General features: G+C 46.2%; 4 protein-coding genes and 1 long non-coding RNA gene across 6 annotated transcripts; 1 reads left to right on the top strand and 4 right to left on the bottom strand.

The window, feature by feature from the left end:
- Positions 1–62946: 62946 nt before the first annotated feature.
- LOC122457127 lies at positions 62947–70671 on the top strand. The gene is made up of 3 exons (XR_006276477.1): positions 62947–62958; positions 64542–64546; positions 70560–70671. It is a non-coding gene; the product is annotated as an uncharacterized LOC122457127 (long non-coding RNA).
- Positions 70672–75210: 4539 nt separating this feature from the next.
- TRIM33 (tripartite motif containing 33) lies at positions 75211–150101 on the bottom strand. Of its 2 annotated transcripts, XM_038379746.2 has the most exons (20): positions 149354–150101; positions 123008–123126; positions 122671–122818; positions 119920–120052; positions 112209–112325; positions 111346–111460; positions 106708–106854; positions 100111–100228; positions 95660–95904; positions 95208–95372; positions 93970–94170; positions 90263–90395; positions 87206–87269; positions 86633–86792; positions 85384–85730; positions 84734–84857; positions 83733–83807; positions 82859–83011; positions 80441–80491; positions 75211–80342 (listed from the first exon to the last, which is right to left on the bottom strand). In XM_038379746.2, the coding sequence occupies exons 1-20, from the start codon at positions 150084–150086 to the stop codon at positions 80130–80132; spliced, it is 3561 nt and encodes a 1186-aa protein (XP_038235674.2). In that variant the 5' UTR covers positions 150087–150101; the 3' UTR covers positions 75211–80129. The 2 variants fall into 2 exon arrangements, with proteins under 2 accessions (XP_038235674.2, XP_043356244.1); XM_043500309.1 differs by lacking the exon at positions 80441–80491.
- A 9735-nt stretch (positions 150102–159836) lies between these two features.
- On the bottom strand, positions 159837–168161 carry BCAS2 (BCAS2 pre-mRNA processing factor). Its single transcript, XM_038380112.2, has 7 exons — positions 167766–168161; positions 166658–166750; positions 166325–166395; positions 164224–164385; positions 162200–162250; positions 160828–160908; positions 159837–160257 (listed from the first exon to the last, which is right to left on the bottom strand). The coding sequence occupies exons 1-7, from the start codon at positions 167880–167882 to the stop codon at positions 160131–160133; spliced, it is 702 nt and encodes a 233-aa protein (XP_038236040.1). The 5' UTR covers positions 167883–168161; the 3' UTR covers positions 159837–160130.
- Positions 168162–169240: 1079 nt separating this feature from the next.
- On the bottom strand, positions 169241–215190 carry DENND2C (DENN domain containing 2C). Its single transcript, XM_038380130.2, is given in 22 exon segments — positions 169241–170693; positions 171179–171265; positions 171749–171988; positions 172659–172764; positions 175037–175078; positions 175720–175897; positions 176503–176651; positions 177057–177197; positions 178114–178191; positions 178657–178726; positions 179381–179490; positions 183759–183946; positions 185461–185484; positions 185487–185504; positions 186265–186362; positions 189510–189599; positions 189601–189668; positions 190705–190817; positions 191349–191497; positions 193468–194475; positions 196916–197083; positions 214981–215190. Coding segments are annotated over 20 exon segments (2811 nt in total). The 5' UTR covers positions 194298–194475; positions 196916–197083; positions 214981–215190; the 3' UTR covers positions 169241–170661.
- Positions 215191–220291: 5101 nt separating this feature from the next.
- Positions 220292–231919, bottom strand: AMPD1 (adenosine monophosphate deaminase 1). The gene is made up of 14 exons (XM_043500298.1): positions 231782–231919; positions 230381–230642; positions 228945–229110; positions 227719–227938; positions 226717–226846; positions 226076–226270; positions 225635–225766; positions 225338–225501; positions 225030–225156; positions 224334–224500; positions 222293–222413; positions 221434–221607; positions 221031–221141; positions 220292–220681 (listed from the first exon to the last, which is right to left on the bottom strand). The coding sequence occupies exons 2-14, from the start codon at positions 230498–230500 to the stop codon at positions 220523–220525; spliced, it is 1986 nt and encodes a 661-aa protein (XP_043356233.1). The 5' UTR covers positions 230501–230642; positions 231782–231919; the 3' UTR covers positions 220292–220522.
- Positions 231920–254425: the final 22506 nt, after the last annotated feature.

Below are 254425 nucleotides of genomic sequence, written 5' to 3'. Positions count from 1 at the left end.
CGAGCAACACCACAATGTGAGCCCCAGCCCAGGGCTCCGCAAATGCCCATACAAAGCATCAGGCACCTCTGCAGCCGTGTTTCCTCACACAGACCAAACTAAAAGACACACTGCAGCCAACTATCAGGGACTTCAACGCCCATTCTTGGGGGCACAGAATAAACTGGCACTGTTCTGCCAAATGGTACTGCAGATGGACCAATATGGGTTGCCTGGCATAGCTTAAATTTAAACTGATATAAACCTGGTTTAATCTGAAATAAGAGTGTCCACATTGGTTTGCTTTGGATTAATTAAATCAGTTAAAAATCACACCGTTAGTTAAAACAATGCAGCTTGTTGTGTAGCCAAGGCCTCAAGATCCTGTAACATGTGCGACAGCCCTGGGTAATAATATTTTAAACTGGCCTTCATGCTCTCATCTCCCTGATCAGTAATGGTGATACTGACCAGGAGTTTAGGCTGCCCTGATGGTGAGATCTAGACTGTAGAATGATCAGTCCCTTGTGTAGTAGTTCTGACTCTTTTTCATATAGTAACCTGGAAACCTCCCCCCCTCATCTAGCCAGGAGCCCCCAACCAGCAGTGAATCATAGAATCATAGAATCATAGAATCATAGAATATCAGGGTTGGAAGGGACCCCAGAAGGTCATCTAGTCCAACCCCCTGCTCAAAGCAGGACCAAGTCCCAGTTAAATCATCCCAGCTAGGGCTTTGTCAAGCCTGACCTTAAAAACCTCTAAGGAAGGAGATTCTACCACCTCCCTAGGTAACGCATTCCAGTGTTTCACCACCCTCTTAGTGAAAAAGTTTTTCCTAATATCCAATCTAAACCTCCCCCATTGCAACTTGAGACCATTACTCCTCGTTCTGTCATCTGCTACCATTGAGAACAGTCTAGAGCCATCCTCTTTGAAACCCCCTTTCAGGTAGTTGAAAGCAGCTATCAAATCCCCCCTCATTCTTCTCTTCAGTGAGGGGAGGGCAGGGTGGTCACAATCCCCTGACCTTTTTTGTGACACTGCTGAGGGTCATGACCCCAGGTTGAGGGGCCCCCCGACTCTGAGGGAAGCTCTGTCACTTGGAATATTTATTGTATTTTTTCACTGGGCTGAATATAACACTAGAAAATGGGCCAGGCCTGCTCTGACCCCTGGAGGTGGCCATTTCCTTCTCTAACTTCTCTCACCTTCTATCTCAGGGACATGGATGGCGAGTTCAGAGACAACTGCTACCAGAGCTATTTGCTGTGGGGCCCCAATAGAAAAAGGGAGGAAGTGTCCAGTGCTCTGTCAGGCCCATGGTCTGTGCCTTCCCATACCTACAAAAATCCTTGTTTGTCACAGAAAAGGTGGTATTTGCAAACCCATGGAAGAGGTTCCAAATATTTAGTTATGTATAAAAACCACCTATTACTTCCCAATTCAAGAGCCACTTTTGGGAGGGATGCCCAATTATTTCATACATCAGAAATGCCATCAGGGAGTTAAGGAGATACCCTGAGTGAAAGGACCCATAAAAATCAGTCAGACAGCCACAGCGCATAACCAAGTCCATTAAAATGCACAATAAATCGCCGGAATGGCAGGTTAACGACTCCCTCCAAGATATGCCGTGTGGGTTCTGTAATGGCAGTGACAACCCCTCCAGACTAAGGTTCATGTGCCAATCGAGTGCTGTCAGTGACACTGGCTCTGAGGTTCACATGTAACTGTGCACAGGATTGTCACAGGCGCATTGTTCCTTGCTACACATTTAAAGCATGCGACACTGCTGTGTACAATTCTAACTGTGCGAGAGTTACCGTTTCACCATGGCAACGGGATAGTGGCTGCCATGATAGTGCAGTATGGAGCTCCGAGCTTGTGTACTGCATGGAGCAAGATACCATGCACTTCTCAGCTCAAAATTCCAGTTGCTATGACATGATTGAATCTGTTTATTGAGAGGCAGTGTCCTGTGGCTAGCCACTTCTAATTAGTTCCCCCCACCCTGGCCAGCGCAGCCAGGAATACGCGCAGGATTCAGGAATAGTTTGCCAAGCACAAGGGTAAGACAGAACATTATCAGTGCCAGCAACCTGCTAGGGTCTCGTATGGAGCACACAGGACTCTACAAACCATGCAGGGAGCCCAAACTTCAAAACACTGGAAGCCACATTGGCAATTTGCCAGGAGCATAAGACTCATGTGTTATTTGCATTAAAGTTTACATAACAGCCTCACTAAACCCCATCTTTATTTGTCTGTTGAAAACTGCAAATTATCCACAGAGCTTCTCCATGTAACCAAGCCGCCGCCTGCGCCCGCCGCCCAAACACCTCTCCCCGTTATTTGCATCTCGGCGTTAGTTAGACCGTACACTCCTTAGAGCGGGACCTCTCGTTTTGTTAGGCGAGGTATACAGCCCTAAGCACAGGGGGGCCTGACCCTGATTAGGGGCTTTAGTCTCCCCCACGGTGTTGCTGCCTCCCATAATAGAGGGTATATTTCTGTGCTTACACTAGTGTAAGCGAAGAGGGTCAAGAAAGTGAAACCAAATACACTGTGTCAGGAAAGGTTCAGAACAACTGCAACCCGCTTTCTCTTCTCCCGGTCTGTGACTGAGAAAAATGCAGGGTGGGACAGGAGCTCAGAAGGAGATTCTCCATTGCAACCAGTCAGGGGCTTACTGTCCTTCAAAGCCTCCACAAGACACACACTCACACTCACACCCCAGGGGGATATATGCAAGTCTGTGGCTCAGAGCTGTCTCCCCTCAATGCACAGCAGCTATGCCCCCAGGGTGTGCCGGGCTCAGCCCTCCCGGTTTTAAAAGACACAAGCTTTGTTTTCTTTACTGGGTGTGCCATCAGCTGGGCGGCAGCGGACAGGGTGTAGATGTGTGACCATAGAACTGGCTGTAAAAGAGGTAAACGAGACGGTATATTCTGGTTATAACCAAACTGCACTCAGTACTTGATCCCTTTCCATTAGCGCCTCTTGTCTCTCTCTTCTGAGTCAACAGCTTCTATATACTTGATCTCTTTCCATTAGTGGACTGGCACCTTCTACTCTCAGTGCTCCAGAGCACACGGGTCTATGGCCTTTGCATCAGTTATTAGTGCTAGCAACTCCAGAATCAGGAGCAGCATGCAGACAAGCAATTAGGACAGGGGTTGGGGAACATTCTCCTAGGCTTCCAGGAGAACAACACACACTCCAGGCTGATTAGATCTACACACACAATATCCTGGAGCTGCATGGCAGGGCAGCGATGGAACATGTGCAACTGTTGGCCTTATCAGCAATTATACAGATCTATGGGTTTTAGGCCTAGGGCTAGATTCTGCTCTGCAGATGGAGGGTTTAAGCCATTTTAAACAAGAGCTGCAGGATCCAGCCTTAAGTTACGTCTTCTGCAATTCATTAACTCCTGTGCAATTGAAGAGCAGGGGAAGAGAGGCAGACTATGCCTTAGTCAAAGGTCTGGGAAATGCATAGAGTGGCAGACTCTGTCCAAACAATCAGGTATATATAATCTCCTCTTGTGAAGAGCGAAAAGCAGCCCAAGCCAATTGGGGCCCTTCCTACTGAAAGGCATGAGGGTCACGCTTGTCCTTTTCTCAGTTTCTTTCTGGGAAAGGAGAGGTTGTGCCCATGTGGGAAAGTGAGAATCAGCTGCTCAGTGAAAATACTGGAAGATCCTGCCCTCTTCTTCCAAACCTCTGCCTCCCTAGCTCACCTCTGCATCTATCCCAGCTCTTTCCTGGCTGCCCTCAGGATCCAGTCTGCCTCCAGCTGTGTGCAAGGGCTGAAGGCAGCAAGAATACCAAAACAACTCTCTGAAAGAGACATCCAGACGTCCCCTAGAGCACCAGGAAGAGTGTCCAGAGATGCTGTCTATGCCCGCAAACTCCTGCAGCCCCTTACTGTCATTACAGCAGAACCCAGACTTGCTTCCCCCAGCCAAACTTCCATTCCTCGAGGTGACTAGTGAAGGCGCCTGGTGCCCCCATCTCCCCCGGGCAGGAACCATGACATGATCTCAGACTCTGTCCCTGATCCAACCTATATGCCCATCAGATGTCTGCCCTTGCACTGCAGCGTTCCCAGCTCTGGCAAGCATCTCCGCGCAGATGTACTCACAGTGTTTCGGGGAGCACAGCACCTCTTTCTCATCCCTTTATTGCCAAGTGGCTCAATGTTACATTTAGGGATCATTAAATAGAAGTGTCCGCGCTCAGCACTGCATCTCCAGCTAAGCTCAGACTTGAGGATTTAACAAGTCTCTAAAACGTAAGGTGAAAACTGCCTAGTAGACTTGGGTAACCTACAGTAATGCTTTGTATGCAACAATGCAGATCTTCAGATCATTTGTAAATAATTCCTTCAGACAGGACCGAAAGGTGAACTAATGAACAGAAAGCTCTGGATGTAATTTGCATTGGATATAGGGCTGCACACAATCCCCAGCAACCAGGATTAAAGACAGCTATATTCATAATGCTGCCAGAGAGAACAGGCTCACAGGAGGACTGGAATTTTTCTTCCTTAATACATGAAAACCAAAGCATGAATCATTACAATGAACATTTGAAAGAGTATACAGGCAACAGAGAATCAGCAATCATACATTGTGGTAGTCAAAGCCAGTTCTTGTACCTTGAGCTCATTGTCATCTATATCTTGCAATCAACGTCTCTATCAATCGAGGAAAAACAAAGCACTAGATACAAAATCCATCAGAAACAACTGGCACGGTTGTTCTCCACCACCCCAAACAGTTTTGATGTTTTGCGTATTAATGAATGAGCAATTTTAATGAGCATGCTGCTGGCAGCTGGCACTCTCAGTTGACTGGGGATCATCTCCTCTTACCCAGAAAGCCGCATATGGCACCACCACTGACTCAGCCCCTGGTGCTGTCTCTTGAGGCTCTGAGCTTCCCTGAAATGCTTGTTTGTATGTAACAGGTCTTTGACCAAACAGGTCCAGAGTGCAAAGTGACAGGACAAAGCATGACTCATGCATCAGAGCAAAGGCCCAAAGGGCTAGGGAGACTGAGAAAGGACTCTTGGGGCACACCAATGAGTCAGAGATAACCTTAGCAAATGAGTAAGCAACATCCTTCTCTGAGATGCTCTAGGACACTGCACTGGCACCACTGCCCATTCCAGGTGCCACAGAGTCACAGTTCTCCAGGTTCCAGAGAGTACAAAAATGGGGAATGGCAGGGAGTTTCTGTCCTACGTGTATTTCACTCTTATGAGTCCCATCACCATACAATACACTTCTAGTCGATCTAATGCCATGCACTGTTGTTTACAGGCCACAATGGTGTGACCTGTGTTCGGTATGTGTCAGTACACTTTATGTGAAGGGGTCTGGTCACCAACATGGGAAAAGAATTGTGTTCTATGTGGCAAACCATTCATGACGCATGCTTGTCCACCTCGTCACGTAGCTTCTTCAGGAAAACATCACATTTTGTTTGCTTTTGAATTACGATTTCTTTGAAGCTGAATTTATAAGCTAACAGAGTCTGGAGAGGGAATAGCAGGATTTGTTTATGTCAGTTCTCACTAGTATTGTAATATTGTTTATTCTCTCCATTAATATGATAATTGGAAATGGCTCCAAAATGATTCATAGCTTTTGATAGTGAAAAACTACTCTGATCTGGATCCTTTGGCAACATCAATGTGCCATCTATGTATAAATGGAACATGTATTTCTGTGCACCAACGGACACCACTTGGCTACGCAGATGTGCTGGGATCGCCCCGTCTGACTCAAAACAGAGGTGAAACCAGCATCCTCTCGTAATCCCAGCACTCAGCAAGGGGGGGAGGAAATTATTGCATTTGTCACACTAGCCCCAGAGCTTGAAGCCAGGAAAGAGTCTCAATCCAGTTGACGCAGTGGAAGTTGGAGTCCAAGCTAACGTGGTAAAACAGAGTGTTTAAATCAGCATCCCTGTGCTCTGCTCCGGGCTGGGGTTGCAGTGGAGAGCAGACGGAGAGTGATGTTTCTCTGATTCCCAAGCCACAGCAGGCCGGCCTGGAGCGTAAGTCTCTGCTGCATATTCCCGGGGATCAATGAGTGGAATTAAACACCTCTTGTCATGGAAGCACTGCTCATGGTTGAGTTTTGCTCTTCAAGCCAGGATTCACCCGCTTCTCTGGGTACATACACAAGGGGCTCGCCTTTTCCCACTGACAACATGCGGAAATGTCCAAGTCTTGTCTGGAGCCGGGTCCCTTGTGCTGGCAGCCTACAAAAGCCTTATGAAAATGCCACTTGCTACACAAAACAATGCTAACCACACAAAGGAAATGACACCACCCCCCAACCTCCATACTGGGGAACATTCTCACCTGGCCACCCACTGTCTGCCCTCTCAATATTGATTTCAGTGAGAGCTGTTCTCTTTCTATTCCAGAGTCTCCTCTGCTTGGACACTGTAGCTTGTGGCAACATAAAAAACAATGGGGGAAAAAAGACACTCAATATATTCCTAACAGCTGTAGCCCAAAGTGACAGCATCTGGATTGTGCTGTGAGCAACTGGTTAGATGTGCTGTTTGCAGATAAACACCTCATTTATTTCCTCTGCACGGCAGGCGTGGAACTGCTGCAGCTGGAAAAGCCAGAGCGGTGAGGGAGGTCCCTCTGCAGAGCTCCACTCCCTAGTATGTGGAGAGGAGGCTATTCAACCCTTAGTGCTTTGGCTCAATGAGTGCACACAGAAATCAGGTCGGTGCCCTGAAAAAAGTATCACCTCCAAAAGGCACTTCGGCTCCCCCCACATTCCAGAGGCAGAGAAACACTTGGAGGATCAACTGGTCAGAGTCATTTGGGAATGAGAGTTTGGGCAGACTGTGGCAGCAGGTCAGTTACCCAGTCCCAGGGCTGCTTCCTGGAGAACAGGGAAAGTGGGTTAGTTCCGAGCAATTTAAATTCTTTAACTGAACTAATCAAATCAGCCTGGGCTTCTTCTGGCTCTAAACCCTGCTTCCACGAGGCTGTAAAAGGCCCGAAGGTTGATGTGCAGCCCTTGGAAAGACTAAGCCAGCCTTACATAAATATTAATGCAACACACTAATGGTTCCCTTGTTCTGAAAACATATTGCCAAGCTGCTTCTTTTATGGTCTCATTTCATCTGCCTCTCTCACAGCCAGCAGACAACATTACCAGTATTGCAGCATAATTTGTTTTACCAAGGTACCACTTTTCTCTACAGCCAATAAAACATGGCTGTCAGAAAATGGAATATAGATTATTACTTTATTACTAAATACAAATTGTAAACCTTGGTTTGTGAGTCTTCCTCAGCCACTATAACTTAGGAGGAGCAGAGTGTGGCAAGACCTCTGACTTTCTCCAGTGGCAGTAAATGTTTCCAGAGCAGCACGAGGTTTTAGCCAATAATTCCATCGATGTCTTCTGTGTTAACCCCACCACTAAACTTACACCCGCACACAGCTCCACTACCATGTGAGGCAAGGTAATCGGAAGTTCTGCTTTGGCTCTGCATTGCCTGGTTCAAGGCCACATTTCAGTAAAAACCTCTGCTCAAAGTGCAGCAATAGTCACATGAGCAAAGAGAATACTTGCTAGATGAAGAATGGGATACAATAATATGGGCACTAGAATGCCAATATATCTAAGTGGATGGGATGCCCTCACCTCTGATGCTATGTTCAGTTCTGTCTTTACGAAGATATAGCAGAAATAGAAGGGATTCAAAGATGGGTGATGAAAGTGATTATGGGCCTGGAGAGACTTCCAGAGAAGGATCAACTGAAAAGATTTGTGATATTTTGGGATAGTTCAGTGAGGAGGGGAGAAAATGGCATGTGATGGAGGCATACCGAATAGTGAGTGGGAGAGAGATGGTGAGCCAGGCACTGCTGCTTGCCCACTCTCACAGCACAAGGAGTAGGGGGTTAGGGATGAAAGTGAAAAGCAGCAAACTTAAAACTCATTGAAGGAAATTCTTTTGTGCACAAAGGACAAATAACCTGTGGAACTCATTGCCAGAGATAGCCTTATGGCTAAGAGATGAGTACGATTCAGAAAAAGATTAGACATTTCTATGGCTAATCAAAACATCCACAGTTACGTGAGACATGATACAAGTGTACAAGGGCTATAAACTCTCCCTGCTTCAGGGCATATGCGAGCCACAAACAGTCAGAGTTAGGCTGAAAGGTGCCCTATGGGCAAGTTATTCCACAATTACCTAATTGAGGATTCTTGCCCCTTCCTGTTTGTCAGCTGCTTCAGAGAAGGTGAGCTGGATAACAGCCTGGCTAGCCGGGCAATGCCTGTGCCTCTATGTTACTTGTAAGTAAGATTAGAGAGGGTTTTCCTCAAAGACTGCTAAGAAAACTGACAAGGGCCAAGGTGTTCAGACTCGGTCCTGACCCTTCACCCTGTTACACCAATGGGTAGTTTGTTGTCACTGTTCTCTCCCCTCTCTGCTGGGTTTGAGACTTCCCAGCTTTCCTTCCTGCCCTGGGCTTTGTCCATGGTGCTGAACGCTCAGCCGTAGCACCACGCAGCAACCCTGGGCACTTGATCAGGCACAGGTGTTTCTTCACATTGTTGGGTAGCCAGGCAGATCTGGTCCATCTGCACCTCCCATATTTCATCCAAAAGACATGGGTAATAGCACCAGATAGGGCACACAGGAGGACAGAGCTGACGCACCCCAGAGGGGAGCATTCGGACCTCAGACTACAAAATTTTCACCCTGGCAGAGAAGACCAGCACAGCACGTTTAATCTGAATCCTGAGCAAGGAACAGTAAACAAAAAGAGGAAGTGTAGGCTATGTTCTTTCCCACTGTGTTTAGGAAATGTGGGCCACATTCTAGTTATTTTTTTCACTACTCCTCCAGTTCCAGTGGAAATCCTAAGAATGAAAAGAGCCGTATTGCTATTACAGCCAATACAGAAATCATGGCACAGACCCCTGAACCGCTGAGAAAGTCACGTTTTACTTCCCTTAAAATTTCAAGGTGAAAAGAAAGCTAAGAGCTCTTTGCTACCCTCACTTTGTCAGCCATCAAATAGTGTCCTGGAGCTGAGAATTCCTGTGTTCCTTGTTTTTCCTGCATTGGGCCCACACACCCAATGGTGCACATTTGCAGGACTTGGCCCGGCTATGCATTCTCTCTGAGAGGCGTGCATGTGCAGGGGGGGGGCGAAGGTGTGAATGCATCTCTAACTAGTTGGTTCTCTAGTGTTTAGCATGGCCCCATGTGCGAAGATCTCTCCTATGAGCACAAAGCGACATTCAAAATAATTCTCTCACTCAAATGTAATCATCTCACTTGGTGATCTCCTTACCAGGGTCATTGTAGGCAGGAGAGCTCACCTGAAGGGCAGGTACCTTGGGAATTCCAACTCCTGCACAGGCTCCCCTCCCCCTGTATATTCTACTCCCCCGCCCAACCCGCATATCCCAGCACAAATACCTGCTCCACAAGACAGCAGCTTCACTGTCACTGCAGTGTTTAATGCTCCCCACACCCCAGCATCCATTCCCTCTAGGGCCCTATGTTCCCTGTGAGGTCCCCCACCCATCCTGGGGGCCCATGGAGAGAGCAGCACCCCAGCAGATAGGAACAGATTCCAATCAGAAGGCATTTTCTGGGCTCACACCTTGCCTCTATCCATCCCTCCCATAAAGAAAGGGTTTATGAAAATGCCTGATAAACTCTATGTTCAGCTGCATGATATTCTTTAAAAACAACTGGACTGTGGCTTTGTGCCAGTTCAGTTAAGATGCCTGTGTTTTACTAATATACAGAGACTCAAGAGTCATCTTTATTCCCCCTTGTAGAAAAGGTCACTCCTAAGTAAATCTGGCATCATTTTATTTAAGGTGACTTCTCCTTGGAAGTACCTAGGACAGATTCACTATCAGAACTTCTGCCCCACCTGCCCCTGAGGGAGATGAAAAGACAAGCTTCAGTATATATGAAAAGTTTATGGCTGAGAACATTCATCAGGCAACCATTCACCAGCATTTAGTGGCATGAACATCTCTATTCCTGGCAGGTTGGCGGTCACATAACAATATTGCCATGGATAGATCTGAATTCAGATCATGAACTCTTTGACTTGAGAGGGACTGGAAGAGCTGGGAAGACAGCAACTCCACCCCTGTCTGTTCACCCCCAAGAACGTACATCCAGAGTAAACTGTTTGGAAGCCTCACTGCCAACTTTCAAAGGAACAGGAACATTTTCAAACTCTCTCTAATGGAAGCTCGGCAGAGCAGCTTCCAGGAGCTGTATTTTCAAGAAGTGATGAAGCCAGAGCCTCTGATCCCGAGCACTGCATCATGCTGGGAGAAATTTCCAGACATAACAATTCCTTTGGGAAGCCCTGAGCTGTAGTTCACAGTTATTGCATGTCCCCATTGCCCAGCCCCAGCAAGCCCTAGGAAAGATTTCAAACCCCGTCAGCCATGAGCTTGGGTCTGGGGTTTAATTCCATCCCAGGGTTAGGAATATAGAAACTGTCAGACCAGACTGCACCCCAAGTCCATCTAGCCCAGTCTCCTGTCTGACAGTGGCCAGAAGCAGTCAGAGCAGAACCCCCCGAGCCTGGCAAGCATGGCGGGGGATTGACAATGTCCACACTAGCCTGACCAAAACTTATGGAGTTAAGATAAACGTTATTGAACTGAGGTTCCTACCTTTGGGGTCCATTGTATTAACCATGCAGTAGTGTACATGTTCTTGTGGCATTGAACGTGCCTTCTCTAAAGGGAGGGAGGATTCTACCACTGGCTGGGTGACCTGGGCCAAGTCACTCAGCTTCTCTGTACCTCATTTCCCCGCTCTCTGATGGGGACACTGATATGTCCCCTCCTTGCAAAGTGGTAGGAAAACTCAAAATAGACCCACTGTCTGCATTATTATTGTCACACCGTCAGCATTGTCATGATCCCATGACTACAGCTGAGTGTACTTGGGCATAATCTCTGCAAAAAAAAAAAAGGGAGGGGGGTTTAAAAAATACCTAATGTGACAATTGCCACCTTTGCCACATGCCCGTTGCACCCTTCCCTGCATCCTTTGTGTGTACATCTATTAGACTGTGAACTCTTTGAGGAAGAGTCTTGCACTTTCCTTTCTGCTTGGAAAGTGCCTAGCCCACTGCGAGTGCTACCAGAACCAAATACATCATGAACAGTCCTAGCACACAGTGGTGGGCCAATTTTTGGACCTGGTGTAAGCAGGTGAAAATTAATCGGTTCCAGCGAAGATGCACACATAGACTAGGTGTTATTACTCCTCCATGATGTCCACATCTGATGGGGACAGAATGAGATAGGCCAGACCTGATTCTGACTGTGTAAATAAGGAGTAGCCATACTAAAGTCAATGGAGTTTGTTTAAGACCCGTGCATGTGAGAACAGAATCAAGCTGAGCGAAGGACTGGCACTTGAAGTTACCGCTAATGCTATGTGTCACTTAGCTATATTCAGTTGTACAATCCAGCGCAGCCATATTTCATTCACTGACTAGGTGTTATTGCTCCTTAGCTATATGCAGTTGTACAATCCAGTGCAGCCATATTTCATTCACTGACTTTAGCCAAGATGGAAAAGGAATTTCTCTAAAAATCTGCACATGTGAAGGTACAATTTCCATCCCACCATCAACCTCAGCCTGGACCAGTCCACACAAGAGATCCACTTCCTGGACACTACGGTGCTAATACGCGATGGTCACATAAACACCACCCTATATCGGAAACCTACTGACCGCTATTCCTACCTACATGCCTCTAGCTTTCATCCAGATCATACCACTCGATCCGTTGTCTACAGCCAAGCGCTACGATATAACCGCATTTGCTCCAACCCCTCAGACAGAGACAAACACCTACAAGATCTCTATCATGCATTCCTACAACTACAATACCCACCTGCTGAAGTGAAGAAACAGATTGACAGAGCCAGAAGAGTACCCAGAAGTCACCTACTACAGGACAGGCCCAACAAAGAAAACAACAGAACGCCACTAGCCATCACCTTCAGCCCCCAACTAAAACCTCTCCAACGCATCATCAAGGATCTACAACCTATCCTGAAGGACGAGCCATCGCTCTCTCAGATCTTGGGAGACAGACCAGTCCTTGCTTACAGACAGCCCCCCAATCTGAAGCAAATACTCACCAGCAACCACACACTACACAACAGAACCACTAACCCAGGAACCTATCCTTGCAACAAAGCCCGTTGCCAACTCTGTCCACACATCTATTCAGGGGATACCATCATAGGGCCTAATCACATCAGCCACACTATCAGAGGCTCGTTCACCTGCGCATCTACCAATGTGATATATGCCATCATGTGCCAGCAATGCCCCTCTGCCATGTACATTGGCCAAACTGGACAGTCTCTACGTAAAAGAATGAATGGACACAAATCAGACGTCAAGAATTATAACATTCAAAAACCAGTTGGAGAACACTTCAATCTCTCTGGTCACTCGATCACAGACCTAAGAGTGGCTATACTTCAACAAAAAAGCTTCAAAAACAGACTCCAACGAGAGACTGCTGAATTGGAATTAATTTGCAAACTGGATACAATTAATTTAGGCTTGAATAGAGACTGGGAATGGATGAGTCATTACACAAAGTAAAACTATTTCCCCATGGTATTTCTCCCTCCCACCCCACCCCCCACTGTTCCTCTGATATTCTTGTTAACTGCTGGAATTAGCCTACCTGCTTGTCACCATGAAAGGTTTTCCTCCTTCCCCCCCCCTGCTGTTGGTGATGACTTATCTTAAGTGATCACTCTCCTTACAGTGTGTATGATAAACCCATTGTTTCATGTTCTCTGTGTGTGTGTATATAAATCTCTCCTCTGTTTTTTCCACCAAATGCATCCGATGAAGTGAGCTGTAGCTCACGAAAGCTTATGCTCTAATAAATTTGTTAGTCTCTAAGGTGCCACAAGTACTCCTTTTCTTTTTGCAAATACAGACTAACACGGCTGCTACTCTGAAACCTGTCATTATGCAAGGCACTGAATTTAGCCGTATAGAGTGGAAATCTGTCAACTTCATGAAAAAACTCGCACAGATACAGACAGACATCATCTTCCTCTCCAAATGCAAACAGATGGACATCATACCGAAAGGACTGAAGGTAAAAAATCCATTACAATCTACATACCACACAGACTATGCTGACAGCTTGTGCCACACACTCTCAAGGAAACTGCGGAACCACCTGATCAACATCCTCTACAGCAAACAGGGAAAGATTAAGAATGAGCTCTCAAAACTGGATACTCTCATAAAGAACCAACCTTCCACACAAACTTCCTCGTGGCTGGACTTTACAAAAACTAGACAAGCCGTTTACAAAACACACTTTGATTCTCTACAAAAGAAAAAGGACACTAAGCTATCTAAACTACTATATGCCACAAGGGGCCACAACAATGGTTCCCGTAACCCACCCAGCAATATTGTTAATCTATCCAACTATACTCTTAGCCCAGCGGAAGAATCTGTCCTATCTCGGGGCCTCTCCTTTTGCCCCTCCACCCCCACGAACATGATACAGTTCTGTGGTGACCTAGAATCCTATTTTCGACGTCTCAGACTCAAGGAATATTTCCAACACACCTCTGACCAACATATTAACCCACAGAGACCTTCCTGCCAACACTACAAAAAGAAGGATTCTGGGTGGACTCCTCCTGAAGGTCGAAACAGCAGCCTGGATTTCTACATAGAGTGCTTCCGCCGACGTGCACGAGCTGAAATTGTGGAAAAGCAGCATCGCTTACCCCATAACCTCAGCCATGCAGAACACAGTGCCATCCACAGCCTCAGAAACAACTCTGACATCATAATCAAAAAGGCTGACAAAGGAGGTGCTGTCGTCATCATGAATAGGTCGGAGTATGAACAAGAGGCTACTAGGCAGCTCTCCAACACCACTTTCTACAAGCCATTACCCTCTGATCCCACTGAGAGTTACCAAAAGAAACTACAGCATTTGCTCAAGAAACTCCCTGAAAAAGCACAAGAACAAATCCGCACAGACACACCCCTGGAGCCCCGACCTGGGGTATTCTATCTGCTACCCAAGATCCATAAACCTGGAAATCCTGGACGCCCCATCATCTCAGGCATTGGCACCCTGACAGCAGGATTGTCTGGCTATGTAGACTCCCTCCTCAGGCCCTTCGTTACCAGCACTCCCAGCTATCTTCGAGACACCACCGATTTCCTGAGGAAACTACAGTCCATTGGTGATCTTCCTAAAAACACCATCCTAGCCACTATGGATGTAGAAGCCTCTACATCAACACTCCACACAAAGATGGACTACAAGCCGTCAGGAACAGTATCCCCAATACTGTCACGGCTAACCTGGTGGCAGAACTTTGTGACTTTGTCCTGACCCATAACTACTTCACATTTGGGGACAATGTATACCTTCAAATCAGCGGCACTGCGATGGGTACCCGCACGGCCCCACAGTATGCCAACATTTTTATGGCTGACTTAGAACAACGCTTCCTCAGCTCTCGTCCCCTAATGCCCCTACTCTACTTGCGCTACATTGATGACATCTTCATCATCTGGACCCATGGAAAAGAAGCTCTTGAGGAATTCCACCATGATTTCAACAATTTCCATCCCACCATCAACCTCAGCCTGGACCAGTCCACACAAGAGATCCACTTCCTGGACACTACGGTGCTAATAAGCGATGGTCACATAAACACCACCCTATATCGGAAACCTACTGACCGCTATTCCTACCTACATGCCTCTAGCTTTCATCCAGATCATACCACTCGATCCATTGTCTACAGCCAAGCGCTACGATATAACCGCATTTGCTCCAACCCCTCAGACAGAGACAAACACCTACAAGATCTCTATCGTGCATTCCTACAACTACAATACCCACCTGCTGAAGTGAAGAAACAGATTGACAGAGCCAGAAGAGTACCCAGAAGTCACCTACTACAGGACAGGCCCAACAAAGAAAACAACAGAACGCCACTAGCCATCACCTTCAGCCCCCAACTAAAACCTCTCCAACGCATCATCAAGGATCTACAACCTATCCTGAAGGACGAGCCATCGCTCTCTCAGATCTTGGGAGACAGACCAGTCCTTGCTTACAGACAGCCCCCCAATCTGAAGCAAATACTCACCAGCAACCACACACCACACAACAGAACCACTAACCCAGGAACCTATCCTTGCAACAAAGCCCGTTGCCAACTCTGTCCACACATCTATTCAGGGGATACCATCATAGGGCCTAATCACATCAGCCACACTATCAGAGGCTCGTTCACCTGCGCATCTACCAATGTGATATATGCCATCATGTGCCAGCAATGCCCCTCTGCCATGTACATTGGCCAAACTGGACAGTCTCTACGTAAAAGAATGAATGGACACAAATCAGACGTCAAGAATTATAACATTCAAAAACCAGTTGGAGAACACTTCAATCTCTCTGGTCACTCGATCACAGACCTAAGAGTTTCAGAGTAGCAGCCGTGTTAGTCTGTATTCGCAAAAAGAAAAGGAGTACTTGTGGCACCTTAGAGACTAACAAATTTATTAGAGCATAAGCTTTCGTGAGCTACAGCTCACTTCATCGGATGCATTTGGTGGAAAAAACAGAGGAGAGATTTATATACACACACACAGAGAACATGAAACAATGGGTTTATCATACACACTGTAAGGAGAGTGATCACTTAAGATAAGCCATCACCAACAGCAGGGGGGGGAAGGAGGAAAACCTTTCATGGTGACAAGCAGGTAGGCTAATTCCAGCAGTTAACAAGAATATCAGAGGAACAGTGGGGGGTGGGGTGGAAGGGAGAAATACCTTGGGGAAATAGTTTTACTTTGTGTAATGACTCATCCATTCCCAGTCTCTATTCAAGCCTAAGTTAATTGTATCCAGTTTGCAAATTAATTCCAATTCAGCAGTCTCTCGTTGGAGTCTGTTTTTGAAGCTTTTTTGTTGAAGTATAGCCACTCTTAGGTCTGTGATCGAGTGACCAGAGAGATTGAAGTGTTCTCCAACTGGTTTTTGAATGTTATAATTCTTGACGTCTGATTTGTGTCCATTCATTCTTTTACGTAGAGACTGTCCAGTTTGGCCAATGTACATGGCAGAGGGGCATTGCTGGCACATGATGGCATATATCACATTGGTAGATGCGCAGGTGAACGAGCCTCTGATAGTGTGGCTGATGTGATTAGGCCCTATGATGGTATCCCCTGAATAGATATGTGGACAGAGTTGGCAACGGGCCTTGTTGCAAGGATAGGTTCCTGGGTTAGTGGTTCTGTTGTGTGGTGTGTGGTTGCTGGTGAGTATTTGCTTCAGATTGGGGGGCTGTCTGTAAGCAAGGACTGGTCTGTCTCCCAAGATCTGTGAGAGCGATGGGTCGTCCTTCGGGATAGGTTGTAGATCCTTGATGATGCGTTGGAGAGGTTTTAGTTGGGGGCTGAAGGTGATGGCTAGTGGCATTCTGTTGTTTTCTTTGTTGGGCCTGTCCTGTAGTAGGTGACTTCTGGGTACTCTTCTGGCTCTGTCAATCTGTTTCTTCACTTCAGCAGGTGGGTACTGTAGTTGTAGGAATGCACGATAGAGATCTTGTAGGTGTTTGTCTCTGTCTGAGGGGTTGGAGCAAATGCGGTTATATCGTAGCGCTTGGCTGTAGACAACGGATCGAGTGGTATGATCTGGATGAAAGCTAGAGGCATGTAGGTAGGAATAGCGGTCAGTAGGTTTCCGATATAGGGTGGTGTTTATGTGACCATCGCTTATTAGCACCGTAGTGTCCAGGAAGTGGATCTCTTGTGTGGACTGGTCCAGGCTGAGGTTGATGGTGGGATGGAAATTGTTGAAATCATGGTGGAATTCCTCAAGAGCTTCTTTTCCATGGGTCCAGATGATGAAGATGTCATCAATGTAGCGCAAGTAGAGTAGGGGCATTAGGGAACGAGAGCTGAGGAAGCGTTGTTCTAAGTCAGCCATAAAAATGTTGGCATACTGTGGGGCCATGCGGGTACCCATCGCAGTGCCGCTGATTTGAAGGTATACATTGTCACCAAATGTGAAATAGTTATGGGTCAGGACAAAGTCACAAAGTTCTGCCACCAGGTTAGCCGTGACAGTATCGGGGATACTGTTCCTGACGGCTTGTAGTCCATCCTAGTGGCTATACTTCAACAAAAAAGCTTCAAAAACAGACTCCAAGGAGAGACTGCTGAATTGGAATTAATTTGCAAACTGGATACAATTAACTTAGGCTTGAATAGAGACTGGGAATGGATGAGTCATTACACAAAGTAAAACTATTTCCCCATGGTATTTCTCCCTCCCACCCCACCCCCCACTGTTCCTCTGATATTCTTGTTAACTGCTGGAATTAGCCTACCTGCTTGTCACCATGAAAGGTTTTCCTCCTTCCCCCCCCCCCCCCCCGCTGTTGGTGATGACTTATCTTAAGTGATCACTCTCCTTACAGTGTGTATGATAAACCCATTGTTTCATGTTCTCTGTGTGTGTGTATATAAATCTCTCCTCTGTTTTTTCCACCAAATGCATCCGATGAAGTGAGCTGTAGCTCACGAAAGCTTATGCTCTAATAAATTTGTTAGTCTCTAAGGTGCCACAAGTACTCCTTTTCTTTTTGCGAATACAGACTAACACGGCTGCTACTCTGAAACCTGCTCACATCTCTATCTTTGTTGCCTTGTTAGGCCCAGTTTGAGGGCTGCAAATTCTTGTTTTCATGGAAAAGCCTGTAGTGTAGGATTGACCGAAACCAGGACCAGTGTTGGAAAAGTTGTCTGTGTAAAAAATGTTCTTACCGTCTTTCTGCCAAGCTGACACTCTGCACCGTGGGGACTGGCAGCTGGCCAGCTGTTAACTTCAGCTTCAGGCTGAGCACTGGAAGGGCACTTTCTAGCAGGCAGCCTATGGATCACAGGGGCCAAAGAGCTGAGAAAAAATCATGTGTTAATTTCAGCACCTTTGATGTCCCAGAGTCTTCAGCAGCCTGGCATGAGCTTAACCCAGTTTTCAAACTTTTGTACTAGTTGCCCCTTTCACACAGCAAGTTGCTGAGTGCGACCCCCCCTATAAATGAAAAAACACATTTTTTTACATTTAACATTATAATAAATGCTGGAGGCAAAGCAGGGTTGAGAGGGGAGGAGGCTGAGAGCTCGTGACCCCCCACATAATAACCTCATGACTCCCAGTTTGAGAAACCCTGGCTTAACCCAAGCCGCGGGAGGTGCCGCTCGCAGAGTTGGGGAAAGGATCTTCTTGTTGATTGGGTCTTGGTTTGCTGCCTATCACTGCGGCAGTTCAGTGCCATGGAACTGCCTCAATATCAAACCATTTAACTAAGGAAAGAAAAGTTGGTGCAAGGAGGGAAGCAGAGGGGGCAATTGCTGGCACATAGTTATCAAGGAAGAGATGAACTCAGGAACTGGCCAAACAGAAGTGCCTTATCCTCTGCCCCCGTCACCCCAGCCAACCAGAGGATAGTCTCCGTCACTGTAGGGGCGTTCTCATCAGGCACTGCCAATTATGTGGGCAACCTTCCCATGGAGAACACTGTGCTGCTCACCTCATGTCTGTGCTGCCAAACCCAACCCTGTCGGAAACACATTGCAGCACAAAGGAATTTTACTGAACTCCTAGAATACATAGCAATAGGTTTGGTTTCAATAGAGCAGGACGATCATTTCTCAGGGAAGCAGCAGCTCATTCAATAACAGATCAAGGGCAGACCCTCAGCAGGTGTCAATCCAAGTATATCGTTCCACTGCCAACAACGGGGCACAGCCAAGTCATTGTCTCAGACAGATACACAGAGATATTCCTCCATGAGAGGCCAGTTGCTGTGTTCTTCACACAGGCTGGGCGGGATGGGGAAGGCTTACTGCAGGGGTGCAGGGTGACCACATCTCCAGATCCAGCAGTAACATTATTGAATTCTTTTCCACAGAACCTAGTTTCCAATGGCCAGCAGCAAATAAGGTGGCCTGACACATCCAGGCTCTGCTCAGACATTAAAAAGATGCCAGCTCTGCATGTATCTGGAGGAGGATTAGATTGTAACTGGGCGGAAGAATAAGTTAATTTGACATGTCCGTGGCCAGCAGGCAGCGTGGTGAATATTGTATCCTTTGATGCAGAATGGGGCTGGCAGATCCTGGGTCAACACAGAAATCTTTCCACTGTTCAGGGCACCAGTCTGGGGGAGAAAACACTTTCCAAGGAAAGATGCTGGGGACACATTCTGATGAATCATGTGTTCAGCAGAGGAGAAAGGAGCCCCACCCAGGCAACGAATCAGGGGCACTCGGCAATGGCTGCAGGAAGCACAGGCTGCCAAGAGGACTTCTAGAGCTCCAATTTACTGTCGAAGGAATAACTGAAACTCCTTGACCTCATTGACTCAGTTGCCCACTGTCCAAGATGCTGTCCGTCCAAAAGGGAATTCAGCTCCATTTGTTTATTTAGGCTAGAAATCCCCCTTCTTCTCTATTTCAGAATTTCTGCTGGTGCCCCGTGTAGCAGACACAGGTCATAAAAAGAGAAGAGCTGATAGTAACAAAACTCTAGCCTTCCCTGGTGATTAGCAGCATTTATTATCTGTGTGATAGTAGTGCTCAGGGCTCCAAGCAGGCTGGGGCCCACAAAGCTAGACTCTGTTCTTGGACAGGAAGGTGACTGGGTCGATAGAGAAAAAGAGAGAGATTCTAAAAGGCACCTATGGCAATTAAGTGTCTCATTAGCTTCTCATGGGTCTGGGTGCTCATGGCACACAGCAGTTTGAAAGTCATGGGTGTGGGGAAACTTGGTGCCCTGGAAAATCACCTTCAAGGAAACTAAATAAAGATAAAAAAGAAAAGGAGTACTTGTGGCACCTTAGAGACTAACAAATTTATTTATTTGAGCATAAGCTTTCGTGAGCTACAGCTCACTTCATCGTATGCATCCGATGAAGTGAGCTGTAGCTCACGAAAGCTTATGCTCAAATAAATTTGTTAGTCTCTAAGGTGCCACAAGTACTCCTTTTCTTTTTTGCGAATACAGACTAACACGGCTGCTACTCTGAAACCTAAATAAAGATACTGGGCAATAATCAACGGAGGAACAACATGCACCCGCTTTCTAGACAGGGGCAAGACTAAGATCCAGGGCTAAATCAGCAACACATTCAAGCCTCACTCTAAAAGCATGGGAATAAACAGAGATTCAGTAACATGACTTAGCCCTCGTCTCCAGATGTTTCACAGGCACGAACTGGTTTGTTCTCCTGGCTCCCAGGAGGTAGGGCACAAATGATCCAGTTCTCACTTTATGGCTGGAAAGCTGTAGCAGAGGCAAGGGTCTGACTCAGACCACAGCTGGAGTGGTGAGTGCTCAGCACTTCTGGCATGCAGGTCCTCCCATGACCCGTCCAAGAACCAGTGTCAGCCACACATTAGATCCCAAGGGTTACTGTCTCCCAGGCCCCTGTTCAGGCCTCGCTGCTCTCAGCATCACAGCACATGATTGTTCTCTCTGTAGCAGCTTGGTGAGACTTCTCGCTGTGTTGAGCCCTGGCTGCTCTGCTGCAAAGGTAGTCTGCTCAAATGCCAAAATTCATTCAAATGACAGCACTGAAGAAGCCCCGTCCGAGCACTGAAGTCTTAATCTCTGATTTGTGTAGAATTAAAGCAGCAAAACTTCAGCAAACACTAGAGTGCAATGCAGCTGCCTAGCAGGCATACTGAATGTACGCAGGTGACTCCAGGCTCAAGTGCAAAGGAGCTTGATCACCGTGCATGTCAGCACCGAATGTCTGAGGGGCACTTCAACCTCCCCACACTGGTCTCAGGCACAGCAGAGAGAGCATAAGGAGGCAGCAGCATCCAGCCCCCATACATGCTGAGAGCACAAGCACTGTACTGCACCAGATCCAGAAATCCACCACTGTGCACTTGTCTGACAGCACTTGGCAGCCAGGGCTCTCCAGGTGCTTTACAAAGAGGGGAATTAGCATCCTCTCCATTGGCTAGATGGGGAAACTGAGGCAGGGGAGATGACATGACTTGCCCCAGCTCATCTAGCAGGCCAGCCACAGAGCTGGGCATAGAGCCCTGGTCTCCTGAGCCCCAGCTACAGGCTGTGCCATTCTCTAGACCACAGACTGGAGGAGGACTGATAACCCAAAACGACCCCTCGATTGTGCCATCTTGCCCACAGGAGATATAAGTGCCCAGATGGCAGGTCAAACTGCTGCTACTGGGTCTGTCGACACCACAGCATCCCTGGGGGCCAGGCATGTCCCTGTTCAGCAGGAAGGTTCTGCCTGCCCTGCCTGACAAGAACCCAGATGGGACAGAAGGCCTGGGGGCATACTGATGTGGCTGCAGGCCTCTGTGCATTTGGGCTTGTTGCTGCTACGCTGGGATTTTTCTGTCCCTTCCAGCATGGTCACCTGCATCTCTCCCAGGCTCCGCACAAATCAGCTGCCTCCGAATGCCTCCAGATGCAGGGGCATCGGGGAGCAGCGCTGCTGTCTGGGATGCGCTAGAGGTCGCCCTCAAGTGATGGCATGGCACTCCGGCCTTGTGAGACTCTGCCCTGGCAGGTTTGCACCAGAGCCCCGTTGGCATGCAGAGCCCCAGGAACCAGAGTTCCAGGGGCAAAGGGAGCTGGCGGCACCCCCCGGGCAGGGCCTTTAGAAAAGGGACAAAGATTCTGCTTCGTCCCTCCCTGGAGTCTAGCTCTGTCCCCCACTTTGCTTTGAGAAGCTTCGCTCCCACTTTCTTAACTCAGAGGCCCAGCACCAGCACTGACATGTGCATGCTGTCTCACGAGTCCCCCAAGCGCTGCTTTGTATTCAGAGCAACTCCCTAACCCTAAACCAGGCATGTTGCAAAGAAAGGACAAAGCTTCCCCAAGCCTCCCACCTGCTTTGCCCTTCTGAGGGGCTGGCTCTGGGTCTGGTCTGCCCTGAGCAGTGACTGCTCAGCACGTGGGGTCCCAGCTTGTGCAGGGTCGGGGAGCACAACAGGGCAGGCTGAATGAGCACGAGTGGGGCAGCTGGTACTCAAGCCCAGACAGGCAAGTGCAGGAGAGCCAGAGGGCTAGAGCAGCAGGTGGCCAGATGCACGGGGGGGACACGAAGCACCTAGAGGTCAGGGGGTTCAGTACCCATGTGTTGCTCACACACGAACCCAGGATGTGAGCTCAGCACCTCGCCCTCTGCACAGCCCATCTGGCCTTGCGTGATCAGCACAGGAAGATCTAAACCCCCCCTCTCCCACAGGCAGCCCACAGCCCCAGAGCCACCATCCAGTCTGCACAGGGTGTCCTCCAGCCAGCGCTGGGGGAGGGAGGAAGAGTGGGGGTCACAGAGACTCTTCAGCTCATGGCTCATCCCAGTACCAACTCCAGCCTCAAATCCATGAGGCTGAGGAGCAGAACCCTCAGCCCCAGCCCCATCTCCAAGGGTAATTAGCAACACAAGTGCTAGCCAGTGAGATTCCAACCTCACAAACAAGTTGATTGTTAATTTATATTGCTGCAAATACTCAGCGTGCCTGGAAGGGATCCAGTACAAGCTTCTGTAGGAGTCTGGCTTGGATTGCTGGTGCCCAAAGGCCCAGTTTGCAAGTTTTGGAGGCCACAGGCCTGTCCCTGTGGAAGTGTGTGGTTTCTTGGGGTCTGGCACATTAGAGGGGTCACTCTCAAGGGACTAGCTACAGGCTGGAGAATAGACCAGACACCATGGATCCATGACAAACCCAGAACTAACAACAACACAGCATGTCTTCCTAAGACAGAGCATTTGCTCACATACTATGAAAGAGAACTTGGAAAACTGTGTAACAGGACCACCACCACTACCTCTTGCCATAATAATATATTTTTAAATATCCAAATCATTTTTCTTCTAAGAAATTATAAATAAATAAATTATCCAGTTTGAAGCATGGTCTACATTTCAAGATCTCTGCATGCAAACAGGACAAGCTGTTGTCTACAAAAGATTTATTCTCTTCTGAATGTTCCATGCTTCCTAATAAAGATATTGCAGTTCTTGGAGTTACCTGCACTTTGCCTGCTGTATTGAGTTGATTAAACCTCAAATTGTGAGACAATCTGTCTTCATTTATGACAGGTTTCAGAGTAGCAGCCATGTTAGTCTGTATCTGCAAAAAGAAAAGGAGTACTTGTGGCACCTTAGAGACTAACAAATTTATTTGAGCATAAGCTTTTGTGAGCTACAGCTCATTTCATCCGATGCATTCAGTGGAAAATACAATGAGGAGATTTATATACACAGAGAACATGAAACAATGGGTGTTACCATACACACTGTAATGAGAGTGACCAGGTAAGGTGAGCTATTACCAGCAGGAGAGCGGGGTGTGGGTGTGGGAACTTTTTGTAGTGATAATTAAGGTGGGCCATTTCCAGCAGTTGACAAGAACCTCTGAGGAAGGAGGGGGGGAGGAATAAACATGGGGAAATAGTTCTACTTTGTGTAATGACCCATCCACTCCCAGTCTTTAATCAAGCCTAAATTAATTGTATCCATTTGGCAAATTAATTCCAATTCAGCAGTCTCTCGTTGGAGTCTGTTTTTGAAGTTTTTTTGTTGAAGTATTGCCACTTTTAGGTCTGTAATCGAGTGACCAAAGAGATTTGAAGTGTTCTCCAACTGGTTTTTGAATGTTATAATTCTTGATGTCTGATTTGTGTCCATTTATTCTTTTATGTAGAGACTGTCCAGTTTGGCCAATGTACATGGCAGAGGGGCATTGCTGGCACATGATGGCATATATCACATTGGTAGATGTGCAGATGAATGAGCCTCTGATAGTGTGGTTGATGTGATTAGGCCCTATGATGGTGTACCCTGAATAGATATGTGGACAGAGTTGGCAACGGGCTTTGTTGCAAGGATAGGTTCCTGGGTTAGTGGTTCTGTTGTGTGGTGTGTGGTTGCTGGTGAGTATTTGCTTCAGGTTGGGGGGCTGTCTGTAAGCAAGGACTGGCCTGTCTCCCAAGATCTTTGAGAGTGATGGGTCATCCTTCAGGATAGGTTGTAGATCCTTGATGATACGTTGGATACGATAGGTTTTAGTTGGGGGCTGAAGGTGATGGCTAGTGGCGTTCTGTTATTTTCTTTGTTGGGCCTGTCTTGTCGTAGGTAACTTCTGGGTACTCTTCTGGCTCTGTCAATCTGTTTATTCTCTTCAGCAGAGCTTTTTCAGAGATACCAGTTAAGTATTACTTCACTGTACATGATTTGTAGTGATAATCAAGGTGGACCATACTTTATCTTCATTCCCGAATTTTCATAATTCCCGGAATGCAGTGTAGCAAAAATGTCTGATTTAAGAGGCTAGGTGATAAAACTACCTAGAGAAAGACTTGTACATTTTATATTGCTTCATAAAAATGATGTATAATTATGCAAATGCATAAGAAGAAAGAATATTAAAATTAAAACTCTCCATAAATAGGAAGTTGTTTGCAGTGGCTGTGATAAAGGTGGCACTGCAGCTTGCATGGATAGCACAAGTGATGAGCAAGCCATAAGTAATATGGGTTGAAAAGGGGGAAGCTTAACGAAAATAAATAATCATAACTTTAAACAGGCACAGGGCAGGAAAGAGTCACTCATTTAAAAGATGAAATGACAAAACTGCAAATCCAGCAGTGTCTCGTTAGACCCCCCCCTCCCCCCCGCACCTGGAAAGTCTGTTTGGGGAATACAAATCAATTTTCTTCTAAGTAATTGTAAATTTCCCTGAAGCACTCATTAAAGCAACAGACTGGATTCTTACAATGTGCACTTAATGGGTAGTGTCTGTGCTGCGTGACTGTTACCAACTTATAGCTCCTATGGCTCCTTCCTTTGCAAACACACGAAGAAATTATCTACATTTAAGGCCTGCTCAGAGGGGGTTAATCCCCTTCTCGGGGAGAGAAGGTTGCACACAAGACCTTGCTTTTCACTTAGCACAGACTCTCAGTCCAGCCGCTGAATTTTGTTTTCAAAAGCCAGACTAGCTTCTTCTGCTATGTACTTCTCCAGGCCCTTTATTTAGGCCCCAGTCTCAGGCTAGGGCTGCTGCCGTGGCTGGGTTTAACCAGATTACAGCTCGTCATTTTCCAGTCTTATCCTGCTGCCATTGAAGTCAACAATGGGAACGCCTATTGACTCCCACTTTGCAGGAGCTGGAGCTGCATGCAGGAGAATGACTGCAGGATTTTACCTAACTCTTCCCCAAACATGGGACTTTACTGTCAGTTGCTGTAGCAAGGTGTTGGCTCAGGAGGCTGCTGATAGCTTTGAGTTTATTTAAATGACCATGGAACAGGCCACCCAAATACCCTAGTAGAACCTGCTTTAACACGGGGGGGGGGAGAATCACTGAGTGCACACCCCTAATTATCACTTATCATCCCACACTTACTGTACAGGGATAATCAAACAATTATAACCCATTCTCTATGGGCACCACATCCTGAAAGAAATCTTTCCTGAACTCCCTCTTCTGGCCTTCAAACAACCCCCCAACTTGGCCATGCTCATCATCAGAAGCAAGCTCCCCACAGACCAGACCCACCAACTCAAAGTGGCACCAGAACAGATCCAGACTGCTAGACTCCGCTGGAACAACAGATCCAAAAGCTGCAGACATATGTCCACTGCTACGATGATCGATACCCCCACAACACACCTTCCAAGATCCATGGGTCCTACATGGCAGAAGGTTCAAGCTTTCAAGCTTCACAGAGCTCCATGTGTCCTATGCATGCCTAACACAACATATGGTGTACCTCATCCAGTGATTCAAACAACTCTGTGGGTGAAACCACATGCTCTCAAATGAACACACAGAAAAATAATAAAAGACAAAAACACCCTATCACCTGTGGGTGAACACTTTTCACAAAGCAATCACTTCATAGCTGATCTCTCAATCCTCATCCTCAAAGGAAACTGGCACAATCTTAAAGTCTGAGTCTGAGTAATACAAAAGGCAAGCCTGAAAACTTAAATTCATAACTCTTCTAGACACTAAAAACCATGAACTCAACAGAACCTCTGGTTTTATGGTGCATTACAAAAATTTGTAACACACACCACTGCTTGCTAACTCTTAATTACCCGCTTATCCTACAGCATGTGTAAATCTCTTTTGTTTACCAATCCAGCTCTCAATTGCCCACTTCATTTTAAGTGGTCTCCTACAACGTGTTTACCCTTATGCTTAACAATCTGTCCAACCTGTATGTAGCTCAGGCACTGTGGTTTCCTTCCCCAGACCTAAGGAAGAGCTCTGAGAAGCTTGAAAGCTTGTACCTTCCACCAACAGAAGTTAGGGAATATTGTTTATTGGACTCACATACCTCGTCTCTTTGAAATTAGTATATTTTACTAGTGTGCAAGGCAATAGGCACCTAGTACCTGAGGGTTATTGGGGTCAAACTCATGTCTTTGGCACAGTCTGATAACAGAAACTGCACCAAACCATCACAAGAACAACGCTTTTGTCCACATTGACAAAGTCACATGTTTTTCCTCACTTCAGAGAGCTGGCAAACTTACCCCATTATTTTTCTTCCAGGTCATCTCAGAACAATCTGCAAGTAATGAGGCATACAATAAAATTTCTGTATAACCAGGAACTCCATTTCCAGGCACAGCACCAATAATGGCTACAATAATATCAAAACTAACACTTCCCCAGTAATAAATTCAATCTTTCTTTCTTTAATCTTTTCCGCATAGGGAGTCAGAACTGGCCAAGCTCACGTCTCCTGATTTAGCAGGCACATTACAGCACATATGCCAGCACTTAGAGTTTTTCTGACAGTATTATGTTAATTTAGCAGGTGTAAGTGATACACAGTGAATTTTATGCTGTAGTCTCTGCTAAATCAGAAGCAGTATGTCTCACATATGCAGCAATACATTTCCATCAACCCATTTCACCTGTAATTTAACAAGGAATTTGATGTTCCCATATATCTCATATGTTCTACAATACATGCTAAATGCTTCAGTGATATTTACAGAAATAAGACGTTTTCTAAACCCATGCATTCTTCTATTGTGTGATGGTTTAAGGCTCTTGAATGAACAAAGCCCCTAATGGTAAAATATCAAAATAGAGGGAAGTCCAAGAGTTTAATTTTTTCTCCTATGGCATAAAGACAGATCCCCTCACAAGCTGACCCAGGTTAGTTTAGCTAATCTTCCATTGCTCACATAAAGGGATAGATGTATCTTCCAAATAGGCCATCACTAGGAGCCCTGCCTGAGTAGAGGCGATAGATCCAGCCCTATGTCAATGTTACAGGCTTGTCTTAAACATCTGGCACAATAAGACAGTCATCCTGTTGGTCTTGCTGGTAAAACAAAATTCCATCTCTTTCCCTAGACAGCTAGGAAGCTTATGGCACCAATTATGCCATAGATCCAAAACAAAACATGATTCTGGCTTTAAAAAGAGCCAACCCTACAATGTATGTCCCAGGAACTGAGGGCGCTTGACACCCCATGGGATTGGCCCTGCATCTCGTTGACCTTCATCCCTAATCTATTTTGCCCTTTACAATCTAGAGTGTAACTTTTTTTTAAAGATCATAAATAGTCTGGAACAAATTGATCTTAAATCTTTAGCAAATGGGAGTATAGTTGGCAGTATGCATAGACACTAGAAACCCTACCTCTGCAGCTAAGCTAAAGAGCATGCAGTCTTGGAGCTGCCCTCGGTGTCCAATATAAAACCAGCAATCTTAACTTGGCACAATTTTCCAGAATGCCAGTGCAGGAGGACGAGGGGAAGAGCAAGAGAGAGAGAGAGAGAAAGAGACTTTGACAGCTTCCCAGGGAACCACCATTCCCAATCTGCAGCATTAGCTCAATGCCTGTCACCTCACAGCTGGTGCAATGTCTTCTCCTAAAAAGCTCAGAACAAAAGACCCTTGTGCGGCTTTAGGAACTCACCGAGATTCCTTGTTTGGTTCAGGGACAAACAGCTTTTAGTAGCTTTTAAGGAAGCAGCTTGCCACTCTCCAGGGTGATGGTGGTGCTAGTGCTGGCGACACAATCTGAGAGCACTCAACACCTCGGACGATGAGGATTATTTGCACTGCAGTAGCAACTGGAACCACTGGGCCACACTGCTGGGCATTGTCCAGCCAAGGATGGCCCCCAGAGCTTGCAGCCGAAAGAGATATTGCAGACAGACCAGGAGAATCACAGTGCAGAGAGCAGCGCTTTGCCAACATCATGAGAGTTCTTATGGCATCTCATCTCACCTCAGCCATCATGGGACTTTGGTGCTCTTGATTCGGAAACCTCCTAGAGAGCCTTGTTACCTGCTCTCCCCAGGACTGCATAGTCTTATCCCTTCCTGGAAGAGACACCCTGTCTCTTGGAGGTAGCAGATATCCCTAGCCACCTACCCCCGTCATATGCCCCATCTCTGAGAACTCAGGACCGGTCCATGTCCTCCCTGGGACACGTCATGTCACATGCATCAACCAACCATGGGGAAATACTCAGTGTCCATATTTATCTGCCATGTACATTTCCCTTTCCTCCCAATATATGTGCATCCTGGCCAATGGCAAGGCTGTAGTGGAGCAGCAGGTCCTTTTGAGGCTCCATGGCCCCTTCTCCTTACCTCTCCCCCCTGGTGCTGACGCCCCGGCTCGGGTAAGCAGCGGGGAACACTGAGATGGGGACAATGTCTGTTGTAACGTCATTCAGGTAGAATGGTGGACGTTTATCCAAGAGGAAGGTCTTGCAGCGGGACCGGCTCAGGCTCTGCAGCAACTGGAGCAGTCAATCCACCTTTCTGGTCCCAGGAACTAAACGTCTCACTCTGTAGAGAGACCACGCCAAAGAGGGTAGGTGTCACTGCCAGATCCACCTGAAGGCCAGCCACCTCCCGCCTCGGCACCTGCCCTGGAGAAGGAGCACAGCGGCAGGCTCAGCAATGAGCCATTAAAGGCCTTCGGCTCCGTGCTTCATGCCCCGCAGTGCGCCCGAGTCATAAAATAGCAGCCTAGAAACATGGATCCTGACCTGCACCACACCCCGAGGAAAGGCAGCTCCTCTCCCTGCACCCGACTTGAGTCCTGTGACTCCCCCCCAGCCTGGCTCATCGCCTTCATGCCCCCAGGAACACACCCCAGAGAGGGCATTCACAAACCCTGGTAGGCAAAGGGGGAGCATGCCACAGACAGCGACTGTTTGGCCCCAATACCCAGGCCAACTCCCCTGTCGTCAGGCAGCTCTTCAGCTGAGTGGACGTTCCGAAGTGTGATAGCGACAGCGGGAAAATATTCTCTGTTCCCCATTTGGCCCTCGGCTCCTCTCGAGAGGGGTCCCAGAGCCCAGCTGATGTTCTGCATCGCTCTGATTCCCCCAACAATGTTATTTGCAGAAAGTCACCCCCTAGAACTGCGGGAGGGTGAAAACTTGGGGGACCCAAGTGTTGTGCTGGAAGAATTCCTTTAAGCAGCCTGTCATGAATTATGAATCTCTGACCTTTCCCAGCTTAATTAATGCTGCAGGGCAAGGAAGGTTGTGGCTCCAGCACAGCTGGGTGCACCAGGCTCTGGAGGAGTCCGAGAGTTCCCTGCGGCTGGGGATGTTTGGAGCCTGGAACTTCCACTTTCATCTGTGCTCCGTGGTGGGGGAGGGGATTTGGAGAGCCCAGGTGCACTGGGAAATTGCCCACTGTTATTCAGGTCACACACAGGGCATTGGCAACAGGTGCCTGGCTGCCTGACCTTTGGGAGAAGACACACTGCTGACTCCCAACCCACCTCTGCTGTCTCGACCTGGCTCACCTCCCAGGGAAGAAGTGGTTTCAATCGGAATAACTTTCTGCACTTTGAGCTTGGTAACTGCAAGTCCCTCCAGGAGCTGCAGCAGCACCATTCTCTCCAGCTGGAGCTAATGACAGTGGGAGGAGCAGAGCCACCTCCAGCAGCTCAGGGCACATCTTCTTCAAAGAGCAGGTGCCTCCTTCCAGCTGTGGGCCCTTTGTCACGTCCATTCGCTCTCAGTACACCACAGGCATTAAGCTGAGAGAGGCAGAACACTCAACAGGCCTGGCTTCTGTTCCCAGTTGGGAGAACTTTGCCCATCATGTTCCCTCTCTGGGCCTCTCTTTTCCTTGCCACCCCCGTCTCTCTTGTCTGCTCCAGGCCTGATGAGGTGTTCATACAGCACTGAGCTCAGCAAGGGCCTGATCCAAGTGGGGATTCTCAGTGCTACTGGATGGGCTATGTAGACTACAAAGGCCCTGAACGGGATAACTTAGCTCCTGGCCACAGGGTCCCTGGGTTGCAACCTGGTATAGTGGGAGGGCCACCAGCCCCTGGCAAGGTGGCATGAGTCTGGAGGAGGTGACGAGGACATTGGAAAGCTCTGAGGCAAAGGTGTGAGAACCAGGGGCCCAGAACTGGGGGTCAAAGACCCTCTTGTGAGGACAATGGACTGTTTTATACTCGACTTTCTGTTACCCCAGCAGGACTGGACAACATCACAACCTAGCCGGAGAGCTGAGTTATGGGAAGAGAGACCACAGCGACGGAGCGACCATCAGTAGCGGGAGCCATATGGTGAGGGAGCGCTACGGCATGTGAAGCCAAGAGGAGGTCCCCCTGCGGTGAACAAGTCCCCTTCACATGCTGTAATATGGCTAATACAGGAATGCACAGTTACCATCCTGTTTGGCAGGTAGCTGTTTGAGCCAAGATTGCAATAGCAGAGAGGAGATCACAGAGTCGGGCATACTACAAGCAAGTAGGTAGCTTAGATTATTCTACCAGAAACAAAGGCATGAACCCTGGCACTACTGACACACCAGTCAAGTCAATATCTTCCATGCACAGAGACACACACACACACCTACTCTGCATTTACAGCCATGATTGGTTGCTATCTAAACTGATGCCCCTTCTGGATCAACTAAAAATTGTGGTTGCAAACTTCCCTCCTTTGTCCATTGGCACAAGCCTATTGGCTCGCAGAGCATGGCATGGTATGGTTACTCCTGCAGACGAGAGCCACACTGCAACTAGTATGCACACCACAGACCCTAAGGCCTCTATGTTGTGTGGCTTAGAAAAAGGTGGTTTTCTTCTCCCTCTACATGTAAATGGTGCGACCATACCCACGTTGCTAGCAGACTTCTCTGCACAGTGCACTTTGTTCTGGGATGCTGCGGCTCCTTGCTAGCCTGCATTTGAGTTTAATTTGGACATCTTCCTGGTGCCTTAGCTCTCACATCTCACCCACATACCCTGCCGTGGAGATGAATAGCCCAGAGAGCCCTGCTTGGTGAACCCCAGGCCGGCAGTTGTGGGGGTGGATTCCTTGGCAAGGAAGTCAGACAGCTGTTGCTTGTCTTGACATTCCTGGCGCTGTGCACCTCTCAGAGAAGGATGCTGATTAGCACAACTGTTGCCAAATGGGGACCTCCTGCCTCTACAGCAGAAGCTGAAACATCTCCAAACCTGTTGCACCTTCCACCACTCCCTGCTGGGAAAGGTGTGAGGATCAGTGGGAAGTAGACCCCCTTCCCTGCCTGTACCATTCCTCAACAGGGAAGCTCTCAGGACAGATATGTGCCACATCCTCTCTTTGTGAGCAGGCATCTGTGGAAACCTGGGAATAAGAAGGGGAGAAAACTAGCTCGCAGGAGAGAAGGTGTGACATTTTAGGATATTATGAATACCAATATTGTAAAATTGCAATGAGTTATGCCAGATATGCCATGTAAGGTATCTGCAAAAATGTTGTAATTTGCCAAGTATCATCATCTCATTTCATTACCAAACTAGGGGAATGTGGTCTAAATTAAATTTCTGTAAAGTGGGTGCACAATGGCTGAAAGACTATATTCCAAGAGTAGTTATCAATGGTTCACTGTCCTGCAGGGATCAGTCCTGGGTCCAGTACTATTCCAATTTTTCATTAAGTACTTGGATAATGGCGTACACTTATCAAATCTTCAGATGACATCAAGCTGGGAGGGGTTGCAAGCACTTTGGAGGGCAGGATTAAAATTCAAAACCACCTTGACAAGTTGTAGAATTAGTCTAAATTCAACAAATTGAAATTTGATAAAGACAAGTGTGAAGTACTTCACTGAGGAAGGAAAAATCAAATGCACAACTATACAATGGGGAATAACTGGCTAGCTGGTAGTACTGCTGAATAGGTTCTGGAGGTTAGAGTGGATCACAAATTGAATATGAGTCAACAGAGTGATGCACTTGTGAAAAAGGCTAATATCATTCTGGGGTATATTAACAGCAGTTTTGTCTGTAAGACATGAGAGGTCATTGTCCCACTCCACTTGGCACTGGAGAGGCATCAGCTGGAGTTCTGCGTCCAGTTCTGGGTGCCATGCTTTAGGAAGATGTGGACAAATCTGAGAGAGTCCAGAGGAGAGCAACAAAAAGGATGAAAGGTTTAGAAAACTTGACCAATAACGAAAGGTTAAAAACTTGGGTATGTTTAGTTTTGAGAAAAGAAGGCTGAGGAGAGACCTGATAACAGTCTTCAACTATGTAAAGGGCCGTTAGAAAGAGACCGGTGATCAATTGTTCTCCATGTCACTTAATGGGCTTAAGCTGCAGAAAGGGAGGACAATTAGATTAGGAAAAACTTTCTAAGCACATGGGTAGTTAAGCTCTGGAACAGGCTTCCAAGGGAGGCTGTGGAATCCCCATCATTGGAGATTTTTAAGAACAGGTTGGACAAACACCTGTCAGGAATGATCTAGGTTTACTTGGTCCTGCCTCAGTGCAGGGAGCTGGACTTGCTAATGGCTTGAAATCCCTTCCAGCCTGACATTCCTATGATTCCTATGTTCTGGCTGCACGAGAAGGTCTCAGAAGGGTTTTCCCCTCACACTTGCCCTGGGCTCTGCTCCCACCTGAGGGGCCAGGGAATGTTTTCATGCTGCTACACAGCTGAACATTCCAACCACATTGTAAATGTAGAACAAAAGCGCAGGCTGTTATTGGAGATGGCCCACATGGAGCCTCACTCCATCTTGTATTCAAAACTCCTCATCAGCCCAAATCTTTATATTCACAGAAAGGTTCAGAATTTCTCTCAAATGGGAGAAAATTTCTTCCCATTAATTCCAGGCTCTGGTGACTCAGACAGCTGAGTCTCCAGGAGCTGCTGCCTGGGATGTGCAAACAAAACAGAGTATATTGGAGACAGAAATTATAGCCCATCTTGTTATCTATTTCATATTTCAGCAGAGCACATTGCAACACATTATCCAGCAGCCTTTCAGTGCAGCGATTGTCTCGTGGTGGGGAGTTTCTGAGCTGTTCAATTTAAAGCAGGAGATGAAATGAAGCAAGAGGCTGTAATAGGCCAGGCAACTTTCAGAGAGTGAATTTCACCAAATGCGAAGGACAGGGAAGAGCAGCCTGCTGTGTTTGGGACAGAACAGGCTGGTCAGCGAGGAAGGAAATTCAGAGTGAAGGTGTGCTCAGTCCTAGTGTTCTGCATTCAGGCCCCTAGGAACAGCTCTACAGATTGGGCTATGATCCTCACATGCATGCTCTAAAATGCCGCCTACGCCAGATTAGACAAGGGCAGCTAGGGACAGAGCAAAACTATGGTGCTCAGCAGCACGGGGGAGGGAGCTGTGCTGACTGAGGCTCTTCTGGACCAACACTGAATTTCCTCTGAGCCTAAGAGAGTAGGCTCAGCTCAGTTTGGTTCCTCCTCTTCTTCTGCTTCCTGGTCTAACCTTGCTCCCTCCATGTTGGAGAGATGTCCTAACCCTTCAGCTGCCGCCTCCTCCTCACAAGCGGTCTCCTTGTCCCTCAGCCAGGCTTGGGTCCGTGCTCACAGAGGAGACAGTGGCTCCCCTGTGACACCATTGCTACCGAACTCACATTTATCCCCTACGCTTGCCAAGACCCTCCATGATTTCAGTGGGCACCAAACCTCTGGAGAGCGGCGGGAGCCACTTCCCTGCCTTCTTCAGGCAGTATTCCCAGCCCAGCCCCCTGCTGCTTTTGTGCTCGGGAGGTGTCAGAGCTTCTGCTGAACATTAAATCAAGCCTGGCCCAGGAGCATAATTGTGCCATGGGCAGCCTGTTATAATAGACGAGGCGGGGGAGGGAATATCTTTTACTGGACTATCTTCTGCTGCGGAGAGAGACAAGCTGTCGGGCCACCCAGCGCTCTTCCTCAGGGCTGGGAAAGGTGCACAGAGCATCCCAGCTAAATACAAGCTTTGACAGATTGGTTAGCATAAGTAATTAGCACATAACATTTCCCCAGTGTCTGTTAAGACACGTATGCTAGCAGGATTTCCTGTCTTCCATGGAAAATTTTCCATGCAGCATCTACAAGTATCACTGCATTGCAGGACTGCAGCTGCTGCTGTCCCAAGCTTGCCTGGTGGCTGGGTGAAGACCACGCAGTGATGGGAAGCATGTGCAGTGAGCAGGTAGCACCAAACATCTCCAGGAGCAAGTGCTGGGCTCTGAAAGGGAGATTTATAGGGGATGGCACACAAGAAGCATATAGATTGGGTTCCTGGTGCTATTAACAGACAATATACGTCCTCCTTCATGCCATGGTTAGGCTTCAGGAATAGGGATGATTGTTAAGTATTTGAAATTCCAGGGGAATGAGATGCAAAGTCTGTTTCTAGGGAGCCCAGCAAAGTGAGACTGTTGCAGGTCTCTCAGATGAGGCTAAGGCAATTTATCCAGTTGGGCTTAGAAGCCAATGCAGCCAATAACCATTTAAGCATGAAGATCTGAAGGAAGCTGAGTTACTCCTGCATGCACCACACGGGCAGCAAAGACTGAAGCAAACATCCCCCCATTCTCTGTGCCCTGCACTGGCTTCCCCGCAGCACCTGGCTGCAGACTTTTAAAGCCCTCGCGGGGCTTGAGACCAGATCTCAGGGCATCACTCTCAGAGGCAATGTGAGAGGTGTCTTTGGGCAGGTATCTGTTACTGCACCCCTCCTGGCAACACAACAAGGACATGGCATGTCAGACAGCAGCAAAACCTATGGGTGGGAAGAACAACACATGGCCATCACAAAGGGAACTGGCACAGTTCTTTGTGCAGTCAGCCCATCATTATATCATCTAAGGTCAATACACGTAGATCAGAGATAATATTCCAGTGATGTGAGATTGCAGCAAGTGACTTTTACTGCACCATCGAAAGGATGTTGGTGTCATTGCTCCCTTGGGGATAAAACCGAATGATTCACAGGAAATGCACTGAACTTGTCATGTCGGGAAACAAAGATGTTTGTTGAGAGGTGACCTTGTGGTTAGTGGAGTGCCAGACCGTGCTGGTGAGGTCATAACAGACAGTATGAGGGACTCTGGCTGAGGCTGAGTAGCAGGAACCATCTGTTCCTTTGCTGAAAATCCAGTTGGTTACTATTGTAACTGAAACAAAACAGCAAACAAGCAAATTCCAGCATTAACAAATTTCAGAGGTGCAGCCGTGTCAGTCTGTATTCGCAAAAAAGAAAAGGAGTACTTGTGGCACCTTAGAGACTAACAAATTTATTTGAGCATAAGCTTTCGTGAGCTACAGCTCACTTCATGAATGCATCCGATGAAGTGAGCTGTAGCTCACGAAAGCTTATGCTCAAATAAATTTGTTAGTCTCTAAGGTGCCTCAAGTCCTCCTTTTCTTTTTAGGCATGAGGGAGTTATTCAGAGGTGTGCATGTCATTGGCTCTGCAGAAGACTTACAGCTTAGTAAGTGCACATGGTTTGGGAGGGAAAGGTGTCTTTCAGCAGCACTGACAGGTCACAGACACCTAGCGAGAGACAATCCCTGCCCCAAACAGCTTCCAGGCCATGTGGACAGATGGACAAAGAGTGAGAGGGAGGGAGCGAGGATGTAATCTGCTCTGTACAGATGTGGGATTGAAACCCAGAGAGATTAAGTGACTTGCCTAAGGTCACACAAGGGAGTTTGTGGCAGAGCCAGGAATGGGAACCAGGGAGATGCGTAGGAGAGAGCTCAGAGTCACGCAGCTGGAGAAAGAGAGCTTAAGCAGAGACCCAGCTTCCACCGCCCACTCCCCAACGCGATCTCAGTAGGAGATGCCCTGTATATCCTCTCTTGTATATCTCAACACCTAGCTCAGCAACGACCAGCACCAAACCTTCCAGTGTGAGTAGGGCAGCAGCCATGGTTCCATGCATGGTGCCTGGTGCTCGAGGGTACCACAGACAGGGGGCTGCTGCAGTTTCAATATTGCTGACCCCACATCTGCCTGTGGCTGGCCTTCAGGGGAAGCAAAGCATGCTAGGGTCAGCCAGGGCTGCCAGGGTCCCAGCGTGCTCGGTGCTGAACAAACAACAAAAAATGCTGGTCCCTGCCCCAAAGAGCTCCCAGGCGAAAGGTCTGTCCTCCCTGCAGTGTCAGCTTGAGGGGCTGCTATCCAGGGCCCAGTCGGAGAATGGGAGAATGGTGTGACTTCACTCAGAGCCAGCTGAAAAGACCTGGAGTGGGTGTGCTGAGACACACAAGAGGGGTGAGAGGTGCAGCCCCCAGTAACCATGACAGCAAGTATCTGCACTTCTGGTTTTGTAGAATTCTGTTTCTGTTCTCCATGCAGGGATCCTGCAGTATGAACTCCTACAACCCACAGGGGGGTTAAAAGGCAGCCCAGCAAACTGCAGCCATGGGTGCCACCTGGTGTGTGCTGTGGAGAACACACTTGCTGTTCTGCTTGGCATTTCAGTGTAGCAAGGCAAGTGCCTACCCAAGAGTAACCTGAGCACTTCTAAGCCACCAACTCACATAAACTAACTAGTGGGGAGTCTGCAGATAAAGGGACATAAACAGCTTAAGTGAAGGTTTCAGAGTAGCAGCCGTGTTAGTCTGTATTCGCAAAAAGAAAAGGAGTACTTGTGGCACCTTAGCTTAAGTGAAGAGAGTGAAAAACAGCAGCAATTGAGCGCACCCCAGAAGCTGCAAGGGAGACTGGCCGCTACGCAGAGATCACACTGCACCATCCGGGCGGGGGATCATTTTCGTCCCTAGCTCCCCAGGTAACTGGACCCGGGTGTTATTTCCTCCCTCTGTTCTCCTCTCGCCCTTCACCTCTTTCTCTTTCCTCTTTCCTGGTTGTGACGGTGCCCCACATAAGGCTTTATGGAAATATACTTATGAATGTATATATGACCTAACTAGAATGTTTTTTGTGCTACATATGCATGTAACATATCCCGGTAAAGGTTATGATCTATTGAATCTATTAATCCTATTTATATGCATGCATCATTTTTGTATTCAAAGGTATGAATATTGGCTGTATACTTGTCTGATTCTAAGTAGGTTTTAGTGAAGTTCTCAGCTTCCTGAGAAAAGACTGTTCTCAGTAAGTGCCCAATCAAGAAGCCCTTAAGCCAACAATGAACTTGGAGACACCAATCCACATCTGGGCTTTCCCAGGAATGTGGCTTGGCTGGTAAGGAACTCATGGATGGACATGTGACTTGCCAGGTGACTCCAAAACTCCATTTTGTAACTGGGCTTTGCATAGGAGAGAGGAGGGGGGTTTCCACCCACAAGAGAAAGTCTATTTAAACCTCCATTGGGTCTTCAGCTGGCTAAAGAGAGAGCCTCTCCACCCCCAAAGATACCTGAAAGAAACTGGAACAGAGGACAGTAACTATAGGGGGTTATTAGTGATTGCTGGACCCAGACTAGAAGGAGATTAGTCTGTAAAAGAAAGCTTACTGGAACTGATGAGGTTTTTATCTGTATTCAGTTTAATTGGACAAAGACTTGCGGTTTTATTTTATTTTGCTTGGTAATTCACTTTGGTCTGTCTGTTACTACTTGGAACCACTTAAATCCTACTTTCTGTATTTAATAAAATCATTTTTTACTTATTAATTAACCCAGAGTATGTATTAATACTTGGGGGGGGGGCAAACAGCTGTGCATATCTCTCTATCAGTGTTATAGAGGGCAAACAATTTATGAGTTTACCCTGTATAAGCTTTATACAGGGTAAAACAGATTTATTTAGGGTTTGGACCCCATTGGGAGTTGGGCATCTGAGTGTCAAAGACAGGAACATTTCTGTAAGCTGCTTTCAGTTAAGCCTTTGGCTGTTAGGGGACATGGTTCAGACCTGGGTCTGGGTTTGCAGTAGGCTAGCGGGTCTGGCTCAAACCAGGCAGGCCACTGAAGTCCTAAGCTGATAGGGCACGAAAGCAGGAGCAGAAGTAGTGCTGGCATATCAGGTGGCAGCCCCCAGGGGGTTTCTGTGATCCAACCCGTCACACTGGTTCCACTGTGTCTTGGGAAAAGACAACTCAGAGGCAGGTTTCAGGATCTGTTTTTTGGACATGAAATTGGGGGTTACTCTGAGTTCCCAGGAGTGTTGCCTCCCAGGCCTGTGTGCTCCACATGAATAGGGATGCAGCTAACCAGACTGGGATGGACTGATTACTACTTGCGGTGGAAAATTCGCTGAAATCTGTCTCTCTTCCCCAAATACAGGTAATGATCTCCAAACGCTTCCAGCTGTCAGACTCCAAGCTCATTTGCCATGCGCTGAAGAGGTTTGTGCTGCAAATGTCGGCTGTACAATTCATTTTGATCACATTCACCACCTGGAAAGTTCAGCACAATATAAAACTCCAGTACAGAATTTCTAGGCACCAAGTGGCCCAGCTCCTCAGGCAGGCCTGGAAATAACTAGCCTTAGGGTGCTTCAAGCCAGGAGGTGCAGCCCCAGCACAGCTCACAGGCCCTGCCCTTTGCACCTCAGAACCAGGTCAGTGTCTAGGAGATCACGTGACTCAAGTGTTTGCACATGGCAGATCTAAGGAAGCAAATGGAAAGTTGGAAGGAATTTAATGCCAAACTCCCAGCTCTAGTCACTGTTCTTGCTCATTTCAGAAAGCAAACAGACACATTTCTCCCAGTCCATTTTCTGCTTCCCTAATGAGGCCGGATGGTCATGCTGTTGCTTTGCTGTTGTGCACATTCACTAATTTGATCCTGCTGCTAAGTGAGTTTTCAGTGATAGAAAAAAACAACCCCTGGGAGATCACTTTATTAGAGTGTCCCACTTGGGGAGGGAGGAAATTGACATGTGCCCTCCCAGCACACAGGTGCTGCATTTACTCTGGTTGGCCCGGCAGGGAGCACTAGAGAGAAGCCCTGGATCATTCCCCGCCTCTGCTTGCACCCCTGGCATCCTTGTGCAGCTGACTTCCTCTCACAGCCCCAATGGAAACAGCCCCAGAGTCTCTCTGAGCCAGCCTGGACTGCAGTGAAGAAGTGTTTGCTTGCAGTTCTTTTGCATTGCACTAAGTTGTCTCCCAGGCAGCTCCAAGCCACATAGAAAGGCTTAGCACAGGAGAAGGGTAGAGTGGTTTGAGCACAGAGGAGCTTAGTGGGAAAGGAAGAGCAATAGAAATACTCATAGCCCCTGGAACATAAAAGCTCCTGTTACCGGGAAACGTGGGGTGGATCTTAATAAATGGCCCCTCGCATGGCGGGCTCTATAAAGCCAGCACATATCGCTGCAACTACAGGGCTCTGAAAGCATCAGCCTGGGACCAGACAGCTAAGCTAGCGCACCCTGTTCTTTCTCACAGGCAGGCACCGCTCCCCCCCGAACCTTGGCCTGGAAACATTTAACAGTAATCCTGCTCTTCATTTCAGGAGCCTGCCTGCCACACCACACCCAGCCTGTGCCACTCCAGGCTTCCCACAGTGGTTCTTTTTAACTTCCCAGGCAATCAGAGCACCCAGCAGAGCCCAGGACACGCTCACTAGTTCACAGCACCTCTGCAGCCAACCCAGAGCCCCATTAGGGCCCATTTTCCTGGCCCTGACAATGCAGGAACAAGGCTGCACATGTTGCAAACCAAAGCCAGTTATCAGTAATTACTGTCAAACAACTAAATTACTTCTAATGCCTTTAAATACCTTGACAGCAGGTATAATTAGCTGGCAAACCCCAAGTGGCCAGTTATCCATCACAACAGAGGCACAAGGACACAGGCAGGCTCTCTCCTCTGCTTACAGAGGACAGAGAGGCCCTTTGCAGTGAAGATCTGTCTCAGCTCTTTCTGTTCCCAACATCTTGGCAGTTCTCCAGGCTCTGAGTCTTGGACTTGTTCTCTGAGCAGACGTTTGTGTGTGATTTAATATTACACATTAGAGCCTCATGTCTCTCTGTGCCCCAGGATCTGTCCCTTCCCGGCATCCATTCTTAGCTGGGATGTGAGGGAATGAAACAGCCCCCAGCAGCCCTACAATCCCAGTGCCCTGGCCCCTGGCAGGCACCCCCAGAGGGCTGGGTTTGGAAAGGATCTTAGCTGCCCCATGTAGACATCAAGGCCTCAGCTCTCCAAAGTGGCCCCAGGTTTTAAGGGCCGAGCATGAGACCTGCTTCCCGGGGCGCTGAGTGAGCTCCCACAGCTCCAGCTGAGTCAGTGGGAGCCACAGGGGTCCAGTCCCTCTGATGCTCAGGCCCCAGGCATCTCTGCTCAGGTGCCCAAAATCTGGGCCCGCTTTGGAAAGTGTTAGCCCATGGACCTGCCAGACCCCTGCCACCTGGGAGTTGCTCTTCAGCCCCAGCAGAGCACCCTGCCCAGAGCCACTCTCCAGCCAGTAGTTACTCTGACGGCAACAGAAGGGTTATTTTTATTCTGCTAAAATATATGTACTGGGAGGAAATCCCCAGCTCTGCAAATTCATCATTCGGTTCTGCCTTGGCTTTACAATCCAGAACTATCATTAGAGTCGGAATAATTCCCTCTCTCCAAATCTCAAGCGCTCTCTTGGAAGCAGCTGGGGTAATTTCATCTCCCTAAGCCTGCAGAAGCCCTGGAGTGAAGTTTCAAACACTACGCACGTCTGGGCTGTTGTCATTGTCAGAGCCCATATTACAGCTGCTTTCAGGCAGAGCTGGCAGCAGATCCAGAATGGAGAATAGATAGACATTTGCCATTACGATCCGCTAAGAAACCATTTCCCATCTCTTAGGCACTTCCACTAAACTCCCTGACCTTGGGCATGGCTGGGCCAGGAAGGACAGACATCCTCCTGGTCCATCCATGTCAACAAGTGTGTGGTGTGCACATATGTGTGTTTGCATGCACTTGTGTTTCCATGAGTGCGTGCCCGGGTGGAGGAATGGGCTGGCCACAGCCCAGGTTCTGCCAGCGCTATGGATAAATTGAGACCCTCAGTCTCCAGGACTGTCCAGCTGCTTCTCGACCCCAAATTCATTTGAGGAAGAAGAAGGTTCTTAAGGAAGCTGTGCCTGTCCTGGGCCAGACCTGATACGCACAGCGCCAACTGCCAGCAATGCCCACTGAGTCTGTCCCTGCTATCGACATTGCTGGAAAGGTTCCAAATGAACGCAAGAGGAGATCAATGGGCAGGATCAAAGATAGGAGAGGAGAAGGTGTCTCACTGGCTGGTCATTAATGCATCAATAACATGCCACTGGCGGAGGCCAGAAGAATCCAAAGCCCTGACAGAGATTCCGGATTCTGCCTTGTGCTCTGCGGGCTGTGCCTCTCCTGGCGAGGCAGCAATTGAAGGTTGTTAAGGGCATCGGCAGGAATCTGCTCCCTCGCCACAGGTGGAGTGAGAACAGCCAGGGGCCCTTTCGTCCAGCCCAGAGCCCAGCTCAGACCCTGTATCAGCTCCATTCACCTTCTGCCACCCTTCGGCCTTTTCTCCTGTCTCGCAGCGGGATGTGCCACTCAGCAGAGGAGAAGGCAGAGCACAGCTCTTCCAGGGAGCAGCTCTCTTGAAACCAAGAGTCTGGCTACCTGGGTTCCCTGATACGGATTCAATGCGGGACCTCAGACAAGTCACCCAGAGATAACTCAGGTGATCAGCACCAGGTCTGAGCCCATGGTTAGCCTAGCCCAGGGGCAAGCTGCCCCGCTGCAAAGCCTTAGCCCAGTTACTGTGTCCTCACTGGTGCTGCGCCTGCCCAGAAGAGTCGCCAGGACCCCGGGAGCATAGCCCATGGTTCTTTGGGCTGCAGGGAGCTGAGCCGCTCTAGAATTGTGGGAGAACTTGTCCCCATGTGCACAGAATGACAGACAACTGTGGGAAGGCGTTGGAAGAGTCTCAGCCTGTGTCCTCACTGCAAAGTGGGCAGGTTATCAGCCTGAGTGAATGCAAAATTTGGGCTCTAAACTGCCCCCACCCCCCAGCAAGGCCAGCTAGCCTGGCTCAAAAGCACCATTTAACTCAGGAGAGGGGGTGTGTGTGAATTTGTGAGGAATTTTTCAGTCTGGAAAAGGAGTCATCTTTGTCTCAATACTTTATGTACCAAGTGTACAATTGCCTGAACCATTCCATGCCACCTGGAGTTCCCCTCCAAATATCCTTTTTATGGGGTACCCTCAGCAGCCTGCTAGTTCCTGGAGAGCTTAACTGGACCAATTTCTGATCCTTGTGTGTGGCAGGGGAATAGTGTAAAAGTACCATGTTTATTCCTTGTGACCTATCATTTCTTTGGTGGGGGGAGAGGGTGCTATAAATAAAATACAGCAGCAGCCAATCCAATTTTTGCAACCAGAAACAAGACACTGGACATGATCAACATAGCATAGACTGAGCTATCTTGGGAGCTGGCTATTTTACTGTAAAACAAGACAGTTAGACACACAACAGCCAGAAGAAGCTAAGCTGTCTGTTCAGGAGATACAGATATTTACGCTAGTGCCATACCTGTCATTAAATTTCAAAGCCTAATTAGTGACAAGTTAATTCAGCTGCATTGCTCACATGGAGCTATGCCAGGGATCTGATGCTGTGCAGTGACTGCGGGGCTGCTGCCCTGCTACTTCTGGAGGCTATTAATATTGAATAAAAGTTTATTCTTACACCCCAACGAGCCCCTGAATTCCATTTTGGTTTCCTCATCTCCATTCCAATGAGGGCAGGCAGTGAATTGCTCATCAAAGATCTGGAATCCAGCCACGTTTCAGAAGAAGGGTGCAGAGCAGTGACAGTTTTCTGGCACTTTTAGATGGTCTATAAATTATAAATTTTTACAGCCCGCTCCAGTAAACTCATTAAGGATTAACACCATAAGGAATTAAGGGAATCAGAGGCATGGGAAGATCCCTGTATGTTAATAAATCCAGCTGTTGTAAAGGGGGACTGCAAAGCTTTGGGAGTAAGATTTAATAAGCCCCAAGTCACAAACTAAACAGATAGCTAGCTTACAATTGATGAATGTGCTTGGCAATCCAGGTTGGCAATTTTTCTCCTCCAGGAATTATTGTGGGGCAGTTCTCTGGGGTGTGTTACACAGGGGTTAGACCAGATGATCACAATGTCCTTTCTAGCTGTAGAATCTATTAAACGAAACCAAACCTCTGCACTTATCCATCAAGGTCTGAATCAGCCCAGAAAACAAGGGGAACCCCCAGATTGATTTCTGTTCCAGTGGTGCCAAGAGGTTGGCCCACAGGATCGGCTCCCTTTGCAGGATCAGACCCTGGGCTCAGGGGAGTAAATGCCGGTGGAAGCGTTTGTGACTGTTCGATAGCCCATCTCTCTTGCAGCTGCTTAGATACCCTGGATGCTGCTAACCAGCGCTTTTCTTTTTGTCAGAAAATATTCACCACTCACTTTAATAGCAGCAAAAATGCCCCGGTTGGTTACTTCTTAGTTATTGTGTCTATTCCAGCAGCACCACAAGATCTTTGAACAGGATAGGGGTCTATTTCTGCTAAGTGCTGTGCACAAGTATAGAGCCAGTTCCTGCCCCAGAGCGCTGCCAGTCTAACCTGACGAGACAGACAAAGCCTGGGGGAAAGCTGTCAGCAGAGTTGGGGGGTGACAAACCTCAGGCTGGTGCATTTTTATTATGATTATTTGTTTTATTTCACAACAAAGCAAAGCTTTGCCCAACATGCCCTTGCTCAGCTCCTGAGGATGTACAGATTCCAAAACACTGACCTCTTGTGCTCATCTGCGACAGCAGCCTGATAACTTGCCACCCCCCAGAACACACCCCGCCCTGTAATCCAGCATCCGCACATTCGGTCATGTTATCCCATTGCTTCCCCATCCATTCGCCAAGATTTTGCAGCCCTTCAGGAATTCCAGAGGAAAACAAATGTTTTCCCATCCACCAGGACCTTAACAACGTCCCTCACCATCGCTTGAGATCACGTAAACCCTTTTGGACCCACACGTTTAACCTTCAACAATGCAACTTCAACCCTCGGGAAGCTTGGAAAGCCAAATGGAGTTTGTAAGAAGTTACAAATAAACACTTAGTAAAAGACCCGATGAAGAAGATCCCTGGTTTCGATCTGCCACGAAGCTCATGGGCAACCCTAAAGTGCATCCGCACAAACCATGGCAGATACTTGCTGCACAAATGGAAAATTAAAGACTCTCCAGTGTGTGACTGGTCACCCAGAACAGACCCTGGAACATGTAACAACTCAATGCCCGATTCACAAACATGAAAGAGGCATCACAGCGATACACTGCTACTCCAGATGCAATTATCTCTCTTAACCATCTGAATGTAAAATTATAGTTATTGCTCTCCATTTACATCAGCCATAAGAAGAAGAATCCCAATAAACTACTGCCTTTGTTCTAGCCTCGCAGGGCCTGGGGTGGGGGATCAGTCCATGCTGGGGGAGTGGGGGGCAATAACATTTTCCCTTGATTTCATCTGCCGCTTCTCCATGCCAGTAGCTGGCTTTCTGTCTCTCTCCCCCCTTCTATCCCCTGAAGACACAGGGCCTCACGCTGTGGATGCAGGACATCTGCCTTCAACACCTGTAGTGAAGGAATGTTAAACTCCTGCTTTCAGAGCTTCCAAACAGCCAGCGTGTTACAGAAACTGCAGGCTCATTGCTGCCTGGGGGCTGCTCAGCCAAGAACAACAGCACCACTGTTTTCCTGAAGATTAGCAATTATCTCCAAGCCCTCAGTCATTAGCTAGAGTGTGTGGCTGGTTTCGCATCTCCTGGCTGCGGATCCACTTGGTCAATAGGAAAATTAACGTCACTAATGAAAAGTAAGAGCTAATGCAGAGACCTGTCCCCCCCATCCCAAGATTGTCCCAGATCCATGAGCTGTGCAATTTGCATTGGCAGCAGTTGCATTTGTAGCACAAATAGCTGCTTCCTGGCTGGTAGCAGATCTCTCACCAGCTGGAATGCCGCACACAGCTTACTGGGACAGTCACTGGCTCCCTTCCAGGGGCTGATCAACCAAATGACGGTGCCTCCCAGTCATCTGCCTCTCCTGCACCGGGAAGCACAGGTTTATCTGAGTCTGTACCAGGGAAGCATAGTCTCCACCCATGATGCAATGCTGCCCAGCACTGTCACAGCTGGCTGCGGTGGGATCAGCAGTCATCATCTGGCTCGTAAGAGCCATAGCACATTTGGACCCTGTCCATAGCACTGACCCTGCACGTGGAGCTGGAATGCCACCAGAGCACACACTTAGGGGTGTTCCTGGTTTCCCATTCAGCCACCCAAGAGCACCATGGCCTTTGGATGTGGGCTGCTGTCCTCAGTTCATTACTCACTGAGCAGGTAGCGTGATCAGTCCATACGGTAGCGTGTTCTCTGTAGGCCTGATTCTGCTGTCTCTTGCACTGGTGTGAGGCAGGAGTAATGGAGCAACACTAGTGGGAACAAAATGGGAAGGCTGACATCCTGCTTCTGCCTCCCCAGTAATCTCTGATGTGCAGTTACTGGGCAGGGGGGTGGGGGAGATACAAACTTTGGACCTGAAAATATCATCATGGGGAAACTGAAACACAATGAGCTTTTCTGAAACCAGGTTAAATTGCAGTGCCTCCCTTCCTAGGCTACGCAAGGCAACATTCAGCCAGCAGAGAACATCATCTGCAAGGAGCTTGCTCTGCTCCTTGTGCATGTAGGGAAATTGCTCTGGGTACTGGGCTTGCATTCAGCTTTGCCTGACATCTCAGGAGAGCCCCTTTTCCTATGTATGCAAATGTATTGCCTGTGCTAGGTCTTTGTACATCTGAGTGTGTGCTCCGTACTGCTCTCTGCATGGCGGGTCACCAGATTAAGGTGGTTTCCACAATGGACGGATCTAATTTGAGTTGCCAAGAAGCCATGCTCCCTTCCTGAAGCTGGCACTTCCAAGTGTTTCCAACTTCATGCAATGGCGCTGTTGCTCTTTCCTCAGTAACAATGGTATTTTTGTCATTTCCCAGCCCACAGAGAACTCCCAACACAGCCACTAATTTCTGATTTTATTTCTTTTTGCAGCCTATCTTTTTATAGTCATTTCCATGCTATATGCGCTCCTCTAGCCACACTTACACTTCCCTCCTTCACACACATTCACACTAGATGGGAAATATGGCAGCTCTCCCTCCTCACAAGCAAAAATAATGCTAATCCAGGCTGGGATTTTTGTAACAACCTTGGAATGTGCCCTCTGGATCCTGATCAGAAACAGCCAGAGAAGAGCCCTTCTCAAGGATCAATGGTGTGCTTTAGACTAAGCCCAGGGCATCCCAGGAATCTAGTTTGTGGATACAGTGCAGCGCAAGCTTGCAGTCAGGTAACTTGTCATAGAGCCCAAGTGCTTCATACAACATGTTCCCAAGCATGTAGGACACGTGGTTTCTCTTTGCTCTTGTCTTCCATCCAAAGCCAGAACACTACTGATCTGGGTTAGGCAATAATGGGGGTCCCACTGTCCCATGCCCAGGTTTAAAACACGGCTGCTACTCTGAAACCTGATCTTCCCCAGCAAGGGTTCCTCTCTAGTGTGCAATTCCCCATTTGCAGCCACATGATTATTCAGCCTGCACATAGTAGCAGGGTCAAACGATAACATGGAAACTGAAGTGCCTGGAGAAAGTTTTCCGCACAGCATGGCCACCTGCCCAACAGCCTCCCAGGGGACTAGCTGTCCACAAGGATCACAGGCATGAGGGATTCAAAGTAGCAGCCGTGTTAGTCTGTATTTGCAAAAAGAAAAGGAGTACTTGTGGCACCTTAGAAACTAACAAATTTATTTGAGCATAAGCTTTCGTGAGCTACAGCTCACTTCATGAATGCATCTGATGAAGTGAGCTGTAGCTCACGAAAGCTTATGCTCAAATAAATTTGTTAGTCTCTAAAGTGCCACAAGTACTCCTTTTCTTTTTAGGCATGAGGGAGTTATTCAGAGGTGTGCGTGTCATTGGCTCTGCAGAAGACTTACAGCTTAGTAAGTGCACGTGGTTTGGGAGGGAAAGGTGTTAAAATGAGGCTGTGATTCCAAGTAGTGGGCTGATTGTAAGGATCAATCTCGCTCTGGCCCCTAAGGAGAGGAAGTCAGTATGACCGAAGAGGCCTTTTCCGTCTCTGAAGTCTTGTGCCCTCAGCACTCTGTCCCACCAGAACTCTCCTCCTTGGAATGCTGACACAGGGGGAATGGCTGATAGAAACGAAACTCTCACTGCTCCTGCTTCAATGTCCGTAAAATCTCAGTAGCTCCAGTATAAGGCACTCTTTTTATCGTTTGCAATAAGCCTCAATTTGAAGTTCCTCAGAGTCACGGCAGAACAGTAAGTCATCGGTAAGAGTGAAATCGGAATGTTCTATAGGTTATTAGCATGTGAATGTGGTCTTTTATGACCACCAAGTTTAAAAATTGACATGAAATAGCCAATATAATAAAATACAAAAGCAGTCACTTCATGCAATGTAGCTATATATCAGCACTTAAACGTCCAACCGGGCCAATAACTAAATAATATTCATTTCAGTCTAGTACTCTAGGATTTACTGTCTGGATTTCTTTTCAATTAATCAATAAATCTCAAGTCTGATTGGCTATTTGTCTTAAGTGGAAACCGTTCATTTAAATCATGTTAATACACTGCCTATCTCCTATCCATATCTGCTAATTATTGACACTAACACCAAGGAAAGGCCCATATTTATGAGAATGCCTCCTCCAGCAGTTTATTTCACAACAAAGCCTCTTTAATGCAGTGTGAATAGCAGTTGATTCATTTTATTTGTCCGTTATCCTGAATCTTAACTGCTGCTAGTGTCCAAATAGGTGAGGCACACCGGTGTAATCAATCAGCACAGAGATTACACACTTTTAATGCTTTTCAATTCACCCAGACTTATCTGAGTCTCTTCTGGGCAAAAGCAGGTTTTAAAAATGACAGATAGACTATTGCTAATTCTCCCTTGAAACGTGTGGATTGCAAACACACTGAATTGCAGTGCTGTGGCAGCTGGTGAGTGTGGGCAGGCACCAGGCAGCGGACGGTTATGTGTTGCCTCTGCTGCCCACCTGTCGGCCCTTTACATGCTCCCCTCCTCAGTGTCCTTTCCCTGCTTTGTTCCTTCTCACACACCCAGCCCCACTGCTCCTCCATATCCTCCCTGATGGGGCATGTCCCACTCCCAGCTCTGTGTGGAAAAACAGCCCCTAGTCAGAGATCTCAGTTCACCAGCCTGACCAGCAGGTTCCTTCCTTCCCCCACTGCTTCTGGCTGAGCCAGTGCTCTGGGAAAGCCCAAGCCCAAGGTTGCTGGTCAGAAGGAGCCAAGCCCTGCACGTCCCAACCCCCCCACAAAGCACTGGCACAGGGAAGCCTCACTCAGCTAAGCTCTGGAGTGAGTGGGGGAAAGTGATTTCCAGCCTGTTTGCGTCCTGACCCTGCAGGCTCCACAGCAGTCCCCTAGCCAGGGGCTTTGCATCCTCCTCACCACCTCCTTTCACCGCTGCCCTGAAGCACAATGCCTCTTTAGGGCTTAACCCCTTCCTGCACACACTGTAGCTGGTGGGGGGGCGAGGTGCGGAACAGGAGGCAGCTAGGTTATGTCGGTGGCCAGCAGCAGCCTGGAGGTGTTAGCTGCCTTTTGACACTGTGTGGGCAGGAAGGGACACATCACAGGGGAACGGGAAAAGAGATGAGCTCTAGAAAGATATGGACCAGGTCATCCCTCCCTGGCAGCTTGAAGCAGCTCCTGTCCCTTCCCTCCCGCACAGTACCGAAAGGCTGCTACTGGACACATTCTGATGTAGGGTGACCAGATGTCCCGATTTTATAGGGACAGTCCAGATATTTGGGGCTTTTTCTTACATAGGTGCCTATTATCCCCCACCCTCTGTCCCGATTTTTCACACTTGCTATCTGGTCACCCTATTCTGATGTGAACCCTGGGATAAATCTATGGAGGGGAGTATGTGACCACACATATTGCCACAGGAAGATGTGGTGCCAGGTACCAGAAAAGGCAGGTCCAACTCAGGGGCCCATCCAGGCATAGAGGGCGAAGAGCGCCAGGCAGGGAGGGTCAGGTTGGTCTGTCCCACCCCCACCCGCCCGTGTGAGAGAGGTGTACGGGAGTGTGTGTGTGTGTCACCTCTCCCTGTGTGAACCCTAAAGCCTTAAAGAAAAAAAGGTAAATAAAAAAGAATCCAACTATGCAGTATTTCTTTTTAACAGGGGCTCAGTCAATTTGGTGTTAATTTGAACATTTGTACTGTATAGTTCTGATTGCCATTGAACTCGCTTGAATACGAGTAATTTTACCAGGTGTTCTGTATTGAGCATAGGGAAATATGGTCTCCCTCTTCACTGACTGCCACATCAATTGACTCCATGTGAAGGTCTGGTGCAGCATTGATAGCTTCGGTTACTTTGACTCCACATATGGCAGTAAGTGGTTATGTTTTTCCAGTGGATAAGTCCTGGTGAATTTAATAGAGATGAAACCAATAAGGTTCTATAGATATTTAACAGAGCTCTAGGGAGAACTCTATAGGGTGGTTCAAACCCCTGTAGAAAGGAGAGATCAGTCTCCGCTGAGTTCTCACCTTTTGTAAACACTCTGAGTTAAAAGGTGCTAAAGTCCAAGAGAATGAAGCCAAAGCAGCTGCCATGGGCAGCACAGCAACACAACGATCTGGGACCGGAAGCGAAGAAGAGCACAGAACCCAACTGAAAGGGCAGGGAAACGTAGGGAGGTTGGAAGTCCTGGAACATACCCAGGACACCAGCGTTAGAGCCTCTGTCTAGGGAGTCACATCTGTGGTGCTGAGTGTTGTTGTTGTTGTTATTGATGTAGAACAATAAGGGTTCAGGGCACAAGATCTTCTTAAGTGTCTGACATGTCCTCGCCCCGAAGAGCTGTCAGTCTGCAGCTCTTATCCTGCGATGCTCACTCAGGTACCATGCTGATCGGCATGGTATAAGAAAAGAGTTAGGCAAACTTAGTCCCACTGAAGTCAGTGCGGTGACTCTGATCCTGTAACCCTTAATCCCCAATCATGTGGCCTACATGAAAGAAGGCAGAGAAGGAAGAGAGATGTGACATGAGGCAGCTAGGCGAGGTTCTTGCACCAGCATCTCCACAATCTCAGGAGTTGGTGTTTTGTTGGTGTTTTGGTTTCTGAATGTTGCTAGGTGCCTGTGACATGTGGTAATGAGATGCTGTATATATTTTCCATGCTAAGAGGGGAGCAGGAGCAGTTTTGCTGGGGGAGAGAATCTGCAGGAGGGAGAAAGTTTAGAATAGATGCTCTATCAAAACTAAAGAAAAAACAGCTCTCCTGCCCCCCAATGGCTCCCAATGTCACACACTAAAAACCACCCCTTTCCTGCAGCTTTAACTCTGCCCAACACTTAGCAAAAATCCAGCATCTGGGTTTTGGAAATGTTCTACCCCAAAAAGGGCTGCACAACCAGCTCTAGAAAACATCCAGCACAAATGGGGAAGCCATTCTTCCACACATGCAGCAACAGACATAAAATTTTATAAATACTGAAAACCAATTCTGTCTAAAATGCATTTGCTGTTTTCCTCCCCAGAAAAAGCACGGGGCTGCTGGGACTCCAGCCAACTCCTGTTTGCTCCTGTGATAGTTATTAAGGTCCCTGGACTCCCTAAATTATTCTGTCTGTAATATTCTCTCTCTAACAGGGCAGAGATTTTCCCCTCAATAAAATCCCAGTTTCAGAGCTGGATGAAATATTAATGAGGCTTCACTGCCTTCATGTTTTCTAACATCAATTTGTTTAAACTTCCTGAAAACAATTTAGATGTTTATAAAAATAAATGGTTCCCATGGGATGAGGAAGGCAGCTAATTTCCAATTATCACAGTTACTCCCATCATGTGTCTTTAATATTCATGGAGTTTCCATGTTTCTTCAGAAACAGGCCACTAACATTCTTTTGCTGTCATTTAAATGACATTTGGCCTGATTCCTCCAAGTCCCATACGTTACTAACATTATAAAATGCCCCAAGGCCATAGAGACATAAATCACTGCACAAACCAGAGAACACACCTGGACACAGTCACTGGGGCTGATTTCCACAATCCCTTTGGCCTGCATCCTTGAGGAGAAAACCAAAAGAGCGAGATCGTGTAGGAGGTTAAGAGCATGGAGGATATATCAAGGTTGCAGCGTCGGGGGAGCAGGCTGGCATGAAATAGTCTGTGCCCATAAAGCTGACAAGAGGTCAGATCAGTGCTCCGGCAAAAGGGTGCTTAAGCTTCAAATGGGAGCATGGCCTGTATTGTCATTTATACACTCCAGCATCTGATCAGGGAAGTAGCAGCGCTACCTGGTCAGCACAGCAGAGCAGGGCAAGCCTGGCATTTTCAGGAGTGCTGGTGGATTTGATGCTGAGCCCAATTTTACCTCCTCCATCCCCAGTGACAGATGTGCCTTTGCAGGGGAAGTCTCCCGGGGTCATAATTGTGTAGCCCCTTTTTGCTGCTCATTTGTTAGAGAACATTCATTTCTGGTCTGAGAACAAACAGGAAAAATTGCAACCCAAGAACTTGTGTTCTCACTCGGGGGGCTCTGAAATAGCCAGACATTTTCAGTGTCAGGATCTTGGTCCTCAACCAATATCCCAATCAGGGCAGGTCTGGGGAACTTCTCTCCTGCTCTTTACCAGAGCTCGGTGCTCTGGGGGGGAGCAGGAGAAAGTGACAGTGACGGTAAAAATTACTGCTGCTTTGTCCATTTAGAAAGGCCTAAAGGGAAGAGTCGGATCACTCGTTAGAGCAGCTGCTGGGCTGAGCAGACGGGAAGGCCAGGACTGCTGAGCAGGCACGCGGTCCCATTGAAACACGCTGTTTACAATACATGACACAAAACACTGCCAGCCCCAGAAGCTCCCTACCAGAAGCGCAGCCCCTCTGGGACGCCTTCCTGACCCCAGGCAGCTTCGCGGCCAGGCTGCTGAGAAACCTGCTAAGGGGACCGCTGGCCCCCCACTGACACTGGGTGAGGGTTTTGGTGGCAAAGGAAAGGGGCAGGGCCAATGAGAAATCAGGAGCCTGAGACTGATGGTCCCCAGGGCCAATGCGGAGAGGCCAACCTCCAGGTCAGCCCGATTGACAGGGCAGACAGGCCAATGAGGGAGTCCGGAGCCTGGGGTCCCGTCCTCCGCGTGCGCTGGAGCTGCCTGAGGCAGCGCAGGGCCGAGCTAAGGGGAGCGGGGGCCCGAGCCGAGCCGGGAGCAGAGCCAGAAAGGAGCAGCCCAGAGAGCAGAGCCGGGCCGGAGCAGAGCCGCGCCGGCCAGAGGGGCAGCCTGGGGAGCCGCGCTGAGGCCGGCGCTGAGGCCGGGGCCGTCCGGAGCCGAGTGCGGTGAGCAGCCGGGGACTGCGAGGGGGGACCCCAGGCCGAGGGCCCAGCGCAGGGAGAGGTCACCAGCCCAGGGGGCTCACAGGCCGGACTGGGAGGGGGGACGTGAGCCCGACGGGGGGGAGGGGGCAACACTGGGGGAAGGGCCCTGCCGCCTAGAGCCTGAGGGCGGCCCCGGCCAGAGCAAGCGTCCGGCCCGCCGGGTCGCCCACTTCCGGACCGAACGAAACCGAACAGCCTTGCCCCGCCCCTTCTCCGAGGCCCCGCCCCGCTCACTCCATCTTCCCCCCGGCCTCACTCGCTCGCTCCTTCTCACCGGGCTGGGGAGGGCCCTTTCTCAGCTGGGTGTTTGGCTGAAAACTGGACACCTGGCAACTCACCCGCGGCGTCCCTGCAGCGCGGCCAGGGCCTGGGACGGGCGAGGGACAGACTGACCTTCCCGTGCAGCCCAGAGGCGGCTGGTGGCCTGTCCCCGGCCCACGGAGGGGGTGACGTGGTTTCCTTCGGGTGACGGCCCGTTTGTCCTTATTTTGTTCGTTGGTCGCTGTTTAATCGCTCGTGTTTGCTTTGAACTCTATGTAATGAGCAGTGGGTCAGGGACGTGGCCGGGGCGGAGAGAGCCCCCCGCAGTGGTGCTCTCGGATCCTTTTGCTAGCCAATTCCACCAAGGTAGTGTATAGGCCATGGAAGTTCCCCATGATAGCGGGACCATTCCCCCACTGACACCTATTCAACTGGACTTGTAATAAGGTGAACAAATGCTGAGAACAGAAAAGGCCATTGTGAGGTTAGGGGCAAGCAGTGTAAGCTGGTATCACCTGACTTCACCTCTTGGGCAGCTAGCTTGCCCTCCGGATAGGAAAGCCCAGGCAATCTGCAGAAACGCCAACCCCTCATCCTCTCTTGAGCCCATTGTTCTCTAGTTAGCTGTCGAGCGGCAGAGCCTGAGGCTGGGTCATTCATGCCCTGCTCCACGCCTGGCAGGGCAGGCCTCTGCTGCTATGTTAGCATGAGGCACTTGGAAACTTGAACTCTGACTCACAAGTGGGACTCCCCAAACTGAGTCCTCGAGGACCTGGAGCCGAACCGCACTGCAGGGTGGAGAAGCGCCTCCCGCCAGCGTGCTCAGCACCCTGGGAGGCCGGGCAATGAGGGAAGGCCAGTCTCACAGTCCATAAATAGCCCCTTGAATTACAGAAACAAGCAGTGCCAGCCAGGTCACACTGATTTCATGCAAACACCAGCAGCCCAACAACAGACAGATACATCCCATAGAGGGGGCACAGTTCTCTCTGGGAAGGGAGGCAGTACAGCCAGCCCCATGAGTCTGCAATGTGGGAGCTGCAAGGGAGAGAACCACCCCCTAAAGCAGTTGGGGAGGCAATGGGAATGGCAGTGTCCAGCCCCTCAAGACAACGGGCAAGTTATTTATGGGTCTCTACATGGATTTAGGGCCTGTCTTTAGGCACCCATATTTGAAAACGCAGGCCTGTGCGGGGAAATAGCCAACCTCTCTGAAATCAAGACGTTCTCTCCTACGCCACATAGGACTCTTCCTGGCTAGGTAAGAAGAGAGGAACTAAGGGCCTTCCACTGTAATTATCTGACACTTAACCAGACACAGGCAGGAGGTATCTGTGATGTTCCTAGGAACTTGGGTGAGGTGACCTCCATTAAGCTTTTTACACTGGGAGCTGTACTGTATGTGAAATGGCTGCATGGAAGCAGCTGGGCTCTGAAACCGGGCTGATGCTATCAGATTTGTCTTGCCAGTAGATAATGCCTGCATTCCACACGGACGCTGGGAGGAGAGTCTGGACCTGCAACGAAACAATGCGTGAGAGTGAGCTGTGCATGTGCACACACGGCATGGAGTTACAGCAGGTGCTCTCACGGCCTGGGAGGTGACAGTCAGTCCAGCAGTGGAGCCATTGTTGCTCCGCTGAAGTCGTCACAATAAGAGGTTATTTCTAAGCCGGGGGTTGGTCTCAGTTTTGTGGCCTGCCCTTTGCTTTGCGAAGGGAGCTGATTTATTTGAGCAGCAGCACTGCAGTTCAAGTCACAAGCTGTGCACTGGCCATGGGCTGCCTGGACTGGAGAGTTATTTTGCACTCACAAAATCTGTTTCCTGGGGCTTCTGTCAATGGAAACAGGAGCCTCTGCTAACAAGCAAAGCCCTTGTGCTCCTTGAACCCCTTAGCTGAGCCATCGATTCTGCAGACAGCACCATTCCCTGGGTGATGCTTCATCTCATTCCTGGGCCGAGCACTACTTTTCCACATGCTTCCTGCTTAGTGTCTTCTAGGCTGTGAAAATATTGAAGGTGGTTTTCTGACAGTACATACACTTGAGGTTTCACTCCAAGAGGGACAGGGCAGAAAGAGGGAGGTATGTTGTGTTTATTTAACTTGGTTTGTGTCTCAGAGGAGATTTCTCTCATGATGGATCTTTCATGACAGTGTCACTCAGAAGGAGTTGGATCACATCATTTCATGAGATAGGCGTCTCTTTGCCTCCTGTAGAATATATTGTGATGCAGAATGTGCAGCGAACACAGATCATCATCTAGTGGTCACCCGTATGGTGTTGATGCTCTAATGAGCAGGTAAGCCCTCTGCGATGATGAAGTTTGACATCGACGCACTCCGTGTGCCAGGTTTAGCCAACAGGTTTTTTATTGACGTCAGCAACAGTCTCAGCTCTAGCTAATCTGCCAGACGACGTGGAGGTTGTCTGGTCCCTGTTCACGTCTACCCTCAACCAATCTGCTGAGCAGTCGATTGGCTATAGACATCTGGCTATAGGAAGAGGCCTTCCAGATAATTAAATTGAAGGCAATGGCAAGAAATAGCCTCAGCAGCGAGAGCTGGCACATCAGTCAGAGCCAATGGAAACAGGGAATGCCCCAGTTTCCTCAGGTAGTCCACAACGTGGGGGTTTAAAGTCACTCTCCACACGTTGTAATTAGGGCCTGAAGGTGATAACTGAAGAGCCAGAGGATCCCAGCATCAAGTGGCACTCATCTCTCCAGCTCTGCTATATCCAGCAAGCATTACCTGCTCTGAATGGTCAGTGCATGTCTCTGCAATTAATATACTCAACCCAGAATGCACTGGGATGATTCATTTCAGGGATTTTTAAAAATCTGAGTTTTCTAAATTGTTAAACATCCCAAAGGTTATGAGAAAAGGAGCAAGACTGCAGACTGGAAGGACGGATGGTAGCCAAGTGGGGGGTAACTGGCTAAACTGTGCAATGCCCCTGCACAGACACTCAGTTACTATGGTGATCAGTGTAGAACAAGAATCCAGACAGACCCAGCCACTCAGGACCTTTCATGGCTTTGCGTACAAAGCCTGAACTCTGTCCAAGCCCCAGAAATCAGTCAGCCAAGGAAGCTCACTAAGGAATTAATATTATAGTGCAATAAAATCAATATAAAATTTAATGGTGAAAATTAACTATCAGGTTAGCAAGAAATTATGGTGAAGACAGAGTCAGAAGCGCCTCATATACGGAGGTCTTTGGATGCAGTGAGTTATATTAAACTGATCAAGGTGCTAAGCAAGGAATATGATGAGCAAGGTGTACTCAGCCCTCAGGAATGTCAGTGAGGCCTGTATGCATCCGAGGGACAGAAATTAGAGGTAGAAAACGCCTTTCAGACCATCTCTTCCTGGACAGATGGCCCCGAGCCTTTTGTTAGCGAGAATGGCAGGGCTTTTGCCTCTTCCTCTGGGGACTATGCCAAAGCCCAAGAACCTTCCCTTGGGAGCACTGATGGAAATGCTCAGTGGGAGAATGGTTAGCATAGTGGGAGCAGGAGAGTGGAGCACACAGCCATGGGGAGGACCCTGGTCAGGAGGGGCAGCAGGTTGGGCTTGCTGAAGCTCCTTTCTGGCCCCAACGCCCAGCATTCTGCGAGAACCTGCTCAATATCCAGGCTCCCTCCTTGCTACATTTAACTCCAGATAGTTTGGCATGAAGCACATCTTTCTGCTTTTTCGCTTCCCCTGAAATCATTCCAGCCTCTTGCTAGAATGTTTCCCCCAAGTGCAGGAATATGTCCAAGCACTCTTCTGTTCAGCCAGCATCAGATTTCCATTAGAGGGAGGTTTCCTCCTCTGCCATTCTAAGGCAAAGGCACACATTTCTATTTCTTTTAAACCCTGTGCTTTATTGAACTCAGGCCTTTCAATAATGAATGAAAAGAAAAACCTTTCATGGCTAATAAAGCAGGATTGGCAAAAAACTTTCTGACAGGAGCATCTGACTGTGAACAGAATCGATGCAACTGTAACGAGCCTCTCGGTCCAGCATTAATTGGGGAGACTGTGGAAGTAGCGCTTGGAGGAAATTACACTCCAGATTAACTGCTCTTTTTAATTCCTGCTGCAGTTTTTAGAAGGTCCCCAATGCTATAATCAGAAGCGAGACTCAGGTCAGAAATCAGATTGTGCAGGTTTGAGTGGCTGTAGGACATGACTACGGCCCCCAGTGATTCAGGGCTAACACATCATTTTATCAAAGAGGGGTTGTTAAATAAAAGTGCTGCTGCTTCATGTACAGCCAAGGACACCTGGGCCATCCCCAGATTGCTGAGGTCAGGAGTTCTGAGCTGGCCCTTGCAGCCCAATAATGGCGCCATTGCTGCTTGCTCTGCGTCCCGCTGTCTTTGCCTGTGGGGCTTGGAAAGTCTCTTCTCATGTGCTACGGCCGGCTAGGTGGGCTGCATTGCTCAGGAGAGCCCTGGGAGGCTCAGCCACAGAAATGGATAACAAAGAGTTAATGCCAAGTGAATGAGGCTTTGTGTCAGGGGATCCCCATGCTAACCACACAATAGGACTTTCTGTGAAGCCTCAGGGGTGTGGCCTGTCTACCAGGGCTCAGCCACCTCCCCCAGGGCCTTCTGCGTGCTCGGCTTCTCTTTATGTCCAGCCCTGTCTGGCAGATGGCTTGTGCCTTCTCTCTGCTCTCTGTGGTCACTGGGTGTCTGCCTGGCAGGGGACAGCAGCCAGAGCCCCTTGAGGCTGAAGGGATGCTGCCGGGTGGCTCACACCAGCCCCTGAGCCAGGACACGCTAGCAAACCGCCAGCACCTTGAGCCCCTCTAGCGACTAGTTGGAGCCCAGGTCTGTACATGAATGAGCAGGTCTCTCACTATGAGGAGCCAGCAAGGCCTCATGGACCTTCCCCAGCCCCACACATGTCAGTCAGGCCCAAGGCCCTGTCAGAGGCCGTTGCAATGGCAGAGTCTGTGTTGGGACGGCCCAGTTTGGGGTTGGCCACCTCAGCCCCATCTGCAGCTGAATAACGTAGCAAAAATGGGCCAAGAAAAGTCACCACTACAGTGATTTGCACTGGAGGGAGGCTAGGCCCCCAATGAGCTGGCCAGTGCCCCTTCTGCATGTTCCTCAGCCACCACCAGACCCTGGTCCCCAAGGTCGCTCACAACACATTTCAAAACCAACAATCCTGCTCTCAAGCTGCTGCCTCTGGCTACCAAGGGCTGGGAAGGCTCCTATCCCCAGATCAGTGAGCAGCCACTGCCCAAGCATAGATACACAAAGGCCACTTTGGGGCACAGGAAACGGATGCTGTCCCAGATGCTAGCGAGCACCCCCCATTCTGCCCTGCCCCCCCTGCACTGTGTTAGTTCCTGAGTCTCAGCAGGCTGCAGCACTGGTTCCTCCCTTGGCCTGGGCACTGACCCTCAGTTTGCTGCCCTTTCTGGAAACGGGGCTCCTCAGCAACCTGTCCTAGACCTCCAAACCAGCACTGACCCCTGGACATACCCTCCTCTCCCAGAACTTCACCCAAAGGAGCTAAGTTTCCGGTTCCAGTTTAATACTAGCAGGAGCATGCAATCAGCACATGCTCAGACACGGCGCAGGGCCTACTACCTTTATGCGCTTTTACTAAATCATGTAAAGCATAGAGGAGTACGGATCCTATAAAACAATAACCCTACACACGTGTCCATGCCTCGGTTTCCTTACCCCTCCAGGGGATTCCCTGCGCAGTCCACATTCCATCTGGGTTCAGGACAGCAGGCCGGGACCTCTGCCACAGGAGACTGATACATTCTGGGTTGCTTTTCCATCCTAGATTGGAGAGAAAGACCCCTGAGCAGACCATCCTCTGCTCTTTTAAAACCTCCAGTGCCCTGTGGCAGGTGAAGGACCCCCAGCCAGCTTCCCCACATGAGCACCTACCCTTGTCATGTGACTTTGCTGCCCAGGGGCTAAACTAGTCCCCTGCTAAACCAGTTCCTCTGGGCAGTCTTTTGTCCAAAGTGAATAGTGTCCAACCATTGGGTACTTAGAGTCAAATACTGTCTCCTGCCTTTGGAATTTTCAGCCCAATGGAGGCAAACAGGCTGTGGATAAGGCAAAAGGCAATTCAAAATGGAGTTTGCAGCCTGATCCAGACACACAAGGTTCATAATCTCACAGAATTCATCAACTGTACAAACATTTCTACTTCATCACAGACATTACACTAGACCCTGTTGCCAGTAGAGCCTGAGGGCCAAAATTCAGGGTCAGAGACGGATTCTGGGAGCTGAGCCCAGACAGTCTCAGGGGGACGTTGAGATGTCTCCTAACGACAGCCACAGAACTTCCTGGTGCAGGGCTGCAGCGTTCATCTACTGAGATAAGCCATTTCCATCCACACTGCACCAGGGGTGCAGCACCCAGCACTGTCCCTAGTTCCAGAGATGCACTGACTGACACGTGTTGCCAGCTTCTAAATGAAAAGTAACCACTCAGAAAAAGTCATGAGCATCGCTGTGGACAGTTCAGAGACATTCCACCCCATTCAGTGTGCAACAACTGCAGTCAGAACAGTAAACAAAATGTGAGGCTAAGTACGAAATGGGGTGGGGAAGGATCCTGAAAACCCTGCGGTGCCCATCTATAAATCAAAGCTTTCCCCTCACCCAGGGCACTGTGTACAGCTCTGGTCACCGCGTCTCACACAACCACAGTAAACACAGGAGATGGTTTGGAGACCGGGGACAAGAATGAGTATCCACCTGGAAAAAATTCTGCATGAGATGGGGATTCAAACGTTTTGGACTGTTCAGAGAGAAGTGAAAGGGGGTCAGGAGAGTGGCGAGCAAGCTGAGTGATAGAGAGAAGGTAAGTCAGGTGGCTCCTGTTTACCCTCTCTGCTAATACAGAGGCAAGCCAAATGGAATTAAACTGAGAAAAAGGAGACACTTTACACATTTATACACTGTAAATTATTATCCCTTCGAACTCATCAAGGCAAACAGCTTGTAGAATCAAAAAAAAAAGAAAAAAGATATTCACCAACAATATGGACAACAGGTTTCAGAGTAGCAGCCGTGTTAGTCTGTATTCGCAAAAAGAAAAGGAGTACTTGTGGCACCTTAGAGACTAACAAATTTATTAGAGCATAAGCTTTCGTGAGCTACAGCTCACTTCATCGGATGCATCCGATGAAGTGAGCTGTAGCTCACGAAAGCTTATGCTCTAATAAATTTGTTAGTCTCTAAGGTGCCACAAGTACTCCTTTTCAATATGGACAACAGAAGCTATTAAAATCCATCACATGAGATTCGCAGGTTTCTTCAGCTCAGATGAGCACTAAAGTCCAAGTATCTTTACAAAGCATCATCTTCATTGACAACAGATTACATCCTCTTCCCTAATGATGAAGCAGCTCTGCATCTGGAAAGCTATTTCCTCAGGCTATTTCTAGCATTTCTTCTGTGCTTTAAGCAAATTTACTTTACAATCCAACATGTTCCTGGGAGTGAAAAGCACTTTCCACAACTTAACTGCAGCCACCTCTGGGCTGAAATATGGCAGCTATGTAAGCAACATATAGCCATAATTCACACACACATTTAGGACAGGAAATGAAGAACCCCACATCTTAGTTATTGAGACTTTGATTACCTATGTAGGTTGCTCTGTGGAGATATAAGATCCAAGTTCCTTCATTTCCGTCAGCAAGTGCCCAGGAAAGATGCTCTGTGCTTCAGAACAGGTGCCAACCTTTAAGTGAGGTATGAGTTTGGAGACAATACCCCTTGCTCAGGTAGTCCCATAATCCCCCCCCCCCCCCGGGGGTTTCATGCACCTTTCTGCGATGCAGCCAAAGCTGCCCATCTGAGATGGATACTGGGCTAGATGGACCCGGGGCTGATCAGCTTGGCAATTCCTACATTCATGTGATTATGTGGAAGAAAACAGTGCCATAAACCAGAACAGGAATCACGCTCCACCCTTTTGGTTCAGCCCAGTTATAATCGTGACAGAAGCTGTCTAATGGACAAGAGCTACCAACACTGATTTGTCTTAATGTTTTCTCTGAGCTTGAACATTGCTTTTCTCACCCTTGCCTGGCTTTAAGGAGTCAATAATGTTAAAGTGCTTGTGGAGTGAGCGCCAATGAAAAGAGGAATCTCTGCCTTTGCTGTCATTTATTATTCACAGCTATGAGAACTGGGTTGTTAATTGAGAAGAAGAGGGCCAATTATCCAGTTTTCTCTGGCTTTTGTACCCTTGCTGACATCCCTAGGAGAAGCAGAGCACAATGCAGACAGGTGTGGAGCTCAGGCACTCAGGGCTTGGCTACACTTGCGAGTTACAGCACAATAAAGGAGCCCTGGGTACACTAGCTCACTACCCGTCCACATTGGCAAGGCACATAGAGCGCTCTGACTCTGCGGCTACAGTGCTGTTGGTACTCCACCTCCGCGAGTGGGATAATGTTTGCTGCGCCCCCACTGGAGCACCACGGCAACACTGTGAACACGGTGTTGCTTTACTGTGCTCTGATCAGCCTCCGGAAACATCCCATAATCCCCTTAAGTCAAGTGTCTTGTCATTAAGTCTTGTCATTGTTTGCAAAGAGAAAAGGAGTACTTGTGGCACCTTAGAGACTAACAAATTTATTAGAGCATAAGCTTTCGTGAGCTACAGCTCACTTCATCGGATGCATTGTTTGGAATCAGCTGTAAGAATGCGAAAATGCCCATTGAAAGCTCTGTTTCTAACAGCCCGATGCTTATCTCCTCCGAGACAAAGCAACCATTAGTGTGGAATGCTGGGGTGGGGGGAAGAAGAGGGGTCTGCTGCTGTCTGGACTTACAAGATAACATGCTGACATGCTCTCAGGCCCCCCAAAACCCAGTCTCTCTCCCCCCACATACACACAACACACTCCCTGTCACACTCCACACCCCCCCATTTGAAAAGCATGTTGCAGCCACTTGCATGCTGGGATAGCTGCCCATAATGCACTGCTCCCGATGCCGCAAATGTGGCCACACCAGTGTGTTTGAAGCTGTCAGTTTGGACAGACTGCAGTGCTTTCCCTACTGCGCTCTACGAAGGCTGGTTTAACTCAAACGCTCTACATCTGCAAGTGTAGCCATGCCCTCAGGGCCAGAGTCGGGAGTTAAGTTCCCTTGATCATTGGAAAACACAAAAGGTGCTTCAGCATAGAACTGTGCGGTAGTGCTCTAGTAGAGCGAACTCCGGCCTGGGAGAGCTGAAGTCTCTTCTGCTTTGGGGCCAAAACAAGGCAGCTCTCTTTCCCCTCCTAGCCGTTGTTTATCTCACCTACATAAAGAGGTAGATTTATTGAGGCCCTGGTACAAAGAATATTTGGGCCCCCCATACACACCATGGGGGGCTGGGAGGGCCAGGGAGGCCATGCCCCCCACTTTTAAAAGTGTGAGGGCCATGCACACCCCACTTTTTAACACAAGCGTAGTAGCCTTGGGCAGATGCGGAGTGGCGGTGGCAGAGGCTGCACTTCGTGATGGGGTGATCAGCTCCTTGCCAGCCCACGAAGCGCAACCCCTGCTAGAGGCACCAGCCTCTTCCCAGTGAGGGGCTGAGGTGGGCCTTAGCCTCCCTCACCACAGGGCCCTGCCCCCCGCTCCTCCTCTTCCCCACAACCTGCCCCTCCTCCCCCCGAGCCAGGCTGGAAGCCAGAGCTGGGCCAAAATAAGAGCCTCCCTGGGAGTCCGGGCTGCTGTGGGGAGCCCAAGACCATCCACCTGCCCTGAGAAGTACCCCCGGGGGGTGGGAACACAGGCTGGGGATTGCTCTTGGACACCCTGCCCCCTACCCAGAGCATGTCTGGCCTCTCAGGGTGGCTCTTTCCACAGCCTAGCTTCCAGCTTGGCTGGGGGTAGGGCCTCGGGAGGAAGAGGAGGGGCAGGGCTATAGTTCTGGCACTGGTGGTACCCCTACTTCTTTCCAGGTTCTGGTGCTTTTGCGGGGGGCCCCAAATTGGCCAGAGCCCCTAGGCACGGGCCCCGTGGGCTCGTGCTTTCATCCATCACTGCCTACATAGACTGTATGTTCTTCAGGGCAGGGGCCTGAGCTCAGCTTGAGGCTTTTGGATGCTGCTGAAAAACAATAAAAAGACAAATAAAATAAAGCATTCCACAAACCTTGGACCAGCCACAGAGTGTGAACACGACCACCCAGCCGCTCTCGAGGCTCTGTCAGCACAGACTGGGTTTTATGCCTGCGATTAATAACCATGCATCACACCAAAGACCTGGTGAGTCTTGGGTAAAGAGAAAAGGAGTACTTGTGACACCTTAGAGACTAACAAATGTATTTGAACATAAGCTTTCGTGAGCTACAGCTCACTTCATCGGATGCATTTAGTGGAAAATACAGTGGGGAGATTTATATACATAGAGAACATGAAACAATGGGTGTTACCATACACACTGTAAGGAGAACGATCACTTAAGATGAGCTATTATCAGCAGGAGGGCGGGGAGGAGGGGAGAAAACCTTTTGTAGTGATAATCAAGGTGGGCCATTTCCAGCAGTTGACAAGAAAGTCTGTGGAACAGTGTGGGGGAGGGGGAAGTAAACATGGAGAAATAGTTTTACTTTGTGTAATGACCCATCCACTCCCAGTCTCTATTCAAGCCTAAGTTAATTGTATCCATTTTGCAAATTAATTCCAATTCAGCAGTCTCTCATTGGAGTCTGTTTTTGAAGTTTTGTTGTTGAAGAATTCCCACTTTTAGGTCTGTAAGCAAGTGACCAGAGAGATTGAAGTGTTCTCCGACGGGCTTTTGAATGTTATAATTCTTGACGTCTGATTTGTCCGACTTCCCTTACCTACATCGTTCTAACATGCCAGAGGCTTCCCTACCCGGCCCAGTCCAGATCTCTGGTGCTAGGTGCTGCACAAACCAATTAAGAGGCACTCCCTGTGCTAAGGGCCACCGAGCCTAGTGCCCCCCCAGCAGCCCATACAAAGGAGTATTGCAGTTCATAGGGATCTTCATTTCTGCTTCTTATATTTTAATTTGTGTTGGGAAGGGTTGGAACCTTTCCATTTCCTGCATCAGCAGCTCAGGAATGAGATTTGGGCAGGGACAACAGCAGGTGTTAGATGCTTACCCTCTACTACAGCAGCTTCTTTGCTGCTTGGCCCACTCTTTGCTCTTCCCTCACAGAGTTTCCAAACGAACGCTGGGCCTACAGCTCACTGAATAGGAGTCATTCTTAGTTCCATGGGATACAGAGCTCAGCTCCTGAAGGTGTTCTGGGTTTATTTCCTCATTAACCTCATCCCAGTCTCCCCCTATACATTGCAGTAGGATTCCTTTCCCCAGTTGTTGGGTTTCATGACGTGGCTTTGGTTTGCTAGAGGCTGGGGCAATGCAAAGCAAGGCAGTGTGTTCTCGGGATGGTGCCTCCCCCATTCTAGGGAAGGCAAGTGCTGCTGTGAGAGGAACAGGGCACATATGTGGGCTGCTGGACTTTGAAGACAAAGCAGTCTTAGTCACCGCACTGGGAGACCCCTGACACTCCCAGAATTTTAGAGGAAAACTTGCTGTGGCTACACATTTATTGCACCTGAAATAAGCATCACTCTGCATATGACACATAAGCATCCCAACAGCGAGGCTGGCGGACATGGGCACCGCTACGAGACTCAGCCTTCGCTTATAGGCTCAGCACCATGGGCATGTTCTGGGTTGGGGAAAGGAGCAGCTTTCTCAGAACATACACGTAGGGGAGAGCAGCACCCTGAGCAATGAGGCGGAGACATGCAGGGGGTGTTACAAGAGTGACTTACATGCCCAGCCCTGATGGTTTCCAGCCTGGCATTTGCAGACCTATGCTAATTTCTTTGGGCCCTCAGTCAGAGCAGTTCTGGGCTGCACACTGGGATTTGAATGCCAGGGGCTCCCTCTGTTGATGCTAAATGGTAGCTGCTGTTCTCTTGTATTCTAATCTCCACAGAAGCTGTTGCCATGTTATGGTCATTTGTAAGTTTGGCTTAAAAACACCCAAGGAGCGGCTCATCGTGTTTTTTAGAAGAGGAATGAGGGGTAGTTTTGAACGTGCTTTTCCCAGGAAGTCAAGGGCTCCTGTAAAGGAGAGGGGACCCTAAACAGGAATCTGCTACCTTCTCCATCACTTGGGCGATAGGATTTCCCCATTCAAACCCCTTCTAAAGGGGTGGAGGCAGGATTCAAACCAGGAAATCCAAGGATCACCCTTTCCTAAGCAAGCAAGCAACCAACCACTCAACTATAGAGTGATCAAGAGTTCTGTGCTGCCCCAGTTTATACTTAAGTAAAGGGGAACAGCTCCAGAAGGCAAGCCTGAGGCGCTCCCTGTTCAAATGAACTGCCTTTGCCAGCAGAGCATGGACTTGAACCAAATAGGCCAACATCTCAGACATTGGCATTTTAGAGCACTTAGAAATTAAAACAGGTCATTGCTAGGAGGGGACGGGAGCTGTACTTCAGGAGACCTTTCTTTGATCATGATCCCGAACTGGCATCCCAAATGGTACCTAAGGCCTTCTCCTAGCATACAAATTTCCAAACCAATCTGACTCTGTCCATGAACTTTAGAGCACTTTTAAAAAGTTTGCTTTAAAGAGAAACACTACTGGCCCCCTGTGAGTCTCTGTGCCTGTTGGCGTTCCATGGCTTGCTCCCAGCCCCACCGCTTTGTAAAACCACCGTGAACATCTAGTACTGCTGGGATTATTGGGTTTTGGAGCTGGGTGTTGGTCACATCCAGGGAAGACTAGTGACATGCACACACTTGGTGAACATTGCTCATTTTCCCCCCCCAGCTTTGGGAAAAGAAAAATGATTTCTTCCCATCCCACAAACCAGAATGAAATCTCAGCTGTGGTTTGTCAGTAACCTAACTGCAGGCTGTCATTTTTAAGCCTGCTCCCATTAGCTACAGTGTGAGCAGTTTTAAAGGCCACGAGCAGAAACTCTCAGACATGGTTTCAGAGTAGCAGCCGTGTTAGTCTGTATTCGCAAAAAGAAAAGGAGTACTTGTGGCACCTTAAAGACTAACAAATTTATTAGAGCATAAGCTTTCGTGAGCTACAGCTCACTTCATCGGATGGAAAAAACCACCAAATGCATCCGATGAAGTGAGCTGTAGCTCACGAAAGCTTATGCTCTAATAAATTTGTTAGTCTTTAAGGTGCCACAAGTACTCCTTTTCTTTCAGACATGGTTGTTACGCTTATAAGTACACGGGATCTTTTTCACGGGAAAAGGCAATACACCACATTTATTGAAGATACAGTAATCACACACACAGTCCCACCAGTCGATGTTATAATTACCAGTCGAGAGTCCGGATCAATATAGTGGCCAGCTAGGTTAATCACGGGTAGGTAGGAGCCAGGTTCTGTCAGAAGTGACACGATGCTCCGTGGGGAGTCTCGGCAGGATGAACCGCCTTTGCCAAAGTTTCATGGCAAAGCACCCTGTTTATATAGCGATTTTCCTTCATTAGGACCAATGAGTTTTATCAATTGCCGTTTAAGGAATGCTTGTTTTCTTAGATTCTTCTTCTTATCCTTTATCTTGTTCTTTCATCAGTCTCTCAGGGAGATACCCCATGCTGGTTTTGATCACAACTATCTTGTCCCCATTGACAGGTGCCTGCCATATCTTTTAGAGTTATCAGTCTGCCCTCCTCTGACATCTCAATAGGGGCGTGTTGCACTCTCCTGGCGCCTTTACGTGCATCCTCAATTCCGGCCTAGAACATCTGGTCTGGTGATGGCTTTCACACTTATCTTGTAAGAAAACACATTCCTCATTCACACACAAAACAGGATTGATATACACAAAGCATTTGAACAGGATCATCAAATATCAATGCGGAAGAAAACAATCATTGCATTCTTTTGCTTGCTAAATGCTAAGCCTACAACGAAGTGGTGTCCCTAACGGTCTGTCTCTCCCTTGAAATCAGCTTCAGTCACAAGATTCTGACTAACAAATTTATTAGAGCATAAGCTTTCGTGAGCTACAGCTCACTTCATCGGATGAAGTGAGCTGTAGCTCACGAAAGCTTATGCTCTAATAAATTTGTTAGTCTCTAAGGTGCCACGGGTACTCCTTTTCTTTTTGCGAATACAGACTAACACGGCTGCTACTCTGAAAGATTCTGACTGATGCATCTTTACTAATGGCACACTAGGCCATTCCTTTCTGCTTTTAGAAAGGGTGGCTGGAAGGATATGATCAAATCATACATCAATACATTTAATGCATGCCACATTATTATTCTTTATCCTTCATTCTAAATTATACAAAATACAAACAAAATCCTACTACTACATGGTCACACATCAAAAATGATCCGATAGTCTAGGAGGCAGCTCCGTCTCGGCTTTATAAATTAGTGTTTGAATTCATAGTATGAACAGACCTGACCTAACCAGAGAGTTAAGAACCAAGCCATGGGTGAATCAAGTAGTCCTTACTCAGTATGAGTAACAAGATTTAAAGGTAGGTAAGTGCAGTCCAACCCAGGTGCAGCTTTTTCAGAGTCAACAGCCTGTGTCTCAATGGTATCTTTATTGTATCACCACATCCAGCAGGGGAGGGTGGGAAGGACACGGGGTCACATGTCCCCCAAGATTTCTGCCAAGGTTTGCCAGCCCTGCTCAGTCACATGGTGTGGCCGCCCCCCCTTCTACAGCAGCTGCTGGAGCCAGAGCTTTGTGGGGAGAGGCAGGAGCAACAGCTAGGAGCTGCAGGGAGGGCCGCTGCTTTCTAGGAGGGGAGCCTGAGGGTAAGGGGGGAGGGGCAGCCTTGGGGGAAGGGTGACTTGAGCTGTTGGGGAGGGGGAAGCCAAACCTTTACATTGTGTCCCCACTATTAGTAGGTGAAGGTTATCCCTGCTCAAGCTCCCCACCTGCACCCCAGCCCCTGATGTGAAAGCCAAGCACGCCAAAGAATTGAGCTGTGAGGGAGCCCTGCAGTACACAGGCCAAGCACGGCCCGAGTAATGCGAGGACTGGGGGGGCAGGGTTACCGAATGGGGGGGGCAAAGAGCAGGCACAGGAGGGCTATGTGCCCCCATGGGCAGGCTCCTGGCAGAGAGGAAGCCAGTGCAGCCAGGGTATTGCTATGGCACCCTTTTCAGTGTGGGACTGAAGTGCGGTGGGGGCAGCAGAGCAAGCTTCACCTCTCCCCAGGCCAAGATGGGAGCTGGTCTTTAGTCCCAGGCTGCAAACAGAGCAGCCCAGGGCCCTGTTTGTGTGCACTCCAGCTGGGCTCAGCCTGGCTCCAACCACCACCATGGACCTGCTTGCTGTCAAAATCAACCCTGAGGAGAAAAGCATTGGTGTTCTGTGGTCCTGGGCTGCTAGTCACCGCCAGCCTGCTGGGGGAGCAACAACCAGCCCATGCAGCCCCTGCTCCTGGCCTGGCAGCTGGTGCCTCTCTGCAGGGTGTGGCTGGCGGGTGCATCCCCCTTTGGAAACAGCGATTCTAGCACTTACAAAAAGAAAAGGAGTACTTGTGGCACCTTAGAGACTAACAAATTTATTAGAGCATAAGCTTTCGTGAGCTACAGCTCACTTCATCGGATGCACAGGCCATATGGCACCTGGGCCCTGCTGAACCTGTCCCTGTGGGAAGCAATTACTGACGGGTCAGCACCTGCAGACACTAGACCACCAATGGATTTGCATGGCTGCATAATGTGCTGGGCTGCCAGGGCTGGCTCCATGGAAACTGCCTCAGTCAGGAAGGGCCAGGTCTCCCTGTCTCTGCCTGCTTTCTCTCTGCTTCCCCCTGTCCAGCCTTTGCCAGAGTCCAGCCAAAAGCCTCTTGTGTTCCAGTCCGTGGCTGATTGCCCTTTGAACAGTCCTGTCCTGTGCCATGGGGGGCAGGTGCGACAGCTCCTCCCCTTACCCTGGAAGGGCAGCCATCTGGAAGGCGGCTGGGTGCATGTAGCCAGTCAGCGCACAGATGGCCCTTTGGCAGCAAGCCGCCCTGCCATCTGCACTGGACTTTCCCCCTGGGCTGAGACACGCTGTGCACAGGACGGCAGGGGCTATGGATGTCCCTGCAAATGCTTCATCCGGTGACAAGGAGGAGGAAGCATGCGCTGTTGGTAGAAGCTCCCTGCTGTCTGCCCCAGATGGGTCATGTGACTCCCAGGGCAGCATTGGAGGAGGTACTGATGACAGTGCCGGGGCCATAGGCTCCGTAGCCAGCGTCAGCATCAGCCTCACAGGAGGGAGCTGCATTGGCACACTCACAGGAGCCGCTGGGGTCAGGAGGCCTGGTGCTGACATCAGCACCTGGGTTGTAGGTGCCTGCATTGAAGTCAACAACAGTGCAGGCATAGGAGACAGCTGTGACAACGTTGTGAAGGCTGGTGCCGAAGTCGATGATGGTGCCAGAGGAAAGGTCATCAGGCCCGTAGGCGCCGAGGGTGGATGTACAGCAGGAGGCAGTACGTAAGTGGCAGAGGCGACTGAAGACGTCGCTGAGCGTGGGCCCTTGGATTATTTTTTCCACCTAAAGCAGGAAGGTCTCGCCTCGTCTTCTATAAGAGTACACCTGGCTGCCATCTTGGCTTTCCACCCGGGGGTACAGGGCTGCTTGGTTTTCACTAACTCCCAGTAAGCCGCCTCCTGAAGGGTCTCGACAGGTTGTACCTGCATGTCTGCCAACTGGTTCCTGCTTGGGCCCTTAACCTGGTCCTCAACCTGGTCCTCTCTAGGCTCATGGGCACCCCTTTGAGCCTCTAGCAATATGCTCCCTGCTCTACCTCTTCTACAAGGCCACGTTCTTGGTGGCAATAACCTCAGCCCAGAGGGTATCGGAGCCGGCATACACAGTGTTTTTTAAGGACAAGGTTCAGCTCAGATCCCATCTGGCCTTCCTCCCGAAGGTGGTATCGCAGTTCCACATCAACCAGGACATTTTGCTCCTGGTGTTCTATCCCAAGCCTCATGCGAGTAGCAGGGAGCAGAGACTCCACACACTCGATGTCCGCAGAGCGCTGGCTTTTTACATAGAAAGGACAAAACCATTCAGGAAATCGGTAGTGCTTTTTGTCGCAGTAGCGGACAGGATGAAGGGCCAGCCTGTTTCAACACAGAGCATTTTATCATGGATTGTGGCCTGCATTACCCAGTGCTACAATCTAGCAGAGATCCTAGCGCACTCTACAAGGGCACAAGCTTCATCAACAGCCTTCCTGGCCCAAGTCCCCACCCAGGAAATCTGCAGGGCGGCGATGCGGTCATCGATACACACTTTCGCCGCACACTATGTAATTACTAGACAGGCCAGAGATGATGCAGCCTTTGGTAGAGCAGTACTCCAGTCAGTGGACAGCTTTGACCCCACCTCCTAATTTTGCTTGGGAGTCACCTGATTGGAATCAACATGAACAAGCACTCAAAATAAAAAAAACATTATTCACCTTCTCGTAACTGCTTGAGATGTGTTGTTCATGTCCATTCCAATACCTATCCTTCTACTTCTCTGTCACTGAGGGCGTGACTCCAGGGGGCGCCCAAGCCGACCTGATGGATGCTGCTAAGGAAAAAATCTTCCGGCTATCGTGCACGTGCGCACGCACACACCTGATTGGAATGGACATGAACACATCTTGAACAGTTACGAGAAGGTAACTGTTTTATCTCCCTCCTGCACCCACATGGGAAAACTGACTTAGATGCACAAAGCAGCTGGCAGTGCTGCTCACTCCCCCACTGGACTGTTGCTCCTCCGCCCTAGGGGGCTGTGAGGGGAGAGCAAGGAGTGATGTCAGGCTCCCTGCATCCAGGTCACTTTCCCTGCGGGCTGTAGAAGGGGACGGCAGAAGAGCAGCAGCTTCTGCACAGTGTAGGTGGGGAAAGTGACTGGATGCAAGGAGCCCTGGTATGTGTTGGGACTGTGTGAAAGGGGGAGAGAGGCCCCCCAGTGTATGAGCATGCTGTCTCTTTAAGAAAGCACTGTGGGTCAGGATCCTGAAGGTGTGTTCGGACACAAGCAACCCCCAGCAACCCTGGACCCAGAGAGGCAGGAGTAGTAGGAGGTGGAATTGGGTCACCTCGGGCCAACCACACACCGGCTAGATGAGGACCACTTCTAACCCCTGCAGAGCTGGGCCAGCCACAAACTGCTGCCCTGCAGCTGGAAGGCGCCCAAGCTCATTAGCACCACCCGGTGAGGCTCCTGTCTCTGCTCCTGTTCTGCCTTCGGCCTGAAGCTTCCATCACATGCTGGTGCTGGAACTCCCAGAGGTCAGTTGTTCTCTGCTCACAGGCACCATCTCCTAGTGCTCAGCCTCACGCACACTGGCCCATACAGTGCCATGCCCAGCTTCTGTTGGCAAGTACAAATAAGAAAAATGCAACAAAGACAAATATTAGAAAATGACCAACTTCACTGCTAAATACTATCCCTGAGGTTCGTATACTGCCTTGAACTCAGCCCCTTCAGTTGCACAGCACATACCTCCTGTTGCACCACAGGCGTGAGTGGGAGGAGGGGTTAGTTATGCTGTTCTCCCCTCTATGAACCAGGCCATGCAGCAAGACAAATTGCATGGCCAGCAAGTTACTCCCATTTGTGAGGACCATGGGCTGTTGGGCACTGGGATTCATGGGCTCTCTTTTTAGCACTGTGAACAGCTTCTGCTCTACTGGTCAGACAGTGACAACTGTAACAGGGCCCGTGTGGATCACCTACAGGGACAAAGCCAGGACAGCCCCAGCAGAGTCAAACCTCTGTATACGGTCAAGACCCTAGAGGGCAATACAAAGCCCCTCGGGTAGTGTGGATCACAGCATTACTAATCTGGCACATCCCTTCTGAAAGGCTGCATGGTAAAGCAGAGAAGTAGCCTCAAGCAGAAGGGTTTTATACTTTTAATTTTAATTCCCACCTATTGGGTGTTCTTTTGATTCATGTAATTGTCCAGTTTATTTTTGAAGCCTGCGTAGGAATTAGCCTCACTGATACATTGTGGTGGTGAGCTACACAGGCTAATTCTGCATAGAGTACTTCCTTTTGTCAGGAGGAGTTTGGTTTAACATGCTTTGTTCCTGCATTATGGGAGAGAGTGAACAGGAGCATAATGGCACACAATCCAACCCTGAATACAGGCCTTCAAGCACTGGAATACTCAACCGTCAACTGCCAACACCACGCTGATCTTTAAAATTGCGGCCTGCAATAAGAGGGGAATGACTAAAAGAAGGCACTTTGCAGACAACAGCTAATCTCCACCCTGGGATAAGAGCATTCTGAAATCGCATTTTCTCTGTGGATATAGTTCTTGCCAATGTTGGAGTGTCTTGGCCAGTGGCAGTAACTGTGCCGTGGTTCCAAACTTAGTTTTCCTCATCCCAGGGCTAAGTGGCTGTCTTCATCTGCTGGTGTTTTGGAGGTACGGGAGAAGGGGTTAAAAGCCCTAAACCTTGACAGCTGGAAACCAAACTCTCCTTTCTGATGTAGGGAAGATTCTGAATCTCACTGAAGCAAGCCAGGACAAAGGTCACCAAAGAGAAACAAGCTAGAATGAAAGAGGAAATCTGTTCCCAGCAGATTGAATGGAGACAGACACGGTGCTGAAACTGACAGAAGAGAGTCCAGCCACAGGGGCAGGCCAGATGAACAGCACAGTAGGAGATGGAGCAGATGGTCTGGCCGAAGCGCTGACAAGGCTGAGACTGTTCCATATGCAGAGGGGAGAATGCACTCAACTTTACAGATAAGCTGAAAGACGCACACAATAAAACCTCCACCCCCAGAGTTCCCATGGGCCTGTTACCCCGGACCCCCAAGTCCCAGCACTTGGGGAGGTGCCTGTTTAAGGCAGAACATTTTAGCAGATTTAGATTTAATCTCATGAAAAACTCCAACTGTAAGAACAGTTTTCAGAGTAGTAGCCGTGTTAGTCTGTATTCACAAAAAAAAAGTACTTGTGGCACCTTAGACTAAAATTTATTTGAGCATAAGCTTTTGTGAGCTACAGCTCACTTCAGGGACAATGGAACAGATGCCTGGGAAAGTTGTGGAAGCGCCTTTCCTGGAGATTTTCAAAAGGGGGCTGGGTAGCAACCTACCTTGGATGGTTTAGACCAGAGATTCTCTACCTTTCCAGACTACTGCACCCCTTTCAAGAGTCTGATTTGTCTTGCATACCCCCACGTTTCACCTCACTTAAAAACTACTTGCTTAGTACGGAACTGAATCAGACAAAAATACAGAAGTGTCACAGCACACTATTACTGAAAAACTGCTGATTCATTTTTACCATATAGTTATAAAATAAATTGAAATATAAATATTGTACTTGCATTTCAGTGTATAATATATAAAGCAGTATAAACAAGTCATTGTCTGTATGACATTTCAGTTTGTACCGACTTCGCTAGTGCTTTTTATATAGTGTGTTGTAAAACTAGGAAAATATCTAGATGAATATATGTACCCCCTGGAAGACATCTATGTCCTCCGGGGGTATGGGTACCCCTCACTGCGAACTACTGGTGTAGACCCAACAAATCCTGCATCTTGGCAGGGGGCTAGGCTAAATGACCTTTGTGGTCCCTTCTAACCCCACAGTTCTATTACTAGTGGCAGATTACAGAGCCAGCATCTCAAAATGTGCAGCTCTGGAAACCTTTCTAGATGCATTTGTGGGTATGGGGATCAGGGTGGACACAAACATCTCTATAAAGACAAATGCTAGGGCTGGTAGCAAAATATTCTCACCCAAAAGACAAGAGTTTGCTTTCAGATCCATCCCTCTTTCTGCTACAGCCCACCACAGATACATGCGTTTGTGGACAGTGCTCAGCTGAGAGCACAGATTTTCAATGGATGTGTTTGCAAGAAGTAACACCTTGTATTTCAGCAAAATCTTAAGTTAACACTGCTTAGTGCTACAGAGGCAGCACCTTCTATCTAGGTGCTTGTATGGTACCCAATCACTTGAAGAAAATCACTCTCTTTCCATCCCACCCACAGGAGACTTAGTCAGTGGGGCTTTGGTGTGCATGTGCAGGAGCGATGGTGTGTTACGTGTGGAAAACTTGGCTTTCCTAAGTGTTTCCCCATCCTAGATTTTAAGGCCAGAAGGGATGTTGTGATCATCTCATCTCCTGCAGAACCCACAACCACAGGACTTAACAGAATTCTTGCTTAAAACTAACAGCTGTGGTTGAATAGGGCACACCTGAGTAGGAGTAGTTTTGCATTTAGTTCTGCATGTGAGAAGGCCTGTGGTCATACCTGGGACAACAAACAATTCTCATCTTTCCAAGACCTCTCTTTTACAAATAGGATGGAGCTGATTGCAAGGTATAACAGCCAAACTATCTGGCTCAACCACCATCATGAGCAAGCAGCTGTTACCCAGGCTGAAGTGTTCCTGGTGGTGTGTGTGTGCACACGGACGCTTTCCTACAAGCACTCACGCAGACAGCATTCAAACAAAGAAAAGGAGGACTTGTGGCACCTTAGAGACTAAAATTTATTTGAGCATAAGCTTTTGTGAGCTACAGCTCACGAAAGCTTATGCTCAAATAAATTTGGTAGTCTCTAAGGTGCCACAAGTACTCCTTTTCTTTTTGTGAATACACAGACCTAACACGGCTGCTACTCTGAAACCCGTCATTCAAACATGAGAGCCTCTACAGCCCAAGAGGAAGAAATTTCAAAGCCATGCAACCTCCTTTCCTCACACTCCCCAGAACTAAATTTCTAGATAACTTCCTACCATTTAGCTACCATTCAGAGACGGCCCTCTCCAAAACAATAATTGGGCAAGCCAAGAATGCACCTTTCTGGTACTATCCAGTCTAGTCTCATTTTAAAATGAGTAAAAACCATGATGGAGAGATGGGTGGCAACAGCAAAGCCAAAGGAGGGAGAGAAACAAGGACCATTAGACAAAAATCATGCTAGGAATGCACTTTACACCTTATCCTGTTCTAGCTCATGCTCCAGATACTGCTCTCTTCTTCATTTGATAGACAGTCTTGCCCAACAATGGAGTTTACTTTTATTTGTACAAACTTTTGGTCTAAGTATTTACTGTTACCCACTATTGTGAAAATGACTTATCAAAATACATTTGTGCCCTCTAAAGGTCTAGTTCAGATTTGCAAAAAAGAAACTCAAATTGAAAAATTCTGCATTTTTCTAATTTAATAGAAATAACCAAAACAAAGTGGTTTTCAAACAATGCTTTAAACTGATCTAGTACAACTTCTACACCACATTCCAGAGCATTTAAACAAGAAATATTTACAGGCAGCTAATGTATTAAATAACCATGAAAAGAAAAAACTCGCCTTTATTACACACCAGCAAAAAACACAGGAACAGAACAATTAGAAACTGTAACTGTTGAAGTTAAATATGATTATTCAGATAATACAATATCACAGAAACAGCACTTTTTGAAGAATCATACTGAAGAATGACCAAAGTTAACTATGTGCAAAAAAGTTTAATTGCTGGAAATAAGAAATTATTGAGATTGCTGTGAAGTTAACCCCTCCATGAGTATGCTTACATATAAAATTAAAACAGGCTTGCAATTGCACAAATCTTTATAGGCTATATACATGTTTCATGATGTTTTGAACTTAAGAAATGTTCACATTCGCAGATCATTACCAGACATGCATTTTATTTTTTTATTCCTTTAAATTTAGGTCACACTCTAGAGGGAATGCTATAATAAGTCAGCCTTATAAAATTCTTTTAGTACCTTTCCTTGTATAAATTCAGTTAATTTTAAAGAAAGCAGCTTTCGGTTGTAAAGATCATTCAATAGAAAAGGGCAAAACTGCATTTCATACATTTAATAGTTTAGTTACAATAAAGATACCCAAATTAACTGCAATTTTTGAAAACTACTTTGATTCGGATACATTAAAAAGCATATAAAGGAGGACCCGAGTAAGCAAACACAAGGAATTAAGATGGAAGTGTTACTGTACATGCATTTTTGACAAAGTAAAAGAAATTGCTATATCTGAAGTTACAATGTATATGTTTAGTCTGAAATATGTCTATGTAAACTGTGGCATATACATTTTTTAAAAAAGTACCTCCATTATTTACTCAAACACCTACTTTTTAAAAAAATATGTAACTTTCCCCAATTTTTAAAATAAAATGCCACACTATATTGTCAATAACTCCTGCACACTTTGTTTTAAAAGCTAGACTTGGTGATATGCATACAAACTTTCCTATAAAACCACTATCCAAAGGAAAGGATTCCTGTCATGCTAACAGGCAACAGACAAAGCAGTTTTATTGCTTTTTCCAAGGAAGAGAATAAGAAAACAAGAAAAATAGCCTACATCCAGTACATCATACACACAACTTTAAAACACTGTTGCCATTACCTAAGCTTAAATAGGATCAGCTAATAAACTAGGTTATACAACAGAATGGTAAGTTTGGGTTAATTTTAAAGATCTCAGATAGTTAGTTCTGGTAGCTTGCAGAAATGTTTATAAAACATTTCACTGATCCAGTGTTGAATATGTTGACATACCATCAGTGCCATACCACATAGTATTAATGGTGACATTTCACAAGAAACAAGCTATCTACACTTAACAGAGCATTTGTACTTCTTTTAAAAGTTAGAGGAACCACCTTTTTGGATAGTAACTCAGCCTTAACATTGCATGGTAGGCCATTTAATTCCAGGGCACAGTTAAGTAAGAGACCTGAACCTATGTAGCTGGTTAAATTAACACTAATCACTAGTAATTACATGGCAGGATACCTGCTGAGGTAATTGAGAAGTCCACAATTAGCACTCTGTACACTTTTCACTCCTGTTTCAAAGCAAGTTGCCTTTTACTTTTTTGGATTAACTTAAACTGCAGAACCATTTACAACAAAAAGTGAGATGCGAATGATCTTTTTACAGGAGCATTTAAAAATCAGAGCATATAGTTATATCACATGCCAAAATATCTTCTTGCTATCACATTAGAACATTGCAACTGTGCAGATAAACTGTGATGCATGCACAGTGCACCCCAATATCTGCTACAAGGCTAAACCTTAATGTAAGGCATGTTCTAAATTCCAATGTAGCTCACAACTTTTATTTGCATCTATTGCACACACATCCTTCAGTACCTATCAACTGCTAAACAGAGGCTGCTCCAAATGTGTCCAGATGTTAATACAAAACTAATCAACTTGCTATTAAGTAAAATATATGCAACCCGGCATAAATACATTTTGGCTGAGCGAACTCTGAACAGTTCTAGGATCAATTTATGATCATAGTCTAAGGGAAGAAGCAGATTAAAGTAGCTTATATATCCGTCAGCATCCTTTATGAATGGAACCTAGCTAATTCCAAAAAGTTATTCTGATTTAGTATATTTGGAGTACCAAAACGGAAAGAAAAAATGAAAAATATTTACTTGATTGAATTGTTCTTCATTCTCAGTTACTTGATTGGACTGTTCATTAATTTGTTGTACACAAGTTAAGAAAATTTAAGATTTCTTGCCAACAGTTCAAATTTCATATAATCAATAGCAATAATCTTTACGGTCATCTGCAGAGATGAAAGGAAAAACCAACTTGTTAAAGTTTACTGGATAATGGGCAAGAATAAAACTTGAACTGTGACCAGGATCAAAGTTCAATGTCACTAACTGTGGTTTGTAGATGGAACTAATGGAATACAGGCTACTTTAAACAAAATTCCTCATAGTGAGTCTACCTGTTTATATGGAGAAGAACAAATCTAAAGTGTCTGAGAGGTTATTTCAAAATGTTAAGAAATCTGCAGAATGTAGTGTTTAAATGCCATAAAAACTGGCAACACAAACTGAAGACAATCCACGAAATCTCATTTTCCACTGTTAATTCAATCGTGAATATTCCTTTTCAAATTGACAAGTTTTTCTGAGATAAACTAGAAACTGACAGGGAATAGGTGATGAGTGTAGCCACTAAGTGATCTAATCTTACCAAAAGGTTAGAATTTCCTATGCATACTTCCCATCCTTCTCTTTTGACACTCAAAGGTCTAACAAAGCATCACTCATGAATGTACATAAGTATATTTTTTAAAGAAGTTGAGTAACTACTTTTTGCATTCAAATATAAATGGTTTATAATGATTACTGTAAATGGGACAAAATCCTTTGAGAAAACATCATTTGAACAAAATAAAACAAAAGGATCCAACACTTTTGTTCAAGTGTAACGTTAAGATAACCTAAGGAAGTAAGACAAAGCCGTAAATGCCTTCAAATCCCTTTCATTATTTTAGAGGGGATTTAGTCGCATGTGAATTTATTTTTTTCTATGTAAATAGAAAATTAATCCTAAGTGTTTTGCATAAAGAATTTTTAGAGCACGATTTAGGTTGATTCAATACATTTTTTTCCTAAAAATATTTACCTCTACTTTATGGTTAAGTTAAATCTTTCTTTACATGCAACGCATGTCATATGAATCATTCATGCTGAATGTAAAAAAAAAAAAAAAATCATTTGCCACAGATCTGCTGTATTTAAGCAAAATTTCATGTCAAATTTATATTCTGGTTACCCTGATCTGGTCTGCGTTCACACAAAGGACTGTTTCATCTTATTCTAACAAAAGATTAATCTGTACAAAGGCTAAAAATTACATTTCTTGGTGCCAATCCTTGCAGATCAGGCCAATAGAGGAAGTTTAACCAGTTCATTGTGCAGGTATGTCTACCCACAAATGCTGCACTCAAAGGAGTTTTCAATGGGAAGGTATAGCAGTGGTGCCTACTTTATACAGAGTTTGGATAGGGACTGATCTATTTTCAGAATTCAACCAGAAATCACTCAAAATTTCAAACCCTGGTCTGTGCAAGTGCTTCATTTTGTGGCTGGATAAGTAACCCAATTCCAACAGGTTTATTCTGATCTTTCTAGATATTTCACTCAAGCTGCTTCTGAAGAAAGTTCTGAGTGGTTCTCTAATAGAATTAGATAGAACCTCAATATGAATGCAAAGTTAGAAATAGACAGCATATATTACAAATCTGTTCTTGATAGGAACATTAGTAAGAATACATATAAGCTTAAAAACAGCTCAGCAAATGTTGCTGAGCTGCAAAAAATTTCAGTCCACTATTTACAAATAAGACAAAGTGAATACAGAAAATTTTACACATTTGGTAGTCAGATTATTGTTTGCCAATAGTGGTCTATCAGAAACTGATATTAAGGAAGACTGGAAAATCACCAGTTGTCTTCTCAGCCTAAATATGCAAGTACAGAAAATTATATAACTAATATTGGCGCTATCTGCATCTGCAGGGGGATTTGGAAGAGACAATAAAATCTTAATTCCAACAAGAAATGCATTTAAGTGTTCTGTGTATAGGACTCCATTAATAACTATGCATGAACCCTACTGAAAAGCATTCATTGCAACCATGCCTAGTCCTGCGTGTATTAAGAACTCACACTCCTGCACTTGCCAATTTAGAACAGTTTAATGATCATTTGTAATGCTTCTATACATAAAATGTTGTAAAGAAAGCGGAATCTAGATATTTGAATTAACACAGAAGTTCAGTTACTCACAACATCACTTAAATGAGAAGGTGATAAAAGCAATGATGCAATTCACACTTAAGTTCACACAAGAGGGGATTTTTTAGCCAAGTTCCTTACAGTTTAGACAGCAGTCCATATGAAAGTGATATATAGTTGCTGTATTGGTCCAGTCTTGCAGAAAAGTTCACTAAGCAGCATGACAGTCCACTTATCTGTACAAGGAGCATCCTATATCAACTCTGCATCTTTATCAACATTCACCCACCTCCAACTGTGAGAACATGCCAAGAGTGTCCTCGGGAAAAGAAAAGGGAATTCCAAGTAATCCAACCCCACAAAAAATTACAACTGAACTTTTCCCCCTTTGACAAGAATGTTTCTGTACACATTTATTGTAATCTAATACTGTCTAAAAGCTATCAGCTTCTTCAAAATGACCACTGAAGGCATGATGATATTCCAGGAACACTTAAATAACAGTTTTTACAATAGGTTTAGGTCCATATCATCAGATTACTTTATATGCACTGGTCTTTCATCTGATTTTAGACGTTTTCTACGTGGCTGTATAAAATCTTCATCGGAGTCCTCAGTTATTTCACCATCATCCTCCTCCTGCTCAAATTCAGGCAAAGGTTGGAAGGTCCTGTCTGGGTAGATGTCTGTAAGTTTATCTTCAAAGTACAACGCAACTGCCTTCCCTGCCTGTGCTACTTCTGAATCAGCCTGCAAATTTAAAAAAAAAAAAAAAAAAAAAAAAAGGAATATTCACCTGTTGGTAATGCACATCCCTTCACCAAGTGTGTGTGGTCTGAAACGCTTACCTTCAAATTAATCTCTTGTGTTTCTGCATAAACTTGAACAACTTTCATCATCTAAAAAGGATACCAGAGTCAAAAAAAATGAAATTATAATCCTTTCTAAAGTTATGAGATTGCATAGGGTTGGATGACTAAAGTTAGCCATAACAAGAAAAACAGATTGTTATGACCAGATAAATATAGTTCTAAAATTCAGTGTCGTATAGGTCACCCTCTTTATAAGGCTGGTTCAAAAAAATCTATGGTTCGTGAACCTTTGGCAAGATATGAAACCATCGTATAATAAGCGGCTCCCGGTCATGTTAAAACACATAATAATAAACGCTCATGACAACATTCCTTTATTATAAAGCTCAGTTGCCCAGAATGTTATCATGGAAAGTAAGTGCTCTATGTTTCAATCGTAGCAGAAGAGCTCCTGCATAAATCTTCTATATAAAATAAATGAGTGCATTCTTGCAGGATCTATTTCCACTTTGATTACCTTCATGTGACAAGCTATAAAAATGCAGGAACTATATCTGAACCTGTGTCATGAGTAAGGATCTGGTTTATATCATGGTGGTCACCACCATCATGGAACTGTAAATTTTGCTATTTATGTAGACCCTGCTGCCACACATTAACAGTTCATTAGTTCACTGTGATCTAGTCCTCTTTGAAAGAGACTAGATTAAAGCCAACTAACAAACTTTTCATGTAGGCCCTGTGGCCCTACATTAAAAGTTGGTTAGTTTGCTTTGATCTAGTTCTGTTTCAAAGAGGACTAGATCAATGTGAACTAAAACTGTTAATGCTTGGGAGGAGGGTCCACAAGGGGGCCGCAATCATAGCATGAAATTCTCTCTCCCCCTCTTTGATTAAAACTGAGGGTGCTGTGAATTATGCATAATTTTACTGTAACAAAATTGTATCCATAGTCATGAGTGGTCGGACCACCTCAGCTTCCAGAATAAGAGTCAGCACATGAGACTCCAAACAGCTAAGTTTAAAGAGTCCTTTTAAAGAACCACAGTTCCCTGGAGCCTCCTGCTCCTGGTGTTACACTATACTTCTTAAGAGCAGCAGAAGTGGTTTCCTCCAGAGCAGAGGCTTCATTCACTCCCTAGATCAAACAGCTTTGAAAGATGCACTTTTTCCATATTCCCCATTAACCTCCACCTGACAGATAGTTAAAAAGAGGTCAAGTTCAAAGTGCATGTGTCTAAGTCTATTGTGCAAAAGTGCCTCATTCTGAAACTTGTTTTTAACTGTTATTTTCACTATTCCAGTATTTTACATGAAGCTCAGTCAGTTTTAAACATAGGTTTGTTTGCTCCAAAGAGCCTCTCTCTGTGCAAAGGACAGAAATGCTTTTTAAACATCAGAAATCTGAAGTTACACATTGAGGAGAACTATCAAGGTCATTTCACCATCACTAGGGCCCATGCAAGACCATTCCCTACAGTACATTCTGCAGGCCTTCATGTGATCTTGCTTTAAGTGTTCCAGAGACTGTCATTCCTCCCCACTTCTCTCCAGGACTATTCCATATTCCAGGGGGCTCAGCATCAAGGACTTTTCTGTGACATTCAGATTAAATTTTCCTTTTCTTTGTTCCACTTTATTGCTGTTATACTCTCTACACCACCTTAAGTGGTACCTCCCCACTAGGAATTCACACTCTTCAGCTCTTCACATGAGCAAATTCTTCAGTAACTGAGCAAAAGTCCCACAGCTGCTGGTGCATCTATCCACGTACCTCAGAAAAGTTTTACATCCCTGTGTGGGCTTCCCATTTAAGGTCTGCTTCTGTTCCAGACTAGACATCTATGAGCCAGAAGGAGAGAGACCTGCCAGATCTTTTGGGGACTAACAGAAAGACTTTTGCGGCTCTGCTTACAGTTATGAAAGCCTGATTCTGGGAGCTCAGGAAGAGACAACCAGTAGAAGGTTCTCTCTAAATACGCTTTTTTCCTTAGCGGTACAAGTTTATGGCATAATATTGATAAGCATTCATGGTATATTCCATTTTGACATAATTTGGAATATGTTGGAGGACTGCCCAATTTACTCCACACCACAGATCTCAGCAACAGCCACAATCCAGTCAAGATGTGCCAGCCAGAACGCCTTAGCAAATAACTGCTGCCTCACATCATGAATTTAATCCCTAACTACAGTTTTTGCAGAGTTCACAACTTCCCATAAACACATGTAAAAGTTTTCCTTCAGTGCACTTTATAGCCTCTTCTAACTAAAACCGTAGGCAAGATCTGTCATTACTTGGTTTGTATTTACTTATAAAGGGTCCGACTCTGCATCTGCTCCACACATGGAACTCCCACAGACTGAAAATTGGAGTTCCGTGTGAGGCAGCTGTGGAATCAGGCCTAAATAAATCTCAATCCAAGAATGTTTACAGTTTGGAAGTTAACATACTTCATTAAACCTTTCACAGTTCTTGAAGATCAGCCGGACATCTGCCACAAAGTCGTCAGGAGTTTGGTAGTGCTGGGAATGTTTCTTTTGCAGCTTCTTTTTTACTGTAGACAAATCCATTGGTTTCTTTATAATTTTATAGTAGTTTGGTATCTGTGAAGAAAGCATACATCTAATCACAAACCACCAAAAAAGATTGATATGCAATTTTTATACTTCACAAAAAGAGCAGAATTAAAGCTACTTATCAGAGTATCAAAATAGCATCCAGGCAACCCCATTATAGCATGTACACACAAGGGAACAATCAGAAGCAACTACCTCAGTTCATGAGGAAGGAAAGAAGGCAATCGGAGGTTTTATTAACACAACGTATCTTGTTATATTTTAGTGCCAGTTATTAGTATCTGGGAAAAACTTGTGTATAAAGATATTAGACCATCGCTGTCTTTTCTAGAATAATTAAAATAACTTGTTTTACATCTCAAAATACAAAACTGCCAAGCAGATCAGATTTTTGGTTTAATTCAAATGGCTGACAGTTTCTTTTAAAGCCTCTTGCTAAGCATAAATGGTAAAATATTTTGCATTTTATAAGATATCCCTAATCCTCTCCAGTTCATTCAGTTATTGCTATTGGAAAGGATTTTTGTAATTAATGGGTTTAATGGTTCAGAAATACCATGCTAGGTAAGTCCAGTGACGTTTTCAGACTAGTTTTACTCCAGAAGTATCGCAATGACAAATATGGCAAGAACAAGCAACTCATTCAAAAAAAAAAAAAAAAAAAAAAAAAAAAAAAAAACTTGTCACGACGGTGGCCTTTTGGTGACATTGGTGACATTTTGTTTTTTTCATGTAGCAGGAGACTCACCGAGGCTGGGACTGGCTCCTGGAATTCAATGCTCAGCTCATGGCAATATAGGTAAAGCAGGAGGCGTTCACATTTCTTGCAAAGGAACAAAAAACTTCAAGTGAATATCCCTTTTTAATCCTCAGTCTAAAAACTGGTACTTAACTAATTTAAATCGGTTCAGATTATATAGTCTCAATAGTAGAAAATGAAGTTCTACAAGCCTAGAAGCCTCTTCATTCAAAGAGTGCTATATTGTTGGAGAAGCAAAGAGTGCCTTTACTTTGGCTAGCACAATAGACTTAATATAAAAGCTCTTGACTCCTTTTTTGGCTTTCCTTCCCCCCAAAAGAAAGCTGGGGTTAATATAACAAAAATTGCAGAATAAGGCAATACATTAAATAACCAAATTAGAACAGAGCAACTGTTCAATGACACTGGTACTATTTATATTGTTAAATGCAACTGAACTACACTTCGGTCTGAACTATTTGTTTAATTCTGGATTTATGAAAAATCTGAAATTCCATTCAAATAATTGTTTTCAATATTTCCCCTCAAACATTTCCTTATTTCAATTTTTTGGTAAGTTTCTCTGAAGAATTTATTCATGGTGAAGAAGTTCTAAGGACTATTCTGACTGCTGATTCAAAACACTTTATAGATTCTCCATATAAAGATAGAAATCATTTGGACACAGTCAAGACATTTTGCCATATACATGCTCTTAGAAATGCCTATCAGCATGTCTCTCCATGAATTTAAGGCATCAAATTTACATATTTTTATGTAGGTAGGTTAAAACATCCATGTTAAATCCACAAAAGAGCTTCCAATTAAAAACTTTTAGAAGTTGTATTAAAATTAACTTTTAAATGTGAATTAATTTTATTAGTTGTGTGCTCACAGAAATTTTAACCCACTGGACAAGTACAGCGATAATATAGGGATGCCCAATAACAATCAGTTAAGTCAAAGGTGACAGTTTTTAGATGCAGATACCTATAGTATTTGACACATACCCTTTGGTCCACAGGACTTAAGCCTTGTGCTGTTTTCCCCTTCTTACTATGTTGCAAATTGTCACAATCATATTCTACTTCAGGTTTGCTTAGATCTCTGCAGAATGTACATATCCACTCCCCACTAAATAGGAAGAGACATAATTAGTCCAGGAATCCACCAGAGATTACATGGGTAAAAAACACTTTACCCACGAAAGCTTATGCCCAAATAAATCTGTTAGTCTTTAAGGTGCCACCGGACTCCTTGTTGTTTTTGTGAATACAGACTAACACAGCTACCCCGATACGTGACACGAGAGATTACGTCTACTACATGACCATTACAGCTTCTGTGCCTTTCAAAAGTAAAATTGTACCGCATTAAAGACTCCTCTAGTGTAGAATTTATCATGGTTGTAAGTGTTAAATCATGTATCCACTAAACACTCTATGCACCACTTTAAAAATCACTGGAAAATACTGACTGACAAAATCAGCACAGAACAGCTATAAAGCAAAATAAATCCTAAGAACATAGACGATATATATGCTAGGGATATTTTTATGCTATTCATGGGCACTGAGATTCCCAATTCTGAGTTTCACTGTGTGAATAAGCCCACAAATCTCTTTTTGGGCACCAGTAACATTATTTTAATTTCTAGTACCTTGGAAAGCTGAGAAGTGTTGGTACATGACAAGTGAGGTGAAACACTTTGGGGCACTTTTCACAACATAACAGATCGCCTCCATTTTGGCATACAGCACACCAGTCTTCATTTGGATCATCCTCTTTGTTGTTGCCTTCTCCTCCAATTCTAGCTGACCGATGCATTAGACTTCGCACTGGCGATTTCCCATTTACAAGACTATGTCCAGACTGTTTGCAACTTTCACTTAAATCTGTTGGTTCAGTTTTTACATGATTTTCAAGACTTCCTAATGCTTCCAACTCACTTTCCAGATGCAAGTTAGTGGAGAGAGGTGGTGTCAAGCTGCTCTCAGGACTGCTAAGCTGAAATAAAATTACTGCATGAAAATCTGCAAAGAGATCAGTTTTACAAATTCATTTTTCCTCATATGGTTGGAATCAGAAGCCATCTGCTGCTTACTAGCACTTCAAATTAAAATGCTTTTCAAAAACAAATAAATATTGGCAATTCATTGTCAGATATTTGAGTTACATACTGTATGGAGAACAAGCATACCTTATTTTTTATGCTAAATTGCATAGGACTTTAATAGAGTTACAAACATTCAGTAGATTGATCCTGAGAGAACATGCCAGTGAATTATCAGAAGCTTCTATTAGCTAGAGATTAAAAAACGGTAAACATACTAAACCCTTGATGGCAGTTTTACTGAGATCCCAAAGACAGCACCAGCTGGGGGACTAGCCTGCCTCTGGCTCGACATCAGCTGTTCAGCATGTATACCAAAGGACAGAGTCATGTCCTAAGTAAGATGCCCATTTGAGATTAAGCTCCGATTTGTTTCTACTGTACCGCTTTCACTGCTGTATTACCTGACAGCAACATATGTAACACTTGGTAGGATAGGACGCCTTGCACAAGATACCAAGTCAAATCCAGCCCAGCTCAGTAGTGAACAAAACTGCTACAATCTGATGTCTGTATGGGGGCATGTATCAAACAAGTGGGGATCCTAGTCTTTTTGCCAGTAGACTGATGTCCACCTCACTACACCCATCAACACAGTTGGCAGCCTTAGCTGCAGTTTCAGCAGAGGTATCAAGGAAACTAAAATGCCCGCTCATCTCTCGAACTGCCCCATACAGAACAGAGTTCAGGGACATTACTAGGGCTGGTATCTTGCCCTTCTGTCTCCAGGGCTCTTAGGCACCATTTATGGATTTCCAAATTCTTAAAGATGCCATTGGGCACAGGGCAACTGTACCATGCATGCACTCCTTCTGCCATCCTCTGCTTTTTCTTGCTTCACTGCTCCTGAGAAACTGCATATCTCTTCCTCTGTCCCTGGCTCTTGCTTGACTTTCACATGGTCAGACTTGAAGTTAATGCCAGTCTTCTCAGCAGTTCTGCCTGATGAACCACAGCTAGAAAGACAAGAGTACATGGAAAGATTAGCTGCAATTGAAACTGACAAAACACTAGTCAGGGATGATCTAGATTTACTTGGTTCTGCCTCCTCAGCGCAGGGTGGACTTGACCTCTCAAGTTCCCTTCCAGTCCTACATTTCCAAGTTTAAAACAAATTTACGTGAATGTTTCAAAGCCAAAGCTATTGCTGTGAATTTTCTGATGCCTACATTTTACAAAAAGTAGAAGGACAGACAGACATCTGGCAACATCATTTTTCAATAATTTTCCTATATGCAGTCACTTCAATTAAGAGGTCATAGTTATAACAGTAGCTAATAGGGATGTGCTGTTGATTTTAGTTTAAACTTTAACATGTTTTTTACATTTGATTTTTCAGCCACACATTGTTAACTAAGAACATACGCACCTGCCTCTGCTGCCTGTGCTGGAGGTGCTGGGTGGCCTCACCGGGGTGTGGGAATTGGATAACCCTGAAAAAGTATAAATCACTTTTCATAAACATCTACAGTAGGTTACGTGTAGCTAGTATTCTACAACGTAACTGAAAGTGATGCTAAGTGGAATAAGTCGGTGATTCAGTCAAGTCAGTGATCCTTTAGTCCACTGGCTATCAACCTTTCCAGACCTCTGCACCCCTTTCAGGAGTCTGATTTGTCTTGCGTACCCAAAGTTTCGCCTCACTTAAAAACTACTTGCTTACAAAAATCAAACAAAAATCCCAAGTGTCAGCACACAGTTACTGAAAAATTGCTTACTTTCTCATTTTTACCATGCAATTATAAAATAAATCAATTGGAATGTAAACATTGTATTTACATGTCAGTGTATAGATATAAAGCAGCATAAACAAGTCACTGTCTGCATGAAATTTTATTAAATAGTACTGACTTCCCTAGTGCTTTTTATGTAGCCTGTTGTAACTCCTCACTTAACATTGCAGTTATGTTCTTGAAAAACATGACTAAGCGAAACAATGTTAAGCGAATCCAATTTCCCCATAAGAATGAATGTAAATAGGGGGGTTAGGTTCCAAGGAAATTTTTTTTGCCAGACAAAAAGACATCATATACATATGTAGTATAAGTTTTAAACAATTTTAAACTATACTCAGCAGTGCCGATTGTGAAGTTTGGCTGACATGGTGCAGTCAGAGGGTGAAAGAGGGTGGATTGTCCGGCTGCTCCTCTTGCTGTTCTTTCCAAAGTGCTGGAGGGGTGCTCAACCCCTGGCTCTGCCCCAGGTCTGCCCCCACTCCCCCCCCCAGCCTCCTGAATACCGTGAAACAGCCGATAGCTGCAGGCGTGAGGAGTGTTGCTGATCTGTGGGTCCGCCGGCGGATGGAGGTGCTGGTGTGTGGGTGTGTGTGTGGGGGGAAGCTGATTGGGGGCTGCCAGCCCACCCTGGTTCCAAGCCCCCAACAGCCAAACAATGTTCTAAGCAAACACTGCAGAACTTTCAAATGAATATGTTCTCTAACAGATCAGCAACATAACAATGAAACAACGTTAACTGGGACAATGTTAAGCGAGGAGTTACTTTAGGTAGATATCTAGATGAATTAATGTACCTCCTGGAAGACCTCTGTGTACTCCCAGGGGTACATGTATCCCTGGTTGAGAACCACTGCTAGTTTAATCCTTAGCTCAAACATAGAAAAGCAGATCTGATACAGAATCTGGGATGCTTGCATTAGTTTGCCAATTACCTTTTCATTTATAATCCCAGTAACTATTTAATTTAATGCAAATATAAAATAGAGCAATATTCTTGACCTAAATGCCTCTTTTTATCATCTGTGAATTATCCTGATCTGGTCATCACCACATGTTGCAAATAAACGTTAGTCTGAACAAAAGTTGTCACTTGTGTTTTAAGTTTCTAGTCTTATTTTCAACCCATGTTTCAGGACCAACTTTCTACTCATCTGTTTTAAAACAGCTGGATTGTTGGCTATTGCAAATAAAGTCAGCAGAAAGGTAGACCCACGGCATGCGTTTTGTATGTGAGCTTAGAAAAAATACCTTTATACTGTAAGCATACACTAACTCACAATTCAGACCAAGCAAGCTTGGAAGGCTGCAGGGAAAGAACTAAATGATGGAAAGACCTGTATGGAATGGCTGAAACTTGTTTTTCTTGTGTCCAGTATTTCTGAAATAGCCATTTGCATTATAGAATGTTAGGTGATTTCAGTAATGTAATTTGTTCAGATGCAGAACAAAAGCTTGGTTCAAAATTATATATACTTCTAAAAGAATTGCACAAATAGGCAACTCCTTACATAACTCTGGATCTCTCCCTAAGCAGGTATCTAATGAAATTTGGCAAGTTCCCTTCACAAAACCTGGAATGGACTGGAGCTTCATAAGTCAAACCATTCGAACTGAACTGTGGACTCAGATCTAAGTCTGCAAGGTGATATGGTAACAAAAAGGACCAATGGACTTTTGAGGAACTCTGAGAGGTCTAACATCACAGCACACAAATGTGCTGGTCCCTCTCTGGGCCACTGGAATACTGTGTTCCCTTTTGGGCAGCTCCTTCCCATAAAAACATCCTTTGGGGAAGAGAGGGTAGGGTGCTACAGGGATTGATTTACAAGGAAAGGCAAGTTCATGACCAAAGTCTAGTGGAGTTTCTCTCAAATGTGGCCACCACGGGCTTTTCTTGCAGCCACAGCCTGCTTGGTGGTGATTGGGTTGGGGGGGGGGGGGAAGAGGGGAGGGAAGCAGCAGCCCCTCTATCAGGGTCACCAGCAGAGGCAGGTCCCTGCCCCATTCTGGAGCCACAAACACTAGCAGCAGGCAACCAGTGAGAGTTCCCCATCACTCCAGGGGCAGTTGGGCTTGGGCTTCAGCCCTGGGGTGGTGGGTGGCAGGCTCTGGCCATGAGGCAGCAGGCTCTGTTCCCAGCTGCAGTGTTTCAGGCTCCAGCCCCGGGCTCATCCCCACAGGTCCTCTCCACCTCCAACTTAATTTGTCCCCCAGCTTGCAGGGGCTGAGTAAATCTGCTGTGAAAAGTGATAATACACAAACATCACTTTTCACAGTAGCAGACTTACTAGATAGCAAGTCTTTAAAAAAAAAAAAAACTAAAAATAGCAGAACATGTAAAGCACTTTGTGTTTTTGTTTAGGTCCAGTAAAGAACAGAGACAACTGTACATTATTTTTTATTATGGAGTCTGCAAAAAAATCAACTTCAATAAATTACAATGATGTGGACATGTATATGTGCATACTTATTTGTTTTTCCTAAAGTATTTTAGGAAAAATTGTCAGAGCGGCCACCAGCAAGAGTTGATGGCCAAACTCTGAGGCCACCAAAAACATTGTTGAGAACACCTCTGGGTGAACATACCAAAAAAGGAGAGGAATATTACTTTCTTGTACATTGGGGAAATTGCTTGCCAATTTTTTAAGCCTAAAATATCAAAAATACCTACTACCCTCGTTCCCGCTTACCTGTTGATCCTGGAGACAGGGCTGAGGGTCCTGGGGAAGGATTCATGGTGCTTGTAGGCTGAGGGGGTAGGTGACTGCCTGAGATATATCTACTTAGTAGGTTATCTAAATTACTTGAACCAGCATCTTCCAGCTGAAAACAAATCAAACAAAAACAAATTTGAGCTGGGGAAGTCAAATGAGATTAAACCATTAACAGTTTTTCATCTATATGCACATGTAAATATACATGCTTATTGGATTAGCTGAACAACTGTTTTACCAAAATTTAAATTTGAAAATGTTTTCTACCAGTGTAACTCATCAGTACTTATGAGGAAACACTTACACAATTACTACCACTTAATAAAGATAAGCAATATTGATTCACAATTATGTTCTGAATCCTCATCTTCTAAGAATTACAACCTCCATTCAGAGAACAATTCTGTACTTGCAAGTTAATGTCTTACACCTGATAACGCTGAACAATGGACAAAACCTAATAAAAACAGTACCAGAATTTGAGATGCTCTGATATGCTTTAATTTTAGTCTTAATAGTCAAGACTCACTGGCAAGCATATTAGGGGGCCTGGTATTTAAGTTAGCCTTTCAATTATTCACTTAAATGTCTTCACCATATAAGAAAGAAACTCTAATTTCACCATTGTGGAGCAATTTAAATCAAGGCAATTTAAAATGACTGATAATTCATTAAGACTTTTTTTTTTAGGTCCCTGATTAAATCAGGTTGAGACTGTAAAATCGATTAGAAAATTTATATTACAATTTCAGATTATAAATATATAATGATTAAATTATAAATGCTTTTAAAAAATGCTATCCTCCCAGTATTTATCTTATTTGAATTTACAAAAACTGTTATAGGCAAATGCAAATATTAAAAACTAAGCCCCTAATTCTATTAGGCAGGTGTGTAATTTTACTCACATGATTAGTTCAATTGACGTCAGAGGGACTACACATACTTTTGAAGTTAAGCATATGCAGAAGTGTTTCCATGTCAGGGCTAAAATTGTATCTTTATTACAAACTCTCTTAGTGGCATAAAAACTGGCATTTCAACAAAAAGTTTAGACTTTCAATACATTATAAAAAAGTTCATAATAACTTTGTTAGTCTCAAATTTTCAAAAAATAGGAGCCTAAAATTTGGCTCCGAAATCTATACATAGGAACTTAAGGATGGGATTTTCAAAAGCACTTAAATGACTTAGAAATACAAATCCCACTGACTTCAAGGTGCTAGCCCTGAGGGAAAAGTATAGCCTGGTCGAATCATTTCACATTTCTTTGACTGGGCAAGTTCGATTTGTCAAAAGGTAGTGGTAGTTGCAAATACAGCACCAGCTATTTGCTTATCAATATTGTAAGACTTTGTGTTGTTCTCACAGTAAGGATGCTAATGACACACAAGACTTCTCATTTTCAGCAGACAATAATGAAGTGTGAAAACTTCAACAGAAAAAAAGACCTATGTAAAATTTGAATTCTTACTAACGTAGGAAAATTAGAACAAGTACAATTTAAAACTATAGAATAAAAAAACTAGTAACATGTAAATAAAAATCTATTTTGACTAAAAAATTATTTTTTTATCACCCTCAGTTTCACTAAAGACAAGGGTTCTCAAACTAGGGGTTGGGACCCCTCAGGGGGTCACAAGGTTATTACATGGGGGGTCGCGAGCTGTCAGCCTCTACCCTAAACCCCACTTTGTCTCTATCATTTATAATGGTGCTAAATATATAAAAAATTGTTTTTAATTCATAAGGGGGGGGTCACACGCAGAGGCTTGCTATGTGAAAGGGGTCACCAGTACAAAAGTTTGAGGACCACGGACTAAAGCCAACATTTATAAAAGAGTAGTCATGAATTAGGAAATAGAGTAGTTTCATACCCTGTCTCTCTAAAGGAAGAAACATCTGTTGGAGGTAACACAATGAGAGGTGCACATAGCATTTATAGAAGACTTTACATTTTCAAAACACCCCAAAGTCACCCAGTTAAGCTTATGTTATGGCATCTCCTACCACCAGACTCTTCTATCTTGGTGGCCATAAAATTTGTTTAAAACTGCAAGGCCATAGTCTAGTGAGCTCTTCTTTTCCAGTGGCTCGACAATAATGAGCTTCAGCGCTGCAGACCAATTTAATCACCTCAAAAATGTGCCATAGCTGTCCTTGAGCCTTTGCACATTTCTCTGTTTCCTGATATACTTTTAGGTAAGTAAATTACTTGATTTGATGAGCAATAGCAAAATAGGTTCTAGTTAAATTAGGGCTTGTCTATATGAAAAAGCTATTCTGAAGTAAGCTAAGGTGGGAATTTAAACTGATATAGTTATACCAATATAGTTTATGCCCCTGCCTGGGGGTACATTAAATCCTATGTCAGCTTTGGGAAGGACTAGATCACCTGTTGAAGTCCCTTCAAGCCCTACATTTCTCTCATTCTATAAGAGTGCCTTTTTATGTAGTTTAGGTCATTTTGGAAGGGGTTTAAGCTAAACTGAAAAAAGCCACCCATACTGGAATGAGAGTGACCACATGGGGAGTTATACCAGTATTAGAGCACCAGTTTTGCTATAGTTAAGGTTAAGCATTGCTTTCTGTTTAAAGGTGGTCTATTCTAAGTGCTCTAAAATCCAAGTGCTCACTGTCTTAAGCTTGCTGTGTCCCAGAGTTGCTTGATAGTGTTAGCTGACCAAGTTTGGGGTCATTTGAGACAGTGGATTCTGAGACAGATCCCCAAAAACAAAACAGCATTTTACAAAATGATTTATTTATTTATTTATTTTTTGCACACAACTGGACTTAAACTATAACTATGATCCTCCCACAACTGATCTCAGTTGCTCAGGATCTCTCTCAGGTAGGATTGGGGAAGCAATACCGAAAAAGTTAATGGTGACGTTTGTAATTCCACATCAGCGTGTGCCAAACTGACATACCTAAAAGAGTGAAACATACATGTACAGCAAGATTAGGGGTCTGTTCGATCAAGAGCGTTTCCAGGCAGTCTGTTGTCACAGCAATGGAATGGCTAAAGGGGACATACTATGGTTACATGTTCTCTAGCATCTGTGAGGGCACAATGATGAGTATGTTTTTTTGGTGCGTTAGAGCTTGACTCAAACAGGACAGAGTTAAAATAAATCCCCACCAGGCAATCTTAACTCAACATTTCCTTCTTTTCAGAGTTTTTAGCTACTCTGCACATTCTGGAAAGACATGAGGCATCATTAGCAACCTTAGCTCTGCATTTAAGTTTTGGGCATTTAAATAACTATTGGTTTATATACCAGCATAATTATACCAGTATAACTTTCCTGTTTAGACAAGCCATAAGTAACTGAAAACAGCCACCCAAGACTGACATTTTCTTATGACTCCAAGTGTGCCTTGGTGTCAATTTTTTATATCAAGCATTACCTCACTCCATAAAGTACTGCCTAATTTAACATTAGTATGCTGTAACTAAAAGCTGAGTAGATCAGCGCTGGATGGTTTAACAGTTGGTATATCCAACACAAGATTTCGAATTCCAGCTCTTACTACTTAGAATGATCTCAAACAGTAACAGCCTTATTACAGTCTTCAAGTAATGGTGCAAATACAAAAAACATGAAGAAAAAAAGATTTTAATGAAGGAAAGTCAGTGATCACCTCATCTATAGCAGAATAAGCTGATCTTCTGCACTAACCTGTATGGGTGGAATATCTGGCAAGGAAGGTAGATTCTCTGGGTTTGTGACTGAAGGAATAAGTTCTATTGCTGTAACAGATGGACTTGTTGGACCACGGTTTGCATTTGCCATGGTAGCTGTTGTAGGACTAGTTGGATTGATAGTAGTGTTGTGCACTGAAACAACTGGAAAGGGCCCGGCATGCCCTGGGTTAGAATGCTGTTGGAAAAGTCAGGAAAAATAGACAACTATTGTGTTAGGGCTAAAGGCAGCAAAATATTCACCTTGGGTACAAAATTATAGGACTTTAAACTACATGCTGGTCCCCGACACCAACCAGCTATTCTCAATCTAGTTTAGCAATGTTTGCAGGAAATATGCAGTCCCTTTTCTGTATGAAAATTACAATGTAAACAACCAACCAGCACTGAACATTGGAATGGAATTGGGGGGGTGGGGGGGAAGACAACCAACAACTCTGAATCACTAGAGATACTGGTGTACAGTGTGGATTTCCCATGGCCTCCTGTCTAGTTCCTTACTGTTGCACATGGGGGGGGGGAGGGGGGAAGGGGAAGAGGTATTTTCTTAGAAATGCAGCATTTTAATCCAGGGATGACTTTAGCAGAAACTGCATTTGCACAATATTCATAGTTGTGCTGTTTTAAAAGCATTAACAAACAGGTTACGTTTTTGAAAAATTCTTCCCTTCTACTTTTCTAATTAAGCAAACTCCCATTATTACAGATATTTTTATTCTGAATATTTATCAAAGGTCTGCATCACTTTTTTGTAGATATATAGGGTCATAGCCACTGTAGCTCAGGACCAACATTTAGTTTAGAAAATGTTTTACAAAAATCATGAATATTTTTATTCATGCAATAATTTGAAAAAGAAATTTAGCAGCTGCCCAACCACCACAAAGTGAAACCAGTCATTCTTGGTTCAGCTTCTTAGCTGACTAAAATGCAGAATGAAAACAATGAAAATTATTAGATTTTTCACACTTACGTAACTTTGAAATATCAGACAGCACGTGACATGAAAAAGGTTAGCTACTCACAACTATAGTTCACATATAGCAGAAATATATACATTCATGTATTCTCTCACACACACACACACACACACACACACACTTTTTTATCTATATAAGAACTGACAAATCGGGAGATAGCTATCAGTGAATTAAGTAAGCTTTTAAATGAAAGCTTAGTATGCTGGGGCACAAATAAGATGTGCATAGTACATACTTGTCTCTGAAGGTGCGGCTGCATCATGGAGTACTGTGGTCCATTATGGCGTGGTATTCCTGGAATACGAGCAGCATTCTGAGCCATTCTCATCTGGTGTGCTTGGAAAGCCCCACAGTTCAAGTTACCCCTCTGCATGGTCTGCATGCTGATCAACCTAGGAGGCTACAAGGGTTTGGTTTTTAAAAAAATTCCTGCTGTTAACAAGAAAACGAGAAGCAAATCTTTTTCCATAGAAGTAGGTGCAATTACTGATAATTTCCATAATCTCTAGAAAAAGCCAGTCATTGCCCTATTTAAATAAAGCATGTCAAATTTTATAAGACTAGACTGCTCATACATTTTAAGTTAATTCTGTACAATATAAGTAGGTATCTGCTCACGTCAGAGAGAAGCAGAGTTAAGTCTTAGTGTTATACTGCAATGTAAGGTAAGGTATTCAGGAAACTTGCCTGTTGCTGCAACATCTGAGGGCCTGCTTGCCTAGGAAGGGGCCCAGCTGGTTGTCCCATCCTCATTTGTTGCAATTGCTGGTGTTTTTGTGCATACACCTGCTGTTGCATATGCTGGAGCCGCAGCTGTGCTAGATTAATTTGTCCAGGGGCTTTGCTGATGTGGTTTGTTCCTGGAGGAACTTGTCCAACTACTACATTAGGAGTGTAGCCAGGGGTTGGTTTATTTTCAATAACAAGGTTACCTAAGGAATAGAGAAAAAACAAGCTGGTGAACTACAAAATTTCACTTTAACTCAATGGCTGATAAAGATTCAAAACAGAAATCTCTGAATTTTTTTTACTTCAGTTTCCTCAGTATTTTACATTAAAGTAAGGAAGCAATTTAAGTCTAAATTAAAATGTAAATTCGTTGACAGCCATTTGCAAGCATCTCTGATCTAGTCTAAATGCAGGCTAGCCAGGACTGAGCTTGTATTGTTACTCAGCTGGCATAGTTTTTACACTAAAGCAGGATAAAGCAGCATCACTCCACAATAATTGCAGGTCAGATAAAGTTACAATAGCTACAAATTTATACCACTCAACTTTTTTCCCCCAATTATATCCTCTATAACAGACTGGGGCATGGTGAAAGACTTTCAGACTGAAGTCTTAAAATTTATTTTGGGAAGAGGTACATTTTGGGCAGAATGGGCACTATCTGTTGCGCCTTAGGACTTGTCTACACTAGAAAGTTGTACCAAACTATACCAGTACAATCCTGCTAGCGTGGGCACAATTATCTCAGCACAAAGGTGCTTTATACCAGAATAGCTATTCCTGTGCAGGAAGGGGAATAACTATATTGGTATAAGGCACCTCTTTTATACTGCTGTAACTCCATCTACACTCAGATGTGTATCCATATAACTATATCTAAAAAGTGAACCACACACGCTTGTAAGCTGCATTGGTATAACTATCAAGTGTAGACCAAGCCTTAGCTCTGCTTTGGAGAAATTGCCTCTAGATACAAGAGTAGCTTCTTCTGTGTCCATTCAAATCCTTGGCTGCTGCTGAGAGAAAACACAAATATGTAGGACCCTACCAATTTCACGGCAATGGAAAATGCGTCAATCTCCCCCGCTGCTACGAGTGCCCTGCACAGCCACTTTCAGGGGGAGCTCAGACCCACCTCCAGGTGCCTCCCGCAGTTGCAGGATGCTCTGGGACTGGACAGCAGCCCCAGCGGTTCCTGCAGCTGGAGGAGGAGGGTTTGATCTCCATTTGCACTGAGGAGCGCCCCAGCCAGGGGGCTCCTAGCTCTGGCTGGGTTGGGGAGGGACAGGACTTGTCTGTACGCATCACAGCCTCTTGAGTGGGGGGGCTCAGACCCACCTCCATGAACCTCCTGCGGCTGCAAGAAGCGCCGCGGTTGCTTCCTTCAGAATCCAGCTCTGAAGACAGCACAGAAGTGACGTTGGCAATCCCGTGACCCCCCTACAACAGCTTTGCGACACCCCCTCCCCCATCCCCTTTTGGGTTGGGACCCCCACAGTTACAACACTGTGAAATTTCAGATGTAAACATCTGAAGTGATATTTACCAGTTTTCAAATCCTATGGCTGTGAAATTGACCGTAATGGACTTTGAATGTGGTAGGGCCTTACGAATATGATAGTGGTTTTTACATTGTGGAAATTTATGCACTATGAACTGTACTGAACTCCACCAACTCACTTCATGCAGTCTGAAGAATATTATGGAGGCATCTTATGGTAACTCAATAGTTTGGGATCTGCTCTAAAGTGAGTTTAAAATGGGATATAAATTCCTGCTTTTTTATCAATTTGGAATTTCACACAGGATTAGTTTTTATGCTCTTTGAATTTTCAGTGCAGCTTTTTCTTTGGTTTTTCTTCATAAAGTGTTAATAGGAACCCTTTGAATTTGGGCTCTGGATGAAATTTTCTTTGATAGTCCTTTTAATTGATGACTAATCTTCACAAAACCTGGCTGAGAAGTAGCCCCTGAGGAGAACTGGTGTAAGGGGAAAATGTTTTTTTTGTTTGTTTTTTTTTTAAAAAGGGTAACTTTTACCCATTTTTCACATTGTAACAGTGTATTTGTTGTGCACACAAACCTGATTGACTGAGGCTGGGCACATACAAACTTGGTTGGTTGGTTGATTTGGGGCTGGGGGTGTGCGTAGTGGGGGCGCACAAAACCTTTGCCATGAAGAGCTACACTTTCCTGTCAGATTTTGTCCTACAACAAAGAATGATCAGCAGCTGTGCATGAACCTATAAATACTCTTGCTGAATTTCTACCTCTCAGGCCTGTGCCCACCTGCTCTAAAGCCAACCCCCAAAGCAGCATTAATTAGGAAATTAATCACAGAAAAACTTTTGTAAGTAATTAGTGTTGCCACACCCACCTCCCGACGCCTGACAATTCAGAAAGTTACGCCACTTACCAGTACATAAGCCCGTACTCTGAATCCACAAGCAGATACCTTACCACCACAACTAATGTACCCCATAGGCCATGCACTGCAACATTAACTAACCCCTCAAGGGTGCCCACCTTTCTTAAATCTTTACACACATAACACCTTTATCGAACTACTCTCTCTCACCACAACCATCACATCAAACATCCACAACTAACAGTGCTGGGGGGGGGGGGGGGGGGGAAATCTAGCAACTCAGTGCAGTTAGAAGAATGACTGAAAATGGGGCAAAGTTACAGTTGCAGGGCATGGTCTGTGGTGTAGGTAGTCGTAAGGTGTCAACCCTGTATTCCTTTACCCACAAGCTATATGTTATTAGGTAGCTTAACTTTCCATTTCTTTATCTTTGTGGCTTTGTATGTGTAGCAACCAAAACTACTTTACAAAGTTTTGTGTATTAATTCATTTACCTTTCAGACAATATGACATGGGCTACCTTGGAACCAGTCAACTAGGTTATCTGGGTCATCCAGTCCTCTTAAGAGTTACACTGGCTCAAGCCATATTAAACACAGAAAAACATCTAGTGATTGGATAAAACTAAATCTAATACTATTAGTGATACAGAGCTAATTAAGAAGTCCAAGGAGTTCATCCTTATAAGGCCCCTTTGGCAGGTAAATATGCAAATAAATAGACTTCAGAAATGTAGAGAACCCACTTAGCACCATCAGACAGTATATCACATCACAAATGTTTTGCGCATTTCAATCTCCAAATGGCAGGCAAATCTTGATGGAAGGGATAATCATACCAAAACTGGACAGACTCTTACTCTTGCATGGAAAAGAGGGATCCTGTATCAATGGACAGGCAAGCAAGGTCAGCCCAGGAAGAGAAGATACCAGGCATCAATGTGACCAGCTACAGTGACCATATACTTAAAATGGAATACAAAGTGACTGAAGGGCCAAAATCCCAATAATACGTACGTAAGATCTTGACCACAGTCTTTGTTAAGAACTTTCACATAGGCCCAAATTCCACAGCTTGGTCTGAGGCATGAGGCCTAGTTAACAATGGACAATACATGGCTAAGAAAGCTGGGATAGGCAGGAGACAACTTTGTTTGTTTCTACTATACATAAAATAAAATGAGACAGCATAACTCCAGGTGGAGAGCAGTAATTGGGAGGCTTATCAGGAGTTACAGGCATACAACTCACTGAAAGGAGCCTTAAAGTCTGCTTCCTGGGGCAGGAAGAAGATAATGGTACATACTCCCCAAATGCCAACCAGAGTTCAGGGAGAGGCCTAACAAGATAGCATGAGTTATGGCATCCTCCCTTGCACAGATGCATCCTCCCTCACAGATGCCAACCCCAGCTCGCAGAAATGCAGGGGTAACGATAAACAACAGTCATTGCTGTGTACTGTTTACTGTTCTTTTTGCTTTAAACCCTCCAGCAATGTACCTGTGGGCCAAACCTGTCTGGAAAAAGCCACAGTCATTTCTATGGACCTGAAATCAGGATTTAATTTACACATTGCAAGAGGAGAATTTTGAGGGATAATACCTGTGTATTAGCAAACATGTTAACCTGAGCTATGGGCGGAGCCATTATATAATCTTTTAAACTATTGGCTTATTGTGCTAATTTCATCTTGCTGCTAGAACCTATCCAGGGGCTCGGGAACTCCCACCCCATTGCTTCTCTCCACCCACTGACACCGTATATAATCTATTGTAATCAATTGTTTAGCAGTGTCTCACTAAGCCTAATAAGCGAAGTGATACTCCGCCAGCGCTGTGCGTAATAAATCCTCATGCTTGACTCTACTCAGTGTCAACCTGTGTTCCTTCAGTGACCAAAGCTGTTTCCATCATGACCTCCTTTAGGGTCTGACTACAGAAAAGATAAAGTATTTAATTCTGTTTCATACCAACTAGTAATACATTGAAAACTTCCCATATAATCCAGTCTCCCCAGAAATACTTTATATGTTTTTTTCTCACCTAAATTGACTACGTTCTTTGCCCAGAATGTGGGGTCACAATGGAAGCGTATTGCTCCATTAGCAGCTGGGACGGGATCACATCTTGCCTTTAAAATATGACGCAACTGGAACGTAATCTGATGGGACACAAAACAAATTAAGATTGATGACACTGAATGTATGAGCAAAGAGTGACCATGTTAAGGAGAAGCATACAGTTAGTTCAGCAAAGAGCTGCCAGTTACTACACAAAATTATGACTTTCAACAGCCACTTAGGTCACTGCCAAAGAAAACTATTGCTGGATAGCATTCCCTCTTAATCATCCAAGTAGAGTCTTATTCGTGAAAAGTTAGTGCATCCACCATAAAACTCATTTCATACGGTTTCGTAGCACATATCAGCAATGCTAAACACATGAAGGAGAATAGCAGTAATCAGAATGATGTGATTTCAGATGTCTCATGGCCTGCCTCACTAAGATTCCCAGCTTTCCAGCAGACTACACCATCTGTTTAGCGCTGACTGAATGCAAGATTGATAGTATGCAAAATATTCTGGTCCCTTGGTTTTGCATTAATTCAGGATTTAATTAGTAATGATTAACCAAAAAAGCTAACATTACGAAGTACTGTCCAATTTCTAACCTTTAAGCTTGCTCACCTGCTTTCAGGAAATGTTCTCATCTAGTCGTTTCTACCCAATTATACAATAAAGGTGTAATTCAACTACTGTTTTAGATATTCTTTTGTTTGTAAGGGAAAAAGCTTGTCTAAAAACAGTTACTCCTTTTATCACAATGTAGGAAACCTTAAATACAATTCACAAGGGTTTAGGGTTTATTTCGTTAGTAGGCATAGCTACTATACAGTGGAGTCACATTTTACATGGGGGTTAGGTGCTAAAGTCAGTGCGTAAGGCTAAAATCACGTAGAGTCAAAATTATCATTGAAAATCCCTTAAATCGCCCATAAAGTACAGTATACTGTACATGATTGTGTGTACAACCCTATACAGTAATATGTATAATGTATACAGTAATGTACAGTATATAATAAAGAGTACATATGCAAAATATAATTTTACAGTACTGTATTTTTAATTACAGGGGGGTAATTACAGGGGGTCATCAGGGCTTGATGTCCATCCAGGAGACAGAGGTGACTGAGAGCGAGTCATAGATGAAGTGGTTGACTCTGGTTCAGCCTGAGAAATTGATTGCGCAGGCTCATCTGTTGATGGTTGTTTTGCCTTGAAAAACATGGTGATCAGCAAATGTCACTGTTGTCTCTTGAGCTGCTCAAACATTTATTGATACGGTCTCAAATCGTCCATAATACTACATGTGATTTTGAGGCTTCGTTCCATAGAGGGATTGTATTCAGAAATTAAATCATTCTTCATTGGTAAATGCAGCTTCACTAGTAGTCTGCACGTTTTTGAGGTTGAAGCGGTTCCTAAAACTATTAAGCCAACCTTGGCTGGCTTTGAATTCCTTCTCATCAGAAGGCTGTCCCTCTTCAGTGGGAGGTTTGAACAGCGCGTAGAGACTAAGAGCCTTCTGTCGCAACTTGTTGCCATTGATAGGCACATATTTACGGTTCATGTCTTCCAGCCGTAAGTTTAATGCCTTTTCAGTCTTCACTAAAGTCTTATCACGCACCTGGCTCGTCACCTTAGCAGTTATTGGAGCACTTGATGCCACGGCTTGACAAATCTCTCTCTCTCTCTCTCTCTCTCTCGAATCTTGATGGCACGGATGCTAGATTCATTGCAGCCATATTTACGCACCACACTGGTGACCAACATACCGTCTCGCCGTAAGTCCAACACGGCCAGTTTTTCCTCCAGCATTTCTTCACTGTTTCTTCGGTTGAGCACCAGATAAAGTAGTTGGCTTGTGTTTAGGGGCCAAGTTGTAAGAAAAATATGCATCTTTAAACACTAAAATCATACTCAGCACGGCGAGATGCTCACACTATGAGAGGCACCCAGGAACTGAGACCGACTGAGGGAACAGCAGATTCATGTCTTCCATCTCATGCTCATTTCAGGGCATACGCTCATTGAGTGGAATGGTGGGCAGAAGCGCCCACACTATTTACAGGTATCTTGTTATTTTTCTCTTTTTTTATTTTTTGCTGAGCGCGTATAGTTGAATTCCGGTATGACTCACCTGTATTCTGCTCTTAGAAAATATTGCATTCATCTCTGCTTTAGAAATAAATTATGCTAAATTATAAATCCAGATGATTCAGCTTGATGATCTGTAACAATTACTTGGAATACTGCCAGTTAGCCTGAACTTTTTCTAAACTCAACACCTTCTAACTATCTTCAGTTGAATCATTTAAAGAACTTTAACCCTTTGATAGCATCAGAAAATACGACTTAACATTACACAGAAGTAGTTCTGGGAATTCATATAAATGAGTTCACCTTGAAATTCCTACTCCAGTGCTAATGGACTAAAAAGGTGTGTGCTCCGCAGCATCTCCCCCTCTTCAAGTCAATAAAACAGCAGATATGTTTTCTGCCATTAGGTCAGAAATCTAAATAAGAAGATTGGTGAACTTAAGTGCCTGATATTAAATGAGGATATTTATAGAATAGGCATTACAAAAACTTGGTGGAGCAATGATAATCAATGGGGGACAGTTATTCCAGGATACAAAATATACAGGAATGACAGTAGGTCATGCTGGAGGGGGAGTTGCACTATATATGAAAGAAAGCACAGAGTCAAATATAGTAAAAATCATAAATGCATCAAACTGTTCCACAGAATCTCTATGGATAGAAATTCCAAGCTTGAACAACAATATAGCAGTAGGAATATACTCTTGAATACCTAACCGAGATGATAACAGTGATTGAAATGCTCTAGGAGATTAGAGAGGCTATAAAAATAGAAAACTCATTAATAATGTGGGATTTCAACTATCCTCATATACACATCGCCTCAGGACAGAATGCAGAGATAAAATTTCTAGACACAATTAATGACTACTTCTTGGAGCACCTAGTCCTGGAACCCACAAGAGGACAGTCAATTCTTGATTTAGCTCTAAGTGGAGCACAGGATCTGGTTCAAAAGGTGAATGTAGCTGAACCACTCGGTAATTGCTACCATAATATAATTAAATTTAACATCCTTGTGGGTTGGAAATACCAAAGAAGCCGACCACAGTAGCATTTAACATAAAGGGGAACTACACAAAAATGACGAAACTAAACAGAAATTAAAAGGAACAGTCACAAGACTGAAATGCCTGCAACCTGTAGACACTTTTTATAAACCACCAGACTCAAGACTCAAATTAAATTTATACTCCAAATTAAAGAAAAAAAATAGTAAGAGGACCAAAAAAATGCCACCCTGACTAAACAGAGTAGAAGAAGCGGTTAGAGCCAAAAAGGCGTCCTTTAAAAATTGGAAGCCAAATTGTACGGAGGAAAATAGAAAGGAACAAACTCTGGCAAGTCAAGTGTAAAAGTATAATTAGGCAGGTGAAAAAAGAATTTGAAGAGTATCTAGCAAAAGACATGCCCTATGAACCATCTGGCATTAGCCATTGTCAGAAGACGGGGTACTTGGCTAGATGGACCATTGGTCTGACCCAATATGGCCGTTCTCATGTTACTTAGCCATCTGATCCTCTAACAGCAAGAATAATTTAGCAGCAAGTACAAAGCACAACATAATTTTAGTCAAACTTAGGAAATGAATTCCCAGCAGAACCAGACTTTTCATTCATAAAGACAACTTTAAACACAATGCTGTCCCTCAATTCCCAAAGCCAACATTTTATAACTTGTTTTCCAGTCAGAAAGTAGGCATTTCCTACTGAAGAAAATGTAGCTCCATGATTCTTGTGGAAAACTGGGAAATATTTATATTAGTTTTTATAAATATATGCGCCTCTGTTTATGTGCGATATTACCCTGTTTGAATGCACAGAGTTAGATCAAAAGGGGTTATTAAAGAAACCAAACAGGAAATATAAAGTGTCCTAGTAAACACCTGAGTATACAACAGTCAAGTTTTTAGCTATGATCACGCCTGAGATACAATCCTGGTGACACAGCTGTTTTGCCACAGTTGAGAATCTGGAGATCAAAAGACCATATTCTGTTAAAAGAGTGACAGACCTTGGGGCATGAATCATAGAATATCAGGGTTGAAAGGGATCTCAGGAGGTCATCTAGTCAAACCCCCTGCTCCAAAGCAGGGCCAATCCCCAACTAAATCATCCCAGACAGGGCTTTGCAAGCCTGACCTTAAAAACTTCTAAGGAAGGAGATTCCACCACCTCCCTAGGTAACGCATTCCAGTGCTTCACCACCCTCTTAGTGAAAAAGTTTTTCCTAATATCCAACCTAAACCTCCCCCACTGCAACTTGAGACCATTACTCCTCGTTCTGTCATCTGCTACCACTGAGAACAGTCTAGCTCCATCCTATTTGGAACCCCCTTTCAGGTAGTTAAAAGCAGCTATCAAATCCCCCCTCATTCTTCTCTTCTGCAGACTAAACAATCCCAGTTCCCTCAGCCTCTCCTCATAAGTCAATGTGTTCCAGTCCCCTAATCATTTTTGTTGCCCTCCACTGGACGCTTTAATTTTTTCACATCCTTCTTGTAGTGTGAGGCCCAAAACTGGACACAGTACTCCAGATGAGGCCTCACCAATGTCGAATAGAGGGGAACGATCACGTCCCTCGATCTGCTGGCAATGTCCCTACTTATACAGCCCAAAATGCCATTGGCCTTCTTGGCAACAAGGGCACACTGTTGACTCATATCCACCTTCTCGTCCACTGTAACCCCTAGGTCCTTTTCTGCAGAACTGCTGCCTACCCATTCGGTCCCTAGTCTGTAGCAGCGCATGGGATTCTTCTGTCTTAAGTGCAGGACTCTGCACTTGTCCTTGTGAACCTCATCAGGTTTCTTTTGGCCCAATCTTCTAAATTGTCTAGGTCCCTCTGTATCCTATCCCTACCCTCCAGCGTATCTCCCACTCCTCCCAGTTTAGTGTTATCTGCAAACTTGCCGAGGGTGCAATCCACGCCATCCTCCAGATCATTAATGAAGATATTGAACAAAACCAGCCCCAAGACCGACCCTTGGTGCACTCTGCTTGATACCGGCTGCCAACTAGACATGGAGCCATTGATCACTATCTGCTGAGCCCGACGATCTAGCCAGCTTTCTATCCACCTTATAGTTCATTCATCCAGCCCATACTACTTTAACTTGCTGGCAATAATACTGTGGGAGGCCATGTCAAAAGCTTTGCTAAAGTCAAGGAATAACATGTCCACTGCTTTCCCCTCATCCTCAGAGACAGTTATCTAGTCATAGAAGGCAATTAGATTAGTCAGGCATGACTTGCCCTTGGTGAATCCATGCTGACTGTTCCCGATCACTTTCCTCTCCTCTAAGTGCTTTAGAATTGATTCCTTGAGGATCTGCTCCATGATTTTCCCAGGGACTGAGGTGAGGCTGACTGGCCTGTAGTTCCCCAAATCCTCCTCCTTCCCTTTTTTAAAGATGAGCACTACATTAGCTTTTTTCCAGTCGTCCAGGACCTCCCCCAATCACCATGAGTTTTCAAAGATAATGGCCAATGGCTCTGCAATCACATCCACCAGCTCCTTTAACACCCTCGGATGCAGCGCATCCAGCCCAATGGACTTGTGCTCATCCAGCTATTCTAAATAGTCCCGAACCACTTCTTTCTCCACAGAGGGCTGGTCACCTCCTCCCCATGCTGTGCTGTCCAGTGCAATAATCTGGGAGCTGACCTTGTTTGTGAAGACAGAGGCAAAAAAAAGCATTGAGTACGTTAGATTTTTCCACATCATGCATGCAGCTAATAGGCTGTAACTTGGTGCCCAAGAGAAGGCGGGAGGACCCGTGGCAGAAAGATTAAATTATGTCTACCTAGGTGCTTAAGGGGAATGCCAAGTTAAGGTAAGAGTATGTGTATGTGTATCTCGTTTTAAATTAATTAGTTTCTCTAGTGCTGTGTATCTTTTGGCAAACTTCATCCTTTGTTTTGAAGAAACCATTTCTGTGTCACTGAACATCATCATCAGTAGGCTCCTGAAGGAAAACTCTCAAGTATCAAGACCATTGGGCCTCCTAAGTATCACAGCTGGCAACCACTCGGTGTAACTAGATATGGTTGGTTCACAGGATCCCACTCCAAAAACTAGAACCATGGACCTGCCACTTCAAAGGGTGTACTCGGGACTGGAAAAGGGTCTCAAGAAGGGGCAGTTTACCCAGGGACTGTGACAACACTGATGGCACAAAGTTCTACAAAAGAAACCACCACACAACTATCCACCCCTAACTCTTTCAGCAAGGAGAGAGAGGTCACTGCGCTGGGAAACCTGTTTTCATTATTATTAAATCATGAAGCCAACAGTTTTAGATGGAGTGTGATTAACTGGCTCTCCTTTCCTTGCAAGTGATCTGGAGAAACTAAACCATGTCTTGAAGATTCTTTTGACCATAAAGTTCTCTTCTGTCAAGGTTGGAGGCGCAAACATACTAAGATCCCAAAATTTTTACTATATTCTAAATTCTGGAAGGGGCAGGTTTCCTTACCAGCCGCTTGCTGTATAGCAATGCAGTGCTACTACCACTTGCAATGGCCCAGTTGGTAAAGTTCATCACATGCTTCACCTGCCGCGAAAGCCCTGTGATGTCATTCTGCTGTTGTATTAGCTTCATCTGTCTTTCCTTTGTCACATTCTACAAAGAAACAGAAGCTCAATCAGATTATTAGATTTAAAAATCATCTATACTGATTTCAGACAATTAAATGCACACAATTAAAACAATATACATTATACATATATACATTATAGGAGGAGCTGGCAGTGACATTGTTAAGTTACTTAACACTTTCCTTTATGAAAGACGCGTGAAGTACTAACACTGCCAATTCTTTGCAGCAGGCATTCAAAATTCAGGAGAGAAAAAGCCCTGAGGTTGGAAGAACCAGCTTTTAGGTCCCACAAAATTCCATTCGGGTTTAGCAGAGTTATGAACTACTGCAAATTGTCATTTCCTCTTTGTTCCCTGGCTTGTCAGTAACATTTTGATAGCATGCTGCCACCAAAGCACTTGTTATACTGGGAACCCAGGGAGCAGCCAGCCAAGGTACAGCCAGAGCAGCTGTACAGTAGTGATTGTGGGAGAGAGAACAAGGCTGGACTCCCCCCAGTTCCAACAACCCACACCCCCAAATGCAACAAATGGCCCCAGGGGCCTATTTCAGCACCACATGGGGCAGAGGATCCCCCATAACTACAGCACACAGTCCCAGCATCAGGTCACTAATAATATGAACAAAGGAGAAGGAATACAAGCCGGAACAGAGAAACAACAGGCGAAAGAGTATTTAAATAAGTTAGATGTATTCATGTGAGCAGGGCCTGATTAAATTCACCACAGGGTACCGTTGTGATAACTGGGCCTAAATTGTGAGCTCAACTGTAAAAACTAGGATGATTATAAAATGTCAACCTATAATAAACATTGATGGGAAAATGTGCAAAAGACTAAATTAGTTCAAACAAAAAGGCCTACTGATATAATTCAAGGTCTGTGTTAAGATCATGCCTGGTAAACAACAGAAGTGTGGGACAGGAAATTAATAGACCAAAATTGGTGTGTCGGAAATTAGGCCTAACTGGTGAACAAAATAATGAGGGGATGAGCTATTCCACCCATCACTCCCTTCTGGGGTTCTTAAAAAAAGTAAAACTTTGGGGGATAATGCAGATGGACACAGGCTACCGCAACACTGACTGACTGAAAGGGGAAGGAGTGAGCGTCACCATCATGGTTGCCACCCCTGCTGTCTTTTGGGACCCCGGAATCCAGTGCACCATCATTCTACCTGCATCATTCTGATCAGAGCGGGCCAGCGAGTGGGAGCCAGATGACATCGTCACCTCCACTGGCTCTGGTTAAATCCCAACAACCACCTAGTATGTGAGACTGCCTCCCCCTCACCTCCAGTGTGTCCTTTTCCTTCCTTACCTTATTTCTTCTCTATAATATCTCTCCTTTTTCCTTCTATCTATTAGGAGTCTGGCTTAGCCAAGGCTGTACATTTTGCAACACTGTTGTCAAGCCTGTGACAAGAAAGGGGCAGCTAAAAGCAATGCCCTAAATAGCCTAATACTGGTACAAGTTTGCCAGGTCTCAGAGTGGCTGATAAGACAGCATGCTCAGCCTGTGTTTCTCCAGCAGTGAGGATGCAAGTGAATCAACAGCAGAGACAGAAGCTGCATTTTCTATCTTTGCTATTTTTATTTCCCCATTTCCTTCCAAAAGGGCTAAAGGGAAAGGGAACAAGGGATGTTGTTAAAATGAAAGCCTTATTTAATATTTTACATTTCAAATGCTATCACTGTTTTTCTTTCCTTTCTGTATCTTTAATAAAAGGTTAAAAAGGATTTTTAATGTTTGCCACGGTGCTAAGCAGGCTAAGATGTCTATATATCAAATCCAAAGCTTTGTTTAAAAAACTGTTTAATGCTGGACTGTTTTAGGTGTCATGTTAACATCTTTGAGTCTTTGGGCCTACCTATTCCATTTAAATTAATACAAAACACTGTTTAAGGAGCTATTTAAAGCAGTCTCATGACCATTAGGTGAGGTTCTAGAGAACTGGAGAAGGGAATTATAGGGAACAAGAGGACCCAGGGAATTACAGACCAGTCAAGCCTAATACCTGGAAAGATACTGGGACAAATTGTTCAAAAATCAATTTTAAGGACCTACAGAACAACAAGTTGATAAATAGCCAACATGGATTTTGTCAAGAACAAGCCAATGCAAGCCAACCTAATTTCCTTCTTTGACAGGTTTCCTGGCCTAGTGGATGGGAAGAAGCAGTCGATGTTATATATCTTGACTTTAATAAGGCTTTTGACACAGTCCAAAGTGACATTTTCATAAGCAAATTAGGGAAATGTGGTCTGAATGAAATTACTTTAAGGGTGGGGGTGAAAAACTCATTGAAAAACTGTACTCAAAGAGTAATCATCAATGGTTTGCTGTCAAACTGGGAGGACATATCTAGTACGACGTCTTCTTTGGGTCTGGTACTATTCAGTGTTATCATTAATGACTTGGATAATGGGGTGGAGAATATGCTTCTAAAGTTTGCAGATGACACCAAGCTATAGGAGGTTGCTAATACTTTGGAGGACAGAATTAGAATTCAAAATGATGAACTGGAGAATTGGTCAGAAATCAACTAGATGAAATTCAATAGACTAGTGCTAAGTACTTCACTAGGAAGGAAAAATCAAACACACAAATACAAAATGGGGGATAACTAATAGGCAAAAGTACTGCTAAAGAGGATAGAGAGGCTACAGTGGATCATAAAAATTGAACGAGTCAGTGTGATGCAGTTGCAAAAAAGGCTAATATTTTGGGGTTTATTAACAGGACTGTCATATGTAAGACATGGGAGGCAACTGTCCCACTCTGCTTGGTATTGCTGAGGCCTCAGCTGGAGTAGTGTGTCCGTTTTGGGCACTGCAACTTAAGAAAGGTGTGGACAAATCTGAGAGAGTCCAGAGAAGAGAAACAAAAATGATAAAATGTTTAGATGCGTGTGTTTAGTCTTGAGAAAAGAAATAGGGAGGGGGGATACAGGAGCACCGGATAACAGGGTGAGTTATTACAAAAGACTGATCAACTGTTTTTCGTGTCTACTGTCGGTAGGACAAGAAGCAATTGGCTTAATTTGCAGCAAAGGAGATTTGGATTAGGAGGAAAAACTTGAGGTCCTTTCCACTTCTATATTTTTATGATTCTATAAATGCATCATATGCTTTAAGAGTTTAATTAAACTACGTAATTTAAGATTTGTGCTTTACACATTTATGTAAAAATATGCAATATCTATCCTACCAGATTTCTGAAGCCATTATTTGGAATGTCTCAGCTCATTTAGTTATTAGGAATTACAGTGTCAATTCTGAAGGATGACTTTCACAACTCCAAGGGTACATAATCTGATATTAAGACCTCTACTGCAGTACAAAGTAGTAGTAAGCACTCCTTACACAATGTAGCCTTGCAGAATCCTACTTTTAGTCTGTCTCCCTTCCCTGTGAATCCCTCTGCCCCCAAAACAGTTCCCTGAGTGAAAATATTAATTTGCCATCAGAGTTATAGGAGTAGACAAGTAAGTCCTGCTTGGGCTGGTAAATTTTCATTACAATTTATTGAGATATTTATTGGTATCTTTCAAACAGCCTTTTGTCAGCACACACACAATTTAAAAGTATGTAACAAGCCACATCTATGAGATAGCTTAACAGGGAGCAATGCATTCTGTCATATATAGGAGTTCTGAAGCTGAAGTGACAAGCTTTCCTGGTGGAGACAAGGAGATTTATGAACACGGAGGAATCACATTTCAGCCACATTCAGCTACTGCCTTATGGAGTGAGAATAATTTCAGTCCCAGCCACAGACAATCCACTCAGAGGTATATTGACAAGCTCAAGTTAGGTTAAGTAGGGAAGGACAGCCTCAAGCAAGGAAGATGACTTTAGAAGTCTTCTGAGCTACCTCCCCTTTGCCACTCACAAGAGCAGAAGGAGAGGGGAGAATCTGGTTCTGACTGCATTAAGTCACACAAAATGCAGAGCTAATAGGCGATTGGCAAACATTTGCCATTTATACAGTACCAATTATTTTTTTTTGGTCTGAAAAACTTAAGGCAGATCCCTGCCTTTAAGAGCTGACATTCTAAAGAGAGGGACTCCTAGACAAGGCATTGGGAGAGGAAGTGAAAAAAGCAAGCAAATGAGCAGTGATATTATGAGTCATGTTAGTTCCACAGACTGTACACATTATCCTCTTAAAAAAGGACGAGAGTTTACAGACTTCAGGAGTAGTACGTTTTAGGGTAGGAACATGTCATTTTGGGTCAAAGGGCTTTTTCCAGACATTTATCTATGATAAAGAGCAAGTTTAAAATGGGGCTATACGAGACAGATGTACAAGTTAAGAAAGCCATAGCATTTTAGATCAATGAAAAGATCACAGGAGACTTAACTCCAAGCATATCATACTTGAGTGGCATACCACTGAAACACCTGTGCCTGCACAGAATAAACTCCTCACTCAAGTATGGAATGCAAGTTCTCAATAGGTGTTTGAAACAGCTAGTTTGTGAACTGATTTTTTGTTTGTTCTTAACTGTACCTCAAGCTGCTGTAAGAGAGATTTTCCCTTTTTATTGATTTCATTGATGAGGGTGAAAATAGCCACTTTGATTTCCTGTTCTACTCGTTTGTTAGTTTCATTTACTTCTTTTATCCTAAAAAAGAGAAATGTATTATCAGGCAATCACTTTATACTATGCCTCCAAATACTACACAGTCATTTTTCTTCCATAAAAAGTAAAGAAGCAACTTTCTTTAAAGTTATTTGATAAACGCAGAATTGTATGGCTTATTTACTTTCTACCTAACAGATAAAAAGTTGCTAACCCAGTGCTACAGATAAACCATCTAGAATTTAATTCTTGGCAAATAAAGGAGAAAGTTTACACAAAGTCTGACCCTGATTTGATAACTTAATTGTCTGACTTTTCTGTCCATCTTTTTATGTTTAACTGCTCTTTCATGTTTTGCTTGAATTAGTGTGAAGTATTAATTCTCTGCTTCTATTTTCTTATTTTAATATCTCCAGCTCTTGTCTTTTCTGATCTGAAAGATGTGTATATTAAACTGTATGGCCAGTATGTCTGTCACTCCCACAGAGTTCTCACTGACAAAGACCAGAGCAGTAGAGGTTATTTTACTCTATAATAAATTATGCCACACCTTTGACAGTACCATCAGTTCCATAAAGGGTCATCTACTTTGACATTTATATAGTTGCAACAGTGTGCCATGGACAAGCATAATAAAGTATAAAGCATTGCAACTATAAATCCAGTATAATTGACATAGGGACCAATTAGAATTTAAACGAGTTACGGGCCTACAAAAGTATGAACAATAGGTTTTATTAAATGAATACAATACAATATCAACACTTGAATATTATCTGTAGGTACTTACCTATTCTGCACTTGAGTAGCTGCAAAATTAACGTAATTCTTCTTTTCAAGAAGTTTGGCCAACAGATTCTCAATTGCACCCTTCTGATTCTGAAAAGCTTCTTCCAAAAACTGATACCTTTCCAAGCCACAAAACAAGATACCAATTACTGTGGAGCAGTGCATGGAAACTAAAACTTCTCAGTATGGATTTAAACCTACATTTGCTAGTAAAAGTGTGACAAATTATGGCAGAATTACTGGCAAATAGTGATTTAAGCCAAAACCTGCTCAATTTACAATACTTCTGAGTGGTGATAATGGCACAATAAACTTCCCAAGGAAAGAGAATCCTTAGAAGTCATTTGTGCACCATTTTAATTTTTCTATACATTGGGAGAAGATGAGAATCATTACTGTTCACAAGATCAGAAGCTACAGGATATTACTGTAAAGGGGACACGGCAGAATAAAAAAAACTCACAACAAACAATTTTATCGTTTGTCAATATTTGAAAAAAACTCCTTGAAAAGTCTACTATGTGGGGAATAAATTTACGTTTTTTTATTATTAAGAAAACATATGTTTGGACAAGATGCACAGTGCATAAATACCAGTCAAAAATTAAAGATATACTGACTGCTAGAATAGACTTCCTCCTAAGACAGGTAATTTCACCTTTTACACTATGTCATTCATATTCAGTAACAGTAATGTAAATTTAAAGCCATTACATTCTAACAGCTTAATTGTTTGGTTCTTCTGGATCTGTTTACTTCACAACTCCCCACACACCAAATCTCTGACTGAACAGACACCACTTCTAAAGCACCTCCACTTAGTATTACCTAAAAAGAATACAAGAAGCTGTAATATCAGACAGGGGATGAAACTAGGAATGCTTCACTACTTAGTTCAGAGCACAGCAAAATAAGATAGACAACATAAAAAGCGGAACACTTGATTTAAGGCTGGCAAGGAGAATTTAAGAAATACTTTCAAGATTTTGTGATCTTTTCCCATCAGGTGTCCAAGCTACTAAGGTATTTTCCTCCCCACACTCCATGATTCTGCTTAATGAGTCCCATTACAAAGGCCATGTCTACACTACAAACATTGGTTGACGTAAGTTACATTAGCGTACACCTGCCGAATTTGTATATCACTTGGGTGTGTGCATACTTAGCTGTTTGCATCGGTGCTGCATGTACTCATCAGAAGTGCTTGGGGTTGATGTAAAATACAATACACCATGAGGTATCCCATTGGGATACACACTGCCCTCCAATGCAATGCCTTTGGGGGACATTTTTGCCACGTTTTGTGGGACAGTAATAAGTTGCGCTCAGGGATCTCCCAGAACTAGGAGTCAAGCTCCCAGCATGTAACTATCTCCACCCCATAAAGCCATCCATACAGCCCATAATTTTTGCACCTTTAAAAAAAAAAAAAAAGTCCCATGAACCCACATGTCCCTTTTCAGTGTCTGCAATCTCTGACAGAAGCATGGGAACCACAGAGCTAGCCTCATGAATGTTGCAAATACTGGATGTATGATTCTCCTGTCTTTCCAGACCTTAAGTGCAGCAACATCCAGGACACAAGGATTTCTTTAAGGACAATCTGATGAGGGACACAGCGAGAAAACAATTCAAGGCTGTTGATGGCTTTCAGGGAGCAGCTGCAGATGGTGGAAATATCTTGTCTGGGCCTGAGAAACGAGCCCAGATTGGTGGGACTGCAACAGGTGACATTCCTGGATTTATGTGCCAGACTTGCCCTGGGACACCAGAATAACTGCATGGACAGTGGAGAAGTAAATGGTAAATCGCATGTTGGAAACTTGCAGCACGGGACTACTAGTCATGGGAAGTCATTCTGGAGTTGAAAAGCCACAGTGGAGACATTTTCATACAACTGTGTAGGGACATTAATTATCTCCTGTTATGCAGGACTGTGACTCTTGGCAATGTGCAGACACAGTGGATGGATCTGCAGCAAGGAAGTTCCCGAACTGCACTGGGGTGACAGACGGCTGGAATATCCCAATTTTGGCACCAGCCCACTGTGCTACAGGGTACATCAACAGAAAGGGCTACTGTTCCATAGTCTGCAAGTGTTGTTGGATCATCATTGACGCTCCAATGATTTCAATGTGGGCTGGTCAGGGAAGGTGCACGATGCTTGAATCCTTAAGAACACAGGACTGTTCAGAAAGCTTTAAGCAGGGATGTTCTTTCTCAGCCAACAGACTACCATTGGCAATACTGAAATGGAACCCAGTCTACCCCTTGCTCCCTTAGCTTATGAAGTTATACACCAGCCACCCAGACAGCACCAAGGAAAGATTAAACTACTGGCTCAGCAGGTGCAGAATCACAGACTGAAGGGACACTGGCTGATTTGCTCACTAGATTGGATCTTGGTGAGAAAAATATCCCAATGGCTATAGCTGCTTGTTGTGTCTTGCATAACAGATGTGAGGCAAAGTGGTAAACACTTGGAGTGTTGCTAAGAACTGTGTAGTACTTGCTACACATTGATAAATATGACTGCGTGTTTTCCTGAAGTTATGAATTATGTGATGCTCGGTGTGTTTTGACAACTGTAATGCATTCTGCAATATTTGTTGGGAATAAAGATAATATGATTCTCCAAAAATAGAATTTTTATTGAATAGAAAAAGCAATGTAGAAAATCAATATGCAAAACACAACCCAAGCAAGAAGCAGTGTTATCCAAGTTTTTAAACATAACAGGTTCAAAATTTAAAATTATAGAAGTAAACATTTATGTCGATTTGAGTAAACACATGTAACCCGTTGTGGCTACACGCACACCAACCGGGGTCCTCACAGGTCAGCGTATGTGGAGCTGTGGTTTTCCTTGTTGTCCCCCAGCATGGAGTGATAAGGGAGGTGATGATGACAGGCCCTGTGATGCCATGTGGTATGCTGTGGGGGGGAGGTAGGAAGCAGTGACCATGGAGTTCTCCAATGACTGCAAAAGATGGATAGTCTGGTATTTTTGGACATGTAGATCAACCACGATCTGCGGCATTTGGGTTTGCTGCCTGAGGAGACCAATTGGGTATATCTACACTGCAATTAAACACCTGTGTCTGGCCCATGCCCGAGCCTGAATGTCTACACAGCAATTAACCAGACCCATAGCTTGAGTCAGCTGACACAGGCCAGCCAGAGGTGTTTACTTGTAGTGTAAACAGACCCATTATGTCCTGGTGCATTTCCTGTTCCTTTTCCTGCTAGGACTCTGAGGCCTTTTTCCCTGTCCTCTTGGTCATATAGCTCCAAGTCCTCTGTTCATGGCCCAGTGCAGTGCTGCCCTGCAGGTTCTTGCAGAGTGCATCACTCCTAGTCCATTTCTTTCTCCACCTCACTGAGATGAAGTGTTCTTTGGGTGTGGAGGGGCACCCCTCCAGACCGCAACACCAGCAACTACTGATAAAAACAGACAGACGCGTCATTGGATTTACAGTCAAAAGGGAAAGGGAGCGAAGTTTCCAAACTCCTGTCCCTCATTCTCATAAGCACTTTTAATAAGACAGGTTTATTGACACTTTGGCTTTGGAGTGCCTCGACAATGCTTTGCTTTCCAGCCCCGGTCATTGTGAATATAGCTAGAGACGGGGGGGGGGGGGGGCGGGGGAGGAGGAAGAGGGGGTGAGGAGATGGAAGGATTTCCTGTTGCATGAAGCTATAAAATTTCAGTCCCTATTCCATGGGTACAAGTACAGGGCAACAGCACTGAATACTGGCACTATTTTCCACAGGCTGTGGTGATTTTAGTGAATATCTCACTGCTGAGAGTCAAAGGCACAGAGAACACAGTTGCTACTGGTGTCCCGAAGCGGCCTGGGTTCACGTACTGCTAGCCTGTTTACTGCAGTGGTGCCAATCAAACTCATCACAGATACCATGGGAAAGCATATTACCATGGAGGAAGAAACAAGGGAGTCACCACTAGAAACTTTCAGGAGAGGATTGCAGACCATTTCCATGGAAGTTCCACAGAGATCTCTTAAGAGGATACGAAGGACATCCCTACGTACCTAAACAAATTATTCTACATATCCCAGCTAACCAAATATAGAGAATGATAATCACATGCCAAATCTACCTCTTCTCATACAAGCAAAACAACGAAAAGTTGATACCTGTATCTTGTTAACTTGGGGGTGGGCCAGAAGCCATCTATAACTAACATTTTAAGGAAAAAGGCATACACATACTTTTCCGAGTCCCCTTCCTTTTCCTCAGGCTCATCTGCACTTGACTGGCTAGACTGTGGTACAGTCTCAAACTGGTCCAGGCTCATGGCATGGCTGGAGTCCCACGTTGTCTTTTCCTTCTACTCCTTGCTGTTCATGGCAGGGATTTCTGTGTCAGAATCCTCCAAGGTATCCACAGTGATTGGCAGGGTGCTGATGAGGTCTCTACTAAGTATGATACGTAGTTGGTTGTAGAAGTGGTAGGTCTGAGGCACAGCATCAGATCTATTGTTGCACTCTCTGGCCTTGTGGTATCCCTGGCACAGTTTCTTCACTTTCACATGGCATTGCTGCAGACCCCTGTCGTACCTCTTTGCCTGCATCCCCACTGCAGTCTGTTTGTAGATGTTCATGTTTCTGTGGTTGGTCTACAGCTGTTCTTGGACAGCATCTTTGCCCCACAGGACCAAGAGAGCCATTACTTCTTGCCTACTCCAGGCAGGTGAGCTCCTAGTACCTGTCTGTCTGCACAGAGTTGGCATGGTCAGCAGAGCAGCTGCACACAATGGTGAACTGCTAGGTGTGCTCATCAAGGGGGGCAATCAGGAAAAGGTATTTCACTACCACCCAGGTGAGCTTAAAGGGCATGCCTTCCAGACTCTGATTCCTGGGCAGTGGAGTTTAACCTTGTGACCACTGCAGTCATTGTCATAGGGAACGGAGCATTGTGGGACAGCTGCTGGAGGTCTGTTAGGGCCAACACAGGCCATGCAGTGTCTACATGCACAGACTATATATAACTGTATGTCATTCAGGGAGGTGGTTTTAATGCATCATTTTAACAGGGCACTTATGTCAGACAGAGACAAATTTGAGCATCAATACAAGCACAAATAGGTCAACGCAAGGCTACTTACCTCAACGCAACATCATAGTATAAAACAGGCCAGAGGGTCACTTGCTACTTCTGTTGTGGCTTAGTTGTATATAAATCCCAAGCTTTTGAAGTGCAGCTTAGCAACAGCATTAGGAAACTTAACCAAGAGAACCCCACTAGATATCCTTCCCTCACTAGAGGCAATTACAGCACTCTTCAAGAGGTCAGGGAGCTCTGGTGATGGAAGAGAAATAATTTATACTCTGCTCAAAGACTACCATTGAAAGGGTAAATGAGCCTCATTTGAAATCTAGAAGGGTGATCTGTCTAACCAATTCAGAGAAATGTCTGCATCTAGTGTTTAAAGTATGCACAAACCCCATTTCTTGCTTCATCTCTTTCCGGTCTATGTTTTTGCAGTAAACCACAGTAAGGAGTGTGCTACTTAGACCAGTATATTTTGTTCTTGTATTGACAAAATATTATCCACTTAGAACTAACAATGGACAGGTTTGAATTAAAAAAGCCTCCTCATTAAAATCAGCATAACATTACTTTCCATATACAAGGAAAAGAACATAAGTCCTAAATATATATTAAAGGCCCACAGATACCAAAAAAATCACTCAATCTGCATGGAATTTTCTGTCTGTTCTCATGCAGTGTGTCTGATAAAAAGATTAAGAGAATCACCTTTAGCAAAACAGAAATTTTACTGAGTTTATTTATTGCTAAGCTTTTGGCACAACAGTCCTGGTAAATTATCTAGAATGACTGGATTTTACTCTAATTTCTATTATTTGGGTTGAAAGGAACCTAAACCAACTAATCTACATCAGTCTGTTGCCACAAGACAATCTCAGCTTTCTAAAGCATCCCCAAAAGCTCCTTCCCTCAAAGTTCTCTGGAGACTGAATAGTGTGCCCTGTGGCTATTCAGATGGTGATTCAACAGCCTCTTGTGTTTCAGAGGATTAGGATTTCAGGTGAACAATAAGCAGGAGATTAAAAACAGTGTGTGTTCACTTGGCATGATTTTGCTTAAACATTTTACAGAGCTCCATAAACAAAATCCAAGTTTTAATTTGAAAGTCGAGGCAGACATCTTGTCCATCTGTAATTTACAGCTGCACACAAGAGATGTTTTAAATAAAAGTTTCTATTTAGTGGCACCTGAAAGCAGGTTATTAGTGAAGTCTTAGGAAGAGAATACACTGTAGAACAAGATGCATCTATTTATGGATTGTTAATCAGTTAGTGTCAAGTGCACAACAGGTGGAAATGTAAGACAGGCTACCAAGCAAAAGCTCGTCAACAATTCTTAGATGTCAATATTCTTGGTAATTGTATTTTTGAGGCTATTTACAATCAAAAAGCATGGAAAAAACCTGGGCCAGACATGCGTTTCAGTTCCTTACATTATAAAAAACTGTTGGTAACCGTTAGAAGTTAAAGAAGTTAAGTTTTCTCTATTAAGCTGCTTTAATGTTCTATGAAGTCATTGACTATGCTGGAAAAGTACTAAAAACGGCTAGATCAGCTGTTTCAAACCAGCGTCCAAATACACGGAGAGAGCAGCTTTCCTGGGAAGTGCTGTCTGGAGGCAGATTGCAGGAAGCAGTTCTGCAATGGTCTGCTAAAGCTCCCAACGTGCAGAGTTTTAGATGACTTGAAATATATATTTGCACATTAGAACCCTTACTACACCACTGCAGAACTACTTACCAAAATTCCCAAACAGCATCATTCAAATCACTGCACAACCATAAGACTTCAAAGACTTTATGCTCTTCAACAGCTCCTTCTCTCCCGTGGATCAGATAATTTAAGACTAATACAAAATGAGAGGAAAACTTACATTCTTTACGTGTTACCAGCCTCACCATTTTTAACTGGAATTAGATAAGTTTCAGACAAGCAAACACACCAAGACAAGTGGATCAAACTTCAGCCCACTGTATTAGGCAAGTACATTCATCCAAGATGCAAATCTTATATATAAGCTTTGTGATTTAGCCTAAAAGTTACAGTATCCATCATATTAAAACATGACCTTTCCAGAAAATTACTACCTGTCCCATCATTCCCTACTATAGCCTCCACTCATTCAAAAGCACCACTTTTTTAAATCCAGGTTTGTGCCAGTTTTATGTTTTATTATATTTCATTTGTGTACACATTAAAGTGGCAGCTCCAATGAGTGCCAGGCAAGTTTACACCTTAACCTCCACTGTCAATTCACCTCAAGCCCTAACCAGCAGTTCTCTGAATCCAGTCCTAGATGTCCCACATAGCTCTACCAATGCACGACCCTTACAAGTCACACCACCCTTTGCTACACCAGACATAACTAGGCAGCCAGTCATGTAGCATTGTGTGACTGTTACAGTATCCACCACAGATGAGGATGAGAGTAAAATATTCATTTGTACTTATGACCTAACTCACCTGTAGAACTCAGGACCTTAAAGGAGGCCTAGTGACTTCCCCTCACCAAGAGGGCATTTCAGTCTAATCAACAGTAAATACAGCAATATTTAATTACACAAATGCATGAGATTATTTTCACTTCCTCCTGCTCTGAGGAAATGCACCACAGGAGGTAAGACATGTTAATAATTGTACCTGTGTTCTTTGTGTTCCAGTAACTGACAGTCTCTGCATGTCAGTCTGTCACATGTTTCACAGAAAAGTTTTAACTGTTCTTGTTTGTGGACAGGACAGAAAACTGGACGTTGACCGGATGCTCCCACGGCCTCTGTTTTTAAAAACAAACCATTTTTGCATTTTAAAATAAAGTTTGACGAGCAAAATCTCTAACTGCCATGCTGGGTAAGACTTAAGAAGTCAGGCAAGGATAATTATAAACCTACTCTCAGATAAGTCAGTGCTTATTCCTGTAAATATATGTACATATTAAAACATTTACAGTGTCAGTAGTTTATCAAGAAAGTTTCCATGCGTGTTACTTTTAAGCAAAAAACAGGATGGAGATTGCTTTCCCTTCCCTGCCTTAAAAATCCCAAAATCGAGCTATTTTGTTGGACTATAAAACCACATGTTGTTTCACCCCACCCTAGCGCTGCCTCGCTATCCAAAGGTTCAAACACTCCTCAAACTTTTGAATTGTCAAGAACCCAGGGATCTTCTAAATTACCTCTTTAGAGATCTGACAAAGTAAACACCACCACCACCAGGGAATTTCATTTTAGTCAATATTTAGTCATTTGAGCTGCAGTTGGGCTGGATAATAGAAATTTACACACAAGCAAATGAAGGATAAAACACAAAAAAATTCTTTCTGGGATTCCAAATTGCCCAATGACCCTTTGAAGACACTTGTGGAGGAAAAGCAGTCTTTGGAAGATGAAGCAGATAAGGATTAAAGAGAAGTAGTAAGTGGATGTTTTCCCATATTGTCAAGTACTGTCTGAAGCTTGTTACATGATTCAAGTTATTGTAAGAAAAGACAGCATACATGAATACAAAGTTGGGTCTTCCACTAAAGAAATTTTCAAGTATTCAAGATATATTTCACATGGTCTAACAAACCATCACAAACATATTACATATAACAGATAATTCCTTCCAAGTACATGAGTAAATAATTCACCACAGCTGATATCACTAAGAATCACTATGTGGTTCTGTTTCTAGGGAACGATTACTGTATTAAAACAGTCCTAAATATAGAAGTGATATTTTCTAACACACTACATTCGCAGCAAAGCATTGAAGGGTAAATCTGGCTGTATTGTCATCCTGACAAAGTCATGATATTTGTATGGTGTTCCATTAAGAATTATGCCATTTTTTAGGTAGCCATGCTATTGTGGCTTTACCTGGATACTGCCACATACTTAGATTCAGAAGTTTGAAAATTTACCAATGTAAGATCTTATGAATTAGTAAATGACGTCAAATTTAAGGCAGAAATAAAAAAGCCTCTTGTAGTTCTAGCAGCAAAATTAAACTTTAAGTTTTTGGACTAATCAAACCAATTTTCATTAATATTAAGCATTATAAGTCATTAATAATGCAGTTTAAGCATAGACCAGGAGTTCCTGGAAAGCACTTACAGTGCAACTACACTAAAAGAGGACCAAAACTGCCATGACGAGGTCCCTAGTTACATACTCTCAACTTATTTGATATCACTATTGTGAACAGAACTGTGTCCGTCTTAATTGACCAGTCCACATCACAGACTTAGATTCTGCAGAAACTAAGCTTCAATTTAAAAACCTTTTGTCCCTTGTTTGCAAAGAAAACCTTCCAAATGAAAATGCAGTAGCTTTACGTACCCTGAAAACAGCTCTAAGAGGAGTGACCTGTCCCCATTTATTTCAGTAGGTTGTGAACTGCAAAGCCTAATGACGACAATTTAAGGATCAAATTTCTCAATACTTTAGATGTGCAATTTCACACCAAATTTGTGCCCTCAGTTACCACAGTAGTGCCAGCAAACTGTCAAATTTGCATATGTAATTGGTGAAAGATACTAAGCAGAAACAGCGATGGTCCTGAAAGTGTGCTGCCAGTTGCATCCCCACTTAGTAATACTGATGCAATAGTAACTTGGCATCCTGTACAAGGGCCATATTCTATGCTCAATCTCTCCTGTGGGAGTCCTGGTGCGTATAAAGGGTGGTACTGTATGACAAACTTCATACCCTTGGTCCACAGACCATAATTAAAGGTGTATTCCAGTCCTTTCCACCAGATGAGTTGACACCTTTTTACACCCCCACCCTCACTCCCTTTAAAACTACCAGCCCTGAAAATACATCCTAGGATCTAGAAATGTAGTTTGGCTCTGTTACTAGCGATGAGAGAACCAGAAAGGTTCTGCAACTGGAACTTTGTAATTGTATTGATACTTAAGCCAAAACAGAATCCAGTTCACTCTCCCATATATGACCTAGCTCTGCGGTGTTAATAAATACATTTGTCACTAAGGAAATCAGGTACAATTCAGAATACACACATCAGTTCTGCTGATTAAGGTGGTGTACCACTCACTTTTTTTAAAACACAAACTCAAACAAAAATAGAAGCCTCTCCCTGTTTTTCTGTTCTATACTCACGCATTTCCTTCACAGACCCTTTTAACTGTATTAAGTATTACCAGAAAAAAACATTTTAATGTATTTAACATGTAAAAGTTTTCCACTTTCAAGGCTCACTGACTGCATGTTGGCTTGTCCCCATCTTTCTCTAAAACCTTCCAGGAATGTCACAGACTAAGGACAAGTACATACTCATCCTTCCTCTCTTGGTTTGTATGGGCACACACGCTCACCCACACCAGCAACCTCCAAGTAGTTTTTATTCCTAGGCTACAGGTAGGATAGGGCAAAAGATCAACAAACTTACCTGAGGAGACATCCTCTTTCTTTCTGATCATATGATCTTTAGTAAATTTTACTCGCTGATGTGCTTCTATGCATGTCTTGCACAGCCATTCCCCACATTCCACACAAAAGCCCACAGCACTAGCATTATCTTCACAACTAGTACACACCTAAAAGCAGGAACAAAACAAGTCAACATAGTCACTTACAAAGATTCAATTTCCCTGTGGGGCTTTATTATGCAGGTACATAAAGTCCAATAAAAGTGTTTATTTCTTTAGATGCTCAATCACATATACACAAGATGCCCATATACCAAATAGTACCTAACTTGCAGTAAGAAAAGTAGAAAACCATACCTGTTCTGATTTCTCATCAGAGCTACTTGGTGCTTCCGAAGTGTCCTTCACAAAGTAGTTATCCACCAGGTCTATCTGTCTGCACTCCTGGCGGCATATTGGACACCTGATCACACCAACTGCAACACACAAAAGAAATGTTTTACATTCCCTTGGTTTCAAGAAACAAAACGATGAAAGTAAAATGTATAACAGTAATATGCTAGAATAAAGTGGGTTTAAAAGACAAGTGACCAGAATGAACAAAGAAAACCATCTTCTGAGTGCTTAATGTGATTGGGTAAGTGAAAACCATACTCTAGGAATAAAAGCAATACCCCAACAAACCCACACTTGGCCAAACATGGTGAAGTTTCAGCCAAACCTTTAGAATGAATGACCAAACACCACTAAAGAGACTTTCCTCCCTTCAGGGGACCAAGCCCAGTTGCTATGAATTGTGATGCAATCATTCACAGACTTTCCCAACAAGATCCAAGTATAGTATGTAATTTAGTTAAATTATGTGATCTTGGCTTCATGGGTTTTTCTTTCTAAGTAAGGTTAACTATTTTACCTTTTGCATCCCTTCCCTACACCTCAGATCCATTACACAAATTTAAATGTCAAAGGAGCCTTAAGACCAAGGGCTTGGCTACACTTGCAAGTTACAGTGCAATAAAGGAGCCCCAGGCACACTAGCTCACTCCCCGTCCACAATGGCAAGGGACGTAGAGCGCTCTAACTCCACAGCTACAGCGCTGCTGGTACTCCACCTCGGCGAGTGGAATAACGTTTGCTGCGCCCCCACTGGAGCGCCGCGGCACCAGAAACCTCCCATAATGCCCTTAAGTCAAGTGGCCAGTCATCATTATTTTTGAACACTGTAGGAATGCGGATGTGCCCTTTGAAAGCTCCATTTCTGACAGCCAGCATGCTTACCTGTTCCAAGACAAAGCAACCATTACTGTGGAATGCTGTGGGGGGGCACGCGTCGGGGTGTCTGCTGCTGTCTGAACTTACAAGACAGCATGCTGACATGCTCTCAGCTCCCAAAAAACCCACTCTTTCCCCCCACATACACACAACACTCTCCCTGTCATACTCCACCCCACCCACCCCATTTGAAAAGCACGCTGCACACACTTGCATGCTGGGATAGCTGCCCATAATGCACCGCGCCCAATGCCACTGCAAGTGCCGGAAATGTGGCCATGCCAGTGCGCTTGAAGCTGTCAGTGTGGACAGACTGCTGCATTTTCCCTACTGCACTCTACAAAGGCTGGTTTAACTCAAAGCATTTTACATCTGCAAGTGTAGCCATGCCCTAAGTGACTTTGTCCCCATACTCTCCAATCTGAATTCTTGTCATATGGATACAATTATTCCACACTACATTAAGGATTTTAAATGCTTACAATGTACTCCAGCAGACCATTCCTGGCTGCAATATTGCAGGCAACAGAACCTCAATCACATGCTTCCACTAAGATTTACCAGAGTACCACGGGGATATTCTAAAAACCTTTTGATTTTTAAACCCAAAACCAGCATTTTCCTTAATAGCACAAAAGCCAGCCATTACCCTAGCTCTATTAGTCTTGCTATGTTCTACACAATGAATTAGTGTGAATGCCAATGAAACCACCAGAAAAAGAAAAGAAATCTCAGAGCAGACTAAATGTGTCCCCTACATAAACTTAATGTTAGTACTTAAAGAAAGCACTAACCCTGAGCCATGGCCATCCAAAAAAAAAAAAAAATTAAATTAAATATTTTTATTTCATGTTTTAGACGGAAGAATTTTCAGGTGAAATGTCCTGTATATTTAAGTGGGCAAATTTATATTTAACAGAGCTGGGAACTTCAGGAAAAGATGATGCTATTTCAGTGGAGATCAGTTAAGTCATTGCCACAGCAGAAAGACATCAAGAACAGAACCTAGAAGCCCAAGCACTTAGAAGCTACAATATTTAAACTAAATGGGAATGCAGCTAGATAATCTGGTGTCACATTACTAATGTACTGTTTTCAGGAACTTTGGTAGGGCATTACAACACTTCACCCAAATTCAAGAATGGATGTTCTCTAGCATGACCTATTTCTAGCAATTCTGCTTGTATTGTTGTATCATTGTTGTACACCATTTACAATGTGCATAACATTGCTAAATTGTTTAACCAACACACAAATAAATATCAACAAGCAAATGGCAGCAAACAACATAACGGCCAAAAAACCCCAACCCCAAATTGGTAAAAAAAATTCAGTTACATAGTAACTACAAACTGGGTAAACAAATTCCCTGACAGTACCAGAAACACTCTGGCGTCAGTAACACTGCATCCTAAGTAAGGCACATGTTATTCAAAACCACCTTGTTCAGTGTCTGGGTATCAATACTAAATGTTGCTGTGTTAGTATTTAATAAACTGGTTAAATAAATAAAATGGGTAAACATTCTCCCCATAAAAAGACAAAAAGCAGGGGAACGTAGTAGGAAGAGAGCCTGAGACATAAGGCCTTGTATCAGAGGCCTGCCTGGTATGACGTAGGACCTGCTCACAGAATCTGGCAAGAACATGACTAATACTGCAGAAACACACATTCCTAAGAAGTGCTAAGCACACAGTACTCATACAAACACATCCCAATATCAAGGATGGTATAAAAACATTCTACAAGGATAACAGGAACACAGTGACCTCTCCTAAAAGATCAGGTAAGAATGACAGTACATAGTAGAGAAGTTTTGATCGAACCACCATATACAAGGTGATGGGTAAAAACTAGCCACATCAGGAGGCAGTACTAACTTGTTTGTATCAGGGTATAAAGATGCATCTCCAAGGAAGAATCTTTGTCCAGCTGAGGGGGGAATGGAAAAGTCCTGCCATTCATTGAGCTGCGTCCATTGTCATGTATATACAAGTCTTAGCATTCTCGTAGAGTCTGCCAGGTGCTATTAGCGTGCTTTGTCAACAATAAACCTGGCCTGGCGCCTTTGTACCTTAACGCATCTTGTGGTCATTGGGCGGTTCGCTCGAAGTCCACTGTGCCAGCTGTCTGCACAGAGCTGGGACAGCACACAGGGAGAACACACACATGCAGCCAAACATCTAACCACATTAACCGTTGGAACAATCTACCAAGGGTCATGGTGGATTCTTTATCACTCATGATTTTTAAATCAAGATTGGATGTTTTTCTAAAAGTTATGCTCCAAGAATTATTTTGGGGAAATACGATGGTCCATGCCCTACAGAAGGTCAAAATAGAATATCACGATGCCCCCCTCCCCGCCTTGAAATCCATGAATTTACTTTATTATATCTACTTTTGAGGGAGTAGCTTCCAGATTAGTCTAAGATTAATGGTCACTGCCTCAGAATTCTTGATATACACAAGAACAGCCATACTGGGTCAGACCAAAGGTCCATCTAGTCCAGTATCCTGTCTTCTGACAGTGGCAAATGCCAGGTGCCCCAGAGGGAATGAACAGAACAAAGAATCATCAACTGATCTATGCCCTGTCACGCATTCCCAGCTTCTAGCAAACAGAGGTTAGGGACACCATCCCTGCCCATCCTGGCTAATAGCCATTGATGGACCTATCCTCCATGAATTTATCTAGTTCTTTTTTGAACTCTGTTAGAGCCTTGGTCTTCACATCATCCTCTGGCAAGAAGTTACACAGGTTGACTGTGCATTGTGAGAAAAATACTTCCTTTTGTGTGTTTTAAATCTGCTGCCTATTAAGTTCATTTGGTGACCCCTAGTTCTTGTATTACGAGGAGTGAAGAACACTTCCTTATTTACTTTCTCTGCACCAGTCATAATTTTATAGGCCTCTAGCATTCCTCCCTCATAGTCCTCTCTTTTCAAGATGAAAAGTCCCAGTCTTCTTAATCTCCCTCAAACAGAAGCCATTCCATACTCCTAATCATTTTTGTTCCTCTTTCTGAATCTTTTCCAATTCCAATATATCTTTTTTGAGATGGGGTGACCACATCTGCACACAATATTCAAGATGTGGGTGTACCATGGATTATATAGAGGCAACATGATATTTTCTGTCTCATTATCTATCCCTTTCTTTTTTGACTGACGCTGCACACCGAGTGGATAGTTTCAGAGAACTATCCACAATGATGCCAAGATCTCCGAGTGGTAACAGCTAATTTAGACCCCATCATTTTATATGTATAGTTGGGATTATGTAGACATGCAACCGCACTTATTCCAGGGAAATTATCTAGGATGACCAGATCTCACATCAACCCGAACTCAGGACTGTTGCAAGTTGTCAAGGTTTCTTCCCCACTCTGAACTCTAGGGTACAGCTGTGGGGACCTGCATGAAAACCCCCTAAGCTTTTTTTTTTTTTTTTTTACCACACATACCGGCATAGGTTAAAATTTCCCCAAGGTACAAACTATTTTACCTTTTGCCCTTCGACTTTATTGCTGCCACCACTAAGCGTCTAACAAATATACATAACAGGGAAAGAGCCCACTTGGAAAAGTCTTTCCACACAAAACTCTATACCCCCGTTCCTGGGGAAGGCTTGATAAAAATCCTCACCAATTTGCATAAGTGAACACAGACCCAAACCCTTGGATCTTAAGAACAATGAAAAAGCAATCAGGTTCTTAAAAGAAGAATTTTAATTGAAGAAAAAAAAGTAAAAGAATCACCTCTGTAAAATCAGGATGGTAAATACCTTACAGGGTATTCAGATTCAAAACAGAGGATCCCTCAAGGCAAAACCTTAATTTACAAAAAGACACAAAAACAGGAATATACATTCTATTCAGCATAGCTATTTTATCAGCCATTTAAACGAAACAGAATCTAACGCACATCTAGCTAGATTACTTACTAAGCTCTAAAAAAAGGAGTACTTGTGGCACCTTAGAGACTAACATTTATTTGAGCTTAAGCTTTCGTGAGCTACAGCTCACCTCATTGGATGCATTCAGTGGAAAATACAGTGGGGAGATTTATATACACAGAGAACATGAAGCGATGGGCGTTACCATACACATTGTAATCAGAGTGATTACTTAAGGTGAGCTATTACCAGCAGGAGAGCGGGGGGGGGGGGGGAGGGGGAAGAGGAAGGGAACCTTTTGTAGTGATAATCAAGGTGGGCCATTTCCAGCAGTTGAAAAGAATGTCTGAGGAACAGTCGGGGGTGAGGAATAAACATGGGGAAATAGTTTTACTTTGTGTAATGACCCATCCACTCCCAGTCTCTATTCAAGCCTAAGTTATTTGTAACCAGGTTGCAAATTAATTCCAATTCAGCAGTCTCTCGTTGGAGTCTGTATGGTAACACCCATTGTTTCATGTATATAAATCTCTCCACTGAATGCATCCGATGAAGTGAGCTGTAGCTCACGAAAGCTTATGCTCTAATAAATTTGTTAGTCTCTAAGGTGCCACAAGTACTCCTTTTCTTTTTGCGAATACAGACTAACACGGCTGCTACTCTGAAAGTTGTTCAAGGATTTTTCAAATAAAGAGCCTAATACTTCTTGAGATCCCATGTGAAAAAAATCTATTTTCATACTATTTTTAGGGTGACCTGCAGAAAGCCAAAGTCTTGAAAAGAAGAGACAAAAAACTTAACACCTACGAAAGATGGTAGAAACAACAAGTTACAATTTCAGATCACAAGAAGGACCTTGTAGAGCAAGCAAAGATGTGACTGACTGCACATAAAGTGCCCACGCCAAAGTAATGGGTATGGAGGATATATCAGAACTATCCTTGAAACACTAGATTTATACTCCTGATTATGTTCATTAGAGCCAGAGTAAGAGCGCATTCATGAACTCAGTGGATTACAGAGTCCTTCTAAAAAAAAGTTTTTACTTCTCAGCCTGCACATTAAATGTCATTTGTTTTTCAGATTTCATTATTTTCGATAATAGTGGTTTTCATATATCCTGTGCATTATGCAAAATGCATCAGCCTGTGTCCCACATTCTTCCAGCCAGAATACATATCTATCAGTAAATCTATGCATTATCTTAACTACTGATACTCCAAGTTCCATATTCCCAAACGTCATTGATAAGCTTTCTGTACGAGAAAAATGTGGAAATGGTGTTATTTTATAGAAAAGAAAAAGCAGGAGGAACTGGTCACTACCATCAAAACTTCCACAACATATAGCCAAATTAACCGAAAAACAAGTGTATTTTAGTAGTTAAGCCTTCTATTGCTCAATGTTTTAATCATGAAGCCAGAAGAACAGAAGAAGGTTTTCCTTTCCAGTCTTCCAACAGGAGGCAACAGGCAGTTTCCCTGAGGTGCTGGTGGACATTTTGGTGGTGTTTTCTGATCCACCCAAGGCACCTTACAGAGCTTATGATGGAGCAGAACACAGACAGACTCAAACTAGCTGATGATGGTATAACCATCACAGACCAAACTGAGTGCTTGGCAGAATGTGTTAGCAGGCTGTTTAAACTTCCTGTAACGTGCAGGGTGGTCAGTGAAGTTTTCCTGCAGTGCACAATGGTCAAATAGCTAGAGCAGCCACATGCTGGGAAGCCGCTAGTAGTCTGGGATATAACCGGTTTGACTTGGGTCTGCGTGCAGCAGTGTTGATGCCAGAACCTCAGCTTTGAGCACAGATTTGAAAATTTGTTAACATAGGGTTAACAATCAGTGTAGACCCTAAAGCCTTGGGTTCTCTGACCCAGGGTCAGCTGGGTTGAGTCCCTCTAACCCCGGGCTTACACTAAAGTGTAGATATACCTTAAGAATGCATTTCATCATACACAAAAACACACAGCTGCTATGTAAATTAGCACCACAGATGATAGTGAATCTTGTTTCTCTCCTGTAACCCTAGCTAAATCTGATCTAATCAAGGAGCAGGAATAACTTCTTACCTGAAAATTTGGTTTGAGTCACCAATCCAGCAGGTAGGGAAAGCCTGCCTGGCACTGTCAACCACACTCAAATGGAGATAGGTTTCACTTGCCATCTTCTCACATCATGAGCCACTCCTCCCTGTCATGGCACCAGGAGAGAGAGTGTTTCCTGCAACAGAGGGAGAAGAGAAACTCCCAGATCCCTTGTGACAAGTTCCTAACAAGGGTCAGGTGACCCCAATAGGAGGAGTAATTAACCTAACACGCTAATATGGGCAGAAGGCAATCATGAAGAAGGAAAGGTGGGAAAATATGCCCCTAAAACTGTGTGGTCAAGGAGGCACCTGTGAGTGAGAAAAACTAGAGTATATAGTGTTTAATGAAGGAATTCAATCCTGTGTAACTGCTCTGTAGATTTTGCATACTGACAATAATTAAAACTACTCAAAAAAAGAATCCACTATAGGATGGATGAAGGGAATTCTTGTCACCTTCTAAGAATTGTCACTATCCTTCTAGTTAGCTGCCAGACCCAAGAAAGGGAATTTGAGCCTCCATTAATCGGACAATGAATTACAATCTTGGAACTGCAGAGTGAGAAGCAAGGACATCTTAATAGTTCTTCAGCTATCTGAATGCTATTTTTAAGATACAGAAGTTATTTCCTCACCTTCTTGACTGAAATAGAAGACAGAACATCCAGATGAAGGAAAGCCTTGTTGAGATGAAGGAACAGATGCAAGCAGAAGTAGTTCTACTATATACCAGGAGTGTTACATTGTTAGATAACTGCAAAAAGGCTGGAAAGTCAAGTCTTGCTTAGAGCTCATGTTACACATCCATTTTGTTGGGGTAAAAAAGATTTTATTAAGAGAATGTCAATGCAGAAAGCTTTTTAAGGAGCCATTTTAATTGTTTATAACTCTGATAACTCAAAGTATATTAAATTAAACCCTTGGCTTTACTACAGAAGGACTCAAAAATATTCCGAACAATAGTAAAGAAAGTCACTATTCCTATTTTCATAGAAGTGAAAAAAAGATCATTAACCCCTACAATAGGTTTTAAAATCCCAAACTAACCTATATTGGAAGGTATTAAAAAGACATTGACATAAACGTGCCCACCTGAAATTTTACCTACCGTTGTCAAGTAACATCTAAAATGTCTTTAAACATATTTTTAATTTTATTTTGTGATCTGATACGAGTCTTTTGCCTTTTGTTAGCATCAATGTTTTCCCAGAATAGTCAGATTCCCCTGATGGCCGCTTGCAAGGGTCTTTCACACAATATGGGAGAGAATTTTTTAATAGAAAAATGTAATTATGTAAACCATAGAGGTGGCAAGTATAATACCCAAAGTTAATTTGAAATCTAGTAAATTTATAATTCAAAGTAACTTTGACCTTTTAAATAAACTGCATCTAACTCTTTACTCAGATTCTGCCTTCTTCACCATGACTTCATAAAAAGTTCTCTTTATTTCTTTAATGCTTTAGATCTGAAAAACAGCCCGAAAAAAAGCTGAATTCTACAAAGACCTTTGGTATTGTGGGATAAAGTTTGCTGTCTTGAAAAGATTTAGCTTTTATTAGGGTAAGTCTCCTACCCATTATCAACCAAGCACAATGTTCTGACTTGGGGTGGAGGGGGGGGGAAGGAGAGAGAGTCAAGCTCTTACTTAAGGTATTTATAAAACACTTGTATGAAAAGGAGATACCCATGTCAAACATGAATAAACCTTGTAACTCATGTAGTGAATTGATACAATCAATTCAAGTTTATCTGAAGGATACAAACATTTTGGAACTATTACAATACTGGAACTTGAAATTACTCATTTTGGGGTTTTTCAATGCTGAATAGCTTTTTAATGCAGAAAATACCACTTGCAGAAAGTAAGTGATGTGAGCCATGATCATGAATTATAATTCATTCAAAAATATTAGGAAAATTTAAATACATTTTTAACACTTGAGAGCACTGAACACATAGCATTCAGAATAGATATATGGTTAAAAATAGAATAAAATATATACTATGTAAAAAAAAAAATGGAGAAAAAAGAATTCCAGTCCGCAAACTGAGTAATCCAAACCAGCACACCTTACTCTATTTGAATACATTTTATCGTGTGTCCGTGTGTGTCCGTCTAGCACATCTGTCCTGAGTTTTTCATAATCTGTAAATCAAGGCAAACAAATAGGAATTCACAGACAAAGCCAATGTGAATACAATTTCTAGAGAAGTTGCAATTCAGGCAGGCTAGCCCAAGAGTAAGTCTATGGGCCAGGATCATCTTAGCTGTTTGAGAATAACCAGTATGAGTAGGATTTCTAGAGTCTTGTTTCATGAACACTGGAAAGATAACTCAGCTGAAAATCCCATTTTCTGTGTTCTGTTTCATGAAAAGTTCTGAATTTTTGCTGAAAGCCTCTTAAAAAGTTTGGAGCAAAAAGATTCATTACAAGATTTCCTCATCTCTTTACTAGAAATTTGCATACTCAAGGATTCTTTTCCTAGAAAGAGGTTGCCCACTTAGCCAGTGAACATTTAGGAGACTTTGAACAAAGAGGACTTTTAGCCTAATGGGCACAAGATTATTTGAGAAGTAGTTTGAAAATAATTGCTGAATTTTCTGATCGTAGTAGAGCCTTTTGACCATAAATGTAGTACAAGAAGATCAGCAAGTTAAGTCTGACCATTTTTAGTTTTAAATTGATGCTTTTCCCCCATTCCAAGACCATGTGCCTTGACAAATTTCTTGTCCAGGGGAACTCCCCATTTAAAATTACTTTGGTCAACCATCAACACCATAAATCTGTTTCCTGGGAGAACAGATCATGAAAACCGTGCCATTTCCTCTCTTTTCCCTAGATGATTTCAGTATTGATAAATTTCCCATGTTCCCTTGCTGCTTTGGTTATTTTATTTAAAGTTTGCTCCTAGACTCATTTTTGAACCCACTGATTATCCAGCTGACAGCGGAATGTGTAGTACTGATAATAATATGAGCACAACATCAAACAAACTTAAAGGTACCTAGTTTTCTCTATTTAAAAACCTAATTTTACTTATAACTTAAACCAGACAAAAATGTACAATTCAACCCAAAGTAAAAGCATTGCACTATGCTACAGAGAAAGGTAAAATTCAAACCCTAGCTTGTTCCCAGAGGAGGAGGAGTATTTAAGTGTGTTACTAAGGAAAATATTCATCTTACTGTGCAAACAGAAGAATCAAAAATAAAAAATTGTTACTAAAAGCAAAACTAGATTTGAACAAAAAGAGCTCTGGCTACAAAATGCACTTATTTGCTATATTGATAGAAGTAGGGTGTAGAAAATAAATCAGAGTCCAAACACTGAGCACATAAACCTGGCTAAACTGCTTTAATTTGGACATTTAAACTTGGATTAAACTTTTGAAAAAAATGTATTGAAAATGTCACTAAAAATAAAACAAAGAAATGTGAATAAATGGCCATTACATATTTGCTTATAAGCAAGATGTCATAATATCCAAGATGGAAAAAAGTCCCATAATCACAAAAATTAAACAATTAGAAAGTTGAAAAATTGGCATACATTTTACATTAATTAAATTAAAACTTCACTGTTCTCAGCTAAAACCATCTACTTAAGCTTCAGAACTTCACAAGCTCTGATGGCTGCAAAAGAGCTGCCAATTTTGCTGCAAACAATGCATTTCATATTAGCAGTACTGATTCAGTAAGAGAAGGTGCTGCTTCCCAGAATGCCTACTCAGCATGCTCAGAGAATAGCAAATTTAGGGAGCGCCAAATAATTTTCATACATCTGCACCAGAGTCCATCCTGTTCAATACAATTACCATTTTTAACAAAGGCTATGTTTCACACGGAGTAGATTAGTACTTGTGCTAGGTAACGAATGCTTCCTCCTTGACAATTCTGGCCGAGGATGCATGAAGTGTTGACATAGTACTATTGTTACATTTTAAACCACTCAATTATATTAGAGAGGACCAACTCATAACTATCTTCCTTATTTACTATTAAAGAGTTTCATCCTTAACAATTTAGATATGTATGTTTACTCTTATTGCCATTGTGTGTTCAGCAGGAACTACAGTCTAAACAGACTTAACAGTATTCACCTAAACTTGAGGAACTGTAAGGAATTTTCCATGTGAAAAACAATACCGTTCATATCACAAGAGCAAACTTATGAAAAGATTCAGAACACAGCACTAACCCAATCCAAAATTAGTGAAGTGCCCACTAAGAAACAAATTGAGAGTATAGTTTGGAATTGATACAAACACTTAGATGAGACCATTTAAACTGACTCTGAAACTTCCCAGGGGTACCCAGGATTGTGAGGCACCTTGCTACCATGTGCCCTTAGCTTGAGAAAGCCTGGTCTGTGGCTGTCACCTTTGCTTCTCTGCTAGCATCTCCCTCCCTGTCCCGGGCACTCAGCTTTGTGCCCCCACTTTCTAGCTCTCTCTGCTATTTCCAGCTTTTGGATCTCTATCTTGGCCAGTTCTAATGGCAGGACTGCCCCACTGGGACTTGTGCCAGGCTGGTTTCCTAAGCCGACGCCTCCCTCAACCACAGGCACTTACAATGGATTAATCAGTTGTCCCTGATGTTTATCATATTCCATGAGTAGACATTTCATCCCCTCTCCAGTTTTCCCTGTAGCTTCCAAGTCATGGTGTGCACACAGTTTTTCCCAACTTGGATCTGGTATGTTTAGCATGCGTCTCTGGCTTACCTATGCTGTCCTCTCCTTTGCTCTATTTCCCTTACCCAAAATAAACAAAAATATTTTTCTCTACCTGGTTTCTAACCTTCTCACTTTTAAATCTTTCTGTATCTGTGTTAGCTGTGTGGAGCGTGACCCTTGGCTAACCAGCAAAGGTGTAGTTCCTGCCAACTATGCCACTGTGAACCCTGGGTATCCCCCAGGAAGTATGTGAGGCACCTTGCTACCACCTGCCATTAGCGTAAAGATGCCTTGTTTGTGTCTGCTTGGGGTCAGCTCTCTAACCCTAGTGGCCATGGGTAACACGAGCATTCCCCTCAGGCTTCACAGGCCCCGCTCTGCTGCTTCTTGATAGGTTAGCGATAAGCCCAAGTATTGAAAGTAAGTAGTACTGGAAACAAAGGCGTGGTTACATGTAAAATAAAAATCGTAACGTTCATTGTAGAACCTAGTCTGAATTAACTAGATACTCATGTCTGATAGAGTAATGCATACCCAAAGTCCCTGAAGAACTTTACAGCCAGGCTCGGCTGTGAGCCTCTTCTCATGAGACAGACACACAATTAAGCTTGTCTCCTTCTAGGTCAGGGGTTGGCAACCTTCGACACGCGGCCCATCAGGGTAATCCGCTGGTGGGCCGCAAGACATTTTGTTAACGTTGACCATCCACAGGCACGGCCCCCCGCAGCTCCCAGCACCGGTCCGCCCCTTCCCGCAGCTCCCATTGGCCAGGAACGGGGAACCACAGCCACTGGGAGCTATGAGAGGGCCGTGCCTGCAGACGGTCAAAAACAAAATGTCTCGTGGCCTGCCAGTGGATTACCCTCATGGGCCGTGTGCCGAAGGTTGCCGACCCCTGTTCTAGGTGAAGGACCCAGCATGTTCCCTTGCCTCCCAAGATAAACAAGTCCCAGCCTTTGTTTTCATGCATAAAGGGGACAGGAGGGAGATAGACCTCTCCCCCGCCATCCCTTTTTGTTTCTTCCTATAGATTTTCTCTTGTAGATTTTGCAGCTTTTTGGCTAGCACCAGGCTCACTATGCAAATAGGCCTCCATTGTGAGGCAGACAATACACAATTCACATATGACCAGACAGGGAGATAAGCATCTGTTACCTCTGCCTGAAAGATACATGTCTGAAGCATAAAAGAAAAGGAGTACTTGTGGCACCTTAGACACTAACAAATTTATTTGTTACTTACCTTAGTCTCTAAGGTGCCACAAGTACTCCTTTTCTTTTTTGCGAATACAGACTAACATGGCTGCTACTCTGAAACATGTCTGAAGTATGTCACCTCTGGGTGACCTGCCTTAATTCTAAGACCTTAAGAACATAATTTTCAATATAGATACGTAACTTAAATATTATCTATACATACATTTTGCAATGACGACTACGACAAGTGGGCTACTGGCTTTCAGTAAGACCTCATCACCTTTTGGTGATCTATTAAGCATACATCTAACGCACGGGATCCCTACTCCCCTTCTATGCCCTCTGCCAGTTGGCACCACCGAGATCCGAGTCACACGAATAGTACCTGTTAAAAGTTTAATTACTTTTAATTACTTTTAGATGAGACTTCAATTTTTAGCTCCACCAAATGTTTAACAGCATAAGACAGGTTTCAGAGTAGCAGCCGTGTTAGTCGGTATTCGCAAAAAGAAAAGGAGTACTTGTGGCACCTTAGAGACTAACAAATTTATTTGAGCATAAGCTTTCGTGAGCTACAGCTCACTTCATCAGATGCATTTGGTGGAAAAAACTTTTTTTTCCCCTACCAAATGCATCCGATGAAGTGAGCTGTAGCTCCCGAAAGCTTATGCTCTAATAAATTTGTTAGTCTCTAAGGTGCCACAAGTACTCCTTTTCTTTTAACAGCATAAAGAATCACAGAAACACTGGAATTTTAACTGGAAAAAACACTTTTTGTGACAGTTCCCCTTTAAGGCTGCTGCTACTTAAAACAGAAGCACAAAACTTTGTATTTCATTATTTTTATTGTGATTCAGCAAGCCAGAGTGATATCTGATCCAACAGCAAACAGACTGCATTATCAGTACATCAGTGCATCTTTGTAACAGAAGACTTCTGCCAAAGAGTACTTACAAATCTAGACGAAAGGAAAAAAGCATTTTACAAAATTTCTCTATCCAACAGGTTTTGTCCAATATAAAGAGTCATTACAGAAATAATTTCAGCTGCTCCTATTACACCAGTGCCAATGAAAAGCATATGGAAGAGGAGAAACAATCTGATGGCTTGAGTACTATACCAAGAATTAGAAACCCCTTTACTCCTTGCATTGACACAAACTTCCTTGAGGCACTGGGCAAGACTCTTTGCCTCTTTTTTTCTTATGTAAAATGTTACTAACCTGACTTATACAAGCACTAGATAATGACAGTACCCAGTGTATGTGGCATGTGCACAGCCTGCTTCAATGAAGTTTATTCTGATCAACCATAGGGCTTCTCTCTCAAAATGCCAGAGAAAATGTCGAGGAGGATATCAGTTTCACACGCTGCTGCTACTACTACTTGGGAAAGCAGCTCCAATGTCTGCTAAGGAAGAGGTACAGCAGAGACCTCCTCCCTTCCCTCTGTCAGCAGCCAAGAGGCTCTGAAGATGGGAGAGCAGATAAAGCTCTAGCTGCTGAAAAGACAAGAACGTGGGTAAGGAAGGAGGGAGGTTGGAACTTCAGATTTCAGACCCTATGAGCCAGAATTTGGTGTAAAAGATGGAGCACCTAAAAAGGGTCCAAAGACAGCACCCTGCTATAAATGTATTCGGTGTTTGTATGGTAGCTCTTTACTGCAGTATCTGATTGCCTCACCACCTTTCATGTATTTATCCTCAACACCCAAGAGGCCGGGCAGGGCTATTATCCCCATTTTACAGATGGGCAACTGGGGCACAGAGTGATCGACTTGCCAAGGTCACAGAGGAAAGCTGGTGGAGCAGTAACTTAAACCCAGCCTAGGTTCCAAGTCCTAAGCTAATGACCTAGGCACTGAACCATCCTTCTTTAAAACCCCCACACGCCTCACGCTCACCAACAGCAGCAGAGGCAGCACTTCCCATGAACTTCACTAGCATGTTCCCCAATACAAGACTTTTATATCTCACTGTGTATAGCAGGTATCCCATCATGTTCACAGCCCCTGATGGAAGGTCTTAAATTACAGAATTCAGGATTAAGTTTGATGTCAATACTAAATACAACGGGTACCGGCTAATTAGTTGCAATCACATAGAAATGCTGTCAGATCCTCTTTATGTTTCAAATTTCCCCATTCCTGAAACAGGATGAAGTAGCATGAAATAGCAGATTGCAGTTATATTCACTTTAGACATGAACATGCATAAAGCAGTATATTATGAATCTGAAACCAAAGTATGACAAAGGAACCATATAGGTAAATATATAATGGCATATTTCCAGTAATAATGGCCTTTATCATTTTTCTTTTGTTGTTCTAAAAAGTAGCAGGGTAAAGTATACCACATTTTTACCAGCTCCAACTAGAGTACTATAGCCATTGCCTAACGTTAGCTAGAGCATTCAAGGAAGAGTATTTTCAACTACCTCTGCTGTTCCCTAGTAACTAATTAACTACACACACATTATTCTCTTTCACTACATAAAAATTACACTATGTTTTAGTATTCAAATCTAATCACCAGAAACTTAACAAGCATAAATATAATAGATGAGGAGAATCAAGAAAATTTTCTGGTGTCTCTCAGTCACCTGGAAGAGTCCACTACAGAAGCTTCGTAAATATTAGCCAGTCCAAGCTTTAAGCAGCCTTGCACAGAATGTTCAGTGCCACAAGAGATGGACATGGCTTTGAAAGAGTTCTGAAAGTCAGACCCATGGGTCAGTCTGACAGTCAACTGAACAGGTGAGAACTCCACTTTCCTACTGAATACATTTTCTGAATAATTTTTTGCATAACTGGATCAAACTCAAAGACAGATGCATAGTGCCATTTAGTGATGATTACATGAACTAGTAACCTATAGTGGAATTTCTTCCCGGTTTTCCCTCAACACAATTAGGGTCATAACAGAATTCAAAGTCAGTTGTCCCCTAAAGGGGAGGAGCAACTCACGTTGTTCCTCTAACTCAGAGGATTAAAGGAACTAATTTTTCTCTCTCATAGGAAAGAGTCTAAGACCTGATGCCACATCTCCATCAAAAAACATTTAACTGACAGCTGGGAAAACCAGAGTTCGAGATCCTCCCTTTACCACAGCAGCAATAAGTCAAAGAGCATCACTTTATTGACATTTATTTCTAACCCATGATCCCAGAGAGGAAGTTTAACATGGTCTTTTAGTTTAACATTATTGTATGCAACACCCACAGTGGAATTTACTTATTTAGCACTTGTCTACACTGCCAATGCTAAAACACTACCTCCACGAGGGGCATAGCTCCCGGAGCTGGTGCACTGTCTACACTGGCGCTTTACAGTGCTGAAACTTGCTGCGCTCATGAGGTGTTTTTTCACACTCCACCGCAAGAAAGTTGCAGCACTGTAAACTGCCAGTGTAGACAGCCCTTGGTGGTTTTGGGGAGCAGGGGGAGAAGTGTTGGGAAGGAAAAATCCAGCCTTGCAGAGCAACACTTTGTTGCAACATAGAGAAAACACATGGAACTGCTAGGGAATTGAAATATTCCTTGGACCATAGAACATATACCTACACTCTATAATTTACATGCAGCGCCACTTAAAACTTCAGACATATGTATCAGGTGTGTTTTTCTGTAAACTGACAAGAAATGTATTTAATCTAAGAAGAACTGACACTGATTTACATTCCTGAATACCACCAGCTGGAGCACTCAAAGGAAGCTAATCTGACCTCTTAGAAAGCAAAGAAAGGTAAAGTGAGAGTATGCATTTGGGGAAACAAAGTCTCAACATCCCAGTATTATTACACCTATTACATCTAAATAGAAGGTAAATTGAGGCAGGACAACAGAGTTAACATTTCCTTCTCTTTACAAAAAGAAACAATATCTTTCACAGTCACATGTGGCCAGGGCCTTGTTTGACATCTTGACAGAAAGTTTATGGTTCTCCAGCAGAACACATACCCTTCAGCATCATGCTTAGGCACCGATTCAGATGAGATCATAGCCAGAGATGGTATGGCCAGTCAGAAGAGATAGCTTTGTACCTTTTATAAGGCTTATCCAGAATTCAAGCCTGGACTCCACTGCATAGAGATGCATTTTACTTATATGTAGTAAGCAAATTTCTTATTTTATTGAATAACGTGGCTTATTTATGTAACCTATTCTTTGTAAGTTACACACACATACAAGCAAAAAGTTAAAATGAATAACATTTCTTTGTAGGTTTCTTCATTGTAGCACTTTATGAAAAACCAAAACCCAAGAATGTGAAAACGAAAAAAAGGAAAACAAATGAGATCACACATTTTGGAAGAGACCTATTCTCAGGACTGACTGACTTAATATAGCAAATACCCAAGAACCTTGATTTTAGAGAAGTTACTAGAATTCTTCACTGATACATAGGAGATGCCACATTAATTAACACTGGCCTAAAGAGCTATAGCTGTGTATCCAAAAGCCCCCCTTTTAAGCTTCTATTTTTAATCAGTTTTTATAATAAAATTTACCTTTTGAAGTGTCCCATGCTTGTTCTCAACCCAAAGATGATTTTTTCCTCACAATATTTAAAGAAAATCCCTTCAGTTGTTTACTTTTTTATAAGCATGATAAAAATAGTGTCACTCACTTCAGGAAATATTTTCAAACACTCGTGTTCTCTAATAACAAACTTCCATTTTAAAGTTGAAACTTGTTCTTCAGAGGGCTATGTGTATGCCAAGTGTTTTGCCAAGTTTGATATATTGGTTGAGATAGCCAAAATGAGTAAGTAGTTTTGCACATGTATAATGTCATCATTTCCCTCACCAGCTTCAAGACTCATCCAATGCACGTATCTGGATAACACTGGTATTTTGATGCATGGCTAATTGAATTGATTAGACATTCAAATAAACCCACACAGGTCACTAGAATGCCCCACCATCAGCTTGACATCTAAACAAAATTTAATGTAATTTCAAATTCTACATTTAAGCGTCTCTGGCAATCCGATGAAGTGAGCTGTAGCTCACGAAAGCTTATGCTCTAATAAATTTGTTAGTCTCTAAGGTGCCACAAGTACTCCTTTTCTTCATGGTATTACAATTGATCTTTTAAAAAAAGGTTTATCTTCCTTTGTAACTGTTTGAAAGACCTGCTAAAAAAGCGAAAAAGTGATATCGCACTAGATCTTAGAAAGTCCAGTTGGGGCTGGGACCCGAATGGAAAATAGCAAAACTGACTAGGTGCACAGTGCTGTCAAACGTATAAAGTAAACAGAGAAAAAAAAAATCCTCAGTTATATCAGAAGTTCCCAAAGTGACATCAATAGATAGCTGGCTGACTGGTCATGTAGTGTTGGCTGCTCCCCCTAATTTCCAGTTACCAAATTCATTAAAAGACACTTAGAAACATGAAATTCTCTCTCATATCACTTATTTATGTAAACAGTTGCCACAAGGATGCTATGTGATCATGAACAGGAGAAGCTGTTGTCCACACAACAATCAATGCAAAGACTGGGGCTCACAAGACACTTACGTATTAAAAAGTATGGGAACCTGTAATTCACAGTAATCTTAGACATTATTTGCAACACAGGTTACAAGTAATCAGATTCATGTATGAAAATGTATTAAATTGAAAGAGCTCAGAAATTTGTATTTCACTAGTATAAGAAATCATACAAAACCTAAAAGAAGGGATTTCATTGAACACTTTTTTAGAATTAAACCTCCACTGAAGTTTAGCCAACATTGCACGCACCACCTTCCTAATTATGCACAGGAAAGAAAGTGAGGTATGTCTACACTGCAGCTGGGAACCTACCTCTCAGCCCAAGGAGACAAATACATGCTAGCTCTGCTCAAGTTAGCACCCTAAAAATAGCAGTGCGCATGTTGAGGCAAGGGCACTGGTATGGACTAGCCACCCAAGTATGATCCTAGGGGTTCAGGCAGGCTTGCACTCAGGTGGCTTGCCTGCACCACCAGTCCACACTTATTTTTTTTAGTGCTCTAGCTCAGGCAGAGCTAGCTTGTCTGTCCACCCAGGCATACTTTGAGTCAGTGTCAGAGCTAAATGAAATGCAAATAAACAGAGTAAACTAATTTATAACCATTTCTGCAGTTTCAATAGTCTGTTATTTAACAGAAGTTTTTACTTTGCATCTTACTTTATTGAATGCATGATGCTTAGATATAAGCTGACAGAACAGTTCATTGTATTTGAGTGTCACATCACATAACTATGATAGCGTGACATGTGCAGTCAGTTTTTGTCTTCTTTTTAAACAAAAGGATACTGAATACATTTTTTAGATGTCCATCAGTCATATAAATGCCCTAAATGCAAAAGTCTATGAAATGTTATGAATCGAACTGTGTACACAAGAGAAGTTAAAAGTAACTGTTCTTAGAGCAATTATAATTTAGCTATGTTGCACATTACAGCATTCACCACTAACACGGCTGCTACTCTGAAACCACAAGAAGTATTAATGCATCTGATTACATGCACACTTCCATTTAACCCTATGTCTACGTTTTCCTAAAGTTTTCAGAAAACTTCTCCTTGTGGGCTCACTGGCTAAGATTTCAGTAGCCTAATGAAGTCCTGACCCTTTGTGGTGTTAATAAGGGGCTAGGAGAACTGCACAGTCTCCATAGTGGGATAATTTCCTTAACAGATTGCAAATACCTCACTGAAGTATTGTGAAACTCTCAGAACAACCTATCTTCAGGGAGAGAAGAAAATCATGGGTGCAAGAAAAAAAAAGTGGATCCTAAAGTGTTAGAGATATCTCCTTTCCTGACATTTTAAGCTTTCATTTGAAAAAAGTTTCTATTTTTCCACATTTAAAATTTCATTGTCAAAATGTAAACAAGTAGTTGTGCAGATGACCAGTAACCCAGCCTTGCAGGAAACTGCCTCCATCTGGACAGTAAAAACAACTACAGAAACTCAACCATCATTTAAATATCTTCAACTTACTATCAATTGTGAAATATATTAAACCCCCAAAAGTATTTCACTGAGCATTAGGCATCACTTGAAGGACAAAGGTAAGCATGCTTCAAAGCACTCCTTTCTTTAATACAGCAGAAAGGATGTTTGGGTCATTGTTTTACCATCTAGATAATAAAATGGAACTCTCCCATATCAGTCATTTTCAGAAATACATGAAAATGGCTCTTTTACACTATTTGTTTATACTCCAGGGTAGAGTAAAACCAGCCCATTCTCCCTCATGCCCCGTGGCCAATTTGTGAAATTAGGGGCCTATATCCTACTTAATGATTAAAACTCCAGACCCTTTAAGGAATCTAAGGAGTGAAAAAATGAGATTAACGAGTTAGCAACGGTAACAGGACAAATTTACAAGAAAAGAAAAAGTGTCACTCTACCCCACTCTTCCCAAGGAAAAAAATATATAACCAATAGTTTTCACTAGCCCTTAAGAATCTTTTATCTTAGGTGTGCAAAATCTTGTAAACATAATCTAAGCGTGATGTAAATTAAGATAAAGATACATGTAAAATAAAAACAATGGAGCATGTAATCTGAAAGTGGTATCCTGCAGTTGCACAGGATGCTTCAGGTGTATCAGTGGGCATGGCTAACTCAAGACTGACAGGGAAAGTAGCTGATCATGGCACACTAACAGACCATAGGGATTGCAGAATTATATATGAAAGAAAAGGAGCTTCTGCAAAGGTGGCAGTAATGAAAGCAGGAAAATTTAAACATTGTAGTTTACATTGCCCATGATTGCACCACACACACACTGCTCAGCAATGCTGTAGCTTCCCATGGTGCAAGAATGTTCCATTCCCACAAATGCCATGATTTTCTTGCCATCTAGCTAGTTCCATCTGTAGATTGTAGGAATGCGTGTCCACTGAACACCAGTATTGTTCAAATATCTATAGCTTTCTGGCTTTACTCAATTCCTAGGGAACCTGCTGGGCTGGTGGAAGTTTGACCATCTAGTGCTGCACACTTCCAACAGGGCTATAATACTTCCTTGCCCATGCAGTTGATGCATTTTTCAGAGCCATCCATGGGCATCAATTTAAATACTCTTAGTCAGATGAACCACAGTACTGGATGTTTGCACATCTCAATTTACACATTAGTTAGGTGTCTAAGTTGCCCCATCAAATAGGTAAGGTGTCTTTTACATCAGCACAGAATACGGCCTAGTTTTCTTTAAGAGAATGCAGGGCCAGCTCCAGGCACCAGCTTTCCAAGCAGGTGCTTGGGGCAGCATTCAGAATGGGGCAGCACTCTGTGTCCCGTGGCGGCAATTCAGTGGCAGCTCCGCCACAGCAGCTTTTGGGCGGCAGCTTCTTCCAGGCGCAGCAGCAATTCGGCAGCAGCTCCACCGCTGTTGCAGCAGCGGCAATTCCGTGGCGACTGCTTGGGGCAGCAAAATTGGTAGAGCCACCCTTGAGAGAATGTTACCGGAATTTGTTTTCCATCCTTAAATTATTTATGTTCTGCAGAAGTTACTCTTTACTAATTCTCTATACTTGGGACACTTGTTTATCTGAACATACCATTATTAGATAAAGCATGCAAAATTTAGCTTGATAATCTTCTACATCCTTTACTACAGTACATCCTATACAGCATGTAAGATTTAGAATCTGGCCTCAGCAAAACGCCAACAGATGTGTCAGAATCCTTCAAATAAGATTTAATGAACCTTCATTTTAAGATGGGTCTTCTGATACCATTTGCTAGAACATCTGATGTGTTCTCTACTCTTTTCCAGTATCCCCCAAAGATATCAAATTCAAGTGCAAGAGCACAAAGCACAGAATGAATGAGGGCTAAATTAGTGCATTCACATAACCATATGGGACAGATGTATAGGCAGTGTCAAGAATAGGCAAGGTTAAGGTGGACCAGCTGGCAAACAAAGGGTGAACTACTGTATTAATTGGTTTATAGTGTAGTCGAGAGCCTCTGATCCTTTCCAGACTATTGTACCCCTTTCAGGAGTCTGATTTGTCTTGCGTACCCCTCAAGTTTCACCTCAAATAAAAACTACTTGGCTACAAAATCAGATAAAAATACAAAAGTGTAACAGCACATTACTAAAAACTTCCTTGTTTTCTCATTTTTACCATACAATTATAAAATAAACCAATTGGAATATAAATAGTTTACTTACATTTCAGTGTATAGCATATAGAGCAGTATAAACAAATCATTGTCTGTATAAAATTTTAGTTTGTACTGACTTCGGTAGTGCTTTTAATGTAGCCTGTTGTAAAACTAGACAAGTATCTAGATGAGCTGATATACCCGCTTTGTGTACCTCCACGGGTACACATAACCCTGATTGAGAACCACTACTGTTTAGATCATAAGTACATAGCTGGAGCTCTGCGTCTCAGTGTGTATTACATACCATGTGCAGACCATATACAAATATCTAATGATGTTTCTAACCTAAAATTCTTCAAACATGCCAAAAGCACTCATTCTGATTGAAGACTAAGGCTAAACCAAGTTTTATTAAAAAGAAGCAGCTTGAGTTGCAAATACAAATGTCTGAAAAGTTTCAGTGATGAAAAGAATGACAGTTTTAGGGCTGTCAATTAATCGCAGTTAACTCATGCGATTAACTCAAAAATAAAAATCGCGATTAAAGAAGTTAATCGTGATTAAACACACTGTTAAACAGAATACCAATTAAAACTTATTCTTCAATATTTTTGAATGTTTTTCTACATTTCAAATATATTGATCTCTATTACACATCCGACGAAGTGAGCTGTAGTTCACGAAAGCTTATGCTCAAATAAATTTGTTAGTCTCTAAGGCGCCACAAGTCCTCCTTTTCTTTTTGTGGCTACAGACTAACACGGCTGCTACTCTGAAACAGAATACGAAGTGTACAGTGTCCACTTCATATTTTAATTACAGATATTTGCACTGTAAAAGGATAAACAAAATAGTATTTTTCAATTCACCTCATACAAGTATTGTAGTGAAATCTCTATTGTGAAAGTGTAACTTACAAATGTTGATTTTTTTTGTTAAGTAACTGCACTCAAAAACAAAACAATGTAAAACTTTAGAGCCTACAAATCCACTCAGTCCTACTTCTTTTTCAGTCAATCACTAAGACAAACAAGTTTATTTACATTTACGAAAGATACTGCTACCTGATTCTTATTTACAATGACAGGTTTCAGAGTAGCAGCCGTGTTAGCCTTATTAGCAAAAAGAAAAGAAGTACTTGTGGCACCTTAGAGACTAAAATTTATTTGAGCATAAGCTTTCGTGAGCTACAGCTCACTTCATCGGATGCATTACATCCAATGAAGTCAGCTGTAGCTCATGAAAGCTTATGTTCGGATAAATTAGTTAGTCTCTAAGTTGCCACAAGTACTCCTTTTCTTTTATTTACGTCACCTGAAAGCGAGAACAGGCATTGGCATGGCACTTTTGTAGCTGGCGTTGCAAGGTATTTACGTGCCAGATACGCTGAAGATTGGTATGCCACCTTCGTGCTTCGACTACCATTCCAGAGGACATGTTTCGATGCTGATGATGTTCATTTAAAAAATGTGTTAATTAAATTTGTGACTGAACTCCTTGGGGGAGAACTGCAGGTTTCACCAACCTTCTGCCATATATTTCAGAGTAGCAGCCGTGTTAGTCTGTATTCGCAAAAAGAAAAGGAGTACTTGTGGCACCTTAGAGACTAACAAATTTATTTGAGCATCAGCTTTCGTGAGCTACAGCTCACTTCATCAGATGCATTCAGGTGCCACAAGTACTCCTTTTCTTTTTGCATATATTTCATGTTATAGCAGTCTCAGATGATGATCCAGCACGTTCGTTTTAAGAACACTTTCACAACAGATTTGACAAAAACGCAAAGGTGGTACCAATGTGAGATTTCTAAAAATAGCTACAGCACTCGACCCAAGGTTTAAGCATCTGAAGTGCCATCCAAAATCTGAAAGGGATGAGGTGTGGAGCATGCTTTCCGAAGTCTTAAAAAAGCAACACTCCAATGTGGAAACTACAGAACCTGAACCACCAAAAAAGAAAATCAACTTTTTCTGGTGGCATCTTACGCAGATGATGAATATGAACATGCTTCAGGCCACTCTGATCTGAATTGTTATTAAGCAGAACCTGTCATCTGGAAGGACACATGTCCTCTGGAATGGTGGTTGAAGCATGGAGGGACATTTGAATCTTTAGCACATTTGGCATGTAAATATCTTGTGACGCCAGCTACAATGGTGCCATGCAAAAGCCTGTTCTCACTTTCAGGTGACATTGTAAACAAGAAGCAGGCAGCATTATCTCCTGTAAATTGTAACCAAACTTTTAGTGAGCTGTAGCTCACGAAAGCTTATGCTCTAATAAATTTGTTAGTCTCTAAGGTGCCACAAGTACTCCTTTTCTTTTTGCGAATACAGACTAACACGGCTGCTACTCTGAAACCTGTAACCAAACTTGTTTGTCTGAGGCATTGGCTGAATTAGGACTTAGTGGACTTGTAGGCTCTAAAGTTTTACATTGTTTTATTTTTGAATGCTGTTTTTTTTTGTACATAATTCTGTATTTGTAAATTCAACTTTCATGATCAAGGGATTGCACTTCAGTACTTGTATTAGGTGAAATGAAAAATACTATTTCTTTTGTTTTTTACAGTGCAAATATTTGTAATCAAAAATAAATATAAAGTGAGCACTTTGTATTTTGTTTTGTAATTGAAATCAATACATTTTAAAATGTCGAAAAACACTCAAATATTTAAATGGTATTCTATTACTGTTTAACAGCTGAGTTAATCGCACTTAATTTTTGTAATCGCTTGACAGCCCTACATCATTTCTTATTGTTGAATACTGATGAAAATAAATAGCGTTTTACAAAAAGTTGCATTTAGGTACATTAGATTTCATTTAAATGAGCAAATTTTTTAAACGGTTGTAAAACTGGAAAAGGGGCCCTTTCATGAAAATGTTCCCAAGAGTGTTCCTTTATAACCAAACCAAAACTATTTGTAAAAACTTCTTTTAAAATGGTAATTTAAATATCTAAAAACCTGAAAGTTTCAAAACATATGCTAACTTTCAGTTTTAATCAAGTTTAGAAATAAATCCCACTATGTATCCCAATTGAACATGAAAATATTATACCCATGGACACAGCATCTCTAACATGCACATGCAGATTCTTCTAGAAAGAAACCAAGTAGTAAGCAGGATTCAAATGAAGTTAAGTTCTCCAAATTGTTGTTGGCATTCACATTATAACTACCAGAGACAAAATTATTTATTTGAGAGGACTAGCCAAGAAAGTTTTCAGTGTCTGTTTAACTACAAGGCCAAGATTGTCATCTTCCAGGAACATACAGTATGAGTGTCATATGAACTATCACATAGGTCATCCAAAAAAGAGGTAGACATAAGAAAACCATCACCATACATATTACATGAATTTTGCCATCCTCATTCCATCTAACTGTGCCAAAATGGATGACAACACAAGGATGCAATTTTAGCATGGATGTGAACGAACAGGTTGGCAAACTAAAGATAGCCCAAATACATACTTAATTCTTCCCAAACCACCTTTTAAATCAAACATAAAATTACCACAAAGTCACTATTGCGCATTGCAGCCTATTATTAAAATGATGGAATAAACAAAATACATCCTATCAACGGCATAAGGGCGCACAGATTTTAATTCTTATCCTACACCACCACTTGCAAACAAAGGCTGTTCCAAACTGAACTAAATTAAGACAAAACTGGGGGGAGGCGGGGAGGCTCCATGAAGCTCTCTAGGTTTCTTAAACAAGTCTATTAAGCTGTAGCTCAGGAAAGCTTATGCTCAAATAAATGCGTTAGTCTCTCAGGAGCCACAAGTCCTCCTTTTCTTTCGGCGGATACAGACTAACACGGCTGCTCCTCTGAAATCTATTTTTCGAGGCTACGAGTGGGTAGTTCCCAACAGAGCTGTAGCTAATAAGCCCCCAAAGGCTCACATGCCAGACTCGGGATTCTCCCTCTGCTCAGAGAGGCTCAGCCTTACCGCCTCGGCCCCCAAGCGTGCGGCGCAGCAGCAGCAGCAGCAGCAGCAGAGCGGCGGCGGCGGGTGTCCGGTGGGAATCGCTCCGCACACCGGGCACGGACGGTCCGGTTTCCAGAGAGCGCGGAACAATTCGGACGCCCAGGAAGCTGAGCGGGGACAAGCTGCCGGCCAGGCCAGCGCCGCCCCAAGCCGGGGCGCTGAGCCCGGTAAACACGCTGCGGAGGGGCGATCTCCCGGGCTCGCTCGGCGCTCCCGGCCGCTCAGACACCGGGCCCACCCCAGCCCGGGGGATCCGGGGCTCGGTCCCTCCGGCAAGGCGCGAACAGCGCGTCTAGCGCCCAACCCCGAGCTGTGCCGCCTGCTGTGGGCGGGGGCGGGGGCGGGGAGCAGGGCCCCTCACGGCCCCGGCCCCAGGAGCGCCGGGCGAGGCCGGGGCGGGCCCTGTCCCACCGGCGGCCGCCGAGCCGCCCCCCGTCCCGCGGGCGGCCGGCCCCCGCCGCCCGGCCTCACCTTGCTGGACGTCGCCGTTGGCGCCGCCCGGCACGGGCACGCTGAGCTGGCGCTCGGGCTCGGGCAGGCAGCGGCGGCAGAAGGAGTGCAGGCAGGGCAGCAGCTTGGGCTCGGCCTCCCGCCGGCTCTGCAGGCTCTGCGCGCACACGGCGCAGGTGTCCAGCAGCGACAGCGGGCCCGGCGCGGCCGCCGGCAGGGGGGGCACTGGGCTGGGGCCGGGGCCGGGGCCGGGGCCTGTCGCGGCCGCGGCCTCCGCCTCCGCCTCCGCCGGGCCCTTCTCGGCCGCCGCCCCGGGGCTCTCGCGCTCCTCGGGCGGGGCGGAGCCGGAGGGGGACGCGGCCGCGGGCTCCTGGCCGCCACCGTCCGGGCCTGGCTCCGCGGCCCCCTCCCCGCCGCCTCCTTTGTTTTCCGCCATGTTTCCTCCTTTGAACCCGACTCCCCGCTCCGCGCACGCACAGCTCCGCGCCTGCGCCCGCACGCCCCGCGTCACCGGGCTCCCGCACACGCTGCGTGCTCGTGCCCGGTAGGTACGCGGCAGGCGGCGCAAGGGAGAGGCTGGGCACGTGGCCGAGCGAGGCGCGCACCCGACACGCTGCGGCGGCAGAGCGCGGGCAGCGTGGAGCGCGCGGCCGACACGCCGCTTCAAGGGAACGCGCACAGCGTACCGAGCGTGCACGCGACTTCGGAGGGAGCGCGTACGCCTTGGCCCTGCGGAGCAGCGGCGCGTGCGCATAGCGTTCCTCCAGGGCTGGAGCAAGGAGGCGCCGTGAAGCTGCTTCGCTCTACGGCTCAGCATCAGCTGCGGCGGAGAGCGGGCGCGGAAAGGGGCGGGGCAATGAGGGGCGGGGCTTCCTTTCCTCTTCGCCAGGCTCCCCTCTTCAGCTCGACGCCCGACTGGCTGAGCCATGGACTCTCTTAGGGGCTGCAGCCAATCAGCTTCCCGGGGTGGAAGTAGGCTGCCTGGCCACGGCAGCCAACAGCCTTTGCGGAGAGTGTGATGGGCAGTGGCACCGGGGCGGGCCTGTCTCCCCCCTTCAACAATGCCAGAGCCAGGTCCAGCCACCAGACGGCAGGTAGTGCCCAGGCCAGGGGCCCACCCAGCCTGCCGTGAGCTGGGCCTGTCCATGGGGGTGGAGGGGGAGAGGCTCTTCCCTCGGGCCTGTCCACGGGGCGGCTATCCGCTCGGGCCTGTCCACGGGGCGGCTATCGCTCGGGCCTGTCCACGGGGCGGCTATCCGCTCGGGCCTCTCCACGGGGCGGCTATCGCTCGGGCCTGTCCACGGGGCGGCTATCCGCTCGGGCCTCTCCACGGGGCGGCTATCGCTCGGGCCTGTCCACGGGGCGGCTATCCGCTCGGGCCTGTCCACGGGGCGGCTATCGCTCGGGCCTCTCCACGGGGCGGCTATCGCTCGGGCCTGTCCACGGAGCGGCTATCCGCTCGGGCCTCTCCACGGAGCGGCTATCGCTCGGGCCTCTCCACGGGGCGGCTATCGCTCGGGCCTGTCCACGGGGCGGCTATCCGCTCGGGCCTGTCCACGGAGCGGCTATCGCTCAGGCCTGTCCACGGGGTGGCTATCCACTCAGGCCCTGGCTGCCCCCTCCCACCTGGCCACACCAGGCCCAGCCCCTTCGCCACCAGGCGGGACGGGCAGCTCAGGGGTATCCGTAAGCTGCAACAAGAGCGAGTGACTCAGTGTCGCCCCCGAGGGACGAACCACAGCAAGGTTGACTCTGCTGCAGCCACTCTGCCCGGTGGTCAGGGCCATCGGCTCGAGGCTGATGCTGTTACACCTGGTTTGTCCTTGCAAAGAATTATCCAAACGGGCACTGTTACATTTGGTTTCACTGTCTGTGACAACTGGACCACGCTCATTACAGCACCAAGAAAAGAAACCAAACCCAATGGCCAGCATCCCACTGTCATCTTACACATAGGTGGGTGACCTTCTAGCCATGCAATTCATGTTGCCCTTCCCACAGTGGCCCAGATAGTTGCTAACACCATGACTAATCCTTACTAGTTGCTACTGTAGCTGAACTGGAAGCAGGTGGTGATGGGGTTTTGAGGGTCCAAATGCTCCTGCTCACTTGAGATAGGATGTTTAAAAAATACATATATAAAAGTTAATGTAAAGATCCCACAGTAATTATTGGAATGAATTTATATGCAACATTGGTTTCAGAAGTGAAGTTGGACGTTCTGTTAAAAAAAACGTGGCTCCATGTTTAGCATTTCATTTTGGTTAATTGAGGCTGCCCCTTTATGAACAGGATTTGGTTCTATATGTGAGGTTGAAAGCAATGTGTGGGAGATAGTGCTTGTGTAAACGCCAAAAAGGATTTTGGAAAAATAAGCTGAAGCCAAACACCATACTGTACAGTAACCAAAAAGAAGAGCTTGAATCTAAAGGAACAGGCAGTACCATGACCCTCAACACCCCCTACATCATGAACCAGCAGTTGAGAGGAGTGGCAAAATTTAAAAGTTGCCTTTTGTTCACTTTTTTTTAAAATTATAAGTAAGGTCATTCTATTTAGGTCTTTCAGTTACCAACTGAATAAGTTCGGGGGCCAATTACAGGCCAAGCTATGTATGTATTGGTCTGTCTATCTTATGAGCCCAGATAAATTTGGCAGGGAGTAGAAAAACAACAATTCCTCTTAACTAGTTTCTCATACCTATTCATCTCTTCCCTGTATTGGGCTGAAACCGAAAAGGTCTCATTTTGTAGAGAATGATAAATAGTGTGAATTACCATGGATCAATTTGACCAGTTCCTTATTTCTTATAAATTACCTCATGTGAGATATAGTACTTGTTCATATATTACAAGATAATTTTTCATTTGTGTTTTATAGTTAATAATTTTGTGTCAAAAAACCCACAGTAATTGTCTTTTTCCTTTCTCAAGCTGTATTTTGTTATACACTTAGCTTATGTGCTCATTTGATTAAAATACTGTTTACTGTTACTGACAACCCCTATTGTCTGTGGTGAATTAATAAATACTAATTGGTTAAGAATAAGCAACAGACCTGTTTTTAAGATTACTATCTGAGTTATAAAAATACTTGACTGGATGAGCACAGCATTGAAATAGTGGGTTGTGGTACCTCATCACTAATTCAAGTGATAAGAATTAAGTTAGCCTAGAATACTTAAAATCAAAACTGTTAAATTTAGGACCAAAACTGTAATTTGCTACTCAGTTCCTTCCTGCTTGTATCACAGTTTTAACATGCCCCACCAAGTGTTTCACGTTCTCCATCAGCTGTCAGCCTTTTTGTTTTCCCTGCTGACTGGTTCAGATTAGTGGGTAGAATTAGTGGGGGAAGCAAAAGTGGATGGGAATCTGGGAGGCAGTGACCATGAGTTGGTTGAGTTCAGGATCCTGACGCAGGGAAGAAAGGTAAGCAGCAGGATACGGACCCTGGACTTCAGGAAAGCAGACTTTGACTCCCTCAGGGAACAGATGGCCAGGATCCCCTGGGGGACTAACATGAAAAGGAAGGGAGTCCAGGAGAGCTGGCTGTATTTCAAGGAATCCCTGTTGAGGTTACAGGGACAAACCATCCCGATGAGTCGAAAGAATAGTAAATATGGCAGGCGACCAGCTTGGCTTAATGGTGAAATCTTAGCGGATCTTAAACATAAAAAAGAAGCTTACAAGAAGTGGAAGGTTGGACATATGACCAGGGAAGAGTATAAAAATATTGCTCGGGCATGTAGGAAAGATATCAGGAGGGCCAAATCGCACCTGGAGCTGCAGCTAGCAAGAGATGTCAAGAGTAACAAGAAGGGTTTCTTCAGGTATGTTGGCAACAAGAAGAAAGCCAAGGAAAGTGTGGGCCCCTTACTGAATGAGGGAGGCAAGCTAGTGACAGAGGATGTGGAAAAAGCTAATGTACTCAATGCTTTTTTTGCCTCTGTTTTCACTAACAAGGTCAGCTCCCAGACTGCTGTGCTGGGCATCACAAAATGGGGAAGAGATAGCCAGCCCTCTGTAGAGATAGAGGTGGTTAGGGACTATTTAGAAAAGCTGGACGTGCACAAGTCCATGGGGCCGGACGAATTGCATCCGAGAGTGCTGAGGGAATTGGCGGCTGTGATTGCAGAGCCCTTGGCCATTATCTTTGAAAACTCGTGGCGAACGGGGGAAGTCCCGGATGACTGGAAAAAGGCTAATGTAGTGCCCATCTTTAAAAAAGGGAAGAAGGAGGATCCTGGGAACTACAGGCCGGTCAGCCTCACCTCAGTCCCTGGAAAAATCATGGAGCAGGTCCTCAAAGAATCAATCCTGAAGCACTTAGAGGAGAGGAAAGTGATCAGGAACAGTCAGCATGGATTCACCAAGGGAAGGTCATGCCTGACTAATCTAATCGCCTTTTATGATGAGATTACTGGTTCTGTGGATGAAGGGAAAGCAGTGGATGTATTGTTTCTTGACTTTAGCAAAGCTTTTGACACGGTCTCCCACAGCATTCTTGTCAGCAAGTTAAGGAAGTATGGGCTGGATGAATGCACTATAAAGTGGGTAGAAAGCTGGCTAGATTGTCGGGCTCAACGGGTAGTGATCAATGGCTCCATGTCTAGTTGGCAGCCGGTGTCAAGTGGAGTGCCCCAGGGGTCGGTCCTGGGGCCCGTTTTGTTCAATATCTTCATAAATGATCTGGAGGATGGTGTGGATTGCACTCTCAGCAAATTTGCGGATGATACTAAACTGGGAGGAGTGGTAGATACGCTGGAGGGGAGGGATAGGATACAGAAGGACCTAGACAAATTGGAAGATTGGGCCAAAAGAAATCTAATGAGGTTCAATAAGGATAAGTGCAGGGTCCTGCACTTAGGATGGAAGAATCCAATGCACCGCTACAGACTAGGGACCGAATGGCTCGGCAGCAGTTCTGCGGAAAAGGACCTAGGGGTGACAGTGGACGAGAAGCTGGATATGAGTCAGCAGTGTGCCCTTGTTGCCAAGAAGGCCAATGGCATTTTGGGATGTATAAGTAGGGGCATAGCGAGCAGATCGAGGGACGTGATCGTTCCCCTCTATTCGACACTGGTGAGGCCTCATCTGGAGTACTGTGTCCAGTTTTGGGCCCCACACTACAAGAAGGATGTGGATAAATTGGAAAGAGTACAGCGAAGGGCAACAAAAATGATTAGGGGTCTAGAGCACATGACTTACGAGGAGAGGCTGAGGGAGCTGGGATTGTTTAGTCTGCAGAAGAGAAGAATGAGGGGGGATTTGATAGCTGCTTTCAACTATCTGAAAGGGGGTTTCAAAGAGGATGGCTCTAGACTGTTCTCAATGGTAGCAGATGACAGAACGAGGAGTAATGGTCTCAAGTTGCAATGGGGGAGGTTTAGATTGGATATTAGGAAAAACTTTTTCACTAAGAGGGTGGTGAAACACTGGAATGCGTTACCTAGGGAGGTGGTAGAATCTCCTTCCTTAGAGGTTTTTAAGGTCAGGCTTGACAAAGCCCTGGCTAGGATGATTTAACTGGGACTTGGTCCTGCTTTGAGCAGGGGGTTGGACTAGATGACCTTCTGGGGTCCCTTCCAACCCTGATATTCTATGATTCTATGATTAAGTTTTAGATTAACTTCTTAAAAGTAGGTGTGGTTATAAAGGCCTCCTTGCCAGCAGTCTGAGGCTTCATAAATATTCATATTGTGAACAGGTTTTGGTGACAGGTTGTTTTGCTGTTCACTTTTAAATAAAATATATAGTCATTTCATTACATATCTTTCTGCTGCACATTAATAGCAACACAAATGACAATCATACAGAAGACAGAAAATTAAAGAGAACAAACCATAAGACTACATACAAAATTAGACAAAATACAGTTCTGTCTTCATATCACCACGCAGATATTGTTTGGAAGAAGCAACTACAAAGTGTAATGGGGCTAGACTGCTTGTTCCGAACAACATGCATTAACTAACATACACCAGTAACCAACTGGATACAATTAACTTAGGCTTGAATAGAGACTGGGAGTGCATAGGTCATTACACAAAGCAAAACTATTTCCCCACGTTATTCCCCTCCACTGTTCCTCAGACGTTCTTGTCAACTGCTTGAAATGGCCCACCTTGATTATCACCACAAAAGGTTTTCTTCCTTCCCCCCACCCTCCCTACCTGCTGGTAATAGCTCATCTTAAGTGATCACTCTCCTTACAGTGTATATGGTAATACCCATTGTTTCATGTTCTCTCTCTCTCTCTGTGTGTGTGTGTGTGTGTAAATCTCCCCACTGTATTTTCCACTGAATGCATCCGATGAAGCGAGCTGTAGCTCACGAAAGCTTATGCTCAAATAAATTTGTTAGTCTCTAAGGTGCCACAAGTATTTTTTTTTTTTTTTTAAAAAAAAACCAGTAACACTAGCTCTGATTCCTGACAAGTTCCCAAAACTCATTTTTCATCCAAACCCATCCCCTCAGTATGTCACAGCATGGATGCTGGCTGGTTAACCACAGTGGAAAGAAGCTGCTCTGCTGATATTTTCAACATTCTAATTGAAAGCATAAAAGATTCCGCAAGACTGACAGCAGGTGCAGGACTAGTTCAGGTATATCTTCCAGTCCTAGAACCCCCCTCCTGCCTGAGATCTCAATGTGGTTTCAGCTAGCTTGATGGGTTCCCTCTGAATCCTTGGCATCATGCTCGCTAAACTACCTTTTAATAGAGATAGTGATTGCCACTAAAAAGGCTATCAGCCCAAATGTTAGGGAAGATGCAGGTACTTGTGGCAGACCCATCATACACTGTCTTCCACGGGATCTCAACAAGAATTTTTCCCAATGTGATCTCTGACTTCATCTAAACCAGATAACCCACCTTATTGGTGTTCTTTCCTAAAGTCACATACCGAACAAGGGAAGGCTAGGCTTCATACCTTAGATGTACTGAGAACTCTCTCCACTTACCTTGATACAACCAAAACAGTCAGGGTTTCTCCTAGACTGTTTATTGCTTTTGCTATAGCAGATAGGGTTACAGGTCAAGCTACATCATCCCAAAGGTTTTCAAAATGGGTCTCTGATTGGATTACTATGTTATGAGCTCGCTGTAGGGCTAATTTAGCTGACATGAGTAGGCCCAAGTTAAGACAAGCCCAAACAAGTAATTGCTGACACCACTAGCTATTGTGAATATTTATAATAAGTATGGAAAGAGAGAAATTAACGAAACTAACTATTATAGGTGTGTTTATAGTAAACCAAATAGGCAGGAACACAATGAACTGATAAGTTTGCCTTGACAAATCACTTTGCAGATTGGTTCTCATATACAAAAAGTATAACTATAAGTAGCTAGAAAAGATGTATATAAACTGTGTAGCGTGTGACATGAATTGGGATTATGTCTCATCCTGTACCTAAAATCCCAGCACCTTCATCTGGCCAGCCTGGGCACAGAGCTGTTAAGCGCCTAATAAAGTAACCAGAGTGATGAGCTGGATCTTAACTGAGATTTTTGTATCCTAGAGAAATGAATAAAGTCTTTTCCCAGAACTGGACCAGGTGTTCCGGATAAGCCACATGGAAAGGTCTCAGAGGGAATCCCAACACTAGCTAGTTTAGAAACCTACCCACCAAGTCAGGGCAGAGCCCATTTGACTAGGGCGCAGGCTGCATCTATGGTTTCTTTGAAGGGTGTTTCCATCTTTGAAATCTGCAGGGCACCTACTTGGGGATCAGTACATGCATTTACAAAACACTATTCCCTCATTGAGGCTTCCCGGTTGGATGCCCATTTTGGCAAAGCTGTCTTACAATCACTGGTTTTGTAGATTCTGAGCAGCCACCTCCTCCACATCAAGTCACTGTTTGTTAGTCCCCTAGAGTGGAAAACATATGGAAGAAAGGATACCTACTCTATAATAAATGTGGTTCTTCAAGTTGCATTGTCAATATGTAATCCATAATCCAGCCTCCTTTCCCACTACTAAGGAGTCTGGTAACTCCTGGATTCTGTATTGGCAAAGGAACTGAGGGATGGCTGGTCCTACTTCACTCTGTATGCCCTTACGGGTGGGGAATGAGGGCAATCAAGGCACAGGTGTGACTCCAACAGACACCGCTGAGATCAGAAACTTTTGGCAGAGCACATGACAGCCAGGAATGGAATACATATGGACAAGGTAAGAAACTTATTTTTGAGAGACTTCTCTGCTTCTCACAAGAGTCACAGCATCACTGGCAACACATTACATAAATTTCTCTGAGCAAATCAACTGGGGCTTGCAATGGGTGAAGATCCCAAAACGATGTGTCTCAGAGCAAAAATTTACCAAGCTGCCTGATGTGATTTAGGGAAATTTCCTCCCCTCCTATTCAAATGACCACAGTTCCATGGAATTGTGGTGGGGCTTTCTATTAAAGAGGGCTCCCTATACTTTTACACTGACAGTCACCTACTTCTTCATCGAGCAGCCAAAGCAGCAAGGTGTCCTGTTGATTAACACAAATGAGATAAAGACTGCATTAAAGAATGCTGATGTTTGAATTTAAGATATGGTCACACTGAGGTGCCAACCTTCCTTTGCGCTCCCTCACCCCAGCATACTGAAGAACCCTTACTGGGCACTATATTTCTTCTGTACTTTATCATAGGTCTCCCTTTCCCATCCACAAATATCCAGGATACAGGAGGGAGCCTGAGCTAAAGTTAACAGGATATTGGACATGGCATTAGGTGCACATTTCAGTTATGCATATGGACGTAAACAAAACTGAGTACCAATTTTTGTTGTGTTGGTACAATGCCAAGTGTAACGGGGCTTAGTCCCTGACTGGGGCTCCAAGGCACCACTGCAATAGAAATAATTTTCAGCAGTAGTTGCCATATAAAAGTAGAACTCTGGCATTCAAAATACCACCATGAAAGCCAAATTTTAAAATGCCTAGAAAGAGAAGGACTTACTTGTAACAACATGTATGCAATGATTGTGTGTGTGGCTATCAGGACAAAAAGGAAGGAACAGCATCACAGTACCTGAAACTTCAGAGTTACATTTTGTAGCAGGAGCATAGTATTTTGGTATAAGGTCTGATCATTTCATTATATCCTAGAGTGCTTGGGACAAACTGTGATTAATGTAAGACACTCTCTTCATAATATTTCAAGAGTGCTAGTTCTGAAACAGAAACAGAGGGACAAGCATAGCAAATACTTGGGTTTGAGTAAGCAGCAAAGAATCAGTTGTAGAAATGACTGCATTAGACTGATTTGAGGCAGTGAATTCTGTATTTTAAAACTGGTAGAAGGATGGGTATCTATCCCCATGAGGGAAGAGTAGCTACCTTTGGCAACTTAGCCAGTGATCTAGTATAAAATTTTCCTCTGTCAGATAAATTGACTCACAAAGAGCAGAGCACCTTGTTCATTTAAAAATCTGGTTTAAGAAACTAACAACATGGATATTTTATATTAATCCACTGCAGCTGGATTTTATGTTCCTATTTAGAAAAGGAGGTGACATGCAGATTAAGAGGCAACAGGAAGCAATTCACAGCTGTAAGGGATGAGGGCAGCAGGGGACCACACTAGGCTACCAGTAGAAGAGAAGGTCAGGCTACCAGTGGGAGAGAAGTCACACCGGGCTTCCAGCAGGAAAGTAATATTCTGACAGCTATATTTGACATCATCATCCACATGGCAAACAAAGACCTAGCCATTATGCTGGAGTCTGTGGCTGATACAAATAAAAATAAGGCAAGAATTTTAATCTCTTTAGAAGGCTTAAACTGTAGTGTTAAGAATCAAATATATTTCTCTTTTTGGTTTACACATAACTGCATCCTGTTTATTACTAAGGGAAATCTATTCCGTCTGAATCCATGATGCACACGTGCCATTAGAATATGGCCATTCATTCATTCCTTTAGATTAAGTACATGCTCCAGTTCCTCTTACAGAATGGCCTAGTGAGTTGCAATAAACTATTAACGTTAACTTTTCTTGCACTGTCACTAGTCAGGGTTGTTTCTTCCTTCTGTGCCATGATATTGTATGTGGCTGAAAAATGTTGGACAGCACTTTGCCCTTTGGGGTAGTTGCAGCAAGACCTATGGCGTAATTTAAAAACTGCACCTAGAACTATGGACAGGTGCCTTCTACACTGAAAAAGATAGAAAGCCTAGATGAGAGAAAGAATGAGATTAAAGCAGCAAACTCTAGATCTGCCAGACAAGCCAAAATGCCAGGAAATGCAAACAACAGCTTTTGCAAAGACCAGCAAAAGCTCCTTCTAAAGTTCATGGAGAAACCACAGCAATGAATCCACTCTCATCAGTAAATTCACAACATTGTCTCAAGAAAGAACTTGTTCCATCTATGGCCTTGATAATATCATGCTCTCTAATGGCTCTTATGAAATGAAACATGCATACAAGCTTAAGGTACCTGCCTGAGGTTTAGTATCTGACAATGCTCAGATGTTTACGGCTATCAGAAGCCAAAGAAAGTTAGAAAAATGTTTATTTCAGGTATAAGAAATAGAAAAACAATTAAATATGATTCTGCCCAAGAACCACAGATTCACACATGAAATCCTTGTGCATTCAGTCTATGGAGCAGGATTTTTTTTTTTTCCTGAATCTGCTCTACCTCCTCCTAGTCTTTAAAACAAGAAACTGAACATTAATGATGGTTTTCCATCTCATTACACATGCAGATATTAGAGAGCCTAAGGACACGTGGCCTCTCCACACAAAAAAGTTGCAAATGTGCTGCAGTGAATGGTAGGGGTCAGACCTCAGAAGTCTTGCTCGATGTTCTCCTTGTTGGCCTCCCCATGCTGCTGTTTAATTTGTAAGATTTCGTTTTCTAGTTGCACAATCGTTTGCTCAATCTCATAGTTTTTACTGACCAGAGACACCCACCTGGAACAAAACATAAAAACCCAGAATTTAAATATTAATTAAGACTGTTCAGAGCAATAACTGTTTCTATAATTAAAGAAAGGTAGCTGTGGCTTTGGATCAATCCATTAGATACAAACAAGAAAGCAGTTCTTCAATATCTGATAAACTTCAGCCACTACATATGACCAATTTAAACAGACTAAGTGATGGAACGTTCATTCTCTTTATTTGATGTTAAACCACAATGTGCAAAACCTGACACATTCAGATTCCTGACAGTTAGAAAACTAAGAGTTTTAGAAATAAAGTAAGTTCCGTAGGTGATTTCAAATTGCTAATGTGTCCTCTGCCCTCCCTATTTAGTCACTGTTTCAAGCAGCCACACTTACCCAGTTAAACAACTATTACTTGCAGCTAGTGTTGTTCCCTGATAAAAGATGCACAAGGTGATGCCAATCCTGTGAAGATATCTAACTGGGTCACCAAAAGCCTGTCGGAGGCTATCCTCTCAGAGGGAGAAAAAAAACCCATGCAGAACGTGTATTTGGGGAAGAATTAGATTAAGAGAAGGAGATTTTAGACACTTACGTTGACTCCATCTCTCGTAACTTAGACCCAGCTGTGAGCTGCATGTTCTTTCGCTGCCAGTTGAGATCTTGAATGTTTTTCCTGGGAGAAAATGTTACTTGTTTAACCACACAATTGCATTCACTTTTTTCTGCTCCCCTGGAAGTTTAACATTTGCTAATGTGCTTGAAATGCAGCCCAGCTCCCTTACTCAGCTACTGGAAAGGATCCTGGATACCCAAATGCATAGCACCAGAAGCATGAAGCTCAGTCACAGGCATGCATATAAACTAAACCTAAGTATCACATCTAAAGAGAAAGCGGACTGTGGAATTAAAATTCTCTAAAATTAAACTCAAACATGCTACTAGGGCACGAAAAGCAAAGAGTGTATAAGTTCTGAGCTTAGAGTTCTGTTTTGTCCACTCTGAGAAAAATCAGGATGTTTAAACTAAACTGCACCATTCTCATGAAGCCACCAATGATACCTTTGGATGGAAGTGGCTCCAGTCAGAGGCTGGGAAGAGCAGGATACACAGAGACCATTTAGATTTTGTATTAAATAAAATTAGCACACTGATGAGGTTCTTGCTTTTGTCAGTCTTAATACTCAGACTGCATATCCAAGTTTGTTCTGGAACAAACGCCGTATCAAAAAGCCCCATCACCCCTGCTTCCCACACTCACTGTATCTCAGAAACTAATCCTAAATTGCCCAAGAAAAGCAGGCAGTGGTGAGAAATGGCTTGCTAGGCAACTTCGCCCTTCCCTCTGACAAGGATCCACACAGTGTTTCATGAGATTGTCACCTTCAGACTGGACTACTGTAATTTGCTGTATCAATGAAAAAGCTCCTGCTTGTACAGAATATACCAGTCCATCTCAGCAGGATGAGCTGCCATGATCAGGTCACCCCTGTTCCCTACACCCTCCACTGGTGACCAATCTGCATTTGTTATCTATTCAAGGCTGTAGCCATGATCAAAGCAATCAACAAGTCAAACCTCACACTAGCCGCCTACATAGACCTGCCAAGATTATTGGAATCCTCTGGACAAAAATAACTCCAAGCAGTCAGAACCCATTACCAGTAGCTGTTCTTCAAGGAGGATCCTACAACTGCTAGTTCCTGTTCAGAGTAGGGGTCCAGGCAGAAACAGTTTGTGTGGATTAGAAACAGGAGGACGTGTAGTAAGTTTGTCCAAAAACAATGGACTAATTCACCACCTGCTGCTTCAGCACAAAACCAAAAGAAACATGACCAGACCCTCTTCTCTACAACCCTGGCAGCAGCCTAGGGATGAGTGGAGGCCTTTCTATATCGGTTATTGGAGAATTCCCATTAGAGTTCCTTCCAAGTTTGAACACAAGGATGAGAAAGGGCAGCACTTACCTCAATTTCTGTAGTTCTTTCTGAGCTTGTTCGATCATATGAACCAGGTGTCTAATAAGCAAAGTGTAAAAACAGGAGAACACATTAAATTTATCAGCTCACTCAGAGCTATACAATCAACAGAGGGAAGCAAGGAAAAACAAAGACTGGTGTGTCATTTATTTCTCCCAAATGACATAAGCAACATGATGGTCATACTCCCCACCCAGGCCAAGATGTCTGATATTTGCATCTCACCTTGAAGAGGCACACTGTATCTTATACAATAATTTTACAATAACCCTGCATGATTTGGGTTGACCTGCTGGGGAACAATTAAACACATAGGCCCTAAACTGGAAAATGCACCTCAAAATGCAACAGGCAAAATTACTGACAAGGCTTTTTATTGATTTACAAATGTGATGCTAAACTTTGAGCAAAAAGTCCCTTGGAAACCCGTAATTGAAAAGATAAGAATATGCTCAAATTGGCGCACATTATTCCCCATAATTTTCCTACTTAAGTAAGTAAAATAAAGGTTAATGAATAATTTAGGACACACACATATTGAACTATGATATCCAAAGATGAAAAATTGCTGAATGTTAAAAGAAAGCTTACCTCTCATTAGTTTAATGTTAATAGTTTATGACCATGTATAGAGAATGAGTCGGACAGACCAGTGTAATACGTTTGCTAAGGCTCCTGCCTAGTCTTTCCTTGACATGAGTCTTGCCAATTTCTTTCTTAGGAAGACTTGCTTAAATGATTGTTTACAGCTGACAGGACATTTTATTTTGTTCACAGAATGTACTGTGGGGAGGACTCAGACAGGAGAAAGTTAATCAGTGCAATAAAATACACAAAACGTCATGCTAAAAAGTCCCCGGACAGGGAAAAGCAGGAGTAAGGTGACACAAAGATAATGTGGACAACGTAAGTTACATACATTGAAGTTTGTGCATCCGTATTGTACTTGTTATGTAAGACATGGTGCTTACTATTGATTGGAAGAAAGCTATGCATACGTGATGTGGAAAGTATAAAAAAATACGAAGTGAACGAGGACTGAAGTTGGAGAGTATCTGTCCAGAGACTGAGATGACCATCATGAAGTGGAGAAGAGCGTCCTGGTATCCTGGAACTCAGTAACTTGGGACCCTACCTGTTCCATTTTATCCATTTGTTATTTGTCACATAAATATGATCAGAAACTATAAGTGACAATATTTGTACATTTTCAGATAGAATCAAAGACAAAACCTGACTAAGCATAAATTGGACTCATGCTTCAGTTTCCCACCTTACATTTCAGTTAAGGGCACAAACATCTACCAGGAATTCTCCAACCTCTTTCATTCTGTAGAACTCAGAGCTTCTCTCAGACATCTCTGTGAATGCCTCAATCCTGCCTCTGTCTAGGATTTAACATACTCCTTTCTGCAAACCACCCTGGAAGGGCTCCACAAATTAGCTTGAGAACCACTGAGGAAAGCAGATTCTGGCTAGTTCCCTTAATAGTCACTCAAGACAGATTTCACTGTAAAGTCTAAAACCCTGTCCCCCTCCTCCAGTCTGCCCTCTAGTAAAACTAAACCTCTTCTGAAGAAATGGAGGAGGAAGATCTGGGGACCCTGAACAGATGGACACAAAACCAGCACATGTTGCAGCTGTCTTCTGTTGGGCTCCCTGGGCCCCACTGTATTTGGAACAGTGACAGAGCCTGGAATATAGGATATGACTGTTAGGTGCATGGCACAGCAGAGAGGGTTGTGGAAATAGCAGGGCTACCGCAGCAGGCTATGCAACCACTTCTGTGGTCTCAATAGGAAGGGTGGAGAGAGTTCCCTTCCACCATAACCAGCATACAGACTGATCATATGAACTCTACCATGGTTCCAGGATAGGTTCTGAAGTTGAGAGAGACATTTCAATAGAATTCGGTGATTATACTGAAGAAGTTATATGGAAAACACCTGAAGAACTGAAAATTGACACCACTTCTGTCCAACATTTTCAGAAGAAAAGAAGGAATTGCTTACTCGTTATACACTTTCCAAGCATTGCAGCCATGCTGAGACATTAACTCCAGATTCTCAATCCGAACAGCCTGATGCTCCAGCTGAGCCATTGAGTTATTAACACATTCTTGCCATGCTGTGATATCATTCTTCTGACCAGAGGAGGGAGCAGGCAGTTCATACCTGAAATAAAGCCAACCAGAAAAATGCGTCTCAACTACACTTAAGGTTGTATCATTTAGACCTTCTAGAACAGTTTTGCTCAGAGGCACAAACACTTATCAAGTGTCAACCTAATGTAGAGAAAGCAATCAGCTCAGAACTAGTCATCAACACCCTCCGTATATAGAACAACTTTTATTTGCTCAAATATTATGATTTCAAAATGTCTCTTGCTGAGAACTGCAGGCATGTCACTAAATACCTAATCTCTCTCTACTTCTTGTCAGTCTTCTTTGCTGAAATGAGATTTTGTAATTTTCTACAGCAACATTTCTCACTGAACAGACCCAGGCAGCTCTTAAAATCATAGGGTATGTCTACATTGCAATTAAACTCCCATGGCTGGCCATGTCATTTGACTCCCAGCGCCTCCTGCACGACACCAGGTGGGCGGTACGGGCAGCAGCCCAGAGTGGCCTGCCAAAGGGGGCACCGTGCGCATGGTTTGCCTGATTCCTACGCAACCTGCAGAGAGCCAGCTGGACTGGTTGAGACAGCAGGCGGAGCAGCAGCGTCTGGACGCAGGGGACCCGAGCTGGAGGGGGGCAACTGGACAAAAAAACGAGCCATGTGACTTCTCCAGAGCAGGGGTGCACGCCATGCCCATGGGGGCCAGGGGCACCAAAATGCAAGTTCATCCAGGGTGCCGTTTTCCCTAAGGACAGCCCTGCAGTCGCCACGGAACAGCTGTTCCTCTGGTGCAAGTGGCGCTGGAAGAGAAGGGGAGGAGTGGGGCTGGAAGAGGTGGGGTGGGGCCTTGGGTGAAGTGGTAGATTTGGGGTGGGGCCTCGGGCTCAGAAGAGGGTTCGGGGATCCGCAAAAAATTTTAAATCAAAATGGGGGTACTCAGGTTGCTCAAGTTTGAGAACTGCTGCCCTATAGTATTACTACATTTGAAACAGGCTTTTTATAAGCAAGAACTTCACATCATGATCATATTAGATGAAGATGGGAAGGGGATTCCAAGGCCTAGAAAAGTTAGCACATGCCTATTTGTCTTTGGATCTTCGTTTCCTACTGTTTACCAGAGACTAGACTCATGCTCAGAACCAGCCATCAATATAGAGAAAATAGAGGAAGGAATCTTTTAGTCCACTTTTATTTAGTAAGAAACAATGCAATGTGTAGTTATTTGTCAAAATAAATGTAATTAATGAAATACAGCCCATTACTGCTAGAAGTAGTAGCTTCCCATTTCAAATTGTCAGTATATTTAACAGAGCTGGGCTGACCTATACAACAGAAAAGGTTATCTGCTGAAACTTAAGGGTGGTCAGCCTATCATGTGTCTCAGCCGGATGTCTCTCCACTCTGGCAATCCTGAGTTTTCAACAGAGAGAGGCTGAAGCTATTTGAATTTGCCAAGCCTGAGGCTCCATGGCTGCTTCATCTAAAAAAAGATGTGATTTTGGCTTCTCTGTTCCTCCTGTTAGAAAACGTGACTATATGTTTTAAAGAAAAGTAGCCCTAATTAAAGCTGCAACATTTTCAACAACTAAACAAAGCATTATTAAAATCAGCTGCACAGGACAGGTCTACACTTAAAATGCTGCTTCGGCGCAGCTGCACTGATACAGCTGCGCCGCTGTATCACTTAAGTGAAGACGCTCCTATGCCAACAGGAGAGTTTTTTTTAATCCATCTCCCTGAGAGGCAGTAGATGTGTCAAGAGGAGAAACTCTCCCGTTGACATAGCGCTGTCAACACAGGGGGTTAGGTAGGTATAACTATGTCTCTTAGTTTTACAGATATGGGTCTGTACTGTAGACCTGGCCTAAGAATTGTGCACTACACAGCATCCGTCAGCAGGGGCAGGCCTGCCAGGGTCTGGAACGGTCCCATCCAGACCAGGCCTTGCCCACGCGGTTCATAGATGTTGCTTGTGCGGACTCTCACTCACCGTTTCATGCTGAGGAGCTCTATGGGCTGCCGAGCTGCCAGGCGCTCAAACTCATTCCGCATAATTTCCGTCTGTTGGTGAAGAGCAGATAGTTACCCACAGCCAAGGAGGGGGAGGAGAGACCCAGAGTGCTCCCACCCCCGAGGGCAGGAACGGCCGGAGCCCTGCCACGCAGTGACTGATGGCAGCAGTTCTCTTTGCGCCTCAGCCCCACAGTGAGGGCACAGCTGGCCTGTGCTGCAGCAGCCTCCTGGCAGGACCTGTAACCAGGAGACTTCAAGGCCTGGCTCTGGCTGCCCACAGCACCTCCCTGCGTGGCCAGCCCTGGCTCACCTCAAAGGCACTATAGTCAGGCGTGGGCAGGTAGCTGAGGTAATTCTTAGTGGGCCGGTAGCGTCGCGTCTCCTCCTCCACCAGGGCTGCAGCCTAGAGAGAGAGCAGAGTGGAGCAGGGTCAGCGCACCGTAGGGTTATGTCCAGGTTGTCCTGGACACGACCCTTTTTGTGGTCCTCTGATCTCCGTCTGCGTGGATTTCTGACGTGTGAAGAAACGTGTGGGATTTTTCCTTGCAGGTCAGAATGAGCCGTAGGCTTTCCTCCACCAGGAGTGAGCAAGCCTTGGGTCCCCGTCATTTCTCTGTCCCCACAGCTTTGCGCATTGGGCGGCTGCCCCGTTAGTTATAGCTCTATATCTCCACGCCCCGATTGGTCCCACCCCTGCATCAGTGCTGCTGGATCCCGCCCAGCCAGGCCCACCAGGTACCTGCAGGGGCCGGCTCCCTACCCTGGGGAGGAGACACCCATGGGGAGGCGCTGAATGACGGGCCAGCGCCAACCACCCTCCCACCGTGACAGGGAGCGGCACTGCCCCCACCTTGAGATTGAGGCTGCAGGTACCCCCATATACACCTCCCCCCGGTCCCGTACATACCTCCCTTCCTCCCTCCCCCCCGTACACACACCCCTCCCCCCCCCGGTCCCGTACACACACCCCTCCCCCCCCCCGGTCCCGTACATACCCTCCTCCCTCCCTCCCTCCCTCCCCCCCGTACATGCCCTCCTCCCTCCCTCCCGTACACGCACCCCTCCCCCCCCCGGTCCCGTACATACCCTCCTCCCTCCCTCCCCCCCGTACATGCCCTCCTCCCCCCCGGTCCCGTACACACACCCCTCCCCCCCCGGTCCCATACATACCCTCCTCCCTCCCTCCCCCCCGTACATACCCTCCTCCCTCCCTCCCGTACACACACCCCTCCCCCCCGGTCCCGTACACACACCCCTCCCCCCCCGGTCCCGTACATACCCTCCTCCCTCCCTCCCCCCCGTACATACCCTCCTCCCTCCCTCCCGTACACACCTCCCCAGCCCACACTTTTCCGGGCCCTCCCCTGTACCCCCAGGACACCGGCCGTGTACCCGAGGGGGCCGGGCCCAGCACTCACCGCCTCCCGTACGCCCGGCGCCTCGTAGCCCTGGTCGAAATAGGGTAGCGCATCTACCGCTACCTCCCCGGCCACCAGCCCCAGCCCCAAACCCGGCCCCGGCCCCGACCCCGACATAGCAGCAATGACCGCGTACTCCGCTGCGCCTGCGCGGTGGCCCCACGCCACTGCCCTCAGCGCGCCTGCGCCAGCCCCTTGCCCTCGGTGCGCAGGCGCAGAGAGACGCGCTCCGTCGCTGCCCAACGCGCACGCGCAGTCTGGAGCGCCTCGTCCCGCCACTTTCCGCGCGGCCGCGCCGCTCGCAGGCGGTGTCTCCTCAGAGGCCGGGAGTTGAGGCGCCGCCGTCAGGGCAGGGGGGAGCGTTGCTGCCCTAGCCCGGCCCTCCCTCAGGGAGGGGCTGCGGACAGCGGGGCAGGGCCCGTGCTCGTCGCCTCAGCGCTGGGGCGGGGGGAGGGGCGATGCACAAAGGCTCTGGCCGTAGCCCGGCAGGACCTGACGCTGGTTTGTCACCTCTCGGCCACAGCTTGGCTGGCAGCGTCATGCCAGCGATGAGGGAGCAGGGTAGGCCCCTGGGGGCTTTAGCCACGCTAGGCAGCTGTGCGGAAAAGGCTTCAGCCCCACACGCAAAAGGGAGCCATATTGACAAAGTTCCTAAATGGAGGTGGGTCCCTGCATGCAGCCACCCCCGGTCATTTTACCCACCCCCGGGGTGCTGGCCTGAGGATGAGGAAGGGTGACTGACAAGCTGTAGGTGGCTGCAGACTCCATTTAGAACCGGCCTCCCTGCTGTAGCTCCTGCAGGCTGAACTTACCCTGGGCTAGCCATCACCCCCGCAGCCACAGTAATACCTCGCTGGGAGCTACAGAGAAACCAGTTAACCACGAAAGGCAGTTGTTTTAATATGTTTTATGTGCTCTCACATTTTGGAACTGAACACTTGAGCTTCGATTTAATGAAAAATGAGCTTGTCAGATAACTAGTTCAGACCTAACCGAAAGATTTAAAAGAAAGATTAAAACAGAACTGGAAAAAGTGAGTTAACACAAATCTACAGTTTCTTGTCAAAACAAATAGCATCCCAGCATGGGAGATGCTGAAGCCTCCCCTTCAGCTCTTAACTCTAGCTACCAGGCTTCATAGGGAATTCTACTATTCAGGCATGCACACCACTAACTTATCTCAAGTCTTGGCTGCTTGTTGAGGAGAAAAAGTATCTGGGGTACAGACAACTTATCAGGCAGCTGTTTTCAGACCTAGACAAACTTCTACTGAGGAACACAAGCTCATTCTGTTTATAATCCTGTAACAGAAATTGATCTCTGCTGTGTCAAGCTAGTGCATGAATTCCATGGGCCAGGTCCTCCACCCAGAGCTACTACTTTCTCTTAGCCCTTAAGTTGGAGCACCAGAGAAGACTTATCACTTCACTATTGGGAGTCACTGTATATTACACACACTCAGCATTCAGAGTCTGTTTCAGTTACATGTAAACATCTGTTTATGGGATAAAATTCCATCAGAAACTAGCTTCTAACTGCAGCCAGTGGCCCACAGAATGGTTTGATTAATTGGCTAAACACAATAGGGAAACATCATTAATTACTTTGAATAAATAACTGGCATAAATATATTAAATACAAACCCAGGCAGCTATTGTAAACTATGTTCAACCATCATGGGACTGAATTGCCAGCACCCACTGTATCTGTATTCTTCCCCCACAACAGATGCTGAGGAATCCACATTTCTCAACAGCAGAGAACTAAGATAGGGTGAGGAAAAGAAGAAATCACATTTGTCCAACTTTTTAATTCCACAGTAAAGGCACAAAGCAGCTAGAGAGAGAAAGTTTAGAGGAAGAAAGGATTTGTTTTTAAAATCCTTTTTTAAAATATCTGGCTCAGCATCTGCATCCTTGAGCTACTTTCCTGACATTTGCACGGATTCAACATTAAAAAGTTGATTTTAATGCCAACATTTAAAGAATTACTGTGGCTCCCTATGCGAAGATGATGCCATTTTATCCCCAAAAAATTGCAGTTCTGTTTTGTGGAAGTCACTCAGACCAAACTTATAGCAGTTAAGTGTATGTAATAAGGTAAAGGACAAGCATATTCCCTGTGTCTGTGTGAAGGGTGAGGAGCACTGGACAGTGTGAAATCAGAGTATAGGTCAAATCAACAAAAAATAAGCTGACATTTCCACTTGGTTTTCAAAAACGTAAAGCTTTGTGATAAACAGCTGGGATGTCCAAATTATATTGAATGAAGCTATTTCTGAGTTCAGATCAACCAACAAAGAATATGGCTAGGTGCTATCAAAACCATACACCATGCATATGGTAGTGCACTCGAAGGAGAGAGGGCAAAAGGGAACTGAACAGCAGCCAGAGCAATTCTTCCAGCTCCTAAGGCAGCCCCATGAACCCTCTCTGTGTGCCAGTATTCACACAGCATGACCAACAGCCCTGTCTCATGATTACATTAGCTTAGTCCTTAAATGCTGAATTGGTTTTAACCAAACAGAAAAATTTTCCTAACGAACGGCTCATCAGGCCAAGCAGCAAAAGTATGGAGTCTGAAGCTTCACAAAGAGAAAAAGCTCCCCTTTAAAATTCCCCATCTGTGGGAATGAGGTGATTAGCGTCTCCAGCTGCGTCCATTTCCAGTTTGCCTCTACAACACTCCAATGAAACCAGGCATATGAAGCTGAAGGATTGTACTCATTTTTTGTTTCCATTTTCTCCCAGTATTTGAGCTTTCCATGAACTGAGCTGCAGCTCAGTCCTTATATCTGATACACAATTTGGACAAGATGGCAGCATTTGTATGCAAAACTCCTCTTCATGTCCAAGTGATGAATACATCCCTCTTCAGTGTTTCAGCACCTGTGTTTTCACTTCCTTTGAAGAAATTTAATTTTACTTCCTACAGAGAAAAGAAAAGACAAATTAGAATCAGAAGAGGCTCCAGAATCAGAAGTAAATTAAACAGAATGTCTTAAGTTTCAAAACCATGTAAACCATCTTGACCAACAGAATCATAGTTTGAGATGGAAATGACTTAAGGCTCTTTAGTTCATTCTCATCCAATGCAGGATTGTTCCCAAATGCTTCATCTGGCCCTGTTTTACATGTCTTTAGGGATGGGGCTATCACCACTTATTTTAGCCAAAGATTTCTCAAAATGCATGTTGAGAAGTACCAAGTGTCACTGGCAGGGGATAGATTTGTAAAGAAATGAGTTGCAGCTCATTTTGAGTATTCTGGGGAATTAGCAGCACCTGAGAAAAGTAAAAGACTATGCAAGGTAGAAAATGTGCTCCCCTTTTGGCCACATTCTACCTGCTCAGTGGATACCTTTATAGGCAGGCTCAACAACTGACCTGGCCAACAACAAAACCAAACATTTACCCAGACTGCGAAGAATTTTGTTCATCCCGCTTGGTTCAGTCTCTGGAATGGTCTCCAAATACTCCAAGGCACGGACCTCAAACAGGCCTAGGGAAGAAAAATATCATTTAGCCACTTGAGCTGCAATGTGCAAAGAAATGGAACAAGCTACACCATTGATAACAAAAAGCATAATCTATTAGAGCTCCATCTTGCAGGCACAAACTCCTGCTACAGTAATGTACTTAGGCCCAAAAAGGAGATTCTGCTTTCCATTTGAGAAATACGTTGGCTTAGTAGAGATCATTTCTGTTTGAAAATGAGAAGGGTTAAAAGCCATCAGCACCTTTCAGAGCCCAGTAGCTCCTGCATTACATGGCCAAGGAGCCAAGAGGGGAGATGGCAAGCACAGAGCTTAGATCCTTACTATGATTAGGATCCCTCAGTCTCTTCTGTACCAGCTTCTAAGGATTTTAAATCATACAGGAGAATCCTTTCAGGGTCACTTTGATATATACATTTCTCATTTTATACAAAAGTGACATGTGCACCAGAAAAGTAAGAGGAAATAGCTGGAATTGCAGGTCTCACCTTTGACCCCACTCTTACGGAGTTCCCGATCCTGTATGAATCCTGCAAACATCTGTGTTTCCATGAACAGGTCCAGGAAATGGCGCACATTGCGGGAGGTGTGGGACTTTCGGAATGGCTCTCGCTGGAACACCCGCTCTCCTTTCTCTGTGACGTTCATGTGCAAGGAGTAATGTCCCACAATCTCCACAAAGAACTGTACAAAGGCCTCAGAGACCAGGGAGTTCAGAGTAACATTACCTACCAGAAGGACACAAAAGTCATTATTTCACACTGCAGTAGTCTCCTGGGAGAATATCTCCTTCACTCCTCCTAAAAGCCCACCAAAGTAACAGCCATCTTTCTGGCTCAATAGGGCTAGAAGGGTCACCATAATTAAGATGGGTGGTAACATATATGAATTGCACCAGACACACAAATTGGTATCAGAACTTAATTTGAGTGATTGTTTAGTACAGACCTGCTGATGAACTTGCCTGGAACGATTCACTGCTTTGCAAAGCACTTTTGAGATGAGCGAGTTTAAAAGCTACTGTATAAAACTCTGATTCTGCACATAATGTGTCAGACTACACTCTGAAGTACAGAAACTCTCTCATTTCTGTTTAATGAAGAAGACCTACTGACGTGCCTCAAGTAAAAAGGATTACACGAACTCAAAAATACTACCAAGAGAACAAGCGCTGTCTCACATGGATCAGGCAAATCTAGGGCACTGCATTTCTCATTCTGCCTTTTTATAATCCACCCGAATGGAAAAGCTTCTCTCCGTGAGATCACATGGAAATAACTTGTTAGCATGTGGCCCCAGCCACTTTCTACCATTTATCTCTAATTTGCATGTTCTCTCATCTAGGACAGAGCAAATCTCTCAGGCTTCCATATAGTGCAAACACTTTGATACAATCACCTTGTGTGTAAATCTGCTCCTGTGACAAAATTTCATTTCGTTCTTCCAAAATCTGTACAAGCGCAGCCTGGAGTTTATGAGGTAGGATCTCATCCTCGTCTGATACCTAAACAAAGAGAGATGGCTCTTATGGCACATGTATTACATTTCACATCAATACACAGACTGTCCACGTTGAACAGAGAAAGGGATTCTGGTGACATGCTAGTTTAAGTGATCATATCGGAGTTACTCTATGGAATGGTGTCCACATGCACTGACAGCATAGAATGTGCCCCTTGTGGCCACAGAAATGAAAACATGACAAGCAAATATAAACATTTAAACCAGATACTTAAAGCAGCTAAATTCAAATTCCCATATTACAAATACTCTATACAAAACGAGACTTTCACATCTGATACACCCAGTATGCAGACCAAACTCTGAACATGCCCATGATAAAACACCAAACAAAATTTATTGTGGAGAAAGAGCAAATAACAAGGTCAGTCTTGGTGAGGCACTAATCCTTTAATACCTGTGTCTATCAGACTCCATGTGCTGGCTGCAATGCAAAGTAGATCAGTGAGTCAAAGAGAGAATTCTCAACTGGGAAAAAGGCAATAAGATCATATCAGTACCACAACGGAAATGGAACTGTTTCAGCAAGGATATTTATAGTCTCTGTAAGACCTTATAAGACTAAGCCAAAGAAAAAATGGCCAATATTGTCCTGTAAACCAAGTATAACGGAGATCAGGAAAATCGTTTAAAACTCTCTGCCTCAGTTTCCCCTTCTGTTGGGGATAATCCAGAGTTGCCTCCCGGGGTGTCAAAATGCTTAGCTAAATTAGTATGGCACTAAAGTGTGAAGTGCTAATGAAGTGATATTATTTGAAAAGGAACTATAATCAAGTAGAATATTAAATCATCCAGCATTCTAAAATTAACAAACAGCTCAGAGAATTCACTATGACCACTAGCCCCAAACATAATGCTTTATTTCTACTTAGGGAATTGTTACACACACACTAAACAATACTCTAAAATGTATCTACAGCAACTCTCATTTGAGGATCTCAAAGCATTTTTCAAACAAGAGAGAATATTTGAGACTAGCATAAAATCCCAAGTGAGCAGTGGTGTTTTTTCAAAAAAATCAAATCTAGGAAACAAACTGACTAGACAATAAGAATAGAAACCTTGTGGAGAACAAATGCCCAGAATAGAAGGGAGGCCAAAACACAGGCAGGAAAATTGTGCTGTTGGGAAACAATTACATATCTAGCCCTAAATGGAATAAAGCCCCTCAAAATGCAATTGGCAAAATTACTGACAAGGCCTTTTAACGACTTTAAAGTGAAATGCTAAACTATGAGAAAAAGTCCCTGAAAACTCATGTTTGGCAAAGATAAGAATATGTTGATATAAAGATCATGTTGTTCCCCATAACTTTCCTACTCAAGTAAAAAAATAAAGGTTATGTTAATGAATAATTTAGGATGATTCATATATACTTAATTGTAAAAATTAAACTATGAAGAAAATTGCTGAATGGTAGAAAATAAAGGGTTACATTTTGTTAGTTTAATGTTGATGTACTGTTAATGATTTATAACAGAATGGAAAACAAAACAAATTATGAAAGTTTGGGTAAATGTATAACTGGCTATATGTAATGTTAAATAGTGTTGATTGAAGGAAAGCTAATGAAAATGTAATGTGTAAAGATATAAGAAACCAAGTGAACGAAGGCTCAAACTGGAGAACACCAGTCCAGAAATTGAGATGACCATCATGAAATGTAGAAGAGCTTCCTGGTACCCTGAAACTCAGTAGCTGGACTCCTACCTGTTCCGTCTTTTCTGTTGACTATCTGTTTTTTATACATACATATGATCAAAAATTAGAACTGACAATATTCTGTTTGAAAATTTATAAAGGGAAAAACTGATTAAGCCTAAATTGGATGGACTCATGTCTCAGTTTCCAACCTTACAGTGCCCAAACATCTCTTTCCACATCAGAATCTCAGCTGTCTTACCTTGAACAGAAGACCAGAGTGAGGTCAAAGCAACACAGAAGCTTAGTTTTCTTACTCCACATAGAGAAAGCACTTACAGATATCTGGGCCAGCCTTAAGCATAAGCCAAGTAAGTAGTATCTTGATTCTTGAGGGTCATGTATCCCATGCAAACTCTGGAACTTGCAGGCCAGTACCATCTCCCTCTAACAGAGGATCAGAAGGAAGGCACCACTTTGTCCTAGCCTTGGAGCCCTGCAGATCTAGGTCTGTTGAGTTTCTTGCACATATTTATCCTGTGATGCCCTATGGAGTGACCCTTTGCCCTACATGCTGGGCAGCCATCGGTCATTGGAAAGGTTATTTTACTCACCTGTTGCAGAAAGTTGTCAGCACAAAGATCAACAATCAGTACCTGGGGAAAGAGGAGCAGACATTAATCATTATTATGCCTAGCTCAACTATGCAGCTATAGAGAGAAAAGCACCAGTCACAGCACCACGCAAGCCACACATTTTACACAAACGTCTCCAGTCTTTCAAAACAGTGAAAATTATGGAATTTAGGGCATGGCTACACTGGAAACTTCAAAGTGCTGTCGCGGGACCGCTCCCGCGGCAGCGCTTTGAAGTGAGAGTGTGGTCGCGCGTGAGCACTGGGAGAGAGCTCTCCCAGCGCTCCTGGTAATCCACCTCCACGAGGGGATTAGCTCCCAGCTCTGGGAGCGCGGCTCCCAGCCCTCAGAGCCTGTCTATACTAGCGCTTTAAAGCGCTCAGACTTGCTGCGCTCAGAGGGGTGATTTTTCACACCCATGAGCCAGCAAGGTTGAGCTCTATAAAATGTAAGTGTAGACAAGCCCTTAGAAAATAAAAGCCTGCAGAATATCAATTAGTGGCTGGCAAGTCACCTACAGATTCTGTGTGCACCATATTAAGGGAGAATTTAGTATGTTCTCGCAAAATAAAACAATCCACAGAATTCCTCCCACATGGTTGGCAGGCCAGCAGCATCTGAACTACCCCTTGCATTTCCTCTGTAACATCCCCAAGTCTCACCTCTTCTATGGGCAGGTCCTGGAGCTGCGGCAAGGAGCAAGAAAGAATGCCAATAAGGAATGGGGTTGGAGAGCAGACAATATCTATCATGGATGCTGGTAGAACAGGAATGTAGGTGTGTTGCCAGGTGAAGGGGTAAAGTGTTGCTACCACAGCATGGCCACATTTAGACAAGGTGCTAGAGGGAGAGAAAAAACACAATAAATTGTCAGCACATTAAATGGTCAGATCCCAGCTACAGAGTTAAGTGACAAGTGCCCAGTACTCAGGGAAAATGTAATTCACACACACCAGGACTGAGAAGGAGCCCAAGGTCTCCATTTACATAGTCACTTATTCACATCCTGGTCTTCAAAGGGAGCTGGGGAACAGAAGCTGCATACACAGCTGTCAGATAAAGTCTATCTTGCTAGGTCACATACTAAATGCTCCCTTGTCTCCTTTTGAAGTGCACCATTTAGACTCAACTTCTGATCCAGCTTTTAACAGATTTGCAGTTAAAACTCAGGTTAAATTTTCATGTGCAGAATGAAAACAGTCTTGACTGACTGTCCATATGCATGGGGCCCAGGGCAGCCTGAAGATCCTACATCCATATGCCTAGAGCCTTGGGCAACTTGTGCACTCTTAAGTTCTTAGCACACACAGGGCCCCAAGCAGCTCTTAAAAGGCAACTGTTTCAAAGAAATATAAAACATTAATTTGTTTAGGAAAAAAGGCACAGAAGCAGAAGGACACATGCAACTTCTTAACAAAGCAAGACGTGTTTGACTCATTTCTCACCTCAGATTGTCCGCAACAAAGATCACCCTCCTTTCCAGCAGGAGAGAGGCACACACCCGGATCAGATGGCAGACACTAAGGCACTTAAACAAGCGCTCGAAATCCACATGTTCCAGCCGGGAATCCAACGGACGGCAGAGTTCAATGACCTGAAAGCAGAGCAGAGATGCACAATGAGACTGCAATGCAGAGACAGACCTGGGGATTTGGAAATGCGTCTGAAAACGAAACAATGGATGCTCTACAAAAAGTGGGATGCAAAGGCTCACGAGTGTCATATGCTCTGTCTCACCCTTGGAGAGTGGCGCGAGGTACTGAACTCACCCCTTCTCTATAAGTCTCAAGATTCATTTTTATTGTAGTTTACATTCTTGGAAGCAAAGTTGTCTCCAATGACTTGTGTGGAGACTTTAGGAAACAATCCTCACTCTGAGAAATCTACAGCCAGCACTGCACAGCAGCAAACTGGTCAAGCACCACTATACCAGGCACACACAGTCACCTTATACAGACAGCAACCCACATCCACAGCCAAGTCCTGATTTCACAGTTACCTCATTTCCTGCTCCTGGCAGGAAGCTCTTCACAGTGATTGTGCGTCCGGGAGCAGGGAAAGGGGCCTCCATGACACTGCGCATGAATGGGTGTACCAAGGCTGGGGACATCTCTCGCCTCTTCTCGACCTCATCCAGAATCTGCAAGAAAAATCTCCGGTTGTTGTATTTTTGTTGCAGCACAAGACAGAACTAGGGGTGAAATATATCTCTAGATGTGTGACCACAAACTGCAGCTCCAATAATCAGGACTCTAATCCATATTTATACCTTGACTCGCACCTTGGGGAGGGTTCCTGCACAGATGTGTCACATAGGGACACCAAAACGCAAGCAGAGAGTGGACAGTGTTAAAAATCAGCTGGTGATACCATTAACGGAAGCAAGGAACTGGCTCTGTGGGCCCCAGCATGGTCAATAAATCTCATTATATTGCTGAGAACTCCCATCATAGGTGGGACATGCCCACTTCAGGAATAAAACTGCTGTTGAAATTTAATGGGCTGATTTCCAGCAGTGTCAAATACTGACTTTACTGACTCCCACTGACTTCAGTTTTGAGACATCCCTTTTACCCCATTCAGAATCTCCTCAGAATATCGGATTCCTCCCAGACAAGCATACAGTGGTCACACATATTTAGTTACAGAGCTGTGAAACCAGTCAGAATAGAATCACTGACATGGAGGCTAACTGATATTTGCACACCCCATGGGCATGTAAGTAGGAATGAAGAGATGACATGAAGAGAGGAGACACTAAGGCTTCACATCAGGAGCCCTTTCCTGAGTGTGAAGTGGATTTGGCTGTGGAATGGTCTCCCAAGTGCTGAAGTCATTTAAACTGGGCTAGACAAAGCACTTAGGTAACGTGCAGCAGGGAACCAACCTGCTCAGGGTCAAGGTTACTATTGTCAGATGCAGCAATGCTATTAGAGGCCGCACTGCAGCAGCTCAGCTATTTCCTGGAGCTCTCAAACAGTCAGAAAGGCATTTTGAGAGACACAGGCCTGACTGATGCAGCAGGTTGTAGCGCATGGGGTAGGCTTCTCACTCACCTTGGAGAAGAGGTTGAAACAGCCCAGGCGGCTCACCATGCAGTATACCTCTGGGAGCCGCTTCCCTTTCCCTTCTGGCTACAAGGCAAGGGGAATGCAGAGAGTTACACCTGGAGCAGAGCAAGGGAAGCAAGGCAACGAATACTCATGCCAGCACTTGAGTGATATTGAAGCCTCCCAACGTATTCAGCCCATGTGACTGGATTCCACACCGAGTGCTCTCCGCTACAAATCCCTCTGCACTCAGTTAGAAACTCAAAGGGAGTAACGAGTCCCAAAAACTGGCTCTTGCACACACCTCCCCCATTCATTCTAGGCATTGTGTGCCATGGGGTACTGACAACACCACGCACCTTCCCTCTGCGCTGCTGCTCTACTCTGTCTGAGAGGGCTGGTAACCCCGGAACCCACAGTAAGAGCAATGCGGCTCACACCTAGCCAACAAGCTGCTGCTGATCCAGGGCCTAGCTGGACTGCAAAACCCTCCACCCCCATCAGTGTGGACCCTCTCTATGGCAGCATGTCTCACAAACAGCTGCTTACCAAGAGCTTCTTGCAGTAACCGAACCAACGGCTGCCATCCTCGCCTGTCAGCACGAAGGAAAAGGTTTCACTGGGGAGCCCAAGAACAGAAAGAGTCAGACTCACCATGCAATTCACTGACTGTGGAGGAGGGGGACTCACAGGGGAGCAGGTCAATCGGGGTCTGACATAATGTGGAGCAAGTGCAACACCCCACACCCCATCTGCAGCCGTTTGATCTCAATGTGGAAGACCTAGAAGCTGCTCCCTGGCTTCCGACTCCTTCCCTCCCACATATAGGGGGCCGGGATGCCTGTAGGCTGCAGAAGATTCCTCATCAGGATGCTGTCTCCAAGCTCCTCCATTCTGCCAACCACCAACAGCAGCAGCCACTGCGGGCAGGAACTAACCTCAGGACAGTGCTGCACACTCTACATAAGGTAGAGGCTCTGCTGGGAGTAGCAGAAATGGGGATGAGTAGAGAGATGACCCTGCATGGGGTGGCGTGGACCACCCCTGCACCTTATCTTCCCCTAACACTCTAGATTTTGAGATCAAAGTGAGTTCAGTGTGTTCCCCTTCCCTTGGCCTATCTCTTCAGTTTCATCCCGATTAAGCTACAGCCACCTAAGCTTTGCCCAAGGGGCTGGCAGATTCCTATGCACCCAGCACTGGCATCACGTCTCTCTCAATTACTTCAGGGGGAACTCAGAATCCAGTATCTATTCACAACACAAGCTTTTACCTTTTGAGCTCTGATGTTGGAAGCCAGGCTTTGGGATCTGGAAAGCAGAACTTGGGGATGACCTTTAGCCTCTCCTCGGTATCCTTTGACTGCCTGAAAGGATGCTCGGGCTGGGAAAGGTAACACATGCCTGTTATACAGGACAACTCTTCCAGGATCTCATAGAACAATGGTGGCAGCATTCACTGTAACAGGCATAGTCTCCACCCTGCAGCAGGGGCTTGTGTGCATCAACCCCCAAAAGCCTGATGTAGGTACTGCAGGAGAATATACTCTGGCTACACCAAATTCCCAGCTTCCTCTCATATTGCTCCATGCAGCTCAAAGCACAGAGCTCCAGTGCAGCCTTGACAACAGATTCAGCCCAGGTCTCTTACGGATCTGGTACGTGCTTATTTATCATTAGACCGTTTTGATGGTCAGCTCCCACGAAGAGAAAAGCTAATTCCTGGTCCATGTTCCATCCGAACAACAGAGACTTTTTTGCTACATCCTGTGCCTAATAGGTTTAGCTGAGGATATAGTTTAGTGGCATTTCCCAGCTTATAATACAATAAAGCTGGGCGAGCTCCCCCGGTGATCACTGCAGGGTGAGACTGTCCCGCTCAGTCCTCTTGAGAGGAGATGCCATGATACTAACAGAACAGAAATATCTTCCCAAGGTTACGGTTGTATGTCTGTAATAGGCGGGGATCCCAGCTTGCACAGTAAGGAGAGTATATCCCTCCAATGGTCTCTTACAAAGGGAGGGAAGGGAGCAAGGTTTCGTGCATCATTAAGAGATAAGAAGGGCACAAATTCTTTGACATCAGGTACTGCAGTTACCTCCACTCAGCCCGAGTCAAAGTCCCTCAGAGAGAACAGGAGCACCTCCACTTTCAGAACTGCTCAGGAAGGACAGAGTGGGGGTCATTTAGCGCTTCCCTGTGGGACCACTGACTCAGCTGCATTTGGAGTAAGGGATTCAACCACTTATGGGAAACAGCAGAGAGACAGATCATCATATGGTCTTTTCCAAGGAACGCAAGTCATATTTGGGAATCACGCTTTCAATCACTACACAGTCCAATGGGAACCTCAACATCACTTCAAGTGTCACAAGATGAGACAGGTTAGAAAGGTAACTTGGATGGTCTCCAAAGGATGCCCGTTGTACAGGAGTTTTGCTGGCCCCAGACATCGGAAGACAGGGACAGGCAGATTACTTGGGAGCAATGCTATTTTTAGAGTCAAGACTAATCTGTAATCACAGCACCCAAGGTATAATCAGTGCTCCCTAATTACTGGTATGATATTTTCTCATGAATCCCAGCATGAAAGACCGTCCTGTGTAAATCTGGTTGCATTCAACAAAATATTCTAAATCAGGCAAAGGCTAAACAGACATTGAGAAAATCTTTAGTTTTGTCAGTATCATTATAAAACCAGGCCAACAGCCATGTGGTGCAGACTGGAACTGATCCACTGAAGAGGTGCAGTAGGGAAGGAAGATGCTCTGTCTCCACCTCCCCAGTCTCTGATGGTCACAGGGAGGAAGAACTCAGTGAAACCAAATTTTCACTGCCTTTCAATATTGGGAGTTTATCACTTCCACTCAGTTTCATCCTGTTGAATTGAGACTGCTCTCAGGGGCTGGCAGTGTTCCTTTCCGTGTTTGTGAGTCACCGAGTATGTTTAATCATAATCCTCTCAACTGCATGTCAAATACTTATTGCTCTGGACACAGAAGGTTCCCTTGCAGCCCCTCTTGCCCTTCCATAACGGTGAAATGACTGCACCCCCTACAGAAAGGGAATGCTAATTCCCAACAATAACTTTCTTCTTTTTGCAAGAACCCAGGAGACTTCTTTTCTGGAAACTCTGAAAATCCACAGTATCTTGTGGTGCGCTGCTGAGGCCCACAGGAGAGGAGAGGAAATGCAGCTGTATAGCCAAAGCTGGACCGACCTCATCCTGGCTGCTGTTGATACACAGACAAGGAGGGATGTGTTGACTCATGCCGCATCGGAAACAGTGACTAGATTCCATGGGGTTTCATTCTTTTTTTCCCCAAATATCAAGAAAAGCCACATAAAGCAAACTGAACAAAACTGAGACCAACTGCCAACTACAGAGCCATAAACAAACTCATCAACCACAGCAAGGCTTTAATTCTGCATGTTCAGACCCAAATGCATAGCAAACGGCAGCCTCAGAGATCTCCCACACTAGCCCTGGTGTGACCAGAACTGCAAGGAGCAAGAAGAGTGATAAATAGGAGATGTATAAGTAGTTTGCTCCACAGTCCTACACTGAACAGAGTCTTCAGATGTTAGTCTGCCCAGGCTTTGAGAAGGTCCTCTGTCACTGGTATCTGAGCACCTTCCATGAGAAGTAAAAACATAAATAATCTCTTCCAGCCTGGCCAGCATGGGCTGAGAGGGGAGAGCAGTTCTCATTTCATAAAAGGGCTCAGCAGCAACATTTTCAGTTCAAATGACTTCAGAGGAAACCCAAACCCCTCCTGGGCTTGATTCTCTCTCAGCACTAAAACTGCAAGAGAAGAACATTACCATGTGCTTCCACTCCCTGCCAATCCCACCCACAATACCAGATCCTACGGATGATTGTCCCACTAACACTAGGTTCTTCGTGGGTTTCTGACACATCCAGGACACTGGATCAGTATCAGAGCACTCTGTGGGAATGCGTCTCAAGCCCCATGTACTGGGAGGCAGAATACAGCCTGCCAAAACACAAAACAGCTGTATCCATATTACAAAAGCAACTTGGTAAATTACTGTTTATAGTGCAGCAGAGGACAGGCCCAAGTTAGCTGTTGTCTGGGTACTTTAGGGTACAGCAGCTTTACCCCTTCTCAAATAAAAGCCAGAACAGGTTTAATTACAGCTCCAAGTGACACACAGTCTAACTACATGCTGGACCCTGCTGTTCTCCCAGCTCTATCGCCACACTCAAAAGGGGGAAGGAATGGCTGCAAGCACGTACAGGATTTAAAGCAACAAGGTTAACTGGAGTAAAACTGTCTCTTCGGACCAGCATTTAAATCAGTTTCTACCAGCACCCTTGAGGAGACCAGAGAGAGAAGAGAAAAAACTCCTCACCTGAGAGGCTCCAGAGCACAAGGTTCAAGCACTGTAGGCTCAGTAAGAATCAAGGACTGGGTCGTGCCACCCCCTCCTTGTGTATAGCAAGAAAAATGTCACAGGAGAGGATGTTTTCCCCATGAAACTCTTGAAGCAATATGCATTTTAATATGGCCAAATGTCAAGTCATACCTCTGGGAACAAAGAAGGCAGGCCATGCTTACAGGCTGCGGGACTCTCTTTTCGGAAGCAGCACAGGCTGGCTGCGCATTGTGAAAAGGACTTGGGGATTATGGTGGATAATCAGCTGAACATGAGCTCTCAGTGCGACACCATGGCCAAAAGGGTTAATGTGATTCTTGGACGTAAAAAATCAGGAAAATCTTGCACAGAAATCTAGAGAGGTTATTTTACCTCTGTATTTGGCACTGGTGTGACCGCTGCTGGAATATTGTGTCCCATTCTGGTGCCCACAGCTCAAGAAGGATGTTGATCAATTGGAGAAGGTTTGGAGAATAGCCACAAAATGATTAAAAGATTGGAAAGTATATCTTATAATGAAAGAGTCAAGGGGCTCAATCTGCTTAGCTTAATAAGAGGTTGTTCAGTCTGCAAATATCTACCCGTGTAACAAATTCAATAATAGAGGGCTAACAGACAAAGGTATAACAAGAGCCAATGGCCTCAATTTGAAGCTAGACAAATTCAGATTTGAAATTAGGTGCAAAATTTTAACAATGAGAGTAATTAACCATTGGAACAATTTACCAAGGGTTGTGGTGGTGGATTCTCCATCTCTGGAATTTTTAAATTAAAATTGGATCTTTTTCTAAGAGATGTGCTATAGTTCAAACAGGAGTTAATTCAGGGAAGGCCTGGGGTCTGTGTTACACAGAAGGTCAGACCAGATTATCACAGTGATCCCTTCTGGTCATATAAATAATGAAGACATTCACCCTTTCCAGGAGAAGTGTATCTATCTACGGTCCCGTTAATATAGTGCCCCAAGCATCCCACAGTCTTTACTGTGTTTTCCTCCTAACACCCCTGTGAGGTAGGGAAGTGCTGTCATCGGGGAAATGAGAGACAGAGGATGGGTGACTTACTCAGAGAGTCTGTGGCAGAGCCAGACGTTGAACCCAGCTGGTTAGAACCCTAACTACTGGACATCTTGGCTTTGCTCATCTGCACAGAGCCAAGGAGGAGGGAAATGCTGGGAGGGAAAAATAATTCAACAGATAAAGTGAAGCTGATGGGACTGGTGCAGATCAAGGCATCTGCATGGCACCCACCTTGCTGGGGAACTGCTGTATGACTTGCGGGGTGTACGTCGTCTCTGATGGCTTCTTCTGCAGCGACACCACCACAAAGAGCTCAAACAGCTGCTGCTCTTGGAATTCAATCAGATCCCGCTCCAGGGTCTGATAGTGCGGGTTCCTCTTGGAGGTCGACTGTACTTGCAGCAGACGCTTGTGGTGACCTGAGAGGTAAGGACCAATTCAGTGACAGGAGGCTGGGGCTGTAACTGTGATCATCGGAGGCTCTCAAAGTGTTTAAACAAGGGGAAGTCTCATTTGCATTTCACAAGTGAAGAGGTGAAGGGACTTGCCCAAGGTCACATGGTAAGTGAGTGGCAGAGCTGGAATGGTAGTCAGGTCCCGACATCGAGCCTAGTGACACTTTTCCAGAGCAGGACACCCCAACTCAGCTCCCACAAGCACCAAGCACCCACAGAGATGCAGTAATGTCCCTAGCCCCTTTGCCTGGTGGATTTAATTAGCAGCCCAACACTTTCAATGCCTCTATAGGCTGATTCTTTGTCACGGCCCGGAGGCTGCCCCCTAACCTCTAGCAGCCACGAGGAACTGTCTGAGTGCTAACAGGGTTGCTGCTGCTGAAGACAGTGAGAAGGGGCCTCGTTCTGTCAATGGGGCATATATATATGTGTGTGTGTGTGTGTGTGTGTGTGCACGATCTCCATAATGTTGCCACACTCCAGGCAATTACATCATATCAGCGACAACTTCGGCAGCAAGGGAATTCAAAACAGTGGCAGAGTCCATCTCCACCCCCATCCAGCCTGTCCACGCAGCATCACAGATTCTCCTACGCAACACATGGGAAACACTGACATAACCAGGGGCTGCAAAGGGTCTGTGAGACATGCTCTGTGGGTTTGTACTATCCAGCCAGACTCACTCCAGTGACTCATTTGCTCTATTTTAAGACAGCCTACTACCTCCCACACCACCCCCCAACACAGAGGGATGGAGTTTTGCCATCAGCCCCCAAATTATGGACTTTTGTACCTCATCTACAGGAAGGAAACATTTAAAGTAATCAACTGGTTCCTTTCAGTGGTACTTCCAGCACGTAGCTATCACATTTACAGGCATGCTAGACAGATTCATCTATAGTAAGTTCAGGGCTGCAGGCAAAGTTTTTACTATTTCATTTCCCAACCCTGCTAAGTGGAAGCTCAGATCCCTTCTGTGCCAACTAGAGCAGATTAGTCAGCACTGAACGCCTAGATCTGAGCCTGCAGTTCTGGTTGTCCCTCCTGTGTTTACATCAAGCCAAGGAACCAAACTATCTACTCCTCGCTGACTCCCTTCCAAACAAGGCATTTCACAGCATGGCAAACGTGAAAAGAGGGAAGGGGTACGGTGCTCATTTCTGAGCACCAGAGACAATCCACGGGGGTGAGTTACTCCAGGACATGCGTTTTACTTAGAGGAAGGAGTTGACTGGCTGGTGACTGGCACAGCCCAAGAGGCTGGGAAACCTGACACATGGGGCTCGACATGCAGACTCTGTCCCCTCCAGATCCTTTCATCTCACTGTCACAAGAGGCTGGTTTGACACAAGAGTGGCAGGCTTCCTACATTAGCTACAGGAGGCACAAAAACCACAGGAGTGGCTAATCCCATATAGCCCTGCCAGCATTAATTATGACATGGCAACAGGACCAGCCCCAGTGACTCACTCACTCACTTTTTGGCAGATTCTCCGTCTCACTTCATTCCCACTGGTTTCACCTGAATGAGAAACAAGGCTTCCATAAAATCATAGTTGCAGTGGTAAGGTGGGTGTGACACCCATGGCTGCCGAAGGGGCCACATCCGAGACCTCCCTTAAGTCTACACTACGTAGGGCTGCTTGTTAGCCATCTTGTTCATTACAGAAGTCTCAGCAAAAGCAGCCCTTCGCTAGTAATAATATAAATCCCAAAGAACATCAGAGATGAAGTCAGGTCCACCACTTCCAGGGAGATATTGACCAGGAATGGAGATTCTGAGTAGGTATTTAAGCCCTCTAGGTGAGTTAGCACACTTCAGGGTTGGATACAGTTTGTATTCTTTATTTAAAGTTGTTAGGAAACCAAAGAGGCTTTAGACCCCATGTGTCCCTCCCCAAAGGGCCACCTGAAAGCACCATGAGAGAGCAACAAGTGACCTCACGACAAATAGCTTTAACACCTCAGCATGGAGCTACCCCAGCACTGAAGACTCAGACACCGAAAGGGATCTTCTATATGTAACACTATCGAACTTGGATTAAAGAGACGTACAGGGCTTGATTTGCTGAGGTGCTGAACACCCAGCAACTCCCACCAGAGTCAGTGCAAGATGCAGAAGCTCAGTACCTCTGAAAATCAAACTGCTGTGGTAAAGTTCGTTCATTTGCTGAGCAGTAGCTGCAATATGAAGCCCCTATGGCGTGTTGTAAAGTAAACATGTCCCTTGTTATGTCGGATGTGTGCTATGTAATGAAGAGAATGGTGCACAATCTCCATACCTTTTGTTGGAGGAGCTTCTTTCCCTGTATAAGCGAGTAACTTCACCCTCTTCTTCCCACGTTTAGACTCAAAGATTTCCTGTATTTTTAACACAAGCGGAATCCAAAGAGAGAAAGCAACATTAATACAGGCCACATGCACACAAGAGGAGGGGAGGTGGCAGTGACACAGCAAAGCCCACAGAAGACCTTCAGCAGATGCAACCACATTCAGGAAAGGTTTTGCAGAACCCTTGCTAAAGAGTTATGGTCACAATGCTGTTAACACAACTCCCTGGATACAGAGCACTCTACAGGTCTAACAGGACTGAATAATTACTACAAGAGCCAGTTAGAGACATCATACAGAGCATCATGGAGAAGGAGGGAAACAAGCAGCGCTTGTGCTCTGGCAGCAGACTAGTTGCTGTATATTCGGCTTATCAAGCAGGCTGCACAGGCAGCAGGGACTAGTACAGGGAGGTCTGAGGCTATGAACAAGACAAACCAACCATAAAGGAACTAGCAGCAGCATCCGGTAGGATTTGCCTCCAGGAAGCCTTCTGCAAAGGATCCAGAACTCTGTGCAACTACAGGTACCCCAATCCTTTCTGAGCCCAGCCAGAGCTCCTCAACGTAGCTTGGCCTAGTTTCCTAGGATTATACAGAATGCACTGACAATTTGAGACCCCCTAAAGCACGGAGTCCTCTACTTGCTGTGTGTGTAATACCACGACAGACACGGGGCCTGCCCCAAGGCATTTCCTTAGCTGAACGGTTATAAAAAAACAAGCATTTGTATTTTCTATACTCTAGCATGCCCAGAGAGGACAGAATGCTGCGTCTGCCCCACAAGGGCCCGGGTGGGCCCAGTCTACAGGAAGAAGAAACCTGAACATTACCACTGCTGTATGTGGGCTAAGCAATAGAAGAGAAAAAGGCACCAGCATTCTAACATGCAGAGCAGAAGCAGCTGGATTTTTGTTGATTCAATTGGTTTTAAGGCCTTTGCTAATACCAAACCCATAAGGATTTCTGGAAATGGGCACCCCTGGCGCTGAAGGTGTTAAAAGGCATCTCCACTGCCATCCTAAGGCACTGTGTGCCCCAAGACCCAGGCAAGACCGGAGGGAACTCCTTGTTGCTACATTTTGGAGCCTGCTGGCATTTCTGATTCAGGGAGTAGGGTGATTTATTTTTAAACACAGCGGGGAGGTCAAGTTCTCTCTTGCCCAGTGTTAAGATCATTCATGCTCCCAGCAAGGTAGTACGGTGGGGCCCAGTTATTCTGTCCCGACACACACACTGCAATAAAAATAAAGATAGTCACCAACAGAACCTGTTCTCCAGCTCAAACCCTCATCCCCCATCTCAGTGAACTAGGGCCGAATTTCAGCTTGCCTCGTTTTCTGATCTGCTTCTGGTTTCTGGGGCAGTGACAGACATGTTCTGTTAATGCAGTGAGACTGCAGTGAGATGCCCTTCAGAGGAGCTGCTGTTTCACTTTTGAAGGCTTCCTTCCCTCTGTTACTCTCACCTAGAGGTTTTCTGTTATTGTTCCTAATTTTGCAGATTTCTGTCACCAATGAGATGCTGGGAACACTTGAAACAGCAAGGTTGCTTTTATTGCTCGAGAAAGAATTGGCTTTTTTGGACTGAAATTCTTTTCTTGCCTTTTCTGAGTCTCTCTCGCAATCCCGGCTGAATCCTTTGAGTGCCGAGAGAATCATGTAGGCTTCCTGGATGTAAATTGCTCCCAGATTTTTGGAACAGGTTGGATTTTTGAGAACTATTCCCCTCCCACTAACCCCAGAAAAAGGTTACTTGCTATCATGGCATTTCATAGTTTTTGACACCATGCTCCCTGCTGCCAGGCAGGGTGTTTATAATAATCTTTGTATGCACAAAAAGGGTTATTACTACTTAACGTTCTACAGACTTCGCAGGCAGCTCACTCCACTTCACAGTCCCCTGCCCAAGTAGGTAAATATACCAATTCACAGTCCCCTGCCAAGTAGGTAAATATACAATTCACAGAGGAACTAACTGATGCCTAAGACTTTCCCAGAGCCACACAGCAGCGTTTTGTCAGCTAGAATTAGAACTCAGGAGTCCCATGCTCAAACCACTAACTAATGGTTCCTCACCACAGGAGCTACGCTATTCCCTCCATCCAATGTGCTATGTTTTGTTATTGTACCATTGCTCATGGGAGCTGGATATGGAGTTGGGTTTAGGGTTTTTTAATTAATATAAACTTTTGGAATAGTCCAAGCAGATACATGCAGGAATCGTAGCAAAGTTTGACTTCTCCAACATGACGGTGGAATTAAATCCTTTCGTGCTTCCGCCCTCAGAGGAGTGTGTCCCTTACTCATGCAGAAGGGAGCGGCAGGAAGAACGATACCCAGTGTTATGAAACAGGCTCATTCCTAATGAGCTGTTCAGCAGCTTTTAACATGGAACAGCTGCCATGGTGCTTTTATTAACATTAGATCAGGAAAATAGACAAACGGTCTAAATAACTAAGCAACAAGCCCCCACAAGAAAGCCAGGATCGCTCCAGGCCTTGCCAATCAAACAGTAAGTGCTTACACCAAAAGAACTAATAGACAGATAGTTAACGGAACGGACGTGAGTCACGCTCACTTGTACAGAAACTCCCCATGGGTATTCTCTGGCTCCAACCTCTACACTTGCTTGTCCATACACTAAGTTCCTCAAAGCCAGGACTGTCCTCCCTGCATGCCTGGAAAGCGCTCAGCACACAGCGGGCGCTACCACAGGTAAATAGTAGATCTAATGCCACAAAATGCTCAGCACATGCCTATCCTGCAAAGCAATGCTCCAGTCAAACCCCAGTGCTCCCTGGGACCAAGACTGGGAGGAAGTCACACACCCCCCTCCTGCTCTGCACTGACATGCTGATGCACCAATTCCATCCACGTCGGAGGGCAGCTATCGTGGGGTTTGCAGACTCATGCTGTCAGGACGGTTATCAAACCGGATTGGGAGTCAGGACTCCTGGGTTCTATTCCCCACTCTACCACCCGTGAGAGCCTAATGTGATCCTAGGCAAGCCATGTCCCCTCCCAGTGTCTCCACTGCCCACCTGGAGAGCAGAGATAAGCTCTGATCTGTGGGGCCGAGGGGCTCCAGGTCCACTGCAAAGCGTTTGAAGCTGCTAGAGAAGGTGGAGTGTTAGTGTCACAAATGCCGCACAAGAAGCAGGGATTCACACAAAAGCAGAACTTGCAAGTCTCACCTGGGGAAGGTTCTTCCTTTTCCTACCAGCAGCCTCCCCTGCTCGGAACAGCTTCCACTCTGTCAGCGTGACGGGCAGGGTCGTGTCTTCCCCGCAGGCATGCCCGGGCAGCTTTTAGCTCCAGTGTCTTGCGATGGAGGAAGGCAGGCTTGGGAGGGAGCTGGGAAAGGACAGGACAAGACACCCCAGGTGTGAAGGAAGCTCTGGAGTTAAACATCTTGTTGGCCAGGGTACAAAGGGGCTCAGCAGGGTGCCCCACTCAGATCCTGAAAAGCAGCCCCAGAGGGTGTCACAAGCAATCCCCTCTGGCATAGGAACGCATATCGCAGCAGCTCCTGAGCCCCCTCCAGCTGCAAAGAGGGCACAGGGCCTGGAGGTTAGTGAGTATTTCAGCAGGAAGGAACTGGAGACTCCACTCAGAAGGGAGCCAGAGGCCTAAAGAGAAGGAGAGATCCTACGCTGCCTGTCACGGGCAAGGTGAAGTTGTTAAAGGGACAGTCCTGCCCTGCCCCGCAGGCCTTATTAATGTCTAAAGTCCTCTGAGGATGGGAAGTGCACATCATTAATATGCAGCTTGTAGGGAAAATGAGACCCCTAACTCACACAGCATCTCAGCTCCCACCCCTCTGTTCCTGCCATACACACTCAGCGCTGACCTGGCGTTTAATTCACAAACAGCTCAAGCTGCCCAGGCCTGAACGTGGGATGCAGTGTGCGACGACTCAGCAGGGACAGGCGTTATTCATGCTGGAAACAGGAAGCCCTGTGGATCCCTCCACCTGTGCCCTAGGAGTCATGGCTGTTTATTGCTGATGTACATAATTTTCAACAAAACCAGGGGCGACTGAAGACACGTGAAAGATGCAACTCCAGGTGCATGGAGAGGAGGGGCACGTGAGGGGGAAGCTCATCTTCCTTCACGAGGCCCGGCAGCTGCCCACCTCACCTCATAGCCAGGCACGTCTGCCCAAGGAATATTTTATTTTTCCATGCACTAAATATCCCTTACGCACCCAGGTGAGAATGTCCAGCCCTGGATATTGATAGCCATCTGACCGTAGAGCGTAATTCAAGTTCTGTAGTTGAGCTCCCTGAGACAGCTGCTTTTCAGATCCCAGCCCTGGGCCCTCTGGAGTCAGGACAAGCTGGGTGTGCCCCGTGGATTTGAACACAGCCAGCCTGTGACTCACTCTCACCTTGGGAGGCTTGAAGGCATTCTTTGAGGGTGGTAACTTCCAGGCCGACGGGACCCTCCACAATGGTAAAGGCAACACTTTGATATCTTCATACAGATTCTCCTTAGCAGGATCTGGAGAGAACAGGTAAGGGACTCATGAAGTGTCTGTGTGCGTGGGGGGGAGCGTAAAATGCCCCTTATGGTCACCAAGAAATGGAACCAAGCAGTGCTAATGCCTGTAATACAGTCTGCTGGGAATGCAAGGGCAGTAGGTTCAGAGATAGACTATCCCACAGAGATGCTGCAAGATGGCTACGGAGCTCCCAAAGTCCTTCCAACTCCAGTATCAGTGAGTGTGGGGATCCTGCATAGGGACCCCACTAAATCCCAGCTACCTGCTGCTGCAGTACCACAGCCATCAGCACCTCCAGACAGCAGCCAATTCTTTCCACAAGTGTTTATATAAAGCACCCTATGGCATCTACAGGAAACCTGAATCCAGCTCAGCTCTGTCCTATTCCAGGTGCCATTAAAGAAAGCCTCCCGGTGGTTAGCCCTGCTTCCATCCCACCCAGCAATCAGACACGGGGAAATCCAACACTTCCCGCCTGAACAGGCCCCTCCCCGCCCTGCTAACGTCCCTGTCAGAGCACAGACACGTACAGATAATGTCCTCGTAGATGTTGTCTTCTGACTGTGTGTAGTAGAGTCTAGATCCCGAGCTGCTATTCAGCTCCTCATGGAGCTTCTGGGAGCTGGTGGCTGCCATCCGACTGCGGAAGCCCTGGATGTCTTCAAACTCAAAGGATTTCCTGAAAGCAGACCAGCACGTTTTCTAGTGGTTTTCTTCTCAAGAGGGACATAAATCACAGATGTTAGGAGCAAGCGAGGCCTACCCGCTGAAATCACTAGCACCACCTCCCCAGGCCGGCCTAGGAACTGGCCAGGCCCCAAACCAGGCCAGTGACTTACTGGTTTCCGGCCAATCGATCATGTTTGTTTCCCCTGAACAGACTTGTAGGCCCGATAAATGGGACAGGTGGTTTTGGACTATCTGGGCCAAGGAACTGCACTCCCAGCTGGTACCTGCCCAGAGACTCAAGTGCTGAAGCCCTGTCCAGGTAGCGCAGCCAAGGGCAGTGCTGCTGTTTGGACGAAGGAATCCTGCACTGCCCCCTTCCTACCTCCCTGGTGGTGCAAACCCCAGCACTCTGACCTGGGGGGCAGGGCAGGGGGCTGCAACTGACATTGGGGGTCCTGGTTAAAGACACAGGGACTGGTACAGTACACAGAGTCTGTCCCAGAGGAGGAGCTGTAGCTCACGAAAGCTTATGCTGTAATAAATTTGTTAGTCTCTAAGGTGCCACAAGTACTCCTTTTCTTTTTTGCGAATACAGACTAACACGGCTGCTACTCTGAAACCTGTCCCAGAGGACTGTCTCTTTCCTGGAAGATGCCTAGTCATTCTGCAGACTAATTCCCACACTTGGTTTCCTTTGGGGGGTTTAGCTCTGACAAACAACATATCTGCATCCTGGGCAGGCACAAGTGGACAGAATTCCGTTTTTATTTTTAGTAGTTTTGACACAACATTTATTTGAAGCTTTTTTCTAGATCTGTATCAATTTAATTTTCATAGTTGTGTGGAAATTATGGGGGGGGCAGATAATTACTAATGACAGCAGACACTGAGATTCAGAAAGTTAAAGCATTATAATTTTAAAACATACATTGTCAATATCAGATGTCAAAATATACCAAGCAAACATCCTGAAATCAAACTAACAAGTCCTCAAGCAGCACTTCCCTACTTTGTTTATCTGTACATTTCGGTTATTATTGATGTTCATACTCTTTTGGTAGCTTGTGTGTGACCAGTGATATGAACATTTATTGACATTTACCGATATCAATCTAATCCTGCCAAGCCTAAGGATGAATTGTAAGGGGCTTTGTTCCAAAGCCAGTCTGGGTCAGTCATCAAAGCATTAAGGGAGACACAGGCCACTAAAAACCGAGAGTCTTTGCAGCACGTTTAATACTATGGAAAGCATTGGAGGATCCAAGAGCCCTATCTCCCTGCCCCTCCACAGGATGCTTACCTGCTTACCCAGAGATGGCTACACCTCACCATCTCTTACGTCTGTAAAACTAGCAGAGGGCTAACACAAATGATATGTTGAGTTACTTGTCTGTAACTCTGAGACCCGCATCCAAGGGGGCAGCCCAGCCTAGCCTGCTGCCACAGTGGTTTATCTGAGATTAATGGCTCCAAACTCCAGGCAACTAAAAGATCAACCATCTGGAGTCATGTCTGACTCACGGAGCAACAGTGCTCCTGACTGGAGAAGAGAATTAGCCCATGATCCATGGGAAATATCCCAAAGTGCAGGGCAGGCAGCAGCACCCGGTTTTGCCGAGGGTCTGGACACCACAGCTAAGTCAGCTTTCAGGGTTCTGGGGTGAGGTTTGTTTGGGGCAGTACTAGGGACGAGGCAGTCTGTGCACAGGAGTCACGCCCTGCACAGGGTGGGGAGGGGGTATTTTAGCCCCGACATACCCCTCTCCTTACTCTTCTAAAGAAGGGCCAACGGCAGAGCTACCATCACTTCTGTGGATTTTAAGGTCTCGCCTGGAAGTGCAATTCATGTGAGGCCTTTAGAAACAAAGTCATTCTCATGGGTCACTAAGTGACCTGGTTTGGGCGAGGGACTTGCTCACCAGAGGCTGAGGAGGCCGGTGCTCCGTGCATACAAGAGCAAATAAGAATTAAGCCACCTACCTCTTGGATCTCCCTCTGATTTTCCCATTTGCCTCTCTCTGCTCAGGCTTATGGGAGGAGCCTGTTGGGGAGTCCTTACACTGGCCTTCCAGTGGCTTTTCTCTACCGGAGCTGGCTTGGTCCCTTTCTGACAGATAGCGGAAAGTCCTGCGGGGCTTCGGGGGAGGGATGGCAGCAGGCCTTGTCTCCTGTCCCTCGGCCTCTGAGTAAATGTTTTCGAAGCTCCTCTCTGTCACATTGAGAGGCTCCACTCCCCCAGCATATAGTTCTCTCTCTGTCGAGCCACAGCTCTCTCTTTTCCTTTTCAGCTCCAATGCCATCGCTAGGACCTTGTCAGGAGGAACGGCTTCTATGTTCCTCCACAGCCCTCGTGAGGTGTAGAAGTTCCCTGGTGGCAGCATCTGCTCTGGGTCCAGGAGGCCTCCCCTCCAGTCTCCGTTCTCTTCAGCCCGGGAAATCGGGCAGCATGTGCGCATTTTGGGCCTGAGGATCTCCGAGGTACTGCAATCACCATCTCTCTCGCTGTCACCCTCACTCTGAGAATGGTTCCTGCCCTTTTCCCTGAAGTCCAGGCCCAAGCTCTTTGAGTTTGCCAGCCCTGCCTTTCCGTCATTTCCACAGCCCTGTGGCTTGGCCTTCGGCAGAGCCTCACAGCCATGGTCGTACTGTACCCCAAAGTCTTTCGGCTGCTGCCTGTCCTCGCTGCAGTCCCCTCTAGTCCTCCCCTCCCACTGGGAGATCTTCTGTTTGATGTTCCGGCAGTGGCTGCGGGAAAGCGTTTGCACAGCACACCGAGAAAAGCCACCATCTGGGGTTCCTGTTGGGTGCATGGCAGGAGCCTGAATCCTCACAAATGCCCCATCACAGGCCCCGCCTAGTCCCTCCTGTGCCACACACACAGCGAGATGGTGCAGAGTCCCAGCGCTCCTGCTAGGCTCCAGTCAGGGAGCAGAACACAGACAATCCCATTGGACACCAGCCCTGTGAGTAGCAAGTCCTAATTCAGCCCTGGATGTAGGGAAGGAGGGGAAGAGAGAGAGAACATCCATCAGTCTGGCTCCGAGGCAGAAGGCACCAACTCACCCCAACAGAGAAGCATTCAGCAGCAAACATGAGGGCACAGTAGTAATCCTTCTCCTAGGGCTGACCCTCCTCACCAAGTGCTGAAGACTGGTCTCCCCACACCTCACCACACTCCTGAAAATCCCTTGCTCCCGCCAAACTACAGAGATTTAAACACCTGCTGTAGGAAGTGCCAGGCTCCCTGATTTTCCCCACCAACATAGGGCACGGCAAGGGGGGAGGAGACAGACTGGCTGCTCCCACTGCTTGGGAAACAGGCTGGAGATTTGCAGTTCTCTGAGCTCTCTCAGGGCATTGCCCAGGGTTGCTAGCACTTGTGCAGCACTCCTGAAGACAACACCAGCAGGAGCTCCAGAGTGGACCTGGTGCAGCATTTTCACGACCCCATCGTCTAACCCTGCTCGGAGCAGGTCTGCAGCATGTTGTGTGTGCTGGAGCTCCCACCAGGGGAGTTGCACTGGTGCAGGGAGGTGCTGAGACAGAGCTCAGTGCAGGTACAGCACAAGGGGCCTCCCAACTCCAGTCTGCAGTGAGCCAGTGACAGCCCTGATTGGAGGGCTGCTACGGTTTGACACAGGAAAGCTAAAATGCTCATTGCGTCGACTGCAGACAGGCCCAGGTATTGGCAACACTAAACCTCCCGCCAGATGTGCCCCGCCTGCCCCACAGCCGGGCAGGAACCTGTACAACATTCCACCTGCCCACACCTGACCTAGATCGGCCACCAGGGAGACTCTAGGTCTCAGGGAAGCAGCAAGGTGGCTCACGGTGTCTTTTGGGGGAATGAGGAGAAGCAGCCGCTCCAAGTGCAATGCTGTGCTGGTCAGTCACACCCTACTCTGTCGAACAACCCCTTGGCACGGTGTATCTGCTCAGGGACCCAGAGCACAGGCCATTCAGAGACCATCACCCTGGGCTCTAGCTGGGTGGGTGACACTGTTCAGGACAGAAATCCTGACCACAGAGATAAGTGAAGTTGGCCTGGGTGGTTCCGGCCACTGTCTGACAGCAGGAAAAGCAGATGGGCTGCTGTGCAGGGGAAGGGCTGCAAGCCAGGCTGGGCTGTACATACACAGCACTCCCAGGTCTGGGCAGAACTGCAGCACAGACATTTCCTTGGCAACTACTGCAGCTTCAGTGCCTGTGAAGATCTCATCAGCCTTGTGCCCACATCTGCCTTTTTACCTTGCGGAGAGAGGTCTGGCCCAAATCCTCCCTCATCCCTTCTCCTATGTGCCAGAAATATCAGAGCACAACTTGGAGAGGAGTCTCCAGGATCAGCTCCACCTGCTGTCTGTCTGCCTGCCCAGGTATTTACCCTTGGCTATCCCCGGGATACCTGAGCCCCTGAGCTATTTGAATATGGAAACCTAATTAGGTGCTAATCCAGTGCAAGGGCCATGGCGACTGTGTGCAGCAGCATTGCCACATTGATCGAGGTCCCAGCTGAGCCCCCACCACGTGGTAGCTCTCCACGGAGTAAAAGGCCAAACACCCCTTTGCGGCAGCTCTGTCCCCACTGCATAAATGAGAACCTTGACCCAGAGAGAAGTGGAGAGACTTGTCCAAGGCCACAGCAAGCACAGGTGTCAGAGACAGGGCTAGAGCCCCTGGGTCCTGGCTCAGGCTTGTGTTCGGATCACAGCCCATGTGACAAAGTCGCCTAGCTCAGTGGCAGAAAGTGATGCTAAGAAGCATTGGAAGCCACGGTTTCTGATCTCATCAGCACAATCTGCGGTGACTTTCCAAGTTGCTATGAAACCCACCTCGTCCTCACTGACTCAGTGCTTGCAAGAACTGGCAGAACTGCAGACAGGAAGGGCACTAAGTCAGCGAGAAGCAGATCATAAACCTGCTTGCCCCGCTATCTCGCTATCCCTGCGAGCCGCCTGCTGCCCTCGCAAGCAACAGGATCTGTACTCCAGCGCGTTCAGCCAAGAGCGAGGTTTACACTGTGTGTGCATTAGCATCCCAAATTACATTCCCCATCCTGGGCAGATCAGCTCTCAGGAGGGCATCCTGCACCACCACACCGCTCAGAAACTTCTGGCAACTAGCTTTGCAGTAGTCACTGCCACCTGGGATTTGCAGAAATGCACTGAAGGGAGAAGGCCAGGGTTTTGCTCCGAGCAGAGGCTGCTGACCCTCCCTTTGCAGGAGGAACAGGCTGTGCCTCCTGCATGATGAAGAAAGGGGTGTCCAGCAGTGGTGCTAGATGCAGGAGAAATGCACTGGCCAAGGCAGCTCACTGCTGGAACTAGCAAAACCAGCTCCTTTTTAGCCATGACAGCACACAGTTCCTCAGGCAGGGACTGAAGCTGTAGTGAGAGACTCAGCATTTGCACAGATGCACAGTGGAACTTACCCCTCTCCAGAGATCCTGATGTCCCAGCCACTCCCTCTGCACTCACACAAAGCCAGCACCGGAGTGGAGCTTCCTTCCCGCAGCTGAGGGGCAGCTGCACCTAGCAGAGGCTGATGCTGCCCATCTCCAGGGATGTCAGCACCGGCTCTCGCCTTCTCCAGAACTCTCCTGATGGGGAGAAAACACAGCATGCTGCTTCAGCAAAGAAATGACCAAGCCAACTCCCAATCTCGAGCAAGGCGGCAGCCACCCCCTTGCAATGCATCGTTAACATGAATGGCACCAGATAACCCCACTGTGCTGGGGGTCTGTGCTAACTCCAACGAGCAGCCTGCTCCAGCCTCAATGCTCCGAACATGGAAATCTCAGCACTCAGATGCAGGGGCTGAACCTAGGAAAGTCACAGCACCCAGCTCCCAACAGGAGGGGGAGCCTATGCTGCAGGGTCCTCTCCCTGCACAGACGGCTCCTACACAGACCCTGCCATTCGCAGTACACTCAGCCAAGCGAGTGGAACAAGCACCCCCCCAGTCCCTGCCAGCAGGCCCCTCTGCCTGTCTGGGTTGTGCTCATTGTACAGCATGGCAGCCCTAATGCTCTCCCCGACCTGGCATCAGCAGGCCAGGAGCGAAGACGCGACAGGCAGCTGCTCCTGCAGCAGCAGGGTGACGGCGAGATGCAAAAGGAGGTGGAGGCAGGGGAGTAGCAAATAACAGAAACCTCGTCACCTGCCCCCTGCCCAAGGCATCAAAGGCTGGACAAGAGCCGAGCGTGCTGCAGTGCAAACTAAAAGAAAAGGAGTACTTGTGACAGGGTACAATTTACAGTTTACCATTGTACCTACGTATCCCCCAAACACACATAGCCCTATATCAGGGCCATCGCCCCAGGCACTGACACCACTCACCACGGTACCATGCTGCCCAGCTGCCCCAGCCAGCAGCCCTTCCCTGGCCTGGCCACTCGCAGCCAGAACCCTGGCAAGAGCCCTCCCCTCCAGCACCACGCAGGGGCCTCCTCTCAGCCACGCCCCCGTGCACAGTGGCTATAAATAAGCATTGTCTCCAAACATCCTTGCCAGGAGCCATCCTTCCTCCAGCCCTGTCTGCGCAGCTCGATTAGCAGGCAGGAAAGCTTGCCCCCCAACTCCCCTCAGTGGCCATGGCTGCCACGCAGCGATAACATAGCCCTTGCTTCCCAGGCACGGATCTGGCTGGAGTCGCAGAAAGCCAGCCCTGAAGCCACCTGAAGTGGACACCCAGGGCCTGGGGTCAGGAGATAGGGAAGGCCGTAGCAGTAAGACACTGGGGCTGGGGGAAAAAAAACTTTGGCAGGACAACCCCTTACTCCCTGCTCCTGCCCCTGGACACCACACCATGAACCCAGCCAAATGTAGGGAGTAGACACCTACGAGCCGGGAACCAGCTAGGCTGGTGGCAGGGCAGGCTAGGGCAGCAATAATAGGAGTGCAGGGAGAAACAGCACAAAGCTGCTTGCAGCAGAGGAGAGAGGCTCTCGAAATCAGGGACCTCGCTCAGAACAGCCAGCAGGAGCAATCACACACCCCCAAAAGGCTCAGGGCTGCTGGGGAAGGAGCCTACAGAATGAGAATCCGGCACCCTATCCAGTAGCTGATTAGAAAAAGCAATGCTCTCAGCCACACAAGAGCCCACAGGAGCCAGAACCCAGCGTAGCCATCCCCAGATTCCAAGGAAGAGATTCTGCTCCATCGGGGTCTGACACCTGCTGTGCAGGGAGGGTGGAGTGCAGGAGGGGAGCCCCCCATGCAGCACAATTCACAGGCAGGACTGGCCAGCGGAGCAGCTGAAATCACTCCTGTTATCAGAGTTCCCAAAACACAGGCCTGAAAGCCGTTCTGGCACAGGGAACAATGGGCCATTCACAGGGCAGAGCGCTCCGCAGGCTCTGCCCACACGTCCCTAGTAACAGCTCCACACGGGGCCTGGCAGCAGGGTGCTGGAGGGTTCAGTTATTCCCCTGGAGCAGTGTCAGTTTTCACTTTGTCACCCTGCCAACCGTTGGGTGCCCCAGAAGGAGGGAGCAGCGTGGCCTGGAGAAGCCTGGTCTCAGGGCAAAGGGCCACAAACTGCAGTACACATCGTACTACACAACAGGCCAGCCTGGGTCTGTCCCCAGCAGCATCTACATCAGGCCCTCTCTTCCCAAGTGGGTCATGTCTGCGGTCAGGAAGCGTGAGTAGTTACATCTGCCCCTCCACATCTCATTGGCTGGGGAAGCCACAGAAAGGTGGGAGGCACAGATCACATGTATTTACGCTCCGGGGCTAAGTGAAGGAGCCTGTGGCCCCACAGTTATGCTGGAAACTATCTCAGTCCCTCCCTAGCACACCTAGATGCACAGTTACCCAAGACTCAGTAACTCAGCAGCAGAAGACTAGCCCAGCTAGGTCTCACTGTACAGTCCCACTAGGATCCATCCCCCAACCAGTTAGCTTTTGCATTCAAAACACTGCAGCATTTATGTCAAGCTAAAGGAATTCACAGGCAAGTTCTCATGAAACACCAGGAAGGCTGCGACACAAGCCATCAAGCTGAGACAGCACCACAAAGCCTGAAAGCACTGGACACCCCACAGCTGCGGGTACCAAGACACCATAGTTTCTGTTCGGCTCCCAAGGATTTTAGCACAACCGACCATCACCTAACGATTTACAACAGCAAAGAGGAGAGTGTGCTCCAGGGAAGGGGAATGAGCCCACACAGGCAAAAGGCAAAGCCACATGGGCCACAAGGTCAGCAACAAGTAGGGCTCAGGGCACCTCAAATCCCAAGGAAAGAGCATCCAACCAAGAACTATCACGAGAGGTGCACAGCGCTGCCAGCTCTGGCCATTTATCATGAATCTCACTAATCTATTTGGGGATTTTTAAAAAGACTATTTGGTAGTCAGGTGATTACGTGACAATCCCAGCCCCTAAGTTTCTAGCCCTCCTGGTTGTGGAGAAAAGCTTGATAACATGACCTCCAACGGCTCAAACACCTGACCCAACTCCGATTTTTTCAGTCTCATGATTTTAAAATCACCCTCAAGATTTTATTTTGAGGCCCAACTCACGATTGTTCAAATGCTTGGAGTTGGCAAGGCTGGTACACTTACCAGGAAAAGCCTGCATGCCCAGGCCTTTCCCGACCACACAGTTTACATGGCATTTGCAGGAGAGCTGAGGAAGAAGCCCTTGGGAGGGGTATTTGATTAAGAAGCCACAGCAACTCACCAGCAAGCTTTCACCGCTCTGCAGGGCTGGCTGCCCACTGCATTGCACATCTGCTCAAATGAAGTTCTCTACTCCTGTCTCCTCATCACCAGCTCAATGCCCTCACGACATTCATCCACAGGGGTACCAATGCAGCATGCCAGCTCATGACTATGCTCAGAACTATCTTGGTTTATAGGTGCTCTTGGGCTCAAGGCATAAAGCATACAGCAAATGTCTTCTCCTCTTCAACTTAGCATGGGTCTAACTCTCAACATGAGGCATCCAGTTCACAGCCACTTCTCTACAGAGAGAAAAACATCAACGGATACTTCAAACTGCTCCTAAAAGAAGCTGCACAGCTTGACTGCACTCCTGGGACCCAAGGTCTCTAAGGTGTGTCACTGGTCCTTGAGTAATTACAATTAGAGCCAGATACAATTAACAACAATTAATTTCTATTCCACCTCTGAATCATAACCTATGGAAGGCGAGCTAAAGGAACTAGCCAACATCTCCTCTCCCTTGGATCTAGTCAGCCAGGCGCAGCACTGAACAGGTATTTGTCAAATACACCCACCCGTTTGGAAAAATGGAATGCAGCATTTAATTTGCACGGGCTTGCGAGACAGGTGGCTGCTCTCAAGGAAGAGGGATTTTGATGAAAGCTGCTCCAGCGGGTGAAGCGCATGAGCCCAGGAAACTATATAGACTTTGCCCTCAGGAGGAGTCACAGAAGTTGCTCTGAAGCAGGCTGGGATGGTCTGACCTGTAAGTTAAAGAAAGTTGCCTATTTGTGAGATACAATCAAACTGTTAACACAAAACCTCTGCAAAACCTGACCCAAGGGACCTTCACAGCACAACTTGAGGGACTAGGGACAAACTGAAATCGTTTTGGTCTTTTAACAGCGTCACATCTGACAGCATCTTGTGGGGCTTCTCTGCAGGAACTCTGATCTGTAAAGGTTTCCAGCTTGCAAGGGGCTGTAAATCCGATCAGCAAATTTCTAATCCTAAAAACCAACCAGTTACTTCCAGACCCTTCCACGTAGAGACACCAGCAAGTTACTCAGGGACTCCTGCAGGACCAAAGTAGTTAGGCTTGGGAAGGATGAGTCTCATCATCCAGATCTCGTCTCTGCTATTCCCAGGGCTGAAAGTAAGGCGGTACAGGCCGGTATGGCATAACAGTAAAAGGTGGCCGCCAGTACCAGCCCCTACCGTCTTACCGCTTTTGCGCCCCCCGTCGGCGGCCAATGGGGCCAGTGGGGGAGAGGGGGAGGCGAGCAAAAGGAGCAGCTGGAGCTCTGGGCCCTTTAAATTGCCACTGGAGCCCCATGTGGCACAGGCCAAGCAGCATAGAAGGGTTAGCTGGGGGATGCTGACCCCCAGCCCCGCCCCTGGGGGGGGGGGGGGCTGGAGCTGGCCCCCGTACCGGTAAGTTTTAAATTTTACTTTCACCCCTGGCTATTCCAGAGCTCTTCCCTATTGTACATTCTATAGTGCTTCTAACAAAACCTGGGCTACCTGCACATGACAACCCCTCATCCCGTTCCCCATTCTCTGCACGTTCCTAACTGTGCCTCTGAGCAGAAAGCACTTCATGCAGGGAGCATCCAACTACAAGCTATTTTAGTTAAATTTATACTTTAAAAAAGAGTAAATGATCGCTGCACCTCAGCACGGCTCTCTCCAAACTACATCCAGAAGGCTCAGTAGTCTCCAGTTTGTTTTCCTGTGTTCCCAAAAGTAGCCAAACAGCCACCCCCACCCCACCAATTGTGATGATGCTTGCAGTACCTTGCATCTGAAGGCACTAAGCAAAGATTCTAAATCTATATTATTTTATTTGAAATGTTCTTCCTAGGTACAGAAAGATTTAAAATGTTTCTAGATGAGATCTGCCAACAGCATTGCCCATTTCTTGAAAAAAGATACCCTCTGAAGATGCAGGTCTCAGATTCAACATCTAGAGAAAGTTTCCGTAACATCTTCGCCCAAAGTTGAAGCATGAGGAGTTTTAGCATTCCCTGCCATGTAGTGTTATGTTTTTTTCCAGGACTGAGAGCCAGAGAGCATTCTAAGCATTTTCCATGCAAAGAATCCCAACAGGATTCAATTTCCTGAAACCGTATGTTCCAAAAGAGAACGCTGCCAACATTATTCAGGAACAAAATACTCTTAATTGTTGAGCCCACCCAATGCAGGTGTTGCTGGCCCTGTGCTAACCCTCATACTGCAGTCACAAAATCTCAAGCAATTAGCAAAACAAAGACATTAACATGTATGCAGCATCTCCTATTACAAGGCTGCAAAGCATGCACCAGAACCCACACAGATTAATTCCTTGTGACTGTTAGCTTTCCAAGCCAATCCAGTTTCAAAATGCTTCTCAATTGTGAACTGCCCGAGAGGTGACTAGTCTTCCTGCCACAATGACCCAAAGGTGGGGGGAGGCCTTCAAGTCTCTAGCGTTCTGGGAAAGCAGCCAAGCAAATATTGGAGAGAGGTGGTTAGTAAAGATATTTATTACTCACTGCGAAGGCACAAACAAGGATACATCTCAGAATTCGTAGCCACTTTTACTCTGCTCAGATGCAAATCCTATACTTTTCTGAGCAAAACTCTGCCCTGTTCTGGAAGTGGAAAAGTCTGGGGCAGTATCAGATAATAAACACTCCAGGAATGCTGTATTCTGTCATGTGTCTCCAGCTCAACAGAAACCACCTCTATTAGGAACTGGAAGCTGCCACTGGGCTAGCAGCAGAGCAGAGCACCACAGAGTAGGTCTGCACAGCCAACAGCTGACCCAGACTGGGATGCTCGCTGCCATGTAGACATACCCTCTGAGACCCCAGAGGCAGGCATGGAACACATAGGCTGGATCACCACCAGTGTGAGCATAAATGATGTTCAACACTTTATTTTAAGTGGAACAAGCGAGCTAAGGAAAACAAACACCCTTTTGCTGTTTTCTGAGCCATTCGGCATTAGGCAGGAAATGCAGTGTTGCCAACTCACCAGATTTTATACCTGGTGTTTTTCCAAAAGGCCCAGTTCTGCACGTCTCAATCTCGGGGTTTGTTTTTTAAGTCTCTAGCTGTTGTGGATGCAGAGGGAAGATCCCTAAAGGCTCAAACACCAGAAGGCAAACAGCCAGCCCAACGTTAGTTATTTTTTAAAATCTCATGATCACTGGGGGGCCTGACTCATGATTCCTGAATTTCCGGGGTCAGCAACACTGGAAGGGCGGCAGACCACCCGGCTCTGAAGCAGGATTTCAGCCAAGTCTGCTGGCTGTTTGCCTGAGGGCCCTGCAGTTTCACACTAAGGTGCAGGCAAACTCAGCAGAGGCACTGGAGGGAGAAGATCAAAGATCAGCATAACCTGAAGTAGTTCCTTGATGCAGAACCAACACTAGTCAGGAAATGCATATTCCACAGCACACAAAAAAGGGATGCCGGGGCCACTCCCTGCTGGGGCCTTTATTGTCTTTTGCCCCATTAGCAGGGTTTGCACGGACCAGAGAAACCAGACCTTTTAAGTGAGCTGTAGCTCACGAAAGCTTATGCTCTAATAAATTTGTTAGTCTCTAAGGTGCCACGGGTACTCCTTTTCTTTTGGCCTCTGTTTCACTCCCCCCCTGCTCCTGGGCCTCACCCAGCTCCCTGTGCCCCCAGGGTCAGCATCACTGCAATCAGAACAGGCAGAGCCTCCTGGGCTTGCTTGAGCCACGGTCTCTCCCCCCAGGCTGGGGCTGCACCCTGGGAGTGTGGCAGGGGAAGGCACAGGCCCACACGGCCATGGAAGGAGACACAGGTGGCAGGTCTGATGGGGAGGAAGCTCCCCTCCCCTCCCCTCTCCCAAGACAGAGTGACCAGTAAGGGCTCCCCAGCAGCACTCACTCAGTAGCAGTGACCCTCCCTGTTGCCCCTCAGGTTCTCAGCCACCTGTGATGGACAGGACTGGCCGGCAGCAGAACAGCCTGGGCTATCAGCCAGGAGAGAGGCAGGGCTCCTGAGCATCTACTGGAGTCTCCTCCTTACTGCACGGGGCTGGGCAGCTCCTGGGCTGCTCACTGCAGGAGCATCAGGCAGCCTCCTCCAGGCACCTGCGACATCCCTAGAACCAACTGCCCACGGAGGTGGCAGACATGGCAACAAGCACTAACCTTACAGGAGAGTGGATGGTACCAGGGGTCCAGTTTCCACAAGCAATTGGGAAACAGGCCAGCCAAAATCCTTGCTTTAGTCTCAGCTCCTCAGGGACAGGTACCATGCTTGCCCCGGGGGCACACGCGGCTCTGAGCTCTGTCAGCACCGCACACCACAGCAAAGCGTGAAGAGCTCCATCTAGGCGAGGGGGACCAGATCGTACCTTCCCGTTGCTCTGGCTGCAGGAGAGTCCAAGAGCTCAGATCCCCACTCCAGCCCGAGTGCTCCAGGGACTGCAGAAGCGCTGAGCAGAGCACTCAGAACTACAGCCCTGGCAGTGGGCCATGCTGCAGCTGCCTTCAGCATCCCTGTTCCCTGGGACAAACAGCTAGGAGCTGAGAAGAAACAGTCGGCAAGAATGGAGCAGCTAACTCCACGTCATGCTCCTAGCTCAGCCTGCCACTATCTCTGCCCTCGCTGGCACAGCCCAAGACACCAGCTTTTGTGGAGCTGCTCGATCTACACCCCAAGAGTTCTAGGGACCAGGACTGTCTTGTGCCATACTCCCACTAGGAGGAGCACCTGATTTGAAAAGCTCCAGGAAGGAGTCTGTCACCCCCTGCAGCCAGTCCTCTTTGCAGCTTTCCAGGCCAAGCTCAAGGCAAGCCTCTTGGTCGGCTGGGAATTGAGGGCTCCACTTTGGTCAGCGAGTTAGTCTACAATCCCCAGGTACTACGCATCCTTCTGCCACAAATTCCAGAGATCCACATCCCAAGACAATGTGCTGCCCAGCTTTCCTGGGACTGGATTGTGTCTAACCTTCTGCTTGGGGGAGACAATTCCTATTGGTCCTACTGACCTCGAGAACAAACAAAAGCCAGCCTGAGCAGATGAAAAACAAAAGGACTACTTGTGGCACCTTAGAGACTAACAAATTTAGTCTCTAAGGTGCCACAAGTACTCCTTTTCTTTTTGCGAATACAGACTAACACGGCTGCTACTCTGAAAGATGAAAAACAGACATCCTGAGAATGGGTGCTTACCCGTCCAGCCACAGGAAGCGTTAAAGCAAAGGCCAGAAATGACACTCGGGATAAATCGGTGGGCAGAAATGCCGCATCCCAGCTGGCTCCACACCTCCTCTCTCAGCACTACTGCACTTTGCTTCCTGAGATGAACCTTCAGGTTACAAGGAGCAGCAGCAGCAGCTAACTGAATAACCAGCCTTGCCCAGTGCTGGAGCAAAGTGTCCAAGCCGATTCATCAGGTCTTGGTAATGCATCCGCATGGCTCTGCTATGGCAAAACCCTGGCCTGGGACACACAGGTTGTTCTGGGCCATATCCTTAGTTACCACACCTCCCTGCACACAGGCAGCAGCCATAGGAGCAGCAGCAGAAACACGTTTATTCGCAGTGACCGAAGGACCCACGGACAAACATTTAATTAACATGCTTCCAAAACAATTAGAAGAGCAAGGAAGCAGGTGTCTCCACATTAAAAGGCTGGGTCAACAAGGAACTGAGCTATGAGATAAGAACAAAAGAACGGCCACACCGGGTCAGACCAATGGTCCATCTAGCCTAGTGTCCTGTCTCTGATAGTGGCCAATGCCAGAGGCTTCAGAGGGAATGAACAGAAGAGGGCATGTTATCAAGTGACACATCCCCTGTTGTCTAGTCCCAGCTTCTGGCAGTCAGAGGTTTAGCTTATGCTCAAATAAATATTTTAGTCTCTAAGGTGCCACAAGCACTCCTTTTCTTTTTACGGATAAAGACTAACACGGCTGCTACTCTGAAACCTGTCAGAGGTTTAGGGACATCAGAGTGTGGGGTTGCATCTCTGACCATCTTAGCTAATTGCCAGTGATGGACCTGTCCCCCATGAACTCAAATGGCCCCTTCTGCTGTTCAGTAATGTCACAAGTGGGGAGCTATCACTGCCGTCTCTCTGTTTCTAAGCAGTTCACTACCCCATTGCAGTTGGAAGGCAAGCGCCGCTCTGAGAAGTGTGATCCCCTGACACCCCAGCTCCTTCCCTTCACAGCTGCAAAGCATATTTCCCTGTTCATGTCTCTGCATTTCTAGAGCATCATAGCCTCAAAGCTCTCACAGGCATTAACTAAAACTCTCAGCCGGACAGGCCTGTATTATCCCATTTCACACAGAGTCAGTGACTCACCGAAGGCCAGAGAGGGAATCGCCAACCCCCAACCCCTACCAGAGAACTGACCCACAGAGTGGCCCTGCAGGAAGCCCTGCGACCGATGGGCTACAGCAGACTGGACTCCTGGCCTTATTCCATCAGCAAGACAGTTTTGTTGTCAGCCACAACCCGCCCGTTCTCCGCATCTCCCTACCCTGCCTACCCTAAGTGCAGCAGCCGCCACAGTGACAGCCTACAGCTGGATTCCGAATGTCACGGAAATGGCTTTCCAGGTCCACAACATGCCCTCAGCAGCACAGGGCCTAGGGCCAGAGACCAGTTCAGCTAGTGGCACCGATGTGGACAGAACCATGATCACTAAGTGCATCATCCCAAATATGTACAGTAACAACAGCTTCCCATTCGGGGAGCCCAGGAGTCCCCCAAAATGTGAGACGCTCTGACTGGGATGGCCCATGCGGCTCTTTCCCCTCTAGCTAGGCTGTGCCTTCCTTTGTGGTGGCAGATGGGACAGTGGACAATGCAAACACAATTGTTCAGATACAAACAGACACAGGGGCTACTCTTCCTGGCCAGCCTGCTGCCTGCCCATACCCTCCTCCTCCCCTCCCGGGAGCAAAGAACGAGCTGTGGCAGGAGCTCTGGCTGTTAACAGGGGACTGGAGAATCCCAGCGAGGCAGTGCGTCAGATGAGCTGTGATCATTTTCAACTAGCTACAGCAGAAGAAGGGCCTACACAGCAACTCGCATCTTGGGCCAGGCAAGGCAAACCGAGAGGTGACTTGGTCACCATGTGTCAGTACCTTTCAGGGGAAAGTCCCGGGTACTAAGGGATTCTAATGTAGGGGAGAAAGGCAGAACAAGAGCTAACAGCTGGACATTATTTAAATTGGAAATAAGGCCCAGTTTTTAACAGGGAGGGTGATCAACCACTGGAACAAGCTCCTCAGGGACATGGTGGATTCTCCATCTCTTAACGTCTTGAGCTCCAGACTAGCTGCCTTTCCGGAAGAGATGCTTTAGCCAAACACAAGTTATTAGGCTCTATACAGGGGTAACTGGATGAAATTTAATGGCCTGTGTTATACAGGAGGTCAAGCTGGATGATCTAATGGTTTCTTCAGGCGCTGAACTCTACGAATCTGAGACTCCAGACAGATGGAATTCCATGTGTTCCTGAGCTGCGAAGAATTGTTTCCACTGTGGCCACATCATGGCACCAGCCTTGGGAGCCAAACACTGCATTTGTGGGAATCAGCGTGTCAGGGGTTACCGCAGCAGAGTTTAGCACAAGTAGGAGATTAAGGGGTTTAACAGCCATTCAGTATGTGCCCATGTCCTGACTTCAGCACTGACAAGAGACCAGCAGGAACCCTCCGATGAAGTGAGCTATAGCTTATGAAAGCTTATGCTCAAATAAATTTGTTATTTGTTTTAAATTTGTTAAATTTGTCTCTAAGATGCCACAAGTACTCCTCCTCTCTTCAGAGGGCTTGCAAACAGCTGGTTGGTTACTTCAACAGCACACGCTGAAAAGGGATTTTGCACTTTGTGGCCTTTCCCACTCCAGAAAGCAGAACTCAGCAGGGGCAGGGGACCCACAACTGTGGCTTTTCAATATCTACCAGTGGCATTTACACATGGTTTAAAATCACAAGCAATTCAGGGCATCTACACAGCTGGTGTATGTTCAGTGCCCAGCATAAGAGGGTTTTCCCTCAGGGGCCTCTGGGCACCACCGTAATGACACAGCCACCACAATAGCTATGGACTAAGCCCTGCCCTTGGGGAACACCAGTGAGACTAGGAAAATATAGGGAGTATACACACCACAATTAATTCCCTGGCAGAAAGCTGCACCGACACTCTGTTAGGGCTGTAAATGAGATTATTATAACCTCACGGACAAAACCCAAACAAGCCTGAGAGCTGAAAACTGAAACTTCAATATCCCTACTCCATGGTTCTCAGCTCCTCTTTGCTCCCACCACACCCCAGCCTGATCCTCCTCTGGAAACAAATGCCCCCCTCTTCCCTGGCTTAATTTAGTGGAGGATGAGAACACTTTGATAACCTCATAGTATTAGCCAACTCCAATGGGCCAAGCATTTTCTGGATTCAGATGCCAGAGCTGGAAAACACCACTAGGTTAGGAGAATTGAGACTGGGAAGCTTTATTAGCTCATCCAGCCCTTCCCACCGGTCCAGAGCAGGCTTGTTCCCTTTCTTAGGTTTCCTGGTGATGTGTCCAGCCTGGTTCTGAATATCCCAAGGAAAGGGGTTTCCTACTGCCCCGGGACACACCTCTCCCCTTGCTAACACAGACTCACTGGCAGGGAGTCCCCCTGATATTCAACTTTGAATTTCCCTTTCCCAGCCCCATCTCATTGAGAGTTCAGCTCCTTGTACCACCCTCAAGGATTCCTCTGTGCGCGTACCCGCTGCCTGTCCCAGCCCACTTCCCCATTACTCAGCAGTTACGCAAGATCCAAGCAAAGCACGTTGTACTCAGCATTTCCCCATCAACTAAACCCTCTAGCCACGACCATCCTGCAGCTCTTTTCTGAACTCACTCCTATCTCCTGTTGGTGAGGGGAGTACAGAGATGAGCACAGCACCCCAGGGCAGCAACAGCCATCTTGCAGGGAGCAGGTCTTGCTGCTCCAGGATGACAGATGCAGCCGTGTTGTGCTGCATCTCACTCATCAGCTGCCCCCTGTCCCACCACCTGCTAAGATTTCCTGCAGCACCTCTCCACCCCAGAGCATCTCTTCCTCACCTGTCAGCTGGGAGCTCCCCAAGCTGAAGCTGTGACCCCCCCCACAACATCTCCTTTCTCTTCACAACCCTTTACTCTGTCCCTAGCCTCACAGCTGTCTGCAGCACCCTCCCATCATTAACACGCTGCTCACTACATCTTCTTGACCCTCAAAGATGTCACAGAATCTCACTCCCCTCCCCAGCTTGATGCAGGACCTTCTGCTCCGTTCACCCCAGCAGAATTAACCCAGCCCGTTATGAGCACCTCTCAGGTTAGGGTCCCTGCTGCCCCATGAGTCCCATTTACCGTCAGGACCCTTTTGTACACCAAAACGTGCCCTTCCTAGCTCCCGCACCATTCCCTCACTTCACTACTCCCACCCACCCTGACTGCCATTCCATGTAACACCTCGGCACTGTCTCTGAAGAGGTGGCTGTGACTCTTTAAGGGGATTAATACTTAACTGTTCAGGAACAGAACAGAAACCACAACTTGCCACCAGCACAGCCATTGGGGGGCCAGTTCACAGGGCCACTAGCTCAGCTTTTCAGAATCCATCCACAAAAGTCTTCCCTGTTAATGTTATCAGTACATACACAGTTAACGCAATGATCTGATTTGCCATGGCACCCAATCCTGACTCATCTCACACACACAGATTTAGAGTGTCAGAACGAGCAGAGAGGGTTTGCAATGAACAAAAACAAGAATCCATATGCCATGGACCACCTGTCCAGATCTGCTGAGAAGCTGCCACAACTTCACCTTGCACCGCTGCAGTATCTCAGGAGCAGCTTCCCCAAAACCCTTCGCCCTGATCTCACTCCAGTCTCCTGCCACACAATACAGAAGGGAAAAGATTCTGCGCTAATAGTGACCCACTGTATGAAAATCAAACTCAGCAGACATCTGCTTTCTGCAAACACAGTATGACAATCTCCTGGGCCGGGCATATCACATGGGGCAGGGAAAAAATTCAAGGACAGACAAAACAGAAGAGAGAAAAAATCAAGAGCAGAAACAGGTCTCAGCCACAGGATGATATGGGCAGGTTTAAACTAATCCTTCATACACCAAGAGAAGCCAGTAGTGAGTCTCACACTCAAGCGTTTGTTCCATGTGCTGTTCCTCTGTCCCCATACTGCAGCATACCACACAGAGGTGCACAGAGCCTGGATGGAGCAGCAGCCCCTATAGCATGCATCAGCAGGACGGAACATGCCAGCAGACAGCTTGCCAAGCCTGGAAAAGCCAAGTAATGATTGCATGTTTCTCATTTCGAGATCATCGGTATGAGACTGCACCATGAAGGTCTTGGGAGCATTTTTGCTTCTGCCAAAGCAGAGTCCTAGGGCTGGTTAGCATACCAGGGCTCAGGAAAGGGGCTGACCACTCCATCTTCCACAAGGCAGAGGGCAAATAGAGCTGGGGCTGGCAGGAGCAGAGAACTGCTGCACTGAGCATGTGGCAGGGTGGGGACTTAGCCAGCTGCCTTCCCCCCCACCAACTCATAGGGCACAGACACTATCCCCAGTCCCTGATCCCGATGGGAGCCACTGCCTGTTCTGCTCCCTCACAGTCATCCATCTACCAGCTGAAAGGCGAGGCAAGAAACAGAGATGCTATCAGTTAGATCAGAGGCACAAGACTGCAACGAGGCATCTCCTGGCAGCAATGGATCTGCACCTCCAGCCTCTCACTCCAGAGACGGACATGACTCACACTGCCGAGAGAGGCCAGCACCTCAGCCCCCAGCCACGCGCAGCTGTTAACCCCACAGGCCTGGGTCCTTGAGGGGACAAGGGGGAGGTAGCAACATCACTTTTGATCTGGGCGTCATTGAAAAGCAAAAGCTGCCAATGCACTGAGACTGTCACTGAGCAGAGGGGTCCCACGCCGGCCAGTCACTGGGTCTGTGCCACGTGCTAGGGGAGCTAAGACAGGCACTAGAACACCACCACTCAGGGCTCCGTATGCTGCTGCTCCCCTTGTTCACACAGTCCTGGGGGAGGATGAGCAAGGCTGATGCATTCCCCACCCCAGGGTCAGCAGAAGGTAGTGTTCAGGTTCAGCCTGGAACCCTGGTGTTAGCACCCCCTGGGGATAGGCAGGAAGTGAATATGCAGAAACCACAGAGCTATCACACCTCTGAGCCAAAGCAGCTATGACAAGGAGTCTACAGGCCCATCTGCCTTGACATTGCCGCAGACCCACCCCAGGAAACCTCCACAGGCTCAGACACTGGAGTAGCAAAATAATACAAACCCCCAGCCACTGGTGATGCCACAAATACAAGGTACAAAGTCAATTCGAAGCCCCAAAGAGCGTCTCAAAATCCTGTCATCCTAGGAACTGACAAGACTGGCCCAGACCATGATTTGCCCCAGTGCAATGCTCCACAGAAAGACTGAGACAGCCTGTAACAAATAATTACAGAATAACCTGCCAGGAGTGGTACTTTCCACCTGTCCCATAGACTTAGCAGCTGCATTCTGTACGGAGTATTCCATATGGTGACCACCCACCACATTTAACGCTCCCTGTTATATAACAAAGGTCCAGACTGCCACAGCTGGGTCCTAAACAAACATACTTACAATCAGCCTGCCGTGTGGGCTGAGTTTTTCTTTTTCTTTAAATGTGCCAAATTGCAACAAATATTGGCCAGAGGAAAAAATAGCCCAGATCCTTTAGCAAGAACTACAACAGTCCTTGGCCCGCAGACCCTGTCCTAACACTAATGCCCAGTGCCCCACACATCTACCAAGAACTAACTGCCTATGCTCCCAGTCCGCCCCACAAGGCGGGACAGCACTCACAGGGGTCAGTATAAAACAAGCTGTGTTTGTGCAGTGCCCAGGCTCTGATCCTGACTGGAGCCTCTGGACATCACCACAAGACAAACAGATGATTTTTGAGAAGAAACTGAGGCTCACGGAAGGGACGTGACATGCCCAAGATCACACAGGCAACCAGGAATAGGACCCAGAAGTCCTGACTCCCAACACCCTGCGCTAACTACAGGCCTTTCATTTTGCTTCACATCCTTGAACCTGGCCCCCAGACTTTACCCTATGGGCGTCTCGGAAGTCACCCATCTTCTCCTCACTCCTTCCTGCCACTCTCAGAAAATAGCCCAAGTGTGGTGAACCGTTCCCTCAGTGGAGGTGAGAAACAGGAAATCTCAGCCATTCAGCTGGGCAAATGCATCACTCACAAGGCATAATTAAGTACCTGTTTGGACACGTTCAGTTTAACACACAGTCTTGTTATACCAGTTTCTTCCTCAGATAAGCTACTGGCAACACAATCCTCCCAGAATAAGAGAGAAACCAGCTGACCAGGTATCACCCTGAGCATGAATAAGGTGCCACTAAACCCATGAGCAGCTGCACTTACAAAGGACATTTCACTGCTATTTGTACAAACTATTTCAACAGTGCATCTTCTAGGAAGGCAAGAGCCGGTCATTCCAGCCCAGGATGTCGCGGCACCCCACCCCGATGCTAACCCACATCCATCACCAGGGTCTCTCGCCCTGAGCCACGATTGCATTCTCTTTGCGAAAGATGGCAAGCACTGAACAGGCCAAGAAGTAGTCCACTGCAGTCCTGAGATCTCTCCGCCGGGGCAGCTGAGCCCAGAGCAACCTGCGACTAGGGCTTCTGCCTGCAGAGCCAGCTCCTTCCACTGCCATCTGGGCCCGTGCTTGGTGGGCTGGGACACAGTGCAAGGCCTAGCACGGAACTCCTGGCAGAGCCATCTGCCATTGCATCGGCGTGGTCTCTTCTGGGAAAACCCAGAATTTCTCCCTGTGCTTCTTTCCCCCTTGGCTGAGGGAGTTTGCAGAGGAGAATCCTGCACATCCCTGCTGCAGCTCCCAGGGTTTCTCCAGCTGGGGGTTTTAACAGCCAGGGCTCTCCTTAGAAGGAAGTGACTGAGGGCACTAGCCAGGGACTCTGGAGACATGCTTTCACTTTCCTGCTCTACCACAAACTCCCTGGGGGACCCTGGGCAAGTCACTTGGCCTTGGCACCTCGATTCCCTCCTACGTGATGGGGATAACAGCACTGCCCTGCCTCACTGCAGTTGTGAGGAAAAGTACATTGCAGGCCGAGGCACTCTGATATTATGGAAATGAGGCCCAGCCAGTGTCAGTACAGAGACTTGCGTAAAAATAAATGAAAAGTAAAGACAAAGCAGTGGCAAATGTGATTCGGCAGGCTCCAGGACAGGAAGAACTCCTCCTGTTTCAGGGCAGGAGCCTCCAACTGACAGGGTCAGAAAGACACTTCCCCAGTGGGCAGGTTTTTCTATAATTGTCCACTAGGGAGTTTCTTGCACCTTCCTCTGAAGCAGCCAATTCTGGCCCCCCTCAGACACAGGAGACTGGATTAGGAGGTGCTGTGGGCTGATTCAGTCTGCTAGTTCCATGTTCCTAACATCATTCAGCATGATAAGACATTAACAAAGCATTAGACTCATCTCCAGTGGGCACCACAGCCTCTGTTTGCAGAACACACTTCCCCAGAACAGTCAAGCTTACCTTTCCCCACAGTGCTGCAAGTCCAACCTGCTAAAACAGCATTTTGCCTTCATTAAATGGTGTTAAAGAAACAGCAGCCTAGTGTTCAGGGGCATGTCTGCCTCAGGGAAGCATGGAGTCAGACTGCAGCAAGCACGGAAATAAAAACTTTTCCTTTGGCATCACACCAGGCTATTGAGACACCATTTAAAAACCTTATCCAACATTTTCCCTTTGTTTCTGTATTAGAAATTGCTCTATTGTCATCCCCTCCAAAACACAATGGAAGGTCACGAGACAACATTACTACATTTCCTGGTTTGGCTGTGAAACAACTTCAAAACATTGAAAACAAAACAAAAAAATCTACAATTTAGACACTGATTCCTCTCCATGCCATCCCTGTTCTGAACAACAGAGCCTGCACAAATGTTTCACGTGAAGAGCTGTCTACCCTTCCCTGCGCACAATCCCCAAGATGCTGTTCTCCCATCTTCTCCTAATCCATTGGGATAGACATTGCCACTGATAAATCTGCCATGTCTTTGTGTTTAAGAAATTCTTTGAGAGACTCTAAGAAATTCTTTCATTGGCACATTTCTCTTGCTTTTAATGTTCATTCACTGGAATGAGAACATCGATGGAATCAAGACTTAGCCTGGGATAGTGATCTCACCAGGTTAGGAAATGCCAAGGCAAGGCCTGATTCAGGGACATACAGATTCCTGACTGTTACTCCTAATTCTACCACCTCAAAATTGAAACCTGAACAAAAAGAAATTGAATCTGCAAAGCTCATGCCCCATTAGGCAGAAACTGCAGCTGTTTCACTGGCTCTCCATCTGGTTATTAAAAACCACACATGAAGCTGGCACAGTAACAGGGCATGGCACTGCCATGCAGAGTGCTATGTCTGGCTGCAAACTCAGGACTCTGAGACCTGATTAGGAAATAAACACACCTTCAAAATGCCACACAGAGTAAAGAAAGTCCCAGAACAACATAACAAGCCCTGTTTAGCCCTTGCAAAGCACTGTCACTCCACACATCCATGTACCTAGTGTGAGCCCATCACCAGGGTATCTAGACACTATATGAACATTAACTCTCCCAATTCCCAAATCAGCTGGGAAAACAGAGGTGCAGCATTTGGGAGCTGCTGGCTACAGTCACAGTGCACAGGACCCTGCTCCAACAGGAAAGGAACTAAACCAGAGACTAACCTGGGGCTGTCTTGTTCCGAACTCTGGACACCCCGTTGCAGTTCCCAAAGAGCTCCACGCTCCCTGATTGGCAGCACGTCACTCACACCAGCGCGTCAAACCGAACGCATGCACAGGCTGCGAGCCTAAAGTCTGCTTCCTCAGTCCCATCTGTCTGCCCCCCACCTCCGGGTGCTGTGCAGGCCAGCACTCCCCCACTGAGAGGGATAGGAACCGGGGCTGACTCACTCCCAGAGTGAGGGAGGAGCATTTGTTTAGCCTGGTTCCACCCCCACCCCAACCGCGTAAGCAGCCCTGTAATTATAACTCAGTGGGAAGGGGAGACAGCTTCCCTCCCACAGGCATCTCTGCTGCCCAGTGCAGGAGCCACAGATACTTGGGGGATGAAGTGGGATTCTCCGCTCACAGGCTCTGTAAAGCCCAACAGACCTGCCAGCGTCTCTAGTGCTAAGACACAGCATGGTCCAGTGGGCAGGGCCTGGCTGTCATTCAGGAGACCTGGGCCCCAGCGCCAGCACTGCCACCGACCTCCTCTGCCACACTGCACTGCTCAGCCCCAGTACACTGGGGACTAAGATGCTGCTGATTTTTGTCTAGTCTATTTATATTGTCAGGCAAGGGAGGTCTCTGACTGTCCGTGCATCGCCTGGCCACCCAGGTCACCCTGTGCGTGCGCAGCACCAGGCACCACGGTACCCCCCCGATCCCAGTCACCCTGTGTCTGCGCAGCACCCAGTGCCATGGGACACCCCGACCCCAGTCACCCTGTGTCTGCGCAGCACCCAGTGCCATGGTACCCATGTCACCCTGTGTCTGCGCAGCACCCAGTGCCATGGGACCCCCCCAACCCCGGTCACCCTGTGTCTGTGCAGCACCCAGTGCATGGGACCCAGGTCACCCTGTGTCTGCGCAGCACCCAGTGCCACGGGACACTCCGACCCCAGTCACCCTGTGTCTGCGCAGCGCCCAGTGCCATGGGACCCCCCCAAGCTCGGTCACCCTGTGTCTGCACAGCGCCCAGTGCCACGGGACCCCCCAACCCCAGTCACCCTGTGTCTGCACAGCACCCAGTGCCACGGGACCCCCCCCAATCTCGGTCACCCTGTGTCTGCGCAGCGCCCAGTGCCACGGGACCCCCCCAATATCGGTCACCCTGTGTCTGCGCAGTGCCAAGCGCCACGGGATCCCCCCAACCCCAGTCACCCTGTGCCTGCGCAGCACCCAATGCCACAGTACCCCCCGACCCCGGTCACCCTGTGTCTGCACAGCGCCCAGTACCATGGGACCCCCCGACCCCGGTCACCCTGTGTCTGCGCAGCACCAAGTGCCACGGTACCCCCCCGACCCCGGTCACCCTGTGCGTGCGCAGTGCCAGGCGCCTCGGGATCCCCCCAACCCCAGTCATCCTGTGCCCATGCAGCGCCCAGTGCCACAGAACCCAGGTTACCCTATGTCTGCGCAGCGCCCAGTGCCACGGGACCCCCCCCCAACCCCGGTCACCCTGTGTCTGCACAGAGCCCAGTGCCACGGGACACCCCAACCCCGGTCACCCTGTGTCTGCGCAGCGCCCAGTGCCACGGGACACCCTGACCCCGGTCACCCTGTGTCTGGACAACGCCCAGTACCATGGGACCCCTCCGACCCCGGTCACCCCCTTCCTGCGCAGCGCCCAGTGCCACGGGACCCCGGTCACCCTGTGCCTGCGATCCCTGGAGCCGGTCCCTGCAGCAGAGGCTGCCCAGGCCGGGCTCTCACCCGCTCATCGGCGCCGGTCCTCCCAAACCCCCCCGGCTCGGCCCTGTCCCGACTCCAGCCCTGCTCAGTGGGGCCCGCGGGCGTCTCTAGCTTTATACATTTGGGCAACATCCCATTGGGCAATGTGACAGTCACTCAGACACCTGGCCCCATGCAAAGCTCTGCCTTTTATAGGGACACACACCGCAGGACCCTCAGGTTCGCTGCGTGGCACCTGCTGCCTTGACTTGCTGCTGGGGGGCGGATTGAGGGGTGGGGTCCGTCAGCCTGAGCCACGGCCCCAACGTGACCCCCAGGGAGACAGATCCCCCCCAACATGTCCCCCAGGAGGCCCTCCCATTTCCCATCCTGACCCCCAGTGAGACCCTGACCCGTCCTGCCCTGGGGGCCCCCCCTCCTATGCCAACACGAATCCGGGGAGAGCCTCTGAGTCCTGGTGCTGCCACGTTCCTGGTACAGTGCCACGCACAGGCTGCCCACACCCCGTGCATCTCAGGGATAGCCCCACAATGAAAATTCATCCCAAAATGGGGGAAGTGATACCTTCACTGGGGTTCAGGGCTGCAGTTGGGGAGCACAACCCCACCAGTACCATGTGAGTTAGGTGACCAGTCACAGGCAATAGTGACTCGTAGGTGTGAGCAGTTCCGACAGACCCATTGTCTGGTAACTACTTATCCAAGCTATATGGCGGGATCCCATTTGCCAGACAGGGGGTGAGGGATACTGCTGACAAATCCTGTCCAGGGCTCAGGCCAACCCCATATGGCCTTCCTGAGCAGGGAACTGACAGCTTAGCTAGGGATAACAGGTCTTTGGAAATGGGGCCTTCATCCCGAAGGGCTGCACCCCAGCCCGAGCTTCCTGCTCCCTGAACACAGCTAGGCTATGGGGCCCTCAACATCCAGGCCCACAAATACATGACAACACATGCCTCTGGAGCTTTAGTTTACATAACAGCTCCCGGCTACCCCAGGCTGCGGCTGCTTTCCAGCCCTGTCACTCCCTTGGGCACGCAGGAGGCAGTGCCACCCTCTGGAGTCTTGGTGCCTGGCACCGTGGGAACAATCTAGCCATTGCGGAGGGTACAGCAAGGATTGGGAAAGGCTGGAACTTCAGGCAAAACTCACTGTGACGCACCCTGCCTGTGACCTCATTATTCCCACCCAGAGCGATACACACCAGTCACGCCTTGCCAACTGTTCATGCAGGCTCAAGTGCTAGGATGGCCCAGCGCCCACTGCATATTGCAAGGTACTGTGTCAGAGCTACGGGCCGTAGGTGCCAAAGATGAGCTCAGCAGGCGTGTGCCTATCTGTGTTGTGCAGCCTCTCCCAGCGACCATACAGCCCTGCCAAAGCCTCTTCACACTTACTCACATTGGTTCACACCGAGATATCAGAATTCAGCAGCTGAAGAGCCAGCGACTGGGATGTCCCTGCCTCAGGTCCCAAAAGCCTAATAGGAAATCCCATTAGGAAGGAATGGCTGGGACCTCCCTTTCCCCCCCATGAACCAGAAGGGAAGGTGGGGGTTGCTGACAGCCCTGGGAGCCAGCACAGCTACACAGTATAACACAATACAGACTAGTACGTAATATAATTAAATATCCTATGGACCATATTACCACCTAACAGCTTCTGACACTATCCATACACTCTTGATTTATTTCTCTGGAGGGAAAATCAAATTCCACACCATAGTCCAGTACAACAAACTAAGTCCTGAAGACGGGGCCCAGGACTACGCCAGACATGCAGCCAGCGTTCTGTGGGGTTAGAGGCAGGAGCTGGGTCATTTACTTGTAGATGCTTGAAACTTGCAGATTTTGTGTTTTGTACTTGGGGCCCCTGCCCTTGCAAGTAAATGCAGGGCTGTTGTGTTTGTTACAGCGGTGTAACTGCAGTGAAAAGCCACTAGATGGCAACATTTAGACATTAATTCCAAAGGACAGGATAGTTGTTCTGTGATTCCCTTCCTGTCACTGTACATTTACTAATGGCACAAATATTTAATCGTAGGCTTTGACTCTCATAGGACAATAAATTATTACTAAGAATAACTTGCACTTATAAAGCACTTTTTCATCTATGAGGCTCTCAAGGCACCTTCCAAACTATTCATACACAAGTCACTCCCCAATCATAGAAAAAAAGCTGCCATGTCTAAGCAATCCTGCAATGCTGCACAGTTTAGGAACAGAAGTGAAGAAACATATTCTGGCTGTGCAGTACCTATCACAAGGGGAGCCTTTGCGTGCTATGGGTCTACAATAGTAATGATGATGGGATATGGCAGCAGGTCTGTATGTGCTTATGTTCTAGCCTTCGTTACATATCCGTTATGAACAGAGCAATTTCAGCCTTCAGCAGCCTAGTGAAGGATTTATTTCCAGGCATGACCATCTTTATGGTCTGTGTTTGTACAGCACCTAACACAGTGGGGGACTGGTCCATGACCAGGGCTCCTAGGTGCTACTGCAATAGCAATAATAATAATAGTAGGGGCTGAAGCAAAGCAACAACCAGCGCTTATATGATTCTGGCAGCAGTTTACCTTTTAATTGTGTTTCTTATCCCCACTCAACGCAGCCATAAGTCATGGCGCTGTCATGATAAAAATAAGAATCTAGCTAGCTAGATGAGACTAACAGAGAGGGCATTTGTGTACTGATGACAGCTGAGAAAGAAAACAGCAGCTGTTTAAACTATTGGGGGGGTGGCTCATAGTTGGGATATTAGGCTATCTATTAATAACAGCTAAGGCTAGGGCTGAGGCTTACAAAGGCAAGGACATAATTTAATCATTTTGCATGTAAAGGGTGCTGAATAACAGTTTCTGAACAAAAATGGACTAGTGGGAGCTAGGCCAGTTATTGGCTACCACCTGGGATCCCCTGGCTACTCAATTTGTCTTTCAGTCCATTGAGAGCAAATTTCTTCCTGTCCCTGGCTCAGGTCAACACAGTTCAGCTAATCCCCCACCCAGACACTTCTAGCACATGCCCACGTGTGTATGAGAGACAGAGCGGATGTCTGCCGGCTCCACCCTTTCCTGATCCCCACCCATGCAGGGCTGCCATTACCTTCTGTGCTATTGCTTACATGGGCTGGGCCAAGGGACAGAGATAGCGTAGTCTTGATGTGGTCCTTGACCTGTGCTCCCTCACTGTCAGCACTTGCCATGAGGATGGGCAGCCTGAAGCTTTGCAGGGCTGATTCCCTCAGAATAGGCTTATCCCCATAACGTGGACAGGTGCAGTATAGCCTGTCACTGGGCTGGGTATTATTCTGCATACAGCATTGATACAGCACTCATAGAAGGCTGGAGCTGAGTCATTTGCTTCTGATTTGTGAATATCTGAACAGGCAGAATCTGTGTTGCCACCTCCGGTGATTTAATCGCCACTCACAAGATCTGAGTTTTTTCTTAAAGCTCCAGCTCCTGGAGTCCTGTGATTAAGAGAGATTCTCACCTTTTGCTTGCAAAGAGTACATTTCCAGCCCTCATGGCTACAGAGAAGTGCCTGAAAACATGACACCAAGTGACCCAGAAATCACACAGCAAAGAAAAAGAACCCAACTTTATTATTTGTTAAAAATCTCATGATTTTCAGGGCCCAACTACTGATTTTTGAACACCCAGGGGTAGTAACACCCCAAAGAAAGCATGTGATCTTTGAGTGCTGCCACCACAAGAGAGCGAAGTGCAGGCATGGGGGGGCTCTGGGCTGCCCCAGGCCCTGACAGAGTGGAGGAGGCATCAGGGTCCAGGCAAGTTTGGGGATCTACTCCGGGGTTTTCAGGCCCTCTGCGATGAGATTGAGTTCGTAGCACCAGGTCTCATAGCGATAGGCCATGCGGATCTGAGGTACATTTGTCTTCCAGATGTTGTTGCCTTGGGGCCCCTCCTCACGGTAATTCTCCCCCAGGAACTTGGACTTCTCCTGGCAGAGACAAGGGAGCAGAATGAAAGGCACTGCATGGATCTATGCCCTCATCTCTCTTGGACAGCCTTCCTCTGCAGAATCCCAGCTGCCGTGCTGTGCACAGGTTAGCGCTGGCAGGCCTCTGCAGCCTCCCAGAGAAGCTGCTTCTGTGTCTCGAATTCTCTTTAGCACCAGGTCTGACGTGTCACTCTCCAAACAGGCAGCGCCATCCCTCCAGTTCCCCCACCCACTCTGATGCACACATGGACACAGCTGCAGGAAGGGAAATCCTCACTCCCAGGGCACTGGCGAACTGCTGAGCAGCTGGCCCCTCCCCAAGAGAGATGTGGCAGACAGACAGATGTACCTCATGGGACAGACCACATTGCAGGACACTGTTCCTGGCAATCTCACACATGTCACAGGTGCTGAGTTTGAAGACTTGGGCAGCAATGGCATATTCTTCCATCAGGGGCTCCTAGAGCAACACAAGAATCATATCGGGGGGGGGGGGGAGAGGAGCACGCACAGTCCTGCACGAACAGCTGGTCCTGCAGCCAGATTCCTCCCAGCACCTGCTGCACAGCTCTGTGCCTATGGGAGCACAGCCAGCATTCCCATTACTCTGTTACAGCAATGCCTAGGGCCCTCTCAGAGCAGGGCACCATTGTGCTGGGTGCTGTACAAATAGCTCCCATGTCCCCATACTGCAGTGCAATGTAAGGACCCTGGGTGGTATTTCCATGCCCAGGCCTGCCCTGGCACCATACCTTGGTGTAGTGGAACTGCATGGGGTCGTCCGTGGAGAGAGAGACCATCAGGCCTTTCTGGTGGAAGTCCAGCAGTGGGTTTTTGGCGTACTCAAGGAAGAGGCTGTTGTTGCTGAGCGGGGACATAGCAATGGGGATTTGGGCAAGAAAGTACAGGTACTGCAGCACAGGACTCTGAAAGGAAGAGCGGGGCCGTCTTCAGGGCGCAGGTGGGGAGCAGGGCGGTGGCAGACGCTGCTGCATTCTCCGCTACCTGCAGCCCAATCCTTCCAGGCCCTGGCAAAAAGAGCTGGGATGCAGAGCTCACAGCTTCTTTCTGAGAAGAGGAGGGTCAGTCACTGTCCTATAAATCCAGGGGGAGTAGATCTGGGCTTTGCCTTGGCTTAAGCCAGCTGGTTCCTCCATGGTCTGTGCACCCTGCAAGCACAGATTCCCAACTCCTCAGCATTTTCTCCAAGCAGACGGCCCAGAGCAGGGATCTCAGTGCTGGGGAACACATGGTGCTCCAGGCGGGGGGTCTGCGTTTGAGTGACATGGGACAGCATATTACAGTTCAGTGTGTAAGAGTCATGTGGGGTGGGGCTATGGGACCAGACTGGGGCTCAGGAGACTTGGGTTCAATTGCCAGCCCTGCCTCACACCTCTCCATGGTGCCCTGGGCAAGTCACTTAATGTCTGTGTGTGGGCCCCAGACCTGCAAAGCCAGTGGAGGGTGTGAAGCAAGAGCCACTGGCATTGGCTGTGAAGACAGGGCCTTGGACAGACCACCCCCCTGCACCCTCTGGAGTCATGCAGCTCATAAGAGCATTGGTGGGGGGGGGAGAGGGAAAAACATTAAGAGACTCTCCCCCACACTCACCTTTTTTAGGTTCAGGCCATGGGAGATATTATCTGCTGTCATGAAGGCTGCAAGCAGGTGGGTGATGGCCCCAGCTTCCCCACAGTGGGGTCGGAACAGGAAGGTGTTCATGCCGCGTTCCCTGTGTGCAGACAGCAATATATGCAGGGGTGCTGGAATAACTTGTGTAGCAGAGGTGCTGAGAGCGACTGAACCAAACTGTAACCCCTGTGTATGATGGAAACCTCTTCAAGCCAGGCACCCCTAGTTCCAGCACCTATACACAGGGCTGATGCAAGGAGTGGGAGGGCATTGCTGGGCGGGAGCTGAAGCTGAGCTGGAAGCCCACTTCCAGGGAGGGATCCCTAGAACCCAGTCGGACCCTCTCCCAGGGACAGGACCCCTAGAGCCCAGCTGGACCCACTCCCAGGGACGGGACCCCCAGTGCCCAGCCCAACCCCAGGCCTCAGTGTTTGCCCTTTATTCTCCCTAATGCATTCAGACTGGGTGCAAGGAGATAGTCTTAGCTGAGCCCAGGTGTTTGCCACAATCGCTCATATCTCCCTGCCGTCAAGGAAGCTCCAGGGCTCCCCAACTGGGCAATCTCCGCGATGGAAGCACAGACCCCAGCAGAGCCGCCCCAGAACCGCCTGCAAAGCATGAACACAGGTCTCTGTGCTTCTGCTGGAGGCAACTCACAGCCAACATCCCCTCCCTCCATATGGGGCACAATGCCCGTGTGATGCATGGCTAGAAAGGGTTAAACATCCTGCAAAATAAATAACTCTCAAAAGACATGTGGGGAGATAATGTTTGTGGTTTTGTGTATTTACATATGTATGAGTAAGGTCCACAATGTAATCAACAGTCCCTGTCTATGCTGTATTCTGATAATTCAGAGGTCAAAAGAACATCCTATCATTTAACTGAATTGTAAATATGGGATATCTCTGTATTCATCTCTCTTTTAAATGTATAGCAAATAATCTGTGAAAGGTGGAGGAACAAGCAAATTGCCTTATATTAATTCTATAGCTAAGTACCGGTAATGGACCTCCTTCTAAGTCATGCTAATTACCCTTTGAACTCAAACTTGTCAAAAGACTTGAAATTGTATACAAGATCTTTGGGTCCTGATTCTGTCATCTCAGATCTGCTTAGGCTTCATCAGGGGAAGTATGAGTCGCAAGTCTGAGGTCCCAGTTATGCTAATATTTCCTGAATATGATGTTTGGATATTGGACTATAGCCTATGAGCTATTTTTGAAAGAATTCTTTGCAACTACAAAGTTCACTGTCTATGCTATGAATCTGAACTCAATGAATTGATCTCATGTCTATATGTATATTGATCTTTTAACCCTACTCTCTCTCTTTTGTTTTTTAATAAAGTTTAGTTTAGTTATTAAGAATTGGCTGTAGCGTGTATTTGGGTAAGATCTGGAATATTCAATAATCTGTGAGGTAATGTGTCCGATCCTTTGGGACTGGTAGAACCTTTTATTTTATATAATGAAATAAGATTTACAGAAATGTTCATCATATTTGATGTGGGTACCCAGATGGAGGCCTAAGGCTCCATCACTTTAAGGCAGTGGTTTTCAAACTTTTGTACTGATGACCCCTTTCACATAGCAAGCCTCTGAGTGTGACCCCCCCCCCAATAAATTAAAAACATGTTTTTGTATATTTAACAGTCTTAAAAATGCTGGAGGCAACGCGGGATTTGGGGTGGAGGCTGACAGCTTGTGACCCCCCATGTAATAACCTCATGACCTCCTGAGGGATCCTGACCTTCAGTTTGAGAACTCCTGCTGTAAGGGAACTGTGTTGTTTGGACTTCTGAGTAACCGGGAAGGTAATAAAGAAACTGTTTTATGCTGGGTTGGTAAATCTAAGTATTGGAATATCCACCAGCTTTATGGGGATTGTCTGCCCATTCTTTGCAGTTCACCCTAATTGAGTGACCATAGCTGGCCCCAACTAGGACCTGTCACAGCCCATGAACCAGGTCCCCCGCCAGAGGTGACCAGCAGCACACATACCCCATGCGGGGACCCACCTGCGGAGGTTGTTGAGCACCATGATGTTGGCGTACATGTAGTACAGGTAGTAGGTGTAGGACGGGTTCTTCTCATGGCTCCACTTGTCCGGTTTGGGGCTCTTGGTGGAGAACATGTGCCCACTGTGCTTGGACTCGTCATCCACACTATCAAAACCGGTGATCTGCTGGCACGAGCAGACAGGAGTGGGTCAGCCCCACCACTCTCCCACCCTCCCCTGGCTTCTAAGGCTCTCCCGATCGAGGGGGTGTCTGTGAGCAAAGCCAGATGCCACCTCCCTCCCCATGGGCTAAGCAACCTCGGACACCCATCTCCCTGACCCAGGGCACATGGCACTGAGTGCCTGACACCGCTCGCACCCCAAGCACTACAACACATGCAGTGCAGGAGGGGTGCTGGGCTCCACCCACTAGCCTGGACCCCCCTTAATGGCCCAGCACCTGGTAAACTCAGAAAGGAGCTTGCTTGCTCATCTCACAGGCCTCCCTCTCCTGGCACCTCCCAACCCCAACCCATTTCTCTGCTGGGGGCCAGAGCAGGGAGGTGGGGAGGCTGAGTTCTCCGACCTGTGGCAGAGGGCTTGGTGCTAATGCCGAGCTTACCAGTGTGACAGACAGTGGTGTGGTCTGAGCCCCAGAGGCCCACCCCTCCCGTCAGCACTTTGACAGGCCCAGGCCTCTCTGTGCAGCACTCACGTGTTGCAGGAATACGCTCAGCTCCTTGTTGTCCTGAGGACAGACCGTCGCTTCAAACACTGGCACAAAAATATTTTCCAGCATCTTCCCAAAGTGGGGGAGGAATTTCTTGGCCCTGAACACATCGCTGGGGACAGAGACCAGGGTTAGCCTCCAGCAGGAGAGCTGCACAGCCCCCAGCATGGACAGAACACCTCCCTCTGAACCTCCTCTACGGACGCCCCACGGCTGCCACGCCGGTAAGTCAGGCCGCTCCTGCTCCCGCCAGCCTTGCCCCGACACCCGGAATTTCACCCCATGGCACGTACTAAATCCTGGGCACTTGGATCATCCACTTCATGTTGGGGGAGTAGACCCTGTGCCGGTTGAACCAGCTGGCCAGTTTGGGCCACTCCTCTGGTGAGCGCCCGTAGATGGACAGGCGGGGTTCCGCGTGCTGGTACTTGGCGTCCTCCAAGTCAGAGCTGACTTCCTGCAGATGTAAGGGTGCAGGTGGTCACGTGTGCCCCACTCACTGGCTGGAACTCGGCATACTGTGGGCATCCAGGCTCCTTCCTGCTGCACTGGTGCCCCTTGTGTCCCTAGCCACCCCCACCCATGCTCACCTTGATGATGGTGGCAAAGTACTCGCCATCAATGGTGTTTTCTGTCTTCAGGTAGAGGTCACGCAGCTCACTGGCTCCCACCGGGTTGTACTTGTCATTAAACTTGTCAAAGCGCTGGAAGGTCTGGCGCCCCTGGGATGCAAATCAGAGTCAGAGCTGAGGGCGGAAAATGCTTCATGGACCTAAAGGGGTGGGGTGCAATGGACTAAGGCCTCACTGGAAAGGAGAGGATTAACCCCAATTCTAGAGAAGGAAAAGTGGTCACCCTGCCATGGGACAGAGCTGGTGCAGTATGTGCCTGGGGAGGGGTCCCAGGTGACAGAAGGCATGTGATGGAGTGCCCTAAGAGAAGTAGGTGAGGGTGTCCATGGGACACGTGGGGGCATGGCCCAGTGGCAGGGCAGGCGTGGGACATCTTACAGCAGAGGCCAATGGACTCACAGCGTGGACATCAAGAGAATCCACCGTCAGGTCATAGGGGTGCAGGTTGAGCTGCTGGAAGAGCTGCTTCAGGGTGAGTTTCTTGCCCTTGGCGTCATACACGACCCTCTCTGCGTCCACACGGTACGACTTCTTGATGAAGTGCAGCAGGTGCTTCTGGTTCATGCAGGCTGCAGCATGAATGTGGGTGTCCACCTGCCAGGCAGAGAGGAGCCAACAGTCTAGCCAGGGCCCAGACGGCATTGGTGAGGAGGCTGGGCAGCCAGGACCATAGAAAGGAATGCTGCTGACACTGCCTGCAGCCATGGCAAGTCTGCCATGATGTCAGGGAGCACATCAGCCTGGATCCCAGTAAGCGATGGTGACCACTAGGGGCAGAGGGGGGTACTCCCTGTGCCTGCATCCCAGCCATGCCTCCACACGCTCACACCTCCAGGGATGACCCAGGGTCTGCTCAAGGGTCACAGCAACTTGTGCTGCCCCAGAGAGAGGTGTGGGATGGAGAAAGCAGCCAGAGCAGCAACAGTGCCTGCATCACCTGCCCTGCAGAGGACGGAGTCAAGGCAGAGCCTGCATGCCCCCGACTCAGCCCATCTGGCAGGCCAGCCGGCAGTGGCTGGGCATCTGTCCCAGGCCCTCACCTTCCTGCAGTTGTAAAAATCCCGATGAGGGTTGTTCTTCAGCTCCTTCAGCTCCTCCATCTCATTCAGCATCTCGTGCACATTGAACTTGGAGGAGAGGAACTTCAGGCGCCGATGAGTGTAGGTTTTCCTGACAGAGACAGAGGGTCAGAACCAGGCACGTTCAGGCCCAGATGAGTGCATGGGACCTGGGGATGCTACAGGAGGTGCGAACAAGGGCACGGCTGCCACGCAGCTCACACATGGCATGAAATTCTTGCTGTAATTACCTGAATCCTATAGCACCTCCCACCCAGCACCACCCCAGAGCACTGTACCAAGGAGGGGTGATGTCTGCACTCCCACAGAGCCAGCGGCAGGGTCATCCAAGTGGGGGCTGGGTGAAGGGAGCCTCCTTGGATACACAGCTGTCTCGGGGGCACAGCAGCAGCTGTGTAACAGTGCACAGTAACATGGCATGGCAGCTCCTAGCACTGGGCCTGAAGAAGAAGGTTCTGAGTGACACGGCCAGGACCTGTGATCACCCACACGGGGCTGTAGCCATGACACCAAGGCTAACAGCTACTTTCACCCAGACTGCCCTGGGATCCTTAATACCCATGAGTACCAGGGGCTGGCTCTGTGCCCCATAACGACACACTCCCTCCATCACTAGTTGTGTGGGGCCAGGCAGACAAGGCATTTAGCATGTCCCTAAAGGCAGCAGGGAAGCCAGCGGCTGGGGCAGTGACAGCATCCCGCCAAACTCCTCCAGGCCATGCTTCAGTCCCAGAGGGCAGCCATGGAGGCCTGCAGCAGGGCTGGGCTCCTCTGTGCACCAGGGGCCTGGCAGGTATTGCTGGGGGCCTGGCCAGCCCCTCTGGCTGAAGAGGGAGCTGGTGTCCTGCTTGAGGGCTGCAAAGTTCTGCAGTGCACAGACTCCAGCAGTGCTGGAGCACAGCCTGATGGGGGTCCCCTGACATCCCTCTGAGTGTCAAGGTGGGGGCCTGGCTGGGCGCTTACATGGGTCCCTGTGCAATCAGGGCGAGGAGGAAGTTCATGTCATCGAGGAAGTCCTCGAGGTTGGGGTAGGGCAGGTCCTTGGGCTCCCCTCGTCTGGCAGCCACCGCGTCGGCATAGACATAGACCACACCGCCCTGCATGCGGATGCAGTAGCCCAGGTCCTCAGGCAGATTGTCCAACCGGAAAGGATCCTCACCCTCCTTCACCGGCGGGGTGAACACTGTCCCGAAGGCAGAGTGTGGGTGAGCAATGGGCCTGGCGGGGTAGCCTTTGCCACACTGCTGTATTCCGGGGCTGAGGGCAGAGGCAGCGCCAGCCTGCCCATGAACACAGGTAGCCCACCCTGGAACCCAAGGCCAGGCCAATGGCTGCCCAGCATGGGGCCCAGACAGACACAAGCTGCTGCCGCAAACGTGCTCCTCTGGGGTAGGGTGACCAGGTGTCCCGTTTTTTTAGGGACAGTCCTGCTTTTGGGGACTTTTTCTTATATATGTGCCGATTGCTCCCCACCCCCTGTCCCGTTATTTCACAGTTGCTATCTGATCATCCTACTCTGGAGGCCCTTCCCTGCCCCAGTGCCTGGGCTGCTCCCTGCCTTTCTGGTGGTAGAGCCGGCATCCCACCTCTCTGGCTGCTGAGTCTCTCTAGGCCTGCAAGGCCGGAGCAAGAGCGTGGCCTGCCCAGAGACACAGACTGCTGGCGGAGATCTGACAGCTCTGGAGGGATCTAGGGCACGGAGACGAGTGAGCGTACGCAGGGGACGCTGCAGCCACAAGAGATCTGCTTTCACATGATGCCTTCCTAGCTTCTGTGTCCAAGCTTGCTGCACTCAGCTGGGGGCAGATCCCTTCCTCAGCCTCAGAGCAACCGGGGAGGAATCACACCAGGAGAGACAGGGCCAGTCATGCTCAGATGGCTTACAAGGCATCAGGGGACTTTCTCACCCCACTGGAAGCGTGGCAGAGACCTAGGGTATTCAGAGGGGCTCCACTCCCCACACATCATAGGGTCAGTCTCTGCTGGAGACAGGTTTCAAGCTCAATGGGGTGAGGCTGCATTCCTATAGCCTCAACAACAGGAGTCATTTCCTCCAGATAGATGCAGGTTCAGCACCCCCGGCCCTGCTACACGGGACATCTGCTTGCCTGCACAGCCATGGGCTCCCCAGCTGCTCTTCCTGTTTGTGCTGGTTGTGAGTTACCCTGGAAGTCATGGCTGCTAGTTACCTGGGGCGCACCCATCATCGGCTCGCCAAACCTCGCCTTCAATGTTGCGCAGATACTGAGATGGGGTCTTGGGGAACCTCTGAAACGACTTCTGCATGTATTTCTCCCGGATGCACAAAGCCCGGTAGAGGCCTCTGCAGACGACTTCAAAATCCTCAATTGTGACCTGCAAAAGTTCTTTGTTGAGGACAGTGGTGTGTGCAGCATGTGTGGGTCTGCCCTGAGCCTGTGGGAGCTCCCAGCCTTGCTGGAACGCACAGACAGACACGCTCACTGTGCACATGCCGGAGAACAGCTGAACCAAAGCAAGGCCTGGGTTCCCCCCGGAGCCCACCCCCACATGCCTGGCCCAAGCAGGCAGCCTGGCAGCCATTCTCCAAGCCCTGCCCTTTCAGCCTGGCTGACAGCACTGTGGGCAGTTCAGTGGCCAGAGCCAATGGGAAAGGTCCTTGCTGAGGTAGAAGGAAAGCCCCAGAGGCCGGGACAAGCCATCAGGGGAACTGTCCTGGGGTGCGACTCCCAGCTGCTGTCTGACATCTCACTCTGAAGCTGCAGCCTAGGGTGCTGCGGGGGCTATTTTAGGAGCACAAGCTGGTCCCACTTCAATTTCATCTGACCCAGCACATCGTCCGCACATCTGATTTACTGCAGAAGGCAAGTGTTGTGTGGGCAGCCCCGGGAGGTCAGGCCAGGTCACTGGCGAGCGACAGGAGCAGGGCATTGCCACCCAGCAGCTGCAGTGGCTGGCTGGGACCCCGGCTAGGGAGTGATGCAGGAGCGGCCATCTCAGTGCATCAAGGAGTGTCCTGCCAGAAGAACCTATAACCCACCCCGTCCTGTAATGGCCCCCGCCTTTGCTTCTTGGCCCTGTGCATGGTGGGGGCCTCTCTGATTCTCCACAGGCAGAGTGCATGCTGAGCATGGGCCTGGCAGTCACTGCACCGGGGTGTGTGCATGCAGTTCACTCAGTGACAAAGCTTAGTGCATGCACAGTCACAGCATTGCATTTCTGCTCCCCTGCCCTCATCTGGTGACTAGCTGGAGCACTATGCAGGGATGTACTAAGGGGTCTCAGCAACTGTTCCATCTGCCGCCCTCCAGCATCTCTTCTTGAGGGGCCACAAGGGCCCTGTATCTTCCCAGTCATCCCACAGAGAAGAGCCTATGAGTTTCTCTGACACATACATTGGCTTGCCCCTTTAGGATCACTAGGGAATTAGCAGGGTGCTGCCATCTGCCCAGACTGAGCTGGGAGAAGTGGGGCCTCTCCTATGCATTTAAACAAGGGGCACTCACGTGCTCATTCCCAGCTCCCAGGTGACAGCAGGGATTGAGGCAAGCAGCCAGGAGAGAGGAGGGCAGAGGGCATTGTGGGGAAGACTGGGAGAGGAGATGGCACTAAGACTTGGAAGGGAGCGTGGCATGCTGGCACTTACCCCTGAGGCATAGTCCCCTGAGATCTGCACGCGCTGGAAGTCGGGCACCGCCTGGTACAGTGGCGAGGCAGCGATGAACTCGTCAATGGTGGAGAGTCTGGTTGCAGAAGGATGAGCCATGGGCAGAGCCAGTGCAATTGTCTTCAGGGAAATCCGCTTCTTCCTGCAGAGGATGGGGTGACCACCTCAGCCTGGGCACTGGCAGCACCATGTGCCCTGCAGGCATGGCAGGGCCCTGCCCAGCACTAGGGGTCAAAGGACTCTGCCAGGTATTCAAAGGGAAATAGTGCAATTAGCAACATCTCCTTTCCCGTCTCAGTCCAGACCTGGGCTGTCTGCACTGATAGGACAGCACAATCCAATGCCTCAGCCATCCCAGATGCTGTTTGTTTCCCTGGGTCAAGCCAAGGGTCAGCCTGGCTGGCGAGTGACATGTTCCAGCTCCTGTCCCAGGTGTACCAAATGGGTCAGGGGGGCAGAGGCTGCAGCAGAAGCTTTGGTCCCACAAACGTGGCTCTCTGGGAGTCAGAACTTCATGATGTTTCCAGCCATAGCAGGGTTTGCAACTTTTCATTTGACACTAATCCTAGATTATTGGCCGGAATAACTGGACATCTGTCTGTCTGAGTACTAGCATGGCCCTTGTCACCACAGTCTCTGAATGCCTCACAGTCACTAGTGGGGGTTGCCTCTCTGCCCCATGTGCGGCAGGGTCGGGTAAGGTAAGTGACTGGCCCAAGGGCACACAGGTCATCTGTGGTGGAGCCTGGAACAGGCCCCTGGTCTCGAGGCCCAACCCAGCACTCATCTCCACTCTCAACAGGTTCTGAAGAGCTGGGGAGCAGTGGCTGAACACACCAACCCTTGGGCGATGCTCAGGCAGCATGATAAGGCATGCAGCACAGAGCAATTGGACAGAGAGGCTGGATGGATGGATGGCCAGATTCAATCAGGGCTTTCAAATACTTTCACTGGGGAGTACCCACCTCTTACCACAGGGATTGTTTTGTGGGCCCAGCCCCTGGCACAACACTCCTGGGGCCACCAGACACCAGCATCCATGGAGGAGTGTGTGCTGCGAGCAGGGAGGCTGCTTGTACATGTAATGTGATGAAGCACCTGGAAACAAACAGCATGAGCTTCCCAGCAGGCTCTCCAAGGCCTGAACCTCTAGGTCAGACAGATAATGGCCAGGCACGGTTGTCCCAGAGGGTTCACTGAGATATTCTCAGGCCATAGTTAAAGTTTCCATCCTCTTCTCCTGGGATAAGGGCATGCAGGTCCAGGGCAGGTGCTGGAGCTAGGGGCTAGCAGGGCCATGGAAGGTGTCAGAGGTGGGAAGCTTTCAGCCTGTCCCTCCCCACAGTGCCCTAGGCCTGCTGCCCCTTACCCAGCTCTTACCGTTTGTCAGCCGTGGCTGTGGTCTCCTGGTGGATCATGTGTTCCCTTATTTCATGGTGCAAGATGGGGCAGATTTCTTCCACATCAAAAGGTGAGATCTCGTGCCTGCTCTCCTCGTCCTTTACCTCAGAGGCAAAGACCTTCTCAGCGAAGGAGCGCATCGCTTCATCCATCTCTGCAGGGAGAAGGTGCCCTTGTGACTGGCCAGTCTGCACCCAGCCACCCATGACCAGGCAGGACTCCTCCCACCTAGCAGGATGAGGTGCTCCAACACCCATACCCACCTGGCAGAGCCAAACTCAGATATTAACTACATCTTTGGTCCCTTCTGCCTGCACTTCCTCTCCCAGCCACCCAACACAGGGAAGCAAGGGAATAGCTGTTGTCTTGTGCTAATCTCTCAGGGCCTGTCATGGGCTAAGTGGGGCTGGAGACGTGTCCTGACTTCACCCAGCTCCACAGGCAATGCTTGCTTGGGGCAGGCCCAGAGCCGAGGGGGGAACAAGCCCATGGGCAAGGGGACTGAGTGGGGGTGGACCCAGAAGGGGCAGGCATGTGGAAGAACACACAGGAGGGGAGTGAGAATTCGCACAAGCCCCTCCCTTACCCACCAGCTGAGTGCTGCTTTCCTCATGTCATTTACACACAGCATCCAAGGATGGAGGCAGTGATGAGGCTGAAGATGGACTTAGAGCTGCTCCCTAAGTGGCATACAGAACATGATGGGGGGTAGGGGGGCTATACGCTCCTGAACGGTGTGGAGAAAGTAACTAGGAAGTGTTATTTACCTCTTCATATAACTCATGAATCAGGGGTCACCCAATTAAAGTATTAGGCAGCAGGTTTAAAACAACAGTAAGGAATTACTTCTTCACACAACGCACCGTCAACCTGTGGAACTCATTGCCATGGGCTGTTGTGAAATCCAAAAGTACAACTGGGTTCAAAAAAGAACTGGATGAGTTCATGGAGGATAGAGTGATCAAGGGCTATTAGCCGAGATGGTCAGGGACTCAGCTTCATGCTCCGGGTGTCCTTAAGCCTCTGACTGCCAGAAGCTGGGACTGGACGACAGTGGATGGAGCATGTGATAGTTGCCCTGTTCTGTTCATTGCCTCTGGCACCGGCCACTGTCATTGGGCTCACCCAGTGTGGCTATTCTTGTATTCACTTGACCCTGGGGGATGGGGCTGAGAGAGCAGGAGTTTCCCTGATGCTGCTTCAGGGATCTTGTCTAACAGGTGGGACCCGACCCTTGCTAAAGACAATGCAGCCTGAACTGGGAGAGCTGTTGCCTTAGTGAAGGGCAGGGAAGCCCTGCCTGTGCTCAGCACCATGGACGCGGTTTGGTGGTGGCTCTGCTCTGTGCCATTCAGGGCCTTCCACAAATGGGGGATGAATGGCTGCCCCCAGGCAACTCATCGCCGTTCTGTTGCGCTCCACACTCTGGAGCCAGAGGCTGGGCTGCTGGGGTTTCTGGCCTGTTTCGCCCCATGAGGCTGGGAGCGCCAGGTAAGGGGACTGCTGGCTTCCCCACTGGCACTTAGTGGGGTTTTTGGTTGGCCCTGACCAGTGCTTTATTCATAATAAAAGCAGTGCCGGGGCTCAGCCCTGGCAAGGCCCTGGCACTAATGGAGCACTGGCCTCGTGCCTAGTGCCAAAGGAAAGGGGCAGGGCCAATGAGAAATCAGGAGCCTGAGACTGATGGTCCCCAGGGCCAATGCGGAGAGGCCAACCTCCAGGTCAGCCCGATTGACAGGGCAGACAGGCCAATGAGGGAGTCCGGAGCCTGGGGTCCCGTCCTCCGCGTGCGCTGGAGCTGCCTGAGGCAGCGCAGGGCCGAGCTAAGGGGAGCGGGGGCCCGAGCCGAGCCGGGAGCAGAGCCAGAAAGGAGCAGCCCAGAGAGCAGAGCCGGGCCGGAGCAGAGCCGCGCCGGCCAGAGGGGCAGCCTGGGGAGCCGCGCTGAGGCCGGCGCTGAGGCCGGGGCCGTCCGGAGCCGAGTGCGGTGAGCAGCCGGGGACTGCGAGGGGGGACCCCAGGCCGAGGGCCCAGCGCAGGGAGAGGTCACCAGCCCAGGGGGCTCACAGGCCGGACTGGGAGGGGGGACGTGAGCCCGACGGGGGGGAGGGGGCAACACTGGGGGAAGGGCCCTGCCGCCTAGAGCCTGAGGGCGGCCCCGGCCAGAGCAAGCGTCCGGCCCGCCGGGTCGCCCACTTCCGGACCGAACGAAACCGAACAGCCTTGCCCCGCCCCTTCTCCGAGGCCCCGCCCCGCTCACTCCATCTTCCCCCCGGCCTCACTCGCTCGCTCCTTCTCACCGGGCTGGGGAGGGCCCTTTCTCAGCTGGGTGTTTGGCTGAAAACTGGACACCTGGCAACTCACCCGCGGCGTCCCTGCAGCGCGGCCAGGGCCTGGGACGGGCGAGGGACAGACTGACCTTCCCGTGCAGCCCAGAGGCGGCTGGTGGCCTGTCCCCGGCCCACGGAGGGGGTGACGTGGTTTCCTTCGGGTGACGGCCCGTTTGTCCTTATTTTGTTCGTTGGTCGCTGTTTAATCGCTCGTGTTTGCTTTGAACTCTATGTAATGAGCAGTGGGTCAGGGACGTGGCCGGGGCGGAGAGAGCCCCCCGCAGTGGGGACACCCTAGCCACCGTCCTAAGTGACCATGACAAGACGGGAGGTCCAGCCCTGCAGGAACCGTGGGCCTGGCCTTGTTGGGTTTATGAGGACTCTGCCCCACGGGAGGGAGGAAGGGGAGACCTCGAGAGCAGGCAGGCCCCTGGGTAAAGGGAGCGGGAGCGAGGACTCGGATCCTTTCGTTAGCCAATTCCACAAAGGTGGTGTATAGGGTTGCCAACTCTCCAGGAATTAAAAATTAATTTTCCGTTAAAGATTCTGTCGTGATGAAATCTCCAGGAATAGGGCAGGCCTTAGGTAAAATGGCACCCTGGGCGAACTAGTATTTTGGCACTCCTGACCCTGGTGGGCACGGTGCCCCCCTCCTTTGTCCCTGGCTCCCATGGACTCCCTGCCTGCACTTCCAACCCCCGTACTCCCCTGCCGCCTGCATCTCCAACCCCTGCCCCTCTCTTGCACCTGAACCCCTGCATTGTGCCTCCTTTACCCCTAAGCCCTGAACCCCTCTCCTGCGCCAATGTGGGAAAACTGACCTGGATGCATAGAATAGCTAGCATTGCTGCTCGATCTCCCTCCCCAACCCCCAAACACTGCTCATCCGCGTGCCTGTAGGGGACCGTGAGGGGGAGCGAGGAACGGCATTGGGGCTCCCTGCATCCAGATCACTTTCCCTCCTTGGCTGTGTAAGTGCTTGGTATTGCTTCTCGCTCCCCACTCACAGCCCACTGGGAGGGGGAGTGTGGCGCAGAGGAACATTGGGGGAGCAGTATCTTTGCATCACTGCTTGTCTCCCACCCTGTTCAAGGAAACAAGGAAAAATCTGGGTGCCCCTCCATGCAGCGCTCCCCTGTCAGGCAGGAGCAATTTCTGATTTTAAACCATCAGTGTGCACCTCTATGCTGCTGCACGGTGTCCCCTTGCCCATGGCACGCCTTGGGCAGTTGCTTGGGTGGCCCACCCCTAAGGCCGGCCCTGTCCAGGGATATGTGCAGCCAAAATTGGCAACCGCATAGGTCAGGAAAGTTCCCCATGATAAGAGAACCATTCCTCTGCTTACATCTAGAAAGGGGTTTTGTTAATCTACCAGATGTTGTAGCAACAATGGAGCATGCAGAAACAGCCACCTGGGAGTCAAACCAATGAGCTCCTGTATCCCTCAGGGTGTAGCTCTACAGGTCGCTGGAGGGGAAAGGGGCCTGTGCAGGAGGCCAGCATAACTATGCACAACTGACATGCCACCTAAAGCTGCAAGGCACTAGCAGACATTTCTGGGGGAGGTGGTGGTGGGGTTGAAGCAGTGGCTGGCCTCCTGCATGGCCCCCTGCAGGCCACAGACACTTTGGAACAGCTCCAGAAAGCGAATGCTCCCTGGACCTAACTGCCTCACAGTGAGCCTGAGCAGCTCATGAACGTGATGTATGGCAGGAGGGATGTGAACCATGATGAGCAGAAGGCTGAACGATGGCCTATGCTGGGGTTATGCACACGCAACACCACTTCATGGAAGCACAACAAGCATGTGACGAGGAGCCAGGACTGGGCCCCATCTGCACGATAGAAACAACTGAAGTGGGGGAGTTCCTGCTCTGAACCCACAGCTTCTACTTGGACATGGCCTCGGGGAGATCGCAGTATTTTATTCCCTGGCATTTGAATTTCAGTTCTAGAGTTCCACCTTGAGAGAAGGCTGCTGAGGTAACCTTCTTCCCAGCAGCTGCAGGATTCTGAGGCAAAGAGGCTCATGCTCAACTCTACATCCAGCAGCAGCATCACTGCAAATTCAGGAATCCCGTCCATTTCTCAGCAGTTCTGGTTTTGCTATATCAGCAGCTCCTGCTCTATGTGACACAAGGGCCAGGTAGTGGTAAATAGCCGGGAGCCTGAGGGATGTACTGAGTTGCTGTAGCTATTTGCATTCTCGTTATCAAAATAAATGCAACTTCTGAACCACTACTCTTCTCATATCTTGCTGGCAGATGGGGACACTGGGTGTGTGAGTTTCCCAGCATTTGCAGATTATCAGTTTGACCTCACCCTGTCCACGGTAGAAGAGGAGGGTGCAAGGGGCTGCGCATCATGGGCCCCTGACCTGGATAAGGGAGACAAGGCTCTGGTCTTGGTCCCAGTGAAGTCTGCGGATTGACTGCAGTGAGAGCAGGAGGCGGCTAGAGAATGCTAGGTTAGCATGAGTCACACAGCAGAAAAATTAGGTGCTTGTTAGACTTGGGAGAAAACTGAAGTTTTTCTCTCTCTAGTCCTGCTCATTTCACAGAGAACGAGATCTCACCCCAGGCTATAGAGGCCCAACCTCTCCACTGGCCTTAGTTGCAGGCTCAAGGAGTTAATGGTCAAGTTGGAACTTTACAAAACACCAGCTGTTAAGGAAATGTTTAACAACAACTAGCAGCTTTAGTGATTGTAAGCAGCCAGACAGTCAAAACATGTGGAAACCAATTCTACTTGTGGTCCAGGCTGGTTCCTGGCATGTATTGCTGAGAAATGGCTGCTTCTCAGATTGTTAGCATATTGCCATAGTCATTTGTCTATTGGCTATTTCCAGTGATAATTTGTCTGGTTCATACCCCAGCAGCCATACAAGGAAGGGCCAGTAATATTCATGTTTCTCTTCTGCTGTTGGAGGTAAAATAAAAACAAACAGAGATGCTCAGCTCTCACAAGTCCCTAGATGTTTCTCCCTCCCATAAATATTAGCATTTGTGCAGAAAAACGTGCAGAATTATTTCAGTGGCAAACATTCTAAATTGTTCTGTTTGCACTGTCACTTTGCAGTGATAGGAAATATCTCTGTTACATATACAAATTCTACTTCGACAGTTTTACAAGGTTGCCTTCATGCTACATCTGAAATAACTATGTTGCAAACATCTCATTCCTATCTTGAAGGCTGTTCAGCCATTACATGGAGCCTAAAATCTGCATCAGGAACTTCAGCTGACTTCTGTGTAAAAGCTATATCTAAAAACCTACTCTGGGATTTTCCTGTGTCCATCTGAGGAGAGCAGCATTTGGTAACAGGATCTGAGCAGGGTTAGATGGAGAAGAGCTGGGATCCTCCAAGGCAGCAGCTTTTGCTAATGGAGTCTATCCTCTGGCCAACCAGGGATGGGACAGCTTACACTCCATAATCAAGTCACTTAACTCATGGTCTATTCAGAGTGACATAAGAAATAATTATTGAATACATTTACTCATCAAATAAGATCCAGGCAGCCTTGTCAGGTGTTTCCACACTTACGTGCTCAAGGGCAGGTAGCCAATCCAGCACAGAATGCTGGAGCACAGAGTTAGCAGAGACTCCTCGGGCTCCTAACAAGAAGCTGATGTTTTAGCAATTTGGTTAGTCTGGGAATTGTTCTGGATCCACCAGTGGGAGAAACAAAGGTTGTGGGAAACTCCCACAGCCTGTGCCTCAGCAAGTGGAGGGTAAAGAAATGAATATTGCTACAAGCTTGTGCTTTTGATTCGGTGCCTGAGAAACTTTGGTTTACAGCATCATAGAGATGCAAGGCAGGATTGGGCCTCAAGATGTCATCAAGTCCAGGCCCCTGCACTGTGGCAGGACCAAATAAACCTAGACAATCCCTGCCAGCTGTTTGTCCAACCTGTTCTTAAAAACCCTTAGTGATGGGGATTCCACAACCTCCCTTGTAAACCTATTCCAGAGCCTAATTATCCTTTGAATTAGAAAGTTTTTCCTAATATGTAACCCCCATCTCGCTTGCTGCAGATTAAGCTTCTGGTCCTACCTTCAGTGGATATAGAGAACAGTTGATCACCATCCTCTTGCTAACAACACTTAATATATTTGAAGACTGTTTTTAGGCCCCCCCAATCTTTTCTCAAGAGTATACATGTACAGTTTTTTAACCTTTCCCCCACATCAGGTTTTCTAAACCTTTAATAATTTTTGTTGCTCTTCTCTGGACTCTCCAATTTGTCCACATCTTTCCTAAAGTATGGTGCCCAGAACTGAACATAGTACTCCAGCTGAGGCCCCACCAGTGCCAAGTTGAATGGGACAATTACCTCCCATGTCTTAGATACAACACTCCTATTAATACATCTCAGAATGATATGCTGCAGGAGAAATGGCAAAAGTGGCGACTTTGATCATACGTGGTGGGAATCAGAGTAGCAGCCGTGTTAGTCTGTATTCGCAAAAAGAAAAGGAGTACTTGTGGCACCTTAGAGACTAACAAATTTATTTGAGCATAAGCTTTCATGAGCTACAGCTCACTTCATCGGATGCATTTGGTGGAAAATACAGAGGGGAGATTTATATACACACACAGAGAACATGAAACAATGGGTTTATCATACACACTGTAAGGAGAGTAGATCACTTAAGATGAGCCATCACCAGCAGCGGGGGAGGTGGGGGAAAGGAGGAAAACCTTTCATGGTGACAAGCAAGGTAGGCTATTTCCAGCAATTAACAAGAATATTTGAGGAACAGTGGGGGGTGGGATAGGGGGGAGAGAAATAACATGGGGAAATAGTTTTACTTTGTGTAATGACTCATCCATTCCCAGTCTCTATTCAAGCCTAAATTAATTGTATCCAGTTTGCAAATTAATTCCAATTCAGCAGTCTCTTGTTGGAGTCTGTTTTTGAAGGTTTTTTGTTGAAGGATAGTCACCCTCAGGTCTGTAATCGAGTGACCGGAGAGATTGAAGTGTTCTCCAACTGGTTTTTGAATGTTGTAATTCTTGACGTCTGATTTGTGTCCATTTATTCTTTTACGTAGAGACTGTCCAGTGTTGTTAATCTATCCAACTATACTCTTAACCCAGCAGAAGAATCTGTCCTATCTCGGGGCCTCTCCTTTTGCCCCTCCACCCCCATGAACATGATACAGTTCTGTGGTGACCTAGAATCCTATTTTCGACTCAAGGAATATTTCCAACACACCTCTGACCAACATATTAACCCACAGAGACCTTCCTACCAACAATACAAAAAGAAGGATTCTGGGTGGACTCCTCCTGAAGGTCGAAACAGCAGACTGGACTTCTACATAGAGTGCTTCCGCCGACGTGCACGGGCTGAAATTGTGGAAAAGCAGCATCACTTGCCCCATAACCTCAGCCGTGCAGAACACAATGCCATCCACAGCCTCCACCAAATGCATCTGATGAAGTGAGCTGTAGCTCACGAAAGCTTATGCTCAAATAAATTTGTTAGTCTCTAAGGTGCCACAAGTACTCCTTTTCTTTTTGGGAATACAGACTAACACGGCTGCTACTCAGAAACAACTCTGACATCATAATCAAAAAGGCTGACAAAGGAGGTGCTGTCGTCATCATGAATAGGTCGGAATATGAACAAGAGGCTACTAGGCAGCTCTCCAACACCACTTTCTACAAGCCAATACCCTCTGATCCCATGGAGAGTTACCAAAAGAAACTTCAGCATTTGCTCAAGAAACTCCCTGAAAAAGCAAAAGAACAAATCCGCACAGACACACCCCTAGAACCCCAACCTGGGGTATTCTATCTGCTACCCAAGATCCATAAACCTGGAAATCCTGAACGCCCCATCATCTCAGGCATTGGCACCCTGACAGCAGGATTGTCTGGCTATGTAGACTCCCTCCTCAGGCCCTACGTTACCAGCACTCCCAGCTATCTTTGAGACACCACCGACTTCCTGAGGAAACTACAATCCATTGGTGATCTTCCTAAAAACAGCATCCTAGCCACTATGGCTGTAGAAGCCCTCTACACCAACATTCCACACACAGATGGGCTACAAGCCGTCAGGAACAGTATCCCCAATAATGTCACGGTTAACCTGGTGGCTGAACTTCGTGACTTTGTCCTCACCCATAACTATTTCACATTTGGGGATAATGTATACCTTCAAATCAGCAGCACTGCAATGGGTACCCGCATGGCCCCACAGTATGCCAACATTTTTATGGCTGACTTAGAACAACGCTTCCTCAGCTCTCTGCCCCTACTCTACTTGCGCTACATTGATAACATCTTCATCATCTGGACCCATGGAAAAGAAGCCCTTGAGGAATTCCACCATGATTTCAACAATTTCCATCCCACTATCAACCTCAGCCTGGACCAGTCCACACAAGAGATCCACTTCCTGGACACTACGGTGCTAATAAGCGATGGTCACATAAACACCACCCTATATCGGAAACCTACTGACCGCTATTCCTACCTACATGCCTCTAGCTTTCATCCAGATCATACCACACGATCCATTGTCTACAGCCAAGCTCTACGATATAACCACATTTGCTCCAACCCCTCAGACAGAGACAAACACCTACAAGATCTCTATCATGCATTCTTACAACTACAATACCCACCTGTGGAAGTGAAGAAACACATTGACAGAGCCAGAAGAGTGCCCAGAAGTCACCTACTACAGGACACGCCCAACAAAGAAAATAACAGAACGCCATTAGCCATCACCTTCTGCCCCCAACTAAAACCTCTCCAACGCATCATCAAGGATCTACAACCCATCCTGAAGGACGACCCATCACTCTTGCAGATCTTGGGAGACAGGCCAGTCCTTGCTTACAGACAGCCCCCCAACCTGAAGCAAATACTCACCAGCAACCACACGCCACACAACAGAACCACTAACCCAGGAACCTATCCTTGCAACAAAGCCCGTTGCCAACTCTGTCCACATATCTATTCAGGGGACACCATCATAGGGCCTAATCACATCAGCCACACTATCAGAGGCTCGTTCACCTGCACATCGACCAATGTGATATATGCCATCATGTGCCAGCAATGCCCCTCTGCCATGTACATTGGTCAAACTGGACAGTCTCTACGTAAAAGAATAAATGGACGCAAATCAGACGTCAAGAATTATAACATTCAAAAACCAGTCGGAGAACACTTCAGTCCCTCCGGTCACTCGATTACAGACCTGAGGGTGGCTATCCTTCAACAAAAAAACTTCAAAATCAGACTCCAACAAGAGACTGCTGAATTGGAATTAATTTGCAAACTGGATACAATTAACTTAGGCTTGAATAGAGACTGGGAATGGATGAGTCATTATACAAAGTAAAACTATTTCCCCATGTTATTTCTCCCCCCCCACCCCACCCCCCACTGTTCCTCAGATGTTCTTGTTAACTGCTGGAAATAGCCTATCTTGCTTGTCACCATGAAAGGTTTTCCTCCTCCTCCCCCCCCCCCCCCGCTGCTGGTGATGGCCCATCTTAAGTGATCACTCTCCTTACAGTGTGTATAATAAAACCCATTGTTTCATGTTCTCTGTGTGTGTATATAAATCTCCCCTCTGTATTTTCCACCGAATGCATCCGATGAAGTGAGCTGTAGCTCACGAAAGCTTATGCTCAAATAAATTTGTTAGTCTCTAAGGTGCCACAAGTACTCCTTTTCTTTTTGTGGTGGAATGTTTTTTCACCAAATGTTTTTGCAGGCAGATGTTCCACCAGTCTTCCAGTACTTTTCAAAAACATAGTTTAGGCTAGGGTTTGCTTTCCTGGTTACGATTACAGTTAGGTATTGGGGAAATACCTGTCATTTATATTCAGTAAATTTCCAGCTATTATCTTTATTGAAAATAAATTAATAGGCATTTCTTTAACTTTATACTCTCTAGAGCTCAATATCATTCTGAGCTGCAATTCAAAATGTAGAGCAAACAAGTTCTATTGTCTGATTGTCAGAGGGGCCTGACCTGCTGCCTTTGGCTGGCTGCTGCTTGCTGAGCGCTTCTGATTAGAGTGAACCTGGCTCAGATGAATTCCTTGGGCAATGCGTCTTCCTTAATGACCATTATACCCTCTTACCAACTTCCTTTGGCTCCAGTCCTTCTCACATTGTACCCCTCTGACATTGTACCCCCCAGACCCCTTCCATTCCACCTAATGTTTTCTTTGATTATAGGTAATTCTGGCTCACTACCTGTCCCATGCACATTGGGATGAGATTAGTGAAGCTTACTCTCCTATCATTGAGACTGGATGATGCATACCAGAGCTCCACCATCCCCGTTAGTCTGAATCATCTGGATTAATAATCTGTCACTAGTGCAGTCTGTAGGACTGAGCACAGATTGTGAGACCCAGAAATCCACATGTTGGGATCCCTGTACACATCCACAATTATTGATGTATAATGTATAATCACACATCTCATATAATTTGCCAAATCTCAGGGGATCCTAGTTATTGCCTTGCAGGTTCCATTCCCAGTTCTTTTCTTTTTTTTGCTCCTTATCTGTCATGTTACAGGCTGCTCTGTGCTCTTGCCCAAGACCAGGCAATGCCAGACACTTGTTTGACACGGTCAGTTTGAAGCTGGCTGCTGGGGGTGGTCACTGGGAGAGGATCCTTTCACTTTTCCCTGTCCCAAACAATTGGGATTTGTGTCAGTACGCTGAGCCATTAACCTAGCGCAGTCTTTCACACCTCACTATACCTGTGATGCAGGCCGACCCAGCATAGCACTTGGTACCAAGGTTGCTCTGGTGAATGCTGGAGGCTTGATGAGTGATGGAGGAGCAGGAAGGATTTTCAGTCCTGAGCTGCTAAGTCTACTCCTTACCCTTGCTGCAAACTCCCTTCATGTTTCTGCTTCACATTGTCCCCAAGCCACAAATCATTTCTTGCTAGTTTAACATTAGTAGAGCACCACAGCTTCACTCAGTGTCCAAATGTGCAGGAGCACATTGCTTCTGTCCTTGCCAGACAAAGCAACAGGGAATCTCTAGTAGCCCCAATTATTTTTGCCCACCCTCTTTCTCTTCAGATGCACTCATGATACGTCCAGACATTTGGCGTCAGCTGGGGTGCTAGCATCAGTCACAGTTGCAAGCTGAGTGTTAGGACTGAGCCCAATTTGCTTTAGCACCACTCTACATGCTCAGCAGGTCCTAGTTCTGGGGACCTGTCCTCTAGCTTGGTGGAATCCACTCACCTGGCCATTTAATTCAGTGCATTTATTTGTAGTCCTGTGTTTCCCTTATTTGGCCTATCATCCTATACATTTTCTATGTGAAATCCTGGCTCCATTGAAATCAACCGCAAAAGTCCTCTTGACTTCAGTGGGGCCAGGATTTCACCTTGTGTCTGCGCCATCTACAATATAGCATGTAGCGTTCTCTTTATCCCCAAACAAAAAACAAGAGAGCCCCTTTGGCTGCTGCCATCTGCATCACCAGACATAATGGATACATCAGGAGAGACTTTGCAGTTTACAAAGAGCACTCTCTGGCAGCTCACCTCATTAGCTTTTTTTAGACCTACCTGCAACTTTCACTTGTGGCATCTTTGCTACAAGGTGTTGGAGCCCCGAGTAACTCACTGCGGTGAGGGAGTGCAGGTGGCTGAGAGAAGCTGCACAACAGCCTAACACAAATTTTACTGCTGTATATCCCCCTGTAACCAGACTCCTCTCTCTAAAAGGAGAGGAGGGATCAGATATGGAACTATTTAAAGTTGCATCCAAGAGCAGTCTCAGTGAAACAGGTGAAGCTAAAGGCTAGCATTAACTCTATTGACCCTGAAGTACCAGAAACCTAATGCAGAACTTAGAGTCTGTGCCACCAGGAGATAATTCCTGGAATTATTCATCGTGCTATTTTGACTTGGCAAATGTTGACATTATTCCCTGATATTATTTGACTTAGCAAATATTGGAATGGAAGAGCTGTTCCTGTTTAAAGAAACACCTGGAATGTGGACAGCACAGTATGCTGACGAAATCACTCTTCAGCTTCTGACTCGGCCGTGTGGGGAACTGTGCTGCCCAGGCAACAGGGGGAGCGAAAAGCACAGGGTCTGTAATGGGCCCAGCTACTGGCTTTGTTTTTATTTATTGGGGAAGGAGTTAAAAGAAACTGAATTAAAATTAGTACAGCTCAAGCAAAACACCCAGGGCTAAATTTGTCACAGTCACACAGCTTGTGACTGTAACACAGAGAAGGAAACAGACTGACCAGTTCTCCCATGAGAAGACCATAATTTATTATTTTATTATTTGCATTACTGTGGCCCCTAGGGACATCAGCTGAGTTCAGGAGCCCATTATGCTACGCACTGTGCATACACATAGTGACACTTCCCCAAGGAGCTTACAGTCTAAACAGCTGGATGGTCTAAAGGGTAAGGAAGTATTATCTCCATTTTGCCGATGGGGAACCGAGACAGGGAGAATAAATTATATATTGAAGGTCACACAGGAAGCCTATAGCAGAAGTGCTGAGTCCAGTCCAGCACCTTCACAAGATCATTTCCAGGTCACTCAAAGAACCTTTCAGAAACACTGTTCCTTCAGGTTCTGTGGGTGTCACTGCTTCTTCTGTTAATGCTCAGCTGGCTTATAATCAATCAAGATACTCTCAGCGGTTCTTGGACTATATCCCTGATTTTTACATTCTCCAGTTATCTTCCCTGATGGTACATTGGGACCAGCCCCTTGCCGAAGACTCTTGGCAAATGAGTTGCTTTACTTGCCTGCAAAAGAGTGTGCAGCTGGCAATCAGCAAAATGGTGGGATGGTCCATCCCATGTTGTTTTGATTATTTATTTTTATTACCTTAGCACCTAGGAGCCCTCATCATAGCCCAGACCCCATTGTCAATCAAGAGAGATTTCTGTGCTCTCTCCTCAGGACTGGGCTTTATGATCTTGGTCTAAGACACTGTCAGATATAGAAGACTGCTGACTAGAGCCAGGGCTTGCACTGCTTCCTTTTATCACTGTTCCTTTCATTAACTTTTATAAATAATAAAATCTGAGACGTGGTTCTAGGAAACCAGACCCCACATCACTGTGTAGATGATTCTTTGATTTAAATCCTATAAAACCAATGTCTCCTGCACATTACCACCCTTTAAAGACTACATTTGCTTATAATTTTTTTGGATTGAATGTCAAGGTCAGAGCATTAACATCAGAAACTAAGAATGACCCTCAAGGCTGAAATTTCTTCTTTTTTCCTATAATCTCTCAATCCTCTCATTGTTTTAAACTGATCTCCACAGATAGGGTCATCTTCAGAAGCATTAGTAGGGATGTGTTATGTGATACAGTAATCAGAATTAAATCTTCATTAAGTTAAAACACTGAACATGAATGTGTGATCTTTCCACTTTTGTCCAGCTGTGAACTTTTTCAGCCTTTGGTTTGCATCACTGGTTAGCCATTTATTTTCAACATTGAGCAGCCTTGCCAGGCACAGGCTTCAGAAACCCAGCACTAAATTCCTATTAGGCTTGCTTGCTCCTGGGTGCTTCCTCAGCACAGGGGTTCTTACAAGGAAGGAGGTTGAAATCTTGTCAGATAGTAGGGCAGATCTAAGCTTTTAGCGACATCCTTCTCCCCAGTCTTGCTGTCTCCAGGTGCACCTGTTGCCAGATGAGGTATCCAAATCCGGACCCATGGCGGACAGCTCTTCCAGGCAAGCCAAAAGGCAGCCTCAGTTTTCAGAGAAATGTTACATTTCCATTAATTTCATAGACACACCCTGGCTTGTGAATGGTGTGATGAAATTCATGCAGTAGGTCCTCACCAGCACACTGGGCCAGTTATTAGCACTAATTCCCACAGAGAGTTCCTCTCAGCCATTTGCTATTCATTGACCAGCTTCCTCAGCTATGGGCTGAGCCTGTTTAGGTAAATGGCCTTGCATCCCACCCTGCAACATAAACCAATTAGATCCCAGAAGGAGATCAGTAAGTCAGAGGGACAGACCAGAATCCTGCTGGAGTAAAAATTTCCCTTTAACACCAGAAATAAAATGCTATTCTATGGTAAATTTTACCTAAACATTCCACATGGATCTCTCAGCGTCTTATGAGCTTAATTTACACTATCAGCAGTCCCTGCTGCTTCACTGTTGTGTCATCTCTGTTCAGACTGCAGTCGACAGCTCCAAATTTTACAACAATAGTTGCCCCCATGGTAGCTGGGACTTGCTGTGTGATTGTCACATACTCCAGATTCTGTTATGCCTGTTTGGAGGGTGAGGAAAATAAGTACAAGTGACAGGCCTCATCCAACCTACTTATTTTTGGGGATATCAGATAACCATGCAGCTAAGCTCAACTTTGGGTGACCTTAAAGGCTACAGGGCTGGCTACAGTTAGCAGCAAAAACAGGCAGAAGTCCATTGCTCAGAAAGAACTAGAAATCAGCACACTCCTTACATGCAGCGGCCACCACCCAGCAGGCTAGATTTCAATCTGGTGCAAAGCAAAGGGCTGCACCAGAAGGCAGCATGGCACTTGATCCCATTTGAAAGAGGCAGCTTCCTCCATCCATGTCTTCACAGCCCACCTTGATTTTAACACTCTGCTAAGGTACCACTCTCTCAGGAATTGCAGTGAACAGTAAGTGTATGGAGAGAGAGCAGTAGACTCCAATCCTCCCACAAAACTCACAAATGTGATTCCTAAAGATGGAAAAATAAATGTTTTAAGATCGAGTCTTCTTCTGCATGACCAGAGAGGTTTGGGGTGCATTTAGATGGGGAGCTCCTCAGAGTGACTGTACAGAGCTGAGAACTGTCAACATTTAAATAATGGCCCAAGTTTCTTTGAAAATGGAACAACACACCAGCAGTGACGAATATGGCATAAAATCCTAATCAGACAGAGCTCAGCCTTGTCTCACTTGTCTGTGATACTGTGGTTTCAGTGATCCATGCATAGAGGTAATATGCTTAAACACTGAAGTTACAAATATTCAAATTGGAATTGAGGTAATTTTTTTTTTTTATAGAATCAGCAAGGATAATTAACTCCTGAAAAGATTCTCAAAGACAGTGTGAAATTCCCCATCAGTTGGACTCTTTAAAACAAGGTTGAATGACTTCCTAAAAAATACACTCTAGTTCAACCACAAGTTATTGGGCTTGATGGTGTCACTCATGTAGCAGGCAAAATGAATTCTCTTCACTGCCAGATTCACTGGGTGAAACTCTTTGCCCTGCAATATACAAAAGTCAGACTACATCATAATGGTTCCTTTCTAACATTAAAATCTATTAATCTGGATTGTTGAACATCAGTTTTATTGTATTTATTTATTGTATTTATTGGATTGTAGCAAATGCATCCGATGAAGTGAGCTGTAGCTCACGAAAGCTTATGCTCTAATAAATTTGTTAGTCTCTAAGGTGCCACAAGTACTCCTTTTCTTTTTGCGAATACAGACTAACACGGCTGCTACTCTGAAACCTTTGAACATCAGTGTTCTTTTTATTCACTATCATTTCAAATTGTGAAGCATTCTGTGACTACAAATTTCATAGTACTGTTCCTTTCTAACATGTTAGGAACAATCTAGATTCTGTGACCGCCACCAAATTGCAGCAACAAGCAAATGGGCAAAGAGAAACATACACGTGGTCTAATGGTCCTAAAAGAGCACTTGCAACTCACTGCATTCAGAAAATATGATGCCTTAGAATTTATTAACTCAAAAAGACTGAACAATTGCAAAAGCTATTATAGAACAAGAATTTAAAATGAAATTTTCCCCAGTACAACTGATTTTGCATCAGGGACACTGATCGGCAGAGAATGAACAGGAGGTATGCCAATATTTTTCCATCCTTGTAGGAAGTGGCCTGTTTCAGGAGATTGGCCACCAAGAATAGTATTGGTCCCTTGTAGCAGTTTCAGCCCCCTGTATAGCTCACAGATGTATGTGTGGGGCTACTGCTGATGCTGAGAGTCAGTGATGACAATTTGAGGAATTGTTCAAGAAATCTATAATTCTTGCAGAGAAAGGATGGCCAGTGTTGTCCAGTGAGCATGCTGCAGTAAAGGGTGGGTACCCTTCCCCAGTTAAATATCCCAAAAACATAAATAACTAAAGATTTTGCAGGTTTATTCTTCTAAAAAATAATGTTATAAGCAAAATAACTGACTTTAAATTCAAATCAATGAGAGTCTTTTGAAAACAGTTATACCTCCAATGGAACATAAAGTAGCACTTTGATCCAGGATACAGACTCCTGACAGTTCCCATTTATCTTGCAGATTGCACATTACCATTTTCACACCTGGGTTTGGCAGCCTAAAGGCATGTGGAGTGTCATGTGAATACAACTGAGACACCAAAGAGCCCAGAAATTACTTGAAACCAAATCTACTCTTTGTAAATACCTGAATTCTATTACAACAGTAGAATGAACAGTGAGATTAATACATATTGAACTTTCTTAAACATTAGCAGAGTGGGGATGTTAAAGCAATATTGTGGCTAGTCACCACTTTGCTATCTAGTTAAAGGGATATAAGGGCTGTCAGGATATAAAAATCATATATTTAAAAAAATATCTTTCCTCTGTTACCATCAGCTGAGATTATTAACCAATGATTACCTTAAAAAAAAAATCTCATTTTCTTGGTCTCATTTATGCTGCTTGTGTCTTTGTTTCTCTCAGCTGAGATGGTGAAAGTAGCATTGCGAGTTTCACTTCCAGGCTACTGTGCACTAACAAATGGGACGTTCACAGTGGAAGACCTCTCTAAACTAACTTTAGAAAAAAAAGAAAATTACATGAAAATATTGTTTGTATTTGGGTTTGTGGCCCCCTGACCTCCCAACTAGCCTTAAAAAATTCCTGGGTTTGAGTCCCACCCCCGCTAGACGGAACTCCTACAAGTGACTGATGACACACTGAAGGAGATTTGGCCTCAGCTAAGCATATGCAAACCCAATATAAATAATGTTTTAAAAATAATCAGGTTTTTTATATTTTGAAAAATCCCAGCAGACAAAAGCATTAACCAGCAAGATGAGTGTTGTGCTGCTTTCATGCTGTATGCTTAGATTTTCCCCATTTAGCTCTCTCTTTTCGCAAATCAACTCAAAATCAGTAGAAACATTACACTCTGTAATGGATGTTGGGCATGGAGGATACAGCAGCCTTATTCTTAACGGTGTTAGAATTAGTCAACTAGCTTCCAGTAGCAGAAATGATTTATGGAGAACAATCAGAACAGTAAACATACAGCTCAGCCATGAAACTCTTGGAAGGCAAGTATGTTTGCTGCGAGTTTTACTGAGATTACCCCATGGGGCAGCAACATATGCAAAGGAGGAGGGAGAAGAGAAAGAAGAACAAGTGAGAGTGCATAAGGATGGGTCCAGTTTCATCATGACCATACACCTGGTTTAGATTTGACGTTCGTAGTAACAGAGCTATGGTGTCAGTGCTGATGATAAGAGGAGTGAAGTGCTAGAAAGCCGTTTGATAGATCAGACTTATCGTGGCAGGAGATCACCACTGATTCATATGGCGCATGAGAGCCCATGTACACTGGGGCCAATTCAAAGACTAGTGAAATCAGTGAGAGTCTTTCCATGGACTTCTCTGGGCTTTGGATCAGGACCTAGGAAATGACCTAATATGACCCAGACAACAGAACCAAGGAGAACAAACAAAACAGAAGAGCAAAAAGAAGAGAAGAAGCCTTCCACCAACACAGGAACGTAGCTCAAGGGCCCGTTCTCATGCTGCAGAGGCAATGGTACACAATGCAACACTAAGTAAGAGCTCAGCACACAGAGGAACTAGCTCCCAAGTGACTTTGTGCTTGCACTTGACCATCTCATCTACGGTCTCTCCAGTTTGCCTGCCCCAGACTTTTGCCCAGACATGCATTTCCCTGATCAAGCCAGTCACTCTCCCTGGACTTGGAGAGAATGAGCCTCTTACAGCAGGTTACCCTGAGTGAACGAGGGATGCATGTGCTCAATTTGGCTTAAGGTGCTCAGCCAAATAATAAAGTAAGGCAGACATTCCTGAGGTGAGAAAAGCACCCGTCACAACAACACTTCCAGTGTTATAACACACAGGGAAGAGGGCTCTTGAGGTCTTACCTACTCTGGTGTAGTGTGTCTGAGACCTGAGTGCACCGAAAGCTGTTAGAGTTAATGGCCTTTTTATGAAGGTGATTACAGTTAAATGTAACTAGGAGGAAAAGTACAGTCAGTTGCCTCACACTGGTCTTAGCCATAGTTTTTGAACCTCTTTAACAATACTGGTTTAGGAACACATATAGTCAATATGTGCAACTCCTAGTGTGGATGTAGTTATACTGGAGCTTGTTATAGAATTTTAGAATCATAGGTTAGAAAGAACCACAAGGGTCATCTAATCGAACCCCCTGCCAAGATGCAGGATTTGTTGGGTCTGAACTGTCCAAGACAGATGGCTCCAGCCTTTCTTTGAATACCTCCAGTGAAGGAGCTTCCACGACCTCCCTAGCCAGTCTGTTCCATTGTCCTACTGTTCTTGCAATTAAGAAGTTTTTCCTTGAGATTTAATCTAAATTTGCTATGCTGTAGTTTGAACCCATTACCTCTTGTCCTGCCCTCTGTGTAGCAAGAGAAAACTTTTCTCCATCTTTTTTTATGGCAGCCTTTCAAGTATTTGAAGACCGCTATCATGTCCCCCCTTTATCTCCTCTTTTCCAAACTAAACATACCCAGTTCCTTCAGCCTTTGGTCATATGGCTTGCAATTCATCCCTTTGATCATCTTTGTCACTCGCCTCTGGATCCTTTCCAGTTTCTCTACATCCTTTCTATACATTGTTGGCCAAAATGGATATACTACTCCAGCTGAGGCCTCACCAGCGCTGAGTAGAGCAGTACTATCACCTCCCGTGACTTGGATGCCTCTGTTAATGCAACCTAAAATAGCATTTACTCTTTTTGCAACGGCATCTTATTGCTGACTCATGTTAAGGTTGTGATCCACCACAACTCCCAGATCGTTTTCAGCAATGCTACTGCCAAGCCAGTTATCCCCCATTCTGTATTTGTGCAGTTGCTTTTCTTCCGTAAATGAAGCACCTTACATTTATCTGTTGAATTTCATTTTGTTGTCCATAGCCAAGTTCTCCAATTTATCAAGGTCCCTCTGAATTTTAGCTCTATCCTCCAAAGTGTAAGCAAATCCCCCCCCCCACCTTGTGTCATCTGCAAATTTGATCAGTAATGCTCTTTATTGCTATATCCAAGTCTGTAATAAAGATGTTCCACTTTATTCCATGCTGATTAGGCCTCAACTGGAGTATTGTGTCCAATTCTGGGTGCCACATTTTAGGAAAGCTGTGGGCAAATTGGAGAAAATTCAGAGAAGAACAAAAAAATGATGAAAGGTCTAGAAAACATGACCTATGAGGGAAGATTGAAAAAAATTGGGTTTGTTTAGTCTGGAGAAGAGAAGACTCAGAGGGGACATTATAACACTTTTCAAGTACATAAAAGGTTTTTTACGAGGAAGAGGGAGAAAAATTGTTCTCCTTAACCTCTGAGGGTAGGACAAGAAGAAGTTAGCTTAATTGCAGCAATGGGGGTTTAGGTTGGATATTAGGAAAACCTTCCTGTCATGGTAGTTAAGTGCTGGAATAAATTGCCTAGGGAGGCTGTGGAACCTCTTTTGTTGGAGATTTTTAAGAACCGGTAAACACCTGTCAGGGATGATCTAGATCAGTGGTACTCAACCTATTTACCATTGTGGGCTGCATCCACTACTACTTATATGGCCCTGAGGATATCACATGGACCGCAGCTCTGTGCTGATTGGGCCGCAGGTTGAGAAGCACTGGTCTAGATAATACTTAGTCCTGCCTTGAGTGCAGGGGACTGGACTAGATGACCTCTTGAGGTCCCTTCCAGTTCTTTGATTCTATGTTAAACACCACCGGACCCAGACCAGATCCTTGTGAAACCCCACTTTAGACCTTGCTCCAATCTGACAACATGCCATTACTAGTTACTCTTTCTTTGCAGTTATCAGTACAGCTTATTCCTGTACAAATACACCAGCACACTGAGATATTTGTGGCCACATTACAGGATTGAACTACTTTAACTAAAGCTGTTTCTCAACTCATATGATAAGAATGATACAGAGACTGTGTAGATCAACCCTTGCAAGTATCCTACAGAACCACCCACTGAACCCCTGTCCAAGGATCCTAGAGTAAAATCCACATTGCACAACCCTTGTCCAGTCTCATTAACTTTATGATTTGGTATTTCCCAACAGGCAGGGTTCTACTTAGGAGGGCTATAGAAAAAGTAGATGAGAGTTTGCAAGCTCAAACATTAACACCAGAGCTTCCCAGAAGCTGGAGTCATAGTTAGTGTGTTTTTAACAAAAATAGCATGTATTACACTGTTTTAACACAGAGAATGCTTCTCAGATGTACTTTCAGCTAGTTAATATGCTGCAGACTGAGCCAAATAGGATATTTAATCTTCATATGGTTGAACTCATGACCTTTAAACATCAAATACCAGCTGTAAAGAAACAAGATTTCTTAATACTTTCCTGTGATTGTGCTCTGACAGCATGCTTTCTAAAGAGATCCCTTAAATACTGCACTAGTTGTGCCTTTTCTCACACAGTCTGGCAGAATAAAACAGTTCACATTTCCAGGTAATCTACAAAATTTGCACAGACCCGGCTAAGAGAATCTTAGCAGCCAGAGATACCTGCCTCTTCTGCACAGGGCATTCCCAAGCCACGATCTTTCCAGGTGGACTCTTACTTTCAATAACCTGAGCAGATGCAAGACGCAAGACCCAAAGTCCTCACAATAGGGCCACCTCCAACACAATCATGGTTGCTTAGAGAAAGCAGACAACACATTATGCCAGACTCACAATTCTCTTGCGTCCCCTCCCCCCCGGACACATAACCAACCACCAGCATAATGTTTTAGGAGTGTTTTCGCAAATCAAGAACTACATCTTGTCACATAAGAAAATGTACAAGTTTCCAGTTACTGACAGACAAGACAGTATACAACATTTTACTACCAAAGAGGACCTGTCCCAGTAAGGAGGGACCTGTGACTTCAAACAATGGGATCAAAAAACCACAAGACAAAAGGGCCCCAGTCAAGAATCCAACATGCAGATCCCAACAGCACTCTCCACAGTGCTTCCCATTTCTGTGCATATGTGCGTATCACTGGAAGCTAACGTTTTATGTTCAGAGATTTCACTCTGAAATAAGGTATCGGTTTCACACTAGCCAAAAGCAAAGTTATTTTAGGAACTACACTTGTATACAATTTCAACAATGATTATTTGGGGGTATACAATAATTAGAATAGCATTCCCCTCTGCATTTGAGGAGGAGGAGCAGGCATGTACCTGATTATGGAAGGTTTCAGAGTAGCAGCTGTGTTAGTCTGTATTCACAAAAAGAAAAGGAGTACTTGTGGCACCTTAGAGACTAACAAATTTATTTGGACAATAAGCTGTCGTGAGCTACAGCTCCTAGTGAGCTGTAGCTCACAAAAGCTTATGCTCAAATAAATGTGTTAGTCTCTAAGGTGCCACAAGTACTCTTTTTCTTTTTGCTGATTATGGAAGTATCATTAAAGGGCTAACTGTACCTCTCAACATTTTCTAATTGGAAGAGAAAATCTCAAAGTAAAATCTATGATTCTGCTACCAGCAAGCTGAAACAAAACCCTCACCAGCCGCTATCTATGTGGGGTCCATGTTAGGGCTCTGAGCTCCCTCTGTCAGTTATATACCACCTGTTCTTCCTAGAGAAAACACATGGTCAGCTTGGATGGGATTTTGAACTGCACTTTGCTTTGGAATCAACAATGGACTGCATGGCAAAGGCATGGCTACTCACTGCAGCTTTAGACCTAGCTTTTTCACTGTCAACCAGATCTTTACCTTGAAACTGCTTTTTGAGAAGGTGTCTGAATTTAATAAGTCCTGAACGACACTTTTTATAGACTTCTGTCAGGCCTCTGATTCAGTGCCTCAAGCGTGTGGGATTTGATGAAGTGACTTAGTGTCATTGACAGAAGAGCTCTATAATGGAACGGAAAGCTACGCTTGACTCAATAGCAGATAAACAGCTTGGTTTCCTAACTCCACAGCAGTTTGGCAAGGCTGCGTTCAGTCATGATCGTTGTTCAGTTTCGGCACATTGGTTGATGGATAAGCTTGAGGAGGCAGCTGTTGGTGA

This window comes from Dermochelys coriacea, chromosome 21 (genome assembly GCF_009764565.3).
Source record: "Dermochelys coriacea isolate rDerCor1 chromosome 21, rDerCor1.pri.v4, whole genome shotgun sequence".
Lineage (NCBI taxonomy): Eukaryota > Metazoa > Chordata > Testudines > Dermochelyidae > Dermochelys > Dermochelys coriacea.
The sequence above is the reverse complement of the archived record's forward strand: the minus strand, read 5'-3'. Positions and strand labels throughout refer to the sequence as shown.

Bases quoted from the DNA above. Each gene is read 5' to 3' on its own strand.
- TRIM33 (XM_038379746.2), bottom strand. From the start codon at position 150,086: ATGCGCACGCGCCGCTGCTCCGCAGGGCCAAGGCGTACGCGCTCCCTC. The intron at 87,270-90,262 runs GTAAGCGGGAAC...ATACTTTTTCAG, and splicing joins CCTGTCTCCAGGATCAACAG to GGTTATCCAATTCCCACACC. The intron at 83,808-84,733 runs GTATGTGTCAAA...TTCCTTTGCAAG, and splicing joins TAAGTCCTGTGGACCAAAGG to AAATGTGAACGCCTCCTGCT.
- BCAS2 (XM_038380112.2), bottom strand. From the start codon at position 167,882: ATGTCGGGGTCGGGGCCGGGGCCGGGTTTGGGGCTGGGGCTGGTGGCC. The intron at 162,251-164,223 runs GTAAGCAATTCC...TTTGCTTATTAG, and splicing joins GCTTGGAAAGTGTATAACGA to ACACCTGGTTCATATGATCG. The intron at 160,258-160,827 runs GTAAGTGTCTAA...GTTTTGTTCCAG, and splicing joins TTACGAGAGATGGAGTCAAC to GTGGGTGTCTCTGGTCAGTA.
- AMPD1 (XM_043500298.1), bottom strand. From the start codon at position 230,500: ATGGCTCATCCTTCTGCAACCAGACTCTCCACCATTGACGAGTTCATC. The intron at 225,157-225,337 runs GTACGTGCCATG...CTCTGTCCCCAG, and splicing joins ATCCAAGTGCCCAGGATTTA to CGATGTGTTCAGGGCCAAGA. The intron at 221,608-222,292 runs GTGAGTGTGGGG...TCTTCCTTTCAG, and splicing joins ATGGCCTGAACCTAAAAAAG to AGTCCTGTGCTGCAGTACCT.